The sequence below is a fragment of the Lepisma saccharinum genome, chromosome 1 (genome assembly GCF_977018435.1).
Source record: "Lepisma saccharinum chromosome 1, izLepSacc3.1, whole genome shotgun sequence".
Classification (NCBI taxonomy): Eukaryota; Metazoa; Arthropoda; class Insecta; order Zygentoma; family Lepismatidae; genus Lepisma; species Lepisma saccharinum.
Window position 1 is genome coordinate 127,930,499 of NC_139229.1, and position 288,358 is coordinate 128,218,856.

General features: G+C 38.1%; 3 protein-coding genes across 5 annotated transcripts; 1 reads left to right on the forward strand and 2 right to left on the reverse strand.

The window, feature by feature from the left end:
* Positions 1–588: 588 nt before the first annotated feature.
* On the reverse strand, positions 589–2,168 carry Pyroxd1 (pyridine nucleotide-disulfide oxidoreductase domain 1). The gene has a single exon (XM_083138420.1). It carries the CDS (start codon positions 2,166–2,168, stop codon positions 744–746), a length of 1,425 nt encoding a protein of 474 aa, XP_082994546.1. The 3' UTR covers positions 589–743.
* Positions 2,169–2,276: 108 nt separating this feature from the next.
* Positions 2,277–21,791, reverse strand: mRpS18B (mitochondrial ribosomal protein S18B). The gene is made up of 5 exons (XM_083138421.1): positions 21,735–21,791; positions 10,478–10,619; positions 7,187–7,284; positions 3,000–3,130; positions 2,277–2,415 (listed from the first exon to the last, which is right to left on the reverse strand). Exons 1-5 carry the CDS (start codon positions 21,789–21,791, stop codon positions 2,277–2,279), a joined length of 567 nt encoding a protein of 188 aa, XP_082994547.1.
* A 698-nt stretch (positions 21,792–22,489) lies between these two features.
* LOC146001122 (uncharacterized) lies at positions 22,490–226,847 on the forward strand. 3 transcript variants are annotated; one of them, XM_083138422.1, is made up of 14 exons: positions 22,490–22,906; positions 48,661–48,726; positions 60,453–60,550; positions 87,460–87,546; positions 123,943–124,130; positions 130,746–132,368; positions 212,980–213,206; positions 213,859–213,976; positions 214,916–215,170; positions 215,290–215,373; positions 216,465–216,624; positions 219,143–219,422; positions 220,947–221,376; positions 225,676–226,847. In XM_083138422.1, exons 2-14 carry the CDS (start codon positions 48,724–48,726, stop codon positions 225,798–225,800), a joined length of 3,678 nt encoding a protein of 1,225 aa, XP_082994548.1. In that variant the 5' UTR covers positions 22,490–22,906; positions 48,661–48,723; the 3' UTR covers positions 225,801–226,847. The 3 variants fall into 3 exon arrangements, with proteins under 3 accessions (XP_082994548.1, XP_082994549.1, XP_082994557.1); XM_083138423.1 differs by lacking the exon at positions 22,490–22,906 and adding an exon at positions 22,944–23,028; XM_083138431.1 differs by lacking the exon at positions 22,490–22,906 and adding an exon at positions 23,248–23,322.
* The last annotated feature ends 61,511 nt before the right edge of the window (positions 226,848–288,358 follow it).

Below are 288,358 nucleotides of genomic sequence, written 5' to 3' on the forward strand. Positions count from 1 at the left end.
TCTAATACCTCCAGGCTTATTAATTTTTCAGTAGTAGTGGTTTAAAATATGGATATTTTGAGCTACATACCTTGCAGTATCCTGCCACACTGTGTTAATAAGCTTTCATAACATTATCTACTTATGCAGATGGAAATAATCACTACCCTGACAAATTTAAACATGTCTGAATATAGCATAGTGAAAATTAGTGCTGAACCACGATGCAAATCCCCAAATATTATTTCACCTCGTAATCATGATACCACGTACCGCTGTATATTTGAGGATAAAAAAAATAAGATACTTGTAGATTCATTCCACTTTGACAAATCCACTAATGAAATATTTTACACAGTAGTTGTGTGTCATCAAAACAGTGTTATGATTAGCATCGAATTCCTGATGATTTACAGACCCACCTGCCTCCTCCTGCTGATTAGACTCTCATATTGTGTGCAGAAAATTTAAAACCCTATTTCATTTATCAAAATTTCCATATTTGCAAATTCCTGCCCACACTACATGAAACATTATTTAAATGATGGCCTTATCTCGAGTGTTAAATGATTTCCTAACATGTCCAACACAAAAACTGGACTATAAATATTTTAAAATAAAAATGTTAGATTATAAAGTGCTTCATTTATCTTTACAAATGGTATAACATGTACAGGAAATAAAACATTTTAATCATGATTATCCATGAACATAAATATCTGTAAGCTTTGTTATGTGGTGACAGAAAAATGTGAACAAAAATCTTAATCAAAGTAGTCTTCAATATCTATATCAGGGTTTAACAAATCTTCACCGAAAGGTGTTAAGTCTAGTTGATTGAGGATCAAATTTTCACACATTTCCTCTAAATCTGTCTCTCCTATTAGTACTGCACCTTGCATTTTCCCATCCTTCAGTACCACTTTTACATATTCCAACCCCTTCGTCACACGTAGCAGAAGTTCATAGTTGTTTCCTAGCGTCTGGCCATTGTAAAGACCTAACAGTACAACTTTGTAGCCAAAAAACTTTGTTACATGTGAAAACAATTCAAAGCAGAAATCTTGAACAACATCCTCACCATCTGATGATGCCACCATGCATTTTGCTACATACGCTCCCATCTGACGAGCCTGGGTCCACAACCTCATCTGAAACCAGTGCTTCGCTCTTTCCCATGACGCACAACAGACGTCACCTGCTGCAAAAACATCTTTCACAGAAGTTTCCATCTTCTCATTCACTTTGATTGCACCATCTTCAGCCAGGTCTAACACGTTTCCTTCCACAAAGGCACCACTATTTGGTACAACTCCAGTTGCAGACACGATAAAATCGCAACCATAAACCTTACCATTAGTTAATTCTGCATGAATAGGCCATGTTTCACTTTCATCAACCTTCATCTGAGAGTTTTGTTCTTTGGTGAATACTTGCTTCACTTCACATTGATACTCGATGTTAACGCCGGAGGATGAAGTTCCAGAACCTTTCATTTCAAAGTTTCTATGCCAGTCTGGGCCTAAAGCTCCTCCAGGAACATCACATGATGTCATTTCATCGGAAACAGTGAACTTCATTCTCTTCACGGGAACTTCCTTGCTTTTATCCCCTTGCAGCTCTGGAAGAAAAAATTCTGCAGCACCAGGGTCAATGAATGTGGCCGTTATGTGCTTATCCTTAACAGCCCAAACAATATCAACTCCCTTCATTTCGTACACCACTTCCGTTGCAATGCCTCCATTTCCAACCACAAGGATTCGGCGAGCTTCACTAATCCTCTTCTGAAATGTTCGTACAGATTCTGTATCTCGGATTCCTAGTATGTAAGGGTTTGCTTCTTCAATGAGTTTCGGATGACCTCCGGTGCAAATGCATAATTTTTCATACTTCACGCTCGTTCCTCCTTTTGTAAACACAGTATGATTCTCAGAATCCAAACGAACTACAGCATCATGAAGAACCTTAATTGATGGATACTTCTCACCCAAAGTGTCAGTACTCTTTTCTTCAACATCGAACTGAGCTAGGGTTTTTGTGATGTGGATGATGTTAGTCACAGCCTTAATCAAAGGTGTTGCAGTGATGAGGATAATTTTTGCATCAGGGCACAGAAAATATAAATATTCTATGCAAGACACACCGGCTATGCCTCCACCAATAACAACAAACTTTGCTTCTTCTGTCATGCTTCTATGCAGTTCAAATATAATCCTCAATAACAAGAACAGTAAAGAAATGAAGCACTGGGTATAAAGTAATCCTATACACACTACAATTTAATGTCCTGAATGTTATCATGAAGTCTCTGGTTTGTAATAATCAGAATAATCATACTCTCGAAATGGAACATCAAATGTCAGATAGCCATAATCCTTTGCCTTCTCAATAGAAACGATCAGCTTTTCCTGTTTCTTCCTGCAAACACCAGTTTTCCTGTGTGAAAGAATATAAAAATGCCAAAATAAATTACACAAATACAGAACCCAGTCTTCATTGAATAAATGTATTAGAAATAAGCTAATATTTCACTTTCCATGATGCTGCTATTTGTTTAATATTACTCTTAATAGTCTGTAAAAAAATGGGCCTCCCCGATGGCGCAGTGGTAGCGTCGTCGCCTTGTAATCAAGGGGTCCCAGGTTCGATACCCGGAGGAGGTACATAGTGGTTCGGATCCCACTTTAAACTGTAGGTCCAGTCCCGATTAGCCTATCTGTGCATAAAGTGGACACCAAATCAAATCAAATCAAATCAATAGTTTGTAAATGGCTAGAACAATATGATTTCTTTTCGGCTTAAATTTTAAAATAAACTTTCTACATTTCAAAATTTAATTGTTGCACACAGAGTCAGAATCATTATTATCACTTTTCTGCCACTTTTAGCTAATTGTCTCTATGAAGATGAGTGACCACATGATGAAATTGATGAACAAAGAACAAACACCCACACCCATGCACGGATTTGATCCGGGAATGTTGGTGGTAAGATTATACCATTTAGTGCCCTTTACTTACGAATAGCTTAGGATTTCTCCTGTGTAGGGTGATATGAACTGCTTCAACAGATTCACATTCAGATAATTAAGAACTAAGTATTCGTCTCTGCACACAGGACAAGGGTTGCCAGTAGATATCTGTCCATTCCTCTGCAACACAAAACAGACACTCAATATAGAAATGTTCACACACAGAATGTAATACTACTCCAAATTAGTCATATGTAAATTAAAAGCCATATATTTTTTTTCTTCTTTTAAAAATACTCACACACTTGAGTCAAGAGAAAATGTAAGAATGGCATACTTCAAATATGTGAATAGAATCAGCTTTATGCAAATATGATATATATAACCTTTATTTTTAGCCCAGTCAATGAAGGACAGAAAAGGGCCAATGTCTGGAATAATTCTGTAAAAGCTGAATTTTGGTCACTTGTTAGAACACTACTAGTAGTGCAAAATCCTAAAAGTTTCCACCCCTCCTCGTGGTGCTTACCCAGGGACGGCGACAGGGGTGGGCAAGCGCCCACCCAAAAATTTCTGTGCCCACCAGATTGCCCACCCTATCAAATTCAATAAGTACATATACTCGGGGATATATGAATGATTAAATATTTAAGTGTAACCTGGTGTTCATAACATGTATATTTTACTTGTGAATATTATCTATGTTGGAAATGTTCACATATTATCAACCCATAAAATGCCACTTTTGTCATTGTTGAAACAAAAACTGTGATCAAATGAATACTTCCATGTTTAAAAGCAGCTAGTAGGCTTAGGAGGCTCAAAATTATGCAGGGTATGATCAATATTAAATCAGAATTGAGGGTGAACTTGAGGACTACAGCTTAGGGCCTCCAGTACGTATATACAGGGTCATCCGTTTGAGATGTCAGAAAATTAAACCTTTATACACAAGAGGTTAATGTACGTATCTCTGAGCAGCTTGTTGTAATATAAGCAGAAAGGATGTAAGTTTCGAATGAGTGGAGGTTTACTGACTTCAGCTGTGTGGTGGCAGTAGCATGCATGTAATACTGGAAAATTTCGCATACCATACGACACACTGTGTGTGCTGTTGTGACGTGATCACCACCTTTGTTACCATACACATTAGCGCCGCCATGTGGCCGAAGTCTGTAAACCTCCACTCATTCGAAACTTACATCCTTTGTGCTTATATTACAACAAGCTGCTCACAGATACGTACTTTAACCTCTTGTGTATAAAGGTTTACTTTTCTGACATCTCAAACGGATGACCCTGTATATTCCGGCCTGGCGAATGACACGTTGGACATGCCTGCTCTATAGCATACTTAAACCCGAAGGTTTATGGCTGCAGCAACACAAGCCTTCCATATGTCCCTATCCTGGACAAGATCAATCCAATCTTTCCCATCCTTACCAAATTATTTTATTGTTGATATTGCAAATATGTCTTCTTCTTGGTTCGAAATTATAACTATTTTAATCCATAAGAGCTAAATATCAGTGAAAACTATTAAAAACTTAACCCCTGTGTACATTTGAAATCATTCTTTACAAACATGTCAAGTTAAAGAAAAATACAACAGAAAGTTACAAGGTCATAATTGTCTCTTCATTGATTTGCTTTATTTTACTTTGTGTCTTATGTCACTTTTGGCTTATTTGCGAAGATGGAGATGAGTGATGATACGATGAAATTGATGAATAAGCACTCAAAAACATCCATATCGAGGCTGGGATTCGAACCCGGGAACCCTGGCGTTGTATCGCGATATCCTAACCACTCCGCCACGAGGGTCAGTAATTGTTATCTTGAAGATAGAGATTTAAACTAGGGATGGCCTTCTCAAAAAAAATGTATCTCGATTTTTGAAAACGAAATTTTTAATTTTTCGTTTATCGAAAATTTTTATTTTTTTTGCTTTCTTGTTTTTTGAAAAAATTGTCTTTCGAAAAAAATAGCTTTTAAATAAATTGTTTTTTGAAAAAAATTGTATTTCGAAAAAAAATCATTTTTCGTTTTTTGCTTTTCTAAAATTTTTTCGTACTTCCACTTTTCATTTTCCAAAATATGATTTTCAGATTTTCAATTTTTCGAAAAAAAAGAGGTCATCCCTAGTTTATGTATAAATTGCTTATTGAATCGCAAAAATCTAATATTGCAATTGTATGCAATTTGGATAGTCTACGTAACACAGCTTTGTATCAAGAGAGGCTTGTGAATCGCATTCTGCTTGGCATGCTGAGGTAATAAATAGAGCCTCTGTGTGTGTGTGTGTGTGTGAAGTATATATGTGAAGATGAAAAACCGCTCATATATAAACATTTTTTTTTTTACAAATATTGATCTCCATATAGATATAAGGAAGTTATTTTTAATCACAAGCATTCAGAACTTATTTTTTTAAATACTAACGTAATAAAATGATGATAGACATAGGAAAGCAAAAACATGTTACAACAAGTAGCTCAGGTAATTGTTTATTGAATAAAATTATTATGGTTAAAAAGTCTAATGTTAAAATATTATTATTGAACTGACATCACAAGTTAGCTTGAATAAAGCGGTATCTGATCACTCATTTTGATAATATCGTTGCATGTAAAGCATGGTAACTACAAGAATTCCTTGAACAACCCTCAAAACAAATCACATGTAGCACCACCTAAAAAAATAATTCGGATGAAATATCATGTTTGTATGATAGTAAACATACAAGTGAATCATATTTGCTGTAAATAATTTTGAAATTTATTTTAATTTGTAAATCAGATTTTTTTGAAACATCAACTTTCAATATCTCGAAACCTGCATTTCGTCATGTTTTACACCCGAGCCCTTCAATTTCTTTCATAACAATACAAAAATTATTTAAAACACAGTGTCTCTGAATGGCCTTGGACATATTCCCTCATGCTCTGTATCTGAAAGTTTATATGCAGAAGTAGTCCATATTTTCCCCAATTAGTTTCAGATATAAAAGACACACTGGAATAAAAATGTTTACCTTAAGGTAATAACCAATGAATGTATTTTGCTTTTATGAATCTATTTCAATTTTGGCAGGGTAATATATCATTATCATCATCATGACAGACCAAGGAAGATGATGAATTCAAATCTTACCAAAACATTTTAACTGTGTGTGTCAAATTTGCCAAGAAACATTATTATCTTCTAATTACCAAAATAGACTAACTTCCCCTTTACTTTGAAATGTCATTGGAGATACCATTGTTTCTTTGCTTATTAACCCATCCGCTTACCATTTAAATGCCAATTTTTTTGCCATGAAATACCATTTAAATTTGGCCTATATCCCGTGAAGGTTGCACAGCAAGACAAGATGTCAAATATTGTTTAAACTATCCAAGCAATTTACGTGAACATTTTATATAGTGAAGTGGAAGTATAGTAATAAGTATGCACATATGCAGTTTACTTGAAAGATAATTAGAAACTTACCTAATAAATTTGATCACACACATCGTTGCATTCCATTTCCATTCCTCAACCTTTCATATTTTTCCTGCCACAGCCACCTCTTCCTCACTTTCACTACATTCTTCAATTTCACTAACATAAAATGAACCCCCGTGTTCATCTCCCCTTCCAAAATTCACATTTTCCTTTTCATCGCTATCGAAAAGCAACTTTTCAATCGCAGAATCATCTACAACAACATTCTTATGCAACATGTTTGCAAGACGTAACAAATGAAGGTTTGTTTACATGAGAAATTACTGAACAAAACATGCTTGAAATGGTATGAAAAACTTAGCAGCACAAACATACACGTCATAGATTTGAAAGATCATACAACCTCTGCCATCTATTGAATGAAAAAGGAACTACATGATGAAAATCGGGAACCCGTCGATTCGACGACTAGGTATGGGAACAGAATGTCCAGTCAGGCCGTCGATTCGACGACTAGGTAAGCGGATGGGTTAAGAAAATAATACTTGCGTTGTATCCCCTTCATATTTTTTTTTTTTTTTGGTGGAAATAAATTCTTCACAAAATAATGTGTAATGTTGTTCAGTAATACATCGTTATGGTTCAGATACAGATTAATCAATGTAATATCTCTCTCTCTTACACATATACATAAATAAACAATATGTATTTCTACAACTTTCAGGTCAGAGAAATATTTAAATTGTCATCATATGACATGGAACAATTTCTGAAACCATATTTACTTACAATGCAAGTTTTCCTAGTCTTCCTTGGAGCAAAAGCGTACTTGTGGTTCCTTCTATAGCGTTTCCAAACAGGATCACTCCCGTAAGTTTGTTGATATGCTAAAAAAAATGGAATGAAGATAAAGTAAAAAAGAAAAATATTTAGGGATTGTAATGCTACAACACAAAAACACACAAGATCCTTATCTAGTATAAAGAACTGATCGACACACTCCAGTCATAAAGCAACAGCTGCTGGTGGAGCACATTAAGGAGTCAACTTCTGATCTCCCAGGCTTAAGTCCTGACTTGGATATGGACATTCTGTGTGAGTGTCCCTTCATCAATTTCATCTCATCATCAATGATTACCACTGTCGTGATTAACCAAAAGTGGCAGAAAAGCAACGTAAATCAACAATAATTTTACATTCCCGGATTTTACATTTTCCCCATGTTATACATTCAATCTTCATGGTCCCAACATAGCAAAATGTTATAAAATTTACCTCGATTTTACATTTTCCCCGCATTTTAAGTTCTTTCAGCTTGGTCCTCTGAAAAACGTAAAATCGAGGTTCCACTGTATACAAATAAAGGAACAGGTTTTGTGTCAAACACAACAATCAAGTTTAAAATTCAGAAACTAATTCAACTTTACCCTTTAGCCGCCGTAGCTCTTGCGTGCCTGTATTCTCGTTCATGCCGGCACATTTTCAAGCATGCCATTTTCAAACTTGCCACAAAGTACAAAAAAATCGTAACTAAAGAATTAACTGTCGTAAACAGATGAAGTTTCTTTTGTTTTCTTTCCTAAAGACAGTGCTTTTAGCAAAGGTAAAATTTATACATTGAGTGTCCCTATAATTAGTGTTAAACAAAGAAGAAAAAGAAGAAAGTTGAATTTTCTTTAAAAAGTTGCAAAACCGGCAACCTGTATCCCCCTCAATAAATCGAAGTGGATGAAAAAAAAATGTAGTATGTAGCGGTGGTACATTCCAACAACCGTGTAAAGTTTCGCTGAAATCAGACTGATACTTCTTGAGTAAAAAAAATAATAACCTCATATAAAGCAGCAGTGTTGCCAGCTTCGGGCCAATGCCTGGAATTTCTCTTCTAGAATCGGCCCTATGGACGCTGGATGGACCAAATTTGGAGGAAAGCACAACAAAAGACCATTCTATAAGCATATGCCATGCACGGGCCGCAAATTTGAACAAAACCTGGATATTATGGGGTTCGGAAATTTTGGAAAATTTCGAACATTGGGCCTTTGTCCCACTTCCCCCCCCCCCCTGATCCTTAATTTTTTGCATGTTATTTCCTCATTCTTACATTTAGAATTTAATTTGTTCAAAAAGATGCAGTAGTTTAGCAGTTATAGCGTTTTATCTTTAATATGTTCCTTAGTAACAAAAGGAAACAAAGGACTTTTTCAAATGGCACTTGTTAATAATAGTAAAAATGGATGAACAAAGACAGAACTTAAATACAGTGTATAGTTTTCAAGAAATGATGCGTTTCTTGCTGTCGTGTGCTAACACGTGGTCTGGATAAATTTCGAAAATAGGGACTTTGCCCCCATGTCCCCCTTGAATCCTTAATTGTCGATCATAGCTTAAAATGTTGCTTTTTACTCATTCTTGCTTGTAGATTTTTTTTTCAAAAAGATGCAGTTGTTTACAAGTTATGGCCACTTTTAGAAATCTCTTCCATAGTAATATGGCGGTAACAAAGGGAAACATAGGACTTTTTCAAACTTCGCCTGTTAATAGTAGTAACAATGGATGTATTGTTTTGTAATTCGAGTATGTCATACCTTCATATGTATACTAAAGATGAAACAAGACAGAACTGAAATATCGTGTGTAGTTTTTGAGAAATGGCACGTCAATTGCTGCTCGTGCTGCTGGTTGAAATATCAACCATCCGACGTTAAGGGGTTCACATGTGGTGGTCGAAATTTCGACCATCAGGCGGCTAAAAGTTAAAATGCAATGCACATTTTACCTAGGTAACTGAAAAGTATATATATTGTGAATTTCCAATTTTGGTCGCTGTGAAGCTACCATGTAACTGGAAATTTCACACATTTTTACTTTTCCTGAACTGTTTTATCCTCATGTTATGTTGCACAGGAACATTCCACAAGGAAGAAGGTGAATGAATTTAATGTTTCAGATGTTCAGAAAAGTCAGAAGGGAGATGGAATTTGCAACTTTTATGTAAATGGCTCCCCCCACACCCACTTCACCAATCTCCCTTGACTGTGGAACATTTCTTTTGCTCCTCTTCATTAGACTAGAAGGATGTTTATTTTTTGTTGGAGTTACATTTCACAGTGAAGTCACCCATGAGTCACGAGAGAGAGAGAGAATAATGTTTCTCTTCTCCACAGTAGAAGGCAAATTACTACGATTTTATAAAGTGGGAACATGGGACACACACACCACAGAAAAGTCTAACCAAGCAGTCCAGTTCTGAGAAACATGGTTCTTCTCACCTTTACCAGCAAACTAACTTATGGAAGAGAACTCCTCCACTGCGAATGTGGCAACCAAGTGTTTCAATTCCTCTCATTAAGGGAAAAGCGAGCCCTGCTACAACAGAGAATGAGGCACATGCTGTCTCCAGGAGCCCTCACATGATCCCTGCCAGCAGACAACAGACCACTTAGTAGTGGGAACTGTATCATGATAAACCTGGTCTACAGTTTGTGGATGTTTAAATCACAACAAACCTAAACCAATCTAAATTGACTGTACTCTGCGTTGTCTTTCATTCAACTAACAATGAATCATGCACATGCATCTTTGGGAAAATCACATTACTAATTTAACATTGTACCAGATCTAATGTGTTTCTTCCTTTATGTTCCAACAAAAACACTATAGCCTATTAGAAATTATAGTGGAACCACAAGCAAAAAAACCTGCCGACCCGCGACTCCTCTGCACTGTACTCCCATGTGGAGGGGAGGGGCAGAGTAGAGCATCCTTTCTTATGTTTTTAGTTAGTGTTTTAACTCCACTTTATGCACAGTAAGGCTAATTGGGACTGGACCTACAGTTTTAAGTGGGATCCGAACCACTATGTGCCACCACCAGGTATCGATTACACCCCTTGATTACAAGGGAACGACGCAACCACTGCACCCTTGCTGAATGGAGGAAGGGGAAGATGCATGGAGACTTTTAGTCGAAGGTTCATTTCCTTGTGGTCACTCTATAACTGTGTATGTAAAAAAAATGCTTTAATTCACAATTTTGCATACTTGCTTAAATCACTTCATCATTGTTAGAAAAAGGCAATACCTTCACTCTCCAGATATTTAATGCTTGTTTCTACAGGAATAAATTTTGTTCTATCTTTGAGAGGATCCCTTTCCTTCCTCTGAGATACTCTCTCTTCTTCAGTATCCCTGAAAGTAACACCTGTGGATACAGGTCTTCCAATCTGAAATCACAGAAGATTAGAACACTTCAAAATAATTTGTACTCTTCAAAAAATCAGTCAGCAAAATGCTTCATTCACTATAATACAGAAGCTGCTCAAATTAACTGTACTTTTATTCTTCTTTTCATAATTTATCAAGAAATATAGACTCAACACTGCAATTTATATTACTGCTATATGGTTGCAAAATGTAGTATCTTGTATATACCGTATATATAATCATTTCTATTATCCTATATATAGGGTGACCAGACATCCTCTTTTATCCGGACATGTCCTCCTTTTTAGGTGTCTGTCCGGCATCCGGGCAGATTTTTTAGAAATCGGTAAATATCCTCCTTTTTTTGGAAAAAGTATAGCATTGACCATAGCAAATGTGCTGCATACAGAATGCTTCATTTGGTGCACGTTAATTCGAGCAATGTTCACCTACGTAGCATCTGGGAACTCAATACGATCACTTTCCCGACTGAGTCATTAGTAGGGTGTGTATTTAAGGCACTAGAAACTTCTGAAATAGGCAGTCAAATAGGCCAAACTGATGAAAATAGGCACTTAAAAAGCACCATAAACTAAGAAAAGGCACGAAGATGGGCACTTAAAAGGCACCTTAAAATTAAAAAAAGACATAAAAATAGGCAATGGATGTGAACTTATTTAAATCTTGTTTTTACAGTGCACAGTTATACTGTATTAGCACTTCAGTTTATACATAAAAGTGCGCTAGCGATTAACATACTATAATACCCTTTTGATCGAAATTCACATTTGCGGGGAATCATCTGTTAAAGTAATTCTCACAAAAAGAGCTTGTGCTAACAACTGCGAATTTGAACAAATGATAAATAAACAACTTGCACCATTGTAACAAAAAAAAATAAAAAAAAATTAAAACAATGTTCCAATTCAGACCATAAAATCTGGCGAATTCCAGATTTCAGTCAGTACAACATCAGCAAAGCCTTACATCTTCCAATTTAGGGAAAGCCAAATGCACGTAAGAAAAAACCTGAAGTATGCAAAAAATTGCAGAATATCCATTTTTTGGCACGATTAAGCAAAGTATACACTAACCATCAAAATAGGAATTTATAGGCACTATAAAAATGTGTTTTCGGAATAGAAACTCCATGAAACGAACTTTAAAGTTTAAACATGAAAGCCTATGGTTTACTACAAAGGAATAAAAAAGGCAAATATTCAAATTTCCGCACCCCAGTCATTAGTATTAAGCGCTGAGACTGCTGGAATGCATGTAGTCTGTGTAGTTCTTTTTCGGTTAATTGATTTGGTTCATTTTACTTCGTTTTTTTCACTTTTGGCTAATCGCGAAGATGAGTATGAGCGATGATATAATGATTTTGAAGAAGGACCCACATGCCCAGGCCGGGATTCGAAACTGAGGCTTCTGGCATTGTGGCACACTGTGCTAACCACTCCAACACAGAGGTCGGCCAGTTCCATTTCGAGTTATACACACGCGATACAGTAATGCGAAGAGAGAATTTTGATTATTAAGTAATATTTACTTTCATGAAATAACGAAGGGAAAGAATATATCCAGTTTCAAAGGATGGAAGAAACGAATATGGGGTAAAGTGTAAGGTGGTTGCCACTTTCCCCTGCTGTTGAAAGAGTGCTAGAAATGTTTGTGGCATTGAAATCATATTTCTCTAACCAATCCAAACTGCCTAAAACGTTAATTTGGCTTATCGAAATAAGTTAAGCAAATCTTACTTGTTACATTTGCATTCACTTGTGGAGATATTTCAGTCTAATATAAAAAAAAATAGAAAAGGAGTAAAATTCTGTGCTTCAAATTATAGATATTATTTATAATTTGTTAAAAAACAGATTAGGAGATTGCTTTCTTTGCTTAAAGGTAAGATGAAGTTCTTGAAAGAGATCTTCTGAAAAGCTTCTGTGAGCAAAATGTTGGTAAGATTTTGTATATTGATTAAATTATGAGTAATGGCAAATGTATAGCCATTTTTTGCGGTGTCCTCTTTTTTGCCATGCTCTGTCCTCTTTTTTAATGTATATGTGTGGTCACCCTACCTATATATAACATTCAGTGGAGACAGATTACTGCGATCCCAACTAATTACTCATTGTTTAATATCGAAATATCTCAGCATAGGAAATAAAAGTGTTGTTCAACTTGTAGAGGTATGATCTGCAGTAGCTACGTAAATTTGTTTAGCATTTTAGATGGTACTGAAAAGAATGACTTTTACTTCAAGTAAATTAAATTTGCTAAAAATGCCTGACAAGTAAATATTATCATGTGCCATGAAAAGACTAAATAATAATAGCAATAGAAGGAAATGGAATGATGCATTATTATATTGCAACTAAAAAAATGGCGAGGGGTGTTAAGACAAAATACTTACTTCACGAGGATGATTAAACCCCTCAGCCTATTTGAAGCATCATTGATCACAGTTCTCACTATGTACTGATTTTCGCAAGTTATGTAGGGGGATTAGCGAGACTTTTAGAATACTGGAAATATGTTTGGAATTATGTTAGATGAAAGTAATTAGTGTAGTTTTGAGTCACACAATGAACCATTTTGTGAGACATTGTGTTATGAACTTAGGTTTTGCACACAACAATTCTCGTAATACACTGCCTTCTTATAAGCATTATTTCAGATGGAAAATATTCTATGCACAAGCAGAAGAAATACCCAATCAGTACTTGTGCCCCATCACCACCTATGAAAGTGTAAAGAATGCTCATCATCTTAGGAAGGAGATGAACCTAAACATTGATGGCCAACTGCACTGACACAATCTGTCACCTAGCCTGGGCACAACCATTTCCTTGAGTGTCACCTCACCACTTTAATCTAATCACCATACCTTCCCATCGTCATAAATAAAAGTGGCAGGAATGCAATATAAAGTAAAAAAATTACTAACCGCACCTCTACATAAATGATGTAACAAAACTGACATATCCATGCAGACAGTGGCGACGATTGGGGGGGGGGGGTTAGTTGCCCCCAATTTTTCGCCACTTTTGCCCCTGCACTATGCTAAACCTTATCTACAAAGGGAAATATACTGTCTTTGCCCCCCGGTTTTGATAGATCTTGTGTTTATATATCTGCTTTAGATGCAATAATAATAAAAATCTGATTTCTTTCCCTGGATCTACAAAATGGTGTGCTGTATCGGCATCCTTTTATAGGTGAAAATAAAACTTATAAAGATTAATTTCAACAAAAGAAATGTGTCTGTGTCCACATGGATGCACAATCATTTATGAACACAATAAAAAAAAATAATAACAACAACCACCAATTTGAAGAGTACCAAACCCTTTCTTCACAGAAAAAAGAGCACTGACGAAAATAATAATAACAACCAGGGGCGTAAATAACACCACCACAACCCTCGTGGCATGGATGGGTGCATGAACTTTGGGGGCATAATAAGAATGATAAATTAAGAAACACCGATAGTTCACACGTGTTTTCCTTTTGGTGTTTAACATATTTTCAACCAAATATATTATATTTTAATGCCCCTACAACTGCAAACAGAAAATGTTAATTGAATTGCATTAACATAAAAATATAATACATTTGGTTGATTGATTGAATTGGTGATTAAAGTCCATTTTATGCACAGTAAAGCTAATCGGGACTGGACCAACAGTGTAAAGTAGGATCTGAACCACTATGTGCCTCCACATATGTTTGGTTGAAAATATGTTTTAACACCAAAAGGAAAACATTTGTGAACTATCGGTCTATCTAAATTTATCATTCTTACTATGTCCCCGAAGCTCTTGTGACCTCCCAAGCCACGGGGTTGCGGAGGTAATTGGTAATTCAAGTCAATTCCTATTTCAACTTAAAACTGCTTGTCAAAGGGAAAAAATGCAGAAATAGCAGAAGCATCTGCATTGTGAAAGAAAATATCTTAATTTCCAAAACTTTACAAAACCCCAGCATATTGCTTGATGAGACATGTAGCCTTCTAGAAAAATCTGTACGTGGTGTTAATGAGTTTCGGAATAATTTTGAGGTGTTAGAAAATGAAACTAAAGAAATGACCAGAAGGTGGCAAATAGAAACTTCAATTTCTACCAAACGAGTAATAAAAGTAAAAACCTTCGTTAAGATTTTACAATACCGGTCCCTTCCGTAATTTCTATCCTACTTCTTATACTCACGAAATACGTAGTCCCGATAAAGTATCTGAGGTTAACATGTGGGGTGATGTGTTGAAATTGTTAATTGACATGTAGAAATTGTAAAATAAGCTTTTAAATTACCGCGATCCTTCTCAGTATACAAGCATGGAAACCATGTTTGTTTATATGAATACGTGACGTTGAGAATCACTTATGTTGTCTACAGCGTTGCCAGACTGTTGCTTTCTTACTTGCAGAGTATGCACCATGGAAGAATGGCGGAACAGAAGAATGAAAAGACTGTTAATGCGGGCTGCTTTAGTTTGGCAGTGGACAGCTTTAGTTTGGCAATGGTGTAGGAAGCGTTCACTTGTTCAGTAATCTATGTGGTGTGTGGAATATGGCATCTTTGAAGGTAGCAAATAAGTCCTTTCTTATTTTTAGTCACTTTCAGTTGGGTATATATTAATAATACGGGCCATTCATTCATATTTCGCATACTCAATAATTTAGGACACTTGATCACAATTGTGTTGTTAAAATTTACAGCTCAAGTGCTACAAAACTCACATTTTTTGACAGTGCCTGGTCACAATTAGCCTTAAACCCCTAGAACGATGCACTGGTGCCCCACAAACCATTCATGGTAAGGTTAGGCAAACATAGTTAAAATTTGGGGTTGTAATATCAGGAATATATATTTTGTTTTTACAGTATTGGAAATGCAAAATCTTGCGGAAAATAATGAGCAATCCTGCATTGTTGGTTGCGATCCTGTACCCCCTTTTTTTGCAATTTCTACACATGACCCCCAAATTTTTTCCAATTCGTGATTAGGAGGCCTCAATTAGTGAGTATGCGAAATATTACAAAAATCGGGGAGGGGTCCGGTATTTTAAATTCGCTCCCTACCGTGCTTTAGATATTCTAGTAAATCAAATAAACAATAGATTTTAGAGTAAGAAACAAATAAAGAAGGCTTCACATCTTTAAGCTCAACTCCCTAATGGAACACACCAACAAACAGTTAGTGGAATAAGCTACTAATTTCTGGGAGAATATGAAGAAGATATATATCTGGCACTATAGCTACAGAAATTGTTTGTTTTTGGAATGTAGTGTCAACTGAAATCAAAAGAAGAAACATGTTGAACATCAATGTTTCGTACCAGTTTTTACATTGATTCAAATTATATGTATATATATTTTTATACGGAGTGACTATTTTCACCAGGTGGTGAGGCTAGCTTTTTGAGCAATTTTCACTAGATTTTAAACTGCATGTGCATGATCTGCAACCTGGCCTGGCCTGCTACACAGATGTATGTATTCTTTAGTTGTTGTGTATGAAGCTCATGTTGGTGTGCATTTATTTCCGTGCAGGAGACAAGTACTTCTTTTCTGCACATCATGGAGTTGAAAAAACACCACACGGTGTTTAGATGTGGACTGACGCTGCTAGTGTCACATATAACATAAGTACGAAGGGGTATTACCTTCCTAAATGCTTTCCTTGTTAGGTTAGGCAGGTCAGGTTTAGCATTTTTAGCATTAAAATTACTTCGGTAAATACTTTCCAACACCTGATCATGTAATTTCTGATCTTCAGCACTTTCTGCTATTCTCACTATCAGGTGACTAGTAGTCACACCCAGTTTTAGTTCAAAATAAGATCAAATACAGTGTTCCGTTGTGATTCAGTAATTATTTTGCTAGTGAAAATAGCGCTACATGCTATTCTCGCCAGCTGGTGAAAATAGCCTCAGCAATTTTTATATATGGTACCTAATATACGTAAATTGAGGTGTGAATTGATATTTTAGAAAAGTTTAATAAGTTTGGGCATACAACTGAAGGTTGGGGAGCGAAGGAAGGGGGGGGCAGAGTGTGATAGTTAAGCACTTACACTATTGATGCTAACTCTGTTGTGTCTATTCATTGCGGTTGGCGGTCCGGTTATTAACTGAAACGACGTTAAGCACTGCTTTTCTAAATATGGACACATTTATGCCGTTCCCTTAATCCCATGATTAAAATTTCAGCAACCGCCAAACGTCTGAAATTCCTTTATCTTCTTCTTTTTCACATTGGTACTTACGTATTCTGCATTGCTAAGGATTCTTGAAGGTGGCATTTCGTTCTTTTCACGACAATAATTTCAATTTTCAACATATCGAGTAATTATTGTTCGTTCGTTTTTGGGTTGTGTTACACACAATATGGCGGGCAAATCTTGACTAGCGTTGTCGATGATCAGTGGCCGTACAGTGTTTCCAACCTTCTTAAACAAAAAATACCTTAGTTTGTATTTTTTTCGGCTACGAAAACCCCACAAACCATGCATGGATAGCCCCACGAACCATGCACGGCAAGGTTAGATTAGGTAAGGCAAACATAGTTAAAATTGTTATTTAACATTAGAAAAAGTCAAGGGTAAAACTATCATATGTGGGAAATCGCTCTAACTCGTTCATTCTCTACTTTTTTACATTCGTACTTACCTATTATGCATTGTGAAACATTGTTTAACAAGGGATTTCACTTTTTTAAACTAAATTAGTATCTATTGTCGACATATCGAGTAATTATTGTTCGTTCTTTCTCGCTTCCTGAACATGCAAAATGGTGGGCAAATCTTGACTAGTGTTGTGTTTCAAACGGCAAAGCAGTGTTTCTACCTTCTGAACAGAAATATTCTCGCATAGCCCTGAAAAACATTTCCGCATAGCCCCAAAAACCATTCACACAGCCCCAACAACCATTCGGGATAGTATGACCATCCATGAATAGCCCCAAAAACATTTCCGAAAAAAAACATTCCCCGCATAGCCCCAAAAACCATTCACGATAGCCCCACGCACCATCACGATAAGGTTAGGTTGATTTAGGTTGGGAAATATAGTGAAAAAAAACTGTGCATTTGGAAATACTTGCTCAGATTACGTCATCAGATGCTCACAACATCCGGTTTAAGTACATGGATGGAAATGTAAGCAACAGCTTTCGTGCATCAGACTGACATTATTATAGAAAAATACATGATTTAGCGGCCCAATACGGTAAATTTCTCATATCGGACAAACAGATTTCTTCAAATTTACAGGAGAAATTACTTACCAAATGCAGTTTCTTGATATTGTGGAAGTTCGGGGAAGTGTTTTCTCGCATTATTCATTGAATTTTGCCGGTACATCATCTATTTTTCGATATATGTGTGACTGATGCACGAAAGCTCTTGCATCCATTTACTTCCAGGCGGATGTAGCCTGTGTGTGATGATGTAATCCCGGTCAATCCCTGTCACTGTTTCCAAACACGTGTCTTTGTAACTGAAGAAGGTACGTTTCCACAAATGGTTTGTGGGGCTATGTGTCAATGGCTCGTGGGGCTATGCGAGAATGGTGTGTGGGGTTACGCATATTTTTTTTTTCGAAACCAATTTTAACTATTGTAACATATACGTGACCCTACCTAACCTAGCTTTACCGGAAATGGTTTGTGGGGCTTTGCGTTAATGGTTTGTGGGGCTATGTAGGTATTTTTGGGTGCAGTGGGGTGGAAACACTCCATGCCGAGTACGGTAGTGAAACTGTGACCGCCATTTTGAGTGTTACCGAAGGCAAAAAGAAACGAAGAAAACTTACTCGATAAGTTGCAAATAGAGCTTATTTCCGTGAAATAAGCAAAATGCCACCTTCAGCAATGTTTCTCAATGTACAGAGTGATCACAAAGTCCCATTACCACCTATGTATTACATAGATGTTAATGAATTGTTGTTTCTTATTGTTGCAGGATCTACATCTAAATCATGGCTGATGAGTCCACTTACACCATGGAGGAACGGATCGTCATGAGCACGTGGGCTCACGAACGACCCCATACAGGAACATCAATGAGAGATATTCAGCATGATTTCACTGTAAGGTTTCAGAAACCTTCCCCACCCAAACAAACAATTTTACTGTAGGAGAAAAAGCTCTTTGCAACTGGTTGCATAAAATATAAGCCCCGCCCAGGACGACCATCAACACGACTGGAAACTTGTGTGGAGGCTGCAGCGTCTGTCGAACGAACGCCAAAAAAGTCCATTCGTAAGCGGTCATAGGAATTGGGAGTTCCATACTCGACATTACAAAAACATAAGAAGAAGGATTTGAAGTTAAAGGCATTTAAACCTTCATTTGTAAACGAATTGAGTGATAATGACATGCAAAAATGTCATCAGGCTTGTGGGCGAATGCTCGATGTCTTTACAACTCTTCCTTCAAGGGGTAAAGTGTTTTTCTCGGATGAGAGTGCGATATATCGCAGTACAAAAGGAAGAAACATTTATTTCTGGAGTAAAGAAAACCCACATTTTTATGAAGAACTTGAACACAACCCACCACATGTCATGATCTGGGCTGCAATGTCTACAACCCACTTGGTGGATCCATATTTCTTTGAGGGTGCTGTGAATCAAATGTCGTATCTCACCATGTTACGTGATTGGTTTATTCCACATCTGCAAGAACAGGGTCTGCGTGGTCGTGTATGATTCAAGCAAGTTGGAGCAGCAGCCCATTATGCTATTGCCGTGAGGGAATATCTCAATGAGGTATTTCCTGATACATGGATTGGATGTGGTTCTGTCAGTTTGCCTGCGCCTTTGGGGTGGCCACCCCGAAGTCCTGATCTGTCATCCTGTGATAATGCATTATGGGTGTTCATTAAACAGAAGGTTGGTGCCACATGTTACGAGACAGTTGACGAACTTAAGGATGCTGTGAATTTACTGCCATCACGCCAGCAACGTTGAGGAGAATTTCCCATCATACATGGCAGAGAATCATACATGGTTATGAAAACGATGGTGTACACACAGACACTCTGGACTAAATCATAATGAACAATCACACTACCTCCGAGTTGTCCTCTGCCATGATCTCACATTAATACAATGCGACCATCTATGACGATGTGGACACGCGATAGGGGGTAATGGGACTTTGTGATTACTCTGTAGAATACGTAAATACGAATATTCAAATTAAATGAACTATCAAATTTCAGCCGTTTGTCTGATATGAGAAATTTAGGCATGATTTAACACCACTCTCCAATTTCTATAAAATTTCGCCCACTTACTAATTTCGGTGTCCTGATGACGTATCTGTAAAATAACCTTGCGATTTACCACGGTCATTGTCCATACACAGCAATTCGGAACCATCTTTCTTTCGCAATTCGTTAATGGTCTTCCTTTACACACAACAATCTTGCTACCTTAAATATTGACGTCAGACGAGGAATGCCTACGAGGTTAGGTTAGGTTCCATTAGCATAAATACAAAGAAAAATTAATATTTTGGCTAAGAGAACTATACCTTTTCTTGCCTAACATGAAAAAGCATTCTTCTGGGACATCAGAACACAATGTTTTCTAAAGTGTTGTGCGATAGGTGACACCCATTCGGGGACAATGGCTTGTTCTGTGGAGCTACTGTTCTTATGGTAGGGTTACGTTACGTTAAGAAAACATAGTTTATTTTGTTTTTTTCTCGATTTCCATACTCGACTGCTAATTATTACATGCAGATTCGTGATTAGGAGTTCACAATTAGTGAGTTGGCGAAATTTCATAGAAATTTGTAAATTCGTTCCGACATTTTTACCAATTCAAGATAATTCATTTCACAGTTGCAAAACCGCGTGGTTGGAAACCCTGACCGCTTGTTACATCATCAAACGTACGCAACATTTGGTTCATGTAGTAGAAGGACATCAAGGGATCAGTTTTCGTGCAAGGGAGAGACATTAATGTTGAAAACTACATGATTTACCGGTACTACTTTACTATACCGGAGACACCTATCAATGATTTATTTCGCAATTTTTTACATTGATAACGTACTATTCTGTGTTGCAGAACATTCCTTTAGGTGAAATAATGGATTTCTAACGAAAATAATGTCTATTTCTTACATACGATAGCCCCACGAACCATCACGGGGACGAGGTATTCCTACTAGGTTAGGTTCCATTAGCACTCCTTTCGTTCACTTTAGCATGTACAGACAACATCGGAATTACAAATTCCATGGCCTCTTCGGTACTACTATACTATACCGTAGACACCTATCAATGATTTATTTCACAATTTTTTACATTGCTAACGTACTATTCTGCATTGCAGAACATTTCTTTAGGTGGAATAATGAATTTCTAACGAAAATAATGTATATTTCTTACGTTAACGAGTACTTACTGTTGTTCCTTATTTCCCACAAACCATCCACGGGTAGCCCCAAAAACCATTGACGTTAGCCCAAAAATTCACGATAGCCCCACGAACCATTGTGGGGATGAGGTATGCCTACTATGTTAGGTTAGGCCTGTTAGGTTAAGTTTCATTAGCACTCCTTTCCTTCAATTTAGCATATACGGACAACACCGGCTTGTAACAGCAGCAATAGCAAGTAAATGGCGGCAGCAGCAATAGCGCGTCGGAAATAGATTTTCGTAGAACACCACATCCATTCGCATTAAAATGGATGAAAACTACATTCCCGAACATCAACAACGCTACAGAAAATGATTTGCGTAAGTACTTTCTCCTGTAAATTTGAAGAAATCCGTTTTCGGTATAGTAAAGTGTTACCGATTTACCAGCAAAATAAATTAAGCTAAGGGAAAAAAACCTTTCCGAGACCTTCGTAAAGTATACAGAAACTCATTTCGGTAAGAACTTTCTCCTGTAAAATTGAAAAATACGTTTGACGGGTACGAAAATTTTACCACATCTCTAAAATAAAGTTTCCTCTTGGGTGTACTTTAATTCGGTGTTCGTACACATACAATTACTGCAACTTACCTAAGCAAACTTGTTTATCAACAAAACCAGCACGAAATTTTATACCAATAGTACACACACATAAAACATTTCTCAATAAGTATTAATATAAATAATTGACACCTTAGCATACCAAACTTAAAAATCTTTTGCCTAATAGGAGACTCACACCTCCAATGGAAATAGCCATATTGCATTTGTATTTGCAGTGTCGCTAGTGTTGCTGATGAAATGCACCAAATTGAATACAAAACTTACTATCGATGAAAGAGCTAAGCTACCACCGCCTTTTCGTCTCGATGGAATAATATTTTAAAATTTTATTTATTTAGCAATAAATAGGCGTATATATGTCTAAGATATGTTCATCATGTGATCTTAGGGATTCCTTATGTGATTATTTTTAACTGCCCGTACGTTCTTCTCCTCTATGCTACTATGCATGAACTGAACTTGAACTGTACAGTGGGATCCATAAGTATTGCTCAGCAAATTGTCCATGACTATTTTCGTTGGTATTCATCTTCATCCTACGTATTTTTATGGACTGTATTTTTACGTATACTGGTTCAGAGGTCGTTTGATGAGATTGTTTGGTGTTTTGTGTCAGTTCTTGAAGCTCTCATTGCATAAAACAAAGGGAGTTAACGTGGTGATGGACAACTTGCTTGGTAATACTTATGGATCCCACTGTACCACCAGTAACGTATCGTGTAATTGTAACAATCAGATGTTGCAGTCTGATCTTGTTCTTAGTATCAATTTTCTAGGAAAATCTGTAAGAATCGAAAAATCATATCGGTATGAGTTGGTAAACTAACCCTATAGAATATCACTGGATTGTTTATGCCAGAACAGGAAGTGTAATGACGTTATACCGGAAGTAGTCCCAGTATATCTTAGTTTTTCGAGGAAAAACGTTTCGGGTTTAGAGCGTAATTAACGTATTTAATACGCGAAACTTGAACTGTATCATAATTGTTTTCAACGCGTAATATCCTTAGGATATGAAAATACAATTAAAATGACAAAGAATCGATTTTGGTGTCGCGATTAGAACGGATATTTTTTAGGGCTTTGGCTCTTTTCAAGAGACGCCATTTTGACCTTCCCTTGTCCTTGTAGAGTTTACTTGAATTCTAAAATTGACATTTCTTATTTTTCATTTTAAAGGAGAAATACATATGACATAATTAAGTCACATCGTTACCGTCTAGTGCTACTGCACATAGTTTGTGTATGAAGATTTGTTAGTGTTGCTATTAGGAGAGAAAGAAGACTAGCTGCTCTACATATTTTTGCCAAGTAAGAATTACTTATTATTTCAGTATGTTATGACAGTGTTCGATTTGTTTGGGCACCGGTATGTTACGAGTTAACACGATATTTACGCGAGTTTTTGCGTATTGGTAATTTGCAGAAAAGCGGTAAGTGTATGCCTTGCGCTGTCTGAAGTTTACAAATCGAACGTTGTGTTTAAGCAGTTTACAAATAGAACGTTGTACGTAACATTTTACTATTTTTGTCAAGATATACTTGCATGTAGCGAATTCGTATGGTCTGTGAAGTATCTGCAAGTTTGAACAATTTATGACATATCAAGAAGGCAGATTTTAATTTCTGTGTAGTGTTTGCAACGTAAGCAGTTAGCCGATATGTATTGTGTATTATGGATTGGCCAATCGAAATTTTAAAGCAGGACCAACGTACGTAATTATAAAGTAAGTACGTATACTGTTTATTATAACTAGGGCGAACTAGTTAGCTCTCGCCGCTCTGGCATGCGTCTTGACGAGGGCCAATAAACGACCATACACCCTCGAATACTTCATTTTTACAAAAATATAGTCAACATATTTAGGTGTTTTATACAATATCAAATTGATATGAAGGTACGGAATCCACAAATAGCTGAGATAGTGCCGATTACCAACATTCGCTAAATTCCTCGTATCCCAGAGCATTTCCACCTTTTATTTATCCCCAGAATACAAAACTTTGTGTGAGAAACGTAAGCACAACAACTTCGTAAATTTTACGACTCATGTTTTGTGCTATTAGTATATGTTCTTATCATTTTACAAACATATAGTTAGATAGTTTTTAGAACCGTTAATTGGGGAAAAAATACGTTCTTTTCAGAGTCTTGGGGGGAAAATGAAGAAAATAAGTTTTTTTAAATTTATTTTTAATAAAAATGAACATGAAGCTTTTTATTTGTTTGATAGTTAAATGTTATAAAGCTGCATACATAATATCTTCGGTAAATGTCTGTTATATCGGGGACACATTTCTTCATTTTTACAGAAGAAACTACTTAACGGAAATGAGTTTCTGTAGCGTTATGAAAGTTCGTGGAGGTATTTTCTCACCGTAGAATGCTGCACTGCAAGAAGTAAGCACTTTTGACATAATAAACTTGCATTTTGTGCAAAGTGACAACATGATGCCATTGTTTGCATTATGTACTTGCAGATGGTGCAAGCGTCGAAAGTCACGTGGTCTCGCCAGTGTTTCCAAACGTGCCTTTTTTTTTACAAGAATTTCTTTTTAACTATGCTTACCTAACCTAACCTTGCCGGAAATGGTCCGTTCGGCTAACTTGAATTGTTTTTGGCGCTATCCGTCAATGGTTTTTGGGGCTATCCATCAATGGTTTTTGGGGCTATCCGTCAATGGTTTTTGGGACTATTCGTGAATGGTTCATGGGGCTATCGTGAATGGTTTGTGATGACATAATGAACACGAAAGTATGTATTTTTCGGTTTCGAAGATTGAAACACTGCATATCCATTCCAAATCACCAAAACACAAGCACGACGTGCGATGATCCATCTGTGCGTGCCATATTGTATGTTCCGCAACGGATTAAAGAAACCAAAATAATTACTCGTAATGTGAAAAATCGATGTTATTTTTGGTGCCTTCAGCTATGTTCTGCAATACATAATTGGTAAGTACGGACGATCCGAAACACACACTATCAGATTTTAATGTGTCTCCGATATAACAGACATTTACCATATCTTGGGCATGAGTTTACAATACCGGACCACTCTCCAATTTCTATGAAATTTCGCATACTCACTAATTAAGACTTCCTAATCACGAATCTGCTTCTAATAATTGGCGGTCAAGTATGGAAATTGTAAAATAACATGTAGAAGTGGTAGAATAACCTTGTTAAATACCACGATGATTCTCCATACGGTAAGACTCTAGTTTACGTCCTTTTGTTAATAACACGTGTCATATATCGTTGGAAAGGTTATTTTATAAGGAATTCAACAAAGTAAATCCCAAGGCGAGGAAAAATTTCCTGGAGGAGAAAATCCTGAAAAACCGATATTGTCTGGATATGCATGATTGAACGTACTGAGCACATTTTTCGATGATGAAGCACATACAACCTCTGACAATAAATTTTGGTGAATGATCCTGAATATGGAAAGTAAAATTCTTAATGAAACCTACCTTACTGTCCTTCGAAGTAGTCCCCTCCCTTGGCTATGCACCGTTGAGAACGGCTGTACATGTCCTTGAAACTTTTAGAAAAGTCTTCTTTCGGGAAGGTGTTCAAGCCCCTCATCACGTTCCGTTGGATGTCCGGAATATCCTCAAATCTCTGACCTTTCAAAGCGATTTTGAGGCGTGGGAAGAGAAAGAAATCTGGATGATTCAGATCTAAATTTCTTGCAATGCATTGCTACAGAGGATGAGAGCTGGTGTGTGAGGTACGACCCTGAAACGAAACGTCAAAGCATGGAATGGCGTTCTCCTGTATCACCCCGTCGGAAGAAGGTCAAGGCATAAAAATCACGCATCAAGACTATGCTTATCACTTTCTTTGACAGTGATTGCATGATCCACAAGGAATTCCTGCCAGAGGGAACATCAATTTTTCCACCTTGGCCTTCTTCCAAGGAATGGTCAGCACACCACTGATTCAAGCTTCAAAATGCAGAGTTACCTTGAAATGACTCTAGCTCAGAGGGTAATTGCCCTAGAGAGATGAATTGATATACCGTTGTACTTGGAATGAACCAGAGATTCGGACTTTATAAAATTTATGCAAATTTGGCATATATGTGGTGGGGGGAGAGGAGAGCCCCCAAATTCCATAGGGCCCCTCTATACACCTGCTAAATTTGATGTTAATCGGAGGGGGAAACAGGGGTCAGATCCCCACATTAATTTGTCCTCATCGTGACATTTGAAGCAAATTTTGCCCCCTAAAACAGTCTTTTAGCTGAAGCCAAAAAAGCCTGTTTCTTCCTTTGGTCCGCTTTATACACCTCCCAAGTTTCATGGAAATCGGAGAGGGACACAGGGGTCAGATACTTACTTCAATTTGTCCTCATCTTGACATTTGAGGGTGGGGGAAGGGATTGCCCCCTAAAACAGTTTTTTTATAGCTGAAACACAAAAACGCGCATTTCTTCCTTTGGACCCCTCTATACACCTGCCAAGTTTCATGGAAATCGGAAGGTCACACAGGGGTCAGATTCTCATTTCAATTTGTCCTCATCTTGACATTTGAGGGAGGTTGCCCCCTAAAACTGTTTTTTAGCTGAAACAAAAAAACATGTATTTCTTCCTTTGGCCCCTCTATACACCTGCCAAGTTTCATGGAAATTGGAGGGGGACACTTAGATAACCTCCCTTGTAAGTGTATTAATTACAAATCGCGCACGTGTGAACACCCAGGGTGACTTGTAATTAGATGTATTCCTGAAAGGGGTTAAAGTAGAGGTAATGTGCAATACATTTGACTATATGATAGTAGTTTTCGAGATAATCAAATTTTTTATTGTTTTTTTTTAAAATGACAATTTTCCACATTAAAAGATGAATTGAGAAAAAACTGCTCATTGTATGGCACATATTTCTGCATTTTCTGATAGCTAACAAATAAGTGGTTCGTTGAAAAAAAAAAGTTTTTCCCAAATAACAATCAGATGTAAGTAACGGGTGGGTCTAAACTTACAAGTGGTGATAAAAATACACTCTTAGTTTACTAGGCAACGTATTATTAACACGAAGCGTACAAATTACTTGAGTCATCAGCTATCCAACAAGGTACAAATGTTGCCAAAATTAACATTTGTGTACAAGAAATAATACTCGATTCATTTTCATGTGAATGGAATCAATGAACATTACAATTAAAGAACGTTACACGTCTTGCTCAAAGTGCGCACCTCCGTTATGAATGCAGGCACGCAGGTTTTTAGGGACATTTGGTCTCATAACTCGTGATGTGATGGTGTCCTTGATGTGTTGACCAGCTGTTAAGATCCTCTCCCTGAGCTGCTCTTGCGAGTTTACCGGTGTCTTGTAAACTAAGTCTTTCTTCATAAGCGAAAATAACGTGTTAGTTTTCGGAAAAGAAAATTGTTTCACAAGCAAATAAATATATATATTCCTGATACTACACGAGACCAAATTTTAACTATGTTTGCCTAACCTAACCACACATCAATGGTTCATGGGGCTAGCGTCAATGGTTCGCAATTATTTTGCAATTTCTAGACATTTCCGACAAATTTTAACTTCAGATTCGGCATTAGCAGGCCTCAATTAGTAAGTATGCCAAATATGGAGCGTGTGGTTAACATGCTCTGCTTTCTCACTCTTGCAGCTGACTTTTTGGATTCTTCTTTGTGTAGAACTTGAGACATTCTGGCATGTGACTCTCTTTTTCTTAGTCTGTCTTTTTGTCTGGCATCTGCCTTTTGGTCTTCTAATTGATTTTGATGGCCTTTCCTTGTGCAGACCAGTTCCTTCAATGGCACGAATCATGTCGCCTCATTCTTGTTTGTGCATGTGTGGTGGATTCTTGCTTACAAACTGAAGGTCACGTGTCACTTCAATGTGACACCTCCCACTCATGTGTTGCTTCGGTCTGAATGTTCTCTAGACTTAACAATATTGTTAGCTTCTTCATTAGACATTAATTTCTAATTTAGCCTGTAAATCACAGAGAGCAAATTGCAAGTACTGTTGTTGGAAAAATAGCCGGCTTTTTGATAGAAGGTTCCCTTTATAATCATGAATGGGCCTCTGAAGTGGAATAAAGTAATGTTGTCTGAAGTGGAATAAAGTAATGTTGTCTGAAGTGGAATAAAGTAATGTTTTTGCCATGCAATAAGAAGGGGTCTGTGGTTCAATCCTCAGTGAGGCAGAGTGCTTTGGATCTCATTTCAAACTGTAGGCCCAGTCCAGATTTCTTAAGTACTCTTTTTTCTTTTGCCATTTACTTCTGCTTCAGTTCTAGTGCCAGTGTTTTTCAACTGGCGGGCCACAAAAGATTCTTTGCACCCAGTTGATATTAATATTAATGAAGGGTTCATTTTAATGTTCATATAAACTTTAAAGATGAGAAATTAGTGAAATTGTTGGTATCAGGGCATGTACTTGTAAGAAATACATTTACATCTCACAAAGGTTGAGAACCACTGCAACAAGCAGCCACACTAAATCACTAGTTGCTGCTTGACCAGGTTTAGCGGTGATTTAACCAAATTATATATGATGTACTGGAAAGCCATAATACAAATATATTTTACTCAACAGAAAATTTAATGTAGAGAGATTTGATACTAAATCTTCAAAAGGTAAAGCAGTATTTTCTTTTTTCTTCATGGACATGTTAGCATAACAAATTCAAACATTGAAAATCATACTATTAGGTTCTTTTAAAAACACATGCAGAACTACTCGTAGTTATGTGAATATGTTTATACTACATAGATATATCTAACAGTCTACCGAAATATGAAGATAACACTTTGAAAGAACCGCCCATTCAAAAAAAGCCAACTTTTAGAGAGACTGTTTACGTCTAGCTATGAATTTCATGCTGTAAATTGTATTTTATATTTAGAAATGAGTGTGTATTTTACAGTAGGGAGATAAACTAAAACCATGGAACAGAAAAAATACTGCCCACTCCTGTATTTTTATTGATTTGAGACACTTTTTTGAAGAAAAAAAAAGCCACGGAAAAAAACATTTTTTTTCTTTTCAAAAAAGCATATTTTTTTCCCGACCACTTCCAACTCTCGTTAGCACACAGCACAAAGTACTTCAGTGCTTAACCTTTAATGGATGGCCTCCTCAACAGTAATCCCAGCAGTTGTAAATTATTGAGGACAGCTGGAATTGTCCCTATCTGAGCACCACATGCTTACATGTGACTAACATATATCTGTTCAGTTCTATATAAAAAAAGCCATGGTTGCCTAATCAGTAGGACATCTGACTGCCACGCAAAATACCCAGGTTCGATTCCCACGGTGGGTGATATAAAGTCCGAATTTTTTCGGCCTTGTTCCCACATAGCGCTCTGGGGCTCACCAAGCCTCAAATCAATGGTCCCTAGGGGTAAAGGCAGCTCGAGCATAATGTGCTAATCACCTCAAAAATGGCAGAGATCGAGAATATGTGGGGCCCTACCCCCACATCCCGTAAATGTGCCTTCATGGCATGGTGCTTCATGCACGGGGAGATTTACCTTTACGATTTATATATAACTAGGCTGGTACGACATACTTGAATTGCAGTGTATTACAAGTATTGGAACTTTGTCAAATGTGGGTTTTATTTTTTATTGGATAAGTATTTTAAAGTGCGAACTTCTGAGATGCATGCAAATGTTCTTTTGTAAATTCACGCCCCTTTTTAGGTAACTGTAATTCACACATTCAATTGTAGTGAATTGAAAATTGTCTCATAGATTATTATGAAATAATTTATGCATGAAACATATAACCCACAATGGAACAATATTTTTCTAGCTTATTGCTAGAATAAGGTACTTTTTGACACCTATTGAGCTTATTTTAGTATTGCATAATGCAAAGTGTTTTTGTGATGAACTATTGTCAAGAAAAGTTTACACAGCTGTAGGACTCTAATTACATTTCAGAATTATTGTATTCACATCAGTTTATTGCAGGGGTCACATGGGTTGATCAAAGAAGACTTTAGTAAAATTTAAATTTTCTTCTGCTGATTTTGTTTATTGTGAATAGGATACCATAGTTCGATAGTTTGAGAGGGAGAAAAGAAACTACCACAACTGTCTACTGTAAACAGTTTTCCCCCTTTTTTTTATTTATTATTATATATTTTTTTTTTTATTAGCTGTGGTGGTCTACTCTATATGGCATCTGCTGCCATGCAGGATACCTGGGTTTGTTTCCCAGGGTGGGTGATCTAAGGTTGGAATTTTTCCAGCCTTGTTCCTGCATAAAGCTGCTCTGGGGCTCACCTAAGACACACATCAAGCTAACTTTGCAGCAGGTTTTATGTATCAATCCGCATGAGAAGTGAGCTAAGAATCTTCTGTGCCAGTCTTGACTCAACCGCTGAGCTGTTTACATCATAGACACTGAGAAAATCTGCAGTATTGCCAACCACACAACAGATAAAAGCCCACACATGCATGTCAAGCAGAATGTATTTTTGCTTCTTTTTGATCCTGAACCATACAATTTTTAAAGTACTTTCTGTGCATAGATTATGTAATAAATGTGTTATTACTTAATATAGATCGCGAAATATGACGGCATTTGTGTGTATATTTCGAGCATGCAGGAAAGAAAAAAGCAAAGGTAAAAGTAAACTATAGGCCCCTGTTGAATTTAATAACAAGTTATTGTTTTTGGTGTAAATAAATCTATGAAAAACTTGGTTGCTTCATTTGCAATATATCCGTTTGTATAAGACACATGCACTTCAAGTTTATATCACCAAAGAAAGCATGATTTGTTATTGGTTATATATACAATGGAGTACATTTTCTGCTACTATTACTCTGTTTGGTTTCAATTTATGATTCACTTCACTAAACAAGCATTCAAATCTTGGTCTGTCCATTTCTTGGTGAAAACCACCCTTCCCTTTCTTTGCATGGAACAGTAAACATGCAACTTCCAAGAAGCCTTCATTGCCACCAGGGGGTGAAGCAAGAAGCCTCCCCTTCCCCATTCCCGTCGGTTGCCTCAGCCCTGCTGGTGGTTTTTGCAGGGTGGTATCCTCCCATGCTTAATTCAATGTATGCCCCACCCCACGTTGTTGCACATCTCGTCCAAATTATAAACATGTTTCTTCTCAGGGCGATATCTTTTAATACCAAGGAGATTATTTTGTCGTCAAACAACAAACAATCTTTCCTCTTAAACTCAAACCGCAAATCATTCAACACCCGAAACACAGTTTGTGTGCACATTGACGGCAAATCACCTCATGCCCTGTTTTATTTTGGTCCTGTTGCCATAAGGAAGAATATGTTTTTAAAACAACTTGCTTGACTTTGAAGAGCTTTTCCCTTCGAATGATGCCCATAATAACACTCTGGCAAAACCACGTGCTGAACAGGAGACCTCGATACAGCCATTCTCGCCGTTGTATAGCATGATTAGCAATGAATCACGATAAACATAGAGTTAAAATAGTGGGATGTGCAACACTGGTATCACTGATTCCACGTGCACTGCAATGTATTCAGTCTTGCTCGACTCTCTCTTGATGTTGAGTGATTCTTCCGCAGAATAGACATCTCAGTTGGCGAATCTGCAAATCCAAGTTCGTCTGCTTAGTGATTGCAACCGATCAAGTCCACACCTGCTAATGAATGTATTATTTTGTCAGGGTTTTTTCAAATTAAATAAGTTTTCTTGCAAGTATGCATTTGTGTCTGAATAGAACCCATCTCAACGGAACTATATTCTGCATGCACTTTTGGATCTACATATGCAAAAAGCTGCTGCAAAGTTGACTTGACGCGCAGCTTAGTCTCACATATATATTGGCATCTGTGAGGTGTGAGTGCAACCTGGGGCTTGGTGCAGATCACATCACCTCCAAAATGGCCATAATCAAAGAATTTGTGGTAACCCTTCTCCCTCACATCCGCCTAAGTGTACGCATCATGGCATGGTGCAAAGTACATGGGAGACTTTATCTTTTCTGTACTTTGGATAAACACAGGCTTGAAAACCATCCATCCCGAGAGGTTAGGTGAGAAAGGCTCCTGCCAGATGATTTGCCACATATAACTTATATCATGGGGAGTTGCCTTTTGTAGAACTAAGTGATATTGAAGTGGAAACATTTGTGTTCATTCAGAAAATGTGTGGAGGGATCAAGAGAGAGCTCCAAAGCTGCCTAGATTGTCATTACTTCTGAGAGAACTTATTAACTGCAAGGAACTAACATAGAGTTTTGTGCTGCTAACTTAATTTGTAGACCATTTTGATCTTGCTGGAAACCAGTCTCTGTTCTGGCAATTTATTCCAAAAAATATACATATTTCCCCCATTATTTTATTTTTATTGTTATTGTTTGTGGTTGTTGTTAGCTCTAAAACAAATATATGGAGAAAACAAACAAATAAGGTGTTTTAATATATCATTGATTTTGGTAAATGGCAGTGATTTTTTTTCTTGAAGTTTAAGTTCACTTTCTGCACAGATAGGCTAATTGTAACTGGACCTACCAGTTAAAGTGTGATCTAAACCACTATGTGCTGCCACTGGGTATTGAACCTGGGACCTCTTTATTACGAGGCAATGATGTTATAGGTACTGTAATTGAAGTAGTTTTTAATGAGAAAACCTTCTGGCAGAGTTACAAAAGATATGTGGGTACCTATGATGAAAGTATGAAAAAATAACAAAATAGTTGAGTAAACACTTTCTATAAAATCGGGTGATTTCTCACAGAATGACCCCACTGTTTTTCATCTAGTAAAGGAATCTTTATTAATGTTGGCTCTGCTGTCGTAATATTTTGTAGTGTTTAGATAACTTTTAGTGAAGTGTTCAGTAAGAGAGTGAAGTAGGTTTTTGAAAGGCAAATCAAAATAAAATTAATGAAAATTAAACCGTCATACCATTCGCTTTTAATTTGTCTATTCTTTGTAGCTATGAATTGCATGATTTTTTAAAATGCTAAATCTGCACATGATCAACCAAAATATTGCAGAATACGCTAAAGCCCTTCCCTGTGAATTTAAAGTTGAGTATCTTGCCACATACCCACCACATGGCACATTGGTGATTACAAAGGCCATGAACAGTTTCCTGAGAAATGATGGACCTAAGCATAGACATGTGCAAGGGGACAATTGCCCCCCCCCCCCTAAACATGGACATCCGGAAAATTTTTCCACAGAGAGACAAGCAAAGTATTTTTCCATGGGGTATATTACCCCGATAATAGTGCCTCCTCAAAAAAAACACCTGTATTCCTGCATCCCCATTATAATAATTAATGTAAATTACTGTGACTGAAATCAAATTAGACCTATATGTGTGAAATAGCCTATATACTTTTACCTTGACATTCGTTTTCTAAGGGGAGCACACCAGCCTTGGCCCCCCCTCCTTTCCAGACATCTATGCCCCTACATTATTATACTTTCGCCTAGAAAGTTAGTGTAGAGGAATCTAGCTGAACTAGACGAGCAGAATTTAAGAGTAGCAGGACAAAAGGATACTCAAGATCGAATTAGTTTTCATGTATTTCTTGCATAATTTCTTCCAGACAGCCAAGGGGGGGGGGGGGGGACAAATTTTATGAAAATAAACTTCTTAAAAATATATTTCAACTCGTTCCAACACAAATGCTTTAGCACACACTTCTTCCCCCTTTTGCGTGATTTGAGATGATACATTTCTTATTATTAACATTTTTATATATATATACACACACACATACACGCACATCCATCAACAATGCAATAAAATTAAACAGAGATAAAATGGAGTTTTTTCTTTCCTGACAACTTTCATTAGGGCCTTTGCCCCCCCCCCCTCCCAATAAGGATGGCTGCGCATGCCTATGGACCTAAGGTGTAATGAGTTTTTTAAAAAATTGCTCTGCCAGAATGTCATGGCCCCAAATATTACAGTAAATGCAGACTATTGTGTCTCTTCTGTCAAAGTTGCACACCTATCCTGTGTGATGACTAGCACTGTGGTGGCCTGAAGGTAAAGGCAACGAGAATTTGGTGATATTTGTATCACTTCCAGTATGGCTGAGAACAATATTGTGTGGAAGGCCTAACTCCACACCCTCATGTGTCTTCATAGCATAGGGCAACACACAGTTGCCAGTAGAATGTCAGTGAAACATTTATGTATATCATTATTTTTAATTATTTTCAAAAATGTATGTTAATATGTTTATACGAGGGGATACCAAAAAGTAATTAAGTAAATTTTTTACAGCCAAACACAAATGTATTCACAAAAACTGAAATATACATTTTGAAAGTTGAACATTACTCTACTTTTCCAAATAACATCCATTGACATTTATACATTTGTCCCATCATGACACCAATTTTTAGATACCCATGCAGTAGAAATTGTTCGGCTGGACGCGTAACCAACGATGCATGGCTGTCACAACTTCCATGTAGCAGCTGAAGTGTTCGCCACCACGGTGTTCCTTCAGTGGGCCGACCAGGTGAAAGTCCGATGAGGCCAGGTCTGGACTGTATGCTGGATGCTTGAGAATTACCCAATGCCAGGAATTGACTTTTTGGGTCACTGATGCAGCCACATGGGGACAATCAATGCCATATAGAATGATGACTCCTCCAGAGATTTTGTTGGACGTTTACGGTGCAGTGCAGCTCTAGACGATCCAGTGTGGCACAATATACAGCAGCATTTACAGTTGCTCCTTTTACTCCAAAATCAACAAGAATGACACCCTGGCTGTCCCAGAAAACTAAGAAAAACCTTTCCTGCAGTTGTGAATTTTTTTGGTGGGGCAAGTTTTTGTGTTACCATACTCTGTCGCTTTCGTTCAGGGGTATAATGAAAAACCCACTATTCATCCCTAGCAACAATGTGGTCTAGGAATGCATTTCCAGCCCTATGGTACTGGAGCAAATGCTAGAGACTGTATCCCATAGGGTCCTCCATATGCTGTGGTGTGAGCTGTCTGGAAACCCATCTCGCTGACACTTTGCAATACCAAAGTTCTTCATCGATGATGGTGTATGCACTGCCATATGAAATGCCCACTGCATCTGCTGCTGTTTGGATTATTGACCGCCGGTCCTCCTGAATCAATGCCTCCACAGCGTCAACATTGCTCTGTGTGTGGGATGTGCGAGGCCTTCCAGAATGGGGTTCATCGAAGACATGTACACACCCTGCATTTAACTTTACACACCAATTACAGACATTTGTGAATGTCATGCACGTATCACCATACACTGCACACAACTCACGATAGATTTCAGGTGGTTTCTGTCCATTTGACCACAGAAACTGAATTGCACTCCGCAGCTCAACTTGTGTCGAACGTCTCGAGCGTAGCTGCCATTTTGAAACAACTGCCTCTTGGTGTGCGAGAGGTGCCCACACCTGCCATCTCGTGGAAAGTTGGCAAAATACATGTACTTCCAAATGCATATTTTAGTTTTTGTGCATACATTTCCGTTTGGCTGTAAAAAATTTACTCAATTACTTTTTGATATCCCCTCTTATGGGCAATTCCATGTCAAATCAACCAGTGCATAAACCTTTGATGTCATGGATATTACTAAATTTTGGTACACATGTTTCTTATCTGAAATATAGAAAATATTTTTCATTTTATCTTTCATGTTACCTGTTTTTGAGTTATTGAAATTTGAAAATTGACCAAATTGCCCAAAAACCGCTTGCCGCTGAAACTTGAAATACATTTTGCAAGAGACCTGTTACAACTACAGGGCTGGGCATGGTCTCATTTTAAAGCTTATGAAGAGGACTTTCATTTGATATACAACATGCTTGGTTTTTTTTGCGAGAAACAAATTTTGAAAGTTGTTTCAAAATTTTATTTTACAATTTTCAAAAATTTTACACATATTGGTACACATCTACTGAATGTTCAGTCAAAATTTCAAGGTGGTATCTTTTTGGTATGAGTGAGAGACAGTTAAAGTTCAAGTGTGAGTCATCCTTTTCCTGCAGTGACTTGTTTATTCCTGCTCTCCTATGCTTCTTTGTCCAACTGGATCAGTTGTGGTGTAGCTGTCAGAGTGTATACATCTCAGTTAACTTCTGTGCTGTGAATTGTTTGAAACTTGCTTTATTAGTGTCTTCATTTTTTAAAAAGAAACTTGATATGGGTGGCATTTACTGTGGTAATCCTTTTTAATATAACGGGACACTAATGTAGTGAAGACCTGAGGAATGTGGCTGCTTGGATGATTTCTTTAAATTTGGAATTGAAGAAAACATGAAAGTTTGCACTTCCTGTAGACTGCAGTTGGGGAAGGAGAAGCAGGCTATCGTTCCAGAAGAAGATAATCCTTCAGGACCAGATGATAATGTTGGTCCAAGTTGAAGTAACCAAGATTCAGAATATATGGATGTTGATACAGGGTTCAGCTACTTGAATGCCTCTTTGATCTCTCTTGATGAGTATCCAGTGAGTAAGAGGAAACTGTAGAGTTCAAGAAGGTATTGCAGATAAAAGAAGATAAGAAATACTTATACCCAATCCCTTTTTAATGCAGAATGTGATAAAGATGAAGAAGAATGCCACTGTAGCAATTCAGAATCAGTAATCTTTGAGCAACTTAAAGAGAGATTTAAAACTGCAAATAAAAGTGAAAGGTTCATGATTTTGTCTATTTTGCCCAAAGGTTGGTAACGTGGAAAAATTGAAAAGGAGTTTGGTGTTAGTAATTACATAGCAAGGAAAACAAAAAAATTCGTCGAAGAGAAGCTAATTTTGTCCTCACCTGACCCCAGACCTGAAAAAACTTTACCAGAAGAAACAGCCTCATTAGTTAAAGATTTTTACTGCAGTGATGAAGTTAGTAGGCAAATGCCTGGCAAGAAATACCATGTTTCCATGAGGGACACAGATGGTAAACATATCCACATTCAAAAAAGATTGATCCTGAGAAATGTGAGAGAAATATTCAGACTTTTTAAATCTTAATACCTGCTACTTAAGATTGGGTTTTCAAAATTTGTAGAATTAAGACCAATGAGTTGCATAATAGCAGGAGCCATTGGTACCCACACTGTATGTGTTTGTACCACTCATCAAAATGTTAAACTAATGAAAGCTGGAGCTCACTTAAATAAAATAACTTCCATGAAAATCCATTAAAAACATACCAAAAATTGTCTTTCAAAAATAATGTGTAGGGTCACAACAGAAGTGTTTTCTAGATGAGTGTTATTCTTGTCCCAGCATAATTGATTTCAAACAAGCCTTGAGGAAGAGATGATCAAAAATATAACCTACAAGCAGTGGATTTTAATCAACCTCAAGATAGATGGTTTTATAGCCAAACAGCAATCATCATATTTTTCTGAATATGAAAGTTCTCTAGTGCATGATGAAGCTGTGCTGACGTGATTTTGCTGAGAATTACTCATTTATTTTGAAGGATGAAGTACAAGGGTTCCACTGGAACAACTAATGGCAACAGTTCATCCGTTTGTAGTATATTTTAAGGACAATGAAGATATTCTAAAACAAGAGTTATGTCTTCATTTCAGACTGCTTGATTCACAACAGTTTTTGTCAATGTTTTCCAAAGAAAGCTTTTAGATTTCTTGAAAATTGATTGTCTGCCAAACTTACAGAAAGTATATTACTTCTCTCATGGTTCAGCAGCGCAATATAAGAACTGCAGAAACTTTGCAAATTTGTGCAACCATCATAGAGATTTCGATGCCATTGCGGCTGAGTGGCATTTTTATGCAAGAGCACATGGTAAGGGAGTGTGTGATGGTGTTGGAGCGACAGTAAAGAAGCTGGCAGCCAAAGCTAGTCACCAGAATTCTTTTTCAAACCAAATCATGATACCACTCCAGCTATTTGAGTGAGGAAAGGAGAACATTCCATCAATAACTTTCTTTTATGTGACAAATGATGAATATTTGGAGGAAGAGAGACTTTTACAGACACGGTTTGGTGAAGCTGTAACACTGACTCGGAGGTTTCATGCATTCATACCAGTAAGCACAGAAAAAATGGAGACTAAAGTGTTTTCTGCATCTAAAGAAACTTTGGTACATTGTGTTAAAGTTCATGCAGATGTTGAAAATGCACCCTTTGAACACATCACAGGTTTTGTAGCATGTGTGTATGATGCCAATTGGTGAGTGGGATGTGTACTTTCGAAAGATGATGTAGAACATGAAGTGCAGGTGTCTTTCTTTCATCCTTGTGGTTCAGCATAGTCATTTAGTTATCCAAGGTGACCAGATGTTCTTAAAATCCCAAGACATGCAGTCCTTTGCAAAATGGACCCTGTAACAGCCACCGGCAGAACATACCAGCTGAAGCAAGAGGAGATGACACAAGCATCATACATTTAACAAAGAAAAACTTTCTATATCACTAACCAGTTTCTTCGTATGTATGCTTCTGTATTTATAATGTGGTTAGATATGTAAAATACGTTAACATAAATCATCGCATGGTTTTGAAAGGAATTCACTTATTCATATGATAACGAAAGAGATATCACCTTGAAATTTTGACAACCTTCAGTAGATGTGTAACAAATATGTGTACAATTTTTGAAAATTTTGTGTTTTGGAAATTGTAAAATAAGATTTTGAAACAACTTTCAATTATTTTTTTTGTTTGCAAAAAAAAAACAAAAACAACCAAACATGTATACAGGGTGGTGCAAAATTCCGTTTACAACGCTTGGGAGGTGAATCGCCAAGTAGAAACAAGGAAAAAATGCCATGTGGAAAAATGTCGAAATCGGCACCGTTTGCGAGTGACAGGCGTGCGAAAATCGCCTCACACCATGTGTAAAGTACAATAACTCAAGAAGGAAGAAAGGTATCAATGTCGGATTAAAATAATACAAAGAAACAGGGTGGCGACAGACCTGGAAAACCTGGAAAACCGGGAAAAGTCAGGGAATTTGAGGTGTCAAAAAAAGTCAGGGAAATGTCAGGGAATTTGGTCTTCATTGACTTCAAACAGTCTTTTGACGAAAATTGTTATAACTCTGGCACTATGGGAGCAATCTACTTCGGATAACTTTTGTTTTGCAGCTAAAACATCAGCGCATGCAACGGTGTACAATTTACAACACCGGACCGAAGAAGGGGGCTTGGGGGGCACGTCCCCCGAATTTCAATGGAAAAAACAAAAATCTGGAGTTTGCCCCCTCTTCTCCCGCTATTTTGGGGAGAAGGCGCAAACTTTAGTATTCTTTTCAAAGAATGGACATTTCTCAACAGAATGAAACATGTTTTATGTTCTTGGGTGCCATACAAGTTGAATAATAAGCCAAAATGTGATTATTATTTTTTTACGAAATATATAAGTAATTTGCATTTTTGGAGAAAAATTGTTATCACTCGGGCACTAAGGGAGCAATCTACTTCGGATAAGTTTTGTTTTGCAGCTAAAACATCAGAGCATGCAGCGGTGTACAATTCAGAACGCCGAACCGAGTAAAGGGGGTTTGGGGGGAGCGACTACCGAATTTCAATGAATGAAAAAGAAAAAAAAATATGGAGTTTTCCCACTATTCTCCTGTTATTTAGAAAGAAGGTGTGAACTTTAGTATTCTTTTCAAAGAATGGACATTTCTCAAGAGAATGAAACATGTTTCATGTTCTTTGGTGCCATACAAGATGAATAATATGCCAAAATGTAATTTTTCCTTTTTTTACGAAAACTAGGTAATTTGCATGTTTGGAGGAAAATTGTTATAACTCTGGTACTATGGGGGCAATCTACTTCGGATAAGTTTTGGTTTGCAGCTAAAACATCATAGCATGCAACCGTGTACAATTCAGATCACCGAACCGAAGAAGGGGTGTTTGGGGGCGCGACTACCGAATTTCAATGAAAAAAAAACAAAAATCTGGAGTTTACCTCCTCTTCTCCCGCTATTTTGGGGAGAAGGTGCAAACCTTAGTATTCTCTTCAAAGAATGGACGTTTCCAAAGAGATTGAAACATGTTTCATGTTCTTGGGTGCCATACAAGTTAAATAATAAGCCTTTTTTTTTTAAACGAAAAATAGGTAATTTGCATTTTTGGAGGAAAATTGTTATAACTCTGGCACTACGGGAGCAATCTACTTCGGATATGTTTTGTTTTTCAGATAAAACATCAGAGCATGCAACAGTGTACAATTCAGAATGCCGAACCGAGGAAGGGGGTTTGGGGTGGTGCAACCCCCGAATTTCAATGAAAAGTCAAAAGTCTGGAGTTTGCTACATTCTTTTCAAAGAATGGACATTTCTCAAGAGAATGAAACATGTTTCATGTTCTCGGGTGCCATACAAGTTGAATAATAAGCCAAAATGTGAAACTGTTTTTTACAAAAAATAGGTAATTTGCACTTTTGGAGCAAAATTGTTATAACTTGGACACTATGGAAGCAATCTACTTCGGATAAGTTTTGTTTTGCAGCTAAAACATCAGAGCATGCAACGGTGTACAATTCAGAATGCCGAACCGAGGAATGGGGGTTTGGGGGGAGCGACTACCGAATTTCAATGAAAAGAAAACAACATAAAAATCTGGAGTTTAACCCCTCTTCTCCCACTGTTTGGGAAGACGGTGCGAACTTTAGTATTCTTTTCAAAGAATGGACATTTCTCAAGAGAATGAAACATGTTTCATGTTCTTTGGTGCCATACAAGTTGAATAATGAGTGAAAGAAACTCTGTTCGGAAATGTGGCATGGATATGTTGCGGAGGGGGGGGGGAGGGGGGGCTTGGTCATCAATATGAATTTCCCAGGCTTGCTCCAGACCTGTGTCAGAGTTTCCACCCAAACATAAGAGTATGAAGGTCCAAAAGGCACATTCATTTCGTAATCAGCACCATGATACCATATGGTATCATCGGGCCAGTACGACCTTACCCTGATGATACCTTAATGGTTGGTATCATTGGAGGAGTAAAGGTTAAGCCTCTAAATATTATGTGGTGAAAAATGCATTGAATTATCATTTTTTCTTGTCCGTATGGGAGTAGTAAGGGAACTTGTCAACAGATGGAGGGGATGAGAGCCAGTGGCGCTGTCCGATAGTTGTCGGACGTCGTAGTAAGCCATTTTGTTGGGCAAACTGAAGGAACATGGAAACAAATATGTTCCATTGATACATACGATTTTTGTCGAATATCACCACCCGACAAAGTATCTCACTACAACATGCGACAGAAATTGCATGGACTGCAACATCCAACAAAAATCGAATGCATAAACAAGAAGAGCTTTAGACTGCAAATATGCTGCTGGAATTTTATTACTCTTCTGGCTCACTTCACCTTATTTAATGTAGCAGTGCTTACGAAGGTTTTCTTTCATCATCCTGACACATTACTGGTTTCGCACAAGTTAACATACGTTTACAATGACATTGCACTATTCTTAGATATCAAGAAGAATCCAACCAAATGGGACATATATTGAATAATATCACGAAAAAGTCAAACATAAATCTGCATTGGTGAACGTTATAAAAATTGGCAAGTGCATGCTCCCAACCTCAAATTTACTGCAACAGTAGTATTGCAATGAAATTATTGCCACTCTCTGTCCTGTCTGTTTAAACTCATGAGAGATGATCATTAATCTCTCACTGAGTAAGGTTATTGTCCAATATTATGAAATAATATACTAATAATAAATACGTAAATATTTTAATATCATATTTACTCGAATCATTCAATCATAAAAGCAAATTACTTTCTTCAAGAATTGACTTTTCTCTGCCAGCCCTGCTAAATTCTCACTTTCCATCTACTGATTTATACGAGGGGTGGCCAGAAAGTAATTTCCAATTAGTAGGGACATTGATTTTTTGCAAACGCCAAATGGTAATTGCTGCGAAGTTATGTTTAGGATGTGCAGTGATGTCGGGACACATTTTTCGCCCGTTCGAAATATTGAAATAATGCGAATTTGGCAACAAAAAAAAATGCGAATTGTAGGCATTTTTAGCGATTTTTTTTAAAAGAAATATCCTAAAACAATGAAAAATTCCATGAAATCCAACATCCTTGTCTTTTCTAGACCATGTTTGTGTACAAAGAACATTCAAGTTTTCCAACATTTTACTCAAGAGTAATCTATAGAGTTATACGTACGTGAAATGATTCCGACAGCCACATTAAATCATTTATTTCCCACGATTTTTTCAACTTCTATCAAAACCATTTGCATCACAGAGCAAAGTGGCAGGGTTCTAACAGGAGATCGAGTGCTTATCTACCGTCACACGGGAGCCACATCTTCGTATTTGTCGCACGAGATATGTTTTGAATTACCAAGCTAAGTGCGTACTATCGGCATTTGTCGAGTGAGTAATAATGGAGCTGAGTCGTTAGGGCATCTGACTACTATGCTAGAGACCCGGGGTCGTTCCCCTGCGGGGGAGAACCGGGATGTTTTCCACCTATTCAAACTGCTCTGGCACCCACTCAGCATCATACAAAGCTGGTACCTTGAGGAAACTTTGAGGGATAAAGGCAGCCAGGAGTATGGTGCTGATCACGTCATCCCCACCTTCAGCCGTGATCAAGAAAGTGTGGGGTCCTAACTCCACACCAAAATTTCATTATTTAAAATCCTTACCTTAAAATTAATAAAGGGGTATGGAAAATAACTTTCCCAAAATAACTTTCAAGATATCAAACTCTCACGAAGAGGCATAAGCCATGTGACTTACAATTTGAAACAGTAGTTTAAAAACACCATGAAGGTATAATTTCAGATATTTGCCAGAAAATGCGCTAAAATGAAAATGTGAATTTTGGGAAAAATTTTCGGCATAATCACCACCGTTGTTCTGGCATGTGTCGCAGCGTGGCACTAAATTTTGTATGCCCATGGTATATGTGTCTGACAGCAAAGACTGGAACTATCTCTACCGCAATGTAGCTGTCAAATCCTTGCCTTGCCAGAAACCTCTTCAGTTAAACAAAGAGATGAAAGTAGGTACATTCAAGGCCAGGGCTGTACAGGGAGTGGTCCAAGATCTCTCACCTGAAGTGATGCAAAGGGCCCGTGTGTACTCAGCTCTATGGGGTTGTGCACGTTCGATTGGCCTTCCGTGAATTGTCTGCACCATCGTCTGACCATCCTATCACTCACGACGTCCGGTCTGCACAACTCACACGATTTCTCTGTGCCAAATTCTGAGCATGCAATGTAGGCTACATCGCAGTCGGTGGGAGACTTTATGAGAGCTGCAATCTTTAACCTAGAACTGTCCTAAACCGGCTACATTGCAACTGTACCAGATTACAGCTACATGCCACTTCTTCCTGCCTGTATGTGTGTGTGTTGCTCTCCGACCACTAGTGCTGCGTATAGGCACCATTGGAGCTTTTTTCAGGATGCCCCTCGTATATGAACTTTCAGAAGCTTTTATTATTAAGAGTGTTCCTGTTTTAATGTGTTGGTTAGCTAAATCAGGTACCTATACAATGCAATTCTATAAATTCCTTGCATTAAATTTCTACATACCCTTTTCGTCAGCATTAATGGTATAACTGCATGTTGTCAGTTTCACAGCACTTCACTTGGATATACTGTACTGAAGCAGAAACCCCATCGATAATGTAAGGAAATATGACACTTTCTTTTGTTTGATTCAGTTGTTTCACTTATATGCAAGAGTTAAGTTGTTTGTTTTACAGAGAAGAGAGAAGTAGCTTTATGCATTGAAAAATGAGTCCGCACTCGTAGTTTTTTGCAAGCAGAGGGTTCCAAACCTCAGTGGAAATATCAACATATAATACTGAGAATGTATAAGGAGACTGATTGATTAAGAAATACAATTTGTAATTTATCAGTCTTATCTCATATAGTCGTAACTTTACAAATAAGCAAGTATTTTATTTTAAACTTACTGCGTATGACAAAATTCCATAATCCTTCCTTAGCTTGTGAATTGTAATAATTTTCCAAATTCACTATTTTGCAGTTTGAATTCAAGTCATAGAGAATAGAGAAATTAAGTCAATTTAATAGAAGATAATATTCGTACTTAGCAAAACCATGTGGATCTGTATGAGTTTATTATTTCCATTTGCAAAAACATCGATTTAGTTTAGTTTGTAATTGTCAGGGAAAAATGTAAATTTTGTCCTGGAAAACCTGGAAAAGTCAGGGAATTTCATTTCTGCTTGTTTGTAGCCACCCTGAAGAAAGTCGTGTCTGACGAATACAATGGTGCAGCAATTGAGGCCCAGTGTAAATTGCGCAAGGGGATTCTCAAAGAAAGTGGGGAATCCCCTGATGGAAAATATAGGAAATTTACTACTATTTTCAACATAATGTTGAGATCGGAATGTAGGCAGTAAAAAATGACGACGTATGTCCACATGTCCCACTACTGCTGGGACACCGTCCCAAATGGAAAAAAATACCGGAAAATCATAAAAAAAATGTTTTCAATCCCTTAATGTTGACACACTACTTTGCAGTACGAAAAACAAAAGTGAAACAATGGCTACATGACGTCAGGCTGTACATACTACAAGAGAGCTCCCCAAAGAAAGTGGGTAATTCTCGAAGGAATGAAGACGTAGAATGGCTAGAAAACGCACACAATGGCATGTAACATTTCCAGGCACAGCTCATCTTGAAGGGATTCCATTGAGAAGCGAACAACCTCCGCACATGCAGATCGATGGTATGAAGTACAGCGATCTCCAGCACTATGAGGTGCTGATAGGGACTCACAATCACCGGTATACTCAGAGACGTTGTTGAAAATGTCCGCTATTGACTTCAAGACAAAGATGGCATCAGCGAAGCACTGATTGTCTGGTACGGTTAAATACCTCTGGCATGTCACCAATTGTCCCAGCAGCGGCACTAACATGAGCAACGAGGTCCTGAGCACTTTCCACAGGGGTTTCATACACGAGCCTTTTCATTTCTCCCCATACAAAGAAATCCAGTGGTGTGAGGTCGGAGGAACGAGGTGGCCACAGTAAAGGTCCACCCCTGCGAAGTCAACAATCGCCGAGTAAGGCCCTGGCTCCCCGGTCGAAATGAGCGGGGGCGCCGTCGTGTTGAAACCAGATACGTTGTCTACCTGCCAGTGGCACGTTTTCCAAAAGTTCAGGTAATACGTCATGTAGAAATACCCGATAATTCCCACCACACAAAGTAGAATGCAAAATGTATGGGCCTATCAAGTGGTCACCTACTACGGCACGCCACACATTCACTGCGAACCTATGTTGATGATGGCGCACAATGATTGCATGCGGATTGTCCATATCCCAGACGTGGCTGTTGTGGCTATTGAACATGCCGTCCCTGGTGAACATTGCCTCATCGGTCCACAAAACTATTGTTGGGAAATCTGGAATGGCAAGAGTTTCTTGCACGTACCATTGGCAGAAATCCATGCGTAGGGGAAAGTCCGTGGGCAGTATGTGGTGCACCTTATGCAATTTGTATGTGTGCAATCCCTCCTCCTGAAGAACGCGGAACACATTGCTATGGTGAGTTTGTGGCGTACGAGCAATGATACGTGTGCTGGTGCCAGGACGGTCTCGTATCGCGCCCGCAACACGTCCTCTTCAAATTGCACAGTGCGGGGTCTTCCACAATCCCACCTACGGGGTAGTAGAGATCCAGTTTCACGCAGTCGAGCATCAAGTCTTTGAAAGAGTGCATGTGCTGGTAACTGGCTATTGGGAAAACGTTCGTGATACGAACGCCGTGCTTCACGGCTGTTTCGGTTTGCCTCTCCACAAATGAGATGCATATCAGCAAGCTCGTGGGTAGAGTACTCCGCCATTGTCCTGTTCGAGAACTGCCCAGCAACAGGGGCACTTTCCCTCCGAGTGACGGATCACAACTACCGTTATTAGCACCCACGTAATGTCACACAGGTCCACGCAGTTGTTGCAAACCGAGAAAGAACACGGGAATACGTACTCTACGTACAATATTCCTTGGCGCAATTCAACCAGACTAAACTCCACGCTGCGACACGCAGAACAGACATGAAGAACAACGGTCGACTACACTCTGTATGTAGTATCCACCAACGCTAATACGTAACAGGTGACCTACAGTTCCAGCGTCTCAAGTGGGGCTTTCTGTATCAATTAGCTGAAATCAATCTCAGCGTAATCTGACGGCATAGCGTCATTATCGGGTCAATTTCCTATTTCCCGAGTGTGGGACGGTGTCCCAGCAGTAGTGGAACATGTGAACATACGTCATCATTTTTACTGCCTACATTCCGATCTCAACATTAACGTTATGTAGAAAATAGTAGTAAATTTTCTATATTTTCCATCAGGGGATTCCCCACTTTCTTTGAGAGTCCCCTCGCGCAATTTACACTGGGCCTCAATTGCTGCACCATTGTATTCGTCAGGCACGACTTTCTTTGTATTATTTTAATCCGACATTACCATCTTTCTTCCTTCTTTAGTTATTGTACTTTACACATGGGGTGAGGCGATTTTCGCACGCCTGTCACTCGCAAACGGTGCCGATTTCGACATTTTTTCACATGGCATTTTTTCCTTGTTTTTACTTGGCGATTCACCTCCCAAGCGTTGTAAACGGAATTTTGCACCACCCTGTATAAAATGAAAGCCCTCTTCATAAGCTTTAAAATGAGACCATGCCCAGCCCTGTAGTTGAAACAGGTCTCTTGCAAATTGTATTTCAAGTTTCAGCAGTGAGCGGTTTTTGGGCAATTTTTTCAATTTTCAAACTTCAATAACTCAAAAACTGGCAACATGAGAAATAATTTTAAAAAATATATTTTCTGTATTACAGATGATAAGAAACATGTATACCAAAAATTAGACAAATCCGTGACATCAAATTCCAGAATTTATTTTTTCTTGGTTGATTTGACATGGAATTACCCGTATATAAAGAAGAGAGATCCTGCAACCATATTACATGATTGAGAGCACCTACACCTGCTGACCCCCCTCCCACACGTGACAATATAATACAGTAGAACAAGTAAAATTCAGCCCTTATTGAAATAAACCAAAAAAATATGCGATACATACGTTACAAATTGTCTTATACATGAAGCACATTAAAATTATATGTCAATTATAATTTTAAAGCAAATATGATATGGGTCATTCCATGTCAAGTGAACCAATGAAAAACACCTGACCATCTCTAATTTTATTCATACTTAATTGTCATGAAGTACTACCCTAAGGTAGGAAAAACTGCAAAATTTCAGATTTTTATCAGTTGTACTTTTCGAGTAAGAGCCCTCTAAAGTATGAAAAAATAGCACAATTTACTGCACACATGCAATCACAAGAAAGTCATAAATGAAGCTAGAATTGACGTAGAAGGTTGGGATAGATTGTGGAAGATTTTTCCAGTTCGTTATGAATGTCTGATGCAAGTTCATAATGACATTAGGAAATTATAGACTTACTACACTCAAAAGTATCACTATGACGCAATTAAACTTCAGCACATAGCAAAAACTTGAAGAAAAGCGAATCCCTTATATCTCTCTGAGGGAGCAGCTAGGTAGTTCAGGGATAGTGGGGATCGTTTACCTTCGCATGTGGTTTTTAATACTCTTGTGTCAAGCAGTGGAGGGTGGAAGGATGTCTGTGAAGTAAACAAAGGACCAGCCACAGTGAAAGTTTTTGTTCAGTTTTACTTTTGGAAACGTTGATTTTGGGAGAAAGAAGTGTTCTTATTATGTGAATATAGATAATTTAAATATCTCCAAAGAGCGATAAGTAGGAGGGAACAGCCTGTTCCCTCTGTTCCATGGACTGATTGAGAGTTGAAGCAAGCTAATGAGACTTACAATGTTGTACTCATTTTTAAAAAATTGAAACCTTTTTCAAACAAAAATAATATACAGTCTGCGTGGAAAGTATTGACGCCACACCAGTGAAAGCAAGAACCACAACAGATGTATACACCAAACAACAAAATCAATGTTGTACTACTCACCTTGTAGTCAGTATTTTGTCGACCCTCCTTTATGCTTCCGGCATTCTGTCAGTCGTTTTGGAACACTCAAACCCAGGTTTTGGAGGAGATTAACTGGCAGATTGAACCAAATGTCCCTTATGGCAGCTTCTAGCTTAAGGAGTGTAGATGTGTCCCTGTTCCTTAAACGTCGCTTCATGATAGACCACAGGTTTTCAATCGGGTTGAGGTCGGGGCTTTGTCCTGGCCAATCATCAAAATAAGGGACACAAGCATCTTTGAGCCATGAAACCACACTTTTGGCTGTGTGACAAGGAGCCCCATCCTGCATAAAAAAAGATGCTTCACTTTTTTCAAAGGACACTTCCAAAACATCATTTAAGAGCTCAAAATAGGAGTACTGATACATGGTCTGGTTTTTAGGAAGAATAACTAACTCTTCTACACCACCATAACTAAAGGAACCCCAGACCATAATACTGGGAGGGTGTTTTATTGTTGGATGTGTGTACTGAGGAAGGGTGGGATCATCACCGGGAGAACGGTACACTCGCTTGGAACCACTACCAGTAACAAAGAAAGTGGCTTCATCACTCCACAACACTTCTTTCCAGTCATGAACAGTCCAGGTACTGTATTTCTTACAGAAATCCCATCTTTTCTTACGATGCTTCTCTGTAAGGCCAGGTTTCGGGCGAGCTCTGTAACTGCGTAGCCCTAAGTCATCATGGATCTTCTCCTGAATTGTCCGGAGGGAGACTTAAAAACAACTTGAAAAAGAAAAAAAATACAGATTCAGAACAAGAAATTTAGTGACAAGCTAGTAGAATGTTATTGTACACAAACATGGTTCCCAGTTTCAAATATGAAAAAATTGTTTTCTTGCAATTTGTTTGAGATCGTCATTTTTTAGGTATTTTATAAGAGAAAAATTTGGTACAACATATGCAAGCATACCTGTATTACTTGTATATGAGTTCATTATTAGACCAATATTTAATTACTCATGCATAAATTTAAATTTTATATACATTTTTGGCATATTATAGTGTTAAAGTGCAATTATATGTGCATCCATTTTTGTGGTTATTTGTAATTGTTACATGAATCTTTTATTTTTCCAGGGGCATGTTTGACAAGGAAGTGTAATGTGATCTCTGAGGAAAGCACCGTGTTGTACATCGACAATGGTAAGTTAAGATATATTGTTGTACATTTTGGATATTGACGTGGCAAAGTGGTAATATTATGAGTATAGAGTTTGTGTGTGTGTGTGTACAGGCTGATGCACTACTGAACAGTCAGAGAAACCACCGTTATGAGATGTAGGCTTAATCATGTCTAGTGCTAGCACATATCATCGTCCATAGAAATGACAAATAGCAGTGGCGTTGTGTGCGGTTCACATACGGGTGTTCACAATAAAATTTTTACACTGAATTCAGATTTACTCCTCTCCCTTGTAACTTCATCTTCAATTGAAAAAGTGAGATTAACAGTTCTTTCAACAATTTCCCCTAAAAATCACGCTGTATTTAAAGTAATACAAGATTTTTTAATACAATTAATACCCTTTTAATTACGTTATTTATAATTAGTAATGGCTAGTCCAAACTAATTAGTATGACATACAATCTCAGATATGTATGTACAAAGCAAGGACAATACTACCATATTTCGCAATCTACTTTTTATTACACGGACCATATATTAAACCAACGACATTCATTCAGCATTGAAAGCATGTGCATCGTTAGTGGATCCGAGAGGTGGTCGGGTCCTGCCAAGAGTCCGGATAAAATGTATTATGTGCAGTGGCAGCGATTGGGTTCCAAAACTAGGGAGGCAAGGTGCAAAAGGGGGGTGTGTGTTTACTTTCCCTTGGTACATAAGGTTTAGCATAGTGTAGGGGCAAAAGTGGCAAAAAGTAAGGGGGCCAACTGCCCCTGCCCCTACTAATCGCTGCCACTGATTGTGTTTTATCTGATTATTACCCAGCACAGGTTGCTTCATAGTTATGGATTTACTTCCATTTTTTTTACTGATAAGATACTTAGTCCAATATGACAAATATGTAATATTAGGCTTATCCAAGAAATATGTCGGAAAGTTATAATTTTTTGAAAATTTGAAGATCTTCAGAAATTCAGTCGATGAACGAACGCACTATGTTACACAAAACAGTTCATATCTCAGAAACTATGTGGAGTATTGTGATGATTTAGGTATTGTTGGAGAGAAGAAGGACAGCCAGCCCTAACAGAAAATGACTGCATTGCCACTGTTACCTTCTCAGAAAGTAGAAAAATCTTTAAAGAAAGTAATATTTTGTGATTAAAAGGACACTCCGCTTCAGGTAATTGTTTGATGGAGAGTGCCATGTTTTACCAGAATGAAAATTGTTACACGGCATAATCAATGCATGTCAAACATAATGTTAAAAAAATCAAAGGTAATATTTTTCATAGTAAAAATATCACGTGTTTCAGTATAGGGTGTATGAAGCAATTTTCCACTCCCTTACAGCTATATTTTTTTTAAAAAAATGGCCCAAAAACACTCTCAAATCACCACTAACATGAGTACATATAATAGTATTAGAAATGCTGAATAAGTGGGAGAAGCATTTTCTTCATGCTCATCCACTTTTAGTTCACAGATATGGTATTAAGACCAGAATTTTTGTTCAGAATGCATATGACCCATGGGTCACTCCATACCAAATGTGCAGCACTGGTTGCTTGATCACTTTTAAAATTTTCAATTTTTTTGTTGTTCTAACCTCTATGCAGGGGTAGTCAAAGCAGGCATTATTTTTTAAAACTTGACTTTGTTTAAAAATGGTGGTCATTTTTTTTTTGTTTGTTTCCTGACTTTGGGTATTTGCAGAGAGTTGCGATAATTATGATAGCTCAGCTAAGAGAAATGATAGAAAGCTGTGGTAAACAACATTTTTTTCAGTACATTTCAAGCATTATTTTATATTGCGTGCTTTTTGCAACATCTCTAATGAAAATGTCTGAAATTTAAGGCCAAAATTTATGTTCAATTTTGAACGAAAATCAAAGTTTAGGATTTTTTTTTAGTATGGAAGTAGTATATCATCACAGCTTATTTCTTTCTTTCCAAAGTTTTTGGCAGAAAATAGTTCAGCTATGCTGTACGTATAACATACATTTGAAGGAGTTTTTTGGATGAAGGATGAATTTCCCCCTGTTGCAATTTTGTTATCAATCTCAATTTTTTTTAGAGGTAATTCTCAGCTACACTTTATGCTGTAAATATAATTTTTTTTTAGTTCTCCCATCAGAGATATAGGGGCTAAATAGTTTCCGAAATATGACATGTTTTGGTGCGTTCGTTAATTTATGAAAATATTCAAAAAATCGTAACTTTCTACATATTTATTGGACAAGTCTAAAATTACATATTTGTCATATTGGACCAAGTATCTATCAGGAAACAAATTGAAGCAACTTTTTGTCCTTCAATTAGGTGATTTCATGTGGAATAACAGTATATAAGATATTTGGGTATTATACAGAATGCCCCCCCTGCCCACAATAACTCTGTTGTGATACTTATGATTGTATAAGTCAGTGTGACATTTGCTCATATTCCTTCCTTCTCTCCTGTTTCGTATTTTTCCTCCTAGCTTCATTTTGCCATGGTTCAGACAGATTGATTTTTGACCATTTAAAGCAGGGGTTACCAAACTTCTTTGCTTCACGGTGCCTGTAGCGTTTGAAGATTTTTCCGTGGGGCCCAAGTCAGAATGTAGGCGTATAAAACATTTGCTACACTCAGTTACTTGTAGGGTAACATTTATGTAGGCCATAGAGCCCCATACAATTATAGTTACTAGGAAAATGCACGTTGATTTAATGTAAATGTAGTAAGCACTTTCCTTTGCAATTTAAGTTGGTGAGAGTTATTTTCTTGGCACAAAACATGTTGAGTTCTAAAAAAGGTTACACAGTCTGAATGGACCTTAGGCACACATGCACAAATCATATAAACCTCGAAAGATATTATGTAACTCCTGCAGACTAGTTTCTAAAGAAAAGGCGCTCGTCACTATTCCGTGAATTTTAACGCCCACTGAGAGATAAAATCTGCCAGGTTTGGCAACTTCTCGCTAAAGTTTGCAACTATGTAGCTAGAGGCCTGCATAGTCTGCCTTTTACCTACCCACTGCCCGCTTGCCCGCGAGGACAGGTATACCTGATCACCTGCCCACGGCAACGAGTCTACTTGCATCTTTACCCGGGTTATTGGTCTTCAAGGCACTCTGGGCTTACAAGGTAACTGGGCATTCAACAAGACCCAGGCACCTGCAAAACCTGCTGGAAGGAAACAGCCCTCCAGCAGCGTGTCGCTCCAGGTGTTTCATCACCACGTGGACGGCTGCAGCCAGTGTTGCCTACTTACGTAGCTACTAAATCCTACGAAGTCCTAGGAGGAGCTCTCTCCTCCAAGGAGAATTTATATACTTAGCGATTTCAGTTCAGCGTAAGCAGTTTTTATCTTATTGCCAGGAAATGCATGCAATATTACAGCTTCATTTATCTAAATGAATGATCGAGCAAACAAAAATCTCCTCACTGAAAACTAATTGTTTTTCATTGCATGGTGCCTTAACCAGGCATGCAGTGGCGCAACCAGAGGGGCAGGGTGCATTGCTCACAACCTTGGATGGAAATTAAGTCTAGCGGAGGGGCCAGGGTGGGGGTCAAACATTAAAGTACAAGAAAAACCAGACTAGCAGAATTTAAGAGTAGCAGGGCTAAAGGGTACTTAAGATGGAATTAATTTTCATATTTTTCTTGCATTTTCATTCCAGATGGCCAAGGGCACCCCTTGATTTCAAATTTTATGAAAGTAGAAATATATTATAAAATATTATACAGTCTCATCAAGTTCAATGCCGTAGCAAAGGGGTAGCGGGAGTCGGCCCTGAGCGCCGAACGATCTAAGTGAGAAAAGTTTTAAAACAGAGAATGCTATGGCGGCCCGTGATATTATTTGCTATTAATGTTGGTTTGTTACGAGTTGGATGAATTGATTATGTAATACGTCGCTCCATGTGAAAAGAAAATATTGTAGATGGAAATTTTACATGCCATATGTCTGTACATTCGGAATGCATTTATCATGCACTTTCTTTCTTTCAAAAACAGTTTGTGTGCTTGTTTTCCATTATTAGCTAATGTGAAATTGTCGTGTTGAAAAAAATATTTCTAATCCTCTGTTTCAACACAAATACGTGAGAACCGACTTCTACCCCCTTTTTGCGTGATTTATGAGGATAATAATGCCTTTCATGCTACTATATTACTATTATTGTGATTGTTGTTGTTGGTACGTTTATCCAAGTACTTGAAACCCCCCCCCCCAAACAAGGGTAACGGCAATTCCCCTGGCTGGCTACGGCCCTGGTGTTCGCAGTAGAACAGTGTGTTGTTCGACTCGCGACCTCAGCGTCGAACGTGACGTGTTTCAGTCCTGCCCTATATCACTATACAGGGTGTCATTTTAATGGCGCCCACGGACCACAGATTCGTATAGAGGACATCAAAACACACAACATTTCTCAGTAACATTTTTCTCGTTGGTGCGTCGATTCGACGCTACAGCCGTTCAAAAAAGACCGTTTTGCCGCCTGGATGCTGGCAACCTAACACAACATTTGATCGTATCTGTGACGTCATTTCCTACGGTGAAACAGCACATGGCAGGGTTGCAAGGAACACGCAAATTTTGTGAAAAATTACAAACTACCAACCACATTATTAGCTGTAAAACAAAGCGAGAAACGCGTCCAGTAGACCGAAAATCATAGCCTACCAGCCAGAAGATCAGCAGTCATCTCAGGGGAAGGGGAAATTGAACCAACGATATGAGAAATGGTACAAAACGTATTGAAAATGAAGTGTCAGTATCGAATTTTGTCTCAGCCTACATGTCAAATATCAACAACAATAAATGTTATTGGACTTACAGCTTACATGTGGCTGTTTACGCCCAACTACATGTCAAATATTTGCAAAGTCGTTGAAAGGATAATATCTACAGGTTTGTGTCCAGATGCCATGTGGTACTTTTGTACTGATAAGGGAAGTATCCGAGGTTCACGTTACATTACGGCTAAAACACGTACAACCACAGTGACAATTTTATGATGAATCAGTAATGAATGTCCTGTTCACAGCTGCAACTATTACATGTGTATCCGGTGCATGGATAAACAAAGTCGTAGGAGAGCTTGTATTACTACTACATATATCCCTGTATTTTCAACGATTTTTGCCACTTGCCTCATAATGCCCTGAATATACATTATATTAGCCTATGTGTTGCTTAAATTTCGAATTTTGAGTTCTTTCATTTGTATTTTGTCATCTGTTCTGTTTCATTGTGTCACAGACAACTAGTATCAGAAGGACGAAGTGGATAGACTAAATTTTAGATGCCAACTTGGTAACTAGATTTGCAAATATTTGACATGTAAACTGAGGCAAAATTCGATATGACCACTTCCACTTGAGTTCTACTTTATTTCTACCATTTTTCGTATCGTTTGTTTACTTCCTGTTAGGTTACAGAACGTGTTTTCTCGTTTTGTTTTACGGTACATAATGTGGCTGATTGTAGCTATATCATTTTTCACAGAATATGTGTGTTCCTGGCAACCCTGGAACGCATTGCTTCACGACGGGATATGACGTCACAAATGCAATCAAATGTTGTGTGTGGTTGCCAGCATTCAGGCGGCAAAATGGGCTTTTTTGGGCGACTGTAGCGCCGAAACTATGCACCAACGAGAAAAATGTTACTGAGAAAAGTTGTTTGTTTTGATGTCTTCTGTACGTTTCCGTGGTCCGTGGGCGCCATTAAAATGACACCCTGTATATACGTATGTTGGTTGTTTACGACATATACTTATGGATCCTGTGCCACGGAAAACCTATTTCAATGTGTGTGTGTGTGGGGGGGGGGGGTAGCAACATTCGTAAATCTCATTTCATTGGTGATGTGCCTTACGAAGCTTTGAGTTCCCTTTTTTAAGTAGTGAAAATCTATTGCAGTTGGCAACACCGCAGAACGGTGTGGACCAGGTGCAGTTTCTACTCGAAGCTACTACGTCATGCAGAGAGAGGGGTCTGCAGTTGATGGAAGGAACGAACTGAGACCTACTAGGTATCGTAAGACTGCAGGTACCCAGTGGGTCTACAATGCCTGCCAGGAACGATCTGGGCAGGTGGACAGACAAGCTGCTCAAGCGAGGGTGTTGCGCAGGTTGCATGGCATTTCAGGAGCAATGTCTCGCGAACGGGTCTGCTCCAGGTCTTGTGCAGGCCTCTGTAGGTAGCACATTCCCTTTAGAGTCCCCTGAGACATGCCTTGTATATGCTGCACTCTGGTGCCAAATGTAAGAAGTATTGCCGCTTGCATCATGGTTGGCACAGCGAAGTGAACATGTTTGGGGTATAGTGGCAGACAGCCCCTTAGCTGTCAGTTATATGCAACATGCACAGGAATTGTGTTCCAAGCCCTCCATTGAAAACCGTAAGAGTCAGTGTTACCAACTATCTAAAGTCGTTTTCACGTTCAGAAGACACAATGATCTCTCATGGGAAATACGAGCACGCTGTTGTGAAATTTCTGAATTTACAAATTTAGCTTAAGTAAAATCGGTACCTGCAGTTTTGCATGAAATTTTGTAGAGAATACGATAGTGAACACAAAAAACTGGTAACTTGCTTACATAATTTTAGATAAATTAAAAATGAAAATTTTCTGTGAAAACACAATTTTTACATTGTTTTCATTCCTAACGTTGAAACATGCCGTAAAATTGAAGCATTCATTATTAAAAAAATTGACACTGTTTTTTAATTGTCATAGCTGATGGTGGTACTCAGAATTTATCAATACCTTAAAGCATATTTGCATTAAAAAATATTCAAATAAAGTATGTGGAGATTTTTTATATTCGTGCAGTAGAAAATGTTGTCGCTGGCCATTTTTTGTTCTGTGATTCCAAGTAAAAACTTCCAGCGACAAAGTTGTGGATAAAATAATGAAATTATTTTTTATAACCACTCAAAGGTTCCCAGAAATATTACTTCCATGCATTTGGAGTTTCTTTTTAACCCGAACCGCGTGCGAAGTAAGGAGACGTTGTATGGCCATCTTGAGCTGGCTCACCGCAGCATTCCGGCTAATCACCACCAAGTTTTCGAGTTGTTATTTTATTTCCATTCAGTAAAAATATGAACTTCATGCAGTTTGTTATAATAGAATTGAAATTACTTAAATTTAATAATTGACAATTATTTCCAATGCTGCTGTTGTGAGCAACATTAGTGCTGTGGCAAATACACATTGTTTTTGTTTACATTACTCTCGACATTAATACTGAAATGAAGATCACCTTTCAGTTTCCAACGTACACATAAATTCATAGACACCATATTAACCTTTGAAAGGCTTTCCAACCCGTGACAAAATATGGGGCTTCAAGATAGAAATATGACATGCCTTGCTTGAGTCATTCACGTCTTATCAGTTCACGTGGGCCATAACTCATTTGTTTGTTTGGGTTGCAACCCATGTACCAGTTTCCCCTTACTTGAGTGAGAAATCTGCTTTGGTCTCTTTAGACTTTTTCCCTCTCTCGAAAAAGTGTTTTCAGTTGTGTGAGCGCTCAGTGATTTTTACTTTTTTAAGTGATTTCTGAAGTGTCATATTCGTGCATTACACTTGCGTGTGTAGTGATCGCAATGAATCATAGTAAAAAGGGTAACTGTAACATTCACGGTATAATATTAATATTAATAATTACATATAATTATCATTATATATACAAAATATGTAACACCTTCATTGTGAAGGAAGGTCATCATTTCCCGGCGACATGAGCTAGCGCTGTATTGGCAACACTGTGCGGTTTCTCCATAAGCGCCGCTGTGTCTTCTGAACGTGAAAACGACTTTAGAAAAGTTATCAGAGGTGAAAGAAGTTGTGTCAGAGTAAATTGTGTGTATATATTCGAAGATCAAATTATTTTTTCAAATATGTGTGTGTGCATTTAATATGTACTTAATTTAGAACAAACAGAGTGGTCACATACTCATGCAAACATCATCAGATGATGAGCTTGCAAATATGTAACCTGTATTGACAGGGACACTGCTGAGGTACAATGGGTAGCAACCTCGCACATGCGTGGGCCAGATGAGTCCCTTACAAAGGAGATTCACTGCATGCGAAGATCGAGTACCAGGCAGAGATGGAAATGTGCAATAATTATCGTAAGTCCCAAAATTTCAGTTTTGGTGTATTAAAAGTCGTTTAATGTAATTAAAAGTAATACAACATGTAATATACAAATATATTAGGGGAGGCCTAGCCTCAAGGGATGCTTCGCAACTTAACTGGAACTGGGCCACCTTTAGAGTCTGTATTTGTACCTCGTTTGCTTGACTGTGAATGACTCTTTTATGGTTAGAAACCTTTTGAATTTCATTGTATGTGTGTGTGCTCCTGTTCTGGTCTGATTGTTACTGGTTTTGAGCAGATTCTTGTGCCCCTTGAGCGTAGGCAGTGGATTATGGCATTCTTTGTGCTCTTGGGATGGTTTGATTTGTTGTGTAAAGTATCTTACAGTATATGTTTGCTTTCTGTTCAAAGATGGTATTTGATTACTGGTCTATCCACTAGTACTTCCAGGAATGGCAGTCATTTGTTTTGTTTCTTTTTCATAATGAACCTTATTAATGGCATGAATACTGTCAGGAATGAATCACATAGGGTTTAGCGGGACCACAGTACTATACAAGGAAGAAAATGGGAAAATGAGTTCACACTTTCATTCGAACTATACTGGCACTTCCAAATAATGTTGTTGGTTCACAATTTGTCCTTGTTTATGAATTCGTAGTAAAATATACCATTGTGACGAAAGAATCACGTAAACATGGCCTTGCACTGCATGCTTTTATGAGGGAGGGGCAAGGTGTATTCTTTGTTTTCCACTGCATGCGCTTTCATTTTATTTCAAGATTGTATTGAAAACTCGACATTTCATCACTGGTAATGACCATGTCAAACAACTCGGCATTATGTATAAGATTAGAAGAAATGTGAAGCCAACATGGTTTCTTGTCATGTGTCAATATTTGAGGCACCATCTTCACATAATGTTGTTTTGTCTTGGACCCACATGATCCATGGAATCAAATGGCTCATTTGATCTGTAGAAGAATGAGGAGTCGATCTATAATCCAGAGGTGTTCATACTCCAGAATACTTTTGTGGTTGAAGGAGGGCGAGTCGTGACGATGAGGGTGAGGGCAGGCGATCAGGGTGGGGGAGGTTAAATTAAAAGGAACACCTGTATAACGGGTTTCAACAGGCATGTTTCGACACAGGGAACATGACGAGGGAATAATTTTCTTTGAGTAACAGTTGATTGCACTTACTTTCTGGAAAGTGTAGTGTTGGGTTTGGATTTCCTTCCATGCCAAGGGATAGAACTATGCACTTATTTTTTTTGGAAATCATTTGTCGAAATATAATAATTACAATTATTACCATCATTACCAACCAATTGTACACTGTCACATGAGTGTCTCGAATGAGATGCCCACCAAGTGCAGTTTGCCTCCTATTTACATTACATTTATGTTTTTTATGAGCAAAAGTAATGCAGAAATATTGGGAGCATTCTTGAGAATAATGTAATTTATTTTCAAACCGTTGAAAAATCTAAAAAAAATAGATGTGGTGGGCCTGCAAGTCCCCTCACCCTTTCCCCTCGGTAACCTAGGGTTAAAATTGTATCTTAACCACTATGCAATATGTGTGCACTGGGATTGGCCAATATCTGTCTCTTCGCTGCTACATCATTAATTTTTTTACCTAGTTGTAAAATATGTCACTTCAAATCTATAAACTCATAACAGTAACTTGAAGTGAAATAGGTTAGCTGTAAGTAGTGAATTGCCAAATGTCTGGGATTTTGACCGTCCATTCTTAAAAGCCAGCTTTTTTTGCAACCCAACAGAGCAAACAATCGCTCTGATGTAACTTGCAGGGACACATGGCAGGGTTGCCACTAGCATCACTTGTTAAGAGAGACGACTTGAAAACAACAACCTGGGAGTGTTACCTGAGCAAAATACAAAGAGAAATTATACTTGCAATGTTGCGAATTTCCAATAAATGTGGACTGAAATCCGAGACTTCATTCTAAATTGTTTCCATCGTGTGTTTCGAGTATCATGCAATATCAATAATTTCTTTATTAAACAAATGATGCCACAGAACATTGTTCCATTGAGGCATACATACATTTTGTGCATTACATATATTTGTGTATAACATAATTACTATATAGACTGACCTCTCACTCCTTTCTGCACGGAGCCAGTAGGGCTCTTTTGAATGATTGAAGTGACATATTGTCAGAGGTCGGAAGTAGCACGCTACTTGCAGCGGCACTACATTTTGAAAATTGTAGTTGTAGCGGTAGCGAAGCTACAAAATTTCTGTAGTTGTAGCGAAAATTTCGCTACAAGTTAGGTGATACTTAAATTGAGCTAGTTTCTGGTGGTGGTAGTTTCAAATTGCCCTTTGAAGAGACGGATGTTCATGAATCAAGACAAGATAGTCAACGAGACATTTACAAATAAACACGAGACCTAGAACAAGACAGGCATTTATAACTCTAAACGAAACTGAGACCGAGAGTGCCATGTCTCATCTTGATAGCATCCTTAGTGGTGAAGCTGTAAACAGACCAATCAGCATGTCGGTTTAATGAGATGAGGCAGCTATTTTGCAGTACAAAATTGAATATGTATCGTACTATTTCAGTATGTGATATAATGTTATTTCCTTGTAATCAATTATATTTAAACTAAGTATTGAAATTTACTGTGCAAATGATGTAATCTTCTACAGTATAATTTTTCTTATCTCCACAAAATTATTTGATCACAATTTGTAATGACTGCACACACAGAAAGGAAACTCAAACTGAAATTGCCTTATGGAAAGTGAATAAGAACAGGCTTTATAAATAAAGTGAAGAATGTGAGAATTGAATACCTTAATCTCATTCTTATTTTGCATGACAGGTTATGGTAAATATTAATAAATATAAGTTTAAAATGTATTTGTGAAAATTTGACCAGTATCCTATTTTAGAAGCTTGACTTGATGAGACACTCACACTGCAGAACTCTTTCATTTATCTTGCATCTGAGCATCAGGTATATTTAATAGAACAATGATCATTACAAAGCATTTCTTTCACTATTGCTGCTTCTTCCATTATTTAAATCTGTACAGATTGTAAAACTGCCTCACATGTTGTTTCTCTGTAGGCTACTCGCCAGACCCTGTGGCTGAGTGGTTAGCACATTGCGCTGCGACTCGAAGATTTAGCTAATCTTGGAAAGCTTCATTCTTCACTGTTCATAAAACTCCCTGCAACACTCAAAGTTTACTCATACAAAGAAGATAAGACTTCATGATTGATACATATAGACAAGATTTTTTGTCTACACCAGAGGTATTAGATAGTTTTCATGCTATTGCAGGATGCACTGTCCATACACTTTTTACCCTATAGATTTCCTTCACTACAGTTGTAGCATTCAACCTTTTCCTCAATCTCATCTTGATTCATGGCTATACCTGTCTGAGAACATACACAGCTAGCCAGATGATGACCAGTACCACCCCTCTCTCTACTTAACATATGTTCGGAATGAACACTTAACATATTTTCGGAATCCATCAACCTCTGTTACACAAAACACTACTCCCCTTTTATAGCAAATATGACTGACATGTATGTCAAGATATGTATAGGTACTTCAAATTATTTTTTTTCTTTTTTCAGCCTCGCATTGATCCTTTGCAGTTGCTAAAATGCCTAAGTGTACTTTTAGCACCAAATGGTGGAATCAAGAGCAAGGAGGAAGTTCAGAGACTTGCAAGGTAAGTGTTTGCAATAATTAATGTGCTGATTTTAAGTTTTTTTTAAATCCCACATCTTCTTCCATTTAACAAATCATCAGTCTTTTCTCAGTTTAAAGGCTGATGATTGTTTCAAGTGTTTATAATCTTATGCAGTTGATTTTTTTAATATATATAATATATATAATACAGAATGTTTGTTTCACCCTTATCGTAGTGATTTTCACTCTCTTGTCCTAGGCTGTAAAATCCCTGTTCCACTACCGATCATGTTATGTGTGATAGGCCTGTCGATGAACTATTGCACAGCATCAGAGCTTCCATTCAGCACAACTTGATTCAGTTTAGCCCACTCGTCCTAGCTAGTTTTCCAAAGTTCGACAAGTGTCATGGCTCGACGTTTTGGGATGTTCTATTTTAGTAGGCCAAAAGCAAAGAATTTCATAGGCGATGCATCTGGCGATTTAACAGGGATCTATCTGAATGGAATAGCTTTGATACCTGTCTCCTGTTCCATATGAGCCATGTAGGCCACCGTTGGTTTTACAGTATGGCAAAGGTAAAGGTAAAGTCTTCCCCTGTGCATAGCACCATGCCATGAAGGCGTATAGGGGGTGTGGGGGTAACGCCCCACACTTTCTTGATCCGGTCGTGAGTGGGGGTGATGTGATCAGCATCACGCCCCTGACCGCCTTTACCCCCCAGGGTTTCCCCCAGGTACCCATGTTATTCGATGCTGGGTGGGCGCCGGGGCCGCTTCCACCATTAGAAAAGTTCCCGGATTTGAACCGGCCGGGGATCGAACCCGGGACCTTGAGCATGGTAGTCAGACGCGTTACCGACTGAGCCACCGCGTGCTGACCTTATTTTGGTAAATGTGAACTTTGGCTAGCTCATTGCCATACAAAGCAGGGGCATGTGGGGTCTAACACATGCTGTATATTGTTTTTTAAGAGGGAGGTGGAGTTTGGAGAAGGTCGCCGTGGAAAGCACTTAAATTTAACATGGGCTTTTTTGCATTTTGTTGAATATAACGTTTTAGGACAAAAATTTGCCGGAAAACATGCAGTAGATGTGAACTTCCTTTATGGAACTTTGAGTACATGACACATTTATGCAAATTCAGTTTGATAAATGTGCACAAATTTCATTATTTTTTTTTCAATTTCCCATAACGAAATACGTAAATAAGCACAGAATGGTTATACGATTTGTGGGCAGCACCAACGAAAATGGCCATTATGATGCATACTAACGTAATGCTCAATCCTTTTATAACTAAGGTAGGGAGGGCTTTTCTTCCAAAAGTCACTTGCACGGCCCAAAATGATTGTTTAAAAATGTCATGTATTATCGACGGCAAAAGATACGGCCGCTTCAGCCGAATTTCATCCATCATAGTTTGCCACTTGGCCACTAGAGTCTCTGTTGGAAAATTGCTTCAGGCTGACGGGGAGGGCTAGTCCACGCGGGTGTTTGAATCCTCTGCACAGCTGGGTTCCGTCCCCTCGTCAGAATGTCCCGTAGCTGTCACAGCTTGAATTATTGCCTCTTTCCCAGGCAAGAAACTAAGAAAGCAGGAAGGCCATGAGTTTGTGTATGTTTGAGTGTAGAGAAGCAGAACATATTTACCGTGAATTGGAACCAGTGATACAGTAACTTTATCTCGACCCCTACTGCCAAGGACGTATTTAGGGGGGTCCAGTAGTCCCAACCTCCCCCCGAAAGACTTACCAAGTACAAAAAATTAAATAATGAGATTATAAAATAACTTCAATTTAGTAATGAAAATAAGGTTGTTGTTTAATCGCAAATTGTTTATTTCCGCAAAAATATTGGAAAGCAATACAACTTTGAATTACAGTACCAAAGATGATTTATGCAAGAATTATTACTACTTATAATAATGTGCAAAATATTACCAGGAATTTTACTTTCGTCAACTGGATCTAACATTTTTTCATACTCAATAACCCTATATTCTTTATCTCTTTGACAGTAAATTCCTTGCCAGGGCAGTTTCAATTTTTTTTTACAAATTTTGCCGACCTTAACTACACGTAAGCTAGATAATGAATACGTGATGTTATACTGTATCACTGTTGTTATACCACCTTCTTACCTATTCATGTTATAAAAATATAGTAATTATTTTTATATAATTATACTTATTTTAATTTAACATTATTATTATTATTATTTTGAGACATTACGTTACGACGCTGCTCCGAAATATATATCTAGATACGTGCCTCGTGTTCGATTTGAATAAAATGTAGAAAAGGCAGCGAGGGTGGTAGCACTTCCTCTTTTTACATTTCGATAGTTTTACCTCACATGTAGTACTTTGTGAGTCAACGTGCAGATAGGAAATACGTGTACACACACACACACACACACATAACTGATGATTCGCAAAGGAACTTCGTTAAATTCCCATGCTTGTTCCGCTCACAAATCACATCCTCTCCAAATTACAATAGCCTACTATTGTTGCTTACATATATGTGTGTGTGGTTCCTAGAACTTCACTATTTCCAAGCATAAACTTGATGTGACTCTTACAAAACATTTGTTTTTGGAGTGGAAGGATCATGAAAAGGTCTACTGTTTCTTTGCAAATCTTCAATTAATCTAAAATTTAGTATAAAAACAATTTTGGCTGACTTGTTTACTTGAGATTTAAAGACAAATTATTAATTTGAATTCTTCATTAACAATAACAAAAGTGACGTAAAATGTAGAAGGACAAGACTCTTGGCTTGGTTGAGAATGACATTAGAGATGTACAGGTTAGGAAAGGGGAGGGAGAATTCCATCTTCTTCCTCTTAAGCACGAACCCTGCCTCCTACATTCTACATGTCCATTCAAAATGTCATCTTAGTTTCAGATATTTTTGCCTCCCATATAGCGTAATGGTAGAGATGACCCTCATAATGTCAAAAGGTCCCGAGTTTGGTACCTGGTGGACGCCCAATAGTTCAATCCCACTATAAATGTAGGTCAAGTCCCGATTAGCCTATCTATACATAAAGAAGACTTACAGAAACTCAAACGACCGGCATAGGGTTGACGGCACTTGGTGCAGTGAGAGAGATCCCCTTTGCCAAATCAAAATTAGGAAACAAAAACTCATCTTCAGGGGTTCCCTCACTTTTTCACCATTAGATGGCAGCTGCTGATAAGGGATGAGCTACGTGACCGTCCGGTCTAAGGCGTCATGCTTTGGGCTGCAGCTACGGGACGCACGCAGGTTCGAGTCTCCTGGAAGAAGCGTAATAACTTTTCTCCTTATATTTCGGCCAGTCAAACTCGCGCCCCACGAGCCGCATGTGGAGCCCAGCATCCGTTAATGCGGCCCACCTTGGCCCCACTTAACACTTTATACTTGAAATTATCTATACATTTGTAGTTATCCCGTTTTCTCTTTTCTCGTGATACAATACCAGACTCATCCAAACTTCAACACATTGACCAATTTTCCCTACACAGGTATAAATTCCATTATAGAGTAGGTGTTGTGTCAACTAAGCAAGCTGCTGGACAGGTTGCTTCTGAAGTACGAAAATATCTTGCCAGCTGGGTGAGGGCAGCGTGCATACTTTCTCTCGCCTATGAGTCTGTTTCTTGATTTTCAAGGATTTACCAGGAAGAAAAGTCAGTTTCTGTAAAAGTTTCAGAGAACCATATGGCTGCCCAAACTTCGTGGGAGTAAGAAAAGGACTATAGAAGAGGAATGTAGATTTTTCAAGTGAAATGCTTACTTTTGTTGTGAAGTGAATAGTGAAAAGCGTAGATATTTTGTACCCTGATAGTTAATTCATTCAGAAGTATTTCTTTATCACGAAATAAATTTGCCAACCTCTGTGGTGGAGTGTTTAGCACAGCCCGTTGCGACACCAGAGGTTACGGGTTCGAATCCTGGCCTGAGCATGGGTGTTCTTTCTATGTGTCTTTTCATCAATTTCATCATACCATTACTCATCCTCATCGTCACCATTAGCCAAACGTGGCAGAAAAGCAACGCTAATAAAAAAAAAATATTAAAAAAATCAGAAATACAGTTGAGGAGAGGATTGATGACTTAGTCAACTAACAATTGAAAGCGAAAATTGTTCGTATTGTTGCCTTTTCGCTCACAATATGTGAAAGTACGAACGTCTGCCAGCTAGCTCGGTTAGCTCCCTTCATTCGTGGATGCAATTCTCATCTCGATATGACAGTAAAACTACTTGAATGATTCCTCCCCGTGACACAAGGACTGATATTTTGAAGGAAGTGGAGGCCATTTTGCAAAGTTACAGTCTTCCGTTATATTAAAACTTTTTTAATAAAGTTATAATTTGTCCTTCTCAACTTCTCAGGAATACCAGGAATGGCAGAAATATTTGTCCACAGTAAAAATACTATGTGATGAATTTGGAAACAGGTTTCAAGGCTTCGTCGTGCTGACCACACGTCACCCTGTAACTGGTTGGAGTGTGAGTGAGACCGGCTCGACCTCTCCTCGAAATTCTGTCAATTTATTTTGACCAATTCACTGGGGATTTTTTAAGAGTACTTTGTAACACGTATAGTGCTCATCTCGAAGATCATACTAACGTTACTTGGACTGAAATTTCAGTTTGAAACCAATCAATCGAATCACGTCCTGGGCATGGGGTGTTCTTTCATCAATTTCATATCATCACTCATTTCCTCCCATCTTCGCGAATAGTAAGAAGTGTCAGAAAGGCAAAGTAAAATAGACCAAACAGATCAACCTCGGCCCATTATATCTGCTGTGAACTCAACGATGAGAACTGCACAAAGGGACTTGAAGATTATAAGAAAGGAAACTGTGGCAGAGCGCGCTCAGCAGTTGCCCGATGGTCTGACCATGGAAGGTTCCACGTTCCAGCCGTGGCATCAGCCTGGATATAGTGTGTGATAGTGTAAAAAAAAAAAGAGAGAGAGAGAGAGTGCGTGAGTGCATGCGTGCGTTTTCTTCATTCATCCTCCTCGTCCCTAATTGTTAAATGTGGCAGAAGCAGAAAATAAAATACAAATACAGACATGTCAAACGTGTAATTTTCAACTACGAAAATGTATAATTAGAAACATACACATTTTGTGTCCACATGAAACCACCTACAAAAAAAAGAAAATGGCGACGAGTATGCCTCTGCCTCATGATCACTGCCACTGGTATGCTATACATTTACACCTTATATAGATTGTGTTAAAGGCTGAGCTATTGTGGATGCTGTGCACTGGTCTGGCTCCCCTGGAACATCCGGTTACGCTTACGGTGCTATGGACGATAATATGAAACGGCAAAGTGGAGATTATTTTACAAGGAAATAGTGTGTCAGCTTCATAGCATATGGTTGCACAGCTCGATCGGGAACAAATTTATTGAGTCAAGTATCACTTCGTAGGTTTCCGAAGGACGTAGAGAGACGAAACCTGTGGATACAAGCAGAATGAAAAAAGGATTGGTACCCAGAAAGGATTTGTACGACTTGCACTTTGTTACAAGCATGTCGATCGCTTATCTGCGTGTGGTGAAAAGAACGGCTCTTAGTAAGGTTTCAAACCGAAGCAACACTCGACAGCAGTGGTTCACACCGAAGTGACAAACAACGCAGACCCATTTAGTCTATAAATAAGCATTTACCGTGCATGGGAAATCAAGTCTCAGGCGGCACAATACACGCCATTGAGAATCTGAGCGACAAGTGCAGCTTGTCGCGTCCCTTCGGTTCGATACATTTTGTTGATCACTGAGGATTCACTTGGAAGTTGCACTTAGATTACACACCGAAGCGACAAGCAACGGCCCCTTATTCTAAAGAAAACCATCCACCTTGCATATGAGTACAACAAACCGAGGCGACACGATGCATAGTACTGAGAAAACAGACCAGTCCAAGTGACACGTGCATTTTCTCGTGGTGAATTGGTTCGAAAGGAAGCTTTCAGACTGATGCGATACGTCTCTCTTGGAAACCAACATTAAAAAAATAAACAACACCTTCCCAATTAAAGCGACACGACAAATTGCAGGTGTCGCTTCTCGCTTTCATGTTGCTTGGACTGGGCCGTTTTATCAATACTGTGCTTTGTGGTCGAATTCTTCTGTGCGAAATCTCGATGTCGCTTCAGTCTGGAAACTCCCTTGTTGTTTGAAGTAAATTTGTGCAAGTGAAAATAGCATGTCATATCATAGGTTCTCCCGGTGAAGTTGAAAGCACACATATTTACTAGCATTTGCATGTGTCATTACTTCTGCAGATTTGTTGGCAAAGATTCACTTAAGCATACTTTATAATATAATAATATCACTAGTTTTATAGAATTCTCTTTCCCTCACTTTTCCATTTACAAAATAATTGAATATATCTAAACTTTCGTACGTTTTCAGTTCGTCGTGCATGTGCATGAGATACTTGTATGTATGCTATACAACTGGCAACCACAAAGACACGTCATGTTATAATAATCTGCTCTGCAGTTGATCATCCGACGGATTCTTGACGTCCACTCCTTCATAGTAGAACTTTAACAAATACCTTTCTTGACTATCGTCGCACAATTGATGAATACAAGCGCCCATGTCTTACTTCGTATGCCTGTGAATCTATACTGGAAACAACGGGAACTGGCCTAAACCAGAAGTTCCGGGGGCACCGGGCAAGACCTCATCAATGTTTATGTTTACATTTTTAACATGGTCCATTTGCAAGACTACACAGCCACAGCGTACTTTCAATTAGTTATTCTTACTTGATTCATTGTTACTTTCAACTGATAATCTCTACCTCCTTCTTTACTCTCAATTTGTAATCTCAACCGCACTAAGAGATATTCCACATAATTATAGCAGCCACTGTAATCAACAAAATTTATTCAATCCAAATCTTAATTGTGAAGGTCCTGACTGTTTGCCGTAGCCACTTTTCAGCCAGCAGTGAATTGAATATTTTGCCAGTGGAGAAATCTTGAAAGAAGCCGGAACCAGAATGAAATGAAACAGGTGGTGCCCTTTCGCAGTGGTCATGAAGGGGAGGGGGTGGTGAAGGCAGGGTGTAGGCATGGTGGCAAGTCTTTCCACCATGGGGGCCCACAGCCTGTGCTCTGTCCTCTGGTTTAGGACACAACAGAGAAGAATTCGTAGTTCCCTGATATGTCGCTAGGTGTCTCTGTATCGTGCCGGGGCAGAAAAACTCTTTTGATGCCAACCTTCAGGCCACTCTTAAGCAATAAATGACACCTGGTGAGTAGGAAACTTCCTTTTGGAACAGAGACCTGCCACTACCATAAACTCTTTTGGGAATCTTCCTTCCACATGCAAATCCATTCTTTTGTGATCCTTTCCATCGATAGGGTGGTAGTAAATTGCAGTGGCGGCTCATGCTACTTATTGTTAAAAGGGCTGCATTAAAATTAAAATAAAAAACTTAACTATTTGAAGGTGAACTCCATGCGGCGGTCTTTTATTCAATTATTCATTTCTACTTGTACGATTTACCATTCAGAACACCAGATTATATAACTGACTGCCAGAAAACAAATATATCTTGGAATCGATTCGAAAACTTAAACTATCACGCACTTACTGACGTGTTACATGGCCGGCCACTGTTTCTCTCGGTAATTGCATATTTATGCGTGGTGGCTGCCATCATAGTCAGAGCTTTCTATTTCTACCACTTGGCAGCACCACCGTAGCAGCTTCATATACCAGTTTGCCGCTTGTCGCAAGCGAAGTGAATTTGAAAGCTCCACACAACACAACGGGACGCAGTAAGGTAGCGGAAATATAAATATTTAATTTTTTCACTAATGGCAACAAACAAATATAATTTGTTTGGGGGGAAGGGGGTGGGTTTGCAGGACTGCAGCCCCTTCATCGGCCGCGACTGGTAACTTGCACATACCTGCTTGGACCCGGTCTAATAGACCCGTGCTTCGCCTATTGTGATGACATAATGCCATTTGGCACCACTAGGTAGTGCCCATACAGATCTTTGCATGCCACACTCCATTGAGCGATGTGCTTTGGGGTTTGTGTGTACTTTTGAGACCCAAATCATGATGGATGATCCAATTAACAGTTGCTGATGACCATCTGCCACATGTTGCTATTGCACATAGCATTGGTGGATTCTCTTTGGTCACATATTGCTGTACTTTAGAAATGCGTCTCTACTGCATTGAGGAGCTGGTTATTTTTTCTGCTGCTTTTGACCGGAAGTTGTGTCATTGGAGGGTGGATTCTTGTTACAATGGATTGCCTCATGTATTCCCTTATCTGACACTGTGAAACCTTTGCTCTTACACTGTTTTTTTAATTTGGCTAAAGCTATATCCTTCTTGGCAAATGGCTACAATGTAGCCCTCCCAAAAAGTATTCATATTCGGAGGCATGATGGTCACAGACAGCCTTGTAAGCCGGGTTTACACTTCATTAGTTCTAGTATAATGTATGTGATTATCTGCCAAAAAATCGTAAACAACTTCAAAGTTCAAATCGGGTTGACACCAGTGTTCGAGATCCTGTTTGTTAGATTGCAACACTTGAGCACCAGGCGGCACATGGGATCTCCCGCCTTCTGCTTGTGGAAAGCTGTAAGCCTTCTGGATTTTGCCTTACAAATTTCTGACCGCGAATGAGCATTCCCTACCGTATGTGGATGGAGAAGAGCAAGAAATATAGGGAGAAGAGCGGCTAAAACCCTACTTGTGTAAAACTATGGCCAGAGGCTTACAGCATCGTTGCAAACCTCATGTTTAGAAAAGGTGTTGTTCATGGATGTCTGCAGTATTTCATTCCACGAGGGAGGATTAAGCATAGTAATTTTTTCCAGGGGGTAGGGGTAAACTAGGTATATTTCCCCCATAATAAAGCTGCCTCCTCAAAAGATACAAATTCAACATTTTTCTGCAACGCTCTTACAATAATTAACATAATTTGATTTGACTGAAATGAAATTATATGTGTGAAATATATTATTTTATGGTGCATTCATTTTCCAGGAAGGGCTTCCTCCCCTTTGTAACGGTATAGTTTGTGCTTTTAAGCTGATTCTCAGCAACATACACAATATACATTACCATACATTTTTAAATCCTTGTCCCGAGGTTCAAAACTTGCAGTACCTGAAGTTCTGTGGATGCTAGTTTAGGCAATAGACACGTACTTCTTCAAATTATAGCTTAACGCCCATTTCCTTTTAGATATATATAGGTTTATTCATAATATATTTACAGAAGTTAATTCTTGGCCGTTATTCACAAAATTACATTCCGGTGTACCCTGTCCCCCCTTCCCGAAGAGAGTGTGTAGACTCGCGTATCCACTGGCTCTACGAGTAAAAAAAAAAAAGTATAACCCTCAGTACCAAAAAAGGTGGCTGAAGGTATGTGTGTTGTGTACCCGGTTTCCCACATGAAATAAACTATTGGAATAATGTGAAAAGAGCAAGTGTGAGTATTAAAAGAAAGAAAGTTAAAGTATCCGCTTATTCATATTATCAAGAAAAGTCTTCGTTTTGCCCCATAGAGAAGAGACACCTCTTTACCTCGCCGTATTGCACCTAAACATCTGAGGCCGACTGCTCCCCTGCCCTTCCCTATTTATAGGCCCCGCTAATGACCTAAACCGTTACTGGAAACTTACCGCTCCCCAAAGGCCAAGAACCCAAAAGTACAGGAATACATAGCCATACACAATTTATAACATAAAAAAAAAAAGATCCAGTAATGATCGCATCATTACACCTTGCCCCTTCTGGACATACATGGTTTCGTTTAAACTCCGTAATTATGCTACATACTACTAAATTGTTCTGCAGTCTACATATTATTAATATTAATTTGTAACAAAACATATAAATTCGAATGGTTCAACCAACAGGGTGAGTTTGACGTTATACGTGAAAAGTTTGAGAAAATTCAACAACTTCGGCCCTCTTGTGTTATATATATCCCCAACTTCCAAACTACTTTTAAAACTTGTGTGAGATTTAGCACCATTATGCTTGGGTTGGCTTCACTGGCTAACCATAAATATGCGCCAGCGAGACCCAGGTCCTGCAAGAGGAGGGGTCTCCAGCGTTCAGCATTGTCTGGTATGAATGAATCGTTGTTTCCTGCAATGGAAATTTGGGCCAGTGGTGTTTCAAGGAGGGTTTTTGTCAGGAACAGGGAATTCTGAAGCAAAAGAGTAACAGGAAGGGGAAAATGGAGAAACACCTAAAAATGAGCTAGAAACTGGAAAATTAGATATACATTAATGTGCTAAACGCTTGTTTCTGTTTTTTGCTTGTAGGAGAGTATAAACATTGGAAATATTAAGATCTCTGTTTTTCGTTTATATTTGAAATCTGCTGGTAGTAATTGAGCTAAAAAGTTCAATAACTTTTTAAAAAATTAATATGTTTAATTAAAACTGAATATTGAACCAGTTTTACAAATCTCATGTCACATTTGAACAAAATATTATTAATTACATAGTCCGTGGTTTAAACACTCTTCGAAGAACGTACGAAAAGCCTGTTTATGGTCTTTCAGGTGCTAGATTTTGTTTTACCCTACCCTAGGAAAGCACTTACATCTCCTTTCACAGAAATTTCTGGATAAATCCTTAGAATTAGCGAGCATTTGTTTTATATTTTATTTTGTTGTTCTTGTTTTACGTAATATAAGGGAATTCATTGTGTTGAGTGCGTGGTTAAAGTCTCACGGAATTTCTTTGAGACTTTCAACCATTGAAAAGCAGGCTGTCGTTTCTCGGCTGTGGTGTGATAGTGAACAAGAACTACTGCATTACGGAAGAAAATGAGTGTGATTCTGCAGTGGGGTCTAGAAATTGTTGAAGACACCGTTTTCCAGCAAGGATTTTGCTGCCAAGAAGAACTTGTGGATGTAGGTAGGCCCACCACTTCTCTAGAAGGCATGGTAACAGAAACTAAGAATAAGTGCACCGATTCTGTGATTCATGGTATGAGCTGATACTTGGTTATGCAGTTGTAAAAAGTATTCAGCACTTTTCTGTTTCTTTCTGTTTTCGTTTCTTTATCATTATTCTTCATTTTTTTAACTTTGCTTTTTTTTTATAGTTACGTTACTCATTGTGAAAGGAATAAAAGTGACGTAATTATCAGTTGAAATGTAGTAGAAAAATGTAGCAAAGAAAACACCAGGCTCAGGGATTTATCAAGAATATTTAATCTGATGTAGTGTAACTTCGTTTTTAAGGGGTGTAAGGTTAAATTTAGTGCCAAAATTAGGGAAGTGTTCTGAAAAAATAGGGGGGAGGGTCGATGTGTGTGGATAAAACACTGACCCATCCCAAAAATTAGCACAACGGTAAGTAGCCTTCATAGGCTTACACTGTTGGAAAGGTCACACTCCGCCACTGGTCACAGATATCCTTTCTCTCTGACAGCTTGTAGCTAACTGTCTGCCACTCTGTTGGCATGAACTGCAGGGTACGTACTGGGGGGGATCGCAGTGCCTCTGGCAGCGACTGAAAATTACTATCGTAAGGGTGAAACAACCTTCTGGAGTTACTTTTGATGTCTGTGGCAATAATATGCATTAATCTGATTTCCACTCGTAGAAAGTACAGTGCTCACAACTAATATTGATAACAGTATTTTGCATGATAGTTATTCTTGGTGATACCAGAGAACCGCTCTTGTTTATATAGAAATAACATAAATTAAATTGATGCAATGGGTAAAGTACTTTTAACATTTTGAGAGTTTGAATTTTGTGAACGGGATTAATTTCTACACAAAATTTGACACTTGCACATTTTAAAATTATTTATTACTTCGTTATATTTTATGTATAAATTATTTATTAACACTATATTTTTGAAGGTCATAAAATTTATTTCCACTTGAGCAGGCAATTAACTTTTCAGGTTGGTGCAAAAGTTAATCTCATTTTTGAGTTCACTTGCTAATTTACCAATATTTAATTTGGACAAATAACGTGGTTTTACATTTATGAGTGTAACGTGGTTTTACATTTATTAGTGTAGCAAGATAACTTTTTAACATTAACATACGGTGTCAGTTTAGCTAGTGCTTTTCTTCCAGTTTTGTGGGGATGAGGCAGAAGTAGTAATTGGAAGTTCCACTTTGAAAATTGTAAAATATGACTAAGACATCTGTCAAGATTATGGCCATTTTGATACAAGAATATAAAAGATTAATTTTTGTCGAGTTACTGTATTAAGTTACAGCTCTAGTGGCCGGCTGGGATAGCAGTTGCCTCAGTAACACACATCATTTAACAAACTTGGTGTATTTGTTAATACAACCAAGGTACAGCACCTTGAATAACGTAGTGTAGAAAACAACCCAAGAAACTGGTCCCCGAGATGGATGACAACATAGATGGCAGTGCGATCAGCACAGCTACTAATTTTCTTATGAAAGTAACGTGGCTTAGTTAGTTTCTGGAATATATTGTGTACATTTGTTTGTCTTGAAAGGCGGTACGTGAATTGATGGAAACAGTTATATTTGTGGAGTGATTTGCAGTCACGAAATGGCATTAATTTGGAAAGAAAAGTAAAATAAAATTAATAAATAAGTAGCATTCGTAACACAAGAAGAAACATTGCAATGTGATTCCAGACGTCAGGTGTTGGATTGTGTACTAGAGATTATTTTTCTATGTTATTAGAATATAAATAGTATCCTGAGAGAGATTTCATACCGAGGCGACAAACCACAAGTGTCGCTTGGAAGCGAGCAGTTGGTAATCAATACAGCCTTTCAAACCGTAGGAACGCAAGCTCTGACTGCACAGTTTCCTCAAGGAGATTTTAGGTCAAAGTGACACGAGACAAACGATACGGGGATTTCACACCAAAGTGACATGGGTCCTTCTATCCAAGGCAACTTTCATACCGAAGTGACACGTGACACATGTCACTTGGAAATGAGCCAATCAAGGGCAACATTTCACATCGTAGCAGCACAGGCTAGCATTTGGTTGGTGAAATCCTCAAATGTTAAGTGTTGCTTTGGTGCGCAATCTCCCTAAAGCAAGACACTCATTGCATCGCACATGCACGAACAACAAACCACGGCAACACTCTTGCAAGCTATTGAGAAAATGGCCCAGTTTGAGCAACATGTGTGGCTTATCGTGTCACCTAGATCTGCTGTTCGCATAATTAGCAGCAAATGCTTGCTAATAGACTGAAGGCACCATGTCACTTAGTTGGGAACTCCCCCTGGGCCACGTCACTTCGGTCTGAGCACCCTTCCTTTAAGGAGTTTTCAGACCGAAGTAACAAGTAGCATGCGAATACGGCATATGAATGTGTTGTTTGCTGTTTGGACGCTCATGTGCAATGAATGCTATTTTTCAGTCTGGAATTGTCTTCTCACTAGTCACATCAGTGTGAACATCCCGTGTCGCTTGTCCCATTGGCCTGAAAGTTTCCTTACACTCATGTCGATGGCACTAAGGAAGTTTTGTGGGTTTCCCCTTGTTGTTTCATGCAATCATCATTATCATCATCGCCGCGATTAGTTTGAAGTGACAGAAAGGAGACCAAAAATACAAATGCTTCAGTGTGTATATCTTGAAAACAAATGATGATAATAATAGTAAACCTAATTCAAACACAAACATTTAGTTACCAAGAGCATTTCATACATATATTTTGTCCCATATTATTAATGAAAGTAAGGATAACAGGATGTGGTCGACTGTCTAGAATGTTCGTTAATATATTTGCAACCACTGTACCTTTATCATCATAGCAATTATCACATTCATAGAAATGCTTAATGTAAATGAAACTAACGTTGCAGCGAAAACTCCATTTACTTCCATTATAAGCAGACTAATACCATGCAGCTGTACCAACACCAGCACTTTTAGCGGTATCATATTCGAGTGAAGCCAGCCAGAGAGCCCAGAACAGTGCCATTTTCCACACTACGTTATTCAAGGTGCTGTAACCAAGGTATAAACACATGCAATTTTTTTCTTCTGTAGACCTCATAGTTACTCAGAAACAGGAGGCTAAAATTTCAGAATTTTACATGGATCGGTCATTGCCAAGGCCATTGTGCTAGTCTGCAGTGCTTAACAGATAGTTATATCTCAGAGTGAAATCGACATGTCACTTTGATTGTTTTCTAAAGTTCATAAATATATGTATGTAAAAAGTTGTTAAAAAAATTCCTTTGTTTTGTGTATAATGTTCATTTTTTTTCAACATCTTGACCAGGGCTCGAAAAATTCCGGTCGCCATGGTGACTAAAAATTTCAGCCTGGCGACTGTGATCTTTTACTGTAATATGTACAAAATTTTGATGATTCTAAGTTAAAATTGCAGTACAGTGTAAGTTAGAAAATGATTTTTTTTTTTATCAACGTTGTGAACATTCCATAGAGTCAGTAACAATTTCTTACCCTTTGTCCCCCATTTCCTGCTTTCTCAAATAATTTAGCGATGTTTTGAATACTGTGATGCTCAGCATCTTATTCAGTGTGTTTCAAAAGTCGCAAAACCCAATCTTTGGAAATGTATATCATGAAAACCGTACGATATATTTACACCGGGTTTTCTGCCTTATGAAGCCTCATCCATTGAGATATTTTTCAATGCTTAAAATTATCAGTTCACTCCATACAGAAAGTTATATAAATTAATAACTGACGGAAAGCAGCATTCAGTTTTTTCCAGAAATGAACTTCTGAGTAAGATAAATATATAAGAAATTATCGAAGGGTCATAATTAGACATTTGATGACTGATGCCATGTCAGTCTGTCATTTGTGACCAATATTGGTCAAGTGTAACATTTGATGAATTTTTGACTGGCGATTTTATGGGTTGAGTGAAAAGTTCCATTTTTGGGACATATATCCGTATATGTCAACACTAGCAGGTTGAAATTATGCAACATGTTGCATGCAACATGTGTCATGAGTATTTTGGCTATACATTTACATGAAAAATCGTAAATCAAGATTTTGTGCTGAAATTGGACTCTTCAGAGAATCCTAGGCTACCCCTGGCTCACTTTCACCGCTACTGTGCCTGTTTTTAAAATTGATTCAGCATGGCGTATTCATTGGAGCAGGGTGCGTGCATAGCTGAAAAGTATTTTACTACTCATTCTTACACTCATGTGCAAGAGGTTTTCCAATAAAAATGCCCTGCTTCTGCCGTACCTCACAAAGCAACTGTTTTACAACCAGTCAAACACCAACAAATCATCCCACAAATCGTTTGAGTTATTTATTTTTTGAAAATCAGTTCTCAGATGTTTTCAGCAAATTAACAATGTTTTTTTAAAATAATGTAATTGCTTTTATTTAGATAAATGTTACCATAAATTTATGAACCCAGTGATAGCCTACAGGATTAGTTTGGTGAAGAAAACCCGGTGTAAATATCTCTTACGATTTTCATGATATATATTTGCAAAGTTTGGATTGTGCAACTTTTGGAACATACTGTACGTAGTATGCACAATTGCTAGTAGGTGGTTTCCTGGTGCCTGATTTTCAGAGCTGGCGCCTAGCTTTGAAGAAAATTTTTCTAGTACTGGTCTTGACGTTACCAAATTACATTATCAGTAAAAGGCAGAGCAGTTACCATGCCATTTTTTTTTTCAAACTGAAGCTTAAAGTATGTTCTAAAAGGATGTAAAATAAAATTTGTGGCATTTGCGCAGTGCATCTATTAATAAACCTTCATTTGAACGGTATAACACACACGACAACTGCTGGAAAAGTTTCTGCAATCAATATGAAAAAAGATGTGAAATTCTGGGAATGGCTTTATTGTTTTTCAAAGTATTCACCCTTGAGATCGATACACTTTTGCATACGCTCAAACCAATTTTGAAAGCATTTTTTCCACTCTGAAGCGGATACCTCAGAAACTGCTATTAGGAATATGTCAACAGCTGCTTCAGGTGACACAAATTGCTCAACACTCATCTTATTTTTCATGTGTGGGAACAAAAAGAAGTCATTAGGTGATACATCAGGTGAATACGGGCAGTGAGTCATTAATTCGACATTTTTACTGGGCACAAAATCAACAGTTTGGTGTGCTGAGTGGGAACTGGCATTGTCGTGGTGAAGAATAATGCGATGATTTAAGTTTGTTTTATGCAATTCATTGATGAAGTTGGGCAAACAAATTGTTGTATACCACTCAGCATTTACAGTCCTTCGATCTTCTAAATCTATTGTTGCCACATGTCCGGTATACCCGAAGAAACAAGCAATCTTTTGCTTGGCAGCACTACTCGAACAAACAACTTTTGTTGGTTACAGCTCACTTTGAAACACCCAAACAGTGGATTGCTGTTTAGTTTCAGGTTCATATGAATAGATCCAAGTTTCGTCCCCTGTAACAATGTAGTACACCAAATTTGACTTGCCTCGGTTGAATACAGTTAAATGTAATCTCTGTTTGATGTAAGTTTCATTATGGGATGGCTTTGGGAACAGGATTTTGAAAAAATCTGACATAGTATATTCTACGTTCAGCGAAACACTTTACAGTCTAGTAAAAATAACGTCGTCTGGGGAACTAATTGCAACAGAAATTAAACCAACTGCCTCTACAGTAAAAAATGTGACGAATCCGATTTTGGAGAGTTTACCACTGATGAAAGTTGGTTTCTGGCATTAATAACTGCAAATATGTAATAAAGTATGTAATTTAAGTCATAAGATGCTGGACCAAATTCAAAGCTGATCATTTTCTCTAGAGAATGTTTTTTTGTTTTGTACCCCTACACCTTCGGGGAAAAGGGCTATAACTCCTTTTATTATTTCATTTTTACATGCAGCATCCATAAGGCCTATTCTAGGAGTGAAATTCCAGAAATTGTCTGTAACCTGACAACACTGTACATTCTTATTCATATATCTCCTTATTACTTTTTCCTCGCAAGAAATATCAGTCTGTTTTCAACAAACCTCCACTAAATGAATCATATATCTCCTTATTACTTTTTCCTCGCAAGAAATATCAGTCTGTTTTCAACAAACCTCCACTAAATGAATCATATATCTCCTTATTACTTTTTCCTCGCAAGAAATATCAGTCTGTTTTCAACAAACCTCCACTAAATGAATCATATATCTCCTTATTACTTTTTCCTCGCAAGAAATATCAGTCTGTTTTCAACAAACCTCCACTAAATGAATCATATATCTCCTTATTACTTTTTCCTCGCAAGAAATATCAGTCTGTTTTCAACAAACCTCCACTAAATGAATCATATATCTCCTTATTACTTTTTCCTCGCAAGAAATATCAGTCTGTTTTCAACAAACCTCCACTAAATGAAAGAAAAGGTCACTATTTCATCTCTCTATGACAATTAATTCTCAAGCTGCGAATTTTTTTTTTTTTTTGTACTTCGCACCAAGTTGGAAAAGTGCATGCTTGAAAAGTTCCCATCTGGATAGGGTTTACTGGCACTTGAGGCTTCCATGTACTAGAAGTTAAGAAACCTATTTTTCTTGATATCTTAATTTGTTGTTAGAATCTCCTAATATGAGATGCACACGTTTATAGTAAAATACATTTTTTATATTATTTGCACCATTAAAATTTCAAACACAGAATTCACCAAAATACTAATTTCATTTTACATATCGGTCAATCTCGAAATTTCTTTTTCAGGCACCTCTCATACCGCTTTGTACTGTAAATATCAAATTTCTATTAGCCCCCCCCCCCCCACCAGAGATATAGGGGCTCAGAGTTTGAAAGAAATGAAAAACTAACATTTTCAAAGAGCCATACCTAAAAGAGGAAACCATTAGCAGAGCTCAAATACTTTCTGCCCAAAGTTTGGATGTATATGTTTCATCTAAAAATATTAAAACTTGGATGTGACATTACTTCCCTTCGAAAGAAAATCCTAAGCTTTGATTTTTCTTCAAAATTGAATATAATTTTTGGCCTTAAATTTCAGCTTTTTCATTGGAGGAGATGAAAAACTACAGAACATAAAATAAAGCTTGAAATGTACTGAAAACAATGTTTTGCACCACAGCTTTCTATCACTTTTCTTAGCTGAGTTGCCATAATTATCACAACTGTCTGCAAAGGCCAAAAATGCCTGAAGTCGTGAAACATAAAATGGCCACCGTTTTTAAACTAAGTCAAGTTTTAGAAAAATAATGCCTGCTTTGAACTACCCCTCCCCTGCATAGGGGTTAGAACAACAAAAATATTGAAAATTTTATAAATGGTCAAGCCCAGTGCTGGGCCATATGGTATGGACGGACCCATATGCATTCAGGACAGAAACTCTGGTCTCATATTAGTGGTAATTTGTGAGTGTTTTAGGGGCCATTTTTAAAAAATATAACTGTGTGCCAGTGGAAACAATGGTTCATACATTGCATATTTTTATTATGAACAGAGTGTTGTTACCTTTCTGATTTTTTAATATTGAACATGTATTGATTATTCTGTGTAACAATTTTCAATGTGGTAAAACCTGGGATACCCTATTATTAAACAATTACTCAAAGTGGAGTATTTTTTTCATCACAACATATTACTTTCCTTATAGATTTTTCTACTGCAACAATACCTAGATCACCACAATATTCTACATAGTTTCTGAGATATGGCATATCTTGTCATATGGTGCATTCTTTCGTAAATTTCTAAGTTTCAAGATATTTGGACAAATCTGATATTACATATTTGTCATGTTGGACCAAGTATCTTTTAAAAAAAATGAAAACAAATCCATGACTATGAAGCAACTTTTTGTCTTTCAATTGGGTGATTTCACATGGAATGACCCATATGCAATTGAGGTACCCTCATTGCAGAATATTCCCAGGCCACATACAGTTAATGTGACTGTGCAAAGTCTAGAAAAGTTCAATTTAGATACCTGTAGCACCCTTCTTACAGTTTAGACCTTTTACCATGTGACTTACATGTGTTTGGTGGACTAAACGGGAAGCTGACAGGTCACAGATTTGCTTCGGATATGGGTTGCACAGGAGGTAGTCACAGAAACCGCAGGTTTCATCTGTCGCAACAATTCGGTGGGAACGTTAGGAATCCATTGTACACACTGTACCATGACTAACGGTTAACTTCGAGGCAGTTTAACAATAATATGATGTTGACATATTGGATCAGTGCATCAACATGTGCATTTATGTGTGGTGGTAAGACCAGTCCACATGCTACTTTTTTCAAGTATGTTTTGCTTCCGCAGTTCAAAACTGTGCATGCAACACAAGCGTGTGGACATGAAGACTGTGCAAATTTTAGAACTGTGCAGATACGAAAAATGCTCTCCGAAGACTTGAGACCAAGAGCATAGGTGTGTGCACAGTTCTCAAAGGACTCTGCAGGCAAGTCTGTGGGTGTGGATGCCCCCCTCCATCTTTCGTGCACCTGTTGCTCAGTTTTGCTTCGACCCTAGTGCTGAAACACTATTAACGGAGTTGGGAAATTTTCTTTCTTTTTTTCTTGATCTTCATCAGTGTTCACGTGAGCTTTTAACAAAGTTCATTGAACTTTTTAAGAGCTTGCCGTGTTTGTGGTGATTAAAATCAAAGGACTACAGTGACTATGACAAAGAGAATGAGGCCTCTCAGAGCTTAGTACAAAAATACAAAGAGGTTGACACGGCAGCGAACAGAGACAGAGTAGGAAGAAGAAAAATAATTTTATGACAACTGTTTGCCAAAAATGAGTTGGCCAAAGTGAGCAAATCAGTTCGTTCTAGCTCCGAGGATGATGTTATGTATCTTCATTTATTTGGAGCTTCCCCAATGGCACAGTGGTAGGCTCGTCACCTTGTAATCAAGGGATCCCAGGTTCGATTACCGGTGGAGACTATTAGTTGTTCGGATTCCACTTTAAACTGTGTCTAGTCCCGATTAGCCTTACTGTGCATCAATCAATCAATGATTTATTTAGATTTTTGACTGATCTAGAAACTCCGAGAGAGTCTACAAATTCCATGAATGATGAGTTTGCTATATCTTCTGATGAAGTGGGACAAGAAATAAGGCAAATAGAAGTTGTACATTGTCATTTCATCAGTATTATAAGTATATAATATACTGGGTGATTTTTTTAACCTGAATCATTTGAATATCTTGAAAAAAATCATCCTACAAAAAAATGTTCGAAATAAAAAGTTGATAGTTTGGAGGGGGAAGTTTAGTGGTGCAACAAAGTAACACCCCTCCCCCTCTTGTAGGTGGGGGCAGGGGGAAACTTTGAAATTTTAAATAGAAACCCCTATTTTTTATTAGAGATTCGGATTTTAAGGAAAAAAATACATAAGTTTTGTCTGAAACATTTTTTTTTCGATTTTTGATAGATGGCGCTATAATCGACAAATTTTCATTTCTTGAATGTTTACACTTTAAAACCAATGTATTTCATTTCGCAATTCATTTAAATTAAAAAAATAAAACATTTTTGTTCCAGGACTTGAAATTGTTGTAAAACAAATTCCTTTGTTTAGGTTTAACACTTCCTTCAGTAGTAAATTGATTGACTGTACGTTGAAACGAAGCGAAAGAACGCACCCTGCCTGGAAAACGCTCAGCATAAACAACAACAGCTTGACGGAGATTCCTGCCAGATTCTTCATACACAAGAACCATTTCAATTTTCTATTCTACAGTTAATACATCCATTGATATTAAAAAGTATCAACAGCTTAGTCAAATTAATCGCTCCGAGCATTCTTGTGATCCAAAAAACAATGAAAAACAAACAATGATTTAACAGGAAAAGTCTAAAAAGGAACTGTTTCTTGAAATTGTTTTTTTTTTTTTTTTCTGTTGTAGCTTTTTTAAGCATCTTTCACACAACAATAAAAAAAATAAACAAATATTGAATCTAACTTTTAAATGTTGTAAATAGGCGAATTACCAGCTTACAAGAATTAGTACAAAGTTCATGCACGAGAATGTTTTATTTTTGAATTTAAATGAATTGCCAAATGAAATACATTGGTTTTAAAGTGTAAACATTCAAGAAATGAAAATTTGTCGATTATAGCGCCATCTATCAAAAATCGAAAAAAATGTTTCAGACAAAACTTATGTATTTTTTTCCGTAAAATCCGAATCTGTAATAAAAAATAGGGGTTTCTATTTGAAATTTCAAAGTTGCCCCCCGCCCCACCTACAAGAGGGGGAGGGGGTGTTCTTTTGTTGCACCACTAAACTTCCCCCTCCAAACGAACATTTTTTTGTAGGATGATTTTTTCTCAAGATATTCAATTGATTCAGGTTAAAAAAATCACCCGTTATATGTAGTATAACTCTGTTGCCGTATAAACAAGGGACCTCAAGTTCAATCTTCGTAGGAACACATTAAACAGTGGCTCAAATTCCACTTTAAATTGTAGGTCCAGCGCCGAATAACCTATCTTAGTGTCCGTGGCAGAGTGGTCAACACATTTCACTATGATGCCAGAGGTCCTGGGTTCGGCCATTCATTTTCATCTTCACAATTACAGCCAAATGTGGCAGAAAAGCAAAGTAAAATAAACCAAGCCACAAATTGTAACATGCTGGTATTTTTTTCAACCCTACAGAAAGTGTGTTTTAATATTATATTTAGTAACTTTAATCCTTCTTCAGAACCTTGTATGTAGGTTTACATGTTTCAGGAATGATTTTACTTAGTGCTTGCTTGGACATGAGGATTGTGAACTCAAGGTCTTTGTAACTTCTGCCAGTTGCTAGAAATCGCAATGTTGGGGTCAGCCTCTCGTGTGGTGAGATATCTTTTCTCATTCAAGTGCATTGTTTCGTGATATATGGAGTTACTAATTCCAGTAAATGATTGTATGTTTCAATATCCATTCATAAGTAATTTCGCCAGTCGTCAGGTTCACCACGCAATTCATAAAGTAACATGAGACAATTGGTGCCTTTTCAGTAGCCAGTGTCTGAAGCATCTTGAAAGTCCTGTGCTCTTAAAATGTTTAATTTGCCTTCTTTTTGCAAGACAAACTGCAAAAATTGACCAGAGTAACACTTCCTTCATGATGGACTGCACAGCACTGAATAGGAAAAAAATGTGTAGCAAGATGTAGCATGTGGATACACCAGAACTGCATCTTGCACATTGTGCTATGATGACAGGGGTCCCAGGTTTGAATCCCGACCTGAGCATGGATGTTTGTGAGTGTCCATTCATCAATTTAATCCTATCATATCACTCATCCCCATCTTCGCAAATTAGCCAAAAGTGGCACAAAAAGCTAAGTGAAATAAAGCAAATCAATCAATCAATAACTGCCAAATTTTGGAGGCATGTGTTGACAAAATTTTGACCTGCTAGTGTTGCTAGCTAAGGTAATATGCCCCTAATGTGGCACGTTTCACTTAAGCCATATAAAGGGTGTTCCATTAAGACGGATCAAAATTAGCAGTAAATAAAATGGTGTTATTGGTGAAACTTTATTGATTTCACTTTTGGATCATGTTATTAGAAGCATGACAATTATGTGTGAAAAACAATATCGGCCAAATGTCCTCCAAGGCTTCGGCGGCACACGTCCACTCGAATGTCACAATTTTTGATGACGTCTCTGCATAGTTGCTCGTCGATCTCACCAATATGCCTTATTATCTCATCCTTCAGCTGTTGAATTGTTATTGGCTTGTAGGCATAGACCTTACTTTTGAGATAACCCCAAAGGAAGAAATCTAATGGGGTTAAGTTGCACGATTGTGGTGGCCAATTGACATCGCTGTTTCGAGAGATGATGCGACCTATGAACTTCTCATTTGGAACCACAAATCTTCGACATCCATAGCATTCAATTCAGGCCATAAAAAGTTGGTTATCATGTCACGGTATCGCTCGCCTGTGACCATTACAGAATTCCCGGCATCATTTTCGAATAAATACGGGCCAATGATTCCGCTAGCAAAAAATGCTCACCAAACAGTGACCTTTTGTGGATGCAGTAGCTTTTCAACAATGCTTCTTGGATTTTCATCAGCCCAAATGCGACAATTCTGCTTATTAACGAACCCACCAAGATGAAAATGGGCTTCATCACTAAAGATGATTTTTTGCGAAAAATCATCATCGGCTTGTTTTTGCTCGTGCATCCAATTGACGAATGTACAGTGCTTCAAATGGTCAGCAGGCTTCAATTCTTTGTCAAAATTCGATGTAGCGTTGTTGTGGAGAGGTTCAATTCCTGCGCACAATGACGAATAGAGGTGTCTGGATTCGTGGCCACATTCTCGCGCACTGCAGGAATATTTTCAGCTGAACGGCGTAAACGAGCACGCATTGGCATTTTCACATCTGCCACTGACCCAGTTTGTTTGAATTTATGAACAATTTTGCCAATTGCACTCTCAGTTGGTCGATTATGTTCACCAAAAAAATCGCGAAGTGCCCGAAATGCATTTCTGTTTGAACGTCCATTTTCGTAATATGCTTCAATAACTTTAACACGTTGCTCGATTGTTAATCTTTCCATGGTTGCAATTGGCAAAGGCTGAAGTTGTTAAAATCTGAAAGAAAAAGAAGAAAAAACATTAAACACTTAACCTTATTTCACATTTCAAATCGTTCCAATTTAATGGAACACCCTTTAATAGCTTGTCCCAAACCCATCAAATGCTGCACACAAGGTGGAATAATCATGATTTGATTTAAATCGATTTTATTATTTTTAAAACACATGCTTAAATTGCTTGTATTGTTTTTTGCACCATACATAGAGATACATGTTTTTTATAGAAATACTTTTTCTGGTAAACGAACCTGTAAAATGTTTGAACAGTTTGATTAAAGCAAATAAAAAATTACATGATAATATACATTTTTCTGTTTCTGATACTGATTATAAACTTACTGCGGAAATGTATGATTAGTGGCTTAATGAAACTATAAAAAAGTTTCAGTAACTTTTCTTAGTGAAAATAGAACATTCTGGATGTACTATATAATTGCAACTTAAAATATTTTTTATAGTCTTTGTCTTTGGAGCTGAATTTTGTCCATGTTTTAAATGATAGTTTTCAAAATATCAGCTGCCATGTTTATTTACAGTTTAACATGATTAGTATTTTGTGTATTATTCTCTGCTATTTTTGCTTATAACAATTATTGAATTTTAAATCAAGAGAGATTCAAGTGTGTTTACAGTATCATATTAAATTTCTTTTCATATGAGCTTCACCCCATCATTACATATATTTTGTTTCCTTTTTTAGAGCCTAATAGATACCATTAAATGATCATGAGATTAATGTACTTTCACCAAAAGTGATTCTGATATCTACAAAATCCTTAAGTACATGATTTGATAAATTATTTATTTAAGGTGATTTAAATCGTGATTAAAATCAATCCATCTTAGCTGCACATGACCTATATTGGTCACAGATAATGGAGTAACATTGCATTGGTCATCAGACATCAAATAATGGTCCTTCTGAGTGTGTATCTTCTATGGTAGTCATACACTATGAGGCCCAGTGGCGTACGCAAGGGGGGGGGGGGGTACGGGGTTTAAACGCCCCCTTGAGCTTGTGAAATATTATGAAAAATGCTGTGGGGAAAAATATTAAATGGCCAATTTATCACAGAAAAAGATCTGGGACAATACTATTACTATTATTACTACTACTACTACTACTACTAATAATAATTTGAATTATTATTTCCATGCAGCACGGAGAAAAGCACAGCATTCCAAACACACTCGTCTTTCAGAGTGAATGGCTTGAAAATTAACACTAATTCTTGAAAGTAAAATATGAAGGCAACTATGATTTAAAAGAGAGAAAAGTTGTTTTGTATCTCAGTTGCAACAATCTTCAATACACTGGCGTACACAGGATTTTATTTTTCGGGCTGGAATAGTAAATATGGAAAGCACATGGTTTCGTTTTGGACGGCAGGACGCATAATAAAATATTTCGTATTTTTTGAGCTTTTCAATCTATTAAAATTGTATTCAAAGATAAAAAATGGTAATCGGGACTCACTTTAAATTAGGTTTTGCATTTACACATTTTGATTTTTTAAAGTTCTTAAGGGATTTTTATTTGAAAATTTTGATTTTCTCAAAATTTTGGTACCGGCAGTAACCCCATCAGCCATCCCTCTGCGTACGCCAGTGTTCAATGAACATGTATTTTTTTTGTGTGAACAATGAGAATGAACTAAAGAATGTTCTTGGTTCGTTGTAAGCGGCTAATGTATAGACAATTGCTAGCCGGAGAAGAATAAAGTCACCAGTCCACCTTCCCATTGTTTACCGCAGCACGTTTGAATGTCTCTCTTTAAAATGTCTCACCTTGTTGACTAGACAATTATTCAAACGACAGTATGCTTAATATTGCAAAATGTTTTGTTGGTAAGAACAGCGAGACAATCCAGATGTGAATGATCGGGAACATTTATGCGGGGAAGAAGCAGGAAAATTCCAACGTATTCTAGGAATCGAACCCGGATCTCCCGCGTGGTTGTCAGATGCTCTACCGACCAGACCATCGCAGCTCCTTGGATGAGTTCCATACCTTGATTATTTCAATTTATTTTAATATATTTTCTTGTTTTTATGGATTTTCTTCACACTTAAAATGTCTCACCTCGTTGACCACACAATTATTTCGTAACAAAGATACAAAGAAATGCTCCCAGAATTTCATGAAAATCGAATGACTAGAAAGTAATTTCGTCCTATTGCTTTCATAAATACTATATTTATGTAGATCTCTACTACTTATTAGAAGTTTTAGTGGTATTAGTAGGATTATTATTAGTAATTTAGCTAATTAATTAATTATAAGTATTATTAATTAATTACGAGTATTATTATTTAATTAAAGTATAAAAAACAATGGTAATGTAAATTTGGAGAAAGTTTTAGAAATAACCCCCCCCCCCCCTTGATAAAATCCTACGTATGCTACTGATGAGGCCTACATATATGTTTAAACTATGATATCTTCAGGGTGGTCACTCTAGGGCAGAATTCACACAGAATTCCTGGAATTCAAGGAATTCCCGGTGAGTAGCCACCCTGATCTTTCAATTGATTTAAGATGTGAACATGTACAAACATACACAAACAATTTAGTTCTAAGACAAATTTCAAATTGGTGCATCTATTTGTATTTTCATGCCAACAGTTGTAACATTCAATATCCATTGATTGTTTGGAAATTACTACAGGTAAACAAAAATGGATTTAGAGAGATACCAGGTTCTAGGCATGGTAGTAATAAGATTGAGTCCAATGTTAATGAGCAAGTCTTCCCCTAGTTGAATGGTTTCATCCAGTCACTTGGTAATCTGTGTGAATCACACAATAACCCCACAAGGATGCATTTTGCACATTGTTCTGTTGCGAGGTACAGCAAATCCTGCATTACTGCATGTTAAACAAAAACCTGTGTTGCAATGGATGCTGAACTGGTGTGGTTATATTTTTGTTTGCTGAATGTATTTCACAACATGAAGTGTATCATCACATGTCTGCAATACAAGGGGTACACAAATTGTATGACACATTTAAATTATTAACAAATTAGAAACTAATGAAGATACAAATAAACTTGTGGCAATGATAGCTAGATAAACTCAAAGTTTTATGTTCTGTATCAGTACACTTCTACATGTGCTCCTTTTGTTCTTACCTTTGCCTAAAATCAATGTTTACCCATACCTACTCATTTCAAAGGGTTTTTTTTACCTGAAAATACAGAAATCTGTGTGAATATGTGTTTTTTCTAGAAAGCCATGAAGTAATAGATAATAGTTATATTAATATTTAAAATATGTTGATATAGTTTTATTAATATGTAAAATATGTTGATATCTAGTAAGAGTAATTGTAAGTTTTGTGTGGCGAAAAATTTTTCCTTATTGGTGATTTTTTTCTTACAGTTTAATGACAAAGTTTTCAAAGAAGTTGGTGAGCAAGTGCATATACATACAGATATTGAGGGCAACAGAATGCGACCTTCTAGATTTGTAAGTATATAATTTTATTTGCATGCAAACTTTTCATTAATATAAAAGTAACTGTCATGTAATACTAAAATCCTATAATGTACTTGTAGAAGTTAGAAAAAAAAATGTCAGTGTTTCGACCCAATACACCAAGGGATTTCATTCGAACAGTTTTTTTAAGGTTAAAAACATAAGGTGAAGGGGAACTGATGTGGGCAGCTGACAAGCGGCAACTCACACTCACTCACTCTCACTCTCTCTCTCTCTCTCTCTCTCTCTCTCTCTCTCTCTCTCTCTCTCTCTCTCTCTCTCTCTCTCTCTCTCTCTCTCTCTCTCTCTCTCTCACACACACACACACACACACACACACACACACACTCTCACTTTCGCTCTCTCTCTCTTATTAACAACAAGACTTTGCATAATTTTGATGACACATAGGTTGTACCTGTGCACTCAGTATTTAAGAATGAGTGATCCAATCCCATATTTCTATGGTTTGGTCATGAAAAATGTCGTATGAACAAAAAAATAAATGCATACACCCTTGCCTCTTTTGAACAAAATTGGAAGAAAATGCCATCAGTCAATACTTCCATCAAAACATTTTTAATTTTGAAGAAATGTAGAAATTTCAGTGAAAAATACAGGCTCGACCAGGACTTGAACTTGAATGTCTGGCATATCGTGCCTTATTTTTTCACTGTCTCTCTCTTAACGACATGGACTACGGAAGTGACTTCAGCATCCTTACATCTGGGACATCTGGCGGTCAAACTTATGAATTACTAGCACCCCTTGATAAGTGGGGTCTCGTTGGAGTTGGATTGAACGCAAGAGGACAGGTGGTTGCAGGATATAATGTAAGCCAAGCGTCAGGTTAACCTTGCAGCAGGTTTTATGTATCAATCCGCGCGAGAACTGAGCTCAGAATCTTCCGTGCCAGTCTTTCCTCAACCGCCGAGCTGCTTACATCGGAGACACTGAGAAAATCTACAGTATTGCCAACCGCACAACACATCAAAACCCGCATGCATGTCAAGTGGATTGTATTTTTGCTTCTCTTTGTCTCCTGAAACATAACATTTTAAAAGTACTTTCTGCGCATATATTATTTAATAAATGTGTCATTAATATAAGAGCGAAACAACTTCTAAACATGAGAGCATGTGTGTATATTTCGAGCACGCAAAAATAAAAATAAACAAAGATAAAAGTAAACAACGATAGGCCCCTCTTGAATTTAATGACAAATTATTGTTTTTGGTTTAGAAAGAAATAGATTTATGAAAAACTTGGTTGCTTCGTTCGCAATACATCCGTTACTGTAAGACACACGCACTTCAAGTTGTACCACCAAAAAAGCATGATTTGTTATTGGTGATATATACAATCAGGTGCATTGTCTGTCGCTATTACTCTGGTTTCAATTTATGAATCACTTCACTAAACCAGGATTCAAATCTTGGTCTGTCTATTTGTTGCTGATAATCACCCTTCCCTTTCTTTGCGCTGAAAAGTAAATATGCGCCTTCAACAAAGCTTTCATTGCCGCCAGTGGGTGAAACAATAAGCCTCCCCCTTCCCCTCATCGTCGGTTTCTTCAGCCCTGGCGGTGGTTTTGCATGGTGGTATCCTTCCATGGTTTATTCCCCCTTCCCCCACTCACCGAGTTGAAGGACGTCTCGTCCAAATAATAAACATGTTTCTTCTCACTGCGATATATTTTAATACCGCGGAGATTCTTTTGTCGTCAAACAACAAACAATCGTTTCCTCTTGCTAAACTCAAACCGCAAATCATTCAACACCCGTGATACAATTCGTGTGCACATTGACGGCAAATCACCTCACGCCCTGTTTTACTTTGATCTTGTTGCCCCAAGGAGGATTATGCATTTAAAACAACTTGCTTGACTTTGAAGAACATTTCCTTTCGGATGAAGCCCAAAATAACATTCGGGTAAAACCGCGCGCTGAACAGGAGATTCAGCCATTCTCGCCGCTCTACAATAAACATAGGGTTAAAATAGTGGGATGTGCAACACTGGTATCAGCGATTTCACGCGCTCTGCAACGCATTCAGTCTCGCTCGACTCGCTCTAAAGTTTCAATGTCTCTTCAACGCAATACAGATTCGAGTTGGCGAATCTGCGGTTCTAAGTTCGTCTGCACAGTGATTGCAACCAATTAAGTCCATACCTGCTAATCAATGTATTATTTTGTCTGTATATTACAAATTAAATAACTGTTTTCTTGCAAGTATGCAGTTGTGTCGGAATAGAACCCGTCTCAGTGGAACTATATTCTTGCGCGCACGTTTGGATCTACATATGCTAAAACCTGCTGCAAGGTTGACCTGACGCTTAGCTTAGTTCCCCCGCTTCATTTGACTTCTGCTTCTTCTCGACAGGTTTTCGTCTGCAATTGACACAAACTTTGGAAACACTTTGACTTCGTGTTATGCAATAGAATAGACTGTGTGTATAACATTATTTTTTCGCTGATTATGTAGATTCGTGGAAAAATAAAACTAAAAATAAAGTTTAATGATTGCAAATGACTGTAAGGGAAATTGTCATAATATGCTTTGTGCATAGAACTATCATTTGCATCCTCCCACAGAAGAAAAGTTGATCACTGTGTAATGAAATTACAAAACAGCAAAAATTAGCTGCGCAAAAATAAAACTTTCATTCGGCAACCGCCAAATACGATCTCCCTTTGGTTTGTTTTGTCTTCTGTTCTCTTCCTGATTGTTGTCTTGGTGAATGTTCGCGCACGCTAGCCAGTAGCCAGCGAAAAAATGTAGTAACATGCAGATTGATTTCGGAGAGGCCATTCAAGCACGTCGGGAGAACGGGGAGGTCCAACCGGTGCAGCAATTAGCATGGTTCATTTCAAATTACAAAAAATCAGAAAGCTTGTTTTTTTTAAAAAAAAAAATAATAGCAGAGAAAACGTTTAGGTAGTTAGTATGCGAACAGAATAACAAAAGTAAAAACTGCAATAGATTGAAAAATTGAGTGTAAAATACAAGAACCAAGCTGTTTCCATTTTCTATCATTTAATAAAAAAAATGGATTCATAGTTTTCAAAATTCCAAAAATAGTTGTTTGTGAGGGATCAAACAAAATTAATTCTGAGAAATATTTTCCCTGACACTTATAAACCTTTTCTTGAAAAAGGTGAACAAAAGTTAATTACAGTATAGAATAACTGTGCATTTCAGTACATGAACTGTATGAAATGCAAGAAGATAATGAAAAACAGTTGTGCTGGTGGATCAAGTAAGAAATCTCCCCAAGGATATATTTCAAAAACGTTGGTATATTGAGCTTATAATAGTTATCATTGTATAATAATGAAACCACGATTATTATTATTATTATTTCTGGTGATCCCCATGATGCCATTCAGTGAAGGAGTCAGGAAATAAGTTTTTGGAATAATAATGTGCTTGCATACAATTATTTGATGCCACATTTGTGTTCTGTAATAACTACAAAGAGGACGAATGATGATTAGGCCAAGGTGTGAAATTGGGAGAGGATTTCTCATATTACGATACGAGATAGAAAATATAGGGCTGGTTAGAAAATAAAGGGCTGGTTTGGCCTTTTTTTCTTCACATTTCCGGCCCACTACCAATATTTCACAAATACAATACATAGCATTTATTTTTTTTTTGCTACCTAAACCAGAAATGGGTATCAGTTGAGTAAACAAACTTCAAACAGGAATTACTCATATGCATTGATAGTGCGTTAGAAATCTATAATTAATAAGAAATGGCTCAGAACATGCCAGGTTTCGAATAGTACCCATGGAAATATCACGATCCATAATAAACATAGTTCCAACTTGTTTTGTCACTAAATTGTCAGGATATGCATGCATACTATTCACATAAGATACAAAAATTTATTAATTTTCACCTCATTTGTCTTGAGATGGAGAGATTCAAGGCCAAGAACTCTTGATAACAATCAGGCACACTTCTGATAAAAGATAGTTATAAAACTTGGCTGTGCACTTGGACAGAAATTGTATACAATATTGGTATTTGAACGAATTTGCCTGCCCAGTACATTAAGGCAACCCCATATAATAACAAATTGGTGCTTATTTGATCAAGATTGATTTGCTATGAGAATGGCAGGAAGTAGCATAGCTTTAGTTAGAAATTTCTTCTCCCGGGACGATAATATAATTCGGGGACCAACTGCTACATACATGTAAATGTTGCTATTCCTTTTGAAGAATAACACTGAAACTGCAATTGCCCAACTCTGTTAGAAATTCATAGCAAGCATTGTATCTATGTTGTCTCAATTGAACACACTCCTCTATCTCTACAACGAAATTGTTGCCTCCTAACTGTGGCAAAATTTGTGCCTTCATGGCATGGTTCTTTATGCAGTGATGTGCAGTGACCTCAGCACTTGGGGTAGTACTAATTGATTATGCCTTTAAAGCATCACAAACCCCCCTCCTCCCCTGACACCCAAATGTATAGATTTCAGTGTTTCAAATTTCATAGAACCTAAAATATATCATTATAATAATAATAAAAAACTTTTTGATTAGGCCTATACACTCAATAGCCGCAGTGGTCTAGTCGGTAGGATGTCTGACTGTCATGCAGGGGACCGGGTTTGATTCCTGGGGTGGGTGATTTATGGTCCTGGGGATCACCCAACCTCAAATCAATGGTTACCTGGGGGGAAGGGAGGGGTAAAGGAAGCCAGAGCAAGGTGCTGATCAGATCACCAACTCCAAAATGGCCCGAAATCGAGAATGTAGGGGGCCCTACCCCACATCCCCTAATTTTGCCTTTATGGCAGGGTCCTAAGAAAGGTTCCTGGACCGAAGTTAAATTCAGCTGAAAAAGGGTTCCTGGACCGAATATAAATTCAGTCGGAAAAAGGTTCCTGGATCATATTTAAATTAATCCAGAAAATAATGTTCCTGGGCCAAATTGAAATACTTGAGATAAAAATGTTCTGTATGGTCCAGAACCCATTCACGCTTGCTGATTTTCTCTCTCGGAAGGGAATTGAATTTATTTACAATTCCCAGACCTTTAACCCCCCAATTCTGGATTGTTAAGTATCCAGGAACCAATACATTCTAATGGCTTTCGTTACTGGACCGGAAGGAACCTTTTTCTTAAACAATTTAAATTCGGTCCAAGTTGCGTATTGTTTCATTTCAACATGAAATTTGGACTCTTATTTAAATTGAAAAAGGTTCCTGGACCATATTGTAATTGATCCGGGAAAAAGGTTCTTGGGCTGTATTTAAATTGATCCGGAAAGAATGTTCCTGGAGCAAATTGAAATACTTCACAGATAAAAAGGTTCTTTACGGTCCGGAACCCATTCACTCTTGCAGATTTTCTCTCCTGGACCGGAATTGATTTATTTTTAAATTCCTGGACATTTAAAAACCCTGGTTCCAGGTTCGAATCCAAGCCTGAGCGTGGATGTTGTTTTAAAGTGTTCCTTTGTCAGTTTGATCATGTGATCATATATCCTCATCTTCCTGATCAGCCAAAGTGGTGAAAAGGCAACACTCGATAACAAAATAAAAGTTTCTCCTGAAGAAGTGAATTCTCAGAAGTATTTCATTTTTAATCACTGTTAATACAACTGCTTCCACTTCATCGAAAGCTCCTAACGCTGGCAGCTTGTAATCAAGGGGTCCCTGGTTTGGATTTGGTGAGATGTAAAAGTGAATGTGATGAGAACATTTGGTTTTATCCTTGCAATTGTCTCGGAATTTGCATCTGCCCATTATCTTTCCAATATTACATCCTGTCATATGTTTACAGCATATTTTGTGAACCTCCCAACAAAATTTTTTGCATCCACCTATGTTCGCAACAGTCAAAATAAAGTCAGGTAATTTGATATCCCCTTTGTCTCACCATACATAAGCAGTGAGAATAAATAAATTATTTGTGAAATAATTCAAGGCGATCATCTTGGTGAAAGCAAACACAAAGAAAACTCTTACACAAGAACAGAATGCAGCTTATTTTGCAATCAGAAGTCAGAACCAGAAGTAGGGGCACACCTTATGCAAACAAATTCCAAATTCCTTTTCCAGTGGAAAGACTGTAACGGCTTCCAAAAAAACTAAATGTATCTGGCTTTGTCGCCCAGTCACCGCCTACCAGCATCTGTTGTATCGTAACTAAATATCCCACTGTGTCATTCCGAAAAGTTGACCTTCACCACTCGTAAGTGACAAACATTTTGAACTCCCTCCTACTGAGAGAAGGAAGAATCATCGGTATCTCTTCCTCAGGCAATTTCTACACTTGAGACCAGCAAGGTTTTTGCCGACCCCTGAATTTGCGGACAAAATTGTTCGCGTGGCGACTGTGCAGTTTTAAGTTATCTATATTACAGGAAGTTATATAAATCCATAGCTGTTTTTCTCGACAAATTTTGAAGTTAATTACTCGCCTCATCTTTCTTTCCACTGATAGAAGCAATCCTTTGACGATTGGGTTTATACTGACAACACTCGACAAACTTTTAGCTAGCAGAAGCTGCCCAACTCAAATATCCCTCCGCCTGCTACAAGTTCCAGGAGTTATGGTAGGTGGCAGCACAATATGCCATGGTAAAAATATGCTGCAGACTTCGAATATTATTGAAATTGCATAATAATATGCACATTTTCCAGTGAGAAGAATATAGCAATCGCAGCATAAATGTTTTGTCTAGTGAACTATCTTGTCGGATTTCTAATATTCTTCCTGTGAAATAAGAAAATTAAGTGGAAATGTGTATGAGCTGTATTTTGTGATTCTTTAATATTTTGTTCTTAATATAATTATAAAATCTATAAGTGACATGACATATGGCATGGTTACGAAGAACAAGGCCCAACGAGCAGATGATCAAAATTGCATTTCAGGGCAACTCAATCATGGTAAAAATTTACCATGTAAATGAATGGGACAAATTTTCAAGGTAGCGGCCGTAGTCCATCCCGTTAAGGCAATTTTTTATTTTGTTTATCTTCAGAATTGGTTTTAAGCATATTTACACCTTGTACATAGATTGTTGTTTGCAGAGGATCTGTGTTCCTCACATCAAACAAGGTTGTTTATTTATGTGCCACATTTATTTTATGTATGGGTCATTCCACATCAAATCTCACAGGTGTTGACCATCATCGTCATGGATTTTGATGTAATTTGCAAAACTAGTTTAGTTTGTGCTTAAACATATTCCTGTTCTCGAGTTTTTGAAATGTGTGATTTTTGCACTTAAAAAAGAAATAAAGCAGGGAGAGATGTGGAAGAAAGCTCATTTTAAAGAGAAAATGACAAGGAATTTGATTTAGTGTTCAGCTACATCCAGGTTGAAAGTTCTGGATGCACAAATACCTCTTTATTGTCTTTTACTTTTCTGTGAGTGCTCAGAGTAGCAGAATGGATTTTTGCGGACATGATGATTTATTTTTATTACTCACTACCCTTAATGCAACAATTGCTTGATGCAAGATTTACTCATATTCTGGCTTAACCCTTCAATACCCATCTTATGCAATAAAGCCTCAATGCCAAGCATGTTTTCAGTAGGAAGTGTGAAATTACGCAAGGTTTTAGATAAAAAAATGTATTTTGTCAAGTAGAAGGAGAAAACAAATGTAAAAAGAATCTAACTTTTTAAATGAAATTTGAACTCTGTTGGTTCCCTATGTAGGCAACATCAGGATGTGAGGGATTCAAGACAGTAGCTGCTTATTGCCTGATATGTGCTCCATTCTCGTAGCAAAAATTATACACTTGCTGCTGATACTTCCAGAGAAAAAAAAAATTCTAATTTAAAAGCTGCCCTTTTTTTTCAGCGTGAAATTCTTCCTACCCCCAAATCTGGCCAGAATCAAATTAACTTTACTAATAGGATGCCTCAAGGCCCGTGTAGCACTCAAGATATTGCATTAAGATTTGGCACACACACAGGGAATGTACTATGTACAACCTTGGTGACAATGAAGTTCGACCAGAAAGGAATACATGATTAAATGCACAGAGGCATAGGCGGTGGAATGGGTGACCCGTAGAAGTGACGCATGTGTGTAAGAGGAGGCATGTGAGCAGGCAAGAATCGTGATCCCAGCATGTTGCACCCAAGGTCACGTAAAGAACGAAAACGGGGAATTATACACGTGACATTGAACTTCGACCAAGCACCAGACCCATACGGAAAATTCCAGATAGTGGCGCATTCGACGGAAACATGACGTCACAGACACGATAAGGGAGTCCGCCGTATATAAGCACGTGCTGTGCACCGAGGGCCCGCAGTGCATCATCACCATGGCCAGGGGCAAACCTATTGACAACACCGTGAGGAGAAGAGTTGTGGAGTTGCAACGGGATGGACTCAGTGAACGGGAAATAGGGCACCAACTGAACTTACCCAAGTCAACCGTCCACTGCATCATCAAACACCACCAAAATACGGGTACTATAGAGCCAGGTAAGTCCCCCGGTCGAAAAAAGGCCTGCTGAGCGTGCGTGACCTACGGATATTTAGGCGCTATATCCAGACCAACAATCATGTTTCTGTGGCCGAATTACGACGGTGGACTTGAGAACGCTTTCACATTGAAGTGTCAACCATAACCATTCACCGTTACCTACAGCGATGCGGTTACCGAGTGTACAAGGCGAAACGTAAACCCTTCCTTTCCATGTTGAAGAAAGGCAATCGACTACGGTGGGCACGAATGTACCGGGGATGGACATTTCGGCAGTGGAACAGGGTTTTGTGGACGGACGAATCCATTTTCAATGTTGTGTACGGGAAAATACTGAAAACAGTCATTTGTCGGAAGGAGGAACAGAATGAAGCAAAATGTTATGCACGTCGGGTACAGAAACCTGCGTCAGTGATGGTATGGGGATGCATGACGGCATCTGGGGTTGGCCCACTACACGTCTGTGAGGGCATTGTGAATGCACACGCCTATACACGCATACTGGAGCGGCATCTTCCCACAGTGCGAAGGCACCTGTTCCGCAGGCGGCGTCTCATCTTTCAACACGACAATGCCAGGCCTCATACAGCGCGGCTGACAAGAGAATGGTTGACTCGCCATCACGTGCGAACTCTGCCATGGCCACCATCGAGTCCCGACCTCTCGCCCATTGAGAATGTGTGGCATGTTCTTAAGCGACGTGTGCAACAGAGGGGACCCACGACAGTGGCTGCTCTTATCGCCTGCCTGCAGGACGAATGGCACTGCATCGATGTGGAATACCTTGAATGACTCGTCCGCAGCATGCCCCGACGCATTGCCACAGTTATTCGCCGACGGGGCAGTGTCACACCATGGTAAACAGGATCCCCTCTAACAGTGGTCGAACTTCAATGTCACGTGTAGATGGACGAAAATGTTTTATTTTGTGTGGACAACATACATTGCTGCGTTGCAGCGGAAATTTATGTTTTCCTTTGTTCCATGTAGCCTGCTGAATAAAATATGTTCAGCATATGCATGTGTTCTCCTTCTTTCACAACGCACTCCTATATTTGTGACTGGTCGAACTTCATTGTCACTAAGGTTGTACAAATTTCAGCGAAAAATCTCTACGCTGCACAGTGGGCCAGAATTCTTTAAATGGGGACAAAAAACGAAATTCCTACTTGAAAGCAGAGCCTTTAAACCATTAGTTCCTCGTAGAACAATGATGGGGCTACCTCAAAATGCAAATAGTTCCATCCAGATGTTAACGTAAATGAGAATTTAAGGTGGGCAAAACCCATACATTTGCCAAATGCCATTTCACAGATGTTTGGCACACAGTTTCACCCATTGAGACTGGTTTTATTGGATTTTTCAGGTTGTTTAAAAATATACATTTTTAAAATGAGATGCATTTTTTCCTGGTGGTATTTGTATTGTTTTAATTGACTGAATATAAAAATATTTAATATTTCTGTTAACGTATTCTGCTCTAAAATATTTGTTCAACAGTTTGATTGTACCAGGAACTTTTGTCGAGAAGTTGGGGGGGGGGGGAGTACCAGAATAAATGTGCCAATAATAATAATAATATCATCATAACCAAAGACGTTATTATCCTCATAAATCATAAAAAAGGGAGGGTAGAAGTCTGTGCTAAAGCATGTGTTGAAATGAACGATTTGAAATATTTTTTCAACACGTTCAATTTCACATTAGCTAATAATGGAAAGCAAGCACACAAACAGTATTTTTTTAAAAAAAAGCAGAAAATGCAGGATGAATATAATTCTTCGTGTACATATCACATGCATAACTTTCATGTACAATATAATGTTTTGCACATATGCAACATGGAGCGACGTAAAATAAGAAAATATATGTGCAACATGCTTAACACTAAATTGTGTTAGTATTCAAAGTTTCGTTAATAGAGAGATAAATATATAACATATTATTTAAATACATTTCCTAACAATTCATCTGCATCATAACAAATCAACAGCTAAAATTATATAATTTGTCTTTGAAATGTACACGATCCATTTCCTCAAAGCAATTGTTCATGCACGTAAAACAAAACTGTTTAGCAGCAACAATTTGAAGTATATAGTTGGTCATACTTCTCTCTCTCTAGTAATTTCCAATGCATTACAGAAAATAATCATATTGCAAGTGAATTATATGTACAAAATTAGAATTCGAGGGGAGGGCAGTTGTCCCTCATGAAGGGGGCCTTGGCCGTCTGGAAGAAAAAATGCAAGAAATACGTGAAAACTAATCCATCTTTAGTATTCTTTTGTCGTGCTAGTCTTTTGTTTTTACTTCTTTGTCCCCCCCCCCCTTGCCCTCCCTAGAATTGATTTCCATCCAAGGTGGGGGATGGAATTGCTCCCTATAGTTGCACCACTGTCGTGGATGGTGTAATAGTAGATGCTGTTGTTTTGTGATTAGTTATCAGGGAGCATTCCGTAAGCAGGCACATATTTTGGTGTATCCAACAATCAGACTACACAGGGGGAAGGGAGAGGGCTACAAAATATGTTACAAAAAGTGCTTCTTTTTTTCTCGCAGTACACAAGGGTACTCCATACTGACACCTTATTATATGTGAGGATAAAACTAATAACATTTTATTTTAACAAGAGAAATGCATAGGGGTGTGTTTGCGTGTGTGTGTGTGTACACTTGGATATATCATCATTTATGAACATAACACAATTTAGTTCTTGTGAGGAACACATTAACAAATCAACTTTAATAGTGCCGGAACCTTTCTTTCTAGTAAAAAGCAAGAACTGTATCTTTTACAGTGAGATTTTTAATTTTATCAATCATCGATTTATCAACAATGTAAAATTACATGTTAAAGTATATGTTTTTCATGATGAAGCAAATTTTTAGTAACTACTATTAGTGAATATTCCATTCTGAACTTCAGTTTATGAAACAAGTGTTGTGCCTATGTTGGAATGAATATGCTACAGCTACAAATACGTTTTTAATCGCTTTTATTTCATTTCCTTATAAGCTGCTATAGGCTTAAATAATCCAAAAATACTACACAACCTTCAAGCATAAATACCTCCTCTGTGTATTAACCATGCCAAATTATAAGTCTGCTACCACATTTAATTTCTTGGCTGATTTTGTCCAAATGGAATACCATATCCATCCTCCAAAATATCTGGCTATGAAAATGGCAGTTCCCATGGTCAAAACATTAGTGACCCAAATTTGATCCCCAACTCTCTCCAAACATATTTCAAAACATTAATTGTCAGACTATAGCTTAAGTGATGCCCTAAAATTCTGGAAAGAGTCTCTTTTCTTAATCTTCAAAAATGTAGTTTAGGCAGAGATTTGAAAATGTCATCAGAATTTGGAATCTACCTCAGCATATGAAAATATCAATTTTTCATCCACAATCTTGAAATGCCTTGAACAAATGCAAATGCAAAACAAAAACAAAATCGTTCCCAAGGTGTATCTAGTTGTGATTAATTTAAGCTAAAAACCTCTAAATTTGCTGCAGTTATTGTGGTAACAAAATTGGCGACTTATCCCAAACTTTCCTAAAACACACTACATATATTAGAGAGGTTTTTTTAAACAACTTAAAGCTCAAGTGATGCCCTAATGTTGCTGAGACTTGTGTTTCTTAATCTACGAAAATGTAACTAGTCAAATATGAGCATAATTTAAAGCTCTCGCAAGACATGTTAAATCGGTCTTTTGTCCACCATCTTTAAGCATGGTGACCATTTTTTTCTTAAATACAATGTGCGATCAATCCTTCAAGTTACCTTGCAACTGGAAAGCTTTCCATTTATGGCAGTTATCATAAATACGTTTGTGATTTTACCACCACCTCTCCTAAACTATGAAATATGATATTAAAAGTTTTACTGCAAAATTGCAGTTTTTCGTCCACCATCTTGAAATGCATTGTCCAATTTTGCTCATAAGTTTTCTAGCTGCAGAAATAAATTTACCCAAATGATTCTAAATTTACAGCAGTTATCATGGCCACACAATAGATGACTATTACCTCTCAGCCCATTCAACCCAACTCATGCTCCTTCTAAATCATGCACCATATTTTGATAATTTTGTCAAAGTATAGTGCAAGTAATATCATAATGCTCCTGTAGGTTTCATGCACAGTGCTCAAAACTGTAGACTTTACAAAAGTTTCAAAATGCCATAAATGATCAAAATATGAATGTATACATGTACACTGTATTTACTGTACTTGAGTAGTTCTATCAATGTCGGGTTTTCTCTGAAATGTTCCAAATAGTGTAAACTTTCATAATAAATCTATTTTTGAAAAATAAGAAATAGAAATTTTGCAGAAAAATTACAAAACATTTTATGAGAATAACTGTGAGTTGAAAGTCTTAATAATTCTCGAATCAAACGATGGTATTTTCTATTTTGTATTTTGTAAGATTACGAAGTGTTTGTTAGAAGTGTTTCGATGAACTGAACAACATTTTTTTATTATTTATTTATAAATTTACCTTAAATAACATTTTAAGAGAAATACAATTTACAAACAAGTCAACATAACAGTTGGGCTGAAAAGTTTGTAGGCTAACATAGTAAAAAATATTTTTTTTGACAAAATTCGATTTTATTATTCAATATAGTTGCCTTCGAGGGCGATACAACGATTATAGCGGTCATACAATTTTTCGATGCCATTTTTATAGTAAGATTTCTCTTTAGCCTCAAAATAGGCCTCAGTTTCAGCGATTACCTCTTCATCAGTGCTAAATTTATTTCCAGCGAGCATTCTTTTAAGGTCTGCAAACAGGAAAAAGTCACTGGGGGCCAGATCTGGAGAATATAGTGGATGGGGAAGCAATTTTATTACGGTTGAATATCGCTAAACATTGCTCCGAATCATCAAAACGTTGTTGCTTTTCATCGATTGTGAGCACGCGCGGCACCCATTTTGCACACAGCTTTCGCATGTTCAAATATTCATGCACAATATGTCCAACACGTTCCTTTGATATTTTTAAAGTCTCAGCTATCTCGATCAACTTCACTTTACGATCATTTAAAATTATTTTGTGGACTTTTTTGATATTTTCGTCGGTAACAGCCTCTTTGGGGCGTCCCTGCGTGCATCGTCTTCGATGCTCATTTCGCCTAGTTTAAATTTAGCAAACCACTTCTCAACGGTTGATTTTCCTGGTGCAGAGTCCGAATAATGTTTATCAAGCCAAGCCTTGGCTTCAACAATATTTTTTTTCGCCAAAAAGCAATGCTTTATTAACACAGGAAATTCTTTTTTATCCATTTTTTCACAATAACAAAAGCTGCTTCACTCACAATGCTATATCTCACGAACTAATTATCCGGCAGCTGTGAAATTTATACATGTATCTTTTGAAGGTTAGTACTAAGTAAAAATCACATGGATTTAATTCTAGTAACGCCATCTATGAGTCAGCCTACGAACTTTTCAGCCCAACTGTTAATTTCTGAAAAAAAAAGTGTCATTGGAATTTATACAGTTTTAAATTATTGTATTATTTGAAAGAAGAAATACATCTTTATTGGAATTCATGATACAAAACTAGTGAAAATTGTCTATTGAATTCTTTTGATATGAATCACTCTTTGGATCTTTTTCCTCCTTTGATGAGGTCTTCATGTCCTTCACATTTAGGTAATGTGCAGGGTGTGACATCCCTGATTTTAAATTACAATTGTGAGGAAACTCTTCGACATAGAGCCTTGCTGTTTGTGGAATTCATAGAGCCTTGCTGTTTGTGGAATTATGTAAAGCAACTCATTTTTTGAAAATTTTGATTATTTTTTTTTTATTTCGTGCACTTCTACGTGGGATCCTTTCATAACCCTCAAGATATCTAGACTATACTCGATCTCGATTCATGTGCGCACTAGCATGTCAGGGTGATGGGAGTTGATGGCATTTTCAATTCTCCTGTGGAGATACAAAGGTCACATACAGGTGAAGTTTAGACCCTGTTTTACATAACCCCACAAGAAGAAATCCAGAAGGGGGTTATGTACAGAGATCGCAGTAGCCACCTGATTGGCCCATCACATCCTATCCATCGCTGTCCAGAAACTCACGAACATCCAAACTAGTGCGGTGGTGCACTATCCTGCTGGATGATCACATTTGGCTGCAGAGGAAGGAATTGAGGGACAGCAAATTGCTTAAGCATGTCCAAATAACAGTTCCCGGTTACTGTTTGCTCGATGAAGAAAAACTGTCAAAACAATTCTGTCTCTCATCAGTGCACACCACAGATTCACCTTTTTGCTTTTCCTGACATGTTTCCGAACACTATTTGGTTCAGGTAGTCTGGGTTTTGCTTGATTCGGTCCAGCATCTCAATAGCAAATTGTTCTCGTTGTAGTCTGTCTTGTGGTTGCACCGCCTGAACAACCTTCACTTTGTATGCAAACTGAGATGTTAAACAGAATCTTTTTCGTAGTCCATCTAATGAAGATCAAGACTAAAAAAGGATTTTCTGTTTACGATCGTTACTGAGATATGTCATTAATAGGGTTGTCCAAAAAAATCTGGAATCCGGATTCCAGAAAATTTGAAATCTGGATTTCGGAGCGAGAAGAATTACAGAGGCAAGGCAGATTCTGGAAGGATAACTGATTACAGAGGGAAAGTGAATTTTGGAGGGAAAACTGATTTCGACCCATATTTTCAATAATTGTCTCATGAATTTCACAATATAGGTTACTCTAATCTACCAACCCAATGTCACTGTCTTCCACATAGTACAACCTTGACTGCATTTAGCAGACTAACGATACTATGGTGTCTGGACTTACAGCCAGTACATTTCTACGTTGAGCTTTTTTGTGGTTTTGTGATCTGCCCATGTGTGTTTGTGATTGTCCCTTCATCTGCTTCATCTTATCACAATTCATCCTCATCTTCATGATTAGCCAAAAGTGGAAGAAAAGGGAAGTTAAATACAACAAATAAATCAAGTCAGTTAATGTAATATGTCGTTCACCTAATAAAGTATGGGCTATGATAAATTTCTTCTTAATTTAAGGGGATAAGATAAAATATCCCCTGTACAGTCATGGACACTTCTGGATAAAATGAACTCTATACAGTTAAATAAGCCAGATGAATTATGCATACAAATCAAACAAGATTTTAATTCACTATTTGACAGAGATATGTCCAAGCCTATAACACCATTCAAAGTGGACATACCATTGAAATCAGGAGCTGTTCCTGTCTTCAGAAAAGCTTACGATATTCCATATGGTTTACGTTCCAAAATTGAAGCTGAGATTGGTGAATTAGTTAAATCAGGATTGTGGGAACCAATTGCTTACTTGGATTGGGCTTCTCTACTGGTTACAGTAATGAAGAATGACGGTACGCTGAGATTATGTGTTGACTTTTCCTCTACGATTAATAAAATGACAGAGAATGTAAAGTTTAATTGCAGCACGCCTGGTGATATTTTCATTAAACTTGTTAGATGTACATATTTTTCAGTTATTGATTTGAAGATGGCTTATCTTCAGTTACTGTTATCGGACACAGCAAAGAAACTTACGATTGTCAACACACATATTGGTTTATTTAGAATCAAAAGGTTATGCTTTGGAATATCTATAAGTGGAGATATTTTTCAAATGACATTGGCAAAGGTCCTTGTAGAAACACCAGGAGTTACTTTCTATTTCGACGATGTCATAATTGGTGGAAGAATGAATGTTGCGAGAGAACTTGTTTAGTGCTCTCTAGACTACAAACACACAATGTGAAAGCTAATTTGGAGAAATGTATCTTTATTTCTCAACATGTTGAATATTTGGGATATTTAATAAGTGATAAAGGAATCAGTCCATCTCCTAAGAACATAGAAGCTTTAGTATGCTGTCCAGAATCAAAGGATGTGAACCAAGTTAGATCATTTATGGGTATGGTAAATTTTCATCGAAGATTTATTCCAAACCTAGCCTTCAAATTATTTAACATTACTAATTTGTTGAAGAAGAATGTCACATTTAACTGGTCAAAGGATTGTTCAAATGAATTCCGCAACATAATTTCGGAAATAAAGAAGATGAACCAATCGTACCATTTGATCCAAATAAACAGATTGTTCTTATATGTGATGGATCACCATATGGATGTGGAGCTCATCTATGCCATTGAGTTTATGGTAAACTGCATACTATTGCATGCACATCTTCTATCTTTAATGAAACAGGGAAGAAATATGCTCAAGTTGAACACGAGGCAATGAGTGTGGTATTTGGTGTCAAGAAGTTTTATAAATTTCTACTGGGTCAGAAGTTTGACATAATATCTGATGCCACTGCAATAAAATACATATTTTCTCCAGTCAAAGCTGTGTCAAAACATACGTCCAATAGACTTGTTCATTGGTCTTTATTGTTGTCAGCATTCAAGTACAACATTATATCCTCATCTAAAGTTCCAGTAGCGGACATGTTAAGTAGATTACCATTACCCGGCGACTCTTCAATTGATATTGATGCTGTTCAGTGTTGTCAAGTAGACGAGAGAAGAGGACCAATCTCAGTAGAGGAAATAGCAAAACACACGAGTAAAGATCCTCTACTCAACCAAGTAATTACATTTATTCAGAATGGATGGCCTCAACGCTTAACGTTAGGACTGACACAGGATGGTTTGACATTCTTTTATGAAAGAAGGTAGTTTCTTTCCTATGAATCCAATTGTGTGATGTGGATGGGCAAACCAGTAATTCCATGTTCTCTTAGGAATATTATATTACAGCTATTCCACAAACATCATCCTGGAAAAAATAAATATGCTGACCAAGGCAGTAATTTATTTTATTAAAAACATAAACTAAACGTAACGTTTCAACCTTCTAGCAAGGTCTTCTTCAGACTCTGTATCAAGTACAAAAGTAACAAGATACAAAAACAGGGCATTATATAAAGCCCAACCACATTCTATATGGAAGTAAATATGTTTAGCCTTTTAGGTGAAAGTACAGTTGACAAGGGAAAGCCACCTTCTAGAAAGTTCCATAACAATTTTCTAATAGTCTGGAGGGAGTAATGTTTGTGTAATATAATGCCCTGTTTTTGTATCTTGTTACTTTTGTACTTGATACAGAGTCTGAAGAAGACCTTGCTAGAAGGTTGAAACGTTACCTTTAGTTTATATTTTTAATAAAATAAATTACTGCCTTGGTCAGCATATTTATTTTTTCATAATCATGGAAACAAGGCTTAAAGGTGTTATAATCATCCTGGAGTAAATGCAATGAAAGAGATGCTCACCTCACAGTTTTGGTGGCCAAAGATGTATTTATTTTCATGCAGATATGTGATATCTGCCACGCTTGCAAACCTAAGGTTTGGAAGGGACCGAACAATAAATGGAAAAGCGCATCTTCTGTAGGAGAAAGACTCCACGTGGATCATTTCTTCTTAGCTGGTCCTAAATTCTTAATTATTGTTGACGCTTTCAGTCGTTGGTTGGATGTTTGGCCCGTAATTGGCTTACCTAAAACATTGATGTCTGACAATGGACCTGCATTTAATAGTCTCAAGTTCCAGACGTTCTGTCAACAGTATGGAATACAACATTTGACTAGTCCCCCATACCACAGTCCAAGTAATGGGTTGACAGAGAGATACATCAGAATGGTCAAGGATCATCTTTACAAGATACTTAAGCAACATCCTCACTTAACGCCCTTGCAGCTTGATATAAAAATTTCGGAACTGTTGCTGCTGTTGCGTAATTCAATACTAGGTGAAGAAAGAACTCTTCCTTCAGCTTCTGTATTAGCTTTTACGCCTAGAATTTGGTGGACAATGGAGGATAGTGACGGTGACATTATAGGAAGTGATAAAGCTCCAATTCTGAAGGCTCGGAAGCCAGGAAGGCAACCAGAAGAAGAGTATAGAGATGATGATTTAGTCTGGGTACAATCCCCTAAATTTGTGAGACCTGCCTTTTCACTGGGAGAGGTACACTGCAGAATAGATTGTTCTTGTCTCTACGAAATTCAGATGTTGGATGGAACTCAGAAAATTGTGCACATTCGATGGATGCATCGTAGATGGGACAACGCTTCCAAAGAAGACATAAGCTGGAGTGATGGTTTATCTTCCCTACATGTTCAGCAACACTCTTCGCCTATTGTCCAGGCAGAAGGCAGAAACACTACCTTGGCTCCTTCCAACGATGGTAGGGCTACACCCAGAACACTTAGGAGGTCTACTCGACATTGGAAACCTCCCGATAGATATTTATGTAATTGAATATGTCGGTGTTTAGTCTGGGAGAAAGATTATAGATACAAATTATAAAGAAGGTAACTAAGTTTGTAATCTGTGTGGGTTACCATGGACACGATTTTGTTATATACGAGGGGGAACTCAAAAAAACAACAACTAAATAACGCTGCGCTGGGCGGAGCTTCTGTAGTATGAATTTTTCCCGCCAGGCAAGCATCAAGCAACTTGGAGTTCAGTGCACCCAGTGGCTTCGCCGGGGAAGCTTGTCTGGTCACTGTGATTTTTTTTCGTAAAAGCAGTTTTGCTCGCACCTTGTTTTTTGTGATGGCCGATGTAAGAGAACAGCATGCGGCTGTGAAATTTTGTTTCCTGCTCGGGAAAAATGACACAGAAACGGTTGTGATGTTGAACACAGCTTACAAGGACAGCGCTATGGGGAAAACTCAAGTGTACGAGTGGTTTGCTCGCTTCAAGAAAGGTGACATGTCGATCAATGACAAACCCCATTCTGGACGTCCGTCAACTTCCAGAACAGACGAAAATGTCGATAAAATTTGTGAACGTTGCTCGAAGACTGACGACGGACCATTGAAGAGCTGGGGAAGTTATCTGGACTATCTTGGAGCTCGGTTCAGCGAATTTTAACGGAACATTTGGGAATGAGAGGGATCGCTGCGAAATTTGTGCCTCAGAATCTTGAGTGACCAGCAAAAAGAGTGTCGAGTGGAAACATACCGTGCTTTGAAAGAAGAGCTCTGAGCGCAAGTTTTTGGCAAAAAAAACAGCATTACTCACTTGCCCCATGCCCCATACTCACCTGACCTCGCTCCATGTGACTTTTTTTTTTTTTGTTTCCCCGAATGAAGAGGGACATGAAGGGACAGCGATTTGACAACGTAGAAGAGGTGAAGAAAAAAACTAGGAAGGAGCTGTCAGCCATCACAACAGATGAGTTTAAAAAATGTTTCCAAGAATGGAATCACAGATTGCACAAATGTATTAAGTGTCATGGAGAGTACTTTGAAGGTGATAAGGTTGTTTTGAAAAAAACAACAACATGGCTTTGAAAAAAGAATTCCGGTTTCTTTTGGGTACACCCTCGTATGGATGAATGAACATGGAGTGAATGTATAAATGAGATGTTTAAAACGGTGTCATCATAGTTTGGAGTTGTGTATAACAGGGTGGCGACAGACTGGAAAAACCTGGAAATCTTGGAAAAGTCAGGGATTTTGAGGTGTCAAAAAAAGTCAGGGAAATGTCAGGGAATTTTGTCTAGATTGACAAATCGCTGCGTTTCAGCCTCAACTTTTAGGCCCCTTTTATTCACAACACAACCACGGTGCCAGAAACCAGTGATGGCAGGAGGAGGGAGGGAGGGAGAGAGAGAGAGAGAGAGAGAGAGAGAGAGAGAGAGAGAGAGAGAGAGAGAGAGAGAGAGAGAGAGAGAGAGAAAAATTCCGGAGGGGCAGGAAAATGTGTTAAGCCTCTATTACTTGGAAAATACATTGAATCATCATTTTTTCTTGTCCGGATGGGAGTAGTAAGGGGACAGAACTGTCAACAGATGGAGGGGATGGGAGCGGGTGGCGCCGTCCAATAGTTGTCGGACTGCGTAGTAAGGCATTTTGTTGGACAAACTGAAGGAACATAGAAACAAAAATACATATGAATTTTGTCGAATATCGCCACCTGACAAAGTATCTCACTACAACATGCGACAGAAATTGCATGCATGGCACTCGTATGGAATTGATTTTTGTTGGATGTCTTCGGAGTGCAACATCCAACAAAAATCGCATGCATAAACAAGAAGAGCTTTAGACTGCAAATATGCTGCTGGAATTTTCTTACTCTTCTGGCTCACTTCACCTTATTTAATGTAGCAGTGCTTACGAAGGTTTTCTTTACCATCCTGACGTATTACTGGTTTTGCACAAGTTAACATACATTTACAATAACATTGCTCTATTCTTAGATATCAAGAAGAATCCAACAAAATGGGATATTTATTGAATACTATCACGAAAAAGTGAAACATAAATCTGCATTTGTGAACGTTATAAAAATTGGCAAGTGCATGCTCCCAACCTCAAATTTACTGCAACACTAGTATTGCAATGAAATTAACGCAACTCTCTGTCCTGTATGTTTAAACTCGTGAGAGATGGTCATTAATCGCTCACTGAGTGAAGTTAATGTCCAATATTATGACATAAAATACTAATTAAAGATACGTAAATATTTCAATATCATGTTTACTCGAATCATTCCATCATAAATGCAAATCACTTTCTTCAAGAATTGACTTTCCTCTGCCTGCTTTGCTAAATTTTCACTTTCCATCTACTGATTTATACGAGGGGTGGCCATAAAGTAATTTCCAATTAGTAGGGACATTGATTTTTCGCAAACGCGAAAACCGTGAAAAATGGTAATTGCTGCGAAGTTGTGTTTATGAATGTGCAGTGATGCCTGGACACATTTTTCGCCCTTTCGAAATATTGAAATAATTCGACTTTGGCATAAAATGCGAATTGTTGTCGTTTTTAGCGATTTTTTTAAAAAATGTCCTAAAACAACAAAAAATTCCATGAAATCCAACATTCTTGTCTTTTCTAGGCCATGTTTGTGCAAGTTTTCCAACATTTTATTCAAGAGTAAACTATATTGCTTGTTATACATTGAATAATTCCGACAGCCACATGAAATCATGTATTTCCAAGGATTTTTTCAACTTCTATCAAAACCATTTGCATCACAGAGCAAAGTGGCAGGGTTCTAACAGGAGTTCAAGTGCGTATCTACCGTCACACGGGAGCCACATCTTCAGTATTTGTCGTGCGAGATGTGTTTTGAATTACCAAGCTAAGTGTGCACCATCAGCATTTGTCGAGCGAGGAATCATGGAGTTCAATCGTTAAAGCATCTAACTACCATGCGAGAGACCCGGGGTCGACCCCCTGCGGGGAAAAACCGGGATCTTTTCCACTTGTTCAAACTGCTACGGCTCCCACCCAGCGTCATATCAAGCGCGTACCTGGAGGAAACTTTGAGGGATAAAGGTAGCCAGGATCATGGTGCTGATCATATCACCCCCATTTTCAGCCATGATCAAGAAAGTGTAGGGCCCAAACTCCACAACCCTACTTCATGGCAAAGTTCAGGAGAGCACTTTTACTTCCTCAAAAATCTGTTCCAACATTTCAAACTGTCACGAAAATACGTAGACCATGTGACCTACAATTTAAAATAATAGTTTGGAAGCACAGTGGAGTATTAAGTTTCGGTATATTTGCAGAAAAATGTCCTAAAACAAAAACACGAATTTTAGGAAACAAGGAACAAGTCAAAAAATGTTAATGCCAATTTTTGGTGCTATAATATCGCCACTTATGGTCATTATGCACCCTTCAGTACAGTATATACGGGGAAAATTGCATTATCTGAAACCCTTACCTTACAATTAAAAAGGCAGTATGGAAAATAACTTTCCCAAAATAACTTTCAAGATATGAAACTCAGGAAGAGGCGTAGGCCATATGACTTACAATTTGAAACAGTAGTTTAAAAACACCATGAAGGTATAATTTCAGGTATTTGCCAGAAAATGCGCTAATATAAAGATGTGAATTTTGGGAAAAATAACACCGAATAGTAAAAAATAAAAAAATTAAAATACACCAATTTGAAAAAAAAATAACAAAAAATCAAGATCCCTACCGATTAGGCATAAATAAAACAAGAATATCAGTTGTAATTTATTGCATTAGTAACAGTGAGTCCTAACCTAATTTTCAGCATAATCACCAGCGTTGTTCTGGCATTTGTCGTAGCATGGCACTAAATTTTGTATGCCCATGGCACATGTGTCTGACAGCAAAGACTGTCTCTACCACAGTGTAGCTGTCAAACCCTTGTCCTGCCAGAAACCTCTTCAGTTAAACATAGAGATGAAAGTCGGTACATGCAAGGCTAGAGCTGTATAGGGAGTGGTCCAAGATCTCTCACCTGAAGTGATGCAAAGGGCCCGCGTGTACTCAGCTGTATGGGTTTGTGCACATTCAATTGGCCTTCTGTGAATTGTCTGCACCATCGTCTGACCATACTATCACTCGCGACGTCCGGTTTGCACACCTCACACGATTGCTGATGGCTCTGTGCCAAATTCTGAGCGTGCAAAAATCTGATTACTAAACGTAAGCTACATCGCAGTCTGTGGGAGACTGTATGAGAGCCGCAATGTTTAACCTAGAACTGTCCTAAAACGACTGCATTGCAACTGTACCAGATTACAGCTACATGCCACTTCTTCCTGCCTACATGTGTGTGTGTGTCGCTCTCCGACCACTAGTGCTGCGTGTAAGCACCTTCATGCATCGAAAAATGAGTCCGCACTCATGGTTCTTGCTAGCAGAGGGTTCCAAACCTCAGTGGAAATATCAACATACGTATAATAACGAGAATGTATAAGGAGACTGATAAATTACAAATTGTATTTCAAAATCAATCACTCTTCACTCGTATCTCATTTAGTCGTAACTTTAAAAATAATCAAGTATTTTATTTTAAACTTACTGCGTATGATAAAATTTCGTAATCCTTTCCTAGCTTGTGAATTGCAATAATTTTCCAAATTCACTATTTTGCAGTTTGAATTCAAATCATAGAGAATAGAGAAATTAAGTCAATTTCATAGAAGATAATATTGGTACTTAACAAATCTATACCTGGATCTGTATGAGTTTATTATTTCCATTTGCAAAAACATCGATTTAGTTTAGTTTGTATATAATTGTCAGGGAAAAATGTAAATTTTGTCCTGGAAAACGTGGAAGAGTCAGGGAATTTCATTTCTGCTTGTTTGTAGCCACCCTGTATAAGGACTTTTATTCAACTAGAAGTAAGTCTAAACAAAGGGAAACGAGATGTCATCAATCTTTTATCTTTCAAATGCAAGATAAAGGACATGCATAATGCAAAAGTGTTTGCTGATCTCATTGTGATACATGTAGTTAGTTCATTGCCTTCCAGTTATTCTGACATATGCATGGCTTGTTTGTTACATGCACCTTACTGTCTGTTACAGTAGCAAAGGCAGAGACATCATTTTCTAAATTGAACATAATTATAACTGTGTGTCAGAAATGCCTTAGTGGCCTGACTTTACTCAATTGAAAATGTCGAGCCAAAAAAATCAATTTAAACGAAATAATCGATGCCTTTGCAGAAAAAAAAGCGAGAGAAATAATTTGTCTTCAGTCTAACACTGTAAAAGATAGTTAATCAGTAATCTTCATTTGTTAATGATTATAGAATGTATTGTACTTCACAGTATCTATTTTATTGGTTATAGTGCACACACTCTTATTAGTAAAATTAGTCTAGAGAATTCGTAAAAAATAAACACATCTTTAATCATAATCAAGATAATTATATTTGTTTACCACCCCATATGTTAAAATTAAGCATTTTTTGGTATTAGTAGATCCAGCCACTATAATAGCTGTAACCGGGGGACCCAATTGAATAGTTTGCCCTGAGTCCTCATGAGTCTCGCTACGCCCCTGCCTCCATTACTTGCAAAATTTGTAAGAGAATTTAATAAAGTTACATACATAGGTACCTGGAGGGGTAAAGGCGGTTAGGGGCGTGATGCTGATCACATCACTCCCACTCACGACCGGATCAAGAAAATGTTGGGCGTTACCCCCACACCCCCTGTACGCCTTCATGGCGTGCTGCTAAGCACAGGGGAGCACTTTACCTTTACACAGTCCGGCAATTAAGTAGACTGATTTTATATTATGAAAAAGGAAACAAAATAATTGAACAGTGCCTGTTTATTACTCAAAGTACATCCCTCCTGCATCAATACAGCAATTGGCACATTTGGCCAACGATTGATACAACACCTGCAAGTCTTTATGTGGTATGACTTAAACATTGGACGTCACAACCTGTTGGATGGTCCTGTGTTCATCAAAAGTGCTTAACTTCAGCAGCAGCTTCACTTTCTGGAACAGAATAATCACAGACGGATAAATCTGAAGAGTAGAGAGGAAGATTTTACACATTCACTTGTTTTTGGACCAGGAATACCCAGACAAATCTTACTCCCTGGCACCGTGGATTATCGTGGAGCAGGAATCAACTGCCCATCTCAGGAAACTGAGCTCGGAGAGGGTCAGCTCTCTTTCATAGTCATTCCGAGCACTACAATAGCAACAGCCAATTACAGTTTCATACTCGGGAACAAATACATTTTGAAAAATGCCTTTGCTGTTGTGAAAACCACAATATTGTCTTCACATTTGATTTTTCAAATAGCATTTTCTTCCCTTCCCTCTTGGTAAATTTAGCAACTTCTATCCTGCAATTTGCCAGTTCGTACAAGAACCGTAGTGAAAATGTTCTGTTTGGTGCTCCACAACAATAGAATTCAAGGAGCGTTTGTTCCCGCAAGCAGTTTTCAGAATGCCATTCATGAAACTTGATGTTCACTCGCTATGGTGGCATAATTCCCAGCATGCCCATCGCAAGTTCATGAGGTGTTGCCTGGTTGTGGAATATGGACCACAATACACATGAACTCGTTACTTCACAGATAAAATGCACATGTGGGACAATATAAAATCAGTCTCATTACTTAATTGTCAGACTGTGTATATACACAATTAGTTTTACACAGTCAAAAAATTGTTGAATACACTGTTGCACAGAGCCATGAAATCTTGGCCCAAACCCAAAGGACCAATTTCCTACTGTAGTATACATATATCTAGGTATATGGGGAATATGTGAACAAAAAGTGGTAATAGTCAAATAATTCAGAAAAAAGAAATACGAGGGGGTATAAAAAAGTTTTGCCTGTTGAGGTATAATTTGTTTAATAATGGAAAGATTGAAACAATGAACATACATGTATGAGGGCAAATCAAAAAGTCTTTGTGCCTAACTATTTATTGCCAGATTACAAACCATAAAGGAAAATAAGATATACACAATCTTCTACGTACTTTTTGCTTTTTTTCCACATAATCACCACACCTGTTGAGGCACTTGTCCCACTGTACCACAAGTTTCGCAATGCCCATTGCATAGAAGATGGCCGGCTAAACACGGAACCAACGACAAACAACGTTCTGCACTTCAGTGTCATTCGTGAACCACTGTCCTGCCAGGAACTCCTTCAATGAACCAAAATTATGGTATTCACTGGGGGCTAGGTCATTCCAGTGACAATGAGGTCCAGGAAACTGTCACCCTCGTCGTCGGAATGCTAGAAATGGTTGTGACATGACCATTCGCTTGCCCATGTGGACATCATCAAGAAGCTTAGGAACCCACTGACACGACACCTTGCAGTATCCCAACGAATCGTGAACAATGTCGTAAACACTACCATAGGAAATGCCAAGTTCAGTGGCAATGTCCTTCAGATGAACACGTCGATCAGCTTTCACCATTTTATCAACACGGGTAATGCTGTCCGGTGTAAGCGAGGAACGAGGTTGGCCCGATCGCTCATTGTCCTCAACATTTTCCCATCCATTTTCAAACTCCTTGCACCACCACTGCACACTTTGCACTGATAAACACTTGTCCCCATACAGTGGCTCCATTTCCCTTTGGATATCTGTGGCTGTTTGTCCTTTGCACCATAAAAACTAATAACACTTCACTGCTCATATGGCGTGGACTTCTTGAGCACTCCGGCCATCTTTGCCAACTGATAACAATGCTGTGCTGTGGAAGGAATCGGAAGTTACAATAGGGCCGTGCCAAGAAAAGCCTACTGCATCGCTCATATATATCTCACTTTTGTAATAACACTTATAACAAGCTAGAAAAAAACTAAGCTCGTAGACTTTTTGATTTGCCCTCGTAGTTTGCCAGTAATGTCTTCTACTCAGAGTTACTCTTCCACACAGTTGCCATCACGTTCGATGCATTTGTGCCAGTGTTTTATCCAGTCCTCAAAACCAGTTTGGAAAAATTCAACAGAACACTCCGTGCCCCACTGTTCAGAGCTGTTTTAACCTTTTGTAGGTCATCGAATCTCATGCCACGAAGCACAAACTTAGCTCAGACTTACGTAGTTAAGTTCAAAGTGGGAGAAGCCAAAAGTGTGGACATGAGAAGGAGTGGCAGGCCATCGTCGTTATCAGACGACAACCGCCACAGGGATGATGATCTCATTTGAGAGGATAGACTCATCACCAACCAGGAAATTTCTGATGCAATACACATGTCCTATGGGTCAGCACATGCAATGATTGAGAGTTTGGAATACCATAAAGTCAGCTAAGTCTGTGCTTCATGGCATGAGATTCGATGACCTACAGGAGGTTAAAACAGCTCTGAAACTGTGGGGCAATTCTGTGGAATTTTAAACTGGTTTTGAGGGCTTGATAAAACGCTGGCACAAATGCATCGAACGTGATGGCAACTGTGTGGAAGAGTAACTCTGAGTAGAGGACACTCCAGGCAAACTATATGTGTATTCATTTCAATCTTTCCATTATTAAACAAATTATACCTCAACAGGAAAAACTTTTTGATACCTCCTCGTATTAAAATAAAAAAATAAAAGTTTCAACAAATTTTGAATCCCATTGAGGATAAATGTTGTATTCTAATTTCCAAAAAAATCGCCAAAATGTGGAAGAATGAAGTAGTACCTCGAAACTTTGAAAACGCTGTTCTGAGTCCTTAGGGCATGTCAAGTGGGACCAACCCATGCTGTTCATGGTTGAATCGTGGCCATGTTGGAAAGCGAGAAGTTGATGTGTGCGACAATAATAGTGTATGTAAATTTCCATGTGAACCACAATAAATTATTTTAGATACCTACGTAACATATTAAATTTAATATATGCTTAGTTGACATTAAATAACTGACATCAGTACCACATTGTCCTCCGTTATTCATTGTTAGATCAATTCTCTCTTCAATCTTTCGTTAGTAGCAATGATTGGGTGCCAAAACTGGGAAGGGGGCAAGGAAAGTGTACTTTCTCTTGGTAGACAAGTCTTAACATTAAGAGGCCATAGTGCAGGGACAAAAGTGTGTGTTTTTTTTTTGGGGGGGGGGGCTGCAAATTTTTAACTATGGTCTGTTCACAGCAAGCATGGAGTGGATGCAAACAGATGCATATGGCCCGAGAGAAATTCTAATAATTGTTTCCGATGGCAGCTCTTCCAAAGGATAAGAATATTGAGTGTTTGACAAGTGAATGTAATTTCCCTAGTGTTTGACAAGTGAATGTAATTTCCCTAAGCTTCTGTACTACTCCAAGGGATGAAAAGTTGCAATCAGAAGGGAAATGGACCCTTTATCCCCTCCTAAAACAAGTACAACTCAGATGCATACACTCACACAGATTTACAAAGATAATGTATCAACAGCTAACCAACAAATAATGCCACCCTGCTGACACTGTCACATGGAACTATGATGGATTTCTTTTTGATGTCAGTGATTGGTAGGAGGGTGTTTTTTTTTATCTTTGCAACAACTGTGGTTTCATGTTACTGGATGTCCTTGAACCGTAGGGCGATATAGGCTACTCTTAACACAAAGGACAATAAGATGAGAGAGACTCACTTAAAAGTAAATGATTACACTAAATTACTTCCAATGTGTGCAAAATGTATGCACATTAAGCTCAAATATGCAGTAACTTATCAAATGTGTTTATATGCACTATAAAACTTTACCAGATTGTTCCTAATCAAGAGAAATGAATAAATCCGTTGAAAGCATATGAATTTTTCCCAAGGGAAAAAACATGCAAATATATAAATATACTGTTGGATTAAAATATCATTTTTGCAGAATTTCTCAAGTATGAAGTCTGTTTGACCTTTACATTGCTGTCCCTGTTAGTATTTACGTTCTTTCTTTTTATTGGGGGGGGGAGGGGGCTTGACTTGTGGGGACAATACAATATGGATAATTTATTTGAAACTTATGGAACATTTAATGTGCAAACGTTTCAATAAAAATCAACAATGTGGTCTACACCATCGTATTTTTTTTTTCTTCTTTCATTATGAAGATTATGTGATCCTAATTGAGAAAAAAAAAATTGGAACGCGGAAAGAAGTATTTACGACTGGATAGCCGTTTAAAGTTTAAATTTTGTTGTTTGAAATTGTTGAGTCCAAATTTCCCATCGCTTCCGGGCTCCGCCCCTGGGATAATTGACTTACCGCCCCCTACCGCAGCCCCGCCTCCGCTCCTCTACGCTACGCTCCGGCTACCTGCCTTTATCTATAGTCCCCCTTTTAAAGGCATGTTAGAAATTGGCCGGAGTCACCTGCCCCCAACACTATTTCTCACTGTTTTCCGCATTGATACATGAAGATACCTAAAATTAAGGCTAAAATTAAAACTAAGAAGGTAACTTACCTCTTTTTACCAAGGCCAGGCACTGAATTGTAGGTCGAAGGTAAATTTGTAAGTCCAAAAATGAAGTAACTCCTACGTTAAAAGTCCTTGTCCTTTTCCACAGAATACCACAAGTCATTTAGAAAAAACAACCCTCCCCTTTACGACCTGCAGTTGCCAAAAAGAAATAATTAATACCAATTTCTGAAGTCGCATAAATAAAATCCAATGTCTGAAATGTCCAATCTGCCAATATATCACACAAATAACATATCGCAATCGCAAATGTTCCCATTGCACAAATCAATCATAAGAAGAAAAAGAAAAAATCAGACGTGCGCCTGTGACATTAATCCCTGATCCGAAATCTTCTGACTTGTGCCTGTGACATGAATCCATCATTTGCCATCATAGAAGTTCTGAAAAACCTTTTTGACTTTATGCAAGGAATTTTAATTTCATAAAAAACGTAAGTTTCGTATCACGTAGATCTAAAAAATTTACTTCCGCTCTATTTGCAAATGCTGTTTGTTATGAGGAACTAAATATTTTCACAAATATTTGAAATGTGCCTGAAATCGAGGGTGTAGAAAGGGATACCGGAGCCAAATAAACATTATCAATACACTTATAAACTCAATAACTTACCTTATTAATGACTGTAATAGAACTTAATTCATAATTCTCAACAATTAATCAGCACCAGGGCCGCTTGTACGCTCTTGTCAAGATAAGACAACTGTAAAACAATGGAAAGAACTCTCAGCACAGTTGCAATTCTGAACAAGTTTTTCCACCGTTAGAAAAGTTCCCGGATTTGAACCGGCCGGGGATCGAACCCGGGACCTTTAGCATGGTAGTCAGACACGTTACCGACTGAGCCACCGCGGCTACATTCTGTTCAAATTTGAACAGCTATCCTCACTCCCACTGATTTCATTCATTTTAAAAATATTTTGTTTTCTGTATTATCCAACTTTTTGGAAATTTTTCTACATAGTCACCATGACCCTCCAAGCATTTTTGGTAACAGGGAACAAGTTTACGTAGACCCTCTGCGTAGAAATTTTCATTTTGTGATTCACCTATGCTAAGTCATAGATTATCATGGGAATGCTAGTTACGGGGTAGGGGGACTGAGCAGTAAATTGGGGACGATACTCAAGTATTGAACACAATAATTACTTTCTGGATGGTTATGGGAATTCTGGTGTGGGGATTGAGAATTAAATTTGGGGGAGGGGTAATATCAACTCTTCAATATTGACAGTAAGTCTAAAATTGGAAATTTATTGTAAATGTTGATATTTTGATGGGATGATTGAGTGTTCGACTTTGTTTCTTCTAAGAGAGACATCAGGTACATGAAAAAGTAGTAATGTAAAATACAACACTACTTACTACCAAATAGGAAGTGGGTGGGTGCCCGGAAACAGGGAATAGGGGGGAGTCAACTTGAACCTCGTGAAATTTTTTTAACTCTTTCGCTGCGGAATTCTCTGGCACACACTATCCCTTGGCTGCGTAATTAAATTTGAAAAAATATTTTTTTTATAAACAAAAATTTTTCATAATTACATTGCGTTATATATGAGAGAGAACTTACAAAATTCATTCCTTGCACTGGAAAACCATTCTGTAGTCCCTGGTGGTATGATATTTTGAAAAATTTTGAAATTTTGAAATATTTTGAAATTTTGAAAAAAATAATTTAGAATAATTTTTAAAAAATTACATTGCAAAATATGTTATAGAGAAATTACAAAAGTCATTCCTTGCACTGGCAAACCATTCTGTAGTCCCTGATGGTATGGTATTTCTCAAAACACGTGATGACGCAGAGTGGTGGAGCGGCGTGGAAAATCGTAAGTAGTATCAAGATACTGGGTGGCGAAAAGTTCAGTTTGTTCTGCTGTGTGTTCAAATACTGAGGGGGGGAAATATTTGATAAAACAAGAAAATGGTGTGCTAATTACTGTACTGTCACCAAGTAACTTAGCACTTGCCTGTGTCGAACTTCCCGCACCTAGATCAATGCTGCATTGCACTCTGCTCCATGATGTTACGGACGGCGGTACAAATTCTTCATCAGACACTACACAATCACTGTCACCACTTGAAGTCTCATAAAAACTGTCGCTATTATCGTCACAATTTAATTCACCTTCTGATTCAACAGTTGAGTAACATCATTATCAGACAAGTGTTGACGACTTGACGAAGCCATGTTGTTTACATTCGAACATGCATTTGAAACTGACATGTCAGAGCACTCAAGGCTCGTATTCTAAACGGAGGCGTAATTAGCGACATCATACGGATATAAACAAAACTACAAGTTAAAATAGTTCCAAATAGTATCAACAGATGTCTGAAGGCTACTAAAAGCGACGTACTGCGGAAATGCGACACCCACAGCGAGTGGAAGTATGAACTCGCAATAATGCGACTTCTGCAAAGCAAGGCACCTGGCTTGCTGTGCAGAAATGCGACGACCGCAGCGAAAGAGTTAAAATATGTTTATTTAGTTCATCCATTTCGAGCATTTAAATGAATAAATTTAGTTGGGGGCAAACTGCACCTGGTAGATCTAGGTGGGGACAATATCTTAATATGGTTGAAATATGTAAAATTTACATATGCTTTGCGCTCAAATCCCTCCCCTACCTCCCACCTTGCACCCACTCACCCCTCCACCTAGCAGTGCCTCGGGCATTTTGTCAGATGCAAAGCAGGACTGTGGTAAGGAGGGTGCAAGCATGGAACGTCTAGTTTGTCCATTATGTTGGACTCTGTACGTCAATAATATGTAGCGCTACTTATAGAAGAAAAATCGTGCGCGTAATTTTGACATTCGTAAATTCCATTTTGGTAGTTAGATTTTGAAAAACAAAAGTTTAGAAGCATGCACTATTTCTTGTAAGACTTAAAATTACATTCATTCCTTATTTACAGTATTATAGATATTATTATTGTTTGTTTTTCATTGTTTGAACTTTTCACCCTCATTCTTAATGTACGTACAGGCTTGTCAATCAAGACATTCTCTTTAAAATATTCTATGTTTAATAAGACCATGTTTACACATTTTTAAATTAAGAATAGAATCCCAGTATGAGGAAAATAGACAAAATAATGTTAAAAATGAATAGTAATGTTGTTTTCATGTTATTGAGGTTCTGTTGAAAATCCATTTCTTCATGTACGTAAAATTTACGTAGCGCTAGTTACAATGTAATATGGGGACACGATAGTGTTCTAGGATTAAAATGGTACTTTTACCATGCAGCCTCACATGTTTCCATTATTCACCTAAATTGTTAACAGGAGGAGAAAAAATGTTCACCTTAAAACTATAATTTTGTTTTGGCATCATGGTAACCTGGTCCACATCACAATATGGTAAACACAAAAAGACTTGTTTGCACTTTCGCTTTTATGAATATCTCTCTCTCAAAGTCAATCTTATATGCAAAATTATCCATTATCTATTGCTTTTACCGTATGCTATACCTATACTATGTTTCAAGAGAGCACCTCTTCTCTTGTCTATAGGTGAACTTTTTTTTATGTCTGTGGTGAGGATCAAATCTACCACAGACCTGTGATTTTACTACCAATCCAGTACTCTACAAGCCAACCCTGTTAGTAATGCTGTTTGTATTTCTTGTTAAAGAGCATATACTTACTTATTTCTAGCTTCTGCGCTCCTTCTCCAGTTTCTTTCAGCTCCTTCAAATCCCCCTCTACATCCTCCAACCATCTTAGTCTAGGTCTTCCAACTTTTCTCCTTCCTGTACGTCCACCATCCATCAGCTTAACAATCTACCTTATCCATCCTTAAAAATGTCGTATCAATTGATGTATTCTTCTTCTAATATCTGATACCATGTCCAAAATGTTGAACAAAGAGAAGATACAATACGCTGTTGGAGTAGGAGATGTAACTGCTAATGTTATGGTATGATGTAAGATTCTAGAGTTGCTATATTATGGTCCAAAGTAATGAAATAAATTCAACTCGCCAGTAGACACTCCTGATCCAACAAAGTGTCAGCTACACAGTCGGTTACACACATCGTACAGCGTTGTGCTTATTGCTTACATTAAATTCTTGGAAGTATTCTAATTAAATAAATAATGTTTTCAAATTTTCATCAATTTTCATTAACCAACAGTGTTGGCGATTAGTGGGCATGGGGCAGTTGCCCCCCACTTTTTTGCCTCCGCACCAGTATATTTCACCACATACTCGTCACAGATTTTATGCCAAATTTTTAGAGGGGTGTGACCATTATGTGAAGCCTTAAAAATCATTCCGGCCACAAAGTTATGTAAACTTGCTTTGGGGTAGGCACGGAATACTCGTGAATACGTTAACATTGAATAGTCTAAATCGATGCAAATCATTTCTTTGTGACAGGTATAAAATATTTTTCCAGTCTGAAAAAGAAAGTAAAACATTAATTGTTATTTATTTGTTCATTGTAGTCGAAATATTACACCTGAGATAATTTACTAGTGTGTTGCAAAATAGGGAGTTAAAAATAAATTAATCCTCAGCGTCCAAAGATCATGCACCACTATAATGTGTTTCGTTATCTGACACGACAATGCGACGATTAGGAGATGGAAGGTTATAGACCACTTTTTGGAGTGGAAAGACCAACCATGATAATTCTATGTATAGAAAATAATGTATTTTTGAATTAAATTATGTGTATTAGCAATGAAACAATGAAGAACATGTCTGAATGTGAGTTAACCAAGATAAATGACATTTTTCATTGCGACTGCAGTTCGAAGAAACTCGAGTTAGGGATTAAAAACAGTGGACTGTTCTGACTAAATTGGGACGTGTGGTAGACGTGCCAATAGTTATAAAACTGAAATTACAAATATTACAGACTGCATGGTCTTGGAGCCTTTTTGTCTCCGCGAACAACCCATTCATTTATGGAAGGGCGAAATTGAATTTCTTGCAAAATCTGAAATATTGTCATCGTTATTTTTGTACAGTCCATACAGTCCCGATCTTGCCCCAAGTGATTACTTTCTGTTCTTTCATCTCAAAAAGTGGCTTGCTTCGCAATGTTTCGATGATAGTGAAGTTCTCAAGACATCAGTTCTCGACTGGCTGAGATCTCAGGCGGCAGATTTCTACACAGAGGGTCTACGTAAACTTGTTCCCTGTTACCAAAAATGCTTGGAGGGTCATGGTGACTATGTAGAAAAATAGCCAGGGTATGCATGTGTATAGCATCAAAATAAAAAAAAAATCTCACTTCATTTTATTCTCTAATAACCAATCGCCCCTTTTTTTTTTTTTTACATGCCCCTCGTATATTCTTATATTGGACCAGGTTTTTAAGTTTTAGAATATTTTTGTTACAGTACAATGCTTTTAACATTAAATCTCTACTCCATCTGAAGGCCAGAAATTGATAGTTTTGCGTTTTAAATATTGCAATATCTTTCTTGCACCAACCATGATACTTAGGGATTGTCGCTGGCCTATGAATTCCAAGAAACTCTCGGAAGTATGAATGCATGTCCCTTAAGAGAGTACATCAGTGAAAAATGGCGACATGAATGACCACAGCCATCACTCCCATGCCACAGCAGGGGCATCCTTCTCTTTCCATGTGGCAGCTGTGGCACAGTACCATGCGATAGAATTTTCCAGTCACTGACCTTTGCAAGGAATGCCTTCCTAATTCTTAACAATAACAATTTTTATTAGTTGATTGTTTTTTTTTTCCATAGTTTTAATAATAGACTAATTTAAAATTTTGGGTGCGTCAGCACTCAGGCTATTTTGCACCAGTCACATTATACGGGGATCCAACCCCTTATTGTTACAAAGAACAACATTGCATAACTAAAATCTTAAAATATTCTGACTTTCGTTAAAAGCTGAGGCGGTAAAGGGACACTTAGCACACACAGGGACAAAAAACAGGACAGCACACACAAAATTATACTGGCCATAGTGCCAGTCGCCAGAGCCTCGTTCGTCTGCAAAATGCAGTCCAGGGTATACTATGTCGAAGTGAGGTTGACAGTTGGGTGTACTACGTGAAAGGTCACCCCTTACACCCCATCCATCACTATTATTACATGGGGGCCCGACAAAGTTAAAATGTTGTTTAAAAAAAATACTTTGATCATGTTCTTATATTTTGTAAATAAAAAATGGGATTTTTCTACCATAGGCTAGAAGCTGAGAGTGTACTGAAAGAAACTATCTATAATTTGTAACTTGCATTCAAAGTTACTGAGATAATGTAATTTTTTATTAAAAACTGAGCAATTTTAAACTTGCCACAGAAAGCACCCTTGGCATTAGTCTTCAAACTGCATATCATTTATGTTCAATCTCTGTCTCCGGGGTAAGTGATCTAAGGCCCCTGCATAAAGCAGCTCTGGGACCTACTCAGTCTCAAATCAGTGGGTACCTGGGGGCAACCCTGGAGGGTGAAGTTGGCTGGAGCTGGTACTGATAACATGACTTCCCAAAGTGGCAGAGATCGAGAATGTGTGGCCCTTTCCCCCCCCCCCCCCATTTACTAAATGTGCCTTCATGGCATGGTGCTGCTATATGCATGAGGAATTTACCTTACCTTTACCAAATGACATTTAATCCATCCCATAAGATGAACCTTAAACTATTGATTAACATTGTGGTGTAAGCATTCAAGCATTAAATTGTTCTAAATGTAGCACGATTTTTGCTCTCAATAGAGGAACAAATTTTTGATTAAGTAATAAATTGATAAATAATATATTTGCACTTTTTCCGGTTACAGGCAATTTATTACTTTTACAGAGAATTTAGCTTTTATGTCACAATAAAAAGTTTATTTCCTTGTAAAATGTAAAAAGTTATCTTACAGCAACAGAAACTTTAGTTTGTATTGTGTATGTGGAGAAAGTGTATAGGAAATTGCAGTTAATGTAACTAAGATGTACAGTGGACTCTCTTTAATTCAAACTCGAAGGGGGTACAAGAAAACAAAATCGAATTAACAAAATCATGTATCATTAAAGATGATTTCACTTCATGGCACAGTGCTATATGCACAGGGAACTTTACCTTACTTTACATAAAAAACTTGTGTTTGAATTACAGGGTAATTAGAATTATCCAAGTTTGAATTAGAGTCAGTCTACTGTATTATTATGTATCTATTGTTGTTTGCCAAAAGATTACTTAATATGGATTTTGTTCTTTCTTTGCAGGTTTATGACAGCTGGTGGGTGGAATCTAGTTCACATGTGGCTGTCAGATGCTGTTGGAGCCAAAAATTGGCCCTTATTACAGGAATTGCTGAGCTTGCTCAGCATATGCCCTGTTACAATTGAAAGGCTAAAAGCAAATAATTGTCCAAAACTAATTAAAGGCCTCACAAAAGATGGTGAATGTGAAAGTAAGTACTTACGTTTTTAATAATTTTCAGAATTGTAACTGTATTTTGATGTGAAATGCAGACTTGTGTGGATCACTTGCTGCATTAAATGTACCAGACTTTTTTATTTCCTTTTCTACTGGGAAAAGAAAATGATAGTGTGTATGCTTTTCAACTGTCACATAATTCAGGTGGTTGTGACTAATGTTCACAGTGTTAATAGAAATTGTTGTCATATTGTTTCCATGTAGCCTAATGGCTAGCACTCTTATGTGTGCTATGAGTGGGTGTCCTTGGTCCCTGGCTGGAGCACCTAAATGTTGGTGTTGACTCAAAATCATGAGGACAATTGGGAGTTACTTGAACAGAGACTCTTCTTTAAAAATCCAGATAACAGTGAGGATGAGACTTATGCACTGACCATGTATCAGTCAACAAAAGTCACTTGATAGATAGGCCTTTACCCTCAAAGGGTTGTTGCAGAAAAATGGAGTTCAAAATATGCCACTGATTTTATATTTGCTGTAAATAAGAAACCCCTATTGCTTTTTTGTATGCGGTGCATATGTGTCACGTTTTGCAGTGTATATTGATATCCATTGCCTTGCACAGTACTGACAGTTCTCAAAAATGCATATTTCCCATGATCTGTGGCATAAGTTCATTTGGTGTATATATCTCTAAATATTATGTAGCAGTTGCTAAGATATTGGAACTATGTATTATTTTTTTCCCCCACAAGAACAAAGGATCTTGGGGTAAAATTCCATCCTTTTTTGTGTGTGTTCGTGTGTAGGTGGCCATGCTTGTACTATTGAATTATTTTTACACTTTCACAATATTTCCTCGATTAACCTTTACATGGCGGAGCCTCATGTGAGGGTAAACTCGTTGAAGATGGGACTTTTACAAGCATGCGCCTTTCAAACTTCCCGTGAGGTACAAGAAGAATAATTAATCAGAGCTTGTGAACTACTTCTCAGAGAGATGAAATCGGTTTTGTTTTCTCACGAAGACTGGGCTTTTAGTGGAGGTAAAATTTATACATTGGTGCCTCCCAATAATTAGTATTTAAGGAAGAAGAGAATTGATTTATTTTTAAATGGCATATGGCTCGTGGGTCCTCCATAATAGACTGAAGTGGAAAGAAAGAAGGTTGAATGAAAAATATAGTATGTAGCAGTGTACATTCATACAACCAATGTGCTAAACTCATGGAAAGTTTTTTTTTTTTTTTTAAGACAAACTGATAACAATGTATAAGAGCGGCAGTGTTGCCAGTTTACGGAACAGTTTCTGGAATTTCGCTTGTAGTGTTGGGCCTATGGATGCTGGATGGATCAAAATTTGGAGGGAACCACAACAAAAGACCACTCTTGAGAATATGCTTTGCCTCTGCCCAAACTCTGGGCTTTTGCCCCCATGCCCCGCCTGGATCCTTAATTGTCTGTCACACGTTGCTTAAAATGTTGCTTTTTACTCATGAATACATGTAAAGTATAATATTTTCAAAAAAAAATGCAGTAGTTTAGGAGTTATAGCCATTTTATTAAGTCTATCCCATAATATTACAGGTGAAACAAACTACTTTTTCAATCTCGGCTTGTTATTAATAGTAGCAATTGCTGTATTATTTTGTAATTTAACTATGTCATACTTTCATGTGTATACTAATGAACAAAAAAGACTGAACTGAAATATTGTGTGTAGTTTTCAAGAAATAACACATTCGTTGCTGCCTCGCAGTGATCGAGGGTCAACATTTTGACCATCCATCCTTTAAGGGTTAACTGTTCTCAGTAAGGTGATTAAAATTTTACTCTATCAATCAAGTACCCCCCCCCCCCCCCACATAGTGGTAATTAGAATCCAGATAGTGTCACATTTAATTTATTCAGACCTACTGTTGGTTCCACCACCAGTTGGCATTTACTGAGATGAGTACATTTGTCAGTTTTGCAATAATCAGAAATATTTTCATTGTTTACACTGATAACAATTGAAAGCAGTCAAGTTATTGTATCATGTACACTGCAGTTGTGCCATTTGGAATCTGTGTCTACCAATCTTCAAAACCTGACTAGCTGGGGAAATTTACTTTTATTCAGGCAAAATGTTGTGTGCTATTGAGACACACAAAACCACAGATTGCAACAAGGTATTTGAATTCAGTGTTTCTGGGACTTGCCATAGCTAGTTGCTTACGTAAATTTCCCTGTGTGTATTGCACCATGCCATGAAGGCATATTTGGAGGATGTGGAGGTAGGGCCCCATACATTCTCAATCTCAGCCATTTTTGGAGGTGTTGTGATCAGCACCATGCTTCGGGCACTTTTATCTCCCTTGGCTTGGCCCCAGGTACCCCTTTGATTTTAGGGTGGGTGAGCCCCGAGCCACTTTATGTGGGGATAAAGCCGGAAAAATTCAGAGTTTGCAGAACATTCCATCCAGGAGGGCCTTCGAATTGACTTCACAACCACCGAGATCATCAATAAATCTTCAAATTACTGGGACCGTCTCATCAAAGAAGCAATAGCCATTCCCAGGGGAAAGGAAACATCAACAGGGACACGGGACTCGAACTGGACCCAGCCTGGTTAGCAATAGTAGACTGGGAGCGCGGAAGTTGGAAAACACCACCTGATTGGCCTGCCACCTACACCAGACTCCTCCCACACAAATACATAAAACTTCACCCTGACATATCTCTGCACTTGAATCCCTGAAGATGGGAGTGACGTTAGCTCTCGAAAGCTTGGAAGCCTATCCGGAAATCACCTGATTGATTGCCCAAGAAAACCTCTTCAGTATTTGTTGCCAGGAAAGCTTCAAGAATTATCAATTACAATTACAGTCACAATTAACGAGATTTCAATAATATTTACTCAATTGTCGCTTGTAATGCTTTAAAAATGTAAAAATGTATTGTATCAATTGATCGTCACAGGTGAAACTGTGATGTTCCGATATGGTTTCCCCCACATAAGGAAGTGACTGATAACCAAAGTGCTACCACATTTCAAATTTATTAGGTTGGTTCAACTCTGCTGCATCAATCAATGCAAAACGTTTTATCTAAGAAATTCTAATACTTTTCTTTTTTGGTAATTGGATATATGTTCTTTTTATTTCTGTTAAAAGTCCATTAATTGAGGGAAATATCCTGAGAAAAACCATTGGCTTGTGTTACATTAATTATTTTTAGTATTATAAGCCCTGCTAAACCTTTTCTTAAAGTTTTTTTAAAAATAATGACAGTCGTAGAACCACAAGTATTTAAAGCAATAATTTAAATTTTCTGGAAGAAAATAAATAATAATTATTATTGACTAGGTTTTTTGTTGTTGTTTTTTCTGAAAAGAAAAAACACGTGGGAAAACTGGGCTTGGTCCCCTGGACCAACCCTGTTATGTACTATTATTTTTATAAAAATATTTATTTTTCTAGGGCTGAGCCGATACCGATGCCGATCCAGTGGTATTGGTATCGAAAAGTATGGGTTGAAATTCATCTACTGATACCCGCCGATACTTTTCTGTCATATTGGTCTTTCACGGAGTCCGCAAAAATGCCACGCGACACTTTGGCGGAATCTAATTATCCTGCAAATTATGCAAAATTCAAACTTTATTTTTATTTTGCACGAAAAACTGTATCCTGTGATTATGTAATATCTATTTTAATATTCTGATGTAATTCTTAAATATGCTGAAGAAAATTTATTGCTAAATTGATACATATAATTGGAGAAGAATATTTACACACCAATATTGATATACGCCTTCATGGCGTGGTGCTATGCACAGGGGAACACTTTACTTTTATCACTTTTATATTGATCAATATTTGCAATTTTCAAGTGTAGGTATCGGAATCAGTAAGAGTATCAGCTCAGCTTTAGTTTCAATCCATACCAAGTGGTCTAGCACTGGTTACTCGACCTATGTAAGGGTAGTTCAAAATTCAAAACGGACATTATTTTTCTAAACCCTGAAAAAACCTGACTGTTTGAAAATGACGGTCATTTTTGTTTCACAATTTTCTGAAATTTTGGCCTTTGCAGACATACGATAATTATGATATATCGGCTAAGAGAAATGTTAAAAAGCTGAGGTAAAAAGACCTCATTTTCAGTACATTTCAAGCTACATTTTGTGTTTTGTTCCTTTTTACACCATCTCTAATGCAAGTGGTTGAATTTTAGGGACAAAACTGATGTTCAGTTTTGAAGTTTAGGATTTTCTTTTCTTTTTTTCTTTTTTAGTAGGGAAATAATGTAATATCAGAGCTCTAATTTTTTTTAGAGGAAATATATACATCCAAAGTTCTAGCAGAAAATATTTGATCTCTCTTACTAGTTTCCTCTTTGAGTTATAGGTTTTAAAGGCACAATGATTCGGATCCCAATTTAAACTGAGGTCCAGTCCTAATTAGCCTTTCTGTGTGTAAAGTGGACTTACAACTACAAATCAATCAATCTTACAAGTTATTTTCATTTAGATCATTCGGTGCCCAGGGCCGACTCCCGCTGCTACTAGCTATGGTTCTGAACTTGATAAGACAATATCCATGTAAGAACCTACGAGCATAATCTATTCCGGCCCTTGCTACAAGAAAGATATTACAAAATTAGTAATAAATTTATCACGCTTCGTGTTAGGCTCGCCTAATAACACAAATTTACACAATTATAACTAACGGAACTCTTAACAACAATGCTGAGGAAGGAAAGATAGGTCCGCCAGCAGAGAAAAGTCAATGCGGCTTCTTTTTCAGAGTAGGATCAATGCTTGCCTGTTGCATACAATATATAACAACAGCGGACTCACTTAAATACCTAACATTCGGCAAAGTAAGATCGCGTCTGCCGACAAACTGGATAAAATATCCACATAACTGGAGCCGCTAGCTATGTAATGAAAGAAACTCGTACAATTACATTGGCAGTTACAATTAAAATGAGCACATATCTCTTGCATCCACACATTTACAGCATCTTTGAGTTATAGGTTTTAAAAGTGCTTGTTTTTCATTTCTTTCAAAATTTGAGCCGCAATATCTCTGGTGGGGCACCTAATAGAAATTTGATATTTACAGCATAAGGAATACTCTATGAGAGGTACCTGTAAATAAAGATGATGATGATAATAATTCAAGATTGATATTCCATGGATAGCATTGTATAACAGGGGGAAGTTGGGCAAAAACAGGTACTCCATAGTTAGTTAATTTATCAGGGGCATGTTCACATAGCAAAGAGGAAAGGAAGAAAACTGGTAAGAATAAAATTGGAACGCTTGATCTCTGGTTTTTTTTTTATAGTGAGGTGGGGGCCATTCTTACCTACTGCTCTATAATATTTGTAGAGAGAAGCTTTTCAAGACACATCGATGACTGTAAGAACCACCACTTGCCTGTGTTCTGGATATATTTTTGCCATAGATCATGGGAAATATGAATGTTTGAGAATGGGCCAGTATTGTGCAAGTTATTGTAAATCAAATTTCATCTAAACTGAAATTTGCCTTTCCGTGTTCAAACTTGACAGTGAATTCCTTCAGATTGATCAAAAGTTTCATTGATCAGTGTTTGATACCTGACACACATTGTTGCTCTCAATTTGAGCATGCAGGATGTAAACATTCTGTAACATTGTTAATCCAATTTACATTTTCAGTTTGATTGTATATCATAATCAGCTGGTTTATAGATTCTAACTTCATGGAATACATGAAAATGTACATTTTTCACCAGTGTTTTTGCCTAGTAGAGAGACTGGTCTCACAAATTGCCTACTTGGACTTGAAGCTCAAATACTGTGTTGCCAAATTTTCATATTCTGACCCTAAGCCTTTTGGGGACTGATTAACTAACAAGTTGGAATGTTACTTACATGAAATTTTGAAATTTTTTATTTCCGCATTGCACAAATTTAATGGTTAAACCCTGTGTACATACAAATATTGTAAATGGAACAAAAACATTTACTGACATTTAATTTTTCATTTAACAAATTTAAAAAGAAAAACATACAATATTGCTGCTCCACATATTCTAGGTCTTCAATAGTTCACCAATATTGAAATTGTTGAAATTACATTAAGCAGTTGAAGTGTAACACAATGAAAAAAGTAGCTGCAGGAAGTTACATATTTCTCTTGCTGGAATATTTTAGTAGATATAATATGGAAGAGCAGTATACAAATTAAGTTTTAACAAAATCTAATAGTAATATGGTTAGGGTAAATTGATATTGCTAGTACATTTAAAATATCTGTTAATGGGAAGACAATGGATTATGCATTTATTGCCTGCTTTTCACATTAGTGTATCTCAACTGAGATCATCATTAAATGTGTATCAGAAGCCGGAAAAATATTTTGACAATTTTACATAAGAAGCTTTTCATGAAAACTTATTATTGATACTATTCAAATATGAATATAGGTTACTGATTTGTTAGATTACTAGATGAATCGTTATTATCTTGTTTTCTGACTTGAGGTGGAAAATATTCATTCACTTGTTTTATATTTCCAAGACATAGAAAATGCTTTTGTAACTAGTTGTTAGTTTTATGAAATTACACATTTTAATTTCACTATCCAATCTTCGTATTTTTCTCCTTGTTTCAGATGTTAAATCACAAGCTGTTAAAATTGTAGAAAAATGGATGAAAGTAGTAAAAGGAGGAACACAAGAAGATGAAAAGGAATTTTCACGCAAAGATGAATTGAATTTGTCAGAACGATTAGTTGAGAAAGAAAATGAAGTCTCTATGGAGGAGGAGGACTCAAAGAAAATAAATGATCGGGATTTTGAAAAGAGGGAGGAATTGTCATTGTCTGAGAGGTTAACGAGTAATGTTAACATAAAGGATGAAGTAGAATGCGAAACAGAGGAAGATCAGAAACCAAAAAAGAAAGGTAAAAAGGCGAGGAAGAAAAAGAACGAAACTGAATCTAAATTAACTAAAAGAGAGGTTGGTGGTAGAACTTTGAGACCTAGGAAAATAATATCATTGAAAGAGGACGATTTAGATGATATTGAGATGAAGTCACATTCATCTGATGGAACAACTAGTGAAGAGTCAAATTCAACGTGGGATGCTCCCGAAGGACAGTTACCAGTGTATAAAATTACAATACGTGATGGTAAGCAAGTTTTAGCAAAAGTGTGTTCATCTGACAGGACTAGTAAATCAGAGAAAGATGACTCCGATATTAGCATTAAAACTGAAGGTAGTGAAGTGAGGACTGAAGATAGTGCAATCAGTGATGCTAGTGTAGGTAAAGTGGAAGAGAAGGTGAAAGATGTATTAGACAGTAGTTCTTCGACACCTGCAAGTAGTGAATCTGGAGATAATAAAAATAAAGATGTTAAAATAAAGAATGAGAAGGATGACAAGACATCTTCAGGAAGTGAAAAAGAAGAGAAGAAGGATAAAACAAAAAACAAAGCACCTGGTGAAAAGTCTATTAATAAGCTAAAAACCAAAGAAAGTAGCAAAGAAAAGGAAAAGCACCTGAAAAATAAAAGTAAGGACAAAGTTAACGAGAAGAGTAAAAGTAAAGTGGTAGAGCAAGAAAAAGGTAAGGATAGTGATAGGGAAAAATCAAAGGACAAAATAAAAGAAAATGATAATGCCAAGAAATCGTATAAGGATACAATAGCTCACAAACAATATGAAAAGGATAGAGAAACATATGCAAAATTAATGAATACACCCTCTAATGTGAGTAAATTAGCAAAGATCCCGAAAAAGGCAAAACCATCTGAAATCAGTCAAAAGTCAAGTGAAGTTTCAAAAGGAAAGGACATTAAAAAACTACATTCTTCAAACGATGCTAAGAAAACAACACAGGCTGAAGTAAATAAACCTGAAAGAAAACCTGTACCTCCACCTGAAATAGTTAGGAAACCTTTGCCATCTTTTGAAATCAGAAAACCTCCCCCCGACGCTCCTCGACCAAAGACAGTGAAAACATTTAATTCAAAGTTCCGATCTACAGGTCTTGAAGAAGAAGTAAAGCCACCACCACCTCGAGTTCAGAAGAAACCTGTCTCGTCAGCAGACAGGAAAGCTACATTAGACAAAGCAAAACTTCCTTCTTTAAAGCGCCCTTCTCCTCCTAGAGAACTATTTCCTCCAGATAAAAAGATAAAAACGTCAATATCAGAATTGGAGAAGACCTTGGAGGAAAGCAAGAAAAATGACAGACAAGGGGGCATCAAACTTATTGCCCCAAAACCGAAACGTAAGTATGGGTTATTGGTGCAGGTGTTAGGTGATATTTTGTTTGGTTTTGGTCTTACTTCGTGAAGACTAACTGGTGAGGCTAATCAATTAATGTGTAATACTTGGTCATTAAGTAGCATATGGCATTCTTTGTTTTAATATGGTCTCTTTTACAGGCAAATGAAAAATACTAATGCATAAATTAATTTTTACATAAACTTTTTTTTGTAAATGTTGGTGTTTTTAATTTTTTCAGATCCAGAAAATTAATATAAAAACATCTAGTAATTGCTTTGATTTCTTTTTAAGGTTTACTTCTGGCATGTAATTGTGAAGTAATTAATTAATTCCACATAGTAAATATAAGATATGTTCTGAGAAGAGAGCACCACTTGTTAAGCATTATAATAAAAAATATTGGACAGTTGTGTTTACTGTATCCCTCTTTACCCTTCCTTTTCAGTGCAGGATGTACACATTAAACAGTTAATTAGACGTGTGAATACAAAGAAATGACATTTCCTTCTATTAAAATAAATATAATTAAGGAATATTGAACAAAACCATCTGTGTGAGTAAATGGAATATGACCGATATTATAGTGTCAGTGTGAAAATTATAAAGGTAAAAAGGATAACATAACTGAATTCATTTGGAATAGAAATTCTGTATGGTTAGGTTGGTGGGCCCACTTTAAATATTGTAGGCTGGTTCACAATGAATGCCATGATAATTTTAATGTGTACATCCTCCTTTAGAGTCATTTGAGAAAGAAAAGAATAATAATTATATTTTTTCAAATCCTAAGTATATATTTTTATTCTAGATTGTTGCTTTCAGTTATTGCTGAAGATCAAAACTGCATTTTTTTATTACGTGGAATTTTTTGCACATCAATGTACAGTAATAAGAATATGTTTTTGTTTATAGAGCGGTTTCATGTTGACAAATACTTTTTTATAGACCCCAGTGCCACTGTAAGGGAACAGTAGTTAAATAGTTTCATGTACATTTGCATACTAACTGATGTACATATTTACAGGTGTGAGCTTGTTTCCAGAGACCAACTTTTCAAAAAATATAGGTGCTTTGTTGACATTGTTAATAAGAGTGGATATAATATAGTGATTCCTGAAGCTTTTACTTACCCCTCAATATGTTCCTTTGCTGATGCTTTTTTTTAAATCTTATATAGCCTTCCAGTCAATGTGTCATTAATGTTTCAAAACAAAGTTATGTTGAATAATGATCTGATTTTTAAATTATTATGTCACTTCGCCACTCGTATCATTTGCATATTATTCACCGAAAGCATGGACCATTCTATGCAAGAAATGAAGGTTGTCAAAAAACATTTTCAGAAACAATTGATTTAAGTTGCTCCATGTTATTTTTATTCATTTTATGAAATTTATCATTTACAAGACAAGTGTAGAAAGCAAATTTCAAATTTCCACACATAATTCTTACAAAAAGTGAATGGAATACATGCACAAGAAAACGCACTTTGTCAAGACACTAAACTGGACAGATGCATCAGTGTTTCATGTCTACTATCGGCATTGATATTGCATTGATATGGCATTAAAGCATTTGGGCAAACAAACATTAAATTCATTTACTGAGAGACATGATATACATTATACATGTTTTGTTATATTTATTCTTTGTACTGCTGTAGTTCTTCTTAGTACTACTATGAACCCTGCTTCTATAAACACGTAGTCTTTGACACTTCTGGGTTGTAATGATCCAATTGAAAATCAGTAGGCTTGTAACAACCCAGAATTGTGGGCACATAGTGGTTCGGAACTCGCTTTAAACTGAGGTCCAGTCCTAATCAGCCTATCTGTGCAAAATGTTGAATCAAAGCAAAAACTTATAGACTCTACCCCGAATTGTCTGTATCTATACCATACATTGAAATTATGTTATTTTCAGATTTCCAAGATTTTGTAATCTTGTCTTAAACTGATAATGAAGTTCTACTAACCTTACCAACAATTTCTTTTCAGCAGTTAAGAATTGTTCTAACATGTTCTTTTCTTCATTGTCCAGAATTTGGAATGAAGAAAACTAGCATAAAAAGAACTAAAATGTAGTTATATAATCAATACTTATTGTACTTGATGACATTACAACAAATATTATAGTCCAAGCTTGGTTGGACATAGTTTTAATTGTATGAGAGTGTATGTAAGAAAGAGAAAATAAGAATAAATGAATGATTTGAACACATACTCAAATCAGATGCTAACATATTCTACTTGAAATATTTTTTAAATTATGAAATCGAAGTGAAAAATTACATAATACTGTGTGTGTGTGTGCTGCCACATCTTGCAATAGTCTTCTGTCTGCCATGGTACATTTCTAGTAAGATAACAGATTTCACATAGCTAAAAATTCATATTACAAGGTAACCAAAAAAGTTCTTGCCACTCTACAGCTGTAATAAACAAAGAGTAATGCAGTACCTTTAGGTTTCAAAGTATTCTCCATCAGAATCCAACACCTTTTGCCAACGTTCATGCAGCTGCACAATACCCTGGTGATAAAACTCGGTGGGCTTGGATGCAAAGAAGTCTGTGAGTGTGTTCCGCAGGTCTCCCTCATTTGCGAAGTATCTCCCACGGAGGTGGTTGTCGAGGGAATGAAACAGACAATCTGTTGGTGCAATGTCCGGTGAATATGGTGGATGGCACAGTGTTGCCCAACCAAGTTGCTGAAGGGTCTCCCGGCTCCTCTTTACCACATGTGGCTTGGCATTGTCGTGCAGGAACAGCACACCCTTGCAATTCACCAATGCTGGCTCCTTCTGCCACAATGCATGGTGCACCCTTTGCAACTGCTGAGAGTAGAGGTCAGCAGTGATGGTCTGACTAGGTGGAAGGCGCTCATAATGCATCACTTGCCGACAATTCCACCATACAGAGAGCATAACCTTTCGTGGGTGCAGAGGTGGTCTTGAGGTGTGAGAAACAGGGTCACTAGGCAACAGCCAATGTCTGGTACGCTTGGGAGTGTCATAGAGGACCCACTTTTTGTCACCAGTGAGCAAGCGATCAAATATGGGTGTGTTCAGGTGCTGAGTGAGCAAGGACAAACAGGCTGTCACTCGTTGTTCCTTTTTGGCTGCCGACAATGTGTGGGGTATCCACTTGCTTAACTTGTATGACTTCCCTATCCCATGCAGGTGCAGTCTGACTGTTTCAGCGGAAACATGGAACCTTTCTGCAAGTTCATGACACGTTAGACCACTGTCCTCCTCGATGGCTGCTCTCAGGACCTCGTCATCCAACACATGTGGTCATCCACTGTGAGGTTCATCCGAAAGGCTCACATCTCCTGAACGGAATTTCTGGAACCAATGCCTGGCAGTGTGTTCGTTCACGGCATTCTCCCCAAATGCCTGGCAAATGTGGCGACTTGATGCGGCAGCTGACAGGCCCACTTTAAAGTCATACAACAAACGCACACGAACAAGCTGCTTCAATACCTCCATTTCTCTTCGACACTAGATGAGCTATGACTGCTGTGAGTGCGCAACGTGCCTGTATTACTGACAGTCAATGTTCAGACTAACTCCCGATCTCTTGGCAGGCATGTGGGTCATTTTGTCTCCTCTCTGAGCGCATGATTAATGGGACCTCAAAAACGGCAAGAACTTTTTTGGTTACCTTGTAAATAATGAAAATTTAATCTACAGTCATAAACAAAAGCGAATTTTATCCAGCCATATTGATTTTCCCATCTTAATGTCAAGCACCTCACTTCAACTCATGCACTTTTGTGTGTGTGTGCGTGTGTGCGCACATACGTACAGTTCACTTTTGCTTTTGACTGTTCATTGTGCATGTAAAGGACATCCTTGCATGATAGTGTGTTTTAAGCTTTTAACTTTTAATGTCCCTTTCAGGTAATTAAATTTTAAGTACTAATATTGTAAATTACTTCTGCCTGACAGTGATTAGTTATGGTTGGTAGATGCTAGCAATAAACAGAAATAACATGAATCTTTCGAAGTTTCATAGTATGTATTACACAGGTATCACAATTGACATATCAGGCTTGAAAATTCATGCATGTTTAATTTTTCTACATTCATGTGATGCTTGTAGGACACCTTTCTTCTCTGGTAGCAGATATTGATGTGAAGTCTGGAATATCAGAGAAAAACAGAAGAAATTGTCTTTCTTGAAATTTATTTTTCCTTGGCTGATGGGAATATTTTGTTTCCAGTTATATGGATTTACAGAATGGTGGAAATGGCAATGTCTCTACTAAAATTGAAGTTCTTTGAGTAATAGTGTTCTTATGGGAACAATGTACATTTCATTAAAAGAAGATTGCTACTCTAAAGGGATAAACATTTTTTTTTAGAAGGGATTTTTTTCATTTGCTGTTTTTTTTTCTTCATTAATTGCTAATTGTTGATGAATATCGCTAAGTCCACCTTTGGAGAGTGAATTTACATAAAGCAGTGGAGATTAGATTTTTTTATTTAGTGTGGAGGAAGAAGAAACAAATTTGTTATTGCTGTCACAGGTAAGTGTTTGTGCTACAATGGCGTTCCTTTGACCAGCAGCCCATCATGAAGAGAAGTTCTTGTGGAGCATTCTTTGGAGCCTGAGGAACCGAAATATGTGCACCATGAAGATAGGGCCTAATTTAGAGGTAAGGGGGAAGAAGACTGTCAAACAACTTCTTCCCAATTTTCTTCATGCAATTCTTGTTCAATAAAATTCAAATATCCTGCAAAACCCCTTTTCTGTAGATTAACAACTGTATGTGTTAATTGCCATGTAGTGTTTGTGTTAGTTATCTACATCAATATTGAGATGAATATGATGACTTGTTAAACAGTGACTGTTCAAATGGATGTATATTCAGAAGCAAAATTATCTGTAAAAGTAATATGAAAACAAGAATGTGTGTCATCATGTCATCATATATTGAGAAGATGTTCAATGTTGAAAGGTGTTTGCAAAGTAGCAATGGAAGATGAAAGGAGAGAAAAAATTGGATCTTACAGATTAGTAAAGATATCTATCTCGTGGAGTGGTTCCTAAATGGGCTAGTTCCAGTGAATGGTTAAAATATGTGGTTATGAGAAGACAACTACCATATGATTTTCTTGAATAAATGTGATTATTTCAGTTCAACAGTTCATGGAGCCCGTGGAAAACTTTGATGTTGTGATATGTATAAAATGAGTTCAAACTAATTGGAAAATGACAAATGTCACTCCATGTGTAACTTTTAGAGTGTACTGCACATTCAAATTTGGTTCTGAATTATAAATTTTGGTTAACTCTTTTGTACTGGGCTTCTGAGAAAGGGATAGTTTGCGTACATACCCTGCAGATGACTAATTGAATGTCACGATTTAAGTGGTTTTGTTCTTATTTTTTTTCTTTCCAAGTCTTTAACATTAGATCATTAATTTTCCCCCAGTTACTTAGAAATATTATTTACACATGGTTTCCGCTGACTTTGAAAATTGACAAATATTCAGAAATCTGGAAAAGTCAGAAAATATTTGTAAAAACTTAATTTGCAACTATCTTTCTTCAACCGTTCATTTTTTAATATGAACAATTGTATTAGTGTCCAAAAGTGCTTCGTATTTTCATTCTAAAAATTTTACTGAAACTAGATAATGCAAGTTAAAACATTGTAATTAGGTTGGTCTGGATATTTGTTGAGGTTGGATAATGCAGAATCATTTATTTTGACAAAATGGGTGGGAACCTTGTTTACGATGGAAGGAAAACATTTTCCATCAACAAATAATACTGCAATCTTTAGTTGTGGATTTTTCTAAATTGGTCATGACAGCACCCATGGCCATTTATTTTAAAAACTGCAGGTGTGTGAAGAAAATATGAACCTCTTTTATGTCTTAATGTTGTGTTGCTTTGTGATTATCCATTATCCATATGTAATGACAAGGCAAATCAGGCAAACTAGGTATTCCATAATTCATTGTGATCTGTAGGACATGATGCCATTGGCTTCTGGAAATTGTACTGTGTGTGTATGTGTATGTGTATGAGTGAGAGATACAATTGCCAGCCTCTGTGGTGGAACAGTCAACGTTACATGTTGAGAGTCAGAAATTCCAGGTTCGAACCCTGTGTGTGTCCCATCATCATCCTTTTCATCTTTTCAATCGCTCATTCTTTTCATTTCAATTAACCCAAGAGAGAGAGAAATAACGTAAAATAACCAAAATTGATGTAAAGAGGTAGAGTTCTTTGGAATTTTTCTTCAGTTCTTCATGTGCATAAAGTTTGTATTGGTGATTAATATACCTTTTGAAAACTTGAGAGTTGGATGGAGTTTGAGCATGTCTTTGCAATGACTTTCTGTAGATATCTCTTGTTATAGTTCCTCCTTGAGCCCTGACTGGAATCTTCATGCAGATTGCCTTTGCTTTTCTCTTTTAGTTTAATGGTTTCATGGCGCTGCACCCCTGCTTTCTATTATGGATATGTAGGCAACAAAAATACGTAAATAGTATTTCCATATGTTTATGAATACACAACCAAATGGAATATCTTTTTTGTTAATTAGATTTGATTTTTTTTAATGGGGAAAAAATTAAAATGTATGAAAGGTATACTCAGATGGAACTTTTTTCTGCATATGCTTTGTATATTGCTAGAACATGTTTGTCTAATAAGAGTACACCAGTAGTGATGTAGCAGACATTGCTTGGGTATGGACCAAGAACATATTCTGCCATAAATTGAATTGTTAATTCCAGTTTTAAAATTGTCACAGGAGTATATAAATCAGAAATCAATGAATTTTAAGTTCCAAGTTAATTTAGTATCAACTAGAGATATTGGCTACAGAATTAGAATTAAAGCAGAAGCCTCTTGCGGATTATCTCATCCTGAACGTGAATCTATTAGAGGTTAAATCCCCTTTACTACTTTGGCACCCTGTCCACAGTGGAAAAATTGGCAGAATTGATGGACAACCTTACACAAAGAACTGTTTGTACTATGCTTTCAGACAATTCAATGGAAGTATAATTAGGGTGGATGAATTGTGTACTGCATAAGTTTTTACAGTTTCATATTCACGAATGAATTAGTTTTCTTCCAAGTTCAAAGGGTTCCACTCCCTCCCCTTCGGTGCTCGTTTATGCATATTTACATACAGTGGAATGCCCAAGTATTACCATACAAATTATTTATGACCATGTTTTTTCTTTGTCTTATGCAACAAGAGCTTCAAAAATTGAAGCTAAACACCAGACACACTGCCGACAACCTCTGCACCAGCATGCAAAAAATCCAGTCCTTAAAATAAGGTAGGATGCAAGAGGGAAAATAATGAAAATAGTGATGGATAATATGCTGAGAAATACTTGTGCATCCCACTGTACAGGGTCAGCGAATTTAGTAATGTGTTGTGTTTTATAGTGCCCATTTTTCACTCTTTGCACACACGGTTAGCTTAATCATCTTCATTAATAAGAATGGCAATTGCATTACAAGAAGGTATAGAAGGTGTTATTGCAATCGAATCATGTAGGTTGAATTGTATCTTTTGTAAATACGCTGTATAAAGAAACAAGCTGCTTGTGTAGTAAACGAGGAGAATGAACACATCAGTCAGTTGAAGTCCAGGGAGAGAAGGGGCATTGAAAAAAAACAATAGTTCCCAAGTCAAGGAGGATCGATTGTGCCACTTTCCAGTAGTGTCCTTTTTTTTCCCTCCCTCCCTGAAACGTGAACACTAGGGGCAACAAAATCGTATCAGCATGTGTTGGGTGATCAGTGTTGCTAACCGTTGTCAAGTCATTGTGGTTTGGGCATTTAAATTTGTTCCAATGGTGCATTATTTTTCTCAAATTACTCTTGATTAGTTTGTGGGCATATCAAGCCGGTAATTAAAAAAAAAAAAATTCAAGATCAAAATACTACACGTCTTGATTTGTAGGTGGCAAGATAGGTTAATATTTTTTTCGATTTCTGGTGAGGGTGGCTCAGATCCAGTTTTAATTGTATATTAGTTCTGATTAGGTTTTTTGTGCATAAATTGATTTTAAAAAAGCAACTTCCCAGTACGGTTATTTTTTCCTGAATAATTGCTAATAGATATGACGATGGCGATGGATGACTTATAATGATATTGTAATAGCGAGCCATGTCCGGATTCCAACAAACTTCATTACGATATCTCGGCCTGTCATCCTGGCCTATATTTGCCATGTTTTTTTCTCGTTTGCTTCAGGCTGAATGCTGCGATGGTTCCTTAATTGAAGGGCATTGTTTCTAACAGCAAGTAGCCTGATGGTCCACATGTGTGATGCTAGTTAACCAGGACCGTCTTAAGGGCTGGATGCCATACTGGGCCCTCCTCCCTTGATGAGTGCCAAAACTATGGGTGAGCCGATGTGTCGGTATCGGCATTTTACTTACCTATACCGGCCGATACTTATCCAGGGATTTAGTCGTTCGCGGGGTCCACAGAAATGCCACTCAACACACTTTAGCTCTGTTATCCAAAATTCGAGGTTAAAATTGATTTTGCACCAAAATTACATAAAGCAAATCAACAGTGTTTTGTGATTACATAACAGGCGTTTCTATATTCTGATGTCCCAGGTTTGATACCTGGTGAAGGCACATTGCACAGTGTTTCGGATCCCACTTTTAAACTGCAGGTCCAGTCATGATTATTCTATCTGTGCATAAAGTAGCCTTAAAACCCAACCCAAGCAAACATATTCTGATGTAATTTTTGAACATTTTAAAGCAAAACTTGAGTAATTGATGCTTATACGGTAATTGCAGTGAAATTCTAACCCACTATTTTGAACAACTTTTAATTGTTACAGTTTTCAAGCATCGGTGGGAATCTGTAAGAGTATCTGCATCGGTACGGATATCGGCTCGGCCCTAGCCAAAAGTTTATTTCTGATTATGTAAGCGTGGTTATTATTGTTTACTTGTTTCATCAGTAAGGTTTTTTTTTTCTAAACAGGATACATTTTCATAAACGACCTGTTTTTATAATCAGTTTCGATTATTTAGCCAATGTCTAAAAAATAGTTCGTAGTGGCATGCTGCTGTTACGATTTTTATTGCCACACATGGCCAGCAGTCCCTTAAATATCACTGCAATAGGGCATTACACTACCGTCAAACTGATGGTGGTAGCATGTCACTCATTATGCATGTAGAGCTTTAACTTCAATAATATCGGGTACTGAGAGGACACTGTTAATCATATGCATTACTTTAAAGTCTGTCGGGATAACCCATTTCGTTTTACGCCACGATACCCCATGGTGCCTCGGTGGATGGGATACAAAAATAAACTAGGCCTTAGTCATGGCCTAATAGTTATAAGCTAACAAGAAGGACATAATAAGGCAGCGTTTATTATTCCCAGTTCATTCTTAGCATTAAGAGTACATGTTCTGCTATTTTACCGTAACGTGTCTGGAATGTGGGTTGAAAGTTCATCCTTAGGGAGAATTCACACTGAAGAGGCAGCCACTTTCAGCAGAACCTTTCGCAGCTCAGTATAGTTGATACTAGGGCACGGTATCAGGTTGGGACCCGGCGGTTGAGAAACAATGCACTAACTTACTTTACAATGTTGACTGATCTATTTTGGACTAAAGTGCCTCCATATTCTTTTTCAAATAAATGGCAAAAACACGTCCTCTTTACACGATGTTGAAGGCAAATGACAGCCGATAACTGCATCAAGAAACTTGATAAAGGGAAAAGAATGTTGTGTTTAAATCTTGAAATATTGTACATATCGATACTTTATTATATCAACAAATTAGAGGTTCAAACATGATGCCTGTTGAGCTCTTTGCTAGTCTAAATATAGCTCCCTGGAATGAAGCATTCTCTGCCCATACGCAAACAACAAACAGGCTACACGATGCACGGTATTGAGAAAACTGCCCAGCCCAAGAGGCACGTAAGCTACATGCGACACGTGCAGCTTGCCATCTCTATTCAGTTTGAAAGGTTGCATTCATTACTGAGGGTTTGCTTCCAAGCTACGCAAGTTTGTGTGTCTGTTCGGTGTGAATTCTCCCTTAGAGAAATTGTGTGTTTTGTGTCCGTCTGTGAGTAGATGTCTGTGGTATAGTCTAGGACAGAAATAAAGAAGAAAGTTTATTTTTTTAATTCTGAAAAGGGCAGATATTTTTCAGTGACATCACATTTTTTGTGTGACCATAAGTATTGCTGAAACAAGTTGAATTTTTTTTTTTTTTGGAAAATCAAAACTCCACTGACTTAACCATGGGTGTCCAGCCCTTGAAGGAATGTGCAACATTGGAGACTCAAGTAGTGAACACGTGTCTGTTCAAACCATGACAAAGTTATGTAAAAGCGAAAGATCGAGTAACTTTATTTCTGTCCTGAATTACCTTCATGATTACAAAATTTCGCTGTTGTAATATTTTTGGTAATGTAAAGTTTTTCCCTCCAGATTTTAGTGTTCACTCCTGCCAAATGGTAAGAATGTATAGCTTCTTGGACGATGAAGGTAAATGGTTCTAGTGTTTTCCACTTATGATGATAGTATGCTTCAACACTGCTGTACCACTTAATTATGAAGTTAAATTTTGAATATTGAAATCAAAACAACTACTTTTTTTGGATCTCTTTTTTAACTATTTGTGTAATATCAGCAGCTTTGAAGTTTACTGTATATGCTATAGCAGGGCCAGTTTGGGGGCCCAGAAGTTCTTTCTTGTGCATTCAGAAGGATGCGGCAATGAAGTGAGAAGACATCGCAGTGTTAAGTATGGTAGATACTTTTTCAAAGATGTTTCGTTTAATCATTAATACAATACAAGTAAGTGGAATACGACATTGGGAAGCATGTTAAATGACAAGTCAGTAATCACTTAAAAAGTAATTCACAAGCATCATATAAAAGCGCCCATGAAATTGAAATTGTGGGAGTTGGAGACAGCACATCTAATTTAAAAAGTCAAGGTTCAAAAAGGCTTTGCAAGCATTGTAAATTTAACAATTAAGGAATGTAACAGGTTGTTTGACATTGCCCACAAAATAACTATCTACAAATTTAAAAAGAAAATGGATGGTACCATATGCAGCTGTATAGCTACAGAGTAGCGGCAGAGTCGACCTCTTCCTCATAGTGCACACTACAAACTGTAGGTTGAGCCTGGCTTCTCGATCTACAGCCGTGAAATTATGTTTTGTCATGTGCGCCAAGTGTCCGTATGAAGTTTCAGCTTTTATCATGAGACGTTATTGAGACTGTCCTGTATGTCGTTGTTAAGAGGCCTGTCCTCATGTTATATAACTGGTGCCAATAGCATCAGTGTGTTGTAAAAAGCACAACCGAATTTCAAAATGCCATGCGCTTCTGAAATGACTTGTCCTGTGGGAGAGCTATCCATAAATATTGTACATTCTTGTGTTGCTTGCCCATACACTTCAAAGGACTGCCAATATGTCTCAACTTGAGATTCGTTTACCTTTGCCCAGAAAAAGCCTGGCCCGATACTTTTTTTTTATACCTGGTCTTCATGGTAAAATGCCACAACATACCTCGTACTCATATTGGACTACAGTTCACTCCATAGAAGCTATCTATTCATCACGAGCAAGTTTTAAATCTTTCTATACCTTTCCCTTATTAGAGTTACATGCGCAATAAATGAATCTCATCCTGTAGAAAGGAACCAATGTGCCACAATCGACCCGCCCGATCTGTTCACCGTGTGAGGATATAATCGCAAAAGGGAAAATACTGTATTAGTATAGTTGTGACCGAAGTTAAATTACATGTGTGCAATATGGTGTTAGGCTTACGCCAAAGGATGTAGTAGAAATTTCTCCAAAGGACCTCAGCGGGGGAGCGACTAGCCCGCCTCTCATATGGCATTCCCACAAGGATTTGTGGCGTTATAAACCGTTCTCGTAAGCACTGGGTCAAAATCATTGTGCATTTGACCAAGATATTGCATTACTTGCTACATTTTGTGTTGCCTGATAAAAGGAAGGTTAGCCATACTGTTTGTCATTGGTACAATGCATATTTATTTGTAACCAATTACAGGGTCAGTAGCATAACAATCGTCAGGGGCCGCACGCATGAAACTAATTTGCCCTCCCTACCATGTCCAAGGACAGTTCTAAAATAAGTCTCTGAATTTACTAATCTCATCAGACGATAATGCTTTCTGAAAATTGGGGTTGAAGCTCTGAGGAGGTTCGAAACTACATTTTCTGATTGCAGAACGTGAGATACCAAGTGCACTGTTTCAACTACTTTAAATTTATTATTAAAATAGTACTGTAACGCGGAGGATAGTATCCCTCGCATATTTTCGTAAAGCAGGAACGTCGGAACCCGGGGGTCATGGGGGGCGACTCATCATCAAGGGGGGCAAAATAGTCTCCCTCCCCCCGGTCACGTGCTAAAAATGAGACTTATTTTTTCCAACTTGTTTCGTTTTGAAAAAATTGGAAAAATATGTTTGCACTAGTTAAATGAACGTGGACTCAAGTTTCGATACCAGCAAGAAGTACGTGACAGAAAGATCCATGTGGAGATAAGAATCACAGCCACGTCTCCGCAAATCAAGTGTATGGTGGAATTATCCCCTTAGAAATTCGCCGCTTCGATTTTACGGACAGATGCGGTCGGTGTGAAACAATAAACCCCACGTACCCCGATGAAAAGGGGTCAGAGAGCAGCCTAATTGTAAATCTCTTCTTTTCCATCTGCAACTACATTCCATGGATGGAAGGGCTCTGAACCAGGGGGTCAGGTGGAGCTTGAGCCTTCTAGGTAAAAAGGTGAAGGTGGGAAAAATGCGAGACGATGCGGTGGTATATTGGGTAGGGGGCGTCTGACTGTCACGCGGAGACTCTGGTTCGATTTCCGTGGTGGGTGATCTAAGGTGGGAATTTTTCCGGCCTTATCCCCGCAAAAAGCTGTTCCCGGACTCACCCAGCCTAAAATGAATGGGTACCGGAGGGCAACCCTGAGGAGTATATGCGACCGGAGCATGGTGCTGATCACATCACCTCCAAAATGTCTGAGATCGAAAATGTGTGGACCCCACCCCCACATCCCTTAAATGTGCCTAGATGGCACGGTGCTATTAGCACGAGTTAAAAAAACAAAATCACATGAGAACATAAGAAATGGTGTTACCTCTCTCTGAGGTCTAAAACTAAGCCATCAGCCCTGAACATGACGTTTAAAACGAACAGTAAACTTTTAATAGAGGTTTCTGGGCCTTTTCGTATCTCTTATGAGGCTTCGCCACTGTGGATATTCATATATTCAATAAGTATATATTTATTATTTATGTACTAAATATATATATATAACAATAAAATAAGCTATTTAATAATAATTACTATATAAGGGGGTGAGATTGTAAAAACTGGTTAATAAATTTGAAAACCTGCTGCCTTCCCCCCGACACTCCAAAATAAGTTCCGGCGTCCCTGCCAGCTGGGATAGTTCGCATATGCATTTACCAGCTAGGAAGTCCCTCTTCGAGCACTACCAGCATGCGATGGACGATGAGTATCCAAAGCCCGGCATGGCGTATTTGCATGCACAGCAGTTGCAGCGAACATCGCGGCATGCTGCATGTCTGCAACTGGAAAAGTAGGGCGTTAAACCAGCTGAGATTTTAAGAAAGTTGTGCAAGCAAAGTGTGGGAACAAGCATGAGTGTGCGAATGGTGTTTTGCGAAGGACAAGAATTCGTGACGAATGAACTGCATGGACATGTTCGTCCTACCGGTGAATATCCCACGCGTTGAGAGTAAATGATCGTTGAGAACCGGCGAGTAGCATTGCGGCCTAGGTGAATATCAGTATCGCCAGTGTGGAGGCAAGCAAAAGCAGACAGCTCACATTTTGTCAATCAGAAGTGGACACTCATAACGATCTGTTTATGATTTTTGCAGTGTCATCATTACGTGTGATTAAACATGGATGCGGCATTTCACCCGCTGACCTCCGTGGCGCACTACGATGCCATAGGCCCCGGAATCGAATCTCGGCCTGTGCATGGGTGTTTTGTTAATTTAATCACAACATCCTCGTCGTCACGATTGGCCAAAAGTGGCCAGAAAGCGACCCTAAAAATCATACTTACCTAGTTTGGCCATAAATACTGTTACAAACTTTCGGCTTGGACTGTACATCCAATAGTCAGGCTCGTGAACCATGCTTGCGCTCAAGTTCACTCCTGACCATTGTGTGTTCAGCTGTGAAAGAGCAAGCGTGTATCTTCTTGTACTTAGCATAGAGTATAATATAAAACATAATATAAAAACAGAGTAGCCGTAATTGCTGTGCATATGGTTGGGAAGTCACTCACTGAGATTTTCCAGCCCCTAAAAATCCCGAAGATCAGCAAAAGGTTTGTGTATCAGACAATCCAGAGATTCACTGATACTGGTAGCATGAAAGATCGTCCAAGAGTTGGTCGACTTTAAAGGCCTGCACAAGACCTGGAGCAGACCTGTTCGCGAGACATCGCTCCTGAAATGCCATGCAACCTGCGTAACACCCTCGCTTGAGCAACTTGTATGCCCACCTGCACAGATCGTTCCTGGCAGGCATTGTAGACCCGCCGGTACCCGCAGTAGGTCTCAGTTCGTTCTTTCCATCAACTGCAGACCCCTCCCTCTGCATGACGTAGTTGCTTCGAGTAGAAACTGCACCTGGCCCACACCGTTCTGCAGTGTTGCCAACTGCAATAGATTTTCACTACTTAAAAAAGGGAACTCGAAGCTTCGTAAGCCACATCACCAATGAAATGAGATTTACGAATGTTGCTACCCCCCCCCCACACACACACATTGAAATAGGTTTTCCGTGGCACAGGATCCATAAGTATATGTCGTAAACAACCAATATACGTATATATAGTGATATAGGACAGGACTGAAACATGTCACGTTCGACGCTGAGGTCGCGAGTCGAACAACACACTGTTCTACTGCGAACACCAGGGCCGTAGCCAGCCAGGGCCATTGCCGTTACCCTCGTTTGGGGGGTAGGGCCAAGTACTTGGATAAACGTGCCAACAAGAACAATCACAATAATAGTAATAAAGTAGCATGAAAGGCATTATAATCCTCATAAATCACGCAAAAAGGGGGTAGAAGTCGGTTCTCACGCGCATTTGTGTTGAAACAGAGGATTAGAAATATTTTTTTTCAACACGTCAATTTCACATTAGCTAATAATGGAAAACAAGCACACACACTGTTTTTGAAAGAAAGAAAGTGCATGATAAATGCATTCCGAATGTACAGACATATGGCATGTAAAATTTCCATCTACAATATTTTCTTTTCACATGGAGCGACGTATTACATAATCAATTCATCCAACTCGTAACAAACCAACATTAATAGCAAATAATATCACGGGCCGCCATAGCATTCTCTGTTTTAAAACTTTTCTCACTTAGATCGTTCGGCGCTCAGGGCCGACTCCCGCTACCCCTTTGCTACGGCATTGAACTTGATGAGACTGTATAATATTTTATAATATATTTCTACTTTCATAAAATTTGAAATCAAGGGGTTGCAATTACCCCTCCATTCCCCCTCTGCAGGTGCCCTTGGCCGTCTGGAAGGAAAATGCAAGAAAAATATGAAAATTAATTCCATCTTGAGTACCCTTTAGCCCTGCTACTCTTAAATTCTGCTAGTCTGTTTTTTCTTGTACTTTAATGTTTGACCCCACCCTGACCCTTCCGCTAGACTTAATTTCCGTCCAAGGTTGTGAGCAATGCACCCTACCCCCTCTGGTTACGCCACTGCGTGCCTGGTTAAGGCACCATGCAATGAAAAGCAATTAGTTTTCAGTGAGGAGATTTTTGTTTGCTCGATCATTCATTCAAATAAATGAAGCTGTAATACTGCGTGCATTTCCTGGCAATAAGATAAAAACTGCTTACGCTGAACTGAAATCGCTAAGTATATAAATTCTCCTTGGAGGAGAGAGCTCCTCCTAGGACCTCGTAGGATTTACGAGCTACGTAAGTAGGCAACACTGGCTGAAGCTGTCCACGTGGTGATGAAACACCTGGAGCGACACGCTGCCGGAGGGCTGTTTCCTTCCAGCAGGTTTTGCAGGCGCCCGGGTCTTGTTGAATGCCCAGTTACCTTGTAAGCGCAGAGCGCCTGGAAGACGAAGAACCCGGGTAAAGACGCAAGTCGACTCGTTGCCGTGGGCAGGCTAACAGGTATACCTGTCCTCACGGGCAAGCGGACAGTGGGTAGGTAAAACGCAGAGTATGCTGGCCTCTAGTCGACTTCACACCGTGTGAACAGCTGCGGCTGTTAAAGCAGTGATGGCTCGTATCCGCCGAAATCCCATCCGGAAGCAAGTGATAATGGCACAGGAGCTGAACATTTCACAACAATCAATGTTCAGGGTACTTAATGAAGACCTTGGAATTTAAGCTTACCGTTGGAGTACTGAAAATTTCCTGGCGACGCAAGTAAAGAAGCAGAGGGAACTGAAATCGAGACGACTCCTGCAGCGGTAAGTTGCCAATGGGTATTGCAGGATTCTCTTCACTGATAAGAAATTGCTCACCACTGAATAAAGTTTTAACCGCCAAAATGAAAGGGTGTATGCTTCAAACTCTCGAGAAGTTTGTGAGAGAGTTCCCAAAAATCAGAGATGCCACCCGCTCTCCTCAGTCATGGTTTGGTGAGGGGTGAGCTATGAGAGTATCACCAGCCCTCATTTTTGAGAAAAGGGCTTTAAAGCCGTGCGAAAGTGTATGTGGAAAGTGTCGTGGACACACTCGTGACACTGTTGAACTAAACATTGTTTCACAATGAATCCTGGATGTTCAAGAAATATTCTGCCCCAGCTCCTACGGCAAGGATGACGCGACGGTGACTGGAGACTAATGTACTCTATTTCATCTCCACTTTTGATTGGACATCTGATAACCATGATCTCAGTACTTTGGACTACAAACTCTGCCGAGAGCTAGAGGGGAGTGTCTGCAAGAACAGGCACCCTATAATTGAAAGTTAAAAGTGTTCCTTGATAGCAACAGGGGCGGACTTTCCCATGAAGACCATTCGTGCTGTAACAGATGCCTGGGCAGGCAGACTTCGAACCTGTGCGAGGGCGAAAAGTGGAAATTTTGAAAACTGATTTGTGCTATTTGTGTGTAATAATATGTAAGTGTAACATACTAAAAGAACATTTAAAAATCTGAAACCATATTCAATTTATTCACAAAATAGTGTGCAACAGTATTTATGGCTAGACTAGGTATATCAGGCACTTACCAGAAAGGCTTCTTCGGGGGGAGGGGGGGGGGCTAAACATAATTTTAAGGTTATTGATATAATCTCTCAAGTGTGTGTGTATAAGGCCAGTGGTGGCGATTGTATGCCAAAACGGAAGGGGTGACGAAAGTTCACCCTGTACAGATGTTCCGTATATATGGGATTGTCCCCATTTTTAAAGAAATGTCCTGGTATCCCGGAAAATGTTCTCGGGACGCCCATTTGTCCCGTATGTAGCTAAAGACATAACAGTTGGGCTGAAAAGTTCGTAGGCTGACTCATAGATGGCGTTACTAGAATTAAATCCATGTGATTTTTACTTCAAAAGATACGTGTATAAATTTCACAGCTGCCGGATAATTAGTACGTGAGATATAGCATTGTGAGTGAAGCAGCTTTTGTTATTGTGAAAAAATGGATAAAAAAGAATTTCGTGTGTTAATAAAGCATTGCTTTTTGGCGAAAAAAAATATTGTTGAAGCCAAGGCTTGGCTTGATAAACATTATTCGGACTCTGCACCAGGAAAATCAACCGTTGAGAAGTGGTTTGCTAAATTTAAACGAGGCGAAATGAGCATCGAAGACGATGCACGCAGTGGACGCCCCAAAGAGGCTGTTACCGACGAAAACATCAAAAAAAGTCCACAAAATAATTTTAAATGATCGTAAAGTGAAGTTGATCGAGATAGCTGAGACTTTAAAAATATCAAAGGAACGTGTTGGACATATTGTGCATGAATATTTAAACATGCGAAAGCTGTGTGCAAAATGGGTGCCGCGCGTGCTCACAATCGATCAAAAGCAACAACGTTTTGATGATTCGGAGCAATGTTTAGCGATATTCAACCGTAATAAACACGAATTTTTCCGTCGATATATTACAATGGATGAAACATGGCTCCATAACTACACTCCAGACTCCAATCGACAGTCAGCCAAGTGGACTGCACGTGATGAACCGAATCCAAAGCGTGGAAAGACGCAACAGTCGGCTGGCAAGGTTATGGCATCTGTATTCTGGGATGCGCATGGTATTATATTCATCGATTACCTCAAAAAGGGCCAGAGCATCAACAGCGATTATTACATAGCGTTGTTGGAGCGTTTAAAGGATTAAATCACGAAAAAACGGCCCCATTTGAAGAAGAAAAAAGTGCTGTTTCATCAAGACAATGCACCGTGTCACAAATCAATGAAAACGATGGCAAAATTATATGAATTAGACTACGAATTGCTTCCCCATCCACCATATTCTCCAGATCTGGCCCCCAGTGACTTTTTCCTGTTTGCAGACCTTAAAAGAATGCTCGCTGGAAAGAAATTTAGCACTGATGAAGAGGTAATCGCAGAAAATGAGGCCTATTTTGAGGCTAAAGAGAAATCGTACTATAAAAATGGCATCGAAAAATTGTAGGACCGCTATAATCGTTGTATCGCCCTCGAAGGCAACTATATTGAATAATAAAATCGAATTTTGTCCAAAAAATATTTTTTACTATGTTAGCCTACGAACTTTTCAGCCCAACTGCTAAGTGAATGAGAATAAGGCATGTTCTGAATTTTATAGTGATGCATTTAAAAAAAATGTCCTCTTAAAGGACGCCAAGAATTCACTCAAATATCAATATATATTTTGTCAAAATTTTAAAAATTAGGGATTAACAATGCTTTAAACCGCAATTGATTTTGTAATGTTTAAAAATGTCATAAAAAATAAATTTAACTATCCATGCCTATATAATCTGTATGGCGCCCGACCCTGTGGCCGAGTGGTTAGCACATCGCGCTGCGACGCCAAGGGTCCCGGTCGGGCTTGGTTGTTTGTGAATGTCCATTCATCAATTTCATCATTTCATCACTCATCCCCATCTTCGCAAATTAGCCAAGAGGCACAAAACGCGAAGTAAAATAAACTAAATCAATCCAATCCAATAATCTGTATGGTCAGTTTTTTTTTATTTTAGAAATCTGGCAACCCTATACATATAACAAATACTAGGTTGCAGACTCGCTCTGTATGCAAGAGTTCTTAACGATAGTTTCCTTCCATGGAGCGATTACTACTCTTTGCTTATGTCTACAGGCTAGAAGGTTTATCTTGATGCAGTTCCCGCGAAGGAATGGTGTGTCTAGTGCGCACAGTTGTTGCCAAACGTTTCATGGAGACCTCGCGACTGACTGTACTATGGCACGAGTCGCCTTTGAAAGCCAAGCAAATATCATCAATGAACCATTCAAACCCTTAAGAGCAAATTCTTTTCCTCTCGCAATCTGAAATACCTGCTCTCTTGTCTATGAATCTACGAGGGAATGCCAAAAGTTTTTAGCTCTGCCCACAAAAATCATCCAACTGGAACCAGACATTTACACTATTTCAAAGTACTCTCCATGGACACGAATACACTTTTGCATCCTTTGAAACCACTTAGAAAATTGTTCATTCCACACACTTTCGGCAATGTTGTTCACAGCCTCCAAATAAACAGCATTGGGTCATCAGCTGAAATGCGACGTCCACGCAACTGTTCCTGCACTTTGGGGAACACAAAGAAATCGCACAAGGCCAGGTCCGGCTAACAGGGTGGATCTTACAAAAAACTGACTCCTTCGCGACTCAAAAGTCTACGGTTCTTGCAGCACTGTGGGCACTCGCATTGTCATGATGCAGCAGCAGATGACCAGGTTTTGATCAAGGGTGTTGGGCATTCCATTTTGTGAACACATTGGGAAGGCAAACTGTTGAGTACCACTCAAAATTCACTGTACGCCGATTTTCAAGTGCAACTGTCGCAACATGTCCCTTCCGTGAGAAAAAGGATGCCAGCGTTTTCTTTCCAACACTTCGAGCTCTCTTCACTTTCGTTTGGGGTTCTTCATTCTCGAAGCACCACACTTGCAACTGCTACTTTGTAAGTGGATCATAATGGTAAATCCACGTTTCGTCACCCGTGATGATGATGTAAACATCACGACTTGCACCTTGGTTGAATTTCTCCCAACATAAATTCACACCACTCCACCCTCCCCTCTTTTTCCATTTCCGTGAGTGAATGTGGGACCCAGCAAGAACACCTTTTCCTGAGACGCAAGTGTTCATGCACAATTGTCTGTGCTGCTGTTGGCCCAATGTTGAGAGTCGTTTCTATCCAAAAAAGAAATATGGGGATCATTTTTCACCATTTGCCTCGCAGCTTCGATGTTTTCGGGTGTCACTGCAGTTAGGCCGTCCGGAACGAGGTTCATCTTCAAGTGACACACGACCCCTTTTAAATTCTCGAAACCAATTTCCAACACTGGCTCGTGAAGGGGCAGATTCCCCGAAAGTATTCACCAAACTTTCAACGCACTGCTCTGCGGTTAAGCCTTTTTTGTTTGGTTTGAGTTGGTGTTGTAAGTCCACTTTATGCATAGTAAGGCTAATCGGTACTGGACCTACAGTTTAAACTGGGATCCGAACCACTTGTGCCTCCACCGGGACCTCTTGATTACAAGGCAATGAAGCTACCACTGCGCCAAAGCCTTTTTTGTAATCGTACAAAATCATGGCACGAAAGTCACTTCTTGACAGCTCCATGACTATACCTTTTCCGCGCTTGGAAGGGACTGCACTGTAAACACAAGGGCAAAGGTATTACTCCGCCAGGCTTCAGCGATTGGATGACCGTAAAGCTTCTGCTGCTTCCACCACGTGTGAGAGAAAGTTGGCGCAAAAGCAATGTTACAAGCTACGAGAAATTAAATAAAAAGGAAAACTATAACTATTCACAAGATAAGCTGAACTTCTGTTCTTAAGAATTTAATTTCAAGAGCTAAAAGTGTTTTACTTGCCTAAGCAGAGTCAGATAGAAAGTCGATTCCTTCCATAGATTCCTCCCCTTCACTGCTGGTGCCGCCGCTACTGCTATACTCAACAACCGTGTCGCACATGTAATCTGATTCCCAGAAGCGTTCCTCTTCTTTCTCCAATATGCAATACAATAAGGCGTCTGCCTTTGCCGGTCGGGTTTCTTAGCCCTGTGGTTAATCCTGAGAGGAAAGCCTGTTTTTTAGATTTTACGGCAGAATCTACCCACACCTTAGAAACAGTATGACCTTCATTCACCCACGTTTCATCAAGGAAATACAACTTTCGCCCCTCCCGCCTGTATTCGCGTATTTTTCTCAGGTAGTTCCGGCGCCACAACAATGTCTTCTCGGTCAACAATAATATTTTTTCTGTTGCGTTGCACAAACTCGAAGCTGCTTTCTTTCAGAAGTGTGTGGAAACTTATCTTAAGGTTCGGCAGATCCGGGTCACTATTCACACTCACCAACACTTTATTTATTGTTGCCGCTTCGTTCCTATCCAAAAAGTGATGAACCTTACGACGGATCCTCGCAAACTCATCGCACTGAACTTGTAACACAGGCTTTTGACGTTGACGCTTTTTCCCTGGTGTTGTTTAAATGCCCTTATTTAGAACCTCGCTGCGCGCAGATTTTACACTCTTAACAGGCACACCAGTAAACTCAGATGTCAATTTCATCACGTCCTGGATAACCATAGTTAGATATTTCTCGCAAAACTTTGCGAACACATTCAATACAATTTGTTTCTCGCCGCTTTTCAACGGTTTCCCGCTGCAGTGTTTAACGTAGACAACGCGAACATCCATCTCGCACAAATTGAAATTCCCTCCCGCCTGCCCAGCCTTTACGCATGCGTGTTGTACCCAGAGTAAAAAATGTCACGTTTTGTGTATTTATGCCAACCTGGAGTTCATTTACATACTAAATATTGGTTATGATAATTCTAGAGTACGATAATTACAATTGTGTTGAAGGAATGTTCTATTTTTACAAGTTAGAAAGTGGACTATATTTTGTTGCGCGTGGCAGGGTCTATTGTTCAAGCAGACTCAACGAGAAGTGTTGCCAATCCGCCTATTCTTTTGCTAAAATTAGCTGTTTTGAACTTTTTGGTCTTGCATTGGTGACAATAATGGCTTTCAGATATTTGCACCGTAGTATCATACTTATTTGACTTCATTCAAAAATAGACACGGAAGTGACCTATTTTTAGTTTGTTTATTTATGTTCTTTAACAGCAGTATTAATCCTTGTGGTATTGATGCAGATGCTCCTATTCGAACGTTCTCTACGTCGCTGTTTGTAACTATGATGCTAGATTTTCAAAATTTTGAAAAATGGAAGAAATAAAGTGGCTGAAGTTCCATTTCGTTGGTAATTTTCGATTCGTCAAACCTCTTACGATTTTTGAGTAAATTAGACGAAATTCTGCACATCTATTCTCTACGTCCATTGCAAGACAGGGTCTACTTCATTTTTTGATAGCATAAAAAGAGAAAACCGCGGATCCAGGATGTTGGATTTTTTTTCAAATTATCTTACAATTTTTGTCCAATTTGCGTGAAATTTGGAAAACTCTAAAAATGTATCCAAAACTAGTTATGTGAATATGTTTATACTACATATATATATTTAATAAACCTACGGATATACAAAGATAACACTCGGAAAGAACTGGCCATTCAAAAAATGACGTTTCTTGTTAGGGACGTGAGGAGGAAAACTTGTATTCTTTATTCTATGAAAACTAGCAACAAATAGGGTATGACATGTCCACATTGTGATTATGATGATTATCCATAAAAAGCATTTCTACAATATAATGTAGAACCCTACACACTGTGAGAATTCGCTTTTCGCTATATTCTGCAGTTATTGGTTGGCAACACTGTATTCATACACGTGCATTAGTTTACAGTACAGTTCCTTCTAAGGGCGGATCCAGTATAACAACAACACTGGACGACGCGCGCTGCCTTATCTCTCTTACCTCTCTCCCCACTATCCCTGACTCACGCTAGCCATTGTTTGCTCAAGGTCAATAAACATCAGGCTGTCAAATGCAACACATGCACAGTTGCTGCGAGGTTACATTATTGCGGTGCTAAAAACTTTCGGCATGCTCCTCGTATCTCGAACGAATCGATTCTTGTCCGAAGAAAAAGGGGATTGGGGATACAATTTTATATTCGTTGCCAGGGATGCGTAGATTTATTATCCGCATACCTCTCGACACCCATTATAGCCCAGAAGGTTTATCCTGCTACAGTTGCCGCCAAGGAATTATGTTGATTGCGGACTCTGATCAGTGGTACATTTCACAACCACCTGGAATATAGACAAAATAGCTTCGGTCGAGCCTGAAATGTATGCAACCTTGCAGTGATAGACGTAATACGCTCGAAATTTTATACCATCAACGTAGCATTACGTATATTTGTCTTCACGATTAGCCAAAACTGGCATAAGAGCGAAGATAAATAAATCAATCAATCAATTTGGGATACTTTGATAGTAGTGTTGTTGTTTTTTCTGATGACACACAGCCTACTACCGGCACCTTTTCTCATGGATCGAATAACAATTAATAACAGTTTGTGTTAACGAACGAATTATAATAAATAATCAAGCATAAATGTACAATTATCAAGGTGAATTAAACTTTGAATATTGTCAAACTTATCGGAAGTATCAGCACCTATCTACCAAAAAACAAGGTAACACAATTGCAAGTATGATTAAACACACCAGATCGATACATTTGTGCTAAACGTCACAGAGAAAGGTGGCGTTGCTTTGTTCATTAATGTTGGCACGATTTATTATCGCCAACCAGACGACGCGGAATCATCTGATCAACAAATATCGAGTCTCGTGCCGTGAACCGCACCTTCTGTTCTTTCTCGCAAAATTCTAGGATAAACGTGAGTTTCTGTTAACCGAATACTGCACAGTACCATCGTAAACTAGGTTGAAATCTCCCGCCCACCCGCTTGTTTACAAGAACCGGCCTCAATCGCGGCTGCTCGATCCCACAATGCAGTTTGTGACGTATGTGAAACACACCTATAGAAGCAGACAACAGAAGTTCTGTTGCCGCGTCTCTGGGCGTTAAGCTTAAGGCAGTCACGTTTAATGTTCCTCAGAGGAGGGCTCGCCACTCGACCGGCGACACCTCCTTCCCCGCGCGCGCACTCAGTGTGAATTTCGCAACTACCCTGATGTTGCGTGTTTTCTGACGATTGACAATAGCCTACCTCGCCCGAACCGTCCTCATCGTCGCAATTGAGCCAAGAGATGAAAACCGACGAAAAATACCGTATCAGAAAGGAAAAATGAGAGACAAGTAGCATGTTCGTGTAAATATGTCTTGCCAATAACTGCGCCAGAGTGGGGAGGTCAGTCACATTTATATTACCCCCAAGATACCACATAAAAATGCGTGTTTCGCCTAAGAGGGCATTTATCTGCTTTTTCTCGTGACTAGATGACAGATGAACCGATTCGGATGTAAGGGGTGGCCCTTTCCCTAGACATCCAAAATTATCAACCTCTCCTCCACGTAGTATACTCTGGACTGCATAGTTCAGACTAACGAGGCTCTGGCGTCTGGACCCACCCAGCATAATCTATGGAATATGTGTTGTGTGCTGTCGAGGTGTTTTTGACATTGATTGTCATTCATCCACTTCATCTTATCACGATTCCTCCTCATCTTTACGATAAGCTCAGACTGGCAGAAATGCGTAAAGCAAATAACAACCTATTCAAATATTTTATAACGTCGAGCTCCTAAGCCCGCCAATCCGCCAGATTTTTCTGTAAGTTTTTTGTAGCTCCGTTTCTGGAGTTTTGTCTTTCTTCTAGTTGGTGATGAGTACGCTTATCAGTCGACCGCCAGATAAAACAAGCTAAAAACTGGATTTTTGCTCATCAGACCGCACATGTAAACTATAAGTCACAAATTAAAACAACTTATATTTAGGTGGAGTTTACAAATGTCAGTTTCGTCGTGCATGTGTCCCCCTCACACTTCTACGTACTGTTTTAGCTTTGATGGAAATTTACACATGTCTCGTGAATTCTCAAATTGTGTGTTTTGGAGAAGTATGAAGGAAGTACAGTAATAGTAAATGAATTAATTAAAATTTAAAATATGAGTCCAAGAATTTGAACATTATTCACCACACAATTGAGGTGAATTTCCTACGACTTAAAATGTCGTAATTACAGTATAGTTTTCTGCTATTCACCGTGTTGTGTTAAAAGTCCTATTCTCTTTGGAAAGACAAAAACTTGGGAATTCGTATACTTTTTACCAGGGTTGTTAAATGTCCGGGAGAGAAAATCAGTAAGCTTAAATTGGCTATTTTTATCAAAGTTTTTTTCAGTTCTGTCCCGGAACTTTTTTTGTTCGGGTCAATTTAAATACTGTCCAAGTTTGGAGTTGAAAACAAGATGCAACTTGGACCAAATTTAAATTCCGTTCCTCTTACGAGACGCATTAGAATTTGTGGTTTCCTGGACCTCTTAACAACCTTGCCTTTTACCTCGAAAAGAAATGTTGTATTTAGGCGAGTGGGCGGGAGAGGTCAGGGTCAAGAGTAATACAGCACGTGAGGACCAGTGCCTGCCTACCAACTGCCCGTCTCACTCTCACCAGAGGTAGGGAAATCATCCAACCAGTTACGGGCTGACGTGGTCAGCACGACGAACCTCCAGTTGTTTCCACGACCTGGTTACGCCACTCACTCGTAGCTCCCCAATTCCCTGACGATGGTGGGTGGCCCCCGCTCCCATACACAGGCCTAAATCTCAGGAGAGAAGTTGTTACGCTTCCCTCGGGAGAATCGAACCTGCGCGCGTCCCGTTGCCAGAACCTAAAGCTTGCACCTTAAGCTTGACGTCCACTGAGACGCGGCGAAATACATAACTTCTGTTGTCTGCTTTTATTGAAATCAAATGATGTAACGCCCACTACATGGAAACGCGCGATACGTGGGTTCTTAGGGGGGGGTATGGAATTAAACGAGGGGGGGCAGTATCAAACTCTAGGTCTTAGATTATAGCGAATATTTTAGTTAGAGGGGGATTGAGCATTAAATTGAGGGGGCTATCCAATTCTTGTGTATTGCTTATGTCTTAGACTGTTGCGGAAATTCTGGTGTGGAGACTGAGAATTGATTTTTTGAAGGAGGCAATATCAACAGTAAGACTAAAATTGGCATAGAAATTTTGGTGGAAGGATTGAGTATTAAATTTAAAGAGGTAGATAGGAAGCTCTTGATAAAGTGTTAAATCTTAAATTGTCAAGGGATTTCTGTAGTGGGAGAGAGAGAGAGTTCGAACATTTAATTTTAGAGACTATTTAGCGATATGGTATCCACACGTTTTCGACAACGAACGTGCCAAAAGAGAAGCTGGGAAAGACTAAATATTTTGGGATCCAAAGAAAAGATGTAAAAATTTTCTAGCTCGCTTCGCTGGTAATGATGCGTGTTTGACGTTTACTGAGGTGTATGTGAAGTTTTATACCATAGCTGCGTTACAAGAGACAAGTGATATTCTCGATATTCATTAATAACATCACTTCTGAAAATATAATGCTTAGTGTTGGTATACTGCTTCATTTAAAGCAGGTGCATCAATTAGAACAAAAATATATCGAATTCGCATATCGAACTTCTTGTCGCAGTAAAATTTTACGTTAACCAGTTAAGTGTGATCGGCAGATTAAATCCAGGAAAGTATTGTTATGGGTTCCTAAAATAATTATATTTTACTCCAAGAAAAGAGAAGCCGTATTATATCGCCCCGAGCTTAAGAATTTCTAGCTGCGGTTCTGTAATATGTATCGAAACAATAATTGAATCTGTCATACGGCTGGAGCATGTTATTTGGTTTGCCAAGTTTGCATTTTCTATCTTCATCTTAAGTTGTGTAACAATTTGTGTTAATCTACTTAAATTGTGAGTTTTATAAACCCACTCACAAGCACTATATATATATTCATATTTACATAATTAAATTTACTACATTTAACCAATAAATGTGCTGGCTTTAAGTTGTTTTTTTTTTCGAACAAGTAAAAAAAAATATGGACATCGTATTTTATTCAAATAGACATCAATTATTACACATTCATCCAAACTACTTTTGTAGGATTATGATGAATTATTGTGGATTATAAGCGGTATTGAGTGATGGGCACCCCTGTTTAAGGAGGAGGGGAAGATCAAGTATAGTGTTCAGCAAATCTAAGAGAGAATACTTTCGGTAGACACGCTGTGTAATTAAATACTTTGTGGGAATTACGATATGGTTTGAGGGCGCTAATGATATGATTTGGTCGGGGGACAGATGACATAATTTTTTTTGGGGGGGGGGGCGACTACCGGTCGGTAGTGTCCTTCCGGGCTTCCATGTTGCCTGCGCACGTTTATTGAATTGAAGTAGTATGACATGAAAATAAGCTTATATGCCTAACCTTAGTCATTTCGTCGTCTTCTGTAAAAAAAGAAGAATTTGCACTTCATGTGCTGTTCTGTTTAAAGAGAAGAAATGCGATCCCCACAAAATATCCTCCGCGTGCGTTTTCCACCTGTTCCAACTGGTAGCTCTTGGGCAAGTACCAGAATCAGGTCGTCAATTATGCCGTTTGTCGGCGCATCTTTGTCTACCTCATACTGGTTTCCTCGACGTCACGATTGTGTAATATCTGTTACTGGTTTGTTCCGCAACAGTGCAAAATTACAGGGAAGAGGTTTTAAACATCCTCGTTTTTATTCTCGGACATTTTTTTTTGCAGGTATCTTGCTCTGGGTGGCACGTTTACGAAACGTACCAGTGGCAGTCACAAAACTCAGAATAACATAAATAATGTTTAACAATTTTCTTATCAGGAATACACAAATACAAAACTTTTTTTCTCAACGAACTCTACAGTTAAACTATCAACAATATATATGTTCATACACGCTATTTTTTCTTGTATTAAAACTAAGGTTACAAATGATAATTACGAAATGTTGTATGGCGTATCCCGCACGCACCTACATCACAGCTATATCCACTTTGGCAATCCCAACCCCCTCAGAAATAAATATATTTGCTATGTTTTAATGAAAAATGTTCTTAAACATTGGACCCGCAGATAAAAGTAGAAAGAAATAGATCGAAAAGTCCACTAAGTGTCAAAATTGTCCGGAAATGCAAAAACAATCACTGGACACCTTTGTGAAAGGGCCATCAGAAAATTGAATCCATGACTCGTGTAGATTAGCACTTACACCTATATAAGAGCATGAGGAACAGTTTCCGCGAGGCTCTTCCTCTCCGGCACTTGCAAACTTAGCGCTTTTGTGCACTGGTGGTTTGGCTGTGAACTGGGCGCTCGCCCCCGTACCCCACTATGATGCCATCACTGTTTCCCGCACACACAGACTAACTTTTGCCATGAGTATACATTTTGCACGTGACGTGATATTATTATATTGACTGCGTCGCCCCACCCCCTCTTACCTTCCCAGCTACTTTTTAAAGCGCCGTGGCTGACGTGAATATAACAATATTGTTATCGGGAATCCTTTATTTTCGATTTCATAATACCGTCGGTGGATTATTGAGGTGGGTGATGCCACCGGATCTAGACTGTGAAAACTAAATTGTCATATTTAAAGTTAACGGTAATAGCGCCCTCACCCCACCCTTTTGACACATAAAATTACCGTAGGAGGCACTTTATCCAGCCTTCGTAAATCTAGCTCTTTGAAAGTCAGTTTTCTCTCTTTTATTCGCATCAAGTTTTGCAACACTGCCAGGATGGCAATGAACTTCCATGAGAGGAAATGTTCACTGCACACACTGTAATGTTTGCTTTGTTCATTAATGTTGGCACGATTTACTTTCAGTGGCCGCGGTTGCTCAGTCGGTAACGCGTCTGACTACCATGCTAAAGGTCCCGGGTTCGATCCCCGGCCGGTTCAAATCCGGGAACTTTTCTAACGATGGAAGCGGCCCCGGCGACCACCCAGCGATATAACATGGGTACCTGGGGGGTAAAGGCGGTCAGGGGCGTGATGCTGATCACATCACCCCCACTCACGACCGGATCAAGAAAGTGTGGGGCGTTACCCCCACACCCCCTATACGCCTTCATGGTGTGGTGCTATGCACAGGGGAGCACTTTACCTTTTTTTTACCTTTTTACGATTTACTTTCGCCAACCAGACGACGCGGAATCTTCTGATCAACAATTATCGAGTCCCGTGCCGTGAAGCACACCTTCTGTTCTTTCTCGTAAAATTCGAGGAGAAACGTGAGTTTGTTAAACAACCGAATACTGCATAGTACAGTGGGATCCACTAGTATTACATGTTCATGCGCTTTATTTGACCCAATAAGAGCTTCAAGAATTTAAAGAAAACTCAAAACGAGCTGTTGACAACTTCTGTACCAGCATACATAAAAATCTATCGCTTAAAAACGCATACGGTGTAAGAGAATAATTAATGAAAATAGTCATGGACAATTTGCAGGGTAATACTAGTGGATCCCACTGTACCATCGTAGATAAGCAAGGTTAGAATTTCCCGCCCACCCGCTTGAATTCCGTTATGTTTACAAGAACCGGCCTCAATCATGGCTGCTCAATTCCACAATGCAACAGTGTGTGACGTAGGTGAAACACACCTATAAAGACAAGAACGGACAAATCGGGCACTAAACGCAGTATTTTCTTTCGATGTGAGCTGGGATTCCAAAAGTGGATATCGCATAGCTGCATTGTAGGTGGGTCCAGGATACGCTATAAAATATTTCGTAATTATCATTTGTAATCTTAGTTTTAAAGTTGTTCCAAGACTAAATGCTAATCGTGGTCATTTTAAGGGAGGTTTGCATTTACGACTTTGTTTCCCGAGTTCTTTGCAGCTTTTATTTGGAAATTTTGAATGTTCCTGGAATGTTCCCACCTGTTCAAGCGGCTCCGGCGCCCACATAAAATATAAAGTGGGTACCTGGAGGAAAGCTGATCACATCAACCCCACCTTCGGCCGTAATCAAGTGAAAGTGTGGGGCCCTAACTCCACACCCCCATGGTGTGGTGCAAAGCAGAGGGGAGTACTTCACCTTACTGCAAGTTAATTGTCTTAGGGCTACAAAGTTTGGCAAATTATTCACTTTACTGTGAAGTTTAAACACGATGCCAAGGGACGGAATAATAATAAAGAATGAAAAATTGGTAATTCTTAAATCGCAAAGGTACTTCTCACCTGAATACACACACATGTAACAGGCCGAATCAACCAGAACCCCCTCCCAACCCACTTCTGACAAAACGTACTAGAATAAGCCGCGTTTACACCGGGGTTGTTGATAAGTTTACAACAAATGTTGGTAACATTTCGAAAAAAATGCTTGTGAATTCGTTATCAACATCTTACATGTTAGCAACAGATTTCCCGTGTTGGCAACAGCAGTTTTGTTATTCACAGGAAGTCTTTAAAGATCAAAAAATGTTATCAAAAGTTGTTGTCAACACATGTTAACAGAGCCTTTTCGATATTGCCACCACCATCACGTCACGCCAGTGACAGTCAGCCAGCGAGTGCGAAAGCATCGATTGGTGCGAGGTGTGTTTTTGTTTGTCTTTTGAGTGAGATGGAGTGGTAAAAGGATCAAGTGCTGAATTGAGTTGAATTGTTCCGCGAAAAGTCTGTCCTTTGGGACCAAACTTATCCACAATTTAAAGACAAATACCAACAGGTCACTGCTCTTGCCCGCAGTGAAGGTCTCGCCCAAAATCTTGTTGGTCTTCTCTCGCGCCAAAATTACATATGCTGCCACAGAGAGTAAGTACAACCTGAGGTCATGCAGCCAAAATGTTAACAAAAGTTATTAAGAAGAATAAAGTCAAACTAGTGTTCTGGTTACCAACATCTGTTGTTAACCGTGTTGATAACATTCGGTGTCAACGCGACTTTAATCTATTTCGAAATTGAGCTTTGCAACAAACACGCTGAACACCATAATTTATTTACTTTGTTCCTTGAGGAGGATCAGTAGGACCGAATTTATTCATAGCGCCATATCTCTGTTTACAAAAAGTAACTTATAAATTAGAATGAATCTGTCCTTAGCATATATTCAGACCTGAGTATAGGATAGTTATTGTGAAAAAGGTGCCAAAAAGCATGACAGTGGTTCGCGGAAATTGGCGTATTGCCAGAGAACCACGGAAAGGGTTTTGTATACCATGACGTTACAGAGTGCTTGCGTGGATATTCCGACGCCTCTTTCCTACCTCTAGGTTATCCGCGACGGAGAGAGAGGGGAATGATCAGAAGAAAGAGCAAAGACAAGGAAATGCTCTGAGATAATGAGGTCGGCCATTGAGTCGAGGCGACTGCAAATATTTTAGTGCAAACTTGCTTTTACTCGAACAAATAAGATATTGCTAATATTTTTTTGCAACGCTGTGCAACTCTTGTTTTAGGCAGTAGATAAAGTTTCCCTGTGCCCCAAAGGCAATGGAGAAGTAGGACCCCACACATTCTCGACCTCGTCAATTTTTGGAGGTAGTGTTATCAGTGCCACGCTCCGTCCGCCTTTACCTCCCCTGCCCTTAGGCACCCATTTATTTGAGACATGGTGAACTCCAAAGCTGCTTTACGCAGTGACAAGGCCAGAGAAATTACGACCTTGGATCACCCACACCGAGTCTACCGCATGCACAGTGGGCCAGAATTAAGAAAATGGGGACAAAAATTGAAATTTCTTTGAACCATTAAACTATAGAATAATAATGGGGCTACCACCATGACTCATTTCGTAATGTGATCATGACAACTAGCACAGGATTTAACTGATTCTAATGTGATATTGCAAACTGCAGTTTCAATACATGAGGATAGAGAATTCTTTGTAGAAATGACGCGGCTTTATTATTTTCCACTGTCATCATGTGGATAATTTCAGTCATTTTATGCTTTTTATGCATTATATTCTGTTGTTAGAGGCATTGACAGCATAAAGTAAATATTCACCTAGCCAGATATTTGTCCCCATTTTTAGCATTCTGGCCCACTTAGCGTGGCAGAAATAAAACACTGGAGAAGGAAACAAACGTAAGGTGTACGCTTAAAACTTGTTGTTCCTAGCCAAAGATGTGTCGCTTAGAAAGGAAATAAACCCAATGTGCCGTACCGTGTATGAACTTTTATTGAAGGCATTTCCTGCTATTGAAGCCAGCCAGGTGCATTTTACATGTTCAATAAAATCAGTTCCGCTGCGCGTGCGCGATGTGGTTTCATCGATTGCAGTGGTAGAGGTCAATGGTCGACTCGGCTGCCTTACCCGTGGAGCGAGTTGCATGCATGGCGTGATATTTTAAAGAAGCACCACGGTCATCGGCGCCAACCTATATCCCGAGCCCACCCAATAATTTGACGTTTTATTATGATTCGTGGTGCTTATTGAAATCAGTAAATAACATATTTAGAAAAATAAGAAAGACTTCATTGTTGGTGTGTAATAATATGGTACATGGAAGAGGAGGATTTGTGAGATTTTTGTGAACTTATAACTCGAGTACTTTGTATTTGAGCCCACCCAATGTTTTTGAATAGTTGGCGCCCCTGACCTCGGTTGAGAGTGGTTTATTTTATGTGGAAATGAATTACGTATTCTGAGAATTGTTTGTGATGTATGACTGAAGTAGTAGTTCGTAACTTCCTAGACGATATGGTGGCGTACCCAGGATTTTCGAAGGGGGATTACGTATACTTTTTTTTTTTTAGCAGTCCGCCCTCATTTTGCCATCTTTTGCTGCCTTTGACACTGGGCCAAAGGGGGATTTGGACCCCACGAACCCATGCCCGATACACACACACACACGAAGAAAGGAATAACTTATTAGAAAGCAAAGCAAGGCCGGATTAAGCTAATACAGTAGCAACGCCAAAGTGGAAAAATTAGGTTGGACGAGAGGCGCACAAAAATTCTTAGTTCGATTTGATTTGATTTTAAGTCACTTTATGCACAGAAGGCTAATCGGGAATGGACCTACAGTTTAAAATGGGATCCGAACCACTATGTGACTCCACCGGTACCGAACCCTTGATTACAACACGACGACGTTACTACTACGCCATCGGGGAGGTCCTTTGAAGTTCGAAAGTTAGTAGAAAATATTGTATATGTAATAATGATGATGATTTTTTCTTTCTAAAAATTGGAGGCTCGAGGAGGAATCTGCTTTTCTGAGGTGTGTACCGCTCTGGCCACTCGTGAGGCGGAGTCAATCTTGCCTCTCCTCCAGATATCTGAAAGGATGAATGGCGTGCCCGATGGAAGTTTGTGGAGGTCTTAACCACCCAGCCGCTATTGGCCCGGCATTCTTTTAAAATACGATAGAATATAGGACTTACTACCAAAAAAGGAAAACATACCTCCCTACCTTTCCAAAATCCTTGGCACTCCACTACGAAGAATATGCAAATCACCAGTTAAGTGCAGGAGGAACAGTTTGTGTCCAGCTACACGCGAGAACCTTAAACTGCTCCTCCCCCACTGACCTTTCCACGCGGCGATCTAGGGAAAGAGAGGTCTGTGCGCTGGATGCTCGTAGGAGGAGAAAACAACTTAGCATTCCGCCTGTGGGAGTAGTATTTTATTTCTTCTCTTGGGAATATTAAGGCTCTGTCCAAAAGGTACGAAGTACGTACTTGAACAGGCACGTATCCAGAGGGGAAGCTTAGGGGGCTCAAGCCCCCCCCCCCGAAAGTTTTAGGTTTACACTAGATAAAAAGAGGTTTTTGATTTCTTGTGGTGTGAAATAAAATAATGTGACAATAATTTAAGGAGAGAAATAATTATCGAGGGAAGACGGAGAATGTTCCGTAACCCTGTTATTGATAATAGCACGTATCCAAGATGGGGCACAGGGGGCTAGACCCTCTACCCAGGAAATTTTTCAGTTTACGTTAGATAAAATTAGGTTTTTGGCTTATTAAATAATGTGAAAATAATCTAAGGAGAGAAATAATTATCGAGGCAAGACGGAACATGTTTTATACCCCTGTTATAGTTAAAGGCTCGAGCCCCCTTATCCCTCGGGAAATTTTTCAATTTACACTAGATAAAATTAGATTTTTGGCGTCTTGAATAATGTGAAGATAATAAATTTATAAATCTGAGAGAAATAATTATCGAGACAAAACGGAGAGTGTTCTATAACCCTATTATTGTCAATAGCACGTATCGTATCCAAGGTGGGAATCAGGAGGCTCGAGCCCCCCTTCAGGATTTTTTTCGGTTTACACTAGATAAAACTAGGATTCTTTCTTCTTGAATAATGTGATGATAATTTTGGAGAAATAATTATCGAGACAAGATGGAGAATGATCTATAACCCTGTTATTGTTAATAGCACATATCCAAGCTGGGGTTGAGGTGGCTCGAGCCCCCCCTCAGGATTTTTTTTATTTTACACTAGATAAAATCAGGTTTTTGGCTTTTTGAATAATGTGACGATGATTTAAGGAGATAGACAATTATCGAGGCAAGATGGAGAATGTTGTATAACCCTGTTGTTGATAATATTGCACGTACACTTTTCTTGTGCTTTCGGTGTTCTCGCAGCGCACTTGAGCACTATGTAGATATTTGTCAGCATTTGGAAACTGCACAACAAAGGTAGCGCCACACTTAGGGCGATTCGTTGTAATTTCTAATCTCTGGAAGGCGGGAGGGGGTACGTTCTTGAATGAGAGAAGGAGTCAACTACTGGCGATATTAACGAATCGTTTTATCTGCGGAACGTTCTAGAAAATAATGATATAAATACGCGGATTCAATTTTTCGGTTGATCTGTACAAGAATCGGTTAATGAGATTTCAGAGGTAAGTGTGACAATTCATACAGTCGATTGGCGATCAGATCAGTCAGCGTCCTCTGATTGCTTTATAAGATATAGTGATTCGAAAATGAAGACATTGACGACAGCAGAATTTCCGGGGCCTCAGTGTAGTGCTAGTTCGGTTCGAGGGCCGAAGAGATCAAAGGTCTCTCTAAAGTGAATATTTCAGCAGTACCGGATATTGGAGTGGTTTATTAAAACAGAAATAAGCTGCATAGATCAACTGAAAATCAAAGTTTTGAGTGATGATTTAGTTTTTGCCAGAACTAAATTTCGTATATGCAGTCCGAGAATTTCATGGTATAAAAAAATACTTTTGTTTAAGCCTACTGGGTTCGAAACACATTCAAACACTTAACTACCATAAAGAGAGCCGAAAATTTTATGAATGTCGAGAAGAGAAAGCAAGAAGATGTTGCATATGTAGACATTATAGGCGGAAATTGCAGGCTCTATCAGGACCCAAATCAGGGCTCTACCAACTGAGCCACCTAGCCATCCTTGACTTCAACCGATTTTTCGTTAAAATGTCTACATAGTACATGTCCTGTGTATATCAAATTGTAAGGTGTTGCCTGTATAGTGAACAAGCACAGAAAATATAGGAGAGAGAAGAAAACTGAGGACCATTATCACCGGTTGAGGATAATTTTTTCTGCGGTCAACAAGAGCTACTACTTCGAGGTGACAATGACAGTGGCCTAATAAGGGAGATTTCACACCCTGTCGCCTGAGGATTTCACAAATCGAAATTAGGTTTGTGCGGCCTTTTGTGTCGCCACGGTGTGAAACGTTGCTGTTGATTGGCCCATTCCAATCGACATGTATCGCGTGTCCCTTCGGTCTGAAACCTTCCTAATAAGTCTTGAAAATCCAAGTTACAAGGATGGAAAATTAGGGTCTTGTTAAGGTTAGGTGTGAAGGCAGGCAGACGACAGCACCCTAAAGGATCATATCCAAACCTGCAGGAGGAACACATCTTACTTCAATCTCCAATACGATGATAAAAACTTCTGGTGAGTTGATTTTAAAAAATGTCCGAGATAAAGAGAGGCGTGCCCAGGATTTTAGGAAGGGAGAGGAGGAATGCTGGGTCAAATGGGGTTATTACCTCATCAAACCTCCCTTGGGCACTACACTGGAGATAAATGAGTAAGCATTTCATCATACTGGGAGACGAACGGAAGGGTTTTCACTGTGCATTAATTGTTTCGTGATCCACCTGTATTCGAGAAGACTTCCTTTGTTTCATGCCGATATATGACAAGACAGCGGAAGCTGTGACAGGCATTTTTGAACACTTGTGAGTGCTAAGGGCTGAATCTGAACAATTTGGTGGGTTTCGGCTTTTATAAGAGCTCAAAAAATGGGAGGACAAGACACGTTAGTGGTGTTAAGGCTCGAATCAGAGAGAAATATTCGAGAGCTGTCTGCGTCCAGTTCGCAGCCCACAATTTGAATCTCGCGTTGTCGAGTGCATGTGTAACAGCTTCGTAAAAACACTCAAAAATACACCATAGATGTTTTTATGTCTGATGAGATGAAATGGACAAACACACATACTGAGATGGTTCCGGCACACCATATTAATGCATGGAAACAGAGGAGTCGAGTGGTACAAAATGTTCCGATTTCACGTTCTGATTAAAATGACAGCCTTACAGTGGCAACGATTTAAGAGATAGTTGTTCCCCAATTTTATATTTTTGCCTCAACATTATGACCTCTTAATCTTAAGCCTTGTCTACCAAGAGAAAGTAAACTTTCCTTGCAACGCCCTCCGCACCCCCCCCCCCCCCCCCCATTTTGGAACCCAATTGCCACTTCTGGTCTTAAACACACAATTGTGAGGTTCTAACTATACCCCTTAAAAAATGGTGTTGAGACCCCCCCGAAAGGAATTCCTGGATACGTGCCTGTACTTGAAGCATGGTTTTGGCGAAAGTGACGTCACCTAAAGTCGTTTTCACCTTCAGAAGACACAATGGGCTCTTATGGACAGTGCTTTTCTTATGGGAAAATACGAGCGCGCTGTTGTGAAATTTCTCGATTTACAAATTTAGCTTACGTAAAATCGGTACCTGCAGTTTTGCAGGAAATTTGTTCAACATGGAGAAATTTGTTCAATTTCTAATTTGTTCAACATGGAGAAAATGCAGTTAATGCCTATGCACATTATGCTAGTTTGGAATGTTTTATGACAAATTGCGTCTCCCAATTACCGCTCCTGCTCCCCCTCCCCCAATGAAAAACATTCCTACGGGCGACCTTGATTGGAGAACCAACGTGTATTTTTAAAAACACTCACCACATTCGTCACGTGTCAAAAATTTGACTTTGATACACAAAAGGCGAGAGACTGTGTCAAATGTAAACTATACGATTTTTGCTTTTATAGTATTTTACAGTTTTATAAATGAACACCCCCCCCCCCAAGATATTTTCCAAAACCATACGGAATGTTCATAATTTTGCAATACCAACGTGTGAAGGCTGCGTAACATACACACACACACAATTTATATAGGCGTAGTATGGATATGCACACATACCGAGTCGCCGACCTCCGTAGCAGAAAGGTTAGTACAGCGCATAGTGTGTAGAATTTTACAAAGAAAGAAAGGTGTCTATATTTTCACTTTTCAAAATATAAGTGTCCTGCGGTGTGGGGACCTTGTTACAAATTTTAAACGACGATGAAATCTGTGCCATAGTGCCTGAATAACTTTATTTTTGTAACGATTAGAGGGCAATTTATAGTGCTCCAAGTGAGGTATAGTATCCCCCCTCCCCCAGCTAGCAAAATTCTCGCAAAGCATCCTCCAGCTGTCTTATTGTCACCATGTTAAAACATAGGAGCACCCCATAACAACATATACACAATCTAGTGAATATTCAGCTGAACGTTAGTATAGTTTAAATAAAACGTTCATACTTGCACAAAAAAGCGAGATTCAAACCATAAATTGATTGAGTTGGTGTATTAAGTCCACTTTGTGCACAGTAAGGCTAATCGGGATTGGACCTTATATGCCTCCAGCAAACAGCATCAAGATCTAAGAATTGTTAATTATTGGTTCTAAAAAAAGTATGAAAAATATTTTGAAATGTCACTTTTCTGAATGGTTAGGAAAGATATTTGTGCGAGTAAGTGAATGGCTTGTTAAATTCTTAAAACATTTAAGGTTTTGTTATGGTTATACATTGTAATATCCTCAAAGGAGTGGATTTCATTGCAAATACGTACATTTCTTGTTTACTCCTGGATTCAGGAATGGACGACCTTACTTTGCACACTGAAAATAGGTGTGCCGTTGCGTTGAACGAAAAACAAGAGCATGGTTTGTGTATCGTCCAACTTTCTTCCTTCGCGTATTGGCTCCGCTCCCCACAATCCCAAATGGGTGTCCCATCCTAGAGACTCCAAAAGAAACACATTTTTTTTTACTTTTTAACATTATTTTTTCGTGATACTCAATTAGCTATTAGGAACAACTACAGCTTTCACCACGAAGTAAGTGTCAACATATGTCATATTTGTAGGAGAATGTGGGTATCAGGATCCCCTCCCACGGGAGTTTTGGGATTAACATTGCAAATGGCAGATAAACGAGAAGCACGTGTGTGGACATGACCACAATCCATACTAAATGGTTGGACCTCTGTCCAAATGTCTACGAAGAGCCCCTACGCTTGCTCCATGCATGGGTAGTTTCTAGTAGTGAAATATTCACCTAGGATCTGCAGGATGTGTCCGCACCAGTAATGCGAGTCTATGTGTAACTATGATAAATCTATATCTACTGTAGATAACGTAAAAAATGGTGACTAGCGCGGGCTAACAAACGGGTGTTTTAAAAGTGGAATAGAATTATTCTGAGTTTCAATTGTTAAAGGAAGTGTACCTTCGTCTCTTCATTACAATTACAAATAATTTTCTACTCACTCTTAAGCTTGGAAAAGAACGCGAGGATTTTTTTATTGCTGTTGTAAGCAGATTTGTTTTCAGTTGGATATGAACCAAAACACGATTGAAAAATGGCACTTTCTTTGAAGATATTGTTGTAAATTATTTTGTAGTGTAGTTGGCATCTTTTAAGCAAACTATGTAAACCATAAGCCAAAGTAATCTACGCGTAGATTGCGTGCAGCCAACTCATCCAGATGTATGTTTTTTATTCGTCTATGTACTCTAATATTAATGAAAGACATATTAATCACATTCAATGAGAACCAGAGGGACGTAACTCCAATTTATCAAATTTACAGGAGAGAGGAAATAATGTAGTCATAGGAACAAGTCTTGACTCTTCAAAAAGATACGCGACTCGACCTTACTGCTAAGGATTAGAAGTGCCGATATGTTGAACTGAGTCCAAATAGACTTCTTCAGAGGATATACTCTGTGATCAAAAATATCCGGACACTCCCTGGAATTAGGGCGTGATGTTCGAAGCATCCTCCATCGGGTGCACTGGCAATCAATACCATGTGGGGCCACCCTTGACCTTGATGACAGCCTATACTCTCACAGGCATACTGGCAATCAGGTGGCGAAAGGTATCTTGGGGAATGGCGGCCCATTCTTCACTGAGTGCCGAGATGAGAAGAGCAGTGGATGTTGGTTGGCATGGTCTGCACGAAGTCGGCGTTCCAAAACATCCCAGAGATGTTCATTGGGATTCAAATCGGGGCTTTGCGCAGGCCAGGCCATAAGTGGGACGATGTTCTCTTGAAACCACTGTCCCACACGGCCCACAGTGTGGACGGGTGCATCGTCATGTTGAAACACGCAATCATCATCCGCGAACTGTTCTTGATGCGATGGTAGGTAGCATGAACGTTTGTAAAATGTCAACGCAATGATGTGCCGAGACAGTACCATGCAAAGTAACGAGGGGACCAAGCCCCTTCCAGGAAAAACATCCCCACCGAATTTCACTGTTGGCGCAACACAGGATGCTAAATGTTGTTCATGAGGCATTCGCCCCACACACACGATCATCGGATCGCCACATGGTAAAACGTGATTTGTCACTCCACATCACGGATTACCACTGTTCTAACGACCAGTTGCACCTCTCCTTGCACCATGCGAGGCGGCGCTTCGCATTTCGTTGGGTGATGTGGGGCTTATGGGCAGCCACTTGTCCATGGTAACAGAGTCGTCGTACCTCACGTCGCACAGTCATGCTGCTAGGATTACATCCTGCCCTGGTTTGGAATCCCTGTGTGATGGTGGCGATCGCTGATTGCCGGTTCTCTCGTACTACCCTATTCAACACTCGGCGGTCTCTGTCTGTCAACATGATCGCTCGGCCAGAACGTTTTGCGGTTGTACACGTCCCATTACGTTTCCACTTTACTATCACATCGACGACAGTGGATTTCGGGATGTTTAGGAGAGTGGATATCTCGCACACTGACTTGTTACTCCTGTGGCACCCAATCACTTCACCACGTTCGAAGTCTATAAGTTCCTTCAATATACCCATTCTGCTGTCTCGTGCACTATGCTGCCTGTAGTGGTCCCTTGCTTGCCTCACCTCACTGTAGATGGCTCCACAGAGTGGCCTACTATGCACAACACACATTTTGACTGGTGTCCGGATATTTTTGATCACATAGAGTATGTTAAACAAAACCGAAAACCTAATTTGTGGAGTTACGAGCGTCTGGTTTTCATACGATGATTTGTTAAGCTGGTAATGTATTTTATTTATATCTGCTTCTTACAGAAAACATCGCACTTTACCATCTTCGCGTATTTGACCGACCATCCTTAAAAAAAATGGAAAGCTACAAGAAAAACCTCAACTGATTTTAATTCCACTTGAAATGTTTCACTTAACTTGTCTAAGTGTTCATGTAATGGTAGACACATATACGTAGAATGGCCATAGGCACTTACCATTGCTTTAAGACTACGAGGGACAGTTTCACACCAGGTGGACATTTATTTCAATAACGTCGAAATGTGAATTGCTATTGAAAGAAGCGTGGCCGGGAGGAGGGAGAGGCAAGGCAGCGGGGGAGATAACACGCACGGGAGCTGTGCATGGGAGGACGACGGTTTTCGTCGTCCGAAACCCAGCCACCTAGCCGAAGCTGGCCACACACTCCGGTGAACTGTAAACAACTAAAGAGTTTCCAGAAGCAAGGACATTAACAGAAGAAAGAAAATGTTCAACTGTTGAAAATACAAGTTCTGATTAGCACGTTTCAAAAAATTTCTGGCAATATGGCAAAGTTGTCTGGTAACTTCTCTTCTTTACTTTACGGTAAAATCTGTTAGCATTTTATTCTTCTCCACTTTTCATGATACTCGTTTTACCACTAATATCCGTTTTTATCGAATATAATGTTATAGGTTATCACAATTTCTTTTCACGCCGGCTGTTAAATAAATTAGAAATTCGTCATCTAAACTCGCCCCCCAGTTTGGCTCACCTGAAGCCGCTACAAGAACCTGTGAACTACATATTTCTGAAAATTTGACAAAATTGTCTGGCAACCCCGAGACAATAAATCGACCACATGGTAAGACGATAATATTTCCAAGAATTGACACTTGTTTCGTTTCTTCGCTTTTCATGGAGTAAGTGAGGCTTTTCGGTAGTTGTGTGTTTGTCGCGATGAACAGTGTAGATAACTTATTGGTGCGAAGTTGTTCTACGTAAGTCTAATCTGGATGAAAAAGAATTAAAAATAAATATGAAAAACTTGTTGATAACACGGTTGCTATAATCTGGATGAAATTGCGCTACAAGCATGTCTGAAGAAGATTTCTGGTAAGTTTGAAGTTTTTACTTAGTATAGGTGGTCGACATGTGACGTCACGATTCGCACCGCCGCCATGTTTGCGGCCAAGTTGCTTGTCTGCAAGGAAATACCCACCACGTAGCGTTCGTTACACCTGCGCCAACTGTAAGTTTGTTAGTACTGTGTAAAATGTCGTTGCATAAAATTCATGACAATGTTGTGCCATGTGGAAATAGCAGTAATCTTTCATATGCTCAAGCTCTTTGCGCAGTGGACAGAGAAAGATATGGAGAAAGAGCGAAGTTTTGCTGTGTAGATCTATTGCAACTGGACGAAACCTTTGGCCAACTGTAGTTCACGTGCGTTTACTTACTTGATCCAGCTACCTGGAATCAACTTGTTTTTGTATTCATTAGTGGTTCGGACTCTGTTTGAAATATTTACATCCAGTTCAGAATAACTGTAAATTCCAAGGCTCAGTCATTATCACCTGTTTTCTTTTAAGGTTTTTATACAAGCACTGGTCGAATAACAATTAATAACAGTTTGTGTTAACGAGCGAAATATAAGGAATCAGGTAGAAACGTAAAATTATCAAGATGAATTTAACTTTGAATGTTATCATTTTTATCGTTAAACCTATCGGAAGTATAAGAATCTTTCTACCAAAAAACAAGGAAACACTTGTAAGTGTGATTAAACACATCAGTTCGATCCATTTGTACTTAAAGTCTCAGAGAAATGTGACGTGAAATCACCTGAGAGGAAATGTTCACTACACTCTGTAATGTTGACACTATTTATTCTCGCCAATCAGACGACGCGGCATCTTCTGATCAATAATTATAGTCTCCCGTGACGTGAAGTGCACCTTCTGTTCTTTCTCCGAAAATTGGAGGATAAACGTGAGTTTCTCTTAAACAACTGAGTACTGTACAATACCACCGTAAACAAGGTTGAAATCTCCCGCCCGCTTGAATTGCGTATGTTTACAATAAGAGCCGGCCTCAATCATGGCTACTCAATGCCACAATGCAACAGTTTGTGACGTAGGTGAAACACACCTAATACTTATATTGGTAGAAGCTCTGGTAACGTAGATATTACCTTTCCACATATCAATTAGTCAAGTTGGACAGGAAACTTTTTCTGTTAATTTTTACTAGTAATTTTCACGTTCAATGAACGTAAATATTAGTTATTAAGCTGAATATAAACTATTTTCTCTTCTGAATTTTCCCCTCTGTTAAGTGAAAAAAGTTCTACCACTAAATCTTAGAATTCACTTTGTTCTTGGATCTTCGTATTACTGTTAAATTTATTATAATATGTAGAAACTTGAAACATGATAATCGGTAAACACAAATACAATATCAATTTCTTATCACGTTGGCTGATATACGAAATGAATTTGTGCAGGGGGCGACTTGCCCCCCCCCCCCCTCTCATCATCGAGGGTCGCGTGCTAAAAATGAGACTATAATTTTTCCAACTTGTTTCGTTTTGGAAAAAAATGGAAAAATATTTTTGCACTACTTAAATGAACGTGGACTCAAGTTTCGATACCAGCAAGAAGTACGTGACAAAGATCCATGTGCAGATAAGAATCACAGCCACGTCTCCGCAAATCAAGTGTGTGGTGGAATTATCCCCTTCGAAATTCGCCGCTTCGATTTTACGGACAGATTCGGTCGGTGTGAAACAATAAACCCCACGTACCCCGATGAAAAGGGGTCAGAGAGCAGCCTAATTGTAAATCTCTTCTTTTCCATCTGCAACTACATTCCATGGATGGAAGGGCTCTGAACCAGGGGGTCAGGTGGAGCTTGAGCCTTCTAGGTAAAAAGGTGAAGGTGGGAAAAATGCGAGACGATGCGGTGGTATATTGGGTAGGGGGCGTCTGACTGTCACGCGGAGACTCTGGTTCGATTTCCGTGGTGGGTGATCTAAGGTGGGAATTTTTCCGGCCTTATCCCCGCAAAAAGCTGTTCCCGGACTCACCCAGCCTAAAATGAATGGGTACCGGAGGGCAACCCTGAGGAGTATATGCGACCGGAGCCGACCGGAGCATGGTGCTAATCGCATCACCTCCACAATATCCGATCCACATCCCTTATATGTGCCTACATGGCACGGTGTTGTTAGCACGAGTTAAAAAAAAACAAAATCGCATGTGAACATAAGAATGAATGGTGTTACCTCTCTCCGAGGTCCAAAACTAAGTCATCAGCCTTGAACATGCCTTTTAAAACAAACAGTTAACTTTTAATAAATCTAAATGGCCAAGAAATGAAAGTTCCTCACTTGGTTGTTCCGCCTCTACTCACAAATCCTTTCAGTATTGCCTGATGTTAATAAGCCACAGAGGAGGAGCAAGATGTCTTTTTGCTCCCCCTCCCCCAGTCACGCCCTAAAAAATGAGACTACATATATTTCAACTTATCTTGGTTGTGAAGAATATTTGGAAAAATATTTTTGCACTAGATTTGTGAACGTGCACTCAAGTTTCCGTTAACAACAAGAAGCACGTGACATCGCAGTCCGGTCTCTGCAAATCAAGGAATTCGGTGCTTCTGTTTTTTACAGTTTTGCTTTGAAGCCTGCCTGGTTTTGTACCTGCAAGTGCGCTCGCATATAACAATGCACCGGGGAGGGGCACAGAGGACAGCTTAAGTTTAAATCTTCCGGTGCACTTTCCGAACACGAGCTTTCTTTAGAGACCCCTTGCTGTCAAGAAGGTCATACATAGGCCATGAGAAAAGGTGCACCTTGTAATTTTTTGGAAATTGAAGTCTTATATCTAGGCTAATCTCCCCTTTCGTTTCCAAATTTAGAATTGGTCAGATGACACAGTCATTGTTTAGAGTAGAATAACTGCAGAAGGCGTGTTTCGGCATTTACTCTGCAAATTGCAGTAATGAGTTTGGATTTCCTTCCGCACCAAGCGTTAAAACTGTACATATATACGTGTAAACAATTTACATAAAGTAGACCGACTGCAAGATCACGTCACTGCACTGCAGTTAATCGCCTGATATTAGAATCAAGAGACTGGCAAGTTTTATTTCTAATTTATATTCTCTGTGTGAAAGGACAGAAAAATACGAGACTAGAGACAGACACGTATCGTTCGGATACACCATCAGTTCTCTGCCCTTTCAGGCTTTCAAACTGCAAACTTTGGAATGTATGAATCACCTCCTCTCCTGGGAAGGGAGGAACTTTTATTTCTTAACAATTTAGGTTTATTAAAAGTTTACTGTTTATTTTAAACGTCATGTTTAGGGCTGATGGCTTTGTTTTGGACCTCAGATGTAACATCATTCATTCTTATGTTCACGGGAGATGTTGCGCCATCGAGATTTTTGGGGGATTTTTCCCTTCAAATAATATAAAATTCAACATTTATATATTTTTCCACAAAATATGTAAAGATTTTACACCTTTAATGCACCATATTTAATCGATTAGATGAAGAAAGGAAAGTGTTTAAGGGTATTATCGAAGATGGGGGTGGGGGGAGATATCCAACTTTTATATATTAGGCCTTAATTGACATGTGGGTTTCCGGGGGGGATATTGAATTACATTTTGGGGGGGCAGTATCCAACTCTATGTATTAGATTATGGCGGGTATTTTAGTTAGAGGGGGGATGAGCATTAAATTGATGGAATATCCAATTCTTGTGTATTGCTATTGTCTTAGACTGTTGCGGAAATTCTGGTGTGAAGACTGAAAATTAATTTTTTGGAGGACATAATATCTACTCTTCAATATCAACAGTAAGTTTAAAATTGATTGAGTATTAAATTAGAGGGGGAGATATGAAGCCCTTGATAAAGTGTTAAATCTTAGATTGTGAAGGGATTTCTGAAGAGAGGAGAGAGTTCGAACATTAAATTTTGGAGACCGTATTTAGCGATCCATGCGCTTTCGACCCCGAACGTGCCAAAGGAGAAACTGGAAAAGGCAAAAGTATTGACATGGTATTAAATTAATATTTTTCAATGCCTGCAAAGAAATGGATGTAAAAATTTTCTTCCTCGCTTCGCTCGCAATAATGAGTTGCTAGGATGCGTGTTTGGTGCTTTAATGAGGTGAATGTGAAGTTTTGAACTATAGCTGGATTACAAGATAAGCGATATTCTCTATTATAATAAACGATTGAGTGATGTGCCCGCTGTTATCGTAATTAAATCGTGCGGATTGCGATATGGTTTGAGGGCGCGAATGATATGATTTGGGGGGGTGGGATGGGCACCCATAGTTGGGATGTTAGTTTTAAGTGGCAAGGTCGATATTTGAGACTTCTCGGTGTTGGGGGGTAGTGGTGGGAGGATCGCCTTCAGTCTTAGGTGGTTCTCTCAAATCTGAAACATCTGAGAGGGGGCATTGATCTGAAGAGACAACTCAGACTGATTTCATTCAAACTCAATACCAAGTACCTAGCTACTACGGTAATTACAGATCAAAATATCTAGTTTTAAAGCTGTTGGCGTAGCGTGGCGACTTGCCCCGAAATTGACGCCTCGGCCCTCTCCAACCATGCACTATATTTGAAAGCCTTCGTTGCAAAGCTTTAGCCTAGAAATACTCTAAAATTACTGATAGTTTCATTTCTTAATCTTAATCTCTGAATAGCAGTCTGGGATTTGAAAATATCAGTTAAAGGCGAAAGAATCGTTTTGTTACGCCATTTTAGAATCAGAAATGTTCAATATTGTGTTGAAATATGAAAAATATAGCGCTTAAAAAATAAAATTACCATATTGCCCCAATCTCATCGACTGTCTTCGCGAACAGCCAAAAATGGTAGATTTAGTTTATTTTACTTCAATTTTCTATCATTAAATTTAACTCTTTCATTCATGAAATTCTTCTTTAGTATGCGACGTTTTTGTTAAAATTATACTAAGATTTATAAAATGATGAAATGGTTAATGAGAACACGGCCACAGACTACTTTCTTTTTAACACATCGAATTGAAAGCTTCAGAAACCTGGATTTTCTCAATACGTTTACACGTGTACTTCGCACCCTTTTATAAGTAGTGCGATTTCAATTCTGTTACTAATCATTAGGGAATGCCTCAATACCATCATGCTTCACTGCATGCGAATATCAAGTACCAGGCTGGGGTGGAAATTCGCCGTAATTATCGTAAAACCTAAAATTTCAGTTTTTATGAATTATGCTCCGTTTAATGGAATTATAAGTAATAAAATATTCCGTAATAGAGGTCTCTGGGCCTTCTATTATCTCTTTGATGAAGCTTCGCCACTGTGGATATTCATATATTCAATAAGTATATATTTATTATTTATGTTATGGGGAATGAGATTCTAAAATATGGTTGATAGATTTGAAAACCTGCCCCCCCCCCCACACACACACACATACGCTCCAAAATAAGTTCAGACGTCCCTGACACTACGTAAGCTTCTTTAAATCGATTTCTATCTCTAATATACATTTCCGTTCCTTGTATTCTTACGCGATCACGTTTGCACAAGAAATGAATGCGAATAAAAGCTCCAATAATGTAATATAAATATTTCGGAAGCGCGAGGTCCTGCGTCGCACACCCCTAACGGCGGCCCTGCCTATCATCATAAATTAATAGACAGCAATATAATTACTAGCTGTAATGATTAACTTCACACAATTACCAATTGTGCTACTATAGCAGATTGACTTTCGAAGAGTCCCGCTACCATTTTCCCCAGAACTCTCTCCCTATAAGAGTACAAGTCAAGAGAAGATGAATGAAACGAGTCTGTTCATAATATCCTGGTATTTTCGCTGACTCCAAGCCGTGGCAATGAGCGTTTACTGGTAGTATGCGACTTTTGAAACATAGTGACTGGTTTTCGGAGGTACATGTTTAGAGTGCTGTATGAGCCTTGAGATATGTCATTAGTAATTAGAAAAGTTTAATTCTGTCTATATTTGAGGGGAGGACTGAAGATAGTAAGTTTTTTTTAAATTTCGTTTTCTTCTTTTACTTGAAGGAATCCCTCCCACCAAGTGTTCAACAAAACGTGGTATAATTTGTAACTCGAGCATTCGTAGTTTCCGAGATATAAAATTTTATTAAAATTCGGTGAATTTGAAATTTCCTGCTGAAAGCACGCACGCCGTTGGCGTAAACACCGGGAAAAGCAGCCTCCCAGTTTAAGGAATAAAAAAGTTTATTTTATTTTTTTTAATGCAGAATCCGTTCAAATTTGTAGAACTATAAAATATGAAAGGATTTAATTTGCTGGCTTTTTCGTTTGTAGTGAGCAACAACGGCAGCTGGTATGTGTGTTTTGGGAGGAAAGGAATTAATTGTGTAAAACAAAGTGAAAAATATTAGGCTATACTAGACAGTTTGTCGACGATGTAACAATAACCGCCAGCTGTAGTAGAAAATAATCGCCCACACATTAATGTTAATTTTTTAAAATCATAATAATAGCTGTAATAAATAGTATAATAATTTGAACCTATGGGCGGATTAAGATTAAAGGGAGATTGGAGGGGACAATCACACCTATGGATTGCCGATTCGCGTAAGTGAATGGCAATCTCTCCTCTTCATGCCTAGCAAGTATGAATTCAGCGGGCGACAGCTATAGAAAAACGTCATTCGAGGAAAGTTATTCATGTTATCTCCAAAGATTATCAAAGAGCAATCAATAAATTAGCTTGTAAACCCCTGTTGTTGACCTCGCCAGACTCAGGAGACTACGACCATACACGCCACGGAAAATCGTTCATTTCGCATGCACTGTTTTCCAAGGAGCAGAAATCCACATGACGACAGGTCTTAATTGATTTTAAGGATGTTCATTTTTCCCGTCTTCAAATTACCTATTCACTTATGGATAGAAAACGAAAGCTTTTGACGCTCTTATATTAATGGTAGGGGTGTGCGGGACAGATTTTTTGGGATCGGGACGGGAAATGTTCAAAAAAGCTCAGGAAATCTCGAATTCTACACGTAATTTTCACTTCTAAGTGATTGTTTTTGCATTTCTGGTTCAAAAACTAACAATTTTCGATAAGTTCCAGACATTTACAATGCAGAAAACGTCAAGAAATAACGACTTTTTAAAATGACCATTCGGTATTTCCCGACTGCTCGGGATCCCGAAAAGTCGGGATCGGGACGGGAAATTCGGGGTCCAGCATACCCCTAATTAATGGTATGGGGAAGAAAATCACTTGCTATTTTTGTTACTGACACAAAGACTATAGAAAATACCTTACAAGTACAAGGAAATACTGATATTATTCAGCTGTTATTACAAGACATGTGATTGACGATGAAGTCTGATTCGAGAATTGAGGGGGGGGGGGTTTGCACACCAAGTAATTCAACTTAAATCAGGAAATAATCAGTCATGTAACAGAGTTCGGACAATCTGATTAAGAATGATAGATATCCGAATTTGGTCTCTAATTAAGAATTAACCAGTAGGCGTACGTAAAAACGGGTTGCATAACAATGTAGCTTATTCAGATCTGCGTTAAACTATGGTAACCGATTTTTTTATCGTGAGAACAAAAACGACCGCTCGCTTTGAAGTAAAATAAAATTGACTAGTGGTCCGATGATGAAATTTAAATACAGTTCAGGTAGAAAGGTTTCACACACAGTTCTTAATTTTCTGAATTTCTAAATGCGTCAACAAAAGGTTCTTCTCAATTTCGTGAAACAACTTTTCCTTAGTATTGGGTAGTCCTGCAAATACGTACGATATTGGTGTTGTTTTAAAGCTCATTATCATTGTCAATGGGTGATATTCAATGTGACGTCAGCGGCGTATAGCATGATGAGAAATCTGGCCAAATCTGCTCATCATGATCCGTCATCAGTCCGGCAAACCATAACAAGCGTGAAGCGAATCATGTGCTGCGTGCATGAAAATTACCCGATGTTTAACATTTTGAATTGTATTATTGTAGATTTTCAAAGGAAGTTTGCTTTTGGTGAATTAATACGTTGTGTCTATGTGTGTGTGTTGTGTGTATGCCATTGTTTATGTATTAATTGTGAGAGAACATCATACCTTCAGACAGTTTCGTCGGTGGTTAAGATGGCGTGATTTTTCCAATCCGGGGTGAAATATGAATCGTATTTTAAAGGTAAGTACTGTGTTTATGGCAAGCGTTATACGACTTTTATGCTACTCTTTACATTCGCATGCTTTGCAACGCGCGTGGTTCATGTACGATCTCTAATAACGTTCACAAAAAAAAAAAATAAAAAAAAAATGAAATGCTGCTTATCAATCAGCGGATGCATTCGCAGTAGGCGTATATTTGTATACAGTATGTAACATTCTTATTCGTACACACGGATTTTCAAAGAAAATGCTTTAATATCTGAAAGGAAATGCACTCTTTTGAAATTGTTTCTTTACAATTCAATAACTAATATCATTAGGAACATAAAATCTTACCCAAATTCTGTATAACCAATGACAATAATAAATTACAAGGTGTACAACTTTGCTTCCGCCGTTTTGCGACAGGTGGCAACAACAGGAAGTAGCGGTCGAAAGAAGCAGATCGCAGACGTCACGCAGTTAGCTTGGACCTCTGTCAAGATAACCCCATTCAAACATTAGTCGAGTGGTGTGTGCATCGTGAAGTTGTTCGCGATTGAAGTGTACGAGCCAAATTCTCGCCATTTGCGGGAGGTTCTACTTTTTTGTTTCAATATGAAGAAAACTGCGGCTGAGGCTCATCGAATGCTCTCCACTACGTATGGTGAGGACGCTATAAGTGAGAGAACCTGTCGTGAGTGGTTTCAACGCTTCAAGAACGGTGACTTTAACGTCGAAGACCGGCCGTTGTGGTGGAAGACAGAAAGTTTTCGAAGATGCAGAATTGGAGACATTGCTGAGTGAAGACTCGCGTCAAACTCAAGAAGAATTGGCACGATCATTGGGAGTGACACAGCAAGCCATTTCAAAACGTCTGAAAGCCATGGGTATGATTCAGCATGACAACGCACGACCCCACGTTGCCAAAGTGGTGAAAACGTACTTGGAAACATTAAGATGGGACGTCCTACCCCACCCGCCTTATTCTCCAGACATCGCTCCCTCTGATTATCACCTGTTTAGATCAATGGCTCATGAACTGGCTGACCAACACTTCCGATCTTATGAAGAAGTCAAAAAGTGGATCGATTCGTGGATCGCCTCCAAAGATGAACAATTTTTTAGACGCGGCATTCGTACGCTGCCCGAAAGATGGGAGAAAGTAGTGGCCAGCGATGGACAATACTTTGAATAATGCCTGGGTAAGCAATGTTTTTCATTCCAGCGTCATATTTTTGGGGAAAAACGGCGGAAGCAAAGTTGTACACCTTGTAAATGGAACTGAAAGAGAAACATGCCATTTTTTGTACAACTTTTCTATTTGTACACTTAATAATATAAAAGAAAAAAGTATATTCAGAGCAAATTGACTGACAGTTCTAATACTTTGATGCGTATCCTTTGGCTTTAATTACTACTTGACACCTGTTCTTCATAGAATTAACTTGTTTCCGACATGTTTCCGAGCTTATTTTATTCCACTCGGCTTGCACAACAGTTTTCAACTCTTGTTTGGACTTGGACTTGACGCCTGCTTTATGGACTCGCCTCTTCAAATTTGCCCAATGCTCAATGGGATTTAAGTCTGGACTTTGAGCTGGTGTTTGTAGTAGTTTGGGCACATTCCATATTAGCCAATTCATGTTAACTCGCGCCTTATGCTTACTGTAATTGTTTTGTTGGAATCTGCAGATAGGCGGCATGTTCATTTTTTGGGCACTCTGCTTTACATTGTTCTTGTCCAAATAGACATATGCATCCATGATACCATCAATAAACTGTATGATACCAACACCTTTGAACGACATACAGCCCCAAATCATTAATGACCCACCACCGTGTTTAATTGTTGGAACTGTGTTAATGTGATCATTGTCTTTATTTGATTTACTTCAGACCCTATTTATCCCATCTGATTGGATTGGATTGATTTGGTGTTTTAAGTCCACTTTATGCACAGTAAGGCTAATCGGGACTGGACCTACAGTTTAAAGTGGGATCCGAACCACTATGTGCCCCACCCGGGTATCGAACCCGGGACCCCTTGATTACAAGGCGAGGACGATACCACTGCGCCATCGGGGAGGCCCCTTATCCCATCTGACCCGTATATATTAACCTTGAACTCGTCTGACCATATGACACTATCCCAAAATTCCTGTTCCTTGTGGATGTGCACTTTCGCGAATGAAAGTATTCCTGCGATTCATCTTATTTACATACGGCCTCTTTCGTGGTATTCTGCCATGATATCCATGCTTCCACAAGGCACGTCGGACAGTTTGATCGGACATAATCTTGCCAGCAACATTTTCTACTAACGGTCGTAACTGTGGAACACTTGGTCGGGGTTTTTCTTTTTAAAATAAAGCGTTCATCACGTTTATTCAACAGTCTCTCCTTTGGTTTTCTCGGCACATTCTGTGTTGAACCTTCCTCTCTAAATTTGTTTACTATGTATTGAACTATGGAGTGTGATTTATTGACTGTTTGTCCAATTTTTCTTAATGAATAACCTCTAAGAGCCAAATTTATAACAACATCCTTCACCTTGCCCATTTCGAACACGCTGATAGATAGACGATAGGCCTGCAACAATACCTACACCAGCATTCCGCTTGACGGGGAGCGCGCCTGCATGTTCAAACTTGTTACGAAGTTGCAAACTGCACGAAATCGCCCGAATAGCGGTGGCGCTGTATGCGAGGAAGATTGAAACTCTTGCCTGTACGAATAACAATGTTGCATGAAACAGCGTGTTTTTCTCTTTTCACACAAATTATATGCTCTGTTTATACACTTTGAACATACATTTTTATTGACAATCGTTGTTGAAACCTTCATTAACATTAATTTCAAGGTACATATGAAAATGATTATATTTACTAGTAGATATGACATTTTTTCCTCGGAAATTCTGTGTGTACGAATAACAATGTTACATACTGTATACTTTTAAGAATATCTTCTATGGCTGTCTCAGTATACATACGAAAAGTGACAATGATACGTTACGACCTTAAAAAATATAGTACACAATTTTATACTTCGGAACATTTCTATAAATTATCATTTTCACGAGACAAAGTTTGTCCTTAATTGCCCTCCTCCGGTAATCGAATTTTTGATCCTTCGATTGCAAGGGGATAACATTAGCCACTTCACTATCGGATAGGCCCGATTGATTCCATGAAAGACATGCTCCATAGTCTTCTCCACCCCTTCTGCATTTTTCGTATGTTACGTAGCTTTATACAATGTTGTTTTGTGGCAAATAGCGTCTTTTTAGATACTCTGGTCATTGTTACGAGTCTTAGTAAAATGTGAATGACTACATTTAGCATTTAATCGTTATTTTTGTACCTTGAATAACTGCCACAAAGATGTGATCGCAATACTTGAATTGGAGAATAACTGCCACAAAGATGTGATCGCAATACTTGTCAAACGCGTCTCCAACACACTCTGTAACATTTTCCAGAATCAAGGCAGCGGGCATGCTTTCGCGCAATGATTTGTGGGTGGGAGTTGTTCCCCGAATATCATCCATTCACATTAAGAAACCGATTTTATACAATTTTTTATTCAACGGAGTAAAGACGTCACATTTCATTTGGTCAATGAAAAAACTTTTTTTGAAAGATATATGTGATAATAGAACAAAAAGCCGGACCCTGTGGCCGAGTGGTTAGCACATCGCGCTGCGACGCCAAGAGTCCCGGGTTCGAATCCCGCTTGGGCTTGGTTGTTTGTGAATGTCTATTCATCAATTTCATCCTCATCCACATCTTCGCAAATTAGCCAAGAGGCACAAAACGCGAAGTAAAATAAACTAAATCAATCAATAGAACATAAACTAAAGATGAATTTGTGTAACCATCTAAACAAGACTTGATTTTTCTTTGAAAAGTTGTTTACTTTTTATTCTTTATTCAAGTGCTATCTCCAAACATTCCTTTACCATTGGCAATAGTTCTATCATAGGTCTTCCCAGCCTCGGCGCTTCGCCGTCTGAAACTCCGGTGCTGAGCGGAGTTTTCACGTGGACCTGTGTGAGTTTGCGCTGGTACTGAGTGCATATTTAATTGTTATGTTGTGTATGTTCGAAGTTATGCTTACTATTGTTACAAGGTGGCATTCGAACCTCTTATTAATACAAGTTAAAACGAACAGCCGTAAATATAAGCTATTTAGAAACAATAGTTCAACTTCTAAAGTTGCTGCGAAACGCTGCATGAATGAATGAATAGTCCTGTTAACCTGCGATTTGTTCTAAAAGAAACTTCGAATATTTATATCAAACTTTGTCGCTGGAAGTTTTCTAGGCAACAATGGTCCGTGATTTCATAGCATGCCGAGAAAAACTGGAAAATTTTTTGCGGCTTATATTCTGCTACTATTGTGTATTGTGAAAGGCCTTGCTGTGTATTTCGTATACGTTAATTATTGAAGAAGGAACCGCGGTGGTTCAATAGTTGGGACTTGAAACTGCAACGGAGGACCCGGTTCCATTCCCTGTCTGGTCGTTTTGGGTGGTCCTGCGTAAGAGGGTCTGGGTCTAACCCAGGTTCACATCAGTGGTTTCCCAATGGAAACCCTGGGTGAGTGAAGCTTAGCGCCCACTGAGTTGCCGCGTTTGCGGCGTCTCAGTGGGCGACAATCTTCAAGATAACCTGCGGATTTCTGCACGGAAATTCCGCGCGTTTCCCTGTAGCGGGCTTTAAACCATTTGATTTCATTAGAATCAGACAACAGAAGTTCTGTTACCGTGTTTACCCTCGTCTCGGTGGGCATTAATCTTAAATGTCGCCGGTGCGTTGTGATGATCACATCACTTCCATTATGTCCGAGATCGAGAATGTGTGAAGCCCTAACTGAATACCCTACGGTAGCCTTACGTGAACGAAACTTTTCTTTCATTGGGAGGGAACAATTGTTTTCTAGCAGAACAAATAACACATTTTACATTGAGTGGGACAAACAACAATTCGATATTCTGGCAATGCTTTGTCTTGAATTATTTGAAAAGGGAATAACATTTATTTTACTTTTCACGCAAAGAAAACAACAAACCAAATGCCATTTTTTACGAATCGTTTTCCATGGGGAATGCCCTTCTTGTCCCCCGCTGGATTAGCCAATGTGTTATAACCACTTAGTACATAGATAACTTTTTTCGTTTTGTTATTCAAAGTGTAACCACTTTGTTACGTTTTTATTTTATTTTAATTGATTTATTTATTGAGCTTCTCGGCAGAAATCGGTGAACTATCTTCCCTTGTTTATGTTGCTTGAATTGTAAAATGTAAAAATTATGTCTTGCTCCAAATGCAACTCACAAATATATATCTCATCCTGTAGTTCGGCATTTGTATGGATGTAATTTATAAAAATGACAAAAATCGATTGATGTTTCATGGACAATTTTATATTTTTAAAATAAATCGAAAATGCTGTGCCTCAGAGTGTGAATCGAAACATACAAGAAAATATAGAGTCTACTACCTGCTTTGACACAGTGAATTAATTACATGCACATGTTCTGTTCTACGAATAATGACCATTCTGAATACGTAAGTGAACTTGTCTGCAGATTCATCATTCCAATAGTGTTGAAATGCATTGCTTCCCGTTTGAAAGACCTTAATACTTAAATCACAAGTCTCTCAATCATAAAGTTCACCTGTTTTTGAATCGTCTTGGTAGAACCAGACCGCTCGGCTATCAGCGCCATTAGGTTGGTAGTGGCAGAAATTGCAAGTTCTTGGAATATCATACGAGATGGTCGAGTGCCGAGACTGGAAGGATCGTAGCGGGCTATGGTTCTACTAAGCTATGCAGGGTAAAAGGTAAAATGAGAAATGTTAATTTTTATTTCAGACTAATGTTACTAAATGTCTAAACAGAAAAATTATAAGATATTTTTAAACAATTGCCAGATTTTTTAGTACTTTTCCTATTTCAACCCAAATCGTTAACACTTTTGGGCGTAGACTTATCGTCGCCGTCCGTGTTCCGAATTGGCGACTTGCCGTTGCTTTCGGCGAAAAAGACTCATGCGATTGAAACAGTAGGTGGTGTGTCGTCGAGGCCGGTGTGCGAATTATGAGTAGATGCCGGTTTTCCCATCTTCCTCCTACAAAGAAATAAGAAATAGTTAATTTGAAAATGTGACGCGGAATTGTTACAGTGACTTCCATACGTTCAGTAACGCGATAATAACGGAATTTGCGGAAAGTAACGCGTTAAGGTGTACGCCGCCACTGGTTGGCCCCTAACATGGATGTTCCATGGTGATTGTCCCTTTATCATATATATATAATATTTTTTTTTTATATTTTAAATCACAATCCTCGTCGTCGAAATTAGCTTCAAGAGGCAACATATAAGTCGTGCCAGCTGCAGTGTAAACGGCGAAGGTAAAATATTATTTCATAAAACTTGCTTTATGTCACTTACGAAAGCCTTGCTTGGCACCTTAACACTCAAATCTGCGTAAGTAATCACCAGTGTAAGATTTCAAAACACGATATTATCTTACATTTATCGTACGACGTTTCACACCACAACCATGGCCGTAGGCAGGAAAAATTTTCGGGGGGGGGGTTAATTCATAATTATTCCCAGGGCGTTGCCAGAAATTTGAATAGAAATAATAATAATAATTGTACAATAATAATTAAAATTTCATAATAAAACAATTTTATTCCATAATAATAATAATTATTATTATTATTATATTATTGTTATATCCTTGAGGGGGCTTACTCAATCCAGCAGATGAGTGAATATCCAGCATAAGTTTCTTTTTTTTTTTTTTTACGTTTCATACAGTGTGTACTGTAATGCACAATTATTTTACTTCGTCATTAAACTTGAGATACCTTCAAGAAAAGACTTTAAAAGTTAGATGGAAATTTTAGTCATAAAGTTTTTGTTGTTTGACTTTAAAATTAAATTTTTGGAATTTTGAAAAGTGTGGAACCAGTTATTCTCTTTTAAAGCTTAGCCTGGTGCATGGATTGTAACCTCAATCGCGAACGTAATGTGCTACGAAACTGGAGGTACTAGGTTTGAACTCCTATCAAGGGGGATTTATTTTCGACTTTATCGGACGGGGAATTTAAAAGCTGGAAAGGGAATTTTGGGACAATCATAAGGGAATCTTCAGTCTATATTCCTTGTGGCGCAGGAACAACACTGGAAAGATGACAGCAGAAGTGATAATGGAGGGGCCGCGGGTGGGCTGCGATTCCGAGAATAAATCATGTTTCACTCAACTTTCAGAATTCCAAATGTATGAAAATTCTAGCTCGATCGTTTCAACATTGTCTCCTTGTATTTTTGTGATGCTTCGAAAGAAAAATTGAAAATTTGTTACAGATTTTGGTTTCTGAACATCCATTAATGCAACATGTCAGAAGTTTCGGGTGGGGTTGAACCCTAGAAACCCCCCTCTAAATACGGCCATGACCACAACCCCCCCCCCCGACTCTTCAGCCCACCACTCAGTGACATGTTCTTCATTTGTGCTTGACGAATCGACTGTTTCTATCAACATGATAATGAAAGGGGGGGCTAATAACAGCTGAGTGGCCATTCTTCTGTTTCCGTTATTTGCGTCTTTTCACTCCTCCTTGTTAATTGTGACGAAATGAATCTTTGCTATGTACAGGGTGAGTCAAAAGTCCCTGACCACCATTATAAAATGAAAGGGAGTGTAGATTGCAGCAATTAGGCATGGTAGTAATATGTTAGGCCTAGGGGGAAACTTTTTGGTGCATGTCATGACAACGTCCGCCATCTTGGATTCAACTTTATATTTTTAAATGGGAAGGGGGCATGGTTTTGGGCTAGAATTTCACCAGGAATTCAGTGGTGAAGTCAAATTTATGAAAGCTTTATGATAAGGAAGTTATGGACATATGAAAGTTACAAAATGTGTTCAATATCATGTCCTCCTTGTGCTATGCACATGTTGAGACGGTTCTCCCATGCTCTATGGACACGGAGCAATATCTCGGGTTTGATTTGTGCACACGCATCCAGTATCCGTTGCTCCAAGTGACCCACATCCCGAATCCATACACGATTGACTTCACATGACCCCACAGGTAAAAATCGAGTGGTGGCAAATCTGGTGATCGTGGAGGCCATTCTACTGGCCCACGTCGACCAGGGAACTGGAGCTCCAGATAGTGACGAACCTGTCGCCCAGGTGGTGCCCCACCCGCTGAAAATATTAGGGGAAGCTGCCATCCTCCGTCAAAACTGACTGTAAAATTGTGTTCTTGTAACAATTACAAGTAGCCCTCTGCATTTAAATTGTCATGAATGAAGAATGGTACATGTCCCACAGATCCCGGCCCACACCATAATCTTCCCGGCACCAATTGCTCGGATCTCTCCACAGCAGGTTGTCGGAGGACCAATACCACATGTTCTGTTTATTCATATAAAAATTTGCTTCATCAGAATGCAGAATATGCAGTGCAAAGTGTGGGTCCTGGCGAATTTGCAACGCAGCCCATTCACAAAATTCATTCTCTTATCCTGGTTGTCCTCTGAGAGATTGTGCTGCAGCTGCAGTTTGCACGGGCGCCACTTAACCATCTTTAACACCCTGCGAATGGAACTCTGGCTGACCCCACGTTGCACAGAAATTCGACGTGTGCTGCGCTGCGAAGACTTGGCAAACGATGCTGGCACTTTCTTAGCTGTTCCTTCGTCTGGGCCTACCAGATCATGGCCTGTCCTGTCCTGGACACTCTCTTCGAACTTGGTCAGCAATTAGGACACTGTAACGTGCGACGCTGGGTTCCGTTCTTTGAAATCACGAGCTGCGGCACGGACACTTCTGCCCCCCCCCCCCCCCCAGCTTGATGATCTGGATTCGTTCGGCCTTGGTCAATGACATGGCTCAGCACCTGCAAATGTTACTTAATTATCACTTCCATATGCCCATAACTTCCTTATCATTAAAGTTTTCATAAATCTGACCACCACTGAATTCTTAGTGAAATTCTAGCCCAAAACCATGCCCCCTTCCCATTTATAGAAATGAAGTTGGATCCAAGATGGCGGACGTTGTCATGACGTACACCAAAAAGTTTCCCCCTAGGCCTAACATATTACTACCATGACCAATTGCTGCAATCTACACTCCATTTTATAATGGTGGTCAGGGACTTTTGACTCAGCCTGTAGATTATATACGAAATTAAAGGCTAACGTAAGGCTTTACTTTTTCGTTTGTAACAAGTTAAGTGAGTAATTGTAATGGTGCAACATTACTTTGCATTACCTTGATAAATGCAGAACTGAATTATTTCATTGATTTGGTTTATTTTACTTCGCTTTTCTGCCACTTTTGGCTGAGTGATGATATGACGAAGGGACTCACAAATAACGGCCAGGCCGGCATAGACGCGGAGTTAGGAGGGAGGAGCAAGGCACTTTATACATACCCCCACAAAAATTCCTCCAGAAGCAGTGGCGGCGATTGGGTTCCAAACCCGGGGAGGCAAGGACAGTACATTTCCCTTTGTACATAAGATTTAGCATAATGCGGGGGCAAAATTGGCGTAAAGTGGGGGCAACTGCCCCCCCCCTAATCGCCGCCACTGTCCAGAAGTATACACATTATATGTAAAGAAAAGCTATTGTTGTCAATCTTGTCCCGCTTCTGAACCCCCCCCCCCTAAATATTTAGATGAAGTTACCGCCTCGGGTGAGAAACCTCATTCCATCTCACTCTACTGCATTGATGGGTACGAAACAGGGGCAAATATATTGTGTGTGCCCAGACTCGCCGAGAATCCTCTTAGTGTATTTTTAGGAATATTATACTTCAATTACGTATGGAATAATACATACCCCTCCCCCGTAGTTGCTTGGAACTTGCGTATGCTTGAAAATACTTCTTTAAGAGTATAATATCGTTTAATATCTGCGATAAGAGTCCTCTACACTAAATTTCTAGGTGAAAGTACATAGGGCAAGGAGGCCCTTCCTTCCCCTGGAAAATGAATGTCAACCTAGAAGTACATATTTCACACAGATAATTCGATTTGTCAGTAATTTACATTAATTATTTGTAATAGGTATGCAGGAACGTGATAATTTCAGACTCAAGTGTTTTTTTTTTTTTGTTTTTTTTGTTTTTGTTTTTTTGAGAAGGCAACACTAATGAGGGCAATATGCCTTGTTCACCCCTCTTAAAAAATACCTTGCTTGCCCCTCCCTGGAAAAATCTGTGGACGTCCATGATTAGGGGGGCAATTGCCCCCCGTGCGGATGCCTTTGCAGGCCGGGATTCGAACCAGGGACCCCTGGCGTCTAAGCGCTCTATTTTAACCACTTTTCCATGGAGGCCGGCGAACTGAATTATTTACGTATATATAGTGTAATCACAAGCAAAACAACCTGCGCAGACCTGCGACTCCTGTGCACTGTACCCACGCTAGGAGGGGAGGGGGGAAAAGTGCATCTTGCTTCTTTATGGCCAGAGCTGAAGGGAAAGCTGGGCGGGGACTTTCGCCCAAGTTTTTTTTCCTTGTGGTCGATCTATACCAAGTCGAAATATGCTTTATTGTTTTGTTCGAAACTTTAGGCATGTTCAGTTATACTGACAAATCTTGCAGTACAGAGAAGATAAATGCTACTTATTTAAGACTTACGTTTTGTATGGCATAGTAATAAGTAAAGATAGCAAATTAACGGTGACCGTAACCCGTTACTTTTTTTTAAAAAAAAATTGCCGGACTCTCATTAAATATTTTTCTACCGTTACAGCTATAACAAAAGTAATTACAGCATTGCATATCTTGGAAAATTCTAATGTTTTTTGATACCCCACATGGCTGCCTTGCCCTTTGAAAAATTTGACCTCGATCCAATATGGTGGACTGAGAGGCGCAACCACGAATTTTTGTCCGGGGGGACAAGTACCATGATAAACGTACCAATACTGTTATTATTATAACTATTATTATTATTGATTTGTTATATTTTACTTTTCTTTTGTGCCACTTTTGGCTAATTTGCTAAGATGGGGATGAATGATGATATGATGAAATTGATGAATGGACACTCACAAACATCCATGCGTAAGCCAGGGTTCGAACCCGTGACCAACATGATCATAGGCGCAGATTCCATGTGGCTTTGGGGGGCTCGAGCCCCCTCCCCCCAATGTTAACGATGTGAGGGCAGAGCCCCCCAAATAATTTTGCTTAAGAGGATCTAATCCATTATTTTGCTTCTCTTGTAAAGTTTACTCTGAATTGTGCCACATGAACATAACTTTAAATACACATTTGAAATATTATAGACCATCAACTTTGGGGGGCTGAGACTGCTAAACAATCAACTTTGGGGGGGTCTATGACCAGAGACAGCAAAACACATGACTTATTACTATATACTAAGTATGTAATTATGAGTATTGTTAAAATTTTTACTAAAAAGAGTTTCAAAAGACGATATGCACAAACTAGGGTAGTTCGGGCTACAAATGGCTCTCACATGACATTCAGAATGAGATCATTGATATATTAGGGAGATCTGTTTTGCGCTCCTTGGTAGCAGATATTAAAAGTCGGGAATATTTTGCTATTATGGTTGACGAAACTTGTGACATATCCATCCGTGGACAATTTATATTCTGCATTCGAACTGTGAATAAAAATTTTGATATTTTTTAGGAGTTCATGGGCTTTTATGAGATTCCGAACACTGAAGCCAAAACTTAAAAAAGGGAGAGTGAGTCAGTCATTCATTAATTTATTTCAGTGATCAGAGCCCCACCAATAATTTTGGCAAGTTGGCGCACCTGAACATGATTATTATTATTAGTAGTAGCAGTAGTATCAAAGATGTTATTACCCTCATAAATTATGCAAAAAGGTGGTAGAAGTTGCTGCTTTAGCATTTGTGTTCGAAGGAACGATTTGAATTATTTTTTCAACACATTCAGTTTCACATTAATAATGGAAAACAAGCACACACTATTTTTGAAAGACAGAAAATGCTTGATAAATGCATTCCAAATATTATTATTTTTTACATTAACATGTATAACTTTCATGCACGATATATGTTTCACACATATGCAACATGGAGCTACATGGACACTAAATTATGTACGTATTCAAAGTTGTTTTTTTAATACATATTATATACAAAATATATTATTTAAATACATTACACAACCATTTCATCCATTTCACAATAAACCAACAGCAAAAATTACATAAATTGTGTCTCAAATGTGTACGCTCCCTTCTCTCGAAACAATTATGCACGCATTTAAACAAAATCAATTAAGACAAGTCTTATTTCTCTGTCTGGTTATTTACAATGCATTAGAGAGAACAATGAAATATTGCAAGCAAGAAAATTTTGGATCCAAAATTAGCACTATACTTTTCTTTTAATTTGTGCATGCACTATTTTTAATTTAAGTTTAGTGAGCTAATGCACTTCCTGCTTATTTTGTGATATTATGCTAAACGAATGGAGATCGCAAAATTTTTTTGCTGCTCCACTAATTGTATGTATATTTTAAATTATTTGTGTGTATTCCTTTTTTTGCCATTCCCCATATGGCATGCATGTTTGTGACTGTGGGAGGAGTGATTGGATGTGTGCATAGAGACAAGCATCGACATATATCAAATGCTTATCATAAACATTACTAGAAATGTACATTGGCAGATTCATAAATATCATAAGTTTAATTATGTCTGGCATATTACACTACCTCCATGAAAATGTGATAGTTTGGAATTGTTTTTGATACTTTTAATATTAATTTCTTTTGATTTATTCTAATTAGAGCAAATAGATGCACTTAATATATTACTAAGAATCTTATTGTTCTAAACTTGGAAAATAATTATTTAAACATACTTTAGTTCCAAACATTACATGAGGCATGATATAGTTGTATTTCTTCAAAATGTTTCCTCATAATACTTTCTGTTTTCAGCAACTTTATTTGTTTATAATTCTATTTCAGCTGATGACTTCCTTTACCAGAATATTCTGGATTTTTATCCATTTTAGTTTGGTATAGCTTGTAAGTATTATGTTACATTTTTCTTTCTTTTAAATAATATATTCCTTTGTTCTGCAGCAGAAACCACATGCGTGACTGGTGTTTTTGTGAAATAATTTCCATTTCCTTTTGATTATTCTTTCTTTTAAATAATATATTTATTTGTTCTGCAGCAGAAATCAAGTGGGGTCACTGCTACTTTTATGAAATAATTTCCTTTTCCTTTTGATTATCAGTTTTTAGTTTTACTTGCAGGATTTATCCAGGTAACACAAGATTCCTACAATGCTTAAAATCCTTTGCTTTCAGTCAAGTAAACTTTTTTAAAAAAAATATTTGATTTATCAAAGAAATGTGGGTTTCTAAATTGCAAATTACTTTGTGGTCAGATACCGAAAAATCAAGAAAAAATCAGTATTTTTTCAGTGAAGATAACGTGAAGATTTTTTTAAAAAAATAGAAAAATGAAACCAAGATTTCATTTGGAATGAAATAAAAGAGTAATGCTGGAAATCTCGAAAATATGAGTCTGGAAAACTTTTTTCCTTGAACAACCTGTTGCTTCTATGCACACTTTTGTTGTAAGGAAAGCAACTCAAAAAAAGGAGTTTAAATGAAGGTGAGGAGTTACAGTTATGCACCATGTGTGCATTCATTTCAATATCGTCAGAATGGGCAATGCTACTAAAAAAATGGGCATATGCAAGAGTATGAATTTCTCCCCATGTTTTAAGTGGAAGCATTATTTTATGTCTATTATTAAGCTAGATAGACTCGATACTTGAAAAATATAATGAATGAGAATTTTCAGAATCTCATGCATTCCTTATGGAGAGAGAAAAAAAACCTCAACTTCATGTTGCAGCTAATAAAATGGAAGTTTCGACTTTTCCACTGGTCCAAAGCTTCATCAAACTACCCTCTTTCCATTGATATCTTTTTCTATGCCATCGGAAGTTTGATATTCCTAAGAGAACAAATCAAGTAATACTCAAGTGCAATGCATTTCTCCTTGCCTCATACGGCCATCCTGGCAGTGTTGCCAAACTTGATGTGCATGAAAGAGCTAAATTTCACATTAAATTAAATTAAAACTGACTTTCAATGAGCTAGATTTACGAAGGCTGGATAAAGTGCCTCCTGGGCAAATAATTAATTTTAGGTGTCAAAGGGGTGAGGGCGCTGCTATTACTGTTAACTTTAAAGTAATGACAATTTATTCTAAATTTTCCGGCAGCATCATCGATCACAATAATCCACCGATGGTCGTATGTAATCAAATAAAGGATTCCCAGATAACAATATTATGTCATCTCCATGGCGCTATAAAAAAGTAGCTGAGAAGGTAAGAGGGGGTGGGACGACGCAGCTAATATAACAATATCACGTGACGTGCAAAAGGTATACTTGTGACAAAAGTTTGACTATGTGGGCCGGAGCCAGTGATGGCATCATAGTGGGGCATGAGGGTGGGCATCAAAGTACACAGCCATATGAGAGCACGAAAGAGCCAGATCTGGTCCCAGAAGAGCTAAGTTGGCAACACTGACTCGGAGAGAGGAGCGTGGCGGAAACTGTTCTGCATGCCCTTAATTATCATTTATTCTAATCCTTACAACTAATGTAAAGTATTAAGTGAGCAATTTAATAGAAGCATACATTATGTACAGATATGTTACAACATTACAATTTACTTCTAAAATTGTGTTTCTTCTGTAGTCAAAATGATTCTTCATAAGAAATGTCTAACAGGGGAGGAAAGAATTAACAGCTTGAAAAATATGCCAACATTTTAAAGTATTGTTAGAAGTATGTTGTTTTTTAGTGAAGATATTATTGGTGGAAACATAAAACATCTTTTTGCCTTCCATCCCATAATAGTAGAGATGGGAGAGAGAGAGAGTAGTGAAAGGCTAAAAGTTATTCATATGAAGGTGGTGTTAATATAGTTAGTGTTTTTATGTAATTGCAATTATTGGGTTAATAGTAAAATTGAAGACAAAAGCAGCCACATGGCCCATGTTACGTAATATAATGAAGGAAATGACTTAAATTCATTTTTTAAGTGAAAGTTTTAAATATCACCTGCCTTCTTCGCTTTTGACACTAGTGTCATATTATCATGTGCAATGCTGCTGTTGATATCTGGAAACTACAAATTGTCTTATATTTACGTTGTTATAGACAAATATTTCACTGCTGTATTTCATTTCTGAAAATATAGAATACAGGGTGATTCTTTATGTAATTAGTTTACAACTTCAATAATTTATAATTATTTATTGGAACCACATACAGACTTGGTTTATATGTCATTGTGCAACAAAACACTTCAAGTTTTTTATTAGAAATCTGTTATGGTTCAATGTGTGCACCGTTGGTCATCCTGGACACATCCCAACGAAAGTCAATTTCCTGCCAAACATTAACCAGTATTTCAGGGGTACCATTAGTGATGGCTGTTGTGATGCAATCTTGAAGTTCATGAAGATTATGAGGTAGGGGAGGGGTGTACACTAGGGTTATGACAAAAAAATATTTTTTTAGCCTGTAGTAGAAATCAATGAACTTTTTAATACAGAATCAGAAAATGACAATTATTTCATTCAATTCATAAAAAATGTTCCGCACCAATGACAATGAAAATTCTCAAATGTAATTACATTCAGCACAGTCAAAATGTATTATTTGAAATAAGCTTCAGATTCAAATATTTATGTTTTGCATTTCTGGTACAGTTCTTCCATTAATTTCACCCCTCGTTCGGCACAAATATTCGTCCGTGATATATCTACAACGGATCTTTCAACATTCCAGTGAGTTACAAAGCACTTCATGGCTGCAGAGCAATTTAATTCGGAAATTCCATCCATCAGTTTCTGGTGAATCTCTGCGTTGAACATTTGGTTAGAAAACCAGGCTTCCTGCCATGTATTTGAGATGAAAGAGCACGGTATGTCCAGTGATATTCTCCATTTAGGAATGAGGAAGTACGAAATAAGAGCGTAAATAGCATGTGAATTCCATCTGGCATTGTGAAGAGACGGTAATTTTCTCCATTTAATTGCTGGGATTGCACCAGTTTCTTTAAGGAAACGGAATGCTCTACATAACTCATACAGAAATCTAAAATCATCTTGCCAACTTGGATTTTGAACAGTTATCATTTCACTTTCTAGCTTGTAGGACTGCTGCAAGACATCGTATTGTTTTATCACTTCGTCCACGAATTCATAGTTCAGAGTTGGTTTGGTAGAAGAAATCGGATTAAAGAAGTCTAACACATGCTTTACGATTCTATCAAGAATATGGAGCTAGCAGCCAATGCAGTGTGCCTGATCAAATCCTCTTGTGATGATTTCACTTTTTAATTTTTGAACAATTCCATTCACTCGTCCAGTATTTACTGCTGTTGTGTCACATACGATCATTTTGAAGTTCTTCCATGCATCAAATTAATTCAGCAAGCTTTGCAGTGCATTAAAAATATCCTGCGATGACCTGCTTTCACATTTTACTATACCTAATTTCAATTCTCTAAGTGAACTCTTCCAAGATTACCACTTGATACTCGTGATTTGCAATTTGCTTACCTTCGAAATGAAGGCAGAATTGTTTCTCTTCTTGCAAAATAGATTTTATTTTACGCCTTTCATCTTCTCCACTTCTTATAACAGCTCTCCAAACACCTGACTGTGATGGTGTTGGAACACTGATTCCATCTTCGGCTAGACTGGAGCACACTATAGCAGCTTTATTAATTGAAAGAGATTTTTTTGTCACCAACTTAGCTGCACATGATGTTGAAAAACGCACGACTCGTTTTCTTTTGTCATTTTCATTTTTCCTGGTACATATGCTGTGTCAGAAAAATTTCATCACTACTTACTTCTGCTGATGATACGTCGTCTACATCAGTGGCAAAGACAGCGTTTGGTTCAGATTGTGAAGCCGATTTTCGCACTCGCTTAGAAGGATGGATGGACGATTGTGGAGCAACTGTGCTTGTTACATATCCAATTTTACCTTGTGATTTAACTTGTAACTTGTATAGTTCTTTATCTTCTTGGCACACCAATGTCAATCTGTTTTCGTTATGTCAAATATATTTTCTATTTCAACTTGAAGTGAATCCTTTGCCCTCTTTCTATTTTTATCGTTCTCTTCAATCAATTTAACTACTTTTGACATAATTGCTTGTTTTGATAAAATTGGAAAGCTTAATTTTTCCCAGAGAACATTCTTTATTTCTTATCTTACGCTGTTTCCAGAAGTGTATGATAGCGACCAATAATGTCGTTCTTTCGCGGAAGTCGAGTAAAAGAACTAAGTATTTCAATTATAGGTACACCTCGTCTTATTGTTGCATCAATAGCTACATTCTGCATCCACGATTCCGCATTTTTCTTAATCGCTTCACTTTATTTATAATATGCCATTATAATACTAATATTGAACTACGAAACCTGAAAATAGAGAAAATATACACAATTTGTCACTTAATAAATAATCATTTAATAATTACTACATTAATTTACTAATTATTACATTAATAATACCCTTTTCAAATGTTGTTTGTGGTATTTTTCGAAAGAGCCCCAAAAATAGTTGTTATTGATAATGTAGGGTTATAAAAATATTAAATTTATTGTGATGCTCTTTCCGAAGAATCCTCGCTGCTTGAAACCACCAACAGTCACACACACTGTATACTTAGCATAATCTGTAACTACATACAGATACAAATACACGTATAATTTTAAATAATGTTTTACTGAAAATATAAACACATCTTATTAGTCATTTTATCGTGAGCGATATTATAAAGATCTATTTTTTTAGTAGCTACAGGCTACAGTACCGTACATACAGTTCTTGTGACACACACTGAAATTGAAACGGGTTGGTGCGGGAAGTTTTTTTTAGAGCCACCTGTAATAATTATTTTTTTGTAATCAGGTCACAAAAGCTCATCATTTGCCACCACAGGAGATACAAAATTTTGCAAAAAATTTTTTAGTCATAACCCTAGTGTACACCCTATCTTTCACAAACCCCCACAAAAAACTCCCTAACAGCTTCCACCACATCGTCAGCCACGGGTGAACGCCCTGGAGCCTTTGTGTGTCGCACAGAACAACCTGTTTCGATAAATGTCTGGTGCCATTTGTACTGTTGGCCTGCTGGGCGGGTGCTTGCCGTATTCTGTGTGAAACTTTCGCTGTACAAACGTTCCTGACTTGGTTTCTTCGAACCAGAACACGTACTTAGGTCTTTCCGCACCAGTGAAAGTCGCCATTTTCAACGATAGACCGGTGGCGCCGCATGTGATCAACTCTGCAACTACACACTACGTGAGTCAAAACTTGAAGTGTTTTGCTGCATAATGACATATAAACCAAGTCTGTATGTGGTTCCAATAATTAATTATAATTTATTGAAGTTGTAAACTACATAAAGAATCATCCTGTATATACTTTACAGAAGCCATAGATAATAACTGGCACTATAAATGCTTAAATCATGCACATTCTCCTCTTGGAATGAAAGCAATTAAGCAGCTATGTCTTAATAATATGAGGGGTGTGAGCGGTGACTTCTGGTAAGACACCCAAAAGTCAGCCTCACTTTCCCGTAGTACACTGCGGTAACTGCTGCTTGCAGGCCAACAATGCTCTGGTGCCTGGATTCATGCCCAGGATAATCCTCTGTGGAGTCGTGTTGTCCTGTGTTTGTTTGATAGTTTTAAATATTGAGTTGGTAAGTTTTTAACAGGCTTATTTTATTTTCTTGTTAGGGACCTGTCTCCAGTTTTGTTTTAGTTAGGGGTGTATCCCCATATTGTGCGACAGGCAAACCTAGCCAGCCTATGTGCTGAATGCCCGGAGTAAAAAAACAATCAATCGTAAATTAATATGAGACCTTTCATATACACCTAGTTCCAACTATTTTGGGAATCTTGGACCTATTGATTCATATTGGAATGAGACTCATTCTAGTTTTTGTACTTTTAACCACTGTTATTTTTTAAGAGAGATTTACCTACGTTTTGGAGGCTGAATCTGCCTCCGTCTTCAGGGTAGTGTGTAGTCTGTTAGATCATATAACTGGTTGCCTTGGAGGATTATTCTTGGTGGCGTAGGCTCCACCGTGTCTGTTAGTCACAGGGACCTCTATATACATAAAGTTGCCAGGTAGGATTATCAGTGGCCCAGGCTCCACTTTGTCAGATGACCATGTCAAGGTCACGATCAAGGCTTCCTGTGGCACTGTTAGGTTTCCACCTTGATCCCCGGGGACTAGACTGCCCCGGATTGCATGTAAATTACATGTAGACGGAGGCAGATTCAGCCTCCAAAATGTAGGTAAATCTCTTTAAAAAATAACAGTGGTTAAAAGTCCAAAAACTAGAATGAATAAATCCACTGATTAGCTACAAAGTGGAATGAGACTGCTTTGATGTAGGGTAAAATGAAACTCTGTGTCGGTATGGGAACTCTTGTGCACCACCACAGCTATTTCTATCACTTGAATTAAATTAACCTTTCCTTCTTCAAATGAACCAGTGGCCAGCTTTTCAAGTAATTCACTTCTAAAACAATGAACGTGGTCATCCTGAGGGAGAGGTGTGGATCCAACCCCAACCCCCCCCCCCCTCTCTCTCCTTGGAATGCTACATGTAATTTCATTCCAATAACATTCATTACTATAGAGGAATATATTTATAATTGCAAGTTTATTGTAGGAATGCTAGAATTTCAAACTGAAACCCTGGGAGAAAAATATCATTGCTTTTTCCTTCCTGTAAAGAAGTTCTGCAGATGACCATGATCAGTAGACTTTACACAATCATATTTCATTTACGTCAAACTTGAACTTATAGGCATAAGAGTAAAATATAGAAATATATTTTACAACAATTTTGTCAGAGATTTAGAACTTGCATAGAGAATTAAATATTTGAGCTGAACCATTCTGTTCATAAACCACCTTCACACGTAAGTTACCTGTTATACAGTTGTCATAGAAAAGGGTTACATTTCAGCAAATGCTAAAAATACCATCATCAGTCTGCACTCTTATAAACAAATAACCCAAATGACATTAGTTGTGTGCAGGATTGCATATTCTCTAAAGATGTAACTTCCTGTATAACAATGATTGGTAAAGTAATCATGAAACTGTACCCCTAGAAATACGAAAAATGTATGACTAGCCTGTCAGCAGGTAGAACTTTTAAGTTAGAATATCAGTAATCTTCTCAATGATATCACAAGCATGTTTCAATGCTAGTAAGCAAATTTATGATCTGTCACCTCATCCAGTTGCAATGGATGACATACACACTTGCAGATGTGTTAATTGCAAGAAGTTCACATTTCTTCTCCACGCCATCTTGAAATTTTGAATAAATTTTTCACATACTGAGAGTATCCTAAATCAGAGAGTATGTTATGTCTCTTGCATATTGATCTTTCAGCTGACATGAAAATGAAAAGCAGACTATTCGTGAGCTGACTGAGGGCCAACTTCTGGTCCATATTTATGCACGTTATGGTTTTCAGTCACATTAACAAAATAACAAATATATAAAATCTACATTAGGCTACAGTAAGTTTCTCATGGTGATGTCCTACTCTGAAGGCAACACTACAATTCATTACATGGGTAATTGCAGGATCATGATGGATGTTAAATCATTAGAATTAGTTTCCTGTAAGATGCTAATACTCCAGTGCATATATACTATGAAGGAAAAGGTTGTAGTATATGTAAAAGAATAAATAAAAAAAAGTCAACTGCAGGAAAACATGGCAAAATAGAGGACTGGCTACTAGAAAAGAGAGGACATACCAACCTCAATGAAAATCCTGGGCATGCCATTGACATTCATATTTAAAATAGGCATATGTATGTGTATCACATCATGAAGCTGCTGAAAGAAGACTCCTTTCTTCATACTTGGAAAAGCTGATATGCTGATTCTGTACCCATCGGCATCTTTGTGTACGTGTGTTGTTTTTTTTTCATTCTAAACATATCGCATTAACGGACTGGATAATTATACAGTATGGAAGGAAATTTTATAATACATTATCACATTCCTTGTCAGGTACTTTTGAAATGTCAGGTAGGTAGATGAAACAATTGTATTTCCATGTAACAATTTTTCTTTTTACAGCTTTGTAACTGCTTGTAATTGTTTCATGTGTTAATAAAGGAATGATGCAAACCAATTGTGTGTTCCTTTCAATCTAGTCACATTACCAGTTCACTGTCACCTATAAAGAGGAATAATGTCAGTATAAAGATTTAATTGTTAGAATCAAATATATTCCCCAACTTTGGAGCTAGACCACAAACAACAAGGAACTGAGCGAACATTTTCTTTGCAAATGTAAAAATTATTATACCTTTAACTCTTTCGCTGCGGAATTCTCTGGCACACAATATCCCTTTCCTGCGTAATTAAATTTGAAAACATATTTTTTTTATAAAAAAATAGTTTTCACAATTACATTGCATTATATATGAGAGAGAACTTAGAAAAGTCATTCCTTGCACTGGAAAACCATTCTGTACTCCCTGGTGGTATGATATTTTGAAAAATTTTGAAATTTTGAAAAAAAAACAACATTTTTTTAGAAACAATAATTTTACAAACATTTTTTTAGAAACAATAATGTTACACAATTAAATTGCAAAATATGTTATAGAGAACTTACAAAAGTCAATCCTTGCATTGGAAAACCATTCTGTAGTCCCTGGTGGTATGATATTTTGAAAAATTTTGAAAAAAACAACATTTTTTTAGAAAGAATAATTTTACAAAATTACATTGCAAAATATGATATAAAGAACTTGCAAAAGTCATTCCTTGCACTGGCAAACCATTCTGTAGTCCCTGGTGGGGCTTGAAGTCTCATAAAAACTGTCGCTATTATCATCACAACTTAATTCACCTTTTGATTCTGAGTCCGCAAATAACAATTGAGTAACATCATTTTCAGACAAGTGTTGACGACTTGACTTGACGAAGCCATGTTGTTTACATTCGAACATGCATTTGAAACTGACAAGTCAGAGCACTCTACGCTCGTATGTCAAAGAATTCTAAACGGAGGCGACATCATACGAAACTACAAGTTCAAATAGTTCAAAATACTATCAACAGATGTCAGAAGGCTACTAAAAGCGACGTACTTCGGAAATCCGACACCCGCAGCAGCGAGTGGAAGTATGAACTCGCAATAATGTGACTTCCGCGGAGCAAGGTACCTGGCGTGCTGTGCATAAAAGGGACGACCGCAGCGAAAGAGTTAAAATAAAAATAATTACTTCGTTTGGATGGGAGAGGCCACTATAATTAATTTCATTCTTGTCAAATGCCTAATATGTTTTTGAAGGGTTTAACTTCCAGCTCACTTGAAACGTATGAAGTAAATCTAGAAAGGAAAGTTTATTTTCAGACAATTTCAGGGGTGGTATGTCAACCAATACTTTTTCTTTCTTATTGAAATCTTGTTCTAAAATCGTGGCCGCAAGTAAATATTCCATTTTTGTGACACTGAAATGATAATGTGACTTACATTAAGTAATATAATGGTAGAAGTTGGTTAACATGGCATAGGGTCAGCTTGAATTCTGAAGAATCCATAGTATTTTTATCGGTCACTTTTTTCTGAAGGTGAAATTGTAACTTCAAAATTAAAACAATGAAGTTTTAATTATTTCGCTAGAAAATATTGCATTTTTCAATAAAATGTACAACAGTGGAAGAAAGAACATTGTAGTCCACTGTTGTGTCAAGGAATTCCATACATTATTATTTTTTACAATAACTTTACAAAAGTTATTGAACCTAAATTCTGACATAACAGTTGCATCTTTCCATTCATATCACAGAAAAAGGAGCCTATCTTATATAAAGTGGCAGAATTGTTTCCATTCCAATGAACATAAAATAAGTAGACATTCAAGATTTTTTTAAGTAAATAAGATTTGTTTATAATTTGAGATTTTTTTAAAAAAAAGTTATAATTTCTGTCCAAATCTCCGTAATAGTTAAGATTTTTCCTTTAATGTGTAGATAAATGTTATTCATATATAAAGTGTTTAAAAATTAATTCTTGTACCAATCAACATATTGAATCACATAATTTATTAAAGACTAACATATTTCATTGTTAGTGGCAAAGCTTATTTCTTTCTTCCATTGTATATCACACGAAACGTTTTTTAAACATGCTTTAAGCTCCACACATGGGATGTTACTGGGTATGGAAAGAAAAAGTATTCAGAATGCTTCTTGAACAAAAATATTTGCTTTGTATAATTGCCTTGAATAAGACTGTGTATTATTTCTATTACTCATTTTTTTTTTTTCATTTTCATAGAGAAGCTGTCCCTTATAATCAATTCCCTATAAAGATACCAGTGAGTATTCTATATAAAATGTTTTCATGGGTACAACATTAAAAGCAAATTGTTGTCTATACTGTCATAGAAGGACAACCCCAAATTCTGACTTGACTTGTTGGTTACCACGAGTGACTCACTTTTTCTTTGTTTATAGATGCATTTGAAATGTCAATTACCTAGTAATTTATTTAACAGGAGAAAGGTGAAGCAGTGCTGTATTATAATTATTTTGGTGAAAGGCTAACTTCCCAGCAGGTATTGTGAATGTGTACGTTCTTAAATGAAGTAAGAGCCTAATTTATGAACATGGTTTGGGTGCTGCTTTTGGCATAGTATGTTGCAAACAGGCAGTGCATGCAAAAGGGTTGATGGATAAACAAACATTGCGGGTGAAGTTCAAACATGTAAAATATAGGAAAATAATTGGATTTCAATTTTTCACATATTTATTATTTGATAGTTGCTAATCACTTTTGAAGACATGGTTTTCACAGGATGCTGTGTTTCTGAAAATGTATTTCGTAGTAGATTAACAGTATGTCATAGGGTTGGGGAGGGTAGTAAACACTTACAGCAGTTAAAATTCTAGATTTGAGTCGTCATGGTAACAAAGTAATGTATGAAGAAGGAACTAATTTTAATGCTAAAGCTAATGCTTGTAACAGTATCACTTGCAGATTTGTGGAAGAAATAAGAAAGAATGTTTTTAATGAAAGACCTTTGAGCCACAAGATTTAGGTTTTACAATGCTAGTGATTGCATCAGGAAAAAAATATTTTTTTAAAAAAAAATATAATTCTGATTTATCATCTGCTAGTTATGATTGGTTTGCTGTTTAAATTGGAGGAAAACTTTCAGATGAAGAATTTTTGTATTCCTTAATGATAGTGGGTGAGCTTTTCAATAAAATATATTTAAATAGTCTCACTGTATTGATTGATTTTGAAAGGGGAAAATGTTTCTTTCCCATAAGAATCTTAATATTTCATTGCGCTGTTGCAACATTGTTGTCCCTCTTTATTTCCTGTATAGACAATTGTTGAAAATAGTATGCTATTGCACAAAAATGGAAAAAAACAGCTTTTATTTGCGGCTTTATAAACATGTTTTTTTTAATTACTTTATTCCTATATTTGAAATGTTAATCCATGCAATGAAAATGAATGAGTGATTATGTAAGAGACAGAAGTATACCTTATCTGGATTTTCAGTGCAGGACACTTTAGTTTTACAGCATGCTATGAAGGACAACCCTGGAGGGTAAAGGAACAGGTGCTGATCACATCACCTCCAAAATGGCCAAGATTAAGAATGGTCCTCCCCCCCCCCCCTCCATAAATGTGCTTCCATGGCACATGCCTTATGAAGGACAACTTTTTCATTGTGGACACTTATAATATGTCCTTGCAGCTGGTTTGCTGTTTTTGTATTATTTCCTCCTAAGCTTACAAATTTGTATTACTTTGTTGTTCTGTGTCCGTTACTTGTATGTTTGTAATAGTTACAGTGCTCTGAACTAGTACACGCCATTAGCATTTTGTGACAGAGAATCCTCCATACCCAGCAGTGCAATGTAGGAATTAGTACAAAAATATTCATCGCATTGTTACAGTCTTAAAAGCTATCTCTTTTCACACACACACACAGTTGCATGTATTAAATTAACTCATTTTTCTTATTAGTCTCACACTTAGTATGAGGTATTTTACCTAAAGAAGATGTGACACCATATATTGCCATCCTTCTGAACAGAGAAGTCTGAGAATGAAAATGCTTCCTTTGTAATGCATGTCTGGAATAGAGGGCTTTATTTAAATCCTGAAAACATGTGCATGTGCTGCTAAATAACCTCAGCTCTGTACCGTGCCCAAGGGGTGCTTGGTGGGTGTCATAACCCCCCTCCCCTTTGACCCAGTATTCCTAAAAGATAACGTCATGTGCATGTGTGGACCGCAGAGCAAGCAGCGCTACTGGAGCATTGTAAGAGAAGAAGGAGGAGGCTTCATTTATTGTGCTCAATCAGTGTGCAGGCAAGAAGCTTACACCACACAGGAGTGTTCACTAGCATCCACAAGTGCAAGCTGTTCCTGCATGAAGTTCTTTTCTACTGAAATCCAAGAATGGGGAGAGTGCGTAATGAACAGACAAAAATAGAGCATAATCAAATCTATGAAGATTTTGGAACTGGATTTCTCATTTTTGCATAACATGCCATTGTGTCCCATCTCCTACATTTCCACCAAATGAAATACACATGTGATATGCAGAGTATTTCTGGATTAATTACATACCTAAATACTGAACAGATACAGGACTGGAAATTATACTTTGATATGCAGAGTTACATAACTTGTTGATTGATTCTTTATGTTGTAATTTACATTGCTTTTTTGCCATTTTTAGTTAATCCTTACATTGAGAATGAATGGCGATTCATAAACTCACATGGATAGGCACAGAACACAAACCTCCACAGAGAATTAAACTGGCTGTTGGCCTGCAGTCATGCACTTAATCCCGCACTTTGGAAGGTCTACTCATAGCAGGGTCTTTTAGCAACCGTTGCTTCTGCACCCGCGAGAGGGACAACATGGGATGTCTCCGATTCTAGCTTGCTTAGTTCAGCGAGCAGCATTCGTCACCTGGGATCATGAAAATTAACTACGTCACCCGAATACAGTTGAACTGGTCTGTGACTCATCGCTTTCCAGTCTTCAGTTAAAGACACGGGGTTTAACTAACTGTATTCACAAACTCGAAAGTTATTGCTTCAGCAACAGTTTCTATGGAAAGGAGGTTAACATTTGAGGATCTTCACAGAAGGTTGTTCCCACAAAACTTGTTACATTATTACAAAAACTAATATGAGAGAATTAGTTACTTGTTTCCTCTCTCCTTTATCCTGTTATAATCTCTTTTCTTGAAATAGCTTTCTTTATGGTGGTATTGATAAGAATGACTTTCATCTATCTTTCTCTCAATCCTTTCCAAATTTTTCACACTTTATGACAACTTTGGTCAATATATAAATGATTCTAATTACTTTCCAAAATACATTTTATCATTATTTTGACATCCGTATTAAAGCGTGCCTGAAAGCAGATAAAATCTGTATTCATGTTGAAGTACAGTACACCACAATTAACAGCTCAGAAGACTAAGGAAAAACCTATGACCTTGTTATATCTGTATTTAACATGTTTCAGTCATGGACACTTCTTGCTGGTAAGAACCTCATCTACTCTTAATGAGATTGTTATAATCCAGAAGTGTCTGTGACTACAAGTTTCCTGATGATAAAAATTTTACATTACTTTGCGAAAAAGAAAAAAAATGTTCTTGTCTTCATACTCATTTAGTCTCTAAAAGTTTAGGATTTGAAGATGCTGGATTATACATTTGAGAATTAATCTGCTTTATAGATCGTATACTCTAGTTGTGGTAGTGTGCTCTCCCTTTCAACTGTGGTGTTTGCAACATTCACATGCAAATGAAGTGAGAAGTACTGTCTATGCCTGAAGAGAGCTGTCTCATTGTCACCATGTTGAACCATAGGAGCATCTCCAGCTAACCCCAAGACTCGACCAAACATCTCTCCAGCTAACATTTTCCACTTCATGCATTTGTCACGAGACAACAGATGGTAACAGGTTTAATATTTCAATTTCCTCTAGTTTCTATATACAGGAGTAGGAAATTGCAGCACTTCATCTGTAATTTGTATATGAGACTTCTGATTTGCAATCCTCTGTGCCAATGAGATAACAGCATATAAATTCATCTCTTTCATGCTTTATTAAATGCACATATATTACACACTTCCACTTTTGATACTGTCTTATTCATAATTTTTTAAAAAAATATATATTATTAGAACATTGGAATACACACATTTTTGTTTGGAATGTTTAATTTTTTTAAACTTTTACTTAAAGTTGCTACTTGTGTGCCTTAAGCATCGACCACTACTTTCCTGGAAGCCACAGATTAGCATATTGAAGCTACTTTGTGTACTATGTATGTTATGAAACATCTAGCAAAACAATGTGTTGAATTATTCATTTAGAGTTCTAGTCCTCCATTAGGCTCTTTGCTTATTTCACCATTTGGTCAATTTCATGTCCACTTCAGTGCTCATAAGTAAGGGGAATGCAGGAGGATAGTATTTCCCAGCTAACATAATTTTCATTAACATCCCCTTCACACTTGGAGAGAAATTGCAATGATTCAAATTTACAAAATTTTTATTTTCTAAAGTTCATAAAGCAGTTGTTGACACCCAGGCTGTTAACTAGGCTGCTAATTCATTAAACAATTTTGCTAGTTGTAGATATAGTACCACCTCCTCTCAATTTTGTTGCTACTCCAGTTATACTCCTCACTTCAGTGAAATGCAATGTCGTTTTACTATTCAATGCTTCATTGATATGAAATAGGAAACATATCAAGCATCCATTTGTTCAGTTCTTAAGCAGCATGCCTTAGCCTATGGTATTTATGGGGTGCAGCAGTACCATGATATTCCTATACTGTGCATTTGTCCAGTGAGAATTTACACACATGATAGTTTTATTTGCAGGCTGATCTGGTTTCACCATATGCACTGGGTGGGCAGCACTAAAATACTTTCAGTGGCATTTATTGATACATTAGACTGGGCAATTAAAAAATTGGACACTGGTGAAAGTTTTACACAAGTGTACTCACTTATTTACTCTCCCTTTGCCTTTCCCGTTTTCTGTCACTTTCTCTTGCTATTTACATCTTGATCTACTCTTTTTCTGATTGTTCTGCCACACACTGTTCAGTTTATTTTCTCTTCAATATTCTATTCCTCAATCACTCCAGGGGTGTAAGGCGAGTAACCCTTTCCACAGATCCCCAAATATCAACCTCCCTTCCATGCAGTACACCCTGGACTTCATTTACAGACTAGCGAGGCTCTAGCATCTGGGGTCAGGGTGAGTATAATCCTCCGTGGGGGTCGTCTTGTATTGTCCCTATATGTTTGTGATTGTCCCTTAATCAATCTCATCTTGACACCATTCATCCTCATCTTCGCGATTAGCCAAAACTGGCAGAAAAGCAAAGTAAAATAAACTAAATTATTCAGTTACTTATCACTGCCATTTTTCTCATATCCAGCATTACAAGAACAAAGAATGTCAACAGAAAACGTGATTCATTTAATATCCTCCTCCAATCATTTGCTGCAATTTTCGTAAATATACTTGGTAAATTAATGTCGAGAAACAGCAAAATTTGTGGAATGAGAAATCCTGGTATTTCCAGTATCAACATACTTACTCATGAAGGAAAAAAATGCATGAAGTTCAGACCAAATTGTGCTTGTTTATGGAAGCATGTTCCTAAAATCATAAATAGTATTATTGAATTTGTTGAAGTGGGTGGTGCTATTCCATGGTGATATCCCTGCATTGCATGTCGATGTATGAGGGAGAATTGCATTTGGAAAAGTGAATTGTGCAACTACATTTGATTCCCAGTACACATGGTTTAATATAAATTCTGTCATATGCAGGAGAGAGGACAAGTTGTTCAACATTTCAGTATATTTTTTTTTGTAGGATGAAACTGATAATACATGACAAAATTTTATAAAGTGCAGTCACAAATCACTCTTCTGTGCTTCTGCAATCTCACTGTAACACTTATGTTTTCTAATTTCTGGTGCTAATACTTGCCACTTCATACATTCTATTGCTATCTAATGCAATTTTCTCATGCCCACCTATAGGGCCTCACAGATGGCACAGCGGTAGCGCCATCACCTTGTAATCCCTGTAGTAGCATCCCCCTAGCTGTCCCCAAAGTCTCAAGCAAACACCCCCCATGTAACTATTTCCAGTTCAATGAAATGTCACTCGGTCGTTGCCTTGTAATCAAGGGGTCCTGGGTTTGATACCTGGTGGAGAGACATAGTGGTTCAGATCCCACTTTAAACTGTTGGTCCAGTCCCAATTAGCCTTATTGTGCATAAATCATGCCCACCTCCATGGTGGAATAGTTAAAACAGCATGCTGCCAGAGGTCCCGGGTTCACATCCCAGCTTGGGCATGGATGTTTTTGTAAGTGTCCCTTCATCAATTTCATGATACCATTAGCCAAAAGTGGTAGAAAAGCAATGCTAAATAACAAAAAGCAGTCAAACCATTTTCTCAGTTAAGAGGCCACTTCTGGCCCCAAGTGTATTAGGAACACATTTCTCAATTAATGTAAGTAAAATCAACTTGATAGTTTTTGGCAAAGTTCACTTCCCTTGAAACATTTACCACCATCTACATTACACCATGGAATCTTCACAATCTAACAAAAAATAAAATAAATATTGTATTTTCTTTGACAATGCAGGGTATTATGAGCATTGCAATTCATTAAATTCAACAGTGTTACTTGGCAGTCGTTTTCCATGTGTACTGATCAGTACACAAGTGTACTCGCAAGATTAGTCTGTTCATTCTTTTCTCTCTTTCACATTTATATATGTGCAAAGTGTTAAAGGATTATATTTTTGAATAACTGTGAGGAAGGCTGTGATAATTTATCAAGCCTTTTTGAATTAGGGAAGGGTTTGCAAGGAAATTATCTCTAAATAAATTTAGTGTTCTGACATCTATGTAGGAATATGTGGAACTTAACACTTACAGTAGTATATGTAAAGGTTTTGGCCTTATCAATCAATTTAGAACAATATGTTTAAAATAGTGAGAACATTGCAGTTTATCTATTAATATCAATTTTCTGTTTTAGGAAGATTATAGTTCCAGTACTTCTTTTTGAAGTGAGTGTAGTTAAGTAGGTTTCTTCTGCTGAAATCTTTGTACTAGGTCAGCACAAAGTTGAGCGATTACTTTATTGTTGTTATATGTTACTGATCAAACTGAAAATAACATTGATTTGGTGTTTTTTCTTGCAGGTTTCCTCTACTAATTTTCAGTATTGTAATTTGTATTATGTAGGATTATTTCGTATAGTGTGAAGAAAATCTTCAATATGCTGGTAATATTTTTTTTTATTATGTGAATAATCATGTCACTAACGTATTGCAATTTTTACTTTCAGGTTATACTGTTATTAAATCATTAAATGTTATTATTTAGTACAAATGTGTAAATCGTTGCATATTATATGTAAATTAGATTGATTGTTCATTGGTTTCTTTTTCTTCTTGTAGCATCAGTTCAGTTTCTTCAAGAGAGTGATGTCTTTATGGATGCCCTTACGGCTGGAAGCAAGGTGGAGCCTAGGAAAAGGAAACGAAGAACAAGCAGTAGCAAAGATGGACCTGAACCGAAAAAGGAAGTAACCAAAGAAGAGGAAAGCAAGCCATCCCCACCAACCTCGCCAAAGGATGAAAAACCATTGCTCAGTTCACCTCCTCCAGTCAAACCATCATTTAAGGTAACTGAAGTTTCATGATGTACTATGTGTGACTTGGATAACAATCTCGTAGAAAGTTGTTTTTTACAAAAAGTTGCCAGCTTGGTGGCGAGCATGTTAAGTGGTAGACTTTCTTTCTTGCCAATGAAGTTCCGAGGTTCGAGTCCTGGCCTGAGCATGTGTGTTTTTATTTTAGTATCAATTTCATCATATCATTCATCCTCATTGTTGCAAATTATCCAGAAGAGTGACACTGAATAATAAAAATACAAATAGATGAAGTATGTGTGATTTAGGTAGCTTCACACTTTGTCATGATTTCAAACTTTCTGAATAAAAACCATTTGTTACTTTCTCCTTTAGTACCTCATGTTAATGACAGAAAGGCAAATATCCAGAATATATATAAAAAAGTAACAGGTTTGTTTGACTTTTGTTCTTTAGCATCACTTTACTATCACTTTTGGCAAATTGCGAAAATGATGATGTGATTGATGAAAACACAAAGAATATCTATACCTAGGCTGGGATTCGAATCCGAGACCATTGTCATCATAGCATGCTGTGCAGACCTTGGGTGGAAATGTGCATGTGTTTCAAAACTTATTCACTGTATACAACTTTTGAAGGAAGGGTTATGGTGTGATGTACAAAACTTAAATCTTTGTTTCAGTTTTATCAAGACACACTGGAGTCGGAAGAAGAGAAACAACCAGAAGAGGAAGAAGAGAATCCAAAGAATGAAACTGAAAAGGAAGCAGACCCAGAAAATCGCAATGACGGTGGAAGAAGTAAGTTGCTTTGTTTGACTTGTCCAAACTTTAACATTTACATTTTGTCTGTTAACAAGTTTCATTTTTGCAACTATGTAAGTTTTAACATTTTTCTGCTCTGTATTCAATATGGCTATTATGTGATTGGAAGGTGCAAAGTCAAGCTTATTTGTAGAAATCTGTTTCCTAAGCAATGGAAGTTCACATTACTTCCCTAACAAACAGTTTCTTCAGAAGCCTAGTGACTGAAACTGTCCATTACATCCAATGTAAATTAACATCTTGATTAATGTCAGTGAAGTACATTCAGAATTTTCGTTTTCCTAAGTAGGTGTTGAATATTTAGTTGTGTGTGTGTTTTCCTTCTTTAAAAAGGTAAATCATTCCTTTTCTCTTCTGCAACTTACTTGTAAAAGCCAAAAGTTTAGCAAAATACCTTTCATTCATTATTGACTGCACATATTGATTGTATATGAAGAGATGCTTTTTTATTGTTGCTGGTTCAGTCTCTTAGACCCCCCCTCCCCATTTTACCTATTTTAGCTCCTGTTGTCTATTTTAAACTTCATTATGATTTCATACCATGTAAAAATGAAATCAATAGAAAATATTTGGTATTTGCAAGCCCTGCATAATTGGAAATTGGAATTAGAAATTCTTTATTCATGGGCAAAGTTCAGCCTGTGGCTGCTCTACCACTTACCTGCTCTACCACTACTCACAGCTTGGGGCTCCTTCTTCTCTTAATCAACGAGTACCTTGCTCCAGCTGCCCTTAAAGCTGCCATCACATTCACTATGGCAAAGGTCGAGAATGTATAGGGTCTCACCTTCATTTGCCTCATGATATGGTGCAGTACACAGGAGTTATCTTTACCTTTTACGTATTTGTCATTAAACAATGCAAATGAAATTTATATTCCTTGTAAGATATACTTTTATTATGAAATCCTTTCAGCACCAACTCCAACACCTGAAGATGATGAAGTAGAAGAACAGACAGAGGAATCAAATTCAACTGAGGAAAAATCCGACTCTAAGTCAAACACTAAAGAAGGCTCAGAAGATTCAACTTCATCTGATGACAAAAAATCAATGAAAGGTGTCCTGGTGTATCATAAAGCTTACGGAAAACCAAAGAAAAGTGTCCGATGGAAGGAAGAGACTGCCCTGGAAGATATTATGTATTTTGAACTAGACGAGACAGAAAGAGGTAAGATATGCTTGTAACAGTAGACAAATGGCAAATATTGTATTTATGATTTTTCACCCAAAATATTCATGTTTGGACTGTTTTTCTGTACACCATTTCACTTCTTTGCTTTCTTTCAGTTAATGTTACCAAGACATTCATGGACATGAAGCAGATGGAAAGGTCCCATGAAAGAGAAGCCTTTGAAATGGCAAGGAAGTTAGGTGAGTCACTATATAATTTCATGGCTACTGTCCTACTATTTTGTAAAAAATGTCAGATGTTTCATTACAAGCTATTAAGATTTATTTCTGTCTGTTAAACTAAAGGTTCTTTTTGAGAATATTTGTATTCAGGCTTCCATCTGACCTTGAAAACCTTCAAAGATAAAGAATATTAAAGATGGTTGCGGTACATTTAGTAAATATAGATTTTTACTTGATGTGCACACTTAAATACTATTTTCCTATCAAGGACATTTTTCAAAATGCTTTTCCTTGTAACTGGAATCGGTGGTTTCATATTTCTACTCTATAGATAGGGTGGGAATTAGGATGACAGGGACCCTTACCCAGCTGGACATATATATATATCTGGTAACAAAGGTTCATTTTCATCCATGCCAGGGATTCCCTTGGAATGCAAATATTTTCCAAATAACCTTGTCTATTAAGTAATATAATGTTTCGTGCTTTCGAACGCCATAAGTACAATTCCTGCCCGTTCATAAAGAGACATGCAGAACTAATAGTATGTACTGCACCCAACTAATTAGCAAGAAATATGTAACATTTTATATTTTGGTTATTATTAGGTAAAAAGGAGTAAAATATTTGATTTTAATCAAATTCTTCTCATTTTGTAATTCACACATTAAACGCACAGAAGAAGTAGTTTAACTGATTTCGAAAATTCATGTATTGAGCTCGAGTAAATAAATTGCAGAAAAATGAATAATTGTGGAACATTTTTATATTATTTTGCTTCAATCTGACCAAAAGGGGTGCAGTGGTAGCGTTGTCACCTTGTAATCAAGGGGTCCCAGGTTCAATACTCGGTGGAGGCACATATTGGTTCGGATCACACTTTAAACTGTAGGTCCATTTATGTGCATTTATCTGCTCTGTAAAGAGAGCCAATTTCCCTGCATCTGCACTGTGTAAAGATGTACTGTAAAGTGAGTTTAGATAGTCACACAGAATTATCTAGAAATATATTTATTTATTTAAAAAAAAAAATCTGTGATTTATTCAAGCAAAATAGACTGAATGAACCATGATAAGTATTATTAATGTTCGTCTTTTTTTCAAAACAGCTCATCAAGATGTTATGGAAGAGAAGATTGCATGGCAGCCACTTGTACCCATTGACCTTACTACTGCTTTGGTTGACCCTGGAAAAAGCAGCAGGGAGAAGGAAGTGCAATATGCTCGAGAGAAGACTGTTTTGCAGGCTCTGTATTTCACCCGTACCATGTGAGTAACATTTTTTGATTACACAATCCCTTCTAAAGTATATACTAAAATGATGTCACGTGTATGTCATTGCCATTGCTACCTGTGGCATTTCACAATGAGTTTGAAAACTTTTCCAGATCTCAAAGATATTTGAAGAATTTGCAGTGCATATATTGAAGTTGGTTGCTTTCTCAGTGCTATATCACACACATGGAGCAATACATTTAACCAAAGCGCATTATTGTTAATGACTTTTGGCATCCTAATAAACATAGGGTTGTATTTTTTTTTTTGTTTTGCACTGTTGCTTGAGTGTATGGAAATATGGCTTTCCACACTATTAGTATTTGTCGTAGATCAGCAGTGCAGACCCTCAGGGGGTTCCCCATGGCTTGATGAAATGTTACCAGCTTTTATATTCGTCATGGAGGTTCAATGAAAATAGACTGTTCAGTTCATTATAAAAAGTATAAAAAAAAATAATAAACCAATTTTTTTAAAAAAAACAACTATGAAAGGTAACAAGTGAAAGCAACACATATGATGATTATGATAATTATAAGCAAAATGGAACATCATTTTCTCATTAATGAAGTAATATTATGCCATTATTCACTCTTCAGTGTTATTATTACAGAAGGTCGATCCGTGTATATGTGTCCGATTTTGAACCGTCACCCCTGCGGACAGAATCGTTCAATCCAAGTGGTTAAAAGCGTGGGAGGATGGTTAGAGCCTGTAGTATCATGGCACTATCATGAGTGTGTGTTGTGTGCATGGCTCCTAAGGTGAACCGTTTTTGGGAGGACTAAGTAGTTGCACTTTTCCACGCCAAATATTTGGTGTCAAAAATTCAGACAAAGTACATGTACAAACAGTACAAAGAACATGGATGCACCTTGGGTTCGATGACCATCAAGACATAATCCAGGGGCATAAAAACCACGAGGTTCCAGCTATTCAGTTGCCCACCAGGGGGACGAGGAAGTGAGTATGCACTCCAGTGATGCCACCCGTGTCTTGGAAGTTGCATCGAATGGCACTGCAGGAACACCCCCCGATGCAACGTGTGATGGCCACACGACTCCACGTGGCCCAGTGAACTGTGAACATTACCTCAGTGAGGCCTATCTGTGTAAGGTCTCATCACATACATCTCTTTCTACCCAGAACTTTCTGCAACAGATGGCGACAGACATCGGCATTCTGGCTATTCCATTTCACAATATACTGGTGAAGTCACCAGATGCTAGTCCCATAGATTTCTGTGGGTTTGGTCTACTGAAACGGGCACTTCCCTCTCATCGTGTCACCAGTCTCTGGGGCCTGTGGAAAGCCTGTCAGGAGGAATGGCAGAAGATTCCACTTCCTGTACTTCATCGTAGCCTCCTACAATGGAAGTTATGGTGCAGGGCTATTGCCAAGACACACGGTGATCACATTGAGACCAACCGATGGTGGTCCCATGGATTTTCATAAGGTAAATGCTAGTCCAAAATCGGACACACATACGCGGATCAACCTTCTGTATTAGTGCAATTAAATATTAGTACTATGATAACTTGCATTAATTATAATAAATGACTTTCCATTGATCATTTCCTCACCGTGGCCTTGTGGCCTAAGTCGTCATGCTATGGGCTCCTGCTGTGGGACGCGTGCATGTTCGAGTCTCGGGGAAGCGTAACAATTTCTCCTGAGATTTCGGCCCGTGTATGGGACCGCTGGCCACCCACCATCCTGAGGAAATTGGGGAGCTACGAATGAATAGCGTAACCCAATCATGGAAACCAACAACAGTGACTGGAGGTTTGTTGTGCTGACCACATGTTATCCCGTAACTGGTTGGATGATCTCCCACCTCGACAGGTGGCAGAGGCCGGTAATCGATAGCTAGGTCCTGGCCTTCACGGGCTGTTGTGCCACAGGTTATTTCATTTAAAACTTTATAAAAAATATTACAGTTTCAAAGTGCAACAAAAGTTAATCAAAGCAGGTCTATGGTAAATGACAGAACTGCTGCCGTAGAAAATAGATGGATGTTGAATGATCAGGAACATTCTCCAAGGGATGGACAGATTAAAGATTTTTGCATATATCAATAATGTACTGATATAAAATTACAATTGTTCCATGTAGAACCTAAATGCTTCACTCATCTAATTGATTGATGTTTCTAACTAGTTGGTTGTAATGAGCTATACCTTAGAAAAAGAAACTACATAAATTAAAAAGATCCAAATGTTTAAACTGTGTATTTAGACGTTTATTTTTCAAAACCGAAGTACATGGATTATACACTTGGATTAATAAAGAAACAAAATTGCACAAGTTTGCACTAAGTTAAAGGTTATTGATAGAAATATTGGACTGGTAAAATTGTTATCAGCACGATTTCAATAAAGTGATACACTCATATGCTTATATAAGCCAATATGGATAGTGTGGTAATTACTCTGTTCATCCCCAATTTTGTTGCATTTGGTTTTTTTATAATTTTACTGTTATTACTTTCATGTACGTGTTATTTTTACAGGATACCAGACAGTCCAGGGGAACCTGATCCAGAGATTCATGCACCAACTGATCCAGTTCAGATTCCTTTGGATGATGCGACAGGCAACACAGACAGTGTATATGACTTCCAGAATACTCCTTGGCCGGAACCAAAGCCTATGCTTATCCCTAATTCTCCAGAACCTCCCTTGCCAACAGCATTGACAAGCCTTTTAACCAACATTAATGCTCCAGCAGTACCTCTGCCCCCTCAGCAGAGGCCTCTCATCCCTGTAGCACCAGGAGGAGGTGATTGGAGGGTAAGTTATACTATTTTGATCAAATTTTCAGATTGGCAGTATCTTTGCAGCTTATTGTGGCATATTTCACAGGGTGCAAAAAATACACAAATACTGCTAATAGATTTCACAGCTATTTTGATTTTAGTCTAAGAAGCTGACAGATCTGCTAAACAGATCCAAGAGTTGATTCTCATGGAAAAAGAAAACAGAGCACAAACCAAACTTTGTTAAGGTTTTACTAATTAAATAGGTTAATAGACCATTCAAATTCTTGATAGAATATTTCCAATTTTATATCTGATCAGTAGAATATTGGTTAGCAGTAAATTTTGTTATTAATACTTTATCAGTATCAATGCAAATTTCGTATTTGAAGGGCTCGGGTGTAAAACATGGTAAGTGACATTTTGGTAATTTCTGAGTTCATTAAGAAAAATTGTTATTAGAAGCTATACTGTAGATAAATTGTTTTCATGTTGTGTTTACAAATTTCAGAAGGTTTCACCGAGTCCAATGCAAATTGTATGACATTGCAATTTCACTTGAAAATTGAAGGATGACACATTTTATTTCTTAACTCAAAAATTTCCAAAATGTCACTTACCATGTTTTACACCCGAACCCTTCTTTGTCAATCCATAATTATTATTATCCATTTGTTAATATAATTTTTGTAATCTAACTTATAGTTTCCTGCATATAAAAGCAGGTTTTCTCTTTAATATACACTGCTGTGTTCCCCTGTACCTCAGTTTGTTAGTGTCTAATGTCAGAATCTAGATATTTGGTAGATGAAAAATAAAGGGGGGTAGTTAGAGGTTAAATATTAGACCTGCTCAGACTAAAAACCCCAGAGATGTTCTTCCTTCATCCATGCGGATACCTGTTTCTGTCACTTGAGATTAGATATGATCACTGCCAGTATTCACTCTGATCTTCTCAGATCAATTTGACTACTTAAATGTACAGTTTCCAGTACCTGTCAATTAGATCAGCTGTTCAGGGTGGTGCATTTCCACCTGAGGCAAGTACTGGAATTCTTAATTTTGCATTTGAAACTGAAGAGAACATCCTACCTCTGTGTTATGCCCCTTATTTCATGTCTGCCTAGTGTGTATTTACTTTTCTCATCATTCAACAATCGTAATTTATTAGTGTTAACTTCCAAGCTGTTTTTTTGACACAATATTAGAATATAGTGGAATTAACTTCTATGTGCTACATCGAGATTTCATCAAAAAATGCAGGCTCAACCAGGACTCAAACTTGGGCCTCTGGAATACTGTGCCATTGCTCTACCAACTGACCTACTGAGCCAGTCCTGGTTTTGCCTGATTTTTTGCTCTTGCTGTTTTACCTGCATGGAATTGTCTCTGCATGTATAGCAATGGTCTCTACAGAGACCTGGGTTCGAGTTCTGGTCAAACCTACATTTTTTTATGAAATTTCTACGTAGTATATCTGTATGTGCCAAACAGTAAAGTAACTATTATGTGCTTTCCTGTATCCTGCGTCAATATATCAATATCTCCTCCCTTACAGACTGGTGATGGGAAGGTCTTGACTACTATGCAAGTTCAAATGGATATGTTCCAAGGACCAAATCCCATGGCAAACATGCCACCACCTACAGGAATGCCGGAATTCACATTACCTCCTGAAGCTGGTGGCTTCGAAGGGAATTTTGAAGGAAATTTTGAAGACTTCAACATGCCTTTCATGGAGGGTGGAGAAGAGGATGTCTTCGAAGGTGGTGAAATGGGTCTCCTACCCAATCCTCCAGGCTTCCCGATGATGCCCATGGGCCCACGGCCAGGATTGATGCCATTCAGAGGAAATGCTCGAGGAAGGGGAAATATGGGTCCAGTGAGGCTAAGAGGTCGTGGTCCTCAAGGGGGGCCACGAGGAGGCCCCTGGTTCAGAGGTGCACCTCCTCAGAGAGGAAGGGGAAACTGGCAAAGAGGCAGAGGAGGTAAGCTGATAAATGTTCAAATATTTTTCGGTTACAGTGAATGTCCATTTTTACAATATCCAGCACACCCTGATTCTGGTTAAACAAGGTCTCTAACTTCAATTTCAGATTTCCCTACCCTGCTTTATTAACCTTAGAAAGCTAACATGTCCTGTGCCAAACGATACTGTTAACCATTTGTCTACTGGACTACTGATTCCTTCAGAATTAAAACACAGTATAAATTTTACAAGATATATTTTATTTACTACAAAATTTAGTATTTATTTACAAAAGACATGAATAGCATGTGAGAATGCAAAATTACATTTTTATAAGTTTTGTGTGCACTCAAAGCAACACTTTGACTGGTGTTCACCACACATGGCTTTGGAGCAATGGCAGCAGAAGAATCTGGTCCTTCTCCTCTTGCTTGAGGTGCACAATGCACAACTCTTCCTTCCTTGTTGTTGTTAAGCAACTGCATTAGTTGGTGGCATTCCCACATTGCCAGATTTTGCTAACATCCTGAAAGTTGTGACGGAAGGTTTGATGTAGGTAGAGACAAATGTTTTGTCCACCAGATAACCCAACATTTTTTTAAAAAAAAGAAACACTGAGGGAATGCTTGTAAAAGGAAACCGACACTTCTCCGTCAGTCTCTCTGACCCAAATCAAGGTAGACAGTGTGAGAAGCAGAAAAGGTAAAGAGGAAGTGGGTGAGACAAGAAAACTGCACTACATGCATAGATGACACGTTAGCTTCTAGGGTTAACTTCACACATTACAACACTATACTTTTTTATTTTTTAAAAGTTCAAAGCTTATCCTTCCTCTCTCAAATATGGTTTAGGCTATGAGGTCAAAGATGTATTTAGAGTGTTGGTACAAGCCCGTCCTGAGAAAGAAATGTACATAAACGTAGGAAAAATTGGTTGGTTCCAGCTGTAACAGCCAGGAACTTCACTCTTCATCAGCTGGAACTAAAAGTATTTTTGTTATTATACATTAGTTTTGACAAAGTGTAGTGGTGTTAATAGAAATATGCTAGATATGTGAATATATGCTATTAAGTTTCTATTTTTGTGCCACAACAACTATTATTATTACATTTGATATACCTGGTTAATCTACAACCGTGGTTTCCAAACTTTGTGAGGTGCTGAGCACTTTTCAGGAGAGGAATTCATCATGTAGCATTATCATCAACCGTATGCCAAAGACACAAATGTGCATTTTTGTCTGTTTTTACCTAACTGTATTTTTCAAGCTCTTATTTGATATTTTATCATATCAAAAGCCTGAACTATTCATTAATATCAAAATAGCTTATGTTTTGATCCAAACTTCAATTTACTCAAAGTCATTAAAAATTGGAGTTTTCTTACAACCTTAATTTTTACAAACATGTGTCATTGGCATAAGGCAAAGACAGTTTCACCTAGCACATAAGGTCAAAACGTTTAACCTGAATCATTTCCTGCCACTCATTGTCCTGTTGTTTGCTGGCTGACCTTAGCAAATACCATGCGAGTGCTTCCGTCTATTAACAGAAGCTCTGGAGACAGCACATGCACAGCCAGAGCTCTCAGTTCCCTTTGAGAGGGTAATTTGAACACTTGCTTCCCACATTCATAGCAGAGGAGGGCGAGACAGCCAACATTAGGGAGAAGGTATTTCAGATGGCAAGCAGAAAACAATTTATCCTCTAAGGGCTTGAACAACTCATTTATATTATTTGCTTGCACTTTTGAAGGATTCGTGCAACAGCTCCATTTTCACCACACATACGTTTGGTAACAACAGTCTGCAGATGATAGCTCATTTTATTTGAAAAATTGACAAGACATCATTGCTAGGTTTAGGCTACAGAGTGTGGAAACTGTTACAAGATAAATCTTTTGGCCTTTACATAGGTACTAAACTGAATGACAGCAGTATTGAAGGTGGAAGGTGTATTTTACCATTTGGTCATGTTAAACATCAAGCAAGTTCATCATTCCGTTCTGATGTGTTCTATTTGGATGTGAGTAGCTTTGGGTAGGAGAGTTGACTAAGGTGATGCATGACAAATAATTTCTACCCAATATAGTTCATAGGCCATCCAAATTCTTAATATTGAGATCTTGTATTTATTTATTCTATTTGCAGAGCACAGTTTGGTAACCACTGGTCTTTGAGAACACCTCCTAAAACATATTTATAGTTACGTGTTTGTGCCAGTTTTGTTGTCTATGCATTATTTGATTGAACTTTCTGGCACTTAAGTATACGCATTCTTATTCACTACGTATTTAAATTTGGTTACAAATAAATATTGTAGTGAATATAACATAGCATTTTTTTTTTATTGTAATCATCAAAGCCCATAAAAATTGGTAAAAATATATATTTTTTTTGTTTATCTGAAATATACTTTGATGTTAGCCTTTCAGAGATGTTTTTCAAGTGTGAAAGTTTCAAATACACTCTGTAAAGAAAAAGTAGTGACGCTTGCTCAGATATGGTTTTCACAAGATTCATTAACCAAAATGATTTTGTAGATGAATTCCTGATAACATTTCAATGCATACTCACAATGAGCAGTCCAACCTTAACTACATACACCACAGTTTCAGCTTATTGACATGACTATAATGAATATATATGCATATATAACTAGCTGTGTGTGTGTTTCTATAAAAAAGCCTTTGTAGAGAGTAATATATAAAAGTCAAAAAAACAATAAGAATAGCACAAAACAAAAAAAATAGAATATATTAAGAGTAAGACATATTGTGTACGAACACTGAGAGTACAACGCAGCAAACTAGTATTTTGTATGACCACCATGGGCCTTCTGCAGTGCAGCCAATCATTGAGGCATGCTGGTTACAAGGTTATGGCAAAGTGTAACCTCCATTTCATGGAACCAAACCCAGATTATCTGTTCCATGAGTTCCCTGCTATTGGAGAATGTCTTGTTATGCAGTCTTCTGCTCATAATGGCCCACAAATTTTCAATGGGATTCATGTCAGACGAGTTTGGAGGCCACCAGAGTCTCGAAATGCTCATGTCCTTGAACCACGTATTGGCGATTTTTGCTCGGTGATATGAAGCATTATCGTCCTGTAAAACAAGGTAGTCCATATTTTCTCCAGAAAAGTAGTCTCTAGCTGTTGTAAGAACTTTACGTTCCAGAATTTGAAGATATTTTCGTGCATCAACTGACCCTTCACAAGTATCCATCCTTCCAATGCCTTGAGCAGTAAAGCAAGCCCACACCATCACTCTGCCACTGAATTTTGCGTCTCTGAAGTTCCTCACCCTTTCACATCCACAACTTCACACCACCATCGTTTCCCACTATTCTAAATCTCTTTTCATTGGAGAAAATGACTTGCTTCCACTCATCTTCAGTCCAACTTGAATATCACCTCACAAACTCACGTCTTGCTGCACGGTGTGCTTGTGTCAGCTTCTTACGCAATTTCTTCTTCCCAATTCACACTTTGTGCAGTCGAGACAATACAGTTGCATGGCTAACTGCAATTCCAAGGTAATTTCTAATTACAGAAGCGAGTTGGGGGAACTCATTCCTCGATTCTGCAGTGCTGTTCTTCTCATTTTTCGATCTACTCTGGGTGATGTTTTCCTTTTTCTACCACACTGTTGCCGAAGTGACGATTTGTTATGCTGGTTTTGCTTGTGAATTTCTCTTCCTGCTGTTGAATGGTGGATTTTGAGTATTCCACCGATCTCCCTGAGAGATTTACCTTCGCTGTGCAAAGTAAGAATTTTGCCTTGCTTATGTGGCGACAAGTCACATTTCTTACCCATTTTACTTGTTTAGAGTCCACACACAGTAACAATATCACACAAAAACAATGCTACACAACAATAATACTGCCACAGAATGAGAAAGCACAGAACAGTCACTAACTGCTGTTTACTTTGACCTACACATCACAACTGCAATGCAGAATTCTCATGACGATAACTGACGAGGCACTTTCAGCGCCATCTGGCAGGAATATTACTGATACACAAACATTTAACTAGTGCCGTTCGTGACCACAGGTGCCACAGATAACGCAACGAAACTATGCTACTCTTCCTTTTATTTCTTTTCTAGTGGGCCGAAACTATGGTTTTCTGTGTAAGTTACTGTGAGAATTGAGGTGTCGCTATTTTTTCTTTACAGAGTGTACCTAGGGATGTATCCTGAAAATGTTTGAAAGTGTCCATGCATTTTGTACATGAAGAGCTATTTGTTTTACTAACATATGTAAATTTAGATACAAAAAGGGTAAAAATAATAATGATGCAACTTGTTTTAGGTCAACCAAGAGGCCGAGGACCGCAAAGACATGTATGTGGATATTTCCAAAATGGCTACTGCAGGCATGGTGAAGGGTGTCAATATCTACATCCAGGTGTTAATGGACCACAGGTTTCTTTTTAAATGCTGATAAACTCACAATGACCTTTATAAGGCTGCAAGAACTCACAAGTTAATAATTGACTGTCAAGGCTACAGAAATAATTGTTACTGAAGTACAGTACAAGTGAACATTGTTATTGTGAATAACGTCTACTGCCCATGGAAGTCAAAAGTGTTTAGACATGGATGTTTTCACTCCAGCATACAGTGTGAAAGTGAAGTGAATGTGGTCTTCTACTTAAAAATGTGATAAATGTGAAATATCTTCCAATCATTCCAGCAAATATGTGAAATACTGTCCTTTAGGTTACATTACACTACATTTCCATGTGATATTCTGGTAACATGTTACCATTCCATTTCTTCCAAGCAGAACTATGTCCAGTGACAAAGGATGCCAGGTTGTGTATTTGTACAAAGAGAGAGAAGATTGGTTTGTGTGCAAATTTGTACAAGACTTAACAGATGACCAAGTGAACACAGGACAATTCACAGTTTTTTCTAATTGGACATAAAGTGTGTGCAACTTAACACATTCAGATTGTCAGACATAATGAAGTGTGTTTTTAGTGCAGTTTCATACCAAATGTATTTGGTTATTTCTCTTTTTGATTTTCATAGAACCTCTTTGTAAACATTGTATATACAGATATATATAGATTGATATTTTTCAGTTTTCTTGTAATGCCAAGCACAAATATTAGGGATATTTATTACAAATAATATTTTCATCATGTTGAAAGTTCTTTTTTCAGATTAATCAATCTACTTGTGAACAATAACTCACAAAGGTGCTGTTTCAGTGGTAATTGATCTCCCCTTCTAGACTCAGAAAGGGAGGTTGATATGTGAAAGAAATGTTGGCTCGTTTTAAGAGTTCACCTGCAAAGAAATCAGTTGCAAATAATGTTTGGCTTGTGACTTGTATCTGCAATCGTTGTGCAGTAGAGAATTGTCAATTCTTTTAATGTAATACTGAGTAATAACAATGCAGCTGTAAAATTATGCATTCTTACTTTGTGTTACAATGATGTTTTCATAAAATATACATAAAAGAAAATTGTTTTCTTTCTGAGAGAGAGTCCACAATCTGTTATGAATAGAATGAGTGCAATTTATTAAATATGAAAAGAGGGCAAGTGCGAGATAGAAAAAGTCCATATCTGCAGCAATGGTAAGGAAAAACTTTTTGTAAAGCATTGATGACATTTTAAATCATTCAAACATATCGATAACATATGAATAACATAAGTAAATGATAGGATAAGTTGTTGTTTTTTTTAAAATTTTTATAACTTCAATACTTCAAATCTTTCAAATTATGATCAACTGAGAAGTAATTTCTACTCAGTTTTTCTTGGAACCAATTTTGTTCTCATAAGACACTATAGGCAATAATAATAATAAATACTAATCTGCCTGCAAAGTGTTTATTGTTCAGAGAGAAATGATATTTATTGATACAGAACAGGCCTGGTCAACCTACCATATTTGTGAAAGAGGGTTTTCATATGCATTTGTAGACTGTAAACTGGGCAGTGGTACTGTAGTGTTTTAAGAGGGGCAGAAAAGAGGGAGTGAGCAAGGCAGTAAGCTTCGTTGATGGTGTTCATGCAGTAGGAATCCTCCTGCCCTCCACAAGTTCATGTGGGTTGCTCTAGCCTGATAAAGAATAAGATACCAATTAGTAATGGTATTCCACGGCATATGTTACCACATGGGCAAAATTCACTATTCACATCCACCCATGGATATTAATTAATTTTTTTAGTATATTTTTTAGTATGCATTGGTATAATATTGAATGGTTTAAATAATAATAATAAAATAATTATTATGTTAAACTACAGTTAATCCCAGTTTTCAATTCCTGCATTTCACACTTCCCCACATTAAGTTTTTGCATCTAGATTCACTGAAAACCTAAAATCAAGGTTTCACTGTATTATTTTATTGCTAATTTATTATGATTAGTATCAAGATTTTTATATCCTTGAGAAAAAACTTCTACCATATGAGTGAATATCCAGCATAACTCTTTTTTTCTCTTCACATGTCGTACCGTCAATATACTAAAATACATAGTTATTCTAACTTGTTATTAACTTTTAACTTTCATCCCTCTGCCATCAAGAAAATCTTTAAAACTAGGGGAAAATTTTAGTCATGAAATTAACGCTGTAAGCTTGTCACATAAAAATCTAATATTTGTAATTTCAAAAACTTGTGAATCCATGAAGTTCTTACCTGGTTCTTGCATCTTACATGCAATTTTTTGAGTAAACTATGTAATTTTTTTCACTTTAGGTTAATCTGCTGGAATACCAATTAGCTGAACTTTATGTTAATAAGGTGGGTTTTTTTCTAATTTGAAGTGAATTATGCTAATTTCCAGGTAGGGGGTTGGCTGACCTGTTTGGACACCCTCCCTTCCTCCTCCTCACAATTGGAATTGTTTTCTTGTTGTAAAATGGGTTTGAAGACCTTCCTCGATGTGCACGTCCACATCTAGGAATGTGATTTGTTTGGTGGATTGGGTCCAGGTCAGAGGCACAACCACGAATTTTTGTCTTGGGGGGGCCAAGTACCAGGATAAACATACCAATAATAATTATATTTTTAATAAAAATAATGTTAATACTAATAATGTTATTATAACATTATTATTATTGTTGTTATTATTGATTTTACTTCGCTTCTTGTGCCACTTTTGGCTAATTTGCGAAGATGGGGATGGTGATGGCATGATGAAAATGATGAATGGATACTCGCAAACATCCATGCCCAGGCCGGGATTCGAACCCAGGAATTTGTGTTCGAACAAACGATTTGAATTATTTTTTTAACACATTCAATTTCACATTAATAACGAAAAACAAGCACATAAACTATTTTTGAAAGACAGAAAATGTTTGATAAATGCATTTCAAATTATTTTTTACATTAACATAACTGTCATGCATGATATATGTTTCACATATATGCAATGTGGAGTGACGTGTACACTAAATTGTGTGCATATTCAAAGTTTCCTTAATAAATATTATATACAGCATATATTATTTAAATACATTACACAACCAATTCATCAATCTCTCAATAAACCAACAGCAAAAATTACATAAATTGTCTCTGAAATGTGCATGCTCCCTTTCCTCCAAGCAATTGTTCATGCATTTAAAAGAAAATCAATGAAGACAGTCGTATTTCTCTGTCTGGTGATTTCCAATGCAGCGAGAATACATAGATTCCGAGGAAGCAAGCAAGAAAATTTTTTGATCCAATTTTTTGGCAGGCTGAAATCAATATTAATTTAATAGGGTGCAAATAATTTATGGAACGCCATGGCATTGTATCATTTACAACTTTTGTGCCTTCCCGATGGTGTAGTGCTAAAATCGTTACCTTGTGATTAAGGGGTCCCAGGTTCGTTACCTGGTGGAGGCACATAGTGGTTCGGAACCCACTCTAAGCTATAGGCCCAGTCTCAATTAGCCTTTCTGTGCATAAACTTTTTTCATTTAGATCGTACGGTGCCCAGGGCCGTCTCCCGCCATCCCCTAGCTACGGTTCTGAACTTGATAAGACTAAGAAAAGCAGGCATTGCGAGTGAAGCGATCAAGAAAATTTTGCGAAAAGTATTTTTATTTGCATAAAATTTGAAGTTCTGGGCGGTAATTGCCCCCCTGCAGGTACACTTGACCGTCAATGCTTGTCCCCCTTGCCCCCCCCCCCTAGAACTCATATCCGACTAAGGTTGGGGGGCAATGCCCTCCTACCTCCCCCCCCCCCTGTGGTTGGGCCACTTGTTCAGGTGAACTTTATGGAACTTAAGTGATTAAGTTGGTTTAGGAGAATGGATAGGGAGTGTTCTCCATGTGTTCATGAAAATGTCGTCGATAAAATGGAGCCAGGAGAATGGTACTATTTTATCCAGGTACTATTGCTCAAGTGTACCCAAGAGATTTACACAGGTTGGGGCCATACTTGTGCTCATGAGTGTGATATTGATCTGGAGGTGAGAACTGCTGAGATTGTGGGGTTTTGCTTTGGAAATGGGGGTGTTTCTTTAGGGTAAAATGACATCAATGGAAGCAAGATGGTGTTTGGGAGCAATGGTGAAAGGTCATTGATTTTCTGAAAGAAGTGGTTGGTGTGACGAAGGTAGGAGGGTGAAGCTTTTACAAGAGGCTGGAGGTGGAAGTCCACAAAGGCAGAAATTATTTTGGTGGGAGAATTGAAGTTGAACACAATGGGTCTGCCAGGGTTATTACGAGTAGGTTTGTGAATTTTGGACACTAGGTAAAAAGAATCAATGTGGGATGAGTGTGAATGTGGTAGAGATTAGGGGTAGCCACAAAATCCAGATAATGGATGTCCAGATTTCAAATTATCTTATGTCAATTTGGTATGCAGCAAGTAATCTGTATATATGAATGTCCAGAAAATGGAAATACCGTGCGTCCATTTCGATCTGCAGCCGAGAGATCGGGAGAAACGTGGCGGGCGGCGCTGACGGAGGTGCCGACATTTGCGGCCTGTAATGCCCGCATATTTTTATGGACATATGCAGACATTTATATAAATATTGCAAAACTAGCACTAACCTGTGTTATAAGAGTTGTTCAAAGTGATGTCCACCTACATTCACACATTCCTGGCATCGTTTGATGAAATTTTGATTCACACGCAAAAGTTCTTCTTCCGTAATTCTTCCTAGTTCTGCCCTTATATTGTCTTTTAGTTCGTCGATGCTATGAGGGTTATTTCGGTAGACTCTATTTTTCAAGGTTCCCCACAAATAATAGTCACATACGGTAAGATCTGGCGAACGTGAAGGCCATAAACCTCTTGAAATTATTCTGTCATCAAACACCTCCCTTATAGCATCCAAAGAATCAGCGGCGGTATGGGCTGTGGCCGAATCTTGTTGAAAATACCCATATTGTCTCTCATTATCTGATAACAACTGAAAAAACGGCGCGAGTATTTGTGTACGGTACCTCTCTGAATTTATTGTGTCTTCAAAAAATATAGGCCCTATTATTCTTTTGGCACTTACAGCACACCACACACCAATTTTTGCATCGTGTAACGGAACTTCGTGTATTATTCGGGGATTTTCAGTGCTCCAGTATCCATTGTTCTGTGAACAAACATGACCACGCAAGTGAAACCATGCCTCATCCGAAAAAATATTAACTGTGGATCAACAATACCATCTACAATATTCTGCAAAACCCAATTACAGAAATTTGCTCTACTTACGTTGTCAGGGGGCCGTAATTCTTGCACTATAGAAACTCTGTACGGTTTTAATTTTAGTAGCTTAGTGGCTGTATGTGCTGATGATTTTGACACGCCCATCTCCTGTGAAACACGGCGTAGAGGTTTGTTTGGAGAACGTTCTAACGCTGCACCAATTTCATCGAGTTTTGCTTCGGTTAGAATCCGTCGTTTTTGCTTAGGTGTTTTAAAATTTAACGATCCAGTTTCTTGTAATTTAAGGACAAGACGTCTAACCGTATCTCTATGTGGAGGTGAAACGCCTGGGAATTTCTGTACAAATTGCCTACACACGTCTCGACACGAGTCTGTTTTCACGTAAGTGTCATACATAAAAATTCTTTGTTCTAACGTGAACCTTGCGGCTGGCATTCCAATCGTCTGACTGACACAACACACATACACACTGCAATAACACAAACAAGTAACGGCAAGTAACCAAGAATAACACTCTTACGCACAGTACGAAATTAACACGCTCTTGGTTTACCTCTGCCTGCCACTATATTCACAGCTCTGTAGTCGCCAAGGAACAAAAAACTTGAGCTAGGAGATTTCGGATTGCAAGGAAGCTCACGAACACCATTAGCTTTTAACGGTTCGTCTGCAGCGTAATCTTGATACAGTGTTGCACATTCGAAACCTCCAAACGATCCCCATCAACACAAAACTCTTTCAAGGATATAAACTTAAACAGGACGTTACTGGTCAAAACTATGATTAAAATGTTTTACAGAGTATTATCTGTGGCTCTTAATATAATTTCTAAAGCATATTTATTTGTGTATATAAGGGTGGAACTTGGAAGAATTACAGAAGAACTTTTGCGTGTTATAACACAGGTTAGTGCTCGTTTTGCAAGATGTCCACAAAAATAAGCGGGCATTACAGGCCTCAAATGTCGGCATCTCCGTCAGCGCCGCCCGCCACGTTTCTCCCGATCTCTCGGCTGCAGATCGAAATGGACGCACTGTAATATGGATAATCTGAATATCCACAAGTAACCTGGATATTTGAATATTCAGATAATCCATGTATGTGGATTACTTTTTCTTTTTCAAGTTCAGCGAGTTATTCTGGTAAGAATTTCTGAAATGAAGAAAATAATTACCAAATAAAGGTTCAAGCAGTTCCTTCTTTGGGAAGAAAGATTTGGAACTTTGGAAATTCCGATCTACTGTTACCAAGATTTTGTGGAGTTCACACTGTGCTTGACAACTTGAAATGCATTACCCTCACAATGTACGTTTGTTAAGTTTGCCCTTCATATCAGCAACACCTCATATTGTCTTGCACAATCATTGAGGAATGAACACTTTCGCTTTGTTATTTCATAAAAGTAAATATGAATTAATAATCAAAATTCTCACTACGCGTTTCTGTATCGTGTATGTATGACTCGAAAAGGAACTGGCCGACCTCTGTGGTGGAGTGGTTAGCACACCATGTCACAATGCCAGAGGTCCCGGGTTCGAATCCCACCCTGGGCATGGCTGTTCTTTGTGAGTGTCCCTTCATCAAAATCATCATATCATCGCTCATCCTCATCTTCGCCATTATCCAAAAGTGGCAGAAAAGTGAATTAAAATAAACCATATCAGTTAATCAAAAAGGAACTGCTCCAATTACATGTAATATTTCACAAGTCTCAGATTGCGAAGCAACAAGTTTGAATAATATGTACTAATGACTAGGGGTGTGAAAGAACTTTTTTTGGTCAGGACGGGTAAATCCCGACTTTAGGGACGGGTAAAATCTGCAATTTCCTGACCAAGCCGGGAAAGTTTCAGGAACGGGAAATTATAAAAATTTCCCAATGCTGTGGAAATCGTAAATTTTATGTCATTTCCTTTTTATTTTTCATTTCTGAAATAAAAGCTAACAATTTCCCGATGCTGTGGAAATCGTGAATTTTACGTCATTTCCTTTTTCTTTTTCATTTCTGAAATAAAAGCTAACAATTTCCGAGAAGTGTCAAGACACTTAGTATGAAGAAAACATCAATAATTAACCATTTTTTTAAAACAACCATTTGGAAGTTCCGAACTGCTCGGGATCCCGAAATGTCTGGAAATCATTTCCCGAAGTCGGGTTCGGCACGGATTTTTTTTTACCGATCCTGGTACCGACTTTTCTGGAAACCCCATACCCCTACTAATGACTCAGTCGGGAAAGTGATCATGTTCAGCTCCCAGATGCTAGGTGAGCATTGGTCTAATACTTAAGGTGCCCCAAGTGATATGAATATTCATTATGTGTGGAAACATTCTCTATGCAGAACATTTGCTACGGTTGATGCTATACTCTTTCTAGAAAAGGAGGACATTTACAGATTTCTAAAGTAGGACATGTCCGGATAAAAGAGGACGTCTGGTCACCCTATTTTTGTCTCCGTTTCTCGATAGAAACAAGTAAAGAGAAGAGATGACGTGCAGTGCATTCGTGTTCAGTTCATTTTTATTTAGGTATTTATGCATGCAAAGCGATGAGATGTGTAGCCTACATGACAAATATGATTAGCTGAACATTAAAATCCTTATTATTACAAGTGTATTAATAAACACAGACTAGTTAATAAATATTTGACTTTTTTGTGTGTGAATGAATCCTGCGAATCTCATGTATGAATATGCATACCCGAGTTCATCAAAAATCTTGTTCGGTACGCATTGATTACCATATTTTTGTCGAGCAAATTTCTAGTCCATACTTTTCTTTTTTAATAAGAGCACAAAGCAGTATTTCTCTCCTACAATATTCTTCAAATTGCTACTCCATTTTTAAGCCGGCTTTAAGACGAAAGCATTTCCTTTAGCATTTTTGCTAGCATAAATGCTATGTTTTCGATTGCAATGTATAACGTATACAACATGAAAGGCACGTCGAGTTACATCATCTGTGCTGAGTGCACGGTGTTTACATTTGAACCAACTAAAATATTCTTCCGTACGAGTACAGTAAACGTTGTAAAGTATGTATTTAAGCAGCGCCATTGTTTTGTACCTAATAACTAGAGGCATGCAAATTTCGTTTTTGACGAAAACACGAAATATGAAATAACATGCTGTAATGTTCATTTGTCATGTTTCTGAAAGGTCTGAGGTGCATTTTTCTACCCTGTTTTGTCACGAAATAATGCGAAATTGACTCTTAAACACGAAATTTACCGTTTATATACTGACGCGACACTTTCTGAAGTCTGAAGTATCCTGTGAGTTATGCAATTCACGGAAAATTGATTAATTCTGCTGTAAATATTTGAGAAGCAAAAATGGACCCCTTTACACAGGAATAAACTTAATACTCTGGTAAAAAAGGTAAAGTGCTCCCCTGTGCATAGCACTACGCCATGAAGGCGTATAGGGGGTGTGGGGGTAACGCCCCACACTTTCTTGATCCGGTCGTGAGTGGGGGTGATGTGATCAGCATCACGCCCCTGACCGCCTTTACCCCCCGGGGTTTCCCCCAGGTACCCATGTTATTCGACGCTGGGTGGGCGCCGGGGCCGCTTCCAATGTGCTATTAGAAGGGATAAGTTTATTTTGTGTAATAAGTGCAGTTTTTAAATCAAATTTAGAATTATATTCACAATTTTAAAACCAAAATGTCATATTATATAGCACTTTTGATGTGATTATTCACCGCTATATTATTTTATTTACCGCTTTTGAAGCCGAAATAGACTCTGTTTTTGTACCGAAATTTTGCTTTTTTATTTACCAAAACGTTTTATACGAAACGTTATTCCTCTCGGTTGAATAGTTATCGGTTTTTGAAAATGTGAAGTGATACATTGTTTACATCTCACGTGGTCCCCATTACAACTTCACTCGTGACCTAAATGGGAAGAAAAGTCTATCGGCAAGTACGCTGATAAGTATCGTGTGAGTGAGGCGAAAACTAGCAAATGGGTATTCAGTCCGGCGCCAACTAGGGCATACCTACTGGAAATCCAGTTCCGTGTGATGCGGGCGTTAGACCGACCCTGCCCCCTACCCACATACCCACCGCCACTAACAAATTTCGACAAAGCATGGAGAGAGAACCATATTTTTTCCTAACAACTTTATCTGTTCTTGATCTGGCAATCTTGCAGATTCAACAACATCTTATTTCCGTTTTCACTGTATTTTATCCATGGATGAAGATGCCGCCCGCACAGCAACAATTTTAAAATATTTCCTGTGTCTGGTGAGTGTTTCCCATTTCCTTCTTTATAGACAGAGTATTCGTACGACCACGGTTGGTGTTAATTTGCATCAAACGTTTTACAGTTTAGTAACTTCTCCTGAAGTATCGAAGTGGTATCGTAAAGTTTTAATTGTCACCATGAACTAAATGAAACGGAAACAAAACTTTATTTTAAGTTGTGGTTCTTAAGCAGTGGCGTAGCAAGGGTAGTAGGTAACCGCCCAGGACCTCGCGTCCATGGAGTTGATACGAAAAATGTAATAAATAGACGTGAAAAAAATATGGAACAGGCTCATTTTTGTGGACAATAAAATTAAAACATTCTGTTTTTATTTGGTTTTAAATTCTAGTTAAACGTTATAATTTGAATGAATACGTCAAATCAGGGGCGTAACATACAGGCAGACGCAAAAATTCACGATCAATTACTTGGACATTTTTAACCATTTAATCTATTCTTGAATAAAAAGCACTTTGTCTTGTATTTTCTTCTTTCTCTTGATCTTGCATTCTCAATGTTAATAAGTTAACAATATAGCTCCTCCAACTGCCACGAAGCAAGGTGTGAGTCATTTAAATGCTTGTGTTGATGGATAAGAGGACACTCATAAAGAACACCCAATTCCCACCACGGGATACGAACACGGGACCCATGGCGTCGTGCTAACTACTCCGTCACGGTGGTTGGCGAAATGCTGTTGGAGTATTAGATGTGACCACCAATGTTTAGGCTAATAGTATTGCAGATAGTTCTAAGCGTATACCCAAAAGTAATATGTCCATTACTATTTTCATTCATTCTGGTTTCCGCATTGTGATGATAATGGGTTAAAATAAAAACGCCACTAAGCAAATGTCAACATCAGCTTCGCATCAACAGAATTCCATCTCTTAGAACAACACAAGATGTAGAGTAAGAACAGAATGAAAATAGTAATGAACAATTTGCCTACAATTATCTTTGCTATTGGCTGTACATTACATTTGTGCAATGTTTTGGTCCAAAGTAACGACAATCAGCAACACAGTCGCTTACAGTCAAGGGTTGTCACATGGCGTACAGCTTGGTGCTCACTGTTTACATTCAGTTCTCAGAAGTATTCAAATAGTAGTGTATTCCGCAAATTAACAGTTTTCATTTTTGAAAAGTTTTCTTGTACCAGCACCATTGAACAGCTATGATAATTCTATGGTTAGAAAACAATATATTTATAAATTAAATGATACGTATTAGGAATGATTATTAAAATGATGAACATGTCTAAATGTGAGTTAACGAAATAAAAACGACACATTCTCGTAATACGACTGCAGTTTGAAAAAAATCAGGACAGGGATTAAAAAGAATGTACTGTCTTGACTAAATTGGGATGTCTTCTAGACTTGCAGCAAAGCTATGGTTATAAAACAAAAATTGCTCAAAGTTGCAGTTTGCAGACTTCTGGTGCCTGCCTCTCTCCTCAAACAACCCATTCATATATGCAAGGATGAAATCGAAATTCTTGCACAATCTGAAAAAATTGTCAATATTATTTTGATATGTTTTTATATATCTTCATGTTACATATAATATTTCATAGTTCGAGTGGGGGATGGGCCATGGACGGACCTGTCCTACAGCTTCAGAATTCAGCTCCCGGAAAACAGAGAAAGCATTTTTAGGGTGAGTGAAATTATTAAATATCAGTAATTTATTATTATTATTTAAATATGATAAATTGCTGATGTATCTCTGAAACTTTTGCATCAATTCACATTGAGATTTCAAATTTAAAGAACGGATGGGAGCTTCGCATTCTAATCTCCTCCAGGGCCTCGCGACATGTTGCTACGCCACTGTTCTTAAGACTTCTCTACATAGTCACTGTGCAGATGCACACATTTCTCCCAGCGTTTCTTGACCTTCCACAAGCCGTCATTGTAGAAGTCTTCAGATTACGTCGAAAACCAGTGTTCTTGCCTGTGGTTCCACCTCTTGCATGACATCATTTGTGTTGTCGAATCGCCGACCCCGCAGTGGATTTTTTTTATTTCAGGGAACAAGAAATGTCACTTGTGGCGAGATCGGAAGAATAGGGCGTATGCGGCAAGATTTTATAGCCGCATTGCCTTGCTTCCACAGTAGCAGGTATAGTTCGTCGTGAATAATTTTCCACACACTGCCGTAACTACTTAGTAATACCAGTTGCATGCATGATCATGTGGAGAGTTATAATACTCGTCGGTCTTCCAGGATGAGATCCTCCACTTTCATCACTGTAGCCGCATCGTCCGTGAGTGATGGTCGTCCACTTCTTGGTTCGTCTGCTAGGGACATGTGGCCACTTTGGAAATTCCTTTTCCATCTCACAACAGTGTCATATGACTGGCAATCATCACCATAGACAGCCTTCATTTCATCATGAATTTACCGGGCACTGTAACCCTTCACATTGAGGAACTTAATCTCGCTGCGAGCCTCAGTCTTCTCCATCTTGCAGGTTACTGAATCTACCGCCACCTGTCAAAAAAGTAACCAACATACTAAGAACATTTTCACACCATCATGCACACAAGGGCCAGTGGTTACACTGGCGAAATTTCATTCACATAGCTCAATAACTTCTGGATGATAATTAAAACTTTACGATACCCTTCGTACAGATCGGATCTGGCGCAGAACATATATACACGTACAAGCCTTGAGGTCAATAAGTACCATATAATATTGGACTTTAGCGTGGGTAAACGTAAGAAGCTGACCTTTCCGCCGTCCTGGTGCAGAAGTCAGTAAACAAAGAACATTGGGTGTTATTTATTGCATTAGCCCTTTGACATTTCTGTACAGTTGAAAGATTTCATGTAAGGTCAGAACAAATAACTGTGTGAAAAGCACGTGCCTGCCACGTGCTTAGTATCAGGTTGGGTTAAAGGTGAGCACAAAATCTGCAAACGGAAACAGTATAAATGTCATTGGAAGCAGAAATAGGCGTAACCTCTCGAACCACGCGTTATTTTTTACGCGAATGTTGATAAGATTTGTTAATGGGTGTGTAATGGAAATCTACACGTGCCCTTCATTTGTACCAATCACTTTCCCACAGAAGATCCTCCCGTATCAGAGCGAAAAAGAGTTCTGGTTGATATCTTTATGTTTATTACACTGGGAAAAAATGAAGACGACCTTGTGAAAATCGAAAGCAGAACGTGCCCAGACCCGTCGAGATTTGTCGACTCTTGAGAACGAGACAGGCCTCTGCGAAATCGGGACGAGACGGGGACTTAAAGTCCGAGGCTCTCGGTCTCGTTCGAGACTTTGGTATCATATTGAAAGATACTCCCCGAACCAAATTTATTTTACTGTGAGACCAGAGATTTCTTCAAAAATTTCCATCTGGCGTCGTAAATTCGCATTCATGTAAAGAGAAATTCAGAGCCAAAATGATCATAAATCGGACCTCTGTGACAAATTTTAGGCAGCTGTTGAGGAAATTTGGAGGGGATGTTAGAGGGTTTGGGGTGTGTGGGCATAAATTACTGTATGAAACTTCTTTAGACATGCCAAGTGGATATTTAAGTCATATACATTTATATTGTTTATCGTACTTGCAAAGACAATCCATTAGTGGCAATTATGAGCCTGTGCTGCTTGGTTGCATATATATTCAGGATAAACCCCCATTTTTTTTTATTTCGAGGGCTCGTATCGTCGAAACGAGTTCATGCGATGACGTTCTGTTTCGACACTTGAACGAGACTACTTGCCCTTCGAGATCAAGTTGAGAACGAAATGGATGTTTATGAATCCATACGAAACCGTGAACGAGACGGGCATTTACAAGGCTGAGAAACTGCCAAGTCTAGTCTCGATCAGAGATGTCCAGCCTCCAGAGCATAGGGGTACGCAGACCCTCTGATTAGGGGGGGGGGCAAAACCCTTGAAAAAAGTTCAGTCGGGAAAGAAAAATCTCATTTTATCTCACTCTTTTAGTTTTATGCCATTGATGTATATATACGTGTGTGTGTGTGTGTACTCGTATATATATATAAAACATATTATTTAAATACATTACATAATCAATTTATCCGCCCCATAACAAACCAAATGATATAACGTGTCATTTCCTCCAAACCAAACTGTTATAGCAGCAACTGTATGAAGTACTAAGTTGTTCTTACTTGTCCCTCTGGTAATCCACAATGCATTGCAAAAAAGAAAGAAACAGCGAGCAAAGCGAGCAAGAAAATTTTTTGATCCAAATTTATATAAGTTGAAAACTGTATTGATGTAATACCATGCAAATAATTCCATGGGATGCCATGGCATTCTCTTTTACAATTTTTCTCATTCAGATCGTTCGGCGTAGAGAGATAACTCTCGCAACCCCCTAGCTACTATTGCTCTGAACTTGACAAGACTGTAAGGAAAGCAGATATTACGAGCAAAGCGAGCAAGAAAATTTTATGAAATTAATTTTTATTTGTATAAAATTTGAAGTCGAGTGGGAAATTGCCCCTCTCTGCTCCCCTGCAGGTGCTCCTGGCTGTCTGGAAGAAATAATGCAAGAAAGACGTGAAAACTAATTCCATCTTTAGTATCCTTTTGTCCTGTTACTCTTAGATTCTGCTAGTCTTACATTCTTTTACTTCAATGTTTGCCCCCCTGAAATTGATTTTCTTCCAAGGTTGGGAAAAGGCAATGCCCCCCCTGCCCCCTCGTGGTTGCACAACTGAACCAACCCCCTTCCCCCGTAGTTGCTTCGAACATTCATCGGCTTGAATATACTTAATTTTCTTTAAGAGTATAATATCGTTTAATAACAGCAATAAGATTGCTCTACACTAAATTTCTAAGGGAAAATATAATAATATAGGAGCATGGAACATCTGGAAAGGTGGGGGGGGGGCAAAATGGTCACGAAAACGAATGTCAACCTAAAAGTATATATATTTTACACATATAATTTGATTTCAGTTATAGTAATTTACATTAATTATTATGCGATAATTTCAAATTGAAGTGTTTTTTGAGGGTGCAACACTATTATCGAGGTAATATGTCCCATGGAAAAATACCTTGCTTGTCCCTTCGAGGAAAAAAATCTGCGAACGTCAGTGATTAGAGGGGTAACTGCCCCCTTGCCCCCCCCCCCCCCCGTGCGCACACCTATTCTCCGGAGGCCGGGTCTCATGAGGCCCGGCCTCAGCTTCAGCCTCGGCCTCCAGAAGCCTTGCGAGGCTGAGGCCGTGTGATGCCGATGCCGAGTTGGAGTTCGGAGGCTGAGGCTGTGTGAGGCCAGAGGCCGACCTTGAGCTTGGAGGCGGAGGCCGTGTGAGGCCGGCCTTGAGCTTGGAGGTCGGAGGCTGAGGCCCTGTGAGGCCGGAGGTCGAGATGGAGTTCGGAGTCTGAGGTCGGAGGCCGACTTTCAGCTTGGAGGCTGAGTCTGTGTGAAGCCGGAGGCTGAGGCCATGTGAGGCCAGAGGCCGAGATGGAGTTCGGAGGCTGAGGCCGTGTGAGGCTGGAGGTTGGGGAGGTTGGTCCTCGCAAGCAAATGAAATGACCAGCTCTCACTGAGAGAGATTGTACTACGGGAATTTTTAAGAAGTTCGGACTTTGTGAAACTGTCTTTGTCCTTCAGAAAGGAAGCCCGCCTTCTACGAGTTGTTGATATGAGCCATGCCAGAGGTGATTTTTGGCCTCGAGGGTAGATTGCATTCCTTTATTTAGCATCTCGCTTGGCCTATTGCGTAGGGTGCAGTCTGTTCCTTTTTCTCTGTTTTACTTTTGTCAGGTGTTATTTCGAGTGTATTCTGGAAAGAAAGTCTTCAACTTCTGGACTATCTAGAAACCATATCCAGAAATTGTACAATCGTTGTGGCGTGCCTCCTGGAAAAGAAAGTATGCTCCTGTTCCCCACCTCTGTTAGGAAACGCGAGCACAGCAGACTTTAACTGAGATGCTTATGTTCTGAAGGAAGTGAAAATATTGACACGTTCCATACCTCGTAAAATTCTATGTTAAATCTAACATGATTATTAATATTGTGTAATCATTAGCACCTTCTATTAACACACACAGGTTTCCCATGAACTGTAGAAGAAATTGGCCAACTTCTTCTCAGTTCAGACCAGATATGTCCAGCCTCCGGAGACCGGGCCTCAGCCTCAGACTCGGCCTCCAGAAGCCTTGCGAGGCTGAGGCCGGAGGCCGAGTTGGAGTTCTGAGACTGAGGCCCTGTGAGGCCGGAGGTCGAGTTGGAGTTCGGAGGCTGAGGCCGTGTGAGACCGGAGGCCGAGATGGAGTTCGGAGGCTGAGGCCCTGTGAGGTTGGAGGCCGAGATGGAGTTCGGAGGCTGAGGCCGTGTGAGACCGGAGGCCGAGATGGAGTTGGGAAGCTGAGGCCCTGTGAGGTTGGAGGCCGAGTTGGATGTCGGAGGCTGAGGTCGTGTGAGGTTGGAGGCCGAGATGGAGCTCGGAGGCTGAGGCCGAGTTGGATGTCGGAGGCTGAGGCTGTGTGAGGCCGGAGGCTGAGATGGAGTTTGGAGGCTGAGGCCCTGTGAGGCCGGAGGCCGAACTTGAGCTTGGAGGATGAGACCCTGTGAGGCCGGAGTCCGAGTTGGAGGTCGGAGGCTGAGGCCATGTGAAGCTGGAGGCCGACCTTCAACTCGGAGGCCGGACCTCGCGAGACCGAAGTTAAATGGCCACCTCTGGTCTCGATACCCTTGAAAAAAATATTTTTAAAGTGTGAAGATAGCAAGCAGTACGTCGGATATTTTCATACAGACTCTGTTTCCGTGACTTATAATATTCTTTATTTTTTATATTTCTCTCCTTTTCTTTCGTTTTCTATATTTCTTTATATTTCTTTTGTTTTCTGTTTTTCTCTATTTTTCTATCATTTTCTCTATTTTATCCTTACTATCTCTCGCTCTCTCTCTCCCTATCTTTATCCGTCCTATGTTTCTCTCTCTTTCCCTTTTATCCTCTCCTCTGCTGTTTCTATATCGTTCCTTCTTCTATCTTCGTGGTTTCCAGAGTGTGCACCCCGGCGGCCTGGGGAGCCGTGGGTGGCTTACAGGGGCGAAGCGAAATGTTCCAATATTTTCACTGCAATGTTATGATTGTTCCAAATACGGTATGCGCCAAAATATACAGTACTGAAACTCGCGCATCTCGAACACGTGGTTGCGTTTGTCGACGGGGCATAGCTCCAGCTGTACGTGTTCGCAGTAGTGAAAAGGAAGTTGTGTTGTGCAGTTGTTGTTGGAAATGGGTCTCTCGACGGAGGAAAAAGTATTCATAGTTGAGCATTATTTCCGCTCATACGGAAGCGGTCGTGAAGGTGGACCGAGTTTGAAAAAGGTGACTGGTCTATATGCAACCCAAATGACAATCGTCCACTCCACATGCCCTAACCTAACCTAACCTTAGGTTTCCTGACAGTTATGCAACCCAAAAGACACGATTGTTATTTGGGTTGCAAATAGACCAGTCACTATATTGTAACATGTCTTATACTTTTGTTCATCTTTTCATTTCAGTACTGTATATTTTGGCGCATACTGTATGTGCTTATTTAGCACTTTTTACACATGAAATGTTTCTGATATGAAATGTGTGTTTATTTTTTTTAACTTAAGGCAATCAACCTAACCACACTGAGTGTTGCTAGTGTTAGATAGGCCTACATTCTGACTTGGGTGCCGTGAAACGAAAAAGTTTGAGAATCCCTATTCTATCTTTTTCTCTATGTCTCCTCCTCCTTCGTTTGTTTTTCTATCCTTATCTCTTCTATTTCTCACTCTGTTTTTCTTTCTTCCATCGTTTCTCGATCTTTCTACCATCTTTCTGTCCCATATTAGATGCCTTTTTCTCTTTTATGAGTATGATTCTTTGGGCACTAAATGATTTTGAAAATTTCTCACGTAGGCTATCTCGCCGGACAGAAGAGTAAGCTGAACTATTTTAGCCACCCTCGCCACCCCTGCACAGAACCTCAAGTTTATAATGTGACAGCCATGGACGTCCGCAGGATTTCTTCCAGGGAGGGGCAAGTAGAGAATTTTTTTCCAGGGGGGAGGGGAAAACAAGGCAAATTTTCCCCCAAAGTAGTGCTCCCCCCAAAGCCTCAGTTCGAAGTTATAATTTTCCTGCAACACCCTCGCAAATATTAACATTATTACTGTGACTGAAATGAAATTATGTGTGTAAAATATATCATTTTTTGTTGACTCATTTTCCAGGAAAGCCGTGGTCCCCTCCTCCCCACTTTCGGACGTCCATGGTGACAGCGTTTTCGCTTCGAAACAAGTGGGATTGTAACTTTGAGGATGGTCTGCGATTTACCAAACGTGGTAAAAATTAACGTAAATTTTATTTGTTTTATTTGCTAAGCGTGGATATTACTACAGGAGAAAATCGCCTACGTGAGCGAGAACGTTGCGTGCTAGACCCAGCATACTCGCCTGATGAAGTTCACGTTTGGTTATCTGGTGGAAATATTTGTCGCAAATGTGACGGTCATCAAGAGTGTGGTGTGGATAAAATCATCTCTGGTGCCAGCGAGACTTGAGGTCTATTGGGGAGCATCCTTTGTTAATTTGCATCCTGGATGCGGAGCAATGCAATATACCTTAAAATTAAACCTACCTCACTGTAAGCAGTTGATCAATTATAAATAAATAGCACTCCATTCTCGCAAAAACAGTCATTAATGGAAAACTTTGTTCAGCCAAGGCCAGCGTGACGGATAGAGAACTTTGTGCCCTTAATCAGCGTGTAGAGAAAAAAATTATGTAAGCAACTTTTAATTTGTGACTTTATATGGTTTAAATAACTTCAACAAAATGAGTTAGAGTCAACAAGTTATATTTTAAAACTTATTTTACACACTAGATTCGATGTCCCACTTTCTTCCTCAACCCTTTCCAAATTTTCAAGGGATAAAAACGCCTGAAGAAGAATTTATGCACACCATATGCTGCTACCTAACCCAAATGTGTGTGTGGATTTTTTTATTATAACTTTTAAGGAAAAACGGCATAAATACACTTTTTTAAAATTAAATGTGGACTTGAAACTTAAAACACAAGTTTAAAGAAATCAGTGATCTTTGAACGTTGGCAAAATATCATTGTTGTCGACGTCAGTGTTTGTTGACAGAATGTGAGTCCACAAGCAAATGTTTACATCAGCCACGTCAGGAGTGCATGCGGTATCTCTGTCCGGTGTCTGTCTAAAGTTCAAGAAGATAACCTCCTTCGGACACCGATAATCTTAGGTCAAGAATTTCGGGTGTTGCTTACTGCATTCTTTTTCAATTTGAGTAGTAGGGGGAATTAAATATATCAAATGTGTTAGTATCTTCCAACTATCTTTCTACCACTATTGATAATTTACTTTTTAAACACATTTTGAAATATAACTCAAGTTACAGGTATAATTGATTTAAAAAAGTAACTGTAAGATAGAGATTCTAGATAAACTATAATTTGTGATACTTCTTGCATGGACAAACTGCAAGCGAGTTGTTCTTTTTTCCACGTACTTTACTTAACAATAATTTTAACTCGCTCATAATAGTGTTGAAACATGAAAATATAAAAGCAAGAAAATCGTAATACGTATATAAAAGGATTTTTCCTCACTCTCTTACTCATCAACGCACAGTCCAAATATGTACAAAGGATAGAACGTGACGCAAGCATCTAGCTGAAAAGCGATTTATACGTATATTCAAATATACCCGCCGGTGGATATCAACACATTAATAACTTGAGTTTTGCAGAAGTTTCAAGAACACAACCAAAATAGAAATAAAATATTGCCAGAACACAACCAAAATAGAAATAAAATATTAAAAATTGGTTCTAATGAAACTGTGTTGGTTGGAAAGTATTGAGTATTATGCAACGAAGCTAATACAGGGTTGATGAACATACATAAAAGGCTGTATGAAATGTTCCCTAATAGTCGTGGCTGCTCGCATATTACCCTGTATCTTAAAGAATGCTAGTGAAGGAATCTGCGTCTGAATCTCGTATCTCTTTGTGACAGTAATGACATTTTCAAATCGCTGACTTCAGTGCAGGAAGCAGGCAAGGCCTGTGAGGAAGTTGTGGCATGTACAACGAGATGAATCATTGCCAGATGTTCCGCAAAACATATGCCACATGAAGTTTTGCTTCATTTTTATCATTTGCTTCTACGTACTTAGAATTCTCAGCCCTCCTGTAGCATCTAATGAATGGTTCGTATTGCATGTAGCTGTTGCACAATTCTCTTGGGTGCCCACTGGAGTAGGTGCGGTGAAGCGACATGCGACAGAAAAGTCATCTCAGAGAACTACTGTCATCATGCGTTCTAAGTGCCCATTACAGCTCAGTATTTTTATCATAGGCATTGTTTGTTTGCTGTTCTAAGTCCACTTTATGCACACATAGGCTAACCAGGACTGGACCTACAGTTTAAAGTGGGGTCCAAATCACTATGAAATGTGTATCATAGGCACGAAGATGTTGGTTTGCTTACTAATGAGTTGAACTCTGTATTAGTTTCAACGACGGTTTTCATGTTATTGTCTTGTTTTCATTGAAGGGCTTGGCCAGTATTAAATGACGGGATCAAACAGCCATCGTGCTGACTTTTAAAGCAAATAAGTTGTTAATGAGATTGCAGTGATTAGAACATACATTTGTAGTCCGCTTGTGCGTAAGAGGCGATGGATATCACGCCCGGCTTTATGGGGTTTGAGCGTTAAAGCTCCAGGCCTGCGACTGCAATTGAGGAAAATTGCTTTCAAAGGCACACAAAATGGTAAAAAGAGAGATATTTGAAATGTTGTAACAATATAAAAAATATTAACTAATCATCTGACAACTTGCTCTGAAAGTTTTAACTAAAATTGTATGTGCCACAAAGTTGCACAGGCCTCCGCATATTTAACTCGGGGCCTGGTGGACACGTTATATTAGCATTTGTTCATGTGTTAGTTTATCCATTTTATCATTATCTGAGACGGATAATATTACGGAGAAGAGTTCGATTAAACGTGACACTAGAAACACGATGGAACGTTTTTGGAATGAATTAACAGTCTTACTTGAGTCCAAATTTTTCGAAATTCCTTTGTTTAGGTTCAATTTGTTACATTTTGATATTCCTAGAACATGGCAAGTACATAATTCTTTGGGCTTTTGGTTTCTTATGTCCATAAGTTGCTGATTAGAAGTTGTCTTCCTAGTGGCAACTCCGTGCCGCACCCCTGGACGTTAGGCCAGTGTCATTATTTTCTTGTCCCGGGTTCGAATCCCGGCCTGAACATGGGTGTTCTTTGTGAATGTCCCTTCATCATATCATCATTCATCCTCATCGTCGCGATTAAACAAAAACTGGCAGAAAAACTATGTAAGATAACCAAATAGAAAAGAACATATTTTTTGTGATAGGTTGCATACACGCAGGCGGAAACTAAGAGCTTTCGAGACTGTTTATATTAGAAGTTCCAAACCCCAGCTTCTAAATTAATCGTATATTCCACATATGCCATTCTGACCCTCATTCATCTGGACACACAGATGCCATCCTACTAAAAGGACTTCCGTCGTCTTCGAATAATTTACAGAATTCATTCTGACTGCCACGAGAAATGTGAAGGAGACGGAATTGGGGTTTGAATGTAGGCCAAGGCTGCCTGCTTGCCTACCTAGTAGTTTACACCCATCACCCACTGGCCCATTTTCTCCCCACTTGAAAACAAGAAATGGTGTCGTGTGTTTGTGCTCCTTGGTTCTTCTGCAGCTTAAATTGACTTTTAATCCGCGGTGTTCAACAAAAGATACTTCCTGAATTGAATCAGCAGTTCAATTGACAGTTTGCTGATTGACTTGACCCAGTGGCTGCCCAAGATTTCTCAATCAAGGAGAGCACTGCAATAAGTAAATTCATGAACGTTGTACTTGGCAAAATAAATCCCCAAATCAGTCTTTTTGGCGAGATAAAACATTCATTTTGCAAACACTAAAAAGGTTGTCTAACGGTGAAAAGGAGCTGGAGTTGTCGAGAGCAATTTCCCTACTCTTTGTTCTATTGGAGCGACGCTCTTGTACTCTTTGTTCTAGTGGAGCAACTCTCTGCTACCCTTTGTTCTAGTTGAGCGTGTCTTGAGTGGAGCAACACTCTGTGTGTAATACTCTGAGCATTACGCTAAGATTAACTCTCCAAATGTGGCAGAAATGCGATGTAAAATAAACCAACTCAATCAGTTATTAATTACTCGATAGTCCAAGGGGACTGTAAAAGGGTAGGTTCAGTCCCAATTAACCTATCTGTGCATAAAATGAACTTAAAACATCAATTCAAGTTTCAGCAGTCGTCACTTTTAGCTGTGGCATTGCCTTGAATATTTCCTATTATTGTCGATTCTTGGGTGTCACATGCGGCATTCTGAACCTGGGGACAGAAAAGTAAATAATGTCAGAAAAACCCATCGTTCATTGGTTGTTCGAGTTGCCAGTTCATAAGGCGACGAGTATAAGAAATAGATCTTGACAAGATATGTACACACACAGAGTCGAGTGTCAGAAATTGGCAACGCTTTGCCAGGATTCCTGAAGTTTCCTTTTGAGCCCGAGCGAGCAAACCTCTCACTTTTTCTTCCTGTGATAAAGAGCTCAAGTTTTGGCAAATTTGTGGAAACCAGTTTCATCTGCCTATTGATCTGGTCAAATTTTTATCTCTTGTAGAGATAAATTCCCTTGTTCCCCGAGTGTTCTTCAGTTAGACCAATAAATACATTACGTGACACCCATTGTTATGATTGTTTATCAGAAGGCAGTAAAGAAAAATGACGTGAAACTGGTGGCAATGTAAATATTGCTGATAGAAATGCAAAGAGAAACACTAAATTGCGCACAAAAGCAGAAGGCATTTTTCAACATGAAATTATTACTGCAAACAATTTTAGGAGGGTGGGGTGTTGAGGAAATTCTTTGGAGAAAGTGTTAAGAGGTGTGCGGATAAATCATTGTTTAGATGCTAAGTAACAAAGGCATAGATATAGTGTAATTTATCTTGAATCTTATCTTGACTGTCCATCATAGGCGTGTACACGGGGGGCAAGGGGGCAATTGTCCCCCCTGATCATGGACGTGCGCAGATTTTTTTCCACGGAGGGACAAGCAGGGTATTTTTCCATGCGGCATATTACGCCAATAATAGTGTTGTCCCCTCAAAAAACACAACTTGAATTTGAAATTATCGCATTAATATAAATCAAATTATACGTGTGAAATATATACTTTTATGTTGACATTCGATTTCTAAGGGGGAGGTGTGGCCATCCTTACCACCCCCCTTCCAGACGTCCATGTCCTTCCTACATTATTGTACTTTCACCTAAAAATTTAGTGGAGAGGAATCTTATCTCCGTTATTAAACGATTAAGTATTTTCAAGCCGATTAAAGTTCAAGGCAACTACGGGGGAAGGGGTGCAGTGGTGCAACCAAAGAGGGCAATGGCATTACCCCTCCCCAACCTTGGACGGAAGTCCATTCTAGGGAGGCAAGGGGGGAGACATTAAGGTAAATGAAAGCTAGACTAGTCGAATCTAAGAGTAGCAAGACAAAAAGATACTTAAGATGGAATTAGTTTTCACGTCTTTCTTGCATTATGTCTTCCAGACGGCCAAGAGCACCTGAAGGGGGAACACAGAGGGGCAATTGCTCCCCTCGATATCAAATTTTATACAAACAAAAATACATTTCGTAAAATTTTCTTGCTCACGAACTCCTTTTCTTACAATCTTTTCAAGTTTAGAGCCGGGAGTTGAGCGCCGAACGATCTAAATGAAAGAAAAATGTAGAAGAGAATGCCATGGCGCCTCGTGAAATTTTTTGTACCATATTAAATCAATATTGTTTTCAGTTTGCAAAATTTGGATCTAGAAATTTTCTTGCTTGCTTCACTCGCAATTTTATTGTTCCCTTCAATGCATTGTAAATTACCAGAGATAGAAGTTATAACTACTAAGTACTTCAGACTCTTGCTGCTAAACAGTTTTGTCTTAAATGTATGAACACAATTGAAGACTAAAATTGGTAAACGCTGTAAGTGCCACAATAATGCAAGCAGCGTTTTCCACGTTAAACTGTGAAATGTGCCATGCTTTATAATATGGTAAACGTGAAATGTGGCTGGTAGCCCTCAAAGTAGTTCAAAGGGCGTGTAAAAAGGTCACTAGTGTGCACGTTCTTACGGGCTGATGTGCGGAACGATGCGATTTCCCAACACTTTCGCTTTTGGCACTTACAACGTTTACCACTTTTAGTCCTCAATTGTTTGGAGGAAAGGAGCGCGGCACATTTCAGAGATAATATATTTATTCGTTATGCTGCCTCTATGTTGCTCCATTATATATATACATATATATATATATATATATATATATATACCGGGTGGTCCAAAAGTCCCGGAACGGTCACATATCGTAAGAAATACACATCGAATCGGAAAACGAAAAAATACGTGTTTAATAAGTGAAAGAAAGCTATTCAATGATATCACACTTGATTCCCCACCCCCGCCCCCTGGGGGTGGGGCGGGAGCAACTGTGAAATTTTAAATGGAAACCCCATTTTGTATTATAGAATCGGAAAGAGGACTTCATTCCGAGTCCAACGAGCTATCAACCATCTTCATAGCTCAATTAGGAACGGAGATATGGCGATTTTAAATTTTCACAAAAGAAAGAAAGGAGAAAAAAAAAGGTGAAAATTTCATAAAACCCAAAACATTTTCAAAGTGACGCTCTGTCCCTAATTGAGCTAGAGTGAAAGCGATTGCAGATTCGGAATAGAGTATTTCAATAGACCTTTCAATAGAGTATATGGAAGGGGATTAGAATCAAGTGTGATATCATTGAATAGCTTTCTTTCACTTATTATCGTTTTCCGATTCGATGTGTATTTCTCACGATATGCGACCGTTCCGTGACTTTTGGACCACCCGGTATGTGTGTGTGGGGGGGGGTGTAGGTAGGTATAGTATGTAGGTATGTATTCAATGCAATTAAACTAAAACAGTGATAAAATATAAAATGAGGTTCTTCTTTCCCGACTGAAAATTCATCAAGGCTTTTGCCCCCCCCCCTCCTAATCAGAGGGTCTGCGCACGCCTATGCTGCCCATATGGGTCCCTTTCATTTCTTTGTACACTGATAGTATAAACAAACAATCAATAAAACAATCCAGCAAATTTGCAAATTGTGAATTTTCCCTCTCAGACGATTTCGAATTTTGGCATGAAATGTAAGCAATTAGCATATGCCAATGTTGCAGAAACTTGTTTCTCCGAAGGCCAGACGTAAGGGTAATTCCGTGACAAAAGTGCACCATAATTATTATCACTGTTCCTGCGCACGTGTACTAAACAGCATTGCGAAAATAGTACAGAATTGCCTCTGCAGTAATCCTAGAACATGTTACGAGATCATGAGTGCAGTGAGGATGAAGATAACACTGCACTTCTACCTGTAACGATTATATTTTAGTTGTCTTGGGAAATGTCCTTTTCTGAAGAAACTTAGACAGAAATAAAGTTCTAGAACGAACTCGAAATCCGTGATTTCATCGTTGCAACGATGCGTGCTCCGCGCTGTGGTCTCGATTACTCGTTTAATTGGCGCTTTCGAACTGCACTAGGTGACGTCACTTCCGACAAGACCATACTTCAAGACTGCTCTTTGTACCTTTCGGACAGAGCATTTGTAATACATACCGGGTGGTCCAAAAGTCCCGGAACGGTCACATCAGTGGCGATTTCTCTGGGTGTGTAAGTCGTGTGTCAACGGCCAAAGGAAATGAAATAAGGAAGAAAGTATTTGTACTTTTATAAATTACGATTTTGAGCGTTTGTCTTTAATTGTCAGTTTCGAGCGCCCGGTAGTTTTCGAACGCGGCGCAGCGCGCAGTGATTGTCAGGCAGGCAGATCGGTCCCGGACGCGAAATTTCTTTTTCCACATAGGACAGGACTAGCACCGGAAGTGATGATGAAATCCTAATTAAGGGGCCTCGCGCAATCGTCATGTAAACAAATGAAGATCAGATACCGAAGCGTGTTGTTTGTTGTTGTCTTATTCTGTATATCAATTGAATATATGTTAATTATAAAGAAGTGTGTGAATAATTTGTCGGATTGATATCATTTTCAGGTGAAATCCTTTTACAAACTCCCGAAAGTTAGTAGACAGTTGAATCAATAATGATAATAATGCAATAACTGGAGTATAAAATTATATTGAAAACTGCAAGATACAAACTCGCCGAAAGTGAGTAGACAAGACAGTTGAATCAATAATGCAATAACTAGAGTATAAAATTATGATACTGAAAAATGGAAGAGGAGCTGTGACGAAAGAAATGTCTGTAAGAGAAACCTTAGCATTGGCGTAATGATCGTTTAGTGCAAGATTCCAGCAATATGCAACATGTTAATATGGGTATGTACTGCGAGGCAGTGATTTATCAGCACAAACCCCACATTTTTTCACAAATGCCCAATTTACAGTTACTTTGGCTGTAAATTTACCCCTACACCCCTCTAAATGCATTGTTAGACCTAGCCAGATTAATATTTCTCAATAAACCTCTTCTGTGAGGGGTTGTAATTAATGCACTGTTTTTTTTACATTAAATAGTTAATGATATTTTAGTGCAAGTTTCTTGAAACATGTTGATATGAGTGTGTTATGTGAGGCAGTGATATATCCGTATAACCCCCACATTTTTTCATAAATACCCAATTTATAGTGATTTTGGGGCCCAAGTTCCTTTTGTTTTATTGCGATTTCATCATGCTACGTACGTAATTTTTACATGGTTCGATTTCGATTTACGTCTGTTAACACATACTGTGGAGTTTGGCACCCTTGACCCTGTGTACACCCTCTATAGAATGTGAAAGGTTTTGCATGGTATATGAATATTTTGTTGTTTGTGAAGGTTTTCAGTTGATTTTAGCTCGCGAAAATGTGCCACTGTGAAATAAAGTGTTTATTTACCAATAAGAGCCTGAAAGTTTTGCGCAATTGAATCTAGCACCCAAAACGACATTCTACAACAGCAAGTATAATTTTACATAGTTAGGTTAGGTTTGGTACCAATAGTTATTATCGACTTGTTCTTTTGCTATTTGAGTGTGCATACAAAGGGTTTTAATAATAACAAGCGGCGGAAGCACTCCAAAATGGCAGGTTTTTGCTTTTGCTGGTCATACTTTATGATCGAATATCTCAGTTATTTGTGTTTTCCGCACGCTGCAACTAATTTTATATTATGCAGAACATCAAAATCTGTCGATTAATATAAATGTCAATGTAATTCAGGAGGGGTATGGTGGGTAAACGGCCCCATGTGCTTGACACCAGTCATTCGTGTATCAAAACGTTTGAAGATTTTGTTCAATAAGCTTCTACAGGTGCCATGATTGTCAAAATACTGCAATTTAAAGGTGATGAAAAAATTGCACATTTTGCACTCATACTTTCGTAGTTAGGTAGGTCAGGTTTAGTTCTTTAAGCATTTTCACATGGAATGACCCTGTTTAGAATTTGATGATAAATTACAGAACACAAAGTTAAAATGCCATTACGTCCATGATGAAAAGGACCAAAATATATACTTTAGGAAATGAGTTCATGTTAATGCTAGTATAAATTCTGCTTTTGGTAACAGTTAGATATAGTGAAAACAGAATTCTTCAAATTTACAGGAGAAATGATGGGAAAGTACTTACGGAATTGAGTTCCTGTGGACTTTTGGAAGCTGGGAATAGTGTTCTTTCAATTCGTGCAACTTATTCGGCCGGTAAATAATGTCATTTTCGACATTAATGTATCTCCGTTGCACGATAGCTCGTGCCACCATTACCGTCGACTACGTGAATCAAATGTTCCGTGCATTCGAATATGTAACCCCCTGTCAGTGTAGCAACCACGCAGTCGTTTTACAAGATGACGTATGAGCGAGTTTTTTTTTTCCAATTTAATTTTCTATTTTTGCCTAACCGAACTGAACCTAACCTAACCTTCTGTGAATGGTTTGTGGATCAGTGTTAGCCTAAAAACTATCTTTTTTCGGTTAATAAGTGTTAGTGTAGCAACCACACTGTAGTTTTACAAGATGACGTGTGAGCGGTTTTTTCCCCCAATTTAATTTTCTATTTTTGCCTAACCTAACTTAACCTTCCATGAATGGTTTGTGGATCAATTTTCGCTTAAAAACCTTTTGTGAATAGTTTGTGCGGCATTTTTCGGTTCATAAGTTTGGAAACACTGCATATCAGCTGACGATAGACAACGTGAGTCAAGATTTGCCCGCCATATTGTGTGTAACGAAAGCGAATTAGCAACGACCAATAAATACTTGTAATCTGAAAAATTACACTTTTTTCAGTGAAAAAAAACATAATCCCAAGTTGAAAAAAGTTCCGCTATGCATATAAGGTAAGTACAAATGTAAATTATTCGGAGTTAAATGTGTTTTCACTATATCTAACTGGTACCCTGCTTTTTATACAGTAATGCACAGGTTTCTGAAAATTTGATCTAGTGTACCAGATATAGGCCTATGTAATAGATGTAATATATGTAATAGAAGAAAAACACTAATGAAGGCATGCAAGTAAATAAAAGAAAATGGAAATCCAACAACTTCAAATTTTCTGCTTTTTTAAAATTTTTCATAAAATTCAATCTTTACCTACAATTGGACATAGGTTTCCCTGTAGCAAGATAAATTTCCCTTCACATAACAACATTGTCTCTGCCAAGCACCCTGAAGCCTCATGTTTTTAAATAACCACTCTCCTACTTTCTTTTCGCCTCCCTTACCTACAATCTGGGAGGAAACCTGGTCATCAGAAGGGTGTGATGGAGACCAGTTTTTAAGTTTTTAAAAATAATTTACTTAAATTCTGGTTTAGAAGCTTGTTTTCGTAGCTTGCAGAATATATAATGAGCAATAAACCATACTTTAAATGAAATACAATATGAAAAAAGTTGGTTTACTAGCTGTAATCGTGGTAATTGGAGAATGTGCCACTGTAATTTACATACACAGATATGGACATCCGAAAGGAGCCAAGGAAAATGACTGTCCACTTAAAAACTACATATTTCACACATAATTTCATTTCAGTCACGGTAATTCATGTTATTTATTATAAATTCATTGAAGAAACATGATAATTTCAGACTGAAATAGTGTTTTTTGAGGGGTAAAAATATTCCTGCCCACCCCCCTCGAAAATATCCTGGAGATGTCCATGTACACAGAAGTAAGACAACTTATAGGAAACTTTATTTATATAAAAAGGCTAGGCAATACCAAATTCAAAAAGTTACATATATTTTCAACCAGATATGATGCATCATATACATAGCTTAAACAGTTTTTAAATATCAGTAAAGTAAAGTGCTCCCCTGTGTTATGCACCATGCCATGATTGCGTATAGGGGGTGTGAGGTTAGGTCCCCACAATTTCTTGATCACAGCCGAAGGTGGAGGTGATGTGATCAGCACCATGCCCCTGGCTGCCTTTACCCCCCCCCCCCTGAGTTTTCTCTAGGTACCAACTTTATACGATGCTGGGTGGGTACCGGAGCTGCTTGAACAGGTGGAAAAATTCCTGGTTCTCCCCCGCCGGTGATCGAACCCGGATCTCTCACATGGTAGTCAGACGCCTTAATGACTGAGCTACCGCAACTACATTTAAATATCAGTAAAGAAATTATATGGGTCATTCCTTGTCAGACCAATTTCAGAAAGTCTTGGATATTAGGTTCCTCTGAGAAATAGTTCTAAAGCTATAGCCTGTGGAAGAAGGTGGTGCACAACAAAAATTGTGACCCATATTTGATCAATAAGTATTGTAGCTAACTGCAAGGTTCAATAACTTTGGAACTATTGATCAATCACAGCTTGTTTAGCAAATACAAAGTCAAAATATGTGTTAAAAGGTCTTGCATGCCATAACAGGCATATTTTGTGTGCATAAAGTTACAACTGTAATCCACCCAGGAACATGGTATTAATAGTAACGCTGATGTCGGCTGAATAGACACACATTAGATTATTTCAATATCTATCACATGTGGCTGAATGTACTAGAAATGGAAGAATCACTGGAAACTGTCGTATTTTCAAAGTTGATGCTCCGATCCCATCAATTTTTCTCGCCGATATCATCCTATTTTTTCAACTTTAAACATTAATTAATATGTACCCTTGAAATTTAACATTAATACATGAATTATGGAATATTCAAAGAGAGTATCAGGCCGTGTCCAAAAGATGCAAGACCATACTTGAAGCGAGTATACTTCGAGAATAATCTTGCAGTGTGGTCTTGAAGGTGTTGACTGGAAGTGTAAATCTTTCAAACTGCACTTCGACTGCAGTGCCAAATACGATCAGTAGATATAACCGAGAACACGTTGCTTTTCCACATTTTAAACACTTGTGTTTCACCACAGAAATCACATAGCAAATGTTCTTATACATACATTTCCACACATTTGAAGAACTGCAACAAACAACTTGCTGGCTTTCTACCTCTGCAATTTCTAACAAATGAACAACAACTCCACTTGTCATGTGACCAAGCCTGTAACTTGGCGTGCTCTTTAAAATCTCTGTGTACGCCACTTGCGGCTCCACCTTGAATAACACACAATAGGTTATAAATGATGGTATTTTCCCTCAGGTTTTTTATCACCCTGTCTCTGAACCGCCCATTCCAATTCTTCCATCAGGCATTAGTACACACTCCGAGCTACCCACATATAAAATTGGTGGGAAATTCAAGGGGGGGGGGTATTGCACGAAATTCGCTATTGAAGTAAGTAATTTAGTCTTCTAAAAATTACATGGAACTATACATAAAAATACATGGTTATTAATACATTCATCTGAAACCTTATTTGAATGAAAGCTTACACCATTTTTAACAAAAGAAAATAAACTTGAAGTTTCTACGACAAACCTGAGGGAAGATACCATCATTTATAACCTAATGCATGTCATTCAAAGTGGATCTGCAAGTGGCGTACACGGAGATTTTAGAAAGTGCGTTAACTTCTGAACCCCTAGACCAATCTAAAAAATATTGTTTTTGTAATCAGCATTAAAAATTGTATAAGTATACTGAATTTAGTCAAAATTGGGGATGGTGGGTGACATGACCTGGATGAATTGACATCCAATGACCCCGAAGCAAGTGTCACTTGTTACTTGGCCTGTACTATTTTCTCAGGGAACTTTCAGACCAAAGCAACAAGTGACATGTGTCAGTCACTTGGAAGCAGACTCTCAGTAAACCATTCAACCTTTTAAAACAAAGTGTGACAACGACCTAAACATGTCACTTGCATGTTGCTCGGACTACACTGTTTTCTCAATGGTATGCACGGTGAATGTTTTGCTTTATACTGAATGAGACTGTGTCGCACGTCATCTGTGACTTCAGTCTGAAATCTCCTTCAATGGCGCACATCATTTCACCTCGGTCTTGCTTGTGCATGCATGGTGGATGTTTGCTTACAGACTGAAGGGGCCCATGTCAGTTGTCATGGCCCCCCACTGTCATGTGTTGCTTTGGTCTGAATATTCTCTAAACTTAACAAGATTGTTAGCTACATCATCAGACATTAAGATTTAATTTAGCCTGTAAATCACAGAGAACAAATTGCTAGTACTATTGTTGTAAAAAGGCCGGCTTTTTGATAGAAGTTTCCTTTTATAATCACGAATGGGCCTCTGGAGTGGAATAAATTATTAATGTTGCCTTGTAACAAGAAGATCGAACCTCAGTGGTCAGAGTGCCTCGGATCTCATTTCAATCTGTAGGTCCAGTCCAGAGTTGTAAAATAGGATTTTTTTGCTTGACATTTGCGACCAGTCTTATTTGCTTCTGCTTCAGTTTTAGTGCCAGTGTTTTTCAACTGCTGGGCCGCAAAAATCCATTGCACCCAGGGATTGACAACAAATTTAAATCTAATTTTATATTTTACAGCAAGTCTATACATAATTGAACCATGATTATGCCAGAGTTGATATATAAATATTAATTAAGGGTGCATATTAATTTCCATATAAACTTTAAAGATCAGAAATGTATTTATCAGTGAAATTGTTGGGATCAGGGCATCGACTTGTAAGAAATAAATTTACTGGGCTGAGGTCTCACAAATATTGAGAATTTTGCAACAAGCAGCGAAAATACACCACTAGTTGCTCTGTGACCAGGTTTAGCAGCCATTTATCCAAATTATGCATGATGTACTAGAAAGCCAGAATACAAATATACATATTTTACTGAACACAAAATTTAATGTAAAGAGATTTGATACTAGACTTTCTAAAGGTAGAGCAGTATTTTCTTTTTTGCTTCATGTACGTGTTCGTATAACAAATTCAAACATTGTAAATAGTATCTTACTGATCATACTATTAGGTTATATTAAAAAAAAAAAAAACATACAAAACTACTCTAATTACATGAATATGTTTATATAGGGTGATCGAAAAGTCCCCGAACCCAAACTTCAATTATTTTTTTCGCCGGTCGTTATTATGATAATGTCAAAATTTCTGTGGAAGCTGGTTTGCGAGGGTCTTGGCTGTACACGACACAAGAGATGGCGCTGGGGAGTGGCGCTAGCAGTCGTGGCGAGGAAATGAACTACGAGCAGTGCTGGTAACAAAATAATCACGCCAGTTGCAAGGATGACTTTGTCGGTGGAGGAGGATTTTTTTTCGAAAACCGAGTGAATTCTATTGTGTACCAGGACATTATACAGCAGTTTATCGCTCTTTTGTACGCCGATGAACGAGATGTGTGGTTGCAACAAGACGGGGCAACATGCCATACGTCCAATGCCACCATGGCAGTTCTGCGTGAATTTTTTGATGACCGCCTGATTTCATCAGGGCTTTGGCCGGCAAGATCACCTGATTTAACAACACCCGATTTTTTCTTGTGGGGTCACAGTTTAGGTTAACTGTTGGTTTGGTTTACCTGATTATTTTGTTACCAGCATTGCTCGTAGTTCATTTCCTCGCCACGACTGCTAGTGCCACTCCCCAGCGCCATCTCTTGTGTCGTGTACAGCCAAGGCCCTCGCAAAGCAGCTTCCACAGAAATTTTGACATTATCATAATAACGACCAGCGAAAAAAAAAATTTGAAGTTTGGGTTCGGGGACTTTTCGATCACCCTGATTTAATAAGCCAACCAAAATATGAAGATAACACTCGGTAGGAACCGTTTCAACAATGTTTATGTCTATCTACGAATTTCATATTGTAAATTGTATTTTATATTATGAAATGAGTGTCCACTTTACAGTAGGGAGCTAAACGAAAACAATGAAACAGGAAAAATACTGCCAACTCCTGTATTTTCATTGATTTGACACACTTTTGTGAAAAAAGCTGCAGAAAGCCATTTTTTCCCCGACCATTTCCAATTCTAATTCTGCATGGATTTTTCTCTGTGCACGTGAAAATAGCAACTTTTGTGAATCAAAATTCCATTGAATTTATACATGTCTATAAATTCACTGAGGCACGTTTTTCACAGTTCAGCTTTATTTTTATCAAAGAAGGAAAAGAAAGCTGCGTGGAAAATAGAACAGAATTCTCTCAATCTGTTTACTTTGTTAGTATCCTTTGCAGAACAATCTATCTGACAGATGGAAGATTATTGCAAGATAAAATATCTCGAAGTTGATGTTAAATTGAGTTCGAAATTTTTATACAATTAGCAATCTTTCATAGATTAGTATATGCCGTAACATTTGCGATTTATGTTTGTAGATGCATTTCGAGTCTTAGTATGTTAAATGGCAAACGTAAACTCTGCACCATAAATTAAATATTTTTTTAAGTATGTACACCATTTAATTGAATTAGAATTTTTGGATCCATTGGAATGACTCAGACCCTTTATATTGTTACTATATCTGTGTGTGGGTGGAGAGAGACGGTACTAATATCTAGGATTGAAAGAGAGAGAACATCTATCTGCATGTACCCTTGAATTTTTGGAAAATTCGCCTTTAAAACTGGGAATTATACTTGAATATTACCATGGTCCTAAAGTTGCCATCCTGCAAGATCACTTAAACAAAAAAACAAATGTATTTTTGTTTAGTATCACTTTTCTGTCACTTTTGTCTATTCATGATGAAGAGAATGAGTGATGATATGGTGAAGAGACAGTCATAAAGAACACCCATATCCAGACTGGGATTCGAAACCTGGGACACCCACCATCTTAGCACACTGTGGTCACCCGCTGCCACAGAGGTCAACTAAACAAATAATGAATACTATTTAGGAACAACACAGGAATAGAATTATCCAAAGGCACCCAGAAAATTCAATAGTGGTTCTTTGCAAACATTTTTTGTCAGACAACAAAGAACAAGGAAAAGCATGTTATGGTGAATGATGCAATGGCTAAATGTAATGAAGACAACAGTATTGAGCCATGAGAGATAACACAGGTCAATATAAAAGAAGTAAAATAGAGGTTTGTGATAAGGGATGGAGTTCAATCCAAACTTAAAAATTGTAATGTGGTACAAAGGTGCCCGCAGGATTTTTTCTCAGGGAGACTCAAAGTAAGATTTCATATCTTGACCCTCAGTTACAGAAGTTGTTACCTTTTCTTGTTATTATTATTTTACAAATTATAAAATTGGAATTGAGTGAAAATACCTTGGCGCTGTTGACAAATTCCAACTTGAGTCCACTATTTAAAAAGAATTTGGATTCGCCTTGCTTCCTTTCCATAAATATCTATCACTTTGATGATGAACAATTCTTTATCATTTTGAAATTTTTCATGATGCATTGATATCAAGCAGAGAGCACTTAATCTGCTCTCCATCGTAGCACCAATGATCAATGTTTTTATGCATCAAAGGTTACTGTATAAAAGAAAAGTAATTCAAAGTGACAGCATGTGAATTGCCAACTTGGGGAAATGATTTTCGACTTTTCGAGATCCCGACAAATCAAGAAATTCCAAAGGATTGTGTTGGGAAATGGTTATTTCTTGGTATTTTTTCTGCTAAAAGTGTCTAAATTTTTTGAAATTAATGTTTTTTTATTCCAGAAATGCAAAAACAATCACTTAAGAGGGAGGGGGATAGTGTGTAGAATTCAAGATTTTCACCATAAGATCTCTTCGTCAAGATGGGGGAGGATTTTCTCTTTATCGTTAATCAAATAGACATGTGTGCCAATTGTAGCGAAAATAGTCGCATACTCACAGCCAATGACTCCAGCTCCTACAGTTCACAAATTTTGTAAGTTTCCCAAAACATGATTGGGGAGGGAAATCCTATCATACGGAACTGATCAAATTTGCCATTTCTGGACCAGTTTCGGGATGGGGAACTTGCAAAATTTGTGAACATGGTGAAAATCTTGAATTTTACACATGTTCTCATCACAAATTTTTATCCTTGGACACCCCTAGTTATGGCAGTCAAATGTTCTTTCCTTACTTTGTTCGACATGGCAGTAATTGCTATAACTTACAGTTTGCAAGTCACAAAAAAATATTACTCCCTCTGTCCCATAATTATTGTCCGGTACAACTTTGTTTGTTGTCTCGTAATAATTGCCCGATATTCAAACTGTGACATTGATGTAGGCAGAAGAACATGAAACAAGGGAATGAGTCATACAACTTTACTACTCAAGGATCAGTACAAATTGTACTTTTCATCTGCCTCTTCGGCTGTCATTCCTGTACTACCATTTGGTATACCGGACTATAATTATGGGACAGAGGGAGTAGTATTTATCATAAAATGTCACCACTTGAATTACATGGTATTTTCTCATATCTTAGCTTTTAACAAGTCAGAATATTTTAATAGTTTAGTAAAACAAAATTGCAATTATGCTATTTTAGTTATGGTAAGGGCTGGATCCTGTATAACGTGACAGGTGCAAAATAGCCTAGGTGTTGACGCACCCACAATTTTAAGTTCAAATTCAAATAAATGTATCTCCAGAGTTTTTTACTCCTTAAACCACTCTATTCTTGTGAACAAATTGTTGCGATTGCTGTACAGAAATCTGAACAATTTGATTGAGTTGGTGTTTTAAGTTCACTTTATGCATATTAAGGCTAATTGGGACTGGACCTGCAGTTTAAAGTGGGATCCGAACCACTATGTGCCTCCACCGGGTATCGAACCTGGGACCTCTTGATTACAAGGTGACAATGCCATCGGGGAGGCCAGAAATCTAAACAAGAATTCATAAAAACAGTAGGACGGAGCCATGTTGGTATCGATAAGTATCTTTTGAATTTTCTCCACTGTTGTCAATGATCTTGAGTGACTAGACGAGCAGCCAAGAGAAACAACTCTTTAGTCAAGATATGTCATTTTCAAAGGTTCATTCACCTTTGTGACTTGGGGGTCCAACACAAGAAGTTCCACATAGATTTTCGAGAAATGCTGTACCCTTTTGGAAAGCAGATGACAAGAACCAAGGCAGAACTGATGTGCTGCACCCAAATGTGACATCGAAGGCATGTAACTGCCTAGTGGTCAATGCTATGTGGAAAAATGAAACAAATCATCCATTGCCAATTCTTGCTTGCAAACTCTTGGGTAAGAACGTGGACATTTTCAAAACCACCATTATCATCATGCTGGGCCGATTCCAGAGTTCTTGGGAAAGGAATGAATGTCACTGTGTGGAGGGAGGGTTGTGGATTCCTACCCTTCTGTGTAAGTCTTTTGTGGGACTGCTGACTGACTGCAGCGACTTGTTTTTGTTGCATATGACAGAAAAGAATGGGCAGCAGGGGCATAAACAGAGCTGGTCAAATTAGCATTATTATTTTTCCATATTTGTATTTCTATGCCATTTTCCTCCCTCTCCAGGTTAACCCAAACAACAAGAATCTTGATTACATCAAATTGAAGTAGGGACGCTCATAATAATCCACTGCAACACTTTAAAAAGGCTTGCAAACTTTCAAAAACTTCTTCTTTTTGCATCCTGTGTGTCTAGAAAGAAGTTCACATAAAATGTCACAAGACATTTTAAAGTGCTATAATGCTACATGAGAACAATTTACGAGTTATTTAATGTGATGTGATGAGTTGTCATAACTCAGTAACTAGACTTTCTTATTTTAAACTGCTGCAATTATATAATCACACAGCCCTCCATTTTGGGGGAAAAATTTGGATGGTTTCAAATCAGTAGGCGATTCTGAAAGTATAATAGTATTTTGAGTGCAGATCACAGAAATGGCATCCATTTTTTTCCCCATCATGTCAGGATTTTTCAAAATTTCACAATTAAAATTCTCACATTCACCATTCCATTACACTTATTACAGACTGCAATAAACTAAATTTAAACATGGGAAATTTCGGTTGTTTACAAACCAATAGGCTATTCTGGAAGTATTTTGAATGCTGATGGAGGATATGACAAATTTCTTCCCATCATGTCAGATTTTTCTCCATGTCATTAGGTTCAATTAAGTGCCACCGTATTATAACATTCTGTTTTCAACACCTTCCCAAACACTCAATGTGTAATGAGAAGAAAGTAACACATGCCAATAATATTTTCTCTTTCGAACAGTTCTTCATGTTATGAATTGGGTATAATATCACATCTTTTTTATTTGGAGTTCTTCATCTTGTTTCATTTATACATACGTGTATACATATCTCTCTCTCTCTCTCTCTCTCTCTGTGTGTGTGTGTGTGTGTGTGTGTGTGGTGAGAGAGAGAGAGATGAAGGAATTGGGAGCATAAAAATTGAAATCTCCATTTGTTAAAGCATAGCTCTGAAACTCATTGGTTGAAAGCTCATTCACCCCAATTTCTACCGGATGCAGAGTCTAGTAATAAGAAATTTCCACTCGGCTCTGCACAGTCAGCAAGGCAATGGCCCTTACCAGCAGTGATTGCACCTCCACTATAACTTTCCACCAGCATCAAGGGATACCCCTGGTGAATATCTTCAGGTGCAAAGTCCACCACATCTCAAAGGAATTCTGAAGTATAAAAATAAACCTGGAGATGGTAAATAGACACCATCGACGCTGATTGACAAGATCACATCATCACGAGGTCGCAACAAGCGTGCGGTACGATTGCAGCACTCTGGACTACAGAGAGCCAGAAGCCAAGAAGCCAGCCCAAGTCCGGAGAAGTAGCGGTCCAACGATAAGCCACCAAAACTCCTGCTGCCTCCTATCGCTGTCAACATCTAAGCCAGCAGTCTCCAGCATCTCCCGCCATCTCCAGTGCACCCATCTCTGCCCAACTGTCGCCGACGCCAATAGCCGAGGGCCAAATCATCACGCAAGTGGTGAGTATCATTCAACCGACTAAGGCTCCCAACATCCTTAGTCCACACCATTCAGGGTAGAGGTGGTCAAGGGTGACCCAAACTGAAATCTTATGTTTATTTAATTGAGCTACGTCCCGGCATGACTCGATCCCATAATTAACCAGATGCCACACACATGTGTGTGTGTGTGTGTGACACACACACACACTCACACTCTTCAGATTGACCCTGCAAAGAAATAGTCGAATCTCATTAAAGAACGTTACAGGAGGCAAAATATTTTTTGCTATTTTAATGTTTCAAAGGTATTATACTAAAATTCTGTGCAAAGAAGCTGTTTAACAACACCTGGTACGAGTATTTTTTTGGTATACTCAATCTAAAATTTTGTGTCAAGACATTCTTCTGAGGACGACAACTACCATCTTTCTTTAGATGACTCATGCACTGTAAGTAGACTTCTGTCACAATATCTTCTCAACTTTCTAAACCCAATCCTTAGACTTATTTATGCACAACCATAATTCCTATTGTCCATATAAGGAAGGGGGAACACTAAAATTTTGTTGAAATTCAGTTGAAATAGCCATGCTTACGAAGGGTTTGTGGTTCTTTGCATGAACAACATGAGTATGATGATAAAATACAGTTATGTGCCCAGTTTCTTCATTTACTGTGGCTTCAATTCTTGCTGGACAGTTTACACGTTCGATTGCTAGTTGACGAACATACCACTGTTTTATGCATCCATCCTGAAATGTTTTTTGTCCTGATCTGTTGAAATACTTGGTTCTATTCAGTTCCTGTTTCCACTTCAAAAATTCTACAAGAATTGTACATGCTTGCAGTTGTAAGAAATGTAATCAGTGCATTAAAATCTCATGGTAATAGAAGAACCATCACATCAGATAATAAATACTTGCAGTAGTGGAGTGTCAATAAAGATGGGAGACAGTGTCTATCTCAAACTTTTCATTAGTAAATGCAAATAAAATATACAGGGTGTCATTTTAATGGCGCCCACGGACCACGGAAACGTATAGAGGACATCAAAACAAACAACTTTTTTCAGTAACATTTTTCTCGTTGGAGCGTCGTTTCAGCGCTACAGTCGTTCAAAAAAGCCCGTTTTGCCGCCTGAATGCTGGCAACCCAACACAACATTTGATAGCATTTGTGACGTCATATCCCGTCGTGAAGCGATGCGTTACATGGTTGCCAGGAACACACATATTCTGTGAAAAATGACATAGCTACAATCAGCCACATTATGTACCGTAAAACAAAACGAGAAAACACGTTCTGTAACCTAACAGGAAGTAAACAAACGATACGAAAAATGGTAGAAAGAAAATAGAATTCAAGTGGAAGTGGTCATATCGAATTTTGTATCAGCTTGCATGTCAAATATTTGCAAATCTAGTTACCAAGTTGGCATCTACAATTTAGTCTATCCAGTTCGTCCTTCTGATACTAGTTGTCTGTGACACACTGCACAGATGACAAAATAGAAATGAAAGAACTCAAAATTCCAAAGGTAAGCAACACATAATATATTGTATATTCAGGTCATTATGATGCAAGTGACAAAAATGGTTGAAAATACAGGAATATAAATAGTAGTAAAACAAACTCTCTGACGACTGTGTTTATCTACGCACCGGATACACATGTAATAGTTTGCAACTGTGAACAGGGCAGTATATACATGCTACTGATTCATCATTAGATTGTTACTGTGGCTGTACGTGTTTTAGCCGTATGTTACTGTGGTTGTACGTGTTTTAGCCGTAATGTAACAACGTGAACCTCAGATACTTCCGTTATCAGCACAAACTACCACAAGGCATCTGGACACAAACCTGTAGATATCAACCTTGCAGCAAGATTTGCAAATATAATTGACATGTAGCTGGGCGTAAACAGCCACATGTAAGTTGTAAGTACAATAAAAGTTATTGTTGTTGGTATTTGACATGTAGGCTGAGACACGATCCGATATTGACTCTTCATTTTGAATACGTTTTTACCATTTCTCATATCGTTGGTTCACTTCCCCCTTCCCCTGAGATGACTGCTGATCTTCTGGCTGGTAGGCTATGATGTTAGGTTTACTGGACGCGTTTCTCGCTTCGTTTTACAGCTAATAATGTGGTTGGTAGTTTGTAATTTTTCACAAAATTTGTGTGTTCCTTGCAACCCTACCGTGCGCTGTTTCGCCGCAGGAAATGACGTCACAGATACGATCAAATGTTGTGTTGGGTTGCCAGCATCCAGGCGGCAAAACGGTATTTTTTTAACGGCTGTAGCGTCAAATTGACGCACCAACGTGAAAAATGTTACTGAGAAAAGTTGTTTGTTTTGATGTCCTCTACACGAATCTGTGGTCCGTGGGCGCCATTAAAATGACACCCTGTATATTGATTTCTTTAAATGCTGTATCTGGCAAAAGGATGAGTGTAGCGAGTTCATAATCTGACAGTAAAAACATAACACTAATCCAAAACAAACCGAACCATACCTCGTCGGAGGCTGCAGCAGGAATGGGATGAGTACTGATGGATGATGTCTGGTTTCTATTTGCTATGCAGAAGTAAACTAGCTGATTGGAAGAATTTATTTAATTACAAGTATCGACACCATCATTCTTGACCGATCCTCTATTGCTTGACCAGAAGTTTTGTGGAATGAACAAATGATGTGATTGATTATTCAGTTTGTGTCCTTGATTTCTTTGTTTTGAGCTTCCTCCATTGTTTGTGAATCCACTAGGTTTGGAAAACAATGTGTATCTTTTCTTGTTAGGCACAGTGCCAATCATTATTGACTTCAGTAGTAAACATGGTATCCCCCAGCTAGCAAAATTTTCCCAAAGCATCCTTCAACAGTCCCATTGTCACCATGTCAAACCATAAGAGCATCTCCCACAGGGTGTTTACCACAATAACATCCAAAATTCTTGACTTTTCCATGACTTTACATTTTCTTGACCCTCATTTTTTTCTTAACATTTATTTAATTGTCCTCTAATTAGGTGTAGTAAAGAAAATATATATTTTTATTCAATGAAAAACCCCTACCGCAAGGCCAGTTAAGATGAAAATTGAAGCTCTACTTTAAAAAGAGATTTAGACTTGCTTTAATTATTAATACATGTAAAACTTAATACTTCAGACTTCATCCTGGATGGGGAATGGCCACATTACTTTAATAGTTTTACAAAACTTCACACATAGAAGAATGTAATTCTTGAGAAACAGAGTGAACAAATCTTTACCACAACTCAATACAATTTATCAAATCCCAGTACAATGTACATTCACTATACTGTAAAAAAAAATTAGCAACAATGCTTGACCACAAGCATAATTTTGTGACTTTTTCTTGACTTTCTTGGCCTACTTGCTTGACTTCCTTCACATTCCTAACTGATAGACACCCTGCCCCAGATACAATTTTCAACTTCAGGTGCTAGTTTAATGCAAATATTACATCAAACTGCAAGTTACACCTGCAGGCTTCATTGCCAACAATTTTTTCTGGCCTTCACTACATGCATATTTATCATATTGGCAGGGCCTCCCTGATGGTGTAGTGGTAACCATCTTGTAATCAAGGTGTCCCAGGTTTGATACCCAGTGGAGGTACATACTGGTTCAAATTTCACATTAAACAGTAGATTCAGTCGCGATTAGCCTTACTGTGAATAAAGTGGGCTTAAACTCAAACTCTTAGTGGGTATTGTCGATGTTAGATACAAGCCTTTTGATCATATAAGCAAATATCAGGAAGTAGTTTGGCCCCAAGCAATATCATTAGCTCAGGAGCTTGACAGTCAACATGTTAAAGGATCCCACATTCAATTTGCAATGGAGATACATTACTCAGTGGTTCAGATCCAAAGAGGCCTGAAAACAAAAATTTGGAGACCTTGTATTATTCTGTAATACTGTTTACCATCAAATCGAACATGGCCTCATCACGAATATTTGTTTTAATTGTTTTTACTAATATGCATTTTAACTTAGTGGGTCCATACACATGGTTTAAATTCATGTAGCAGTAAAACTAATACATTGTGCGAGAGATTTGCATCCTTCAAGACTCTTATTCGTTTCTCAGACAGTGTATCCACATAAAGTTATTGTGTTAAAATGATAACATAGGTTCCCTTGGGTTTGTTCTGAATAATAATCCACATTTTTGAGAGATCTTAGGGAGAATTCACACCATTTCATCATTTCGAAGTGACACCAAACTGACAAGTGATGGGAGACACTTGTAACTTGATGATTTCACCAATGAAATGTAGCCTGCAATGGTGCTATGGCTTGGAAATCGCCCTCAGTCTCATCTTAATGGACTTAATCACAGTACACCCAATCTGATTAATTTATCATTGCACAACAACTATTCCCCACAGTACCAGACAGTGTTTGCTTCATCTCTACTTGTGGATATTTACCTTCTGTTATTGAAGGCTTTGTAATTTTTCAAGTGTACGCGAATGTCTATAATCATATACAGGGGCATATCCAGAAATAGAATCTTAGGGGGGATCCAGCCAGGGGTGCCCATTCCCAATGGCATGCCCCCCCCCCCACCCTACATCAAGTATTTAATGATGACAGCGTATCTATTATTATTATTAATAATAAAATTTACTACATACGAAGTGAATCATGTTTTGCTTAAAATCATGTTTCACACACTAACAAATAGTGTTTAATAGAACGAAGAAGAAAAAACAGTTTTGCGGATAAAGTGAGTATTAGTTTCTCTGTATTTAAATAGTGTTTCTTACTGCCTGGTAGTAATGCAATATATTGTTTTTAGGAATTCACCACTGCATGTATTATTCTGACGGAAAAAAAACAACTTTACTTACTGTACCAGAACAGTTACTCACGGTGGAGTTCGACATGGCTGAAGATAGGGATACATTTACAGTATGACTGGCACAGTGGGCACACATGCCTTTTGGGTATTGTTGATTTATTCACGATTGAACACACCTGCCACTCACATCATAACCTTGACCTGTGATTTTTTTCCATGTCAAGACCAAGTTTGTGACATTGTTAAAAAAGAACTGGTCAGATTTTCAGCTGACATATCACCACCCAGTATGAAACTTGTAAACTTTTAGTGGATATTATTCTCAGAATCCACAAACCATGCACACAGAAAGAATTCTTCTATACCTGCTACATCGTGTCTCATCGGGAAGTATTATGAATCAACCATAGTATTTTCCAAATTTGGGGGGTATGGAGTTCCAGACCCCCTGATCACATACACACATGTATGCATGAAACAATATTAACTAATAATAAGCATGGTCATTTGAAATGTTGTGTGTTCATTTATAAGAAAGTGATTAGGGTGGAGGCACCGGGGCATGAGTTTACAATACCGAACCACTCTCCAATTTCTATAAAATTTCGCCTACTTACTAATTTCGGTGTCCTGATGACATAACTGTAGTTTATATTTGGCAGTCACTTGTTAATATTGTACATTTATGTCTAGAAATTGTAAAATAACATTGCGATTTACCACGGTGATTGTCCCTACACAGCAATTCGGAACTATCTTTCTTTCGCATTTCATTCATGGTGTTCCTTTATGCACAACAATCTTGCTGACGTAACGAGGAATGCCTATGAGGTTAGGTTAGGTTCCATTAGCATAAATACAAAGAAAAATTAATATTTTAACTACGAGAACTATACCTTGTCTTGCCTGTTGATTTCTTCATGTTGGGAAAATGGCATCTTCCGTGGAGCTATTGTTCTTATGGTAGGGTTACGTTACGTTAAGAAAACATAGTTTATTTAGTTTTTTCCTCGATTTCCATACTTGACCGCCAATTATTACATGCAGATTCGTGTTTAGGAGTTCACAATTAGTGAGTAGGCAACATTTCATAGAAATTGGAGAGTGGTCCGGTATTGTAAACTCTTTCCGGCAACGGTTATGGTCACCTTAAGACATTTTTGTACTGTAGATGTAATTTTGTATCATAAAAAAAATTGATATTGATTTTGGAAGATTTGAAATGTATAGTTTGAAGTTTTGTGAATCTTGTCATATGGTCAAATTTATTCTATACATAATTCCCAAAAGATGAAAACATTTTAAATTTTTGATGACATGTTTTCCCACTTTTGGCCACTCTGTATCTAGTTATGGGCATCACTTTCTCCATCTCTAGATTTTAGAAATTTCTTTCATAGGGGAGCTACTTTATCTGTGCCTTCACTGCCCCTGTTGCAGCCTCCCGTTTAGACAGAAATCTGTGAATTTGACCTTGATGTCATAATCCACATTCCTTCCACATCTGCGTCAAAGGTCAACAGCTCACAGGTTTTGGGAAGGAAGGGCTGGAATACATGGTAGGCACTATGATTGAATATTGTGCATTCATTTTGTATAATGTATATATCTGTATCATCAAAATTGTTTTAGTAGTCAAGTGTGTAGTAGAGGATGATGTCAGTAGCAGTCAATTAACACCTCAAGAAATGTTTTAGAAGATACATAGAAAAACTAGTTTTACAACACACACATTTAATACAATAAAATTTTGTTAATTTTAAATACATTTAAATTTTGAATGATTTTCATCTTTTTTATATTTTTTTCCTTCCTGTAGAGGATATTGAAACGATGAGATGAAATAGAACGGTCTCACTGCAGTACATGGGCTGCTTTTTTCCTCTAAATAGACGAACAAAATTTATATCCCCTGAAAGTACGTACCTTCTACATCCATTTTCCGGTGGTACTTTTCCGATTACTATTATATTACTACGCATAAAAAAAGTTTTTCCTACTACTAAAAGCAATGCATTTCTCCATTTGTTCACGTCCATATTGTTTACACACAGTTGCTGTCATTTGTTTTGGGGTCTTCCTCTCCGCACAAGAGTTTTGCTACCTTGTCTTCCAATGTCAGACGAGGAATGCTTGCAAGGTTAGGTTCCATTAGCATAAATACAATGAAAAATTATTCTTTGGGCTAAGAGAACTAACCCTAACTACCTATCAACGTAGGCACTTTTTGCTTTAACTAGATTTGTGCAGAAATGTGTGCCACCATGTCACTTTTTCCCCCAACCTGGATACGAATTTCTCGTTTCTTTCAAAGAAAATTTGGTAAATGTCTGTTATATCGGAGACACATTTCTTCATTTTTACAGAAGAAACTACTTACGGAAATGAGTTTCTGTACCATTTGGAAAGTTCATGGAGGTATTTTCTCACCGTAGAATGCTGCACAACAAGAAACAAGCACTTTTGATATAATAAACTTGCATTTTGTGCAAAGCGACAACATTATGCTGTTGTTTCCATTATGTACCTGCAGATGGCGCAAGCGTCGAAAGTCACGCGGTCTCGCCAGTGTTTCCAAAGGTGCCTTTTTTTATGAGATTTTTTTTTAACTATGCTTACCTAACCTAACCTTGCCGGAAATGGTCTGTGGGGCTATCGTGAATGGTTTTTGGGGCTATCCGTCAATGGTTCGTGGGGCTATCATGAACGGTTTGTGGGGCTATCCGTCAATGGTTTGGATGACATAATGAACACGAAAGTAGGCATTTTTCGGTTAAGAAGGTTGAAACACTGCATACCCACTCCAAATTGACAAAACACAAGCACGACGCGCAATGATCCACAGCTGTGCGTGGCACATTGTATGTTCCGCAACGGAAGAAAGGAACCAAAAGAATTACTCGTAATGTGAAAAATCTATGTTATTTTTGTGTAAAAAGCATAATGGCACCTTTAACTATGTTCCCCAATGGAATACATAATTGGTAAGTACGAACCATCCGAAACACAAAATATCCGATTTTAATGTGTCTCCGATATAACATACATTTACCGAAACACAGTTTCATACATCGGAGACACATTTCTTCATTTTTACAGAAGAAACTACTTACGGAAATGAGTTTCTCTAAGCATAGAACGGTAAAACTGCCCTTGCCTTGGCTAGGGTTCGAAGCACAGACTTTCGGCAACAAGATCGTGAGTTTCATGAAACAATTTCCCTTCCAAAGAATCGAATTCACCAAATCTTTCTTACGTGAATAACTTCCTCCAAATTTCCAAGCACTTTATACTGGTGTCATTTCAAGCTGCAGCAATCCACTGACATGTAATATTACCTTAATTTGTTGTACATTTATGAGCTCATTTCGCATGTGCATTCAATGACTCTTTATATTTATTTGTAGGGTTTTTGCACAAATGTCGCAGAGAAATATTTCCAGAAGCAAATGCGACATCTTTGCCACGAAGTTTGTATTTGTGTTTGCTTGTGCCCCTAATCCGCCCTAATCTGCTTGTGCCTTTCAGTCGCAATGTTGCTAACTAACAACTCTCATTTTTGTTTAAAGAAAACGGCATATTCGCATATGTCCGTAGCTTCTTTCTAAAGCTATTTCTTTTTCTGGGTTGGCATCTCTGATTTTGTGAGGCCCCGGAATCTGGATTTCATTATCACTTCCGGTGCGGGTCCTGGGATATGTGGAAAAAGAAATTTCGCCGCCGGAAGTGATGATGAAATCCTAATTAAGGGGCCTCGCGCAATCGTCATGTAAACAAATGAAGATCAGATACCGAAGCGTGTTGTTTGTTGTCGTCTTATTCTGTATATCAATTGAATATACGTATGTTAATTATAAAGAAGTGTGTGAATAATTTGTCGGATTGATATCATTTTCAGGTGAAATCCTTTTACAAACTCCCGAAAGTTAGTAGACAGTTGAATCAATAATGATAATAATGCAATAACTGGAGTATAAAATTATATTGAAAACTGCAAGATACAAACTCGCCGAAAGTGAGTAGACAAGACAGTTGAATCAATAATGCAATAACTAGAGTATAAAATTATGATACTGAAAAATGGAAGAGGAGCTGTGACGAAAGAAATGTCTGTAAGAGAAACCTTAGCATTGGCGTAATGATTGTTTAGTGCAAGATTCCAGCAATATGCAACATGTTAATATGGGTATGTACTGCGAGGCAGTGATTTATCAGCACAAACCCCACATTTTTTCACAAATGCCCATTTTACAGTTACTTTGGCTGTAAATTTACCCCTACACCCCTCTAAATGCAATGTTAGACCTAGCCAGATTAATATTTCTCAATAAACCTCTTCTGTGAGGGGTTGTAATTAATGCACTGTTTTTTTTACATTAAATAGTTAATGATATTTTAGTGCAAGCTTCTTCAAACATGTTGATATGGGTGTGTTATGTGAGGCAGTGATATATCCGTATAACCCCCACATTTTTTCATAAATACCCAATTTATAGTGATTTTGGGGCCCAAGTTCCTTTTGTTTTATTGCGATTTCATCATGCTACGTATGTAATTTTTACATGGTTCGATTTCGATTTACGTCTGTTAACACATACTGTGGAGTTTGGCACCCTTGACCCTGTGTACACCCTCTATAGAATGTGAAAGGTTTTGCATGGTATATGAATATTTTGTTGTTTGTGAACGTTTTCAGTTGATTTTAGCTCGCGAAAATGTGCCACTGTGAAATAAAGTGTTTCGTTACCAATAAGAGCCTGAAAGCTTCGCGCAATTGAATCTAGCACCCAAAAAGACATTCTACAACAGCAAGTATAATTTTACATAGTTAGGTTAGGTTTGGTACCAATAGTTATTATCGACTTGTTCTTTTGCTATTTGAGTGTGCATACAAAGGGTTTTAATAATAACAAGCGGCGGAAGCACTCCAAAATGGCAGGTTTTTGCTTTTGCTGGTCATACTTTATGATCGAATATCTCAGTTATTTGTGTTTTCCGCACGCTGCAACTATTATGCAAAACATCAAAATCTGTCGATTAATATAAATGTCAATGTTATTCAGGAGGGGTATGGTGGGTAAACGGCCCCATGTGCTTGACACCAGTCATTCGTGTATCAAAATGTTTGAAGATTTTGTTCAATAAGCTTCTACAGGTGCCATGATTGCCAAAATACTGCAATTTAAAGGTGTTGAAAAAATTGCACATTTTGCACTCATACTTTCGTAGTTAGGTGGGTCAGGTTTAGTTCTTTAAGCATTTTCACATGGAATGACCCTGTTTAGAATTTGATGATAAATTACAGAACACAAAGTTAAAATGCCATTACGTCCATGATGAAAAGGACCAAAATATATACTTTAGGAAATGAGTTCATGGTAATGCTAGTATAAATTCTGCTTTTGGTAACAGTTAGATATAGTGAAAACAGAATTCTTCAAATTTACAGGAGAAATGATGGGAAAGTACTTACGGAATTGAGTTCCTGTGGACTTTTGGAAGCTGGGAATAGTGTTCTTTCAATTCGTGCAACTTATTCGGCCGGTAAATAATGTCATTTTCGACATTAATGTATCTCCGTTGCACGATGGCTCGTGCCACCATTACCGTCGACTACGTGAATCAAATGTTCCGTGCATTCGAATATGTAACCCCCTGTCAGTGTAGCAACCACGCAGTCGTTTTACAAGATGACGTATGAGCGAGTTTTTTTTTTTCCAATTTAATTTTCTATTTTTGCCTAACCGAACTGAACCTAACCTAACCTTCTGTGAATGGTTTGTGGATCAGTGTTAGCCTAAAGACTATCTTTTTTCGGTTAATAAGTGTTAGTGTAGCAACCACACTGTAGTTTTACAAGATGACGTGTGAGCGGTTTTTTCCCCCAATTTAATTTTCTATTTTTGCCTAACCTAACTTAACCTTCCATGAATGGTTTGTGGATCAATTTTCGCTTAAAAACCTTTTGTGAATAGTTTGTGCGGCATTTTTCGGTTCATAAGTTTGGAAACACTGCATATCAGCTGACGATAGACAACGTGAGTCAAGATTTGCCCGCCATATTGTGTGTAACGAAAGCGAATTAGCAACGACCAATAAATACTTGTAATCTGAAAAATTACACTTTTTTCAGTGAAAAAAAACATAATCCCAAGTTGAAAAATGTTCCGCTATGCATATAAGGTAAGTACAAATGTAAATTATTCGGAGTTAAATGTGTTTTCACTATATCTAACTGGTACCCTGCTTTTTATACAGTAACGCACAGGTTTCTGAAAATTTGATCTAGTGTACCAGATATAGGCCTATGTAATAGATGTAATATATGTAATAGAAGAAAAACACTAATGAAGGCATGCAAGTAAATAAAAGAAAATGGAAATCCAACAACTTCAAATTTTCTGCTTTTTTAAATTTTTCATAAAATTCAATCTTTACCTACAATTGGACATAGGTTTCCCTGTAGCAAGATAAATTTCCCTTCACATAACAACATTGTCTCTGCCAAGCACCCTGAAGCCTCATGTTTTTAAATAACCACTCTCCTACTTTCTTTTCGTCTCCCTTACCTACAATCTGGGAGGAAACCTGGTCATCAGAAGGGTGTGATGGAGACCAGTTTTTAAGTTTTTGTAAATAATTTACTTAAATTCTGGTTTAGAAGCTTGTTTTCGTAGCTTGCAGAATATATAATGAGCAATAAACCATGCTTTAAATTAAATACAATATGAAAAAAGTTGGTTTACTAGCTGTAATCGTGGTAATTGGAGAATGTGCCACTGTAATTTACATACACAGATATGGACATCCGAAAGGAGCCAAGGAAAATGACTGTCCACTTAAAAACTACATATTTCACACATAATTTCATTTCAGTCACGGTAATTCATGTTATTTATTATAAATTCATTGAAGAAACATGATAATTTCAGACTGAAATAGTGTTTTTTGAGGGGTAAAAATATTCCTGCCCACCCCCCTCGAAAAGATCCTGGAGATGTCCATGTACACAGAAGTAAGACAACTTATATTAAAATTTATTTATATAAAAAGGCTACGCAATACCAAATTCAAAAAGTTACATATATTTTCAACCAGATATGATGCATCATATACATAGCTTAAACAGTTTTTAAATATCAGTAAAGTAAAGTGCTCCCCTGTGTTATGCACCATGCCATGATGGCGTATAGGGGGTGTGAGGTTAGGTCCCCACAATTTCTTGATCACAGCCGAAGGTGGAGGTGATGTGATCAGCACCATGCCCCTGGCTGCCTTTACCCCCCCCCCCCCTGAGTTTTCTCTAGGTACCAACTTTATACGATGCTGGGTGGGTACCGGAGCTGCTTGAACAGGTGGAAAAATTCCTGGTTCTCCCCCGCCGGTGATCGAACCCGGATCTCTCACATGGTAGTCAGACGCCTTAATGACTGAGCTACCGCAACTACATTTAAATATCAGTAAAGAAATTATATGGGTCATTCCTTGTCAGACCAATTTCAGAAAGTCTTGGATATTAGGTTCCTCTGAGAAATAGTTCTAAAGCTATAGCCTGTGGAAGAAGGTGGTGCACAACAAAAATTGTGACCCATATTTGACCAATAAGTATTGTAGCTAACTGCAAGGTTCAATAACTTTGGAACTATTGATCAATCACAGCTTGTTTAGCAAATACAAAATCAAAATATGTGTTAAAAGGTCTTGCATGCCATAACAGGCATATTTTGTGTGCATAAAGTTACAACTGTGATCCACCCAGGAACATGGTATTAATAGTAACGCTGATGTCGGCTGAATAGACACACATTAGATTATTTCAATATCTATCACATGTGGCTGAATGTACTAGAAATTGAAGAATCACTGGAAACTGTCGTATTTTCAAAGTTGATGCTCCGATCCCATCAATTTTTCTCGCAGATATCATCCTATTTTTTCAACTTTAAACATTAATTAATATGTACCCTTGAAATTTAACATTAATACATGAATTATGGAATATTCAAAGAGAGTATCAGGCCGTGTCCAAAAGATGCAAGACCATACTTGAAGCGAGTATACTTCGAGAATAATCTTGCAGTGTGGTCTTGAAGGTGTTGACTGGAAGTGTAAATCTTTCAAACTGCACTTCGACTGCAGTGCCAAATACGATCAGTAGATATAACCGAGAACACGTTGCTTTTCCACAGTTTAAACACTTGTGTTTCACCACAGAAATCACATAGCAAATGTTCTTATACATACATTTCCACACATTTGAAGAACTGCAACAAACAACTTGCTCGCTTTCTACCTCTGCAATTTCTAACAAATGAACAACAACTCCACTTGTCATGTGACCAAGCCTGTAACTTGGCGTGCTCTTTAAAATCTCTGTGTACGCCACTTGCGGCTCCACCTTGAATAACACACAATAGGTTATAAATGATGGTATTTTCCCTCAGGTTTTTTATCACCCTGTCTCTGAACCGCCCATTCCAATTCTTCCATCAGGCATTAGTACACACTCCGAGCTACCCACATATAAAATTGGTGGGAAATTGAAGGGGGGGGGGGGGGTATTGCACGAAATTCGCTATTGAAGTAAGTAATTTAGTCTTCTAAAAATTACATGGAACTATACATAAAAATACATGGTTATTAATACATTCATCTGAAACCTTATTTGAATGAAAGCTTACACCATTTTTAACAAAAGAAAAGAAACTTGAAGTTTCTACAACAAACCTGAGGGAAGATACCATCATTTATAACCTAATGTGTGTCATTCAAAGTGGATCTGCAAGTGGCGTACACGGAGATTTTAGAAAGTGCGTTAACTTCTGAACCCCTAGACCAATCTAAAAAATATTATTTTTGTAATCAGCATTAAAAATTGTATAAGTATACTGAATTTAGTCAAAATTGGGGATGGTGGGTGACATGACCTGGATGAATTGACATCCAATGACCCCGAAGCAAGTGTCACTTGTTACTTGGCCTGTACTATTTTCTCAGGGAACTTTCAGACCAAAGCAACAAGTGACATGTGTCAGTCACTTGGAAGCAGACTCTCAGTAAACCATTCAACCTTTTAAAACAAAGTGTGACAATGACCTAAACATGTCACTTGCATGTTGCTCGGACTACACTGTTTTCTCAATGGCATGCACGGTGAATGTTTTGCTTTATACTGAATGAGACTGTGTCGCTCGTCATCTGTGACTTCAGTCTGAAATCTCCTTCAATGGCGCACATCATTTCACCTCGGTCTTGCTTGTGCATGCATGGTGGATGCTTGCTTACAGACTGAAGGGGCCCATGTCAGCTGTCATGGCCCCCCACTGTCATGTGTTGCTTTGGTCTGAATATTCTCTAAACTTAACAAGATTGTTAGCTACATCATCAGACATTAAGATTTAATTTAGCCTGTAAATCACAGAGAACAAATTGCTAGTACTATTGTTGTAAAAAGGCCGGCTTTTTGATAGAAGTTTCCTTTTATAATCACGAATGGGCCTCTGGAGTGGAATAAATTATTAATGTTGCCTTGTAACAAGAAGATCGAACCTCAGTGGTCAGAGTGCCTCGGATCTCATTTCAATCTGTAGGTCCAGTCCAGAGTTGTAAAATAGGATTTTTTTGCTTGACATTTGTGACCAGTCTTATTTGCTTCTGCTTCAGTTTTAGTGCCAGTGTTTTTCAACTGCTGGGCCGCAAAAATCCATTGCACCCAGGGATTGACAACAAATTTAAATCTAATTTTATATTTTACAGCAAGTCTATACATAATTGAACCATGATTATGCCAGAGTTGATATATAAATATTAATTAAGGGTGCATATTAATTTCCATATAAACTTTAAAGATCAGAAATGTATTTATCAGTGAAATTGTTGGGATCAGGGCATCGACTTGTAAGAAATAAATTTACTGGGCTGAGGTCTCACAAATATTGAGAATTTTGCAACAAGCAGCGAAAATACACCACTAGTTGCTCTGTGACCAGGTTTAGCAGCCATTTATCCAAATTATGCATGATGTACTGGAAAGCCAGAATACAAATATACATATTTTACTGAACACAAAATTTAATGTAAAGAGATTTGATACTAGACTTTCTAAAGGTAGAGCAGTATTTTCTTTTTTGCTTCATGTACGTGTTCGTATAACAAATTCAAACATTGTAAATAGTATCTTACTGATCATACTATTAGGTTATATTAAAAAAAAAACATACAAAACTACTCTAATTACATGAATATGTTTATATTACATAGATTTATTTAATAAGCCAACCAAAATATGAAGATAACACTCGGTAGGAACCGTTTCAACAATGTTTATGTCTATCTACGAATTTCATATTGTAAATTGTATTTTATATTATGAAATGAGTGTCCACTTTACAGTAGGGAGCTAAACGAAAACAATGAAACAGGAAAAATACTGCCAACTCCTGTATTTTCATTGATTTGACACACTTTTGTGAAAAAAGCTGCAGAAAGCCATTTTTTCCCCGACCATTTCCAATTCTAATTCTGCATGGATTTTTCTCTGTGCACGTGAAAATAGCAACTTTTGTGAATCAAAATTCCATTGAATTTATACATGTCTATAAATTCACTGAGGCACGTTTTTCACAGTTCAGCTTTATTTTTATCAAAGAAGGAAAAGAAAGCTGCGTGGAAAATAGAACAGAATTCTCTCAATCTGTTTACTTTGTTAGTATCCTTTGCAGAACAATCTATCTGACAGATGGAAGATTATTGCAAGATAAAATATCTCGAAGTTGATGTTAAATTGAGTTCGAAATTTTTATACAATTAGCAATCTTTAATAGATTAGTATATGCCGTAACATTTGCGATTTATGTTTGTAGATGCATTTCGAGTCTTAGTATGTTAAATGGCAAACGTAAACTCTGCACCATAAATTAAATATTTTTTTAAGTATGTACACCATTTAATTGAATTAGAATTTTTGGATCCATTGGAATGACTCAGACCCTTTATATTGTTACTATATCTGTGTGTGGGTGGAGAGAGACGGTACTAATATCTAGGATTGAAAGAGAGAGAACATCTATCTGCATGTACCCTTGAATTTTTGGAAAATTCGCCTTTAAAACTGGGAATTATACTTGAATATTACCATGGTCCTAAAGTTGCCATCCTGCAAGATCACTTAAACAAAAAAACAAATGTATTTTTGTTTAGTATCACTTTTCTGTCACTTTTGTCTATTCATGATGAAGAGAATGAGTGATGATATGGTGAAGAGACAGTCATAAAGAACACCCATATCCAGACTGGGATTCGAAACCTGGGACACCCGCCATCTTAGCACACTGTGGTCACCCGCTATCACAGAGGTCAACTAAACAAATAATGAATACTATTTAGGAACAACACAGGAATAGAATTATCCAAAGGCACCCAGAAAATTCAATAGTGGTTCTTTGCAAACATTTTTTGTCAGACAACAAAGAACAAGGAAAAACATGTTATGGTGAATGATGCAATGGCTAAATGTAATGAAGACAACAGTATTGAGCCATGAGAGATAACACAGGTCAATACAAAAGAAGTAAAATAGAGGTTTGTGATAAGGGATGGAGTTCAATCCAAACTTAACAATTGCAATGTGGCACAAAGGTGCCCGCAGGATTTTTTCTCAGGGAGACTCAAAGTCTGACTACCATGCTCAAGGTCCCGGGTTCGATCCCCGGCCGGTTCAAATCCAGGAACTTTTCTAACGATGGAAGCGGCCCCGGCACCCACCCAGCGTCGAATAACATGGGTACCTGGGGGAAACCCTGGGGGGTAAAGGCAGTCAGGGGCGTGATGCTGATCACATCATCCCCACTCATGACCGGATCAAGAAAGTGTGGGGCGTTACCCCCACACCCCCTATACGCCTTCATGGCGTGGTGCTAAGCACAGGGGAGCACTTTACCTTTTTTTACTCAAAGTAAGATTTCATATCTTGACCCTCAGTTACAGAAGTTGTTACCTTTTCTTGTTATTATTATTTTACAAATTATAAAATTGAAATTGAGTGAAAATACCTTGGCGCTGTTGACAAATTCCAACTTGAGTCCACTATTTAAAAAGAATTTGGATTCGCCTTGCTTCCTTTCCATAAATATCTATCACTTTGATGATGAACAATTCTTTATCATTTTGAAATTTTTCATGATGCATTGATATGAAGCAGAGAGCACTTAATCTGCTCTCCATCGTAGCACCAATGATCAATGTTTTTATGCATCAAAGGTTACTGTATAAAAGAAAAGTAATTCAAAGTGACAGCATGTGAATTGCCAACTTGGGGAAATGATTTTGGACTTTTTGAGATCCCGACAAATCAAGAAATTCCAAAGGATTGTGTTGGGAAATGGTTATTTCTTGGTATTTTTTCTGCTAAAAGTGTCTAAATTTTTTGAAATTAAGGTTTTTTTATTCCAGAAATGCAAAAACAATCACTTAAGAGGGAGGGGGATAGTGTGTAGAATTCAAGATTTTCACCAGATTTTCAAGATTTTCATCTTCGTCAAGATGGGGGAGGATTTTCTCTTTATCGTTAATCAAATAGACATGTGTGCCAATTGTAGCGAAAATAGTCGCATACTCACAGCCAATGACTCCAGCTCCTACAGTTCACAAATTTTGTAAGTTTCCCAAAACATGATTGGGGAGGGAAATCCTATCATACGGAACTGATAAAATTTGCCATTTCTGGACCAGTTTCGGGATGGGGAACTTGCAAAATTTGTGAACATGGTGAAAATCTTGAATTTTACACATGTTCTCATCACAAATTTTTATCCTTGGACACCCCTAGTTATGGCAGTCCAATGTTCTTTCCTTACTTTGTTCGACATGGCAGTAATTGCTATAACTTACAGTTTGCAAGTCACAAAAAAATATTACTCCCTCTGTCCATAATTATTGTCCGGTACAACTTTGTTTGTTGTCTCGTAATAATTGCCCGATATTCAAACTGTGACATTGATGTAGGCAGAAGAACATGAAACAAGGGAATGAGTCATACAACTTTACTACTCAAGGATCAGTACAAATTGTACTTTTCATCTGCCTCTTCGGCTGTCATTCCTGTACTACCATTTTGGTATACCGGACTATAATTATGGGACAGAGGGAGTAGTATTTATCATAAAATGTCACCACTTGAATTACATGGTATTTTCTCATATCTTAGCTTTTAACAAGTCAGAATATTTTAATAGTTTAGTAAAACAACATTGCAATTATGCTATTTTAGTTATGGTAAGGGCTGGATCCTGTATAACGTGACAGGTGCAAAATAGCCTAGGTGCTGATGCACCCAAAATCTTAAGTTCAAATTCAAATAAATGTATCTCCAGAGTTTTTTACTCCTTAAACCACTCTATTCTTGTGAACAAATTGTTGCGATTGCTGTACAGAAATCTGAACAATTTGATTGAGTTGGTGTTTTAAGTCCACTTTATGCATCTTAAGGCTAATTGGGACTGGACCTGCAGCTTAAAGTGGGATCCGAACCACTATGTGCCTCCACCGGGTATCGAACCTGGGACCTCTTGATTACAAGGTGACAATGCCATCGGGGAGGCCAGAAATCTGAACAAGAATTCATAAAAACAGTAGGACGGAGCCATGTTGGTATCGATAAGTATCTTTTGAATTTTCTCCACTGTTGTCAATGATCTTGAGTGACTAGACGAGCAGCCAAGAGAAACAACTCTTCAGTCAAGATATGTCATTTTCAAAGGTTCATTCACCATTGTGACTTGGGGGTCCAACACAAGAAGTTCCACATAGATTTTCGAGAAATACTGTACCCTTTTGGAAAGCAGATGACAAGAACCAAGGCAGAACTGATGTGCTGCACCCAAATGTGACATCGAAGGCATGTAACTGCCTAGTGGTCAATGCCAGTGGCGCAGGAACGTTTTTCATTTGGGGGGGTACAAAATTCAGCCTCCCATATATATATATATATATATATATATATATATATATATGTGATAATTATATTTAATTAAATTAATATATTAATTAATTAAATATGTACATTAATTAATATTGTATTATTATTACATGAATAGGTAAAAGATAGTAAAAGAATAGAAATATAACAGCAAGTATTCATTATCTAGCGTACGTGTAGTTAAGATCGCCAAGATTTGCACAAAAACAACTGCCCTGGCAAGGAATTTAATGTCAGATAGAAAAAGAATTGAATATTTATTGAATAACAAAAAAGGAGTTAGATCCAATTAACGAAAAGTAAAGTTCCTGATTAATATTTTATGGATATTATCATTAGTAGTGTGCATAAATCTTTGGAATCCTTCAAAGCCGTATGAGCCAAATTCCTTGCCTTCCAATAAGTTCAGCGGAGAAAACCATCGAGTATACAAATAACTCTCGGATTTCATTCGTGAATAACAAAGAAACGATAGATGTTATGCAAAATTTTATTTCACAGTTGGAAAGAACAAGGATTACCATTTTGTTTCCCATATGTACCGAGACAAGTCCACAAACGTCCCTACTTTTTTGAGGAAGACGGCACGCAGTTAATGTAACGTCTGACAGTTATGTATGGATGTTACGCAACTTCCTGCAGCCGAAATCGAACGAACGTGGCAAATTGGCTGTGTGGTTCCAACAGGATGGTGCCACAGCACGCGTATCGATGAACGTGCTACGTGAAATGTTTTCAGGGCGTCTGATCTCACTTCGAAGTCACCTTCCATGGCCAACTCGTTCCCCCGAGCTCGCACCCTGCGACTTCTATCTGTGGGAGTACCTGAAGGCTAAAGTTTACCAAGGAAGGCCGAGGACAGCCAATGATCTGAAAGATGGTATCAGACAGGAAAGAGCGGCAATATCGACCAGACATGACTAGGAGGGTAATGTAGAACTTCAGGGCGAGACTTCAGAAATGCGTACACTGTGCAGATCGGCATTTGGACGATATCATTTTAAAACAAAGTCAACTATGTCACACAAAATGGTGACTTGTGGCAATTTTGACAAAAAATAATTGGAACATTTTGTTCTTTGCAAATGTGCAATTAAATGGCAAACCTTGTTCTTTCCAAATGTGCAATAAAGTTTTGCATAACATCTATCGTTGCTTTGTTATTCACAAATGAAATCCGGGAGATATTTCTGCCGCACCCTAACTTTTAATTGTTACGCTGTTCAAGCATGGTATTGACATTGATGGAAATTGAGTATAACAAATGCTAAACAATTATATTTTGATAAATTACTTTTACTACTTGGTAAGTCTTTCGGGGGGAAGGGGTCCGGACTCCCTGGACCCCCACAAAAACGTCCTTCATACCTAGGTATCATGTGAAGCCATGAGAAATATTCTCTTTTAGAACAGCACACACGAATGTCCTGTTATATAATGCAAAATATGCATAAATATTTTTCATTGTTTTTGTTAGAATTTAAGTAAAAGAAAAACAGATGTTAAAATCAGATAACAATTCTGAAACATATAAGGCTAAGCTCTGGACCTCATTCTGAGCTTATTTGGATTTCACGGAACGGAAAATGAGGAGTGAGGGGGATCTTGAGCCACCCCAACCAGGAATAATCATCTCCCACCCACTGGATGTAGAAACTACATTATATAGAGTTCCACTTCAGTTCCGTTCATTCTAATTTTAAAAGTCCCATAGCTACGCATAAAAATAACTTTAAACAACTTATGGCAAATGTGTACCATATCCAATGCCTTTTAGAAGCCATGTATTTGGTATTTTCTCAGACATCTATAGGGTGTTGTATTAAAAAAGAAAAAAATGAGTTCAGATGGTTCCCAATCAACTCGTAAGAAGTCTAACTTTGAAATATTTGTCAAAAATTTGACAAATCATTTATTTGTAATATATAATAATTAGCTGTACCTAATGACGCTCTTCAAGTACTGAAAGTAATATCATTCGGTACATTTACAAAACCGAAATCCTTCAGCTCTCAGAAGTAGCAAGGAAAGCCATACGCTCAAAAGTTTATTCTTTCTTTTCAATTTTTGGTGGACAATGTGAAGAGCAGGCCAAGGTTTATTTTCGTATGTAGTGGTATTAAATGCAGATACATGCGTGTGTTTTAGGATGACATGTCAATTTCTCGTTTATGTGAAAAGGTAAACTTTAATGTAACCAGAAGCATGTGCGCGTCACAGTTAAAGATTTTCGCATCTACAAAGAAAATCCAAAACACATTCCCACCTAGCCGGACTTCGTAGCGGAGGGGTTAGCATAGCACGCTATGACGCCTGAGGTCCCAGGTTCGAATCCTGGCCTGCCCATGGGTGTTATTTTTGAGTGTCCATCAATTTCATCATATCATCATCACTCATCCTCATCTTCGCGATTAGCCAAAAGTGGCAGAAATGCGAAGTAAAATAAACCAAATCAATCAATCAAATATTCCCATCTTACTACCAGAGACCTTGTGAATCCAATCCAAAATCTACCAATAGAACATGCAGTGAGTCTCATTTATCTCGTGCATTCATCTGACTAATGTAATTTTCTTACAATTTGACTTTAGAGTTTAACATAAAATGGCGTTGTGTTTGTGTTGCATTCGATATCACAATTAGATTTTAAGCAATTAATGTCCAATTATAAGTATACCTAATACATAGGTAAAAAATAGTCCCCCCTCTGATAAAATCGCAAATTGCACCCTGTTTAAATGTCTAGGAAAGATTTCATTTCACCTAGGAATGATACCGCGGTGCGATGAGTCGAGAATTGTCACAGCCTCATCTCGTCTCCTGTGTGGTGAGGTCCTTCTCGTTCTTGTTTGTGCTTATTTTTCTTTCGGTTTCCACTCTGAAGTTATGAAAACTTATTCCAAATTCACCTCATTCTCAGATAGGCTATTTTTTAAAAAATATATATCTTAATAGTTAATATATAGGTTTAAGTATAGTTTTCCCAACACCCTCTTACAAATTTATGATTGATTGATTTAGTTTATTTTACATCGCGTTTTGTGCCTCTTGGCTAATTTGCAAAGATGGGGATGAGTGATGAAATGATGAAATTGATGAATGGACATTCACAAACAACCAAGCCCGACCGGGATTCGAACCCGGGACCCTTGGCGTCGCAGCGCGATGTGCTAACCACTCGGCCACAGGGTCGGGCTTACAAATTTATGAAAACTATGGGTGAGGTACAGGAGTGCATTGTAACCCCCCCCCCCCCCCCCCAAGTTGGTCTATCGTGTCTCGTATCGTTCGTGTAAGTGTTCCGTTTCGGAAAATTCCATTATAAATATTCAAAAGAAAATGGGGTCAGTCATATACTCTTCTGATGAAGATTTGTATCTTATCTTCAAATCGACGCGACCACTGCTTTAGAAATGTGTACCCCCCTTACGCAAAGCAGCAATCGTCTGCAGCGTAATTGTCTGAGAGTCAATCTGATTCCATCGTTCCACACACATTTTAAACAATTTTCATCTCCTTAAAGAGGTTTGCAAGAACTTAGGTCAATGAACTAACTAGTAGCAAGCACAATGTAGTATAATAAGTTTACAATTAAATATTTTGAATTTCTGTGGTAAGGACTATAACGCTTAAAATGTATAAACAGTAATACATTTTTTATTGGGTGAATTGATAATAGGTAATTTTAACAGTAGCACCTTCCGTCTGCTGTCAAATTACCAAAGGGGGGTACAGGGGGTACAACTCGATTTACGGATTTAGGGGGGTACAGTACCCCCCGTCAAAAATTTGCGGGGGTACAATGTACCCCTGTACCCCCCCGTTCCTGCGCCACTGGTCAATGCTATGTGGAAAAATGAAACAAATCATCCATTGCCAATTCTTGCTTGCCAACTCTTGGGTAAGAACGTGGACATTTTCAAAACCACCATTATGATCATGCTGGGCCGATTCCAGAGTTCTTGGGAAAGGAATGAATGTCACTGTGTGGAGGGAGGGTTGTGGATTCCTACCCTTCTGTGTAAGTCTTTTGTGGGACTGCTGACTGACTGCAGCGGCTTGTTTTTGTTGCACATGACAGAAAAGAATGGGCAGCAGGGGCATAAACAGAGCTGGTCAAATTAGCATTATTATTTTTCCGTATTTGTATATATTTCTATGCCATTTTCCTCCCTCTCCAGGTTAACCCAAACAACAAGAATCTTGATTACATCAAATTGAAGTAGGGACGCTCATAATAATCCACTGCAACACTTTAAAAAGGCTTGCAAACTTTCAAAAACTTCTTCTTTTTGCATCCTGTGTGTCTAGAAAGAAGTTCACATAAAATGTCACAAGACATTTTAAAATGCTATAATGCTACATGAGAACAATTTACGAGTTATTTAATGTGATGTGATGAGTTGTCATAACTCAGTAACTAGACTTTCTTATTTTAAACTGCTGCAATTATATAATCACACAGCCCTCCATTTTGGGGGAAAAAATTGGATGGTTTCAAATCAGTATGCGATTCTGAAAGTATAAGAGTATTTTGAGTGCAGATCACAGAAATGGCATCCATTTTTTCCACATCATGACAGGATTTTTCAAAATTTCACAATTAAAATTCTCACATTCACCATTCCATTACACTTATTACAGACTGCAATAAACTAAATTTAAACATGGGAAATTTCGGTTGTTTACAAACCAATAGGCTATTCTGGAAGTATTTTGAATGCTGATGTAGGATATGACAAATTTCTTCCCATCATGTCAGATTTTTCTCCATGTCATTAGGTTCAATTAAGCGCCACCATATTATAACATTCTGTTTTCAACACCTTCCCAAACACTCAATGTGTAATGAGAAGAAAGTAACACATGCCAATAATATTTTCTCTTTCGAACAGTTCTTCATGTTATGAATTGGGTATAATATCACATCTTTTTTATTTGGAGTTCTTCATCTTGTTTCATTTATACATACGTGTATACATCTCTCTCTCTCTCTCTCTCTGTGTGTGTGTGTGTGGTGAGAGAGAGAGAGATGAAGGAATTGGGAGCATAAAAATTGAAATCTCCCATTTGTTAAAGCATAGCTCTGAAGCTCATTGGTTGAATGCTCATTCACCCCAATTTCTACCGGATGCAGAGTCTAGTAATAAGAAATTTCCACTCGGCTCTGCACAGTCAGCAAGGCAATGGCCCTTACCAGCAGTGATTGCACCTCCACTATAACTTTCCACCAGCATCAAGGGATACCCCTGGTGAATATCTTCAGGTGCAAAGTCCACCACATCTCAAAGGAATTCTGAAGTGTAAAAATAAACCTGGAGATGGTAAATAGACACCATCGACGCTGATTGACAAGATCACATCATCACGAGGTCGCAACAAGCGTGCGGTACGATTGCAGCAGTCTGGACTACAGAGAGCCAGAAGCCAAGAAGCCAGCCCAAGTCCGGAGAAGTAGCGGTCCAGCGATAAGCCACCAAAACTCCTGCCGCCTCCTATCGCTGTCAACATCTAAGCCAGCAGTCTCCAGCATCTCCCGCCATCTCCAGTGCACCCATCTCTGCCCAACTGTCGCCGACGCCAATAGCCGAGGGCCAAATCATCATGCAAGTGGTGAGTATCATTCAACCGACTAAGGCTCCCAACATCCTTAGTCCACACCATTCAGGGTAGAGGTGGTCAAGGGTGACCCAAACTGAAATCTTATGTTTATTTAATTGAGCTACGTCCCGGCATGACTCGATCCCATAATTAACCAGATGCCACACACGTGTGTGTGTGTGTGTGACACACACACACACTCACTCTCTTCAGATTGACCCTGCAAAGAAATAGTCGAATCTCATTAAAGAACGTTACAGGATGCAAAATATTTGTTGCTACTTTAATGTTTCAAAGGTATTAT

Bases quoted from the DNA above. Each gene is read 5' to 3' on its own strand.
- Pyroxd1 (XM_083138420.1), bottom strand. From the start codon at position 2,168: ATGACAGAAGAAGCAAAGTTTGTTGTTATTGGTGGAGGCATAGCCGGT.
- LOC146001122 (XM_083138422.1), top strand. The intron at 87,547-123,942 runs GTAAGTATATAA...CTTTCTTTGCAG, and splicing joins GAATGCGACCTTCTAGATTT to GTTTATGACAGCTGGTGGGT. The intron at 213,207-213,858 runs GTAACTGAAGTT...TCTTTGTTTCAG, and splicing joins CAGTCAAACCATCATTTAAG to TTTTATCAAGACACACTGGA.
- mRpS18B (XM_083138421.1), bottom strand. From the start codon at position 21,791: ATGGCTATTTCCATTGGAGGTGTGAGTCTCCTATTAGGCAAAAGATTT. The intron at 10,620-21,734 runs GTATGCTAAGGT...CTGTGATTTCAG, and splicing joins GCAAAAGATTTTTAAGTTTG to ATTGGAAGACCTGTATCCAC. The intron at 2,416-2,999 runs GTAAGTAAAGGG...TCTTTCACACAG, and splicing joins GGAGAAATCCTAAGCTATTC to GAAAACTGGTGTTTGCAGGA.